This window comes from Corvus hawaiiensis, chromosome 12 (genome assembly GCF_020740725.1).
Source record: "Corvus hawaiiensis isolate bCorHaw1 chromosome 12, bCorHaw1.pri.cur, whole genome shotgun sequence".
NCBI classification, from domain to species: Eukaryota; Metazoa; Chordata; class Aves; order Passeriformes; family Corvidae; genus Corvus; species Corvus hawaiiensis.
The window spans coordinates 16,356,652-16,641,740 of NC_063224.1; the positions used below are offsets into that span (position 1 = coordinate 16,356,652).

At 44.3% G+C, this 285,089-nt stretch overlaps 8 protein-coding genes and 1 long non-coding RNA gene across 18 annotated transcripts; 4 read left to right on the plus strand and 5 right to left on the minus strand.

Annotated features, from left to right (window-relative positions):
• The first annotated feature begins 6,102 nt into the window (after positions 1–6,102).
• PDCD5 (programmed cell death 5) lies at positions 6,103–11,483 on the plus strand. The gene is made up of 6 exons (XM_048316958.1): positions 6,103–6,208; positions 8,079–8,119; positions 9,289–9,350; positions 9,786–9,877; positions 10,108–10,179; positions 10,551–11,483. The coding sequence occupies exons 1-6, from the start codon at positions 6,143–6,145 to the stop codon at positions 10,596–10,598; spliced, it is 381 nt and encodes a 126-aa protein (XP_048172915.1). The 5' UTR covers positions 6,103–6,142; the 3' UTR covers positions 10,599–11,483.
• Positions 11,484–12,208: 725 nt separating this feature from the next.
• ANKRD27 (ankyrin repeat domain 27) lies at positions 12,209–67,307 on the minus strand. Of its 7 annotated transcripts, none has more exons than XM_048316951.1 (29): positions 67,229–67,307; positions 44,812–44,942; positions 43,733–43,843; positions 42,950–43,106; positions 41,267–41,421; positions 40,903–40,962; positions 40,756–40,809; positions 40,606–40,671; positions 40,451–40,527; positions 39,967–40,088; positions 38,995–39,073; positions 38,054–38,186; positions 33,368–33,460; positions 32,438–32,565; positions 31,920–32,002; positions 31,057–31,172; positions 30,219–30,311; positions 29,651–29,848; positions 29,272–29,331; positions 29,041–29,160; positions 25,458–25,502; positions 22,446–22,565; positions 20,500–20,697; positions 19,402–19,521; positions 18,738–18,899; positions 17,764–17,872; positions 16,251–16,332; positions 15,650–15,722; positions 12,209–13,869 (listed from the first exon to the last, which is right to left on the minus strand). In XM_048316951.1, the coding sequence occupies exons 2-29, from the start codon at positions 44,911–44,913 to the stop codon at positions 13,600–13,602; spliced, it is 3,186 nt and encodes a 1,061-aa protein (XP_048172908.1). In that variant the 5' UTR covers positions 44,914–44,942; positions 67,229–67,307; the 3' UTR covers positions 12,209–13,599. The 7 variants fall into 7 exon arrangements, 5 of the variants coding, with proteins under 5 accessions (XP_048172908.1, XP_048172909.1, XP_048172912.1 ...); XM_048316952.1 differs by lacking the exon at positions 67,229–67,307 and adding an exon at positions 55,098–55,195; XM_048316955.1 differs by lacking the exon at positions 67,229–67,307 and adding an exon at positions 55,013–55,050.
• On the plus strand, positions 55,247–59,673 carry LOC125332241 (regulator of G protein signaling 9 binding protein). Its single transcript, XM_048316957.1, has one exon. The coding sequence runs from the start codon at positions 55,687–55,689 to the stop codon at positions 56,398–56,400; it is 714 nt and encodes a 237-aa protein (XP_048172914.1). The 5' UTR covers positions 55,247–55,686; the 3' UTR covers positions 56,401–59,673.
• On the plus strand, positions 67,305–72,961 carry NUDT19 (nudix hydrolase 19). Its single transcript, XM_048316956.1, has 3 exons — positions 67,305–68,073; positions 69,879–70,086; positions 71,699–72,961. Exons 1-3 carry the CDS (start codon positions 67,390–67,392, stop codon positions 71,923–71,925), a joined length of 1,119 nt encoding a protein of 372 aa, XP_048172913.1. The 5' UTR covers positions 67,305–67,389; the 3' UTR covers positions 71,926–72,961.
• Positions 72,962–75,210: 2,249 nt separating this feature from the next.
• TDRD12 (tudor domain containing 12) lies at positions 75,211–100,480 on the plus strand. 3 transcript variants are annotated; one of them, XM_048316828.1, is made up of 31 exons: positions 75,211–75,293; positions 76,709–76,758; positions 79,025–79,183; positions 79,482–79,618; positions 80,682–80,801; positions 81,412–81,467; positions 82,249–82,334; positions 83,276–83,465; positions 83,653–83,729; positions 84,025–84,083; positions 84,810–84,870; positions 85,566–85,670; positions 86,065–86,250; positions 86,695–86,848; positions 87,662–87,789; positions 88,338–88,526; positions 89,268–89,396; positions 90,887–91,004; positions 91,734–91,867; positions 91,958–92,178; positions 92,388–92,487; positions 93,698–93,885; positions 94,203–94,410; positions 94,941–95,033; positions 95,962–96,131; positions 97,312–97,421; positions 98,439–98,493; positions 98,969–99,082; positions 99,163–99,316; positions 99,408–99,474; positions 100,232–100,480. In XM_048316828.1, exons 1-31 carry the CDS (start codon positions 75,266–75,268, stop codon positions 100,315–100,317), a joined length of 3,732 nt encoding a protein of 1,243 aa, XP_048172785.1. In that variant the 5' UTR covers positions 75,211–75,265; the 3' UTR covers positions 100,318–100,480. The 3 variants fall into 3 exon arrangements, with proteins under 3 accessions (XP_048172785.1, XP_048172788.1, XP_048172786.1); XM_048316829.1 differs by lacking the exons at positions 75,211–75,293; positions 76,709–76,758 and adding an exon at positions 78,158–78,250; XM_048316831.1 differs by lacking the exons at positions 99,408–99,474; positions 100,232–100,480 and having other exon boundaries at positions 98,969–99,051; positions 99,163–99,246.
• LOC125332167 lies at positions 75,252–101,613 on the minus strand. 2 transcript variants are annotated; one of them, XR_007206378.1, is made up of 4 exons: positions 101,433–101,613; positions 95,003–99,268; positions 94,319–94,472; positions 75,252–75,330 (listed from the first exon to the last, which is right to left on the minus strand). It is a non-coding gene; the product is annotated as an uncharacterized LOC125332167 (long non-coding RNA). The 2 variants fall into 2 exon arrangements; XR_007206377.1 differs by lacking the exon at positions 75,252–75,330 and adding an exon at positions 78,245–79,052.
• A 3,733-nt stretch (positions 101,614–105,346) lies between these two features.
• On the minus strand, positions 105,347–113,857 carry CLEC3A (C-type lectin domain family 3 member A). Its single transcript, XM_048317152.1, has 3 exons — positions 113,534–113,857; positions 111,081–111,161; positions 105,347–108,409 (listed from the first exon to the last, which is right to left on the minus strand). The coding sequence occupies exons 1-3, from the start codon at positions 113,646–113,648 to the stop codon at positions 108,018–108,020; spliced, it is 588 nt and encodes a 195-aa protein (XP_048173109.1). The 5' UTR covers positions 113,649–113,857; the 3' UTR covers positions 105,347–108,017.
• Positions 113,858–126,624: 12,767 nt separating this feature from the next.
• On the minus strand, positions 126,625–183,197 carry VAT1L (vesicle amine transport 1 like). The gene is made up of 9 exons (XM_048316638.1): positions 182,890–183,197; positions 176,714–176,843; positions 172,786–173,001; positions 161,836–161,978; positions 159,558–159,661; positions 158,657–158,712; positions 156,740–156,934; positions 131,336–131,419; positions 126,625–129,467 (listed from the first exon to the last, which is right to left on the minus strand). Exons 1-9 carry the CDS (start codon positions 183,117–183,119, stop codon positions 129,369–129,371), a joined length of 1,257 nt encoding a protein of 418 aa, XP_048172595.1. The 5' UTR covers positions 183,120–183,197; the 3' UTR covers positions 126,625–129,368.
• Positions 183,198–216,169: 32,972 nt separating this feature from the next.
• On the minus strand, positions 216,170–284,172 carry LOC125332338 (hydrocephalus-inducing protein-like). The gene is made up of 62 exons (XM_048317103.1): positions 284,062–284,172; positions 282,422–282,621; positions 279,166–279,290; positions 277,671–277,872; positions 273,678–273,870; positions 272,500–272,599; positions 271,140–271,258; positions 269,724–269,947; positions 267,766–267,833; positions 265,346–265,578; positions 264,443–264,543; positions 263,076–263,211; positions 262,486–262,650; positions 261,466–261,618; positions 259,369–259,607; positions 257,947–258,202; positions 256,247–256,390; positions 254,752–254,892; positions 253,952–254,268; positions 251,598–251,637; positions 250,692–250,901; positions 249,702–249,836; positions 248,220–248,397; positions 247,541–247,701; positions 246,673–246,812; positions 245,481–245,617; positions 244,726–244,847; positions 244,453–244,638; positions 243,898–244,053; positions 241,902–242,141; positions 241,469–241,655; positions 240,830–240,991; positions 240,344–240,514; positions 239,104–239,237; positions 238,518–238,646; positions 238,029–238,212; positions 237,040–237,574; positions 235,091–235,781; positions 234,437–234,595; positions 233,803–233,999; positions 233,446–233,628; positions 233,084–233,203; positions 231,006–231,165; positions 230,729–230,901; positions 230,380–230,578; positions 229,601–229,700; positions 228,948–229,047; positions 228,282–228,450; positions 227,758–227,996; positions 227,359–227,431; positions 226,522–226,726; positions 225,916–226,148; positions 225,159–225,310; positions 224,025–224,217; positions 223,374–223,482; positions 222,527–222,781; positions 222,037–222,179; positions 221,134–221,355; positions 219,824–219,984; positions 219,197–219,300; positions 217,429–218,614; positions 216,170–216,600 (listed from the first exon to the last, which is right to left on the minus strand). The coding sequence occupies exons 1-62, from the start codon at positions 284,170–284,172 to the stop codon at positions 216,477–216,479; spliced, it is 12,084 nt and encodes a 4,027-aa protein (XP_048173060.1). The 3' UTR covers positions 216,170–216,476.
• Between the last annotated feature and the right edge of the window lie 917 nt (positions 284,173–285,089).

The following is a 285,089-nucleotide window of genomic DNA, read 5'->3' on the forward strand; positions in this document are numbered from 1 at the left end:
ATTATTCAGAAGTACAGCTGCTGTTTTCTAATCCTTGCTAGTTCTTTATGCAGCTTTCTCTCTATAAGTCACAATTTTTTCTTGGAATCTAGTGCTGAAATGAGTGCAAGAAACACCTTCTGTCATGCTAAATGCAGAATTCTTCCTCCAAAAAGGAAAAGCTAGTGACATTTTCAGTATCTTTCAGTATTTTATAACAATTACTTTCCAGTTTATTTCAACCAGCTGGAAGACCCTTTCTGCTGTTAAGCATAGTGTGCTATATACAAGTCCAAGAAGGTTAGAACAAACGATTTTATTACAATAATGTACCTAAATGGACATATCTATGCAGTCAGAAACACCTCCTACATGACTTATAATCAAATTAAATCAGCTATACAGCCATATCAAAAAGTGACACCCGAGGTGTGTTGAAATCAGACAACACAGTCACGATCAGTTGTCACTGAATCACACTCTAAGGGTGTGATGTTTTCCTTGGCTGGTGCCTTACTGCTTACCAATAGAAATGCATTAATGATAATGTCAGTAAACAGTTTGAAAACCTTTACAGAAAAGCTGTTCTTAAACTCCTGAGTTTTCACGTGATAAAGTTTTTTTTGACATAGGACTGACACAGAAAAGGTAATTTAACTTATTTTTTAAAAAATAATGATTTTTGCATGACTTTATCCTACTCTCTAAATACTCATTTTTCTCAAAACTATGTTCCTCCCCCATAACTGCCTTAATAAAATGTCTATGTGAGAAGCAGACGGCTGTTTTCACATTCAATACATAAAACACAACAAATACATATGCCCAACACTAAATCTTAGTAAACATTGTTCCATTTTTTTTCAATTATTTGTATATATGCAGTAAAAATAAAGAATCCATTCATTCTTCCTTATCTTTCCTATTTACAAGCGTAATTCTCTATAACTTCAATATCTTTTGTTTTGGTCATCCCATTTCTCTGTGTGAAACCCAAACTATTTTTACCTCAGCAGAACTAATCAGAAGAACAATTTACATTGTCAGAATGTGCAGATTTGGCAAAGAAAACGTATCTGATTCCATTCTGCCTAGCTTCCAGCAGAAGCCACGCAGGCTTCTGGTGAGCTGCTCAGCATCTGGCCAAAAGGACTGCTGAGAAACCTGGTCTTCCAGCTTCCCCAGTTCTGGGAAACACATCATTGGACTGCAGCCCTATGGCTTGGGATGTGAAGGCTTCCAGGGTCTGGAGCAGACAACTGCTACAAAATCAGGGAGCCCACATCTGCCAAGGTCAGAAGCTCTGAAAGCCACAGATGGACTGACCTAGATCCAGTGTCCAGTGTAACATTCCTCCATAGAGACTTTCTGGGTTTGAGAGGGGTTTGGTCCTAGGTAGAAGGAAGCAAACTTTGAAGTATCACACATGAGCACATTTAAGAGACAGGTAGTGACAAGACGCTTCTATAGACAATCCTTTGAAAAGAATGTTTGTTTAAATAACTACAAGCAGTGTGACAGTGCTGTGCACTGGTGTCGGGTTCATTTGAGGTGTCTTACACTGTACATCACAATTAGCAAGGGTGTCAGTCAGAACAGTTATTATAAGAAATATTCCGGTTTAGTCAGTAATAAGGAATCATATACTGCCAACAAGGGCAGAAAACACCTTTAAAGTAATTATCTTCATCTTTGAAAATTAAAGAAGCTCAACAGTGATATAAACCTAAACTAATATTCTGATTTGTCTAACTTACACTTTGTGCTCTTACATGTTAAAAATACTCAAGCATATTAATGCTGGAGATCTGGAAACCAAAACTTATGGCTGCTGTACATGGGATACAGAGAAAATATTATTGTCTCTACAGCCCAAGGAATCAGTGAGGAATGATGCCTCTGTGAAGGTTGAATCTTTCATGTGATATGAACGTGTGGTGAGACAAGCTGAAAGCAGTCAGTGTACCTCTTGTTTAATTCTGTTGGAAATAACTGCAGATAAAGGACTGTTCAGGCAGCAGATTCCCTGCTTTCCTCATAATAAAGTTACAATATTCACTTTTGTCCGCTCATGGGGGTATGGAACAGCCAAAGCTCTGCAGGGTCACCTCAGGCCTTCTCACCATGCCTTGACCTAAGCAAAGGCAAAAGACTAAAGTAAAACATGAACAAGAGCTACTTTTCAGCCCAGCCTCACCTTCCTCTCCCAGCTCTAGTCTTTTGATCACCTCCCTCTCTAGCTTTCTGTGAAATCTGCCCTCCATTTATTCCTGTCTTTCTTTCCATTTCAGTGAAACAGCACCCTAAAGGGGAGACAGACAGTGAGGTAAAGTGGGTAACTTCAATATTTTTAATGTGCATCTTTTATTCCATGGGCTCTTAAATAAATACTTAGAACCAATGGTGTTCCATACCATCTAAAGCAGACATTTTTCCACAGGCTACAGCAAAATTTAATAGTTGGAATGCAATACTTAACAATAATAATAATAATAATTTAAAAAATCTAGTGCTTCTCATACTTGTGTCATTTCCAAAAATAAGTAAAAAACCAGCACTAGTTCATGTCTGTTACTAAAGCAAGGACATACTCACTACCAGGAGAGAACTGCTGGCTTAATGCATCTCTTTTCTGCACAGTAGTATTTTTAAATAGAGCCCTGCTTCAAATTTACGAAGTTCAAAGAATATGGAAGGGCTTATTTCAGGTTTTTTTTTTTATTTTTTAAAAAGCAAAAAGTAATTCCAGTGGGTAACAAGGGTAAACTTCCACATCCAGATGTAGCAACAGTTATAAAACTCCTAAATGAACACTTCAATAAATGTGAGAATATCTGATTTTACTAAATAAAACAACACTACTGTCAACTGCAACAGCTTTCCTTTTAACTTAGAGAGATATTTCTAAATTTTCTACTCTCTATAATTCATAGTTCAGATATTTTTTTGGGAGCTGGGGAGCATGTATTTCAGAACAAGCAATGTTCAGCTGCAAGGAGAGCTAAGGAAGAAGGACAAACCTGATCTTCTCTTACAGGCAGTACTTAAACCGCTCAGCTGAATGCAATGGTCCTAAACTATCAATACAGTTGTCCCGTTCAAGTTGATTCCTACTTTGAACCTGAAATATGGGCAAAAAGTCTTTAAGGGACAGTAAAACAATACAGTCAACATTCCTCATTAACCAAACCAACAAATAAGTGACTAAGTGCTTAATCTTGTAGAAATTTAACAGTACAGTAAATATTATCAGAGGAAAATATCACAATTCCAAAAGAAAAACAGGAAGCTGGTTTAAGCCACAGTCCACCCTCACTTCATATATGTGCTGATAATGCAGAGTTCCTGTTTTATTGGCTTTGCTGTGCTCCAGCTCATTGCACACAGCTGCTTCCCATGGGCACAAGTACAATACACAGAAGGAGAAAGAACAACCTGAAGTATAAGATTTTAGCTGAAAAACTCAAAGGCTTTCATGTTCTACTTGATAAAGCAAAAGAAAAAACGTTTAACACAGATGTTTTTAAAAAATTAAGGCATAAAAACATACATATAGCAATAAAAATCCCATTAATGGCTTCAGCCAGGTTAAAGTAACTATTGACACCATTTATAGTGATTAAAACCTTGGGGGAAAAAATCAGAAGCTTTTCTTGAGCCCTCTACTGTTTGAAATTGAGTCTCAAAGGGCTAGTGAAAGATCCTGCTTGTTGAAAGTGATCTCCTGGAGATTTTTACATATCTCAAGTAATCCTGGTAACACTGCTGAATTCCTAATGTACACATAGTGCATTATTATTTGCAAACCAACTCATACTGAGCATCTTTGAAAGCTGATATTCCTAAAGAATTCAGAGTACAAGTGTAAAAAATAGAAAAATCAGTCTTTTTAAAATATCTCTTTTCTGTTTACCATCCTTCATCAATATAAATGGCACACAGAATTCTGTGGATATGTCAAATGTGTCTAGAACTTTCTGGAATCCACTATTTCTGCATCACAACTCAAGGTTCTGAACACTATAAACAACTCAACTGATTCTGAAAAACCTTGGTCTATCCTTTCATACTTTCACATTAGGAGCTGCCCCGTTTTCAGAGGAAATTATCTGTACCCCTGAACAGCTGAGAAAGAAACCAGACAGCTGACGAGCCACAAATGATATACAACCTAAAGCATTGTTGTCTCCAGATTTCTTTGATGAACCAAACTCTCCCTTTTTGCTTCCTGAGCCTCATATTGTAATTGACAATAACTACAACACCTTCTCGAAACACAAAAACTCATCAACTGCCAGCTCCCTGCTAATAAACTCATCCAAAACAACTTATTAAGACATAACCTTAAAGTGTGTGAGCAAACAATATGCAGTGAAACCCGCAACACAAATATCTATAAAGCGAGATGAAGTATTAGGATTACTGCAGCTTTCTCTGAGCGAAGCCAAGCATATGGTGGTATAATGGAGCATGAATTTACAGCAGCAGAGATGTACGATAGAGATTAAACCTTCATCTGGGAGAACATACTGCACGGCAAAAAAAAAAAACCAAAAAAACAAAAAACAAACCACCAATAAACCAACAAATTTTTTGTTTTGTTTTCTGGTTTAATGATGAGCACCGAATACTCTTGTGTAGAACGAGGGCTCCCTCTGCTGCCCCTGGGGAAGGACAAACCAAATCCTGCCTGCAGAGCCGCTAAAAAAGTGCTCCCGAAATAGCCCTGATTTTCAACTGGTCTGAACATGCTTCTCAGAATACGAGGTTGGATGCAAGGTTTTCAGGCAGGACCGATAGGCTCCTATGATCCATCTGGAGGGTGCGACATGGAAAGATCTAAAGAAAATTAACTCCACTCCACTATTTTTGTCTGCATTCACTGCAAGAGTTGTTAAAGGAACTAGCACTTGACACATTTTGTTAGTTTTTAAAACTAGACCAGAAATATTTGATAATATATCTTTATTAGCCCTGCTTTAAGGGAGTTGTAGCTTATTCATCCTGATAGAACACCTTTTGGTGTTGTTTCTTCGGTAAAATTAAATCTTAAAGTACGACTGGAAAACCTCCAGACTTTAATAAGAAAGTGTAACCGACCAACACTGAAGGCTGAAATTTGAGATGTCGAAGTTACTTTTTTAACGTGATTGAAGATATTAAATGAGTGTGCCAGTAATACTCGCATTGCTATTATGACGCTATTAGAGTGACTTTGTATCCAGTCTGATGAAGGCCAGTACCTTTGTCAAGTTTTAGGGGAAGTTTAGGGGTTTTTTTCTATTCGATTCCAGAGACAGGGCCATGGGTGAGGGGCAGGATGTCTTTTAGTCCCAATTCCCGACTGTGGAAGAACTGGGGAGTAGGTGGGCTCAGCACAGGGAGGCACTTTTGGGGAGCCCCAGCCGAGCAGAGCTTGGGGCAGCGCCACTCCCTGCTGCACCCCTGGGAGATCGACCAAATCATGTCCCCACGGCTGCTTTTTAGAGGAAATCGGAGGGCCCAGGCCACCAGTCCATGGTGATATTTGTACCAGTCACTGGCACAAAGGGACACGGCAAAGCCTCGGGGTTCCATCAGCTCAGCGAGATCGCGCCCGTCCCGCCGTACCCTCACACACACACACAGCGCTCCTGGGCTGACCCCGCCCCACTTCGGCTCCTCACGCCAGCAGCTCCCAACGGGCAGCTCAGGAAATACAAGGAGCTGCTGGAGAGGGTCCAGCAGAGATCACAAAGATGACGAGGGGTCTGGAGCATCTCTCTGATGGGGAGGGACTGTGAGACCTAGGCCTGGAGAAGAGTGAGAGGGGATCTCATCAATCTCTACCAGTACCTTCACGAGGATGGCGCAAGGCTTTGTTCAGTGGTGCCCAGCGGCAGGGCGACAAGCAACAGCGGTAAACCAAAACACAAATTCAACCCCAATATGAGGAAGAACTTCTTTACACTGAGGGTGGCAGAGCTGCCCAGGGAGGAAGTTTCCCTGTGGAGTCTCCCTCTCTGGAGACATCCCAAACCCACCCAGACGTGCCCCTGTGTCCCCTGCTCCTGTGAGGGGGTTCGGGGATCGGCGGTAGATTGGCCTCGCCTGGCGCGGGCGCGGCGGGACGGGGCAGCGCTCGGCGGTGGATTGGCAGCGCCTGGCGCGGGAGGCCTCAGCCATGGCGGACGAGGAGCTGGAGGCGCTGCGGCAGCGGCGGCTGGGCGAGATCAGGGCCGAGCACGGGGTGAGGGGAACGGGGGGGATCAGGGCCGGGCACGGAGTGAGGGGAGCGGGGGGATCAGGGCCGGGCACGGAGTGAAGAGAGCGGGGGGATCGGGGCCGAGCACGGGGTGAGGGGAGCGGGGGGATCAGGGCCGAGCACGGGGTGAGGGGAACGGGGGGATCAGGGCCGAGCACGGAGTGAAGAGAGCGGGGGGATCGGGGCCGAGCACGGGGTGAGGGGAGCGGGGGGATCGGGGCCGAGCACGGGGTGAGGGGAGCGGGGGGATCAGGGCCGAGCACGGGGTGAGGGGAGCGGGGGGATCGGGGCTGGGCACGGGGTGAGGGGAACGGGGTATCAGGGTCGGGCACGGAGTGAGGAGAGCGGGGTGGATCAGGGCCGGGCACGGGGTGAGGAGAGCGGGGTGGATCAGGGCCGGGCACGGGGTGAGGGGAGCGGGGGGATCAGGGCCGAGCACGGGGTGAGGGGAGCGGGGGGATCAGGGCCGGGCACGGGGTGAGGCAGCGCCCGACCCTCCGCCCGACCCGCTCTCGGCGCCCCTCGGGAACTGGAGGGGAAGAGGAGAGGCCTCTGCGTGACCGAGCCCGGGGGGAAGCGGGCAGAGGTCCGGCCGTGCCCGGAGCTTTGGCTGGAAACGGCATTGAGCGCAGCCCCGTCCCTTGCCGCCACCTGCCTCCGCTCCTCCTGCTGCTGCCCTGGGAGGCTCGGCACACGAGCGTTCCCTCGCCGACCCCTCACTATTCCATCGATTACCTTCCTAGCTTTTCCAGCCATCTCAGTTTTTAGAGCTGAATCACAAAATCACAGAGTTGTTAGGGCTGGAAGGAACCTCTGGAAATCATCCAGTCCAACCCCTCACCAAGGCAGGGTCACCTGAAGCAGGTGACGCAGGAACGAGTCCAGGTGGGTTTGGAATGTCTCTAGAGATGGGGACTCCACGCTCTCCCTGGGCAGCTGCTCCAGTGCTCTGCCACTCTCCATGGAAAGTTCTTCCTCATGTTGAGGTGAAACTTGTGCTTTAATGGTCATTGCTCCTTGTCCTGTTGCTGGGCACCACTGAAAAGAGATGGACACCATCCTCTGACACCCCTTGGAGATGTTTATATGGATTTATATGAAGTGTCAATTTCATGTTCTTGTGAAGGATCTTCTCTACCTCCGACCAGCCCCATTTCCTGTATGGTTTTTCTGTCTTGCTTTCACACTTTTAAATGTTACCTGTAAAATCTGAGGTGTTGATTCCATATAAAGTTCAGGTTTTTTCCTTTTTTTGTTACTTGCTTCTGAATAGCCATCACTAATAGTGACTTGGAAGTTTGCCCCCTTTTATTTTTCATATGTACTAGTGTTTAATGCAGGAACCAACTCTTGTAGAACCCCTCTCATTAACTTTTCATTGGCTTCAGGAGTTAGACTTGATGATCCTCGTGGGTTCCTTCCAACTCAGAATATTCCATGATTCTATGATTCTGTGATTTCAGCTGCCATGCTGACAATGTGTTAAGTTTCATTTTACTTATCCTTAACTTACTCTAATGGGTTTATAATGCTTTTGTCAGTTTTCTGGGCTTTGGGGAAGTTCATTATCTCAGACCTAAGGGGAAGGCCTCTTCCTGTCCAAAGCCACAGGAGTCTGTGGATAGACCCAGGAGCAGCACTCACCCCACTGTTGGCATTACTGTGTTGTGTGGAAAGCAGAGTGAGGCATATTTATTTGATAGGGCAGCAGATTCCCATTTCCAGGATCTCATCCGTGGTCAGGCGGGTTTAGCAGGCAGGTTTAGCTTCCATCGACGCTGCTGGAATATTTTAACTTACTGTCCTGTGTGGAATGATTCTGGATTGTGATATTTACTCTGATCTCCTCCTTCAGGATCCTTCTGCTGATCCGTCGCAACAGGAAGCAAAACAGAGGTATAAATGAGACTATTGAATTTTGGTCTTGCATCCAATGATTTTTAATTATTTACTCTTTGGGTTTTTTTTAGTATTTAATTTCTTTGGAATGATGCCCCACTTTTTTTTTTTTGTTGCTGGGAAAACCACCAACAAAGGAATTGAAATGTCAAAGATTTCACAGAATCACAGAATTTGCTACTGGTGTGGCTCCCATGCTATGACTATACTGCCTGGAGCCTGCTGGGGTGGGAGGGCATGATGAGGAAGCAGCAGCAGCTCATTTTCACTTGGGACTTGCCTGAGTTCAGTAACCTTGTGACCTGTAGTGATACAATAGGGTGGTCTGGGGAAGCATCATCCCTCCCACTGTCACCTGCTTCTGGAAGGCAGAATCCTTGCCTCTTCAGGGTTGGTAGGAGTTTATGATCCAAGTCTTGAAGGCTGGCAGAACTCCCAAACTGGTGCTTTTTGTTAGTGGTGAGTTTGGGGTTGGGTTGGGCTATTATTGCAGTGGGAAGAGCCTTTCCTAGTTGATTTGATTTTTCTGAGATGATATCTATTGTTGTTAAAAATCTGAAACAAAATGATTTGTGTTGGAGCTTAGTGTGGGAACACTGCTCAGTATTTGTGCTAAGGGAAAGACTGAAAACAAATGTTTGAAGAGCTAACTTTGCACAATCCAAGTGTGTATTGACTAAAGTTTCATAAACTAAAGCTCCAGTTTTGCAGATACTTATTGTCAAATATTGTAAATATATGGAGACTTGGTGAAAAATTCTAAACACATAATAAATGAGGTTTGGTTTGGTTTTGGAATTGCATGGCCAAGTCCTGGTGCCTGCTCTACCATCCACTGCCTTAGGGTGAATTCCACTTGTATAAATGCAGGATCTAAAGGGTAGCACAGCTGTTGTCTCTTCAAATACAATCATGAGCAGTGAGAAGGTGTAAGTATCAAACTGCACCTTTATTTCTTGGAAGATGTGGCCATCTGTGTAATTTCAGCCTACACAGAGCTGCCCAGGACAGGACATGCTGTAAAAGATACCATGTAAATGTAAGGTTTGCAGTGACTTCAAGAAGCCACTTTGATGAATCAAGTCTTCTGTAGTTTGCTGTTTTGTGCATGTTATTTTAGGTGTTTGAAATCCCACTTTCAATGTGTGGTTCACTTTTCCTTGCAGGGAAGCAGAGATAAGAAATACTATTTTAGCTCAAGTTCTTGATCAAGCAGCTCGTGCAAGATGTGAGTATCCAAGTAACTTTCTGATAAAAAGTACTCATCTAAGGGACTCCTCAAAAGGGTGTGTTGTACAGAGGCCAGACTAGAAAAATACTACTGTTGCTGAGAAAGTAAAACTTGCAGCTTTTCAGATGGCGATATCAGAGCTTGAAAGGGAGAGGCTAATGGGTATCTGAATTATGTTAATGTTTTGGGGTTTTTTTAAATTAGTAGAAGGAATTATACTGAGAGTCAAAATGGTTTAATCAGGAGCAAATATTTAAAAGTAAAATAGAACTGTCTTGTACTTGGCATCAATGAAAATGCCTTTTTCAATTTATTTCACGACCCTGGCACAAAGAAGACGGTTTCATAGGGACATTTCTCACTTTTTAGTTACTAATGAAGGTATTTGAGAATGTTTTAAACCCAAATGAACAGAGCCTGTTTTTGTTGCAGTAAGCAATTTAGCACTTGTGAAACCAGACAAAGCAAAAGCAGTAGAGAATTATCTTATACAGATGGCGAGATTTGGACAGCTAGCTGGAAAGGTGAGTATATTTCCTAATTCTTTCTCACATATATTTGTTTTTAAACCAAATTCACTCTAAAAAAAAAGACGTCTGTAATAGATGTAAATTAAATTAACTGTAAATAGCTTCTAAAGACTATGATATAATTCCATCAAAGACCTTTTGTAAGAAGGGAAATTGTGATTCAGTTGTTTGATACTAAGCATCTCTCAGAGTGTGTTTATCCACGTTTTGTTTCGCTTTCCTAGGTATCGGAACAAGGTTTGATAGAAATACTTGAAAAAGTGAGTCAGCAAACAGAAAAGAAAACAACAGTGAAGGTAAGTTTTCTTTCCTAAATGTAATGTTGTTATAGAGCAGCAGAATTGCACATATGGGACCAGTTCAGGGTGGAACTTTGTATTTGCACCTCTTCCCCTGCCCTGGTGAGTGCTGGGATTCTGTCAGAGCAGTCCTACGGACAGGAACATGTGCAGCAGTTGCCCTGGGGCCAGTGTGGTGTGTGACAGAGCCTGGCCCAGCTCTGTCCTGTCCCCCTGGGCCAGGCAGGGCCTGGGGTGGGAGCTGAGGAATGGGGGTGGCTGTTCTCCCCAGGCAGTGCCTTCATCACCACTGCATGGATTGGGAAAGGTTTGTGCCAGCCTGGATTTACCATGACCCTTCAATTTTCACTTTATGTATTTCACTTTAGTTCAACAGAAGGAAAGTACTGGATTCTGATGAAGAGGATGATTATTAATACTACTGTAAGGCTGCCAAACACGAGCCTGGGAAAATGCTGTTAGCAGGCAGAATGCAAGATCTGAAAATGTTTACGCTTCTTGACTTTTTTTTTTATTATTATAAAAGGCCAACAAACTTGTAAAATAAATCTGAGAAGGGGGATTTTATAACTTAAATTTTTGTAGTATAAGAGGCCTGAGCAGTGTGGGGTTCCCCATGGCTTCATTAGCATGAATGTTTTGTTGCCCCTTAGTCACTGTAAGCTCTGCTTTCAGCCACTACACACACTTAACTTGCTGCTATTGGAGATAAAACACAGGAGGAGCCAAGTGAGAAGCAGGGAACAGCCACTGAGAGTTTAAAGTCTTGCCTCCAGGCTCTGTCACAGAAGTGTTAAAAAGGAGATTCCCTGAGCCCCTGAAGGATGCCTGTCCAGTCATTCACTGGCTCTCAAGTCCTTACTGGAAACTTAAAAATGAAAGTATCAAAATAGTGTTTGGACCAGGGGGTTCCTATCCTGCAGTCTGTGTAAAGAAATGTTACCCTGTGAGTTCCTGAGCTCTCTCAAACAAAGCAAGTTAACTACTGTGTAATACACAGCACTGTTCAGACACTTGGTATTGTGTATTCTTACAACTACCTCCACTTTTATCAAATGGCTGGAGTGTTTCTTACCTGGAAAAAAAAAAAGACCATTTTCCTAAACTCTGCAACTCCTGCATGCGTAAAGTAAAACTGAACATTTATTCAAGAATATGGTTATGGAAATCAGTAGGCTGCATACTGTAATGTGCTGATAAACACTCTCCCACCACAACCCCCTTATCTGACATAATTTAACAGGATCATGTACGATTCCAACTGCAGTGTTTTTGCAACAGAATAAACTTGTTTCAAGTGAGCACCAGTGGGTGTGTTTTTCATCTTGCCTGAATGGAGTTAAAAATATTAAACAGTTGTTATTTTTGTTTCATTTGGTCTAGACTGGGCATTTTGCTTCTCTGTGTATGTAGTTAGGATGTCTTAACTTTAGTAATACCCTGAGTGTGCCAAATTTCTTCAGACTAATCATCCTTGTTGAGTTTGAAGCCAGTGTGGTGAACTGATTTTTCTCATCCATATAGTTGAGAAATCTGAAGAATAATTTAGTTAAATGCATGCTACAATTAAAACACAAGCAAAATTCTCACTCTGTCGTTTGGAAATCAGATCTGTGGAAGTCTACTTTATCTTAAACTTTAATATCTGGGTTATTCTTGCTACAGGTGAGGACCAGTGAATTACTCTGGATCACCTTTATAGTGCCACAAGAAGGAAAAACCTGTTTTATCTCTTTCCTTTTGTGTCTTTTGACTTGTAATAGCTCAACATCCTTTTTTCTAAAATGTGAATATAGAGCTAGAAAAGGAGGTTATGTGAAAATGCTCAGTTTCACTAACAATTCTATTTTGTACACCTCTGTGGATAAATCTAAAACCACACAACTTAATAAAGTTATCTGTAAATGTAGGAAGAAGGAAAGTCCAAGAGTAAACACAAGGTAAAGTCTTCAAATGCCTACAAAACCAAGCAAGGAAATCTGTGTAATTGACTCAATGCTTGGACAAAAGCACTCAAAGAAAACAGTATTTTCAAGAGTTCTTTTACTAGTTTTTTTCTTTCCATCATTTGGCACAAATCCAAGGCACATCAGAAAATCAGATGAACTCATAAATTATTAGAAAAATAAACACATTACCCTCAAATCCAAATGTCATTTGACATTTTACCTCTTAGATTAAAAAGCTATCTGAAAAACCCACCACTTTGTCTTCCAGCTTTGTATTCTGCCAGGCAGTTTACTAATACCACAGTTAAAGAATTATCTATACAAATAGTTCATGAAATAAAATGCAAGCTGGATGTGATGAGCCAAGAATAAAAAAATACTGCACTGCAAAACCTGGCTTGTGCTATTTACACCTTCTCCTCCCATAACTAAACAGTAGAAAATGAACTTCAAACCGAAGCAGCCACTTTGTAGTTCCCTGTGAGCTTTCAGTTCTTCAGTGAGCAGCCCAGGGAATGCGGTAGGATTTGGCCTATTCCAGCCAGTGCTCACTGATGTGAGAAGTACCTTTCATAATGGGAATTTCACCCTTTTAAGAGCAGTCCAGAGCAGGCTCCTAAGCAGTTTTGTCTGTGGATGTTGCCCAGGTTCAGAATCATGAGTACTTGTGCATTGTTGCATTACTTGCTTTAGAGAAGGGGAAAAACAATTTTGTGTGCCCTTGGACATGATTGCTTCTGCTTTTTTATTAGGCTGTGAACAGCAAGTCCAAAGTATAGCACTGTCAAAGGCTCTACTTTTTCCCCAGTATCTTGGCTCCCCTGTAAGAACTTGATCTTGCAGCTCCAGTACAGGGGAGCATTGCTAAGAGATTAGCTAGGATTACACCCCTTGACATTAATAATGCAGAGGTTATGGACTATTGTTTGCCCAGCTACTGAAATATACAGAAATATATATTATAATGGTTTGTAACATTACAATAAAAATAGAGATATTTCAGTTACCTCTGGCAATAAATACCTTGTTATCCAATATATTTTTTTATATATATAAATATATTTAATTTTCTGAATGTAGTGATAAAAACTGAAAATGCAAAAATTATTCAAAGACTTTTAAAACAAAGTGGGCAGCTGAAAAATACAATACAGGGTTTCATTTGGTTTACTGTTACATAGAACTTTTTAGTAAGTGCTAAATAGAATAGGAAAGTAATTTTGCTGTCTTCATCTCATTACATCCCTGTTTGTGAGATCAAGAATGATCTGGCTGCGTGGTCACCTCCAACATGAACGGAGGAGTCAGTCTCCAAGGTGCCAGAACATTCCAGCTGTGCTGCAGAGCTGGCCTGTGTCTGCTCTGAACCCAGGTACATCAATGTCACTGACATCTGACACAGTGAAGGGCTATTGAAATTCACACCATCAACTTCCTCAGCTTTGGGCTTCAAATCCGTGCTCCCCTGTCAGTGATCTGAAACGGAGTCATCACAGTCCTGTGACTGTAGAATACCTGGGTCTGCAGGGCTGGATGAGCCACTGTCCCTGCCCTCCTCTGCTGGCAGTGCCACATTGACCGTGTGTCTGCGCTGCATTAATTTACTCCTGTGAGGAGCTGTCGTCTCCTCATCTTCCACAAACTCACCACTGCACCCCGTGTCAGTCACCTGAACTGTGCTCTGGTCCAGCATTCCAACAGATTTTAATTTGCTTTTATCAAAGCTTTTAATAGCCATCTGTGAGGAGAGAGAAATGGTAAGTTAAAAGCATTATCTACTTCATTAAAAGGAAAATTAATATGGTGTTTCTTCAACATTATTATCACATTAATTTCATGGTATTCTTTACACTGAGAACACAGCCAAGATTAAAAATAGCATACTTTGTAAGAGAGTAGTTATATTTAGGCTACATATGAGAAAACAAGAGGCCAACCTGCCCCAGGCTACACACACCTCAGTACCAGACCTGAAAACATAACAGACATTCCAAAACTTATTTTCACCTCACTGTGCTATCACCCCAACTCTTATAAATATCTTTTGTAATGCAAGTCTCAATGCACTTGAAATTAACAGCCATTTCTTTTACTATTAAGAAAAGTGGAAGTAGTAACAGACAGGGTCACCCAGGCACTGTTGAAGGCAAAGGCAGTATTCCCTGCCTCCAGAGGTTACCTGTCAGGGAAGAGACACCCACCCTCCTCACCCTGCTTAGTGCCTCCTTTTGGTCACTCCAACGATTCATATCTTCCATTTGCACACCTGCTCCTACTTTTCCTGTACAGAGTGGGTGGCTGTCCTTGATTACTGGCCACTCTGCAAATGTTAAAATGACCAGGAGAAATAAAGAGAATCCAAGCATGCTAATGACAGATCTTCTAAGACAAGGACTAAACGAGAAAGTAGCTTTTTTACTGAAATAATGGCAACAATCTTGAAAAAGCTGCAGACAGAGATTATGCACATTTAAATTCGCTGACAATTCAGAGCTGTACGGACTCATGAATTTGCTCAGCCACAGCTGTATGAACTCACAACCACAGCACACAGTTGGAGTGCTCTGTTATCTGGGTCACATATTAGATTTCTGACACCTGTGTACTGAAGTGACATACTGCTTTCAGTGAGCCACAGTTATAAAATCTAAATCCTGAGTTTAAGTAGTGAAATATCATCATTTAGAAAAAATTAATAAAATCTTACAGCTTTATGGCATCAATTTAGTGTTCTCAAGGCTTCTGGCAAATACTCAGTCTCCTAAGGGCTCTAGGAAGAGTATCCCATTTTCTAGATGGACGTAAGCAGCAGAGTCAGCATTACCAAGGCTGTCAGTCTAACGATGGGCAGCTGCTGGACTAACCTGGTAAAAACTGTTTTGTTTTGGACAGGTCAGTTTTTCTCTTGATTTAGTGTTTTGAAATGACTCAGCAGAAGGTGCAATGAGAGTCAAAGCCACTGTAAAGGAGGCAGAAGGAGCACAAGTTCTGGGGGAAGGCAGCATCCAGCAGTTGGTGTGGGATGTCACTGCACCCCAAGCAGAGGTGAATCTATCACTTATGTTTGTGTCACAGCTGACAATGCAACATGCAGTTTGCTGACACCCTTGCCAACAGTCTCCTTTTATAAGCAGACTTAAAGCAAACCCTAAGTTCAAACTACTGAAAAAGGTCTCTCTTACCAAAGCAGCCCTGTTTGGCTACAGCCCCAAGAAGCTGCACAGTTTTTCAGTTCTAGGTTTTGCTGGACAGGACACAGAAAACAAGACAGAGATGAAGCCTGCAGTAAAAAGCTTAAGATGTTTAAAAGTAAGAATGAAGTGTTTAAGAGGTGTCATAGAAGCACCACTGAAGTTTGAACAACGATGAAATGAACAACTTGGCAAACAGGTCAGAACTTTTGTGATTCAATGACCACCACTAGTAAGCTTTCCTCTACATGTACCCAGAGCAACAGCAGAGCAAACAAACATATTTGCTGTAATGTAAGAATAATCCAAGCAAGTATTTCCACTTACCTGGTGCAGTAAGTGATAGTCAAAATTAGGGACACTTTTATCTCTTGTTATTGTTCTCCTTAAGTGTTTTTCTCTGAAGAAGATTTTAAAGAGATCAAAGAAATTAAATGTCTTGACATAAGCCTTTTATAAAAGCCTCTCTCTCAGAAGCTCCACAAGGTGGAACTATCTCACCAGAGACAGGCAGCTCCCTGACCACACCTTCCCAGAATTACAGCTTACTCGTATTCCCTGTATTTCATCATGGAATATCCCTTAAGGTTTAAAAAGACAATAAGCAAAACCCAACCAGTGAGTGAATACCACTGCAGTATTTTTAAGCAGTCAGGCTGTGAAACACTTAAATGATGGTACACCAAGTATTAGTGCAATCCCAGTTTTAGATACATTTTCAAGCGCTCCCTCCCAACTCCAGTGAGCTTGTCGTGCCCAGAACATCTGCCTGGGGATGTGACTGTGCCAGCCCTGCAGGATTAACATCCCCTGTCACACCACCACGTCATGTGTAACCACCACTGACCCACTTTGGGGCTTTATTAGCAGCTGGACTTCTCCTTTGCTTATGGGAAACAACATACTCTGAGCAAGCTTCCCTGCTTACTTGTTAAATCTGTTAATTGATTGGACCAGTTGAAGTTGTCTGCGTATGGGATCATCGGCTTCCTCACAGGGCTTGGAATGCACTGGGGGTTTAAAAGAACAGGCACCTAAAATTACAACTGAGTCACACTTAGGAATTAAAAAAAAAAACAGTTCAGATTTTAAATTTTACACTAAAACTGTAACCATGCTAACTTGAATTAGAGTGGTGATTTGTCTTTGGAAATTTTACAAATTTTTAAGTTGCAGGAGTAAACATTCATCCTCAGATGAGCACTGGCCAAGCTTCTGAAGAGACTGTAATTCTGGACTTTGAGGCCCTGAATTCCAAATTTTACCAACCTGAATTAACACACCGATGCTAAACCACCTCTTCATTAGTGTTACTTACTCTTATCTTCTATTGCTCTTTTAGAACTATTCATAATATTTGAAAGAACTATTCTCAATTTTAGGCATAAGCATGCTGTGATTAATTGCAGGTTTCTATTAACCATTCACAATCTTTCCAAGGGAAGGAGGCAAGAGTTACTTTGAAAACTCATGGATGCTGAAATGGGCACTTCTGCTCCTCATCTTCCCTAATTCCTGCTTTGCAGCCTCCCTGTTTTCTTTCTACAGTCCTGGTGGCAGCAAGTCCTTTGCTGAGCTGTGCAGCTCTGGGGGCACAGCTTTTGTTACATCCCTCACCCCAGGGTAGTGAACTTGAAAATTCACCTGAAAAACTTCCGAGCCAGCACAATGGGAGTAGTGGATAAGGCAGATCAGAAGCTGAGGAGGTCATTAAGCTACATCTCAGAGGCTACTTAAGCACATTAAGATAGAGACCATGTGTCAAATCCTTTAAGGAGTTAAATCATTCAATATAACATATAATGTTACTGCTATTAATAAAGGGGAAGGTCAGAGTTAATACTGCAAGATAAAAGGTATCAAAATGATGGTTGCTCATCCTTCCCAAGGCACTGGGGCCCTGCTGCAGCCCAGCTGTGCTGTCACTGCACCTCCCAGCTGGCACTGTGCCACCTCCTGCCACTTGCTCAAAGTCTTCTGCAAAATGTGCTGGAAGGTTCAGTCACCTCTGTAGCTCTCATTTCCACCCCAAAATACGAGAGACAGTAACTAATGAAGAGTCACTCTCTGACCAGTTTTAGGGCAATGTATATGATGCCCAACAGTCATTTAAATCTGTTTTGCTTTGCTCTGAAATGCACAGCTATTATATGGTTAACTATATCATCTCAAATGTGGCATGTTTTTAAACTTTGTTTTTGTATGTAAAATTTATACATATACCCCAAAATAAGTAAAAACTAAGTCTGAAGCAATGCCACGAGTATAATACAAAGTCTGCTGCATTTACTTACAGTGTTTCAGGTGTTTAGGTGTTACCTATCATAAATACGAAAAATAATTGACTGTCTATGATAAATGTAAATCAATTACATAAAATACAGTAGCACAAGAATTCCTAAATCCCTTTTTATTCATACCAGTGGAAACATGACAGGTACCTTTTCTCCTTATCTTGACAGTAACGTGCTGCTCACTCTCCTTCTCTCCCTCTGCTGTTGTGGGGACACAGCTTGGTGCTGCTTCCAGCAACTTCATGATGCTTGAATTCTTGATTTTAAGAGTTTCCATTTTCACCATTATTAAAGAAAAAGAAAAACAACAGTACAATTTAGTATTTTAGTCTGTGCAGAGTGTGTTAATTAATGCTTCCACAAATCAATACAAAAATATCTCATAAAAAATACCCTTTAAATCATATCATTCTGAGTAGGGACAAAAATCAGTGTTCCACAAGTCACACTGTAATGCAGTGATGATGCTGGAGTCTTGACCTCTTATTTTAAGCTGTATTATTTATGGTTAAGCTAATTTCAGTTTAAATGGTAACATACTAAGATTGATTCAGTACAGAATTTTGTGGTCATTGAGCTACATCTCAAAGGCTATTTAAGCACAGTAAGATAGGGGCCATGTGTCAAATCCTTTAAAGAGTGAAATAATTCTGTATAATTTAATATTACATATAATATTATTGCTATTAAAAAGGGGGAAGGTCAGAATTATCCATTGCAAGACAAAAGGAATCAAAAGGCTTGAAGGGCAGAAGACGGTGGCTGGAACAAGGCACGTTGCTGCCAGTGCAACAGATTAGTGCAAGGTGTTCATTTGCCTACATCCAACAGTGCTTCTGCTCTCTCTGCCATTAGAGAGATTTTAACGTTAATTTTATTTAGGTCTGTGCTTTCACTCTTTCCAGACTCATCCCTTTTGTCTAGGATAACTTATTTTAGAAACACAACCATTTTCACAGGCCATAGGCATCACCTGTACACTGTACAACGAACAGGCATCTTAGTCTTTGTATCCCACATAACTGCTGAATGCAGCTCAGTGTGTCACAGCCCGTTGTGACAGCAGCTGTGTTTGTTTGCTGTCCTGCCCTGTGCCCTGGCCAGGCTCGTGCAGCACTCACGGGCTCGGCGCAGTCCGCGGGGGTGCAGCTCCGCTCGTTGCGCAGGTGCCGCAGGGCCCCGTTCTGCAGCAGCAACGCCACCAGCGCCTCGTTCCTGCCCACCACGGCCTCGTGCAGGGCTGTGTTGCCCTTGGCATTGGAGAGGTTCACAGAAGCTCCGTGCTGCACAGCAAAGTGAAATCAGAGTCAGAAGGGCAGTACGGACCAGAGCGGTGCAGCAGCCCTGGAGCTGCGCGTGGACAGAGGCATCTGCAGCAAGAGAGCAACAAGAACGCACCTGGGCACGATTCCCCCACCTCAAAGCTACAGTTTCATGGATCAGCTCATTTCATTTCTGCATATATCTATTATACATTCCAAGCTTAAGAGATATTTAAAAAAACTCCAACCCTATGTGATAGAATCCTAAGCAAGAAAACCTAACACCTGCCACATAAAAGTTCCATAAAAACAGCTACGTGTACAATAGTAAGGTAATATTTATCAAATTAAAATCTGTGAAGGGATGGGATTGAAAAGAGTAAGTCAACAAAAACTCTTATTTTTTTCCCCAAGTAGTTTTGACAGAGAAAAGCTTAACTAAAAATACTGATCCTGAGGACTGGGTAAATACAGATATCACATGAAAAACACCAGTTGAATATTCTGTCTTCAGTAATCTTACCTGCAACAACAGGGCAGCAGTCTCATAGTGACCATTCGAGCATGCATAAATTAAGGGAGTATTTCCATATATATCCTTTTTATTTTGTTTAGCATTGTAATCCATCAGACACTTTACCACCTATTGAAAGAAGTAACAGCTTTACTCTTACTATGAGACTAATTTTCATACTTTAACATTAACTTTTAAAAAGAAAAGCAACTGCAAGAAAGGCCAGAAAATAAAACTCGAGGTATGTGAAAAACAAATATTACCAGTAACTTAACAAAACATCAAAACCAAACCACCACAGCAGCAGCACCCTCTTCCAAACTCATCACAACACTTGGAAGGAGTTCTTTATACTGTAATTATCCCATGAACTAATCTTTATTAACCTACAGCTGTGAGTTGTATTCTTGGCTTTTCTTGCTTCCCTAGTGCTTTATCTTCCCATCATTTTCAGAATTCTCTTTTTTTTCCCTCCTGCAGTCCTCAGCTCCTTATTTTTAAAACCTTGATTTTTCACTTTTCTGCATCTTCCCATCTGCCTCTCTGCCCCTGCTTTTTCATAATTATTTTCCCCTCTCAATTACTCTCCCTCCTGTATTGACACCCTCCCCTCATGGGCTCATGCTTCTCCTTCACTCCTTTTGCTTCCCTGACTTGCAGTGAGGGACGAGTTATCTGCTACCTCAAAGCTCCGCTTGGCACACGATCCAATTAAACGAGCTGAAAATACAGTAACTATTTAATACTGTGGCTACTGAAGATACAAGACAGAAACAAGACAGAAACTGGAGAAAAAGGTACAGAGGAACATACACAGAAGATTCAGCTGCACAAGGGATTTTTCAAGCATTTGAAGTACGACAGAAGGGTTTTGCAGCACTTGCATTAAACCAGTATTTTAAGTAATTTATAAAGAAAAGGTGTCTACTGAAACAATTTCAGCTGGAAGTTCCCCTTTCCATCTGGAGATTTTAGACAGTGAAAACAAAAACCAAAACCGCCAAACTCATTTTCTCTGTTACTGCTTTAGTCTGGTTGATAATTTCCCCAAATAGCTTTCCACTGGTGGGCATGAGATAGAGAGCTTTGTGCAGAAGGCAGGGTTACCTGGGAGTGCCCCTTCTGGCAGGCCAGGTGGAGAGGAGCCGCGAGTTTGGCGTTCTTGGCACTGGCGCTGCCGCCGTGCCTCAGCAGCAGCGCCGCCAGCTCGCAGTGCCCGTGCAGAGCAGCCATGTGCAGCGGGGTGAAACCATCCTGGTTCGAAACGTTCACCTCCAGGCCACTGGCACAGATCCTGGAAAATTTCTGTTGAGGAAAACACATAATAAAACTATAAAAATAATCGTGTTTTGTTTTAACCAAAGAAATAGCCAAATACCTGTGAAGTTTATACAAAACAAGCAGATGGGCATTACAGTAACTTCTGCTACAGAGCCTAATCTGAGGCCTTCAGAAAAATCAGTAAAGCAGAGCAGCTTGGTAGTATTTTTCAACAGAAAAAAGACTTTTATTATTCTCTCTTTTCTTCCAACACGATAACTTCATAGAGAGAAATTCCAGGCAAATTATTCATGATATTAAAAAGAGGCTAAAGCAGCACAGGTTGAGACAAATGCAAAACAAAGTTTTTATACAGCTGTTAGGATGCTCACACTGGACATGAGTCAGTGTTAATGAGTTACTTTCTTTTATACAGACATTTACACTCTTTGAGATGGACATTAAACACCTTTTAATGCTACATGAAGCTTTAGGTAATAAGGATACAAACGAAAATTAATTTAATTCATCTGGAAGCAATAGTGGCCCAGAGAACAGACTCCCCCTGGGGAGTCAAGCTAAGGAAAAGACCTGGAGGACAATTTACACAGCAGTACAGAACATCCTCTTTCACTCCTCTTGCAAACTGTGGGTGCCTGACATTTACAATGGTGGACAACCTTTAATTCTGTGTTTTCAGTGTGTGCCTGCCTAATACAGGGGGTAGGATTAATTAATAAATTCCTTTCTCTTTGCATTCAGCAGGCAAGTAAATTCCACAGCAGATGCCATTCCCTCCCCTGTTAGCAATAAAACGAGCTTTAGGGACTCGAGCTCTGGCATCTTTAGCACATGATCTCTGCCCTGAAGGCACAGGGACACCTCTTACCAGAGAACAAAGCACGATTTCAATGTGATGCATTTAAGGACAACAGCACACTCTAAGCCTGCACAAAATAAACACACGGTGGCAGTAGGGAATTTAGAAGTTAAGCCATCTCTCAGTGCTCTTAACCCCAAAGCAGCAACTAAACTGAAAATCTGTACTTTGGTTTATTCTGCAATGACTTATCCAGCCATGTACACCTTCAGACACCTCCTGGAAGGCAAGTAATGGAATTTCTACTTCCAAAAAGCTGGGATTGTTCCTGGTTTTTTTTTTTTTTAAAAAAAAAAAAAGAGATTAAAAAAAAGATAAAAAGTGTATTGTAAAGCCCTGTTCTATTCTACAGAGTGTGGTAAATTACGGGGAAGGAAATCTTTGCAACTAAAAAGAAAGTCTTTGTAAGTACAATCTCAGAAGAGACTTTAGATATGGCTTGTAGAAATGATGCCATGCAATTAAAAAAAAGACTCTATCAGCATTACATGGATTATGGGATTAGCAGGTATTCCTCGCTAAACTGATTACTAACAGGTAAGAAGATGTGCTGTGCCAGGTAGCAGTGTAAACTACAAAAGAGAACCAGAGCCTTGGAAAAGGATGTTTATTCAAAGTTGTCCAAACCTTCCTGACAGCACTCCACATATCCTAAAGGCAAACTATGAAGCTTTCTCACTCCATTAGACATTGAACAAGTCCATGAACACTGTTCCCATATCCAAAATTTTCAACCATTCAATTAAAATAAGAGCTATTTCATAACATCAGATGAAGTGTGAAAATCTGTATATGGTTAATTGCTTTTTAGACAGAGACAGAGGTGCTGGGCAATATGAATGCTACTTCCCTGGAGCTGAAACTTACAGTACAAGAATATAAATTATTCTTTTTACAAAAAGAATATTCCAACCTTTTGTGCTGGCCCACATTTTGAGCACTGGCACAATGGATGGCAGAATTCTGGTTTTGATGTACTGGCTGTATCATCCTCATCTTCCAAGTCTTCCATCCACTCCAAGAGGTAACGGACCTGGCATAAAAAACAAGTCCTTCTTTACAGAGTCCAAAGGTTCCATGTCCTAACAGATCTGTGTATGTAGACAAGTCAGATTTGACATACACTTGTGAGTCTCTCAGGGAGAGTACACAGCTACCTCCTGGCATCAGCTGCCCACAGGCTAAATTAAAAAATCAAGTGTTATTGTTGACAAAGCAGCTAGGAAGTTCTCCAAGTACAGTGAAATGAATTTTAAATGACTTCCTGCTGCCTAATCACAACGTCAGTGTTCACTCACTCTCAAACATTCCAAATCCTTTTAGCTCAGATTTGTGCCAGCTCATGAATTTTGTTTCATCTTTTGCTTTAAAGAACATAAGAAATGACAAGGATGACAACATTTAACTGATACCCAAAACTTTGCAGGGGCACTGACTTTCCTTAGGTCTGTCACTTCCCAGGAGCTGGACAGTTTCACTTTTCCCAAAATGTACAATGCCTCGTTTTTGAGAGAGAGGCCCTCCAGTGAAGTCTTAGGGCTCAGGGCATGCATGGGCGACCTGCAAACAGCAATGCTTAGGGCACGTAAATTTTACATTACATTTTGTGTAACTAAAAAAAAAAGGGTTTTAAGAAATACATTTTTATCTTGAAATTCAGTTCACTAAAGACATCTTAGAATTAGCAGTGACTGTATTAAGTCTCCATTACTACTGGACCAAGCCAAGAGCTCTACAGCTGCTAGTCCAAGGGAATGGGGACAGTAGGATGTCTGAGAGGTTCCTCCCACTCTGTTTACTCTCACACTTGTCACAGGTTCTGCTGCTCATCACTGAGCTCTGGGAAAACAACACATTCACGTTCCATCCGCTTAACCCATGCAGCTACAACAAATCCTAGGACAGCCAGTAAGGGCCCCCTGATTCTGAATGAGAACATAATCGAGACTGAAAAGGGATGTTTTTCACAGACAGTAATGCTTTCCCTGCAAATTCCAGGTTGTTCTCAGGAGTAAAGGAAATTTTCTCTCAAGCCTGCCTGTTTATGGAAGGCCAGCTCAGCAAAGCTTTACTACATGCTACATTTGTACATGTCTAAAATCAGCAGAACTGTCACTGCACTTCCCCCTTTCCCTGCAGACTCACCGAGACGCTCACAATCGACTTCCTCCTCCTCCTGTGACAGCCCAGTACTGCTGCTCTCATTATCCAATGCACAGCTCCCAACATATTGACACCAGCGTCTCCCAAAAACCTGAACACACTACTCCTGTGCATAACTTTTTAATAACAGTGCAGTAGACATTTTTCTTGGTTTAAAGGGTTTTTTTTTTTTGTCAAAATATTCACTGTGCTTTCAAATAGACACATATTGAACCACCTCAGGAGATTATCCACAGTCTCATTTGCCAGGTAATTTATCACCTGAAAGGTTCTTTACACTGCTGAGTTACTTTGGAATACTCAGCTGAGCATTCTGTGTCTGTGTACCCTCATGCCAACCTTTCAGCTGCTCCAAAACACTTATTTCAGACAAGAGATTTGCTTTGTTTTGTGGTGGATTTGCACATGTCCTTTCCACTGGACATGCTGAGCACAAGGAGAGCAGCAAATCCAGTAGCTACACTGAGACAATGCCAATCACATCATAATGTTTATTTATTTATTTTTTAAATCTTCCAGTTTCACGGCACTTTTTTAAAGCCTCCTCTTGCAAAGCTCAGTTGGCTATCACAGCAAAAAACTACAGCAGCCCTAATGACCTGGATGCTGTGGCTGTTCCTATGGAGACAGACCTCAGGCTGTCAGAAAAAGGTCAGAATTATTAAATGGCTTTTTAATAGACATGCAATCTGTAACCTCTGTCATCCAGTTGGACAATTCTCTTTTTATGAACAGCTTTACGTGAACTTCAGTAATGAGGAAAGTGAAGCCACAAAAGATAAGGTGATTCTGTCATCTGAATGCACAGGCTAGATTTGTATATGCTTTTCATTGCTGGTATCTATTGAGCAGTGCTAGATGCTAATTTTCCAGCAAGTTATATCACAATATTTAATTTTCTTGATGAAGTTTAGATTTTCACAAAGTGAGTGAAAAGTTAACTGTAATGCATGCACATTTACCACTGGCCAAGAAGATGGCAAATATCACTACTGTACATGTTAATGGCTCTTGAAGTGACTTAAGGGCTGGCATGGAAATAATTATTTCTATTAAGCCACACTGTAAACTAAGATAATGATATGTACTCAACGACTGAACAGTTCTTTGCTCTATCAGCTGATAAATTATTTCTACCATCTCAGTGGAATAGAACATGAGAGAAACAGTATTAACCCGGCACATATTTTGTGACATGGGGTTTCTATTTTTGACGACTGTGTGATGCTTCATTGGCATTTTTAATTCCTGGTACAAACCAAACCCAAATAAGTTTTTCAGAACATGCACTCAGCAGAGGAAACCTGCATTCTCACACAGCTTTATGATTTTGTTCTGTGAACTACAAGACAATCAAGAAATCTACAGCCTTATACACATTTCCAAAAGCAAAAACTTCTAAAGATTCCTGTGTCATCTTCAATTTTTCAGTGAAATGACATTGGAAGCATCTTATTCCTTAAGGACTAAAAGCAATAATAAATAAAAATAGTCAAGACAGGTGGTATCACAAATTACAGAACCTCACCTCTGAAACTGTTATTATTATAGCCACCATCTATTTGACGTGAAATCCAAACTCAATATTGCTATGTGCCCCACAAATAACATCTCTGTGCTAACTAGTGTCACCTAAATTTCCTCTTTATGTGAGATTATTACCCAAAGCATTTTCCACTTGGTATTATTTACAAATAATTTCCTCAACTTGAATGAGATAAAATGGAATTCAATAATATTCAACAGCCACGTTAACACTCACCATTTCCAAATCTCCATCAGCAACTGCTCTCAGGAGTTTTTCCACCTATGTATGAAGAAAATAATTTATTTGCTTTGTTAGTATCAGTATTAAGCAGAACACAGAATATCCTGTGTCCTTTGCTAACCTCCTAAGCTCATGCAGTAGGATTACTGCTGGCCCATTTCATATTTACTGACACAGTTTTAAAGGAAAAACCTTCCTCCTTTATGAAATAGAAAAGCTGTACAAGGCCTGTGGCCATTTAATGATCTCTGACTTGCTTGGTTAAACAGTACTTATCTAAATTGAGGATATGTGGCCCACCCATAAACAAAGCCATGTAAGCTGATATATATTATTATACTGCTCCAGCAGCAGCTGCCCTGTGCATGTCTGCGTGAACCTAACATTAAAAATCCCTACTCAAGGCAAATTTCTACCCTAATAAACACTAATACTGTTTGGACTTTTGCTGAGCTACTCTATGGCTACCAGGAGCACAAAGGATGGCAGGTTTTATTGAGCTATTTGAGAAACATCAGTTTAAGATGGAAAAGATGCTTTCCAATTGTTCCCTTTACATCTGCGGATTGCTGATTTATTCCTATGCTAAAACCCAAACATTTACAAATCTAATTTGATTGTAAGTATGAAATTTGTTTTCTTACTGAAAATCTGGAAAGATAAACATATCAAAGGTATGCATTAGGAAAAGCACCAGCATTAGCCCAGTTAAGTGTAAGGTCAAGCCAGGTAATGCCTGGGCTCCCCTGCTGGGTGAAGGTGCTCTCCTGTTCACAAGCTCTGCAGGGAGAAGAGACACATGAGGCAAGAAAAGATGGAAGGTGCTCTGCAGAACACTGGTGCCATTCCCCTGAGCCCTCAGATTGCTTGTGAAAACAGGAGGAGGAGATTAACTTGTCTCCTCACCTCTCCTCTAATTCTCTACTCTCACATGAAGGAGTTGAGATCCAACCTGATAGGAATGGGAAAGGTGCCAGCAAAAGGGCAGGGAGAGCCCATCAGTCCTCTCACGACTCACCTGGCCTCTACAGAGTGCTGAAGAGTCATTTAATAAGCTTTAGGAAAGTCTGTTTCAGCATTATAGCAAATTATTCCAGCACTGTGCCAGAATCACTGACGATGCTGCTGTGTACACACACTTGTTTCAATAGTAAGGAACATCTTGCAAGTTGGAGATGTCATGGAGTGACAGCTACAGTCACATTTCAGTCTTTTTCTAGAAATGACCACCTTGCTGAGTGTGACAGTGGTGTTCGGCAAGGCAAACAAGGAAGAATGAGACTGAAGTTTGTGTTTTATTGCTCTGATCTCTTCCTTCATGGTTTTAGATGAAGAACAGGACACAAACAGCTGAAAGATCAGAGAGCAGATTAAATCTCTCCATTTTTATCTTCTCTTAGAAAAGCTGCTAAGTTTTGTTTTATTACTACCTTTCTAACACAGGATGAAAGTCTTTGAAGTCATGCACTGGTCACTCTGGGCAGAATCCAGGATTCTTTGATTTTTTTTTTTTTCTTCCCCAACCTTGAATGTCTAAAAGTCAGCTGTCTAAATCTAAGCCAGGCATTTAAACTCCCTCCCTGGTAACTACAGGACAGAATGCAGTCAACAAGTAACACCTGAGTGCAACACAGGTCAAACTAAGCATGTCTGAGATGAACTCCTCTCTGGAGTTAATTTCCCTTCACTGACTAAGGAGGGGAAATAGATGTTTAAAGTGAAGACAACTGTCTTCCAGAAGCTGGGGGAGCTGAATCCCAATCTCTCTGCATATACAACTAAAATGGACTATATACACTAGGGAGGTCTATGCCTCCCCTGAACTTCCCCTAATCATACAGGATAATGTCACTGGAGAATGTAAATGTCTTAATAATTTTTCAGGAGTCAGTCTTATGCCATACAAGATGCCTAACAGTAATAGCAAACTCTGATAATTTCTTTCCAAAAATAACAAGTTCCTTACAGTACTAAAAACTGCCTCAGGCCCCAGCAGTGGTACAACATCTGTTATGCAGCTTATAGATAATTTATTAAGAGTACTTAGGGCAAAATGCCTGCTACATGCATTTCCCCATCTTTCCAGTTTGCTTTCTCACTCTTCCATGGAACAGAACCTTCCTTTAAAATAAATAGAAGAAACAAATCTACTACAATTCACCCACATGGCCAGTTTTTCAGCAGCTGAACAGAAATTGTGCATGGAGATTTTAGTTCCAACAGAGCAAGTCCCAAATTTACAGTACTGGTTCTTTCACTCTCTCCTTTCTAAGTCATAATAAACAAGCCAATATGAGTGGCTCATTGAAGAGTTTAATTCAGTATTGATTAGAAATGTCTCACTGGATCCCCTTAATCCGAGGTGCAAACCTTGAAATCAGGAGAACTGACCATATCAGTTTTCCATTCCTTCCAGTGGCATTCCCTTCATGGAGTTGTCTCAGGATCAGGCTCTTGCCTCTTTGAGCAGGGAGCCCAGGTGAAATTTGGCAAACAGAACTGAACTAAAGCTGGATTACAGAGAAGGTCATTAACCCCAGGGACCTAAGGTATAAGCAGTTTGAAATCTTTTTCCCTGGCTTGAACTAGTGTCTTAGCACTTGGGTGTGATAAATCTGTTTCTTGAAGGAAAAATAAATCCTCAGTCTACGAGGAGAACTTATTTAGAATGCTTGACTCTGTACAAACAGGGAGGTACAGCCCTAGACTGAGCCTCTCATAGAACAACTCAAGTGTGAACTCATATCGTCCAGTCGAAATGTACATCTTTGTGTTTCTTCAGTACTTTTAGGAAATTGAAACTTTTGGCAAGAGAAAAACCTTTTAATAGCAGGAAAAGAAAGAATTTTAATGTAGTGGTGACATTGAGAGAAACAAACATACTTAGGAGGTCAATTTGGGAAAAAAAATGAACAGACAGACTAGGAAAAATAAAGAGAAGCATCAGAATGAATGGTGATACAGCAGTCTTAGGAAGGGATAACAAAGTATGGATCTGAGGTTCCACATGAAAAAATTCAGAGGATGTCATCTGGTGTAGACACAGCAAAATCAGCAAACACATACATGCAAGATATTTAATATATGCTCTGTACCTCTTCACTTGTTAGAAATTTGATTCCTATTGATTTGCCTATTTTGAAAGCTTGTCTTAACATTCCAGTTTGTTGTTTGCCAGCATGCCTGCACTAGTCTCTTTTTCCTGATAGATTTTGTAAGCTAACAATGGCATTTAATTCCTGGACAGGACAGCCAGGTCCCTTGGGGCACTGACTGCCATTATAGTTTTTTAAACTTCAACGAATTCTCAAATTACATAGTTAACTTCAATAAATATGAACAACTACTTCAGAGATGGTGTCAATTTTTCCCCAGAAATAACCAACAGAGCAGTTGATACCATACAAAAATAAGTGCTCAGGTACTGAGATGACAAGCCTCTGAGGACAGCAGCTATCATTTTCCAAGTAAGACAGAAGGCTATTCCTGAAGAAGCAGTTTAAAACACTGTGGCAAAATATCACTCTTCTAGCTTCCTTCACTTTGCTTACTGTCAAAACTTATATCTCAGTCTTACCTCTTTGTAACTGTTTTTTACTTCTTCCTGCCTTATATCAGTTGATGCTGATGACAGGCTTGAGACAGATGATCCTCTGCTGAAAGTTTCTGTTGAGTGCTGAGGAGACCTAAGTGGTGACTTACAATTGGAAAAAAAACATATAAAAATCAGTCAAGCAAAAAACCAGAAAAGGTTAAATATCAAATTAAGGAGGTTAAGCATAGGCACGAAACTCGCATGGGCTGTTACCTCAGAAGCACTCTGTCCTCTTTCAAACGTTAGGTAGTTTAATTCCATCAATGACAAAATCTGCATAAAAATATTAAAGAGAATCAATGAACGTAAAGAGAATCAACTTACTTAAAGAGAATCAATGTAACTCCACACAAATAAGCTGCCAACCTAATAATTAGTAACAGATTATGAGTGAGCAGATTAAAGTACCCATTTACAAGTTCATGTTTTATCCCACAGAGTGTATTCCCATTGCTGGAGTTAAAATGTGACCCTTCTTCCTCAGAGTGAAACACATGTTCTCTTTAGTAGTGAAACCCTATTAGCAGTGAACATCTACATCTCTGTGGTGTTGCATCACAAAGAAAACAGGCTGGAAGATAAAGAGGAATACCTTGGAATTTAATGCACACTGTAGGGAAGTTTCTTTCATCCGGTTTTGAATTTCTGGGTTTGCGCCATTTTGCAAGAGCACTTCAATGATCCCTTGATAACCCCAGCGAGCAGCGATGTGCAGAGGGGTGTCCCCCTTCTCATTGCCTATATCCAGTCTGCAGGAATGCACATCATAGTACACTAAAGCCTTGACACACTGGAAAGAAAAGGAAAGCTATCAATAAATTATAGTGGTGTGTCTCAGTTCAGACAACAGGCACAATCCTAAAAGGTTTGTTTTTATTGCTGCTCATGTAACCCATTACCTAAAGAGCATGCTTTAGTGATTCAGTGTCATTAAATAAAGAGTTAAATAACTACATTTGCAAAGCACTATCTTTAATGTGAACTCACATTAAAAATTGCTATGAACTACCAAATAAATTCCTAATTTAGAGCATTAAACAATTTAGCCTTCAAATATTTTTATTTACTTTTTAAAATATGTAAGTTTAGTGAAAATTTGCATCAGTTTAATTCCATTCCATTAGAATGCCCATTTGGTTTGTTACAAAACAATTACTTACATCCTCATGACCATAAGTGCAGGCTAAATGAAGTGGAGTATTTCCATTATTGTCCTGAACATCAGTACTTGCCTTGTAGTGCAATAAGAGCAGCTTAAAAGAAAAACAAAAGTAGACATTTAAGTAACTAAAAAATTAATGAACAAACAATTATTGCTCTGCAGATTCCTTTAGGGTTCTGGCATGATGGGGCACTTCATGAGACACTAGCTCTGCTTCCTGTTTTAGACACCACCCTCTCGGCACTGCACAACTATTTATGCCCTACCCTGCGAACCAAAAAGTCTCTTCTTAAATATTCAGAATTTTAATTGAAAAAAATGAATCCTCTACTGCAGCAAACACTGCAATATACTCACTACATCATCTGCCTTGCATTTCAAGAGCCTATGCAAGTGAAGACACGGCTTAATTTCAACAATGCTAATTGAAGAACTTCACATATACTAATTTAAAGTAGACAATAATTACTATAGCTACACAGTCTATCCTAAACACAGGGTGAAGCATTTAACTCAGTCCAATGACTGCAATGGTTTTTCTGTCTCAAGCAAGAGCAGAGATGCTCTCCATTTGTATTATATATTGGACATTTGTGTTAATAAAGTGGATGAACTATCAGGCATGCATAGCTGCCAGCTGGTTATTACCAATGGCTGGAAACCTTGCGGTATAAGAAAAAATAAAATGTCTTGAAAACTACAGTGATGAAAGATCATCCATTCTGACAGCTTACACAGTTCTAGTAAAAGCTTCTCAGAAGATCTAAATGACAGTAACAGTAGAAGAGCTTAGTAAGAGCCATGTATTTATTATTTAGGGTAGGTGTTGTGCTTACTGTAACATTTTGGTATCCCTTCTGACAGGCGAGGTGAAGGGGAGTTGAACCGTGGTAATCTGTAGCATTGACAATGGCTCCTTTGGCTACGAGTAAATCCACTAATGAAGTCTGACCTTGGAAAACAAGCATTCAGAGAAAGGAATAAACTTTGCACAGGAACATTGCTACTTTTCAAATTCAAACAGTGACTATAAATCAAGATACCCTACATCTCTGCATACTTTGTTTTCATGTACTGCATATTCACTGCCTTGGTATTTGGGATTTTTGCTGCAGATTATTCAAGGTCAAGCCCCATAAATGAACCTCCAGCTAAAAGCAAGCTGTACTTGTATCCTATGAGTAACAAAAGAAAATATTTCGACTCAATATAATAACAAAAAAGGAAATTATAAATAAGAAACCACCCACTAAGAAAATAATACATCTTCTAATAAAAGGAAGATAAATTACATAATGAACATTACCATACAGATGTTACAAACCTACAACGCATAGCGAGCTGCAGGAGAAGGAAAAGAGTCATTTCTCACTCTGCCAGTCCTTTAAAACAAGACTGGTTTCTGATGACACATTTTTACTTTTTTCAGAGCTGAAGAAAGCACTGCTGTGGTGGCCACTATGGTAAAAGAAAACAGCCAGCAAACAAAGAAAAACTCAGCCATAAGAAACTGAGCTTTAAAGAATATACAACTTCAGTCTGTGCCCAGATAGAAAAAAAGTTTGAATAGCAAAGAAGCAAAAAAAAAAAACTTAATGCAAAATTCCAACTTTAATACAAAGGTGGAAAACAGGCTGAAATAAAGATATAAAAGCAAAAGGAGTAAGAAACACTAGTGAAGGAAAGCAAGCCCACTCACCACAAATAGCAGCTATATGAAGAGGAGTGTATCCCCGGTCATCTCGGGAAAAGGGGGTGATAATGGAAGGGTCATTCAGTTTCCTTTAAAACACAATGGGTTGAAAGCAGCTCAGTTACCCAGGTGGAGGTGGGAAGGAGAAGGGAAAGGGATAAGTTGCCAAGGATGACAAAAAACTGATTTTGGAACTTCTTATCTTTTTACGTTGATGAATTATTCCATACAGAACTCTACATTTTGTTAAGAGAAGTGGGTTCTGTAAATTTGATTTAAGAGAAGAAACACCACTTTTACCAAAGGACACAGCCTCCATCACAGAACTGGTGGGTTCCAAGGGATTCTGTAGTCTCCCAATATTTCTCCTGTTTTTTCAAACCACGCACATACATGCTCTCTACTACATCCTGAAGTGCTACTGAATCCCTCTATAACCAAAAGCAGCACACTTTCTTTAGCAAATCTTAGATAAAGGCTTTTAGACAGCTTCCTGTGTAGTTATGGGGATGAAGAGTGCTCACCCAGAAACCAGCTTCTCGCATTTGTCACAGTAACAGAGTGGGTGACACATTTTCTGTACAGTGTCCTTATCACTGTCACCTTGACTTAGCAGCCGCTCCACTTCCTCCTGATCACCTGAAGCAATATGCTACAAAAAAAACAAGAGAAGAGAGAATGAGGAACCAATATAAAAGGGCTCCTTTTAAGAAAAAACCCCTAAGAGTAATTTACTGAAGCACAAAATGAAAGGAACCGATTATGAAAGACGTATTCAAGCATTAGAAAGCAGAAATGAACAATGTCACAGCACAAAACCCCTTAATGGGCATTCAGTATTAAAAAGAAACTGTTCTTGGCTTACTTCACTTTCTATAAAAAAATTAAAACAATTCCTATTGTTCTCTTTAGACTCAATCATGAAATTGAGCTCCCTCTGTGCAAAAACATGTCTATAAAATTACTAAGTCTCCAGCCATAAGCTGTGAACACATATAATTAGAAGCTCTGCTTTGTGTCCTTGTATAGGCAAAATTCTTTTAGAATGACAGTATGAGATTAACAGATAATATGAAGTAGCTGTCAGGTGACCACATTTAAATTATTTCAGAAAACTCTTTCAATTTCAAGCACTAAAAGCTGTGAGACACAACCAGATAGTAATATCACATCTGTGCATTAAATGGGCCACACAATACCAACAGCAGTAGCATTTCATCCTCCTTTGCTTCTATATTTAATATAACATGTGCTGAAATCCATAAGATTATCTTATGTTAGTAAGGCTTTGGCACAGAAATGTACTCAATTCAAGATTTTTAGCATCTACTAAAACACATTTCACAGTACTAATGTAATTAACCCTCCATTGCATTCCAGAAAATTGCAGAAAGAGACGAATATAAACATGAAATATACAAATACATACATATTCTACCATAAAAGTTATTAACCTTAAATAAGCAGTCTATTGGTGCAGCAGACATCTGGGACAACAAGTTCATCCTTTGTCTTAAGAGCAGCTTGTCACACAGACTCTCAGATTCCTGAAAATGAAATAGATAGATTGATTATCTATACAGTCATTTACAGGCAAAGGTGCAGTACCTTAACAGTGGAATTAACTTTTAAAAATATTAAATGCTGTACTTACCATATATGAATTATCAGACACCTGTAAAATCTGAATCAGTTTCACATTTCAGATTCTGAGACATTAAAGACTGGGCACCCACAGAAATAATAAGTAGATGTTCACCATAATATTCCTTTACTGAAATTTGCTGTGATTTAACTGAACAATAATGAAATGATGGCTATACCAATGCAGCAAGACTAAAAAATACGTATCAAAGACAGCATGAACTGCAAGAGGTACAACACAGCTTTTTCAAGAGGAGAAATTACAACAAATTCACATAAAACATGTCCACTGGTGGCTACTAAAAAAGATGACCCAGATACAACTCTGACTCAAAGAATGCTGAACTCTCTGCTGCTTGCTGAAAAATAAAAGGTTGCACCAGGCAAAGCACTGCTCTCCAGCAGATCCATTTGTGAAGTATTTCCTACTTGGTTTGAGCTAAGCAGATGCAGTGCAATCCTTGCATCAGTACTTATTCTCTGAGACAGCTAAAGATACACTTCAGGATGCACTAAAGAAGATAAATGCCTCCAAAGCCAGGTGAAAATTATTAAGTGGAGTTAAGATTTTGAAATGGCAGCATGACCCTCCCATGAAATAAAGCAACAACCTAAGGAAAACATTTTCTAGGAATGCAGATGGAAGCTTTTCTACATGGCTGGTTGTGATCAACAGCTGCTTATGGTTGGCAGTGATGCTGTTGTTGGATAATGGCTCTCTAGGAATGGGAAGACTTCAGCCTCCATAAAACAGAAAACCACTGCATTTAAGATACCCACCCATGTATCAGGCAAACTTTGATGGTTTAGGATCTGGGCTAGGGCTTTTGAGTTAAAGTCTGTCAAGACCAGATGTAAACGAGTAAAACCAGTCTGATTCCACTCCTAACATTAGTAAATTAGAATGAAGATTAAAGGTCTCATGAACTGCAAATAAACAAGATCAGTTTCTAGAAATTAAACTATTCATGTTTCAAAATCAACACAGATACCTTTCATAAAGCTGTCTAAAAACACCCTTAAGAGTATAGAAAATAATGTCATTAAAAACATTTGTGAAGAGATGGAAGGGGGTTTTTTTTGTACTTCACAGGAAGTTGTTTGTATTTAGATACATGAAGGTAACAAATATTCACCAATCTTTTCAGATCTAAGTACTTCAGCTAAGGATACCCAAGCATATCTTTTCAGAATTTCAAGACATAACACTAGTGTCCTTGGATAGATTCTTCACCATGAACAGGAATAGCTTCCCTAAGAAATATTTGATCAAAAACTTAACTTCTGGTACAAGTTTCTGATGTCTAATCAGAATTTCTGGTGTGGGTGCTCACAGAACACATTATACTTTCACTGTGGAGAATCTAAGTAACCATGAGCAAGAACTACTGTAATTTTAGTACCTGCTCCTTCCACAGTCTGTCTTCAGGAAAAGTGTTCCCCAAGTGGAATCATTATTTTAAGAGAGTCACGTGAGACAGCAACCCTAATGTAGCAGCATTATATATTTATTATATAAATCAGAATATAAAGAGCCCAGGTGAAACCATATATCTCCAATAATGAAACATGGAATGACAAAAGAATCAGATAATGGCTGAAGAATTAAGCAAGTTTGGGCCTTCAAAATCAAAACTCACTTGTACCAGCTTTACTTGCAGCCCAAGAATTTATATTTCTTTTAAAAAGAGACTGATGTGAGTGGGACTTTCAGGTATTTTAAGCATATGCTATCTAGAAAATACACACCCAAACATGAATGACCTTTTTATCTAATACTACTCTGTGTAGAAAAAGGAAGTATTTGTACCCATGAGAGTGTACCTGTGTAATGATCTAGCCCAAGTCATTCTCACAGAGTACAACTGATGACTTGGAGAAAATACAGGTGGCAGAAGCCAGGAGAGGAAGTCCTGAACACAAACTAAGACTAATAAAGTGTTTGGTGGGGAGGGGGAGTAGGGATCATTTCCCCATCTCCAGCTCTTCCCCACCTACAGCTCTTTCCATACATGAAACAAAATGCTGCCTATTCCCTCATGGCTGGCTCTGACTCCCTACTGTTTTATACCTCACTTGAACCCCCTGAACTACACAGTCTTACTACACATTAGCTGTGCACAGGAATTAGCAAGCATCCAATACTCATTAACAGGAACTCTAATTAAATAATGTTGACAACTCCCAGAAAACAGAACTGACTCTCTGGTTCTTTACAGCCTGCTCTCCTCCCCACAACCAAAGTGTCTCACAAAGACTTGCATGACCTTGGGAGAAGGGATTTGGCAAGAACATCCTAAGTGCAATTCACTTACTGACATAAGGGTGAGAACATGCCCATTATCCCACAGGGTACATTAGCCCCCTGCTGAGTTTCTTTCTGGAGTTAGCTTCATTACGGATTGGACAGCAGCATTACTCAGCTGCCAGAAGATCCATCTGAAGCCAGCTATAAAATCAAGCATAACCACATAAGGGGCTGTAATGAAGCCCCAGGGCACAGCCATGCTCCTGCTCACTTCAATCCCACACCCCCTTCCAGCACAATCTGGAGAAGGAAATCATAGGGCAGCAAGATGACAGCTGCTGCTGCTTCAAAGCTAATCTCCTTTACCGGAGATTAAAGGAAATATCTCAGCTGGTAACTGTATGAAGTGAGAGCAATGCTCCTCCACCTCCTCACTATTCTTTTTCCATTCCTGTCTCAGAGTCTCTCTCTTCATGCACGCCACCTTCTCCTATACTGGAGAAAAGCGTGGTTTGGCTCTTTCCTTTTCAGCTGTGTTGAGGGCAAGCTGTCACTCACTTCATCCTCAGGGTTTTGCTGCCTTCCAGCCAGGCTGACTCCAAGGAAAGGCAATGCAAGAGGATTTTGTGTTGCACATTCACCCTGAAGTGAGAAAGTTTTCTATGCCTGGAGATGATCCAGCTGAAGTACAGGCAGAAACATAGCTTGCTCTTCTTGTGGTGCAAACACTAAAGACCTCATTTAGACTTCTCAAATACATAGTTACCTTTCCAGATAGGTGTCTCCCAAAGAAATAAATGTAAGTACCTTAATGGCAGTGGCACTTCAGTTACGATCACTTGAATGCAATCCCAGTATAAAAACTGCTATCCTTAGCTAGAGGGAGGGATAGGATCAGGCATTTAATAGGAAACAGCCTTTATTCTAGAAATTTAAGAGCAGTACATTGTTTATAGCTTGCTGGCATTGTTGTGGAAGACAATTCTACTTTGGTGTCATTTCTCCATTCAGAGCACCAGCTTTGCTCTTAGTATATTGGTTGTGAATGACAGCCAAGTGACTGCAGAAAGCAAAATCATATAGCAGGTTGATTCTTTTAAACTAATACTTTTATTTTTTTGAACATAATTCAATATAGCATTACAGAAATACCACTCTCACAAAATATGAAAGAGTGTTGGGTTGATTTTTTTTTTTTGAGTGTACACGACAAACCTGTACAACAGGTTCATGGAAAAATCCCAGAAAAGAACAAAACCAAAAATAGCAAGAGGTCAAAATGTTACTTAAAGTGCTTCTTCTTTAAGACTGTGCCCCAGGCTGTCCCATCCCAAGCCCTGCACACTGAGCCATTATTCTGGCCCCTGCAGTTAGATTCCAGTGCTTTGCAGTTGGGCAGACTGAGACACACTGAATTCACTCTGGTTCCAAGTTCACTCCTTTTGATTTCCACATCGGCTCAGGAATACCTAGTTTTACAATAGTAGAAAATTTTACAGGAGTGGTAAGACTGGATTCCTTGACTAAATAACCTACAAAGTTCTAAAATCATAGAAGTTTCTAAAGTCACATCAGCATCACCCTTGACTGGCCTGCAGGGATGTGAACAGATTGACAGCAGGTCCAGCTGCCTAGTAGCAAATCTCTCATGCATCCACAAATTTCCTACCCCTGCCAGATTAGAGATCCCAAGAGCTAAATTTGACCTTCAAACACCATCTTATCATAACCCTGCACTCCCCCTAAGCCATCAACTCAGTGCAGCATTGTAACCTGCACTGCAAACACATGGAATTCTTTGAGTATGAAGATCTGCTGAATAATTCTAAATTACACTGCTATCTCCTTTCTGCTAGCACAGCTCAGTGTTTTAGAATTACACAAAAATTTAAGCTCTGCCTGCTCTCAAGTACTGCACTGCTTTCACAACCATGGTAGGGTACAAACAGGAGATACCAAACATTCTAGAGACTCATCTGTAGAAAACAGTGCTGTCATTTTTCCTCTAATCATATGAAGAGGCAAACTTGACATTTAAGTACTTCTCAAGAAGTACAGAAGAACACGTATTGGTACACAGCTAGAACTTCATTATAATCATTTGGGTAAATTCAACATATTCATGTTTTTAAGCAAAAAAAGGGAGTTCTTACATTAGTTATTTGTATCCTCTGGCTGGACTTACACCCACAATGGTACACAGAACTACAAGTTATCAGACATTTGACAGAGTTTAAGAGTAGCTTACTGTTGATCTGTCAGAGAGGTTGCCTTGTCGGATGTATTCTATTGCAGCCTCAATTGAGGTTAAGCAGTATCCCAACTCATCCTTCACTGAGCTGCAAAGCCTGAAGTTCTTTATGTAACTCAAGTTGGCCATCCTGAAAAAGAAAGAGTTAAAGCCATGAACCACTAAACATAAGACACTAGCATGGCACATTGCAGCTCATCTTAGGCAATCCAGGCAGGCAACAGGTGTGAGTTGGGAAAAAGCTTCTAGAAAGCTTGTTAGGCCAGCAATATGGCTGTTCTGAGCTTGTAGACTGATCTGAACTCTACTTATCTCTTAAATAGTCTTAAATATTATTCTTAATAAAAAGTTATTAACTGGATAGAAGGAATATGAAGGATAAGGACAATAGTTGGAGATTAACATCTTTGAACAGAGTGAAGCAATGTTTCAAGCACCACAGTGATAGCTACAAGCTAAAGGCCAAATGCTGATCTCAGAGATACAGATCATACCAACACTGAGAATCAGTTCAGGTACAGCTGGAAGGTTTAGACAGAATTTTACTGAAAATGAGGAGACAAAGGCATAGGCTAGCAGGAAGTAATTAAACAGTCACAGCTGTTTAATTACTGTAAGACATGCACCAAATCTTGAAATGCATAAAGGTTGCACAGAGAATCACTCTACAAAGGCTTTGCAGATGTGGTAGAGAGATGGCCTCCCACTACAAATGTTTCCTAGGCTGAGAATCAAAGACACATTCCTGATAGGTCCTTAATTTAGTTACATGTATAACACATCTTTGCTATTTGTCCTATAAAGTGTTTTCTGCATTTCAACAGGACCTCTTACACTTTCAGTAAGTTATTACTGTATGTTCAGAAACATTTGTCCCTACAGCACCACTACACAAGATGGTAAGAAGGAGTTCTGTAGAGCCAAAATAGTTAACGTACCAGTTTGGGATTTCTGTTTTTACAAGCAAATACAGCAAAACAGAGAGAAGATCATCTGCACACATGGTTTCCATGTTAACTGAAAAAAGAATTCACATTTGGTATTAGTCATGTTATGGTTCAAATCAAGAGCAATAACTCTAAAAGGAGTTCTGCCTCCTAAGACTGAGGGCCAGCTCTACTCGTAGAGAATGCATGGAGAGCTCAGGGCAGGCTTCCAAACATTCTCAATCTCTCACTGAAATAGGCTGTCAGGAGCCAACACAGATGCAGTTGGTGCAGTACAGCCTGCAATATTTGACTAGCATCCCTCTCTTCCCACAGCAAGAGCCAGAGCACTAGCTCAAGATTTCTAAAGTTCTTGAGCGCAAAGACTATGTTCAAAGTTGATACATTTTTCCATAACCCAGCAGTCTTCCCAGAGACAGGAAGAGATGAAGTAGGGAAAGCATAAGTTCACTGTGCTACTCTATTTGCTTTGTAGAAGCATCTTCTCTTTTCAAGCTACATAAAGTAAATGCCAGGTTGAGAGGATTGTGTTTTCATACCACAGAATCACTGCTGTAATCCACAGCAGCACATTTGTTTGGCCCCACCCAACACTGCATTTTGCAAAAGATGCATCTCAAGAGTATCGATTTCAAGATATCAAAGAGAGCATGGACTAATACACAAGAATGACCTAGCAGCAATCTTCAGTGTTTAAAATTGATCATCATCAGTGTCCTGGCAAATAAGAGCCTCCCACATGTTCAAGCTAAGACCTACACAAGCTAACCCAGCACCCCACCTCACCTCACAAGAGCCAGCATTGACACATGTACCTTGCTTCCCTTTTGCTCTCTTTAGAGACCTTAGACACTCCAGATCAATTGTGTTTGATCCCCAAGTGCTATCAAACACTTGTTCATATACTGAAGTGCTTTGTGTGTGCTGGTTAAGTTTAAAATTATTAATTCATTAATTACTGACCTCTTTGGCTCGGAGACTGCATAATAATTTGTACAACTTTACGCAGACAAAGTAGCTTCTGTTGAGGGGAAGTACATTTGTTCAACTGACCCAGTTCTCGCTTTGCACGTGGTATATTAAAACTACAAAATAATTAGAAATTAATTATTAGCATACAGAGTTCCTCTGCAGGAAGTCCAAAGCCCAAGTTTTAACTTGGGCAGAGCTGAATTGAAGAATGGTTCCAAAATATTCCCACTTCTACTCCAAGTGAACCTGCATTTCTGTATGCTTAAGATGGAAAGGGAAGCTTAAAAACAAAAGTAAAGGAGATAACCATCAATGCAGATTGTCCTCATATGACACTTGCCAAGCTTTAATTTTCCATCTCACATGAACAAAGTATAAAAAAATCTTGCTCGTGTCTGAGGGAAGACACTTTTTTGCTGGCACTTAAGACAGGATCTCAATGACTCTTCAAAGAACCCGCAGTCATCTCTCTCACCTGAACTCGGGTTTCACTCCAATGTCCTTTTGCTGCAGGTCTTGAAGGCTCCTCGTGATTTTATTAAAATCCGCATCCTAATCAATAGAAAGGCAACAGGTTTTTTAAATGATTTAGATGAACATAACTAGTATGTAGCAATTAAAGAAACTTACCTCACTTGCCTCAATTGTCCCCACATATTTGAAGACTAGATCATAAATAGCATGGTGGATATACATCTGTAGAAAAAAAAAGTATTTTAGGCATGAAAGGGAGAGTTAAAAACAGCTTGCTAATTATTTTCCTTCATTTCAGATGCTTACTTCAACTGCTTGTTTGATCAGATTCATCTGCTCTTCTTGCTTTGCAAGCATCTTCTAGAAAAGCAAAGCCATAAACAGCAAGAGAAAGTCAGATAATTTATTGCTTAAGTAACACTGTACTATGTATCTAGGGGGGTAAGTCTTTACCAAGTGTGAATCTCTCAAAAGATGCTGCAGACATTTGGTATAAAGTGCACTGACAGAATCCTAGGAGAGAAAAGATAAAAGCTGTCAGATTCAGGTTAATGGGACTTGGAGGAACAAAGCTTAAATAAAGAAAGTCTCCCCTGTCTCAAAAGTGCTCAGTATGGTAAGAGTTTTAGCAATAATTATTGCATTTACTAAACAGTTCAGATAGTGAAATTCTTAAATGCAAATTACCACTTCCCCCTCCTCCCCTTTCACAACTCTAGGCTACTGTGACACAGAAAAGTTCACTAAGACAAAGATAATAGCAGCAGTGAAGTGAATTATATTTAGCAAATTAGACATCAGGAAGGAAGATACTGACTATGTAGTGGCGGAGGCTTTTCCTTTCATGTTCTTTAATTGTTCTATAGAAAGATCCTATGTATTTATCAAATCTCTCACAGTGCCTTCCCAAGAACTCTCTAACATCTTCAATGTTTTTAAGCAAATAGGAGTTTGATGAAGCTGCAGATTCACCTAAAATAAAAGCCAAGAATTAACACAGAGTTAATATATATGCATGGTAAAATGCATTTTCTCCCTGCATATACAGCCAGCTTGTGTGCACTGAAACATTAATTCAGCTTATTGCACCTTTAACAAGAGCATTACCTTTAATTAAGAGAATTTAATGCATCACATTAGAGCAGGCTCCCCTGCTTTTTATGTCAAGTATTTATTCGGAATAGCTAAAACAGATTTCACATGGTTTTTTACACTGGGATAATTTACTACCACATGCACTCAGCTTATGAGTTGTGTAAGTCAAGCTTGAAAGTAGAAGAAAAGCACATTACAGTGTTGACTGAGTGCCCATGCAGGAAGTCAGGGTGCTTTAAGTGAGCTGCAAAAATCCCATCTTGGATTTTTACATAACCTATTCTTTATTTAGACATGCTTTCTCTGAACTGGAGAGCAAAGTTGCTTCATGTAACATTAAACCAAAGCCACTTTTCTTCTGAATAAGACAACTGAATCCCTCCTTCACTTAGAGCTCATGTTGCTTTTCCAAAATTTTTTTCTAGGCAAATCTTTCATTTGCAGTCAAAGGCAACCAACTAGTAAGAGGCTTAAATCATTCTTTTTAAATTACTTTTGAAATTAGAAACTCCTTCACTTCTGAAAGACTGCAATACAACTATATTAAGTAATGCCTATAAAGAATATCACAAGAATAATTTCTGAGATATAGATTAATACTTAGAAAATTTAAGGCTATATGAATGGCAGCTAGGTTGTTTTTTTCCCCAGACAAACTTCCATACTTCCCTCACAGTACTACTTTCACTCTACCCTAGTACTACTTCTCTTTGCATTCACTTGTTTCAAATACTCTTACTTATTTAGGAAGACTAACGTTTTTATTTCAGAAAAAGCTGAAGCTTCTAAGCTTCTTAAGGAGCTTCTGTTCTTCTTAATTAGTAAACATAGATTGTTATACAAGTTCACAAGGACATGCTGTTAACATTCACAGTATTGACAGTAGTCTTGAAAATAGTGTTACAGCCTTAAGGAGCACTTCCAGTACAGGACAAAAATTAAGACATTCATCTTAATAAGTTGGGCAACCACCAGGAGGTTGCTACCTAACTCTGCCATACAGCTTCTGTCCCCCAATAGTGATCATGAAAGAATTTACCTCTCCAGTTTTTTGTGCATCTACCCTGCATTTCAAGACACACATAGTCACATTTAAGACTAAATCCCTTTTTTAAGCAGTCAGCACTAAATTGAGCACTGCTAAGAAAAATCATGCTGGAGTAAGTATTCTACAGATGATTCTTAATTCTGCAGGGTTTATGCCCCAGTCTCAGCACTAGTTTTGCCTGGCAGCAACTTGATATTTCTCTTCAGTAGCACACCAACATCTGGCCCAGCAAGCTGATAAATGCCAGGGGCTTTTAACCAAGCCAACACTTTCCAGAATGAACACATTTATTAAGCACATCAAACACTAATTTGCTCACTGTGCAAAGGCAGCCACCGAATTGGCACCAATACATACTTGAGCCTTCTGTTTTTTCCAATGGATGAGCTATGCACAATATACTAAAGCTTTCTTCTTTTTCATTGTAAAAGGTTTCCTCAAAGAGAACAGGTACCGAGAGATGATAATTAAAACCATCTCCTAAAATGATGAGGTTTCCTTGTATGAAGATCTCCTGAAACAAAACAAAGAGCAGATCAAGTTACTCTTTGGCTTCTACATTGCGTAGTTGTATTTCCCAGGGGGAGAAGAGAAACTTGCAAGGCAAGAAAGCCCCAGACCATAAAATAATCTCCATTCTCATGCTGTGGAGACACTGAAACGCAGGCTCCTTCAGTCTTCAGTGGCTGGCTGAACCCTGCTTACAGCCACTTCCTTTACAAACCTACTAGAGGAGGTTTCAGACAATCACCAAGACCTGTTTGCACATTTTAGAGCACTTTTAGTAAAAAGGAAATTAAAAACACCCAACAACTTCAGATCAGGACTTAACCCAGCTTTAGAAAAACACCACACACCTTGTCTGTATTTCTCATGCTTGGCTTTATTTTCCCAGCAACTCCAGTGAGGACATCTGGAATAGGAAGATCTAGATGGCAGCCTGCAAATTATCTATAGTGCAAGCTGTATGTCCAAATTCTCAGACTGTACTGCAAAATTACAAATGAAAACACTGGGACCCTATGCAGTGTCAGCCCTGCTTGCCTCTTCTGTAACCATTAGTTCACACAATCAGTCAGCAGCAGCAAATCACTCACTGGAGTGTCCCCAAGTTACATTCAGATATCAAAACAGAAATACCTTTCCATTTAAGGTTTGAAAATTTTCTTCCAGCGGCTTCAGAACATAAGATTCAAACTGGCAGGTAGAAAGACTGTTGCTTGAAAGGCTTCCTTTGCATGGAACTAGCACCTAAAAAAAGTTAAATCAGGCTTTAGAGAGAAATGCCATGTATTGCCAGCTATACATCAGTAGCTTTTGTCCTTTAGAGGCAAGCAATTAAATCAAGCTTATAAATATTTACTAGTAAACATATAGGAACTATAGGTGCTTTTATTTAAATAAAAAGGAAAGGCTACCACTAGAAACACAATTCAATAATTAACCTAGAAATTTCATTTAGTAACTTATCTGAAAAAGGCTGACAGATGCTACTGAAGCAAACGACACTAAGGGAAGTAAATTAAATCTTTAGCTACTTAGCACCAGTCACACAAATGACTTAAAATTAAGCAGCTAATAAAAAAGCAAAGTATATTTTCATACTAAAATGAAAATCCATCAGAAAGAAAAAAAAAAAAAAAAAATCGAAGACAAACTTCTTGGGTTTACACCAACAGATAAGCAATTTTGGACAAATTCTTAATTAGAAAGAAACAAATTTTATAATCAGGTAACAATAACCTCCATGTTTTATGGAGTCTCTACACACTTAATTGTGAATGAAGATTAATTGCAAAATACCCAGATCAGTAAATGTTAAGGACTGGAGTTTTTATTCCAGGCCAGTTTATTAGCTTTATTTTGCCACATAAAATGCTGTCAAATGAGTAACTGCTTGCCCACCAGGCATTTCAAAAGGTCAATCCCATTTAAGTTATAAACTTGTGAGAGAATACATAACTTCAGTTCAGAGAAAGGAAAATAAGCTTTCTGCAGAGCTTAGAAACAATACCAACCATAACTTTTTACTACCTTGCAATATATCAAGAGGGCCATATTAGTAAATAATGTGCAACTTAAACTAAAGATTGTTCTGCTTCACTGCCAGGTTTTGTAGGCTTGAACTAATCTTTACATGTTTCCTAGCATATATATGATTTAAATTCAAATAGCTACTATTTACTAAGCAGCTTTTAAATACACTTTTTTATACTTACAATACCATGGAGTTCTGCAACTTTGCTGCATAGATCAGGACGTCGCTTCTGAATGGCCAAATAAAAAGGATTTTTCAAGATATCTTCATCATACATAGCCATATGGACTTCAGATATTCCAAGGAGATGTTCTAAAACACATACAGAGAATGGTTGATGTATCATACGTGGTACCTGCTAAAACATAGTATTTGGGAATAGCTAGGGGCAGTTTGATTCTCCTTGTCCACAAGGAAAAAGCAGTTTCGGGTCTTGATGTAAGCAGCCAATGGCATTGCTTAACTATTAACTACAGTTACTTAGAAGTTATTCAGACAGAATAATTTTCATGATTATACACTTCCAATCACACAGTTATCCCCAATGTCTCCTTAGGCCTTCCAGGTGTTGGAGTCTAACTGTGAATACTGGAGAGGAGAAGTTAAGATCAGATTACCACTTTGATATACAAATTAACTTCTGCTGCTGAGATCTACAACAAGCCAAGAGACAACAGCTTTTTTACAGCAGATTCCACTGCACCACAGGACATTGATGCTGTTGCACCGTGCCCATGTAAATCTTAAAACTCCCCTGTATAAGGATTACTAACACACATCAATGAGACATCCAGACAGTGTAACAGAAACCCTCGTGTAAGGCAATCCTCAGCTTTCCAGGGAAAGTTAGAGAGGTACACTAAGGATAGATGAACAACCATGTCATAATTAAAAAGCCACCATGAAATTTATCATCATTTGTGGTCATCTCTACTCCCATGAAAACAGTCTCAGTGATTTGAGGTCAGGCTGGTAAGTAACATTTGGCCAAACAGAGAGCAAAAGAAAGACTGGAAAGTGAAAATCCAACCTGTAAACATTGGAAATGCTGTCATTAGGTGTCACAGTGCCCTGGAAAAGATAATCCCTAAGATACCAGACTCTCAACTGCTTGCTTCCTCAATTCCAATTCTCTATGACATATCCTAGCCACAAGGGCAGGAAAAACCCAATCAGGTCCTTCCTGGAAAAACTTCAGAATTTCTTTTTTTTAACAAGAACTGAGATTAACAGGCATACAAATGCTTAAATAACAAGCTTGCTGTATCTTTCCCCTCATGCAGCTTCCCTTAGTAATCAACAGAAGCTGTACAATTTCCTTATACAATTTCAGCACTATATACTAAGAAAGGGTGAGCACAGCTAGAGACTTTAATTTGAGCACACCACCTTTACATAATCAGTATCCCCCTGTTTCCTCCAATGCAGAATTACTCCTACCACATTATTTGTCCAGCGTGAGCTCACTGTATGGCAGTTCAAGGGAGTGGAAAAACATACACCCAATTCCCATTGATTCCAGAGAGCCTTTGAGTTTCAGCCATGCTGTCAACTGATCTACAACCTGGTAACTGAGCTGGGCTCTGGCCCCTCCTCCTAATCAGGCACAAGCAGAGTTCCCTTAGAGAGCTAAACACAAACACAACCAGTTAAAGCTACAAGTCATTTCCATATAAAGTTATCACCAGTTACAGCTTGGACAACCCCAGCCTGAACCACTGAAGTCTGGCAGTGGCAGGCAACTGCCTCGAGCAGTTTTCCTGCATAGTTCCAGACAAAATGGTCCATACATTTTCAAAGCATACAATAAGACCAAGAGCTTCTATGAAAGATTACTTACTCAGTGCTCCCATATCAGCACAGCTATGCAGTTTGCTAACACAATGGGGAAGAAAATGTTTGCTCATTGACAACTTCAGAAGACAAACCAAGTTGAGTAATTAAAGACTGCAAACCTAGAAAAAGTCCACCTTAATCCAAGCTCAACACGAGCCAGCAACCTGCATCTGAAGCTTTGAAAGTTAGCCATGCCTTGGGCTCATCCCCCTGCATGGGCAGCAGATCAAGGGAGGGGAATCTGTCCCTCTGCCCCACTCAGGTGAGATCGCTCCTGCAGAGCTCCCTCCAGGCCTGGGGTCCCAGGACAAGGACATGAAGCTGTTGCAGCAAGTCCAGAAGAGAAGGAAAAAAATGCTCCAGGGGCTGGAGCCCCTCTGCTCTGGAGACAGGCAGAGAGAGCTAAGGGGGGAAGAGAAGGCTCCAGGGTGACCTTCTTGCACCTTCCAGTACCTAAACAAGCTGGAGAGAGACTTTGGACAAGGGCCTGGAATGATGAACAAGGGGAAATGGCTTCCCACTAGAAGAGGGTGGATTTGGATTAAATGTAAGGACAAAATTGTTCCTTGTGAGGGTGGTGAGGCCCTGGCACAGGTTGCCCACAGAAGCTGTGGCTGCCCCATCCCTGGAAGTGTCCAAGGCCAGGCTGGACAGGGCCTGGAACAATGGGGGATAGTGGAAGGTGTCCCTGCCCATGGGAGGGGGGTGGAATGAGATGAGCTTTAAGGTCCCTTCCAACTCAGATCAACAAATTCTATAATCCATGATCTGTCCTACCACAGTGTCTGGGTAAACAGGATGATCACCAGTAATTCCACCACATGATTACTATAAAGATTTTTTGGCAGGCAGCTGCAATCCAAGTTCAAACTGTGGGCTTCTTCTTCAGCCAGTGCTGGGGGAGGGAGAAGAGGCAGCACAAGCCCTGTGGCAGGTCTGCTGCAGGAACACAGATGTCTCATTGTTGATCTGCACAACAGCAGGGCTGAGACACCTTTATGAGCAGGACTAGTTAGCTACAAAAAATCCTGCCTGCTGAACATCTGGCTAGGCCACAATTCCAAGTAAGTCTTAATTACTGCAGCTTGCAGTCCAAATATGACTCAGTGACAAATTAGTATATATAACTAAATACAGTTTAGCATAAGTCAAGCAGAGCTGTATGTACACACACGTGCAACCTGCAAAATAGTTTGCCGCAGCAAGACTAGCGTCCCACGTGCTTTTTTTTTTTGGATGGTTTTGGATGTTCCCATCCTCATCACAGGAGATGAACTGACTGGAGAAGAGCCTGAGGTAAGGAAGGCAAAGGAGCCCTGTAAGCAGAATCCAGTCCATGGAAGGTGGTGATGTTTATAATTAAGGAACTGCATGAAGCAGGTAAGGATTTTTTCCCCACAGGTGGATCAAGCTTTCAGTGAAGGGCATTTTTCCCACATCTAAGTAGGCCTTAACTGAAGAAAACAGGCTTAGGTTACAGATCAGAAATACCTTTCAAAAGGGAAGATAAACACATGGCTTGGCAAAGCTGTCAAGTCTCTCACATTGTAAATCTCCAAGAATGCATCAGACAAACATTTACTAGAGGTGATAGTGGACATAACGAAGCTGTGAGGGTGGATTACATGGTCTCTTTAGACACTTTCCAAATCAAGCTTTCATTAATGGAGTTGTCCCATTGAGGCATCTTCATCTGCCTTTAGTTTGGTGAATTCATGTATCTGGCCAAGCAGCAGAAGATGAGACTGCTGTGATCCTCCCCAAGACAGTGATGGAGAAGCTGTTAGCACATCACATACTGTGTCAGGGAAAAAAAGCACATTGACACAAGAAGGCAACCAAGCATGAGACTGCAGTGCTAAAACTGCAGTGCACAAATGTCTCCCACAGCTTTATTGCCAGCCTTTCAGCCTAACAAATCTTCAAGTCCAAAAACTTCTTCCCATAACAGGAGGGGAAGGGAACACATACCATAAATCCTCCTCATCAAAAAACCTGTATCTCACCACCCAAAAAAACCACCACCAACTGATAAGCTTTGTCTAGAAAGAAATTTAAAGTAACACTTCATTCCCTGGCAAAACAAGTGGAAGAGATTTACGTGAGGAGAAGTTCCCACAGAAAGCTTGACTACACGAAGCTTGCTGTCTGATTGACCTCTTAAATCACTGTCTGCACGTGAAAAAAACATGAACAGCTGGAGTACTTTAAGAATCATTGCTGATGGACCATCATAGGAAGAGTTTGAAATTATCATCTTTAGTTCCTGGTTCATGAGTTACACACCACAAATAACTATTTTTAAACATTTAGTTGCAGCCACAGATTCTTTTACTACAGAACTACTGACAGGGTTGAATCACACTTGGAGCTCCAGCAAGGAGTGAAAAGAAACTGCATTCAAACATTGAATTCTGGCATTTCACTTACTGTAATGCCCCTAAGGTGCCATTGGCATGCTCTACCCCAAGAAGGGAGGTGAAACTTCTAGTTCACATGGTATTTGTCACCCTCCTTGAGCAGAGCAGATGGGAGCTCTGAACTGCTCCCCTCATGCATGTTCCTACACAGCAGGAAACAACCCCCACTGGCCACATTAGTACTGTTTTGAAAATCACAACTCTCAATTTCCTTCCCTTTTCTCTCTTACCCCTGCAGCTGTTCAGTGTCTCATTAGGGGATAGCTATCATACCTGATTAAAATGCGGGTATGAAAAACAACAGGTAGAATACTTATTAACTAAGACAGTCTAGTTACTATATTCACTTGGCCCTCCAACCTCTCACAGCATTCTCCAGCGAGACAGAAGTGTGGATGTAGAAACAATTTAAGTCATCAAAATCAAACAAACAAACACCACCAAGAAAGCCGAAACAAAAAACCAAACCAAAAACAACAACGACAAAAAAGCAAACCAAAGGAATTTAGTCTACATATTCAAGTGAGTACATTAAAGCTTCCCCAAATCTCAGGCATTTTTGAGATTAAGTCAATTTCTTTCCACCCCAAAAGTTAAATGCATCTGAAAAACACTGGCTAATGCATTGTTGTAATTCCAGGAACACATCAGAATTCTCCATTAAGAGTTTGTTGGCAGAACACAACATCCAGCTTCAACCTAATTTAACTTGGGGGTGACACAGACTTACTTTTCTAGTTGCACCTTGGACAGCTTTAGATTTACTGAGAAAACAGAAAATACACAAAGCCTTATATACATTACCAGAACTGACTAATGCTTAACAGAATGCTCATTAAAACCATCAAAAGCTATATTTGCTATGAAGTTCACTAAATTCTATCATGCTGAGCAGTAAAGCAATACTCGAGTACTAATGTTATGTAAAAGGTTTAAATTGAATCACTTCAGTGTATGGCTTCATGCCTGTAAACACAGAAATAGCTCAAATTGCTGGAAAAACAGAAGCTAGCTGGATCAGACAGACAATCTAATAAGCATTATGTTACAGTTTAAAAAAAAACCCCATAATCATAATCTTACAACAGACAAATCCTCTCTAGATCAAAAGCAGAGTGATAATTCTAATGATATAACTATGGTACAAAGGACAGCTCAAATGAAAAACATGGAATCTGAGCATGTCACTGTTTTCTCTAAAATACTGGAAATGAAACCTAATTACATTCAGTACTAAAAACAGTGAATAGGAATAAATTCTGACAGTTCATTTTGTCATTGATGGTGTTTTCTTTTAGAGACGAACAAGTGAGGGACCTTTTCCAAAGCTTGCAGGTTTCAGTTCCTTTTAAGAAGTACTTTGAAATTTAGACCAATAGCCATGAAAGCAGATGATGTCATTGTACTTGCATTGTTACTTGATAGTTACCTCATGTCCACATTCAACTTGTGCAACTATTTACTCAAACCTTAGGCACATCATCTTCTCAACATCCTGCTACATCCCTACTAAAGACTTAGCAAAACACACTGCAAAGAAAATGCCTTTCATAGCAGAATGAGAGATTGTGTATACAAACACTACATAGTCAATGCCGAGCAGCATAATATTCTGTGTTTTCACCATGGCATTTTAATGCTAATTCAGCAGAACAAAGTAAAAACAGCTACCAAAGTTAGTAAAAATTATTAGCTTAGTTCAGTAACCTGAAATGTCTCCAGGACAGCAAGTTAGGATGTTACACTGGGATACTAACATCAAGTACCTCTGTGTCCTCTCCACACGCGTCCAGGTTCAAGGAAGCAGAACACCATGTTCTCCAAAACCTTCAACATCAGATCTATTAGCATGGCAAGAAGCATAAGTTCACTCAATTATACTTTACCAATACTGTCAAGTTTCATGTGACAACATCAACTTAGCTCACAATACCTACAACAGGAACAAGTAAGGCTTAGTAACTTGATATTTGCTGAAGTGCTCAAAATAATGAGTAAATGATAAGCAACGCATTACTCAACTAAAAGTTTCTCATAGCAGCAGAGAAATACACATACAAACTTTATCAGAAATGCATAATTCTAGCAAACCACACAGCTCCACAAGAAAAAAAAAAGTAAAAGGAAGCAACTGTCCCCAGTTCTGATTTTTTTTTTTTTTTAACAGAAGTGCTTCCCCCACACACCTTAAGAGCACCACTTGTTAGAAGGAACAGCCAAAGGTGAGCATATGTTAGTGCACTTTACAAGCAAACAGGAATCTAACATTGGAATTTAAGTAGTCTCAGTCCAAAAACTCAAGTTACCACTACAGTCCCTGTTTTACCAGTGCTATTACTCCTCAGGTTACTCTGCTTCTGGGCAGAAGTTACGATATGAACCTGAGTTCTACATCAGCATTCATCTCAACATAAAAACAAATTGTTTCTGAGCATTTAAAAAACCTAAAGGATGAGTGTTGAGCATCCTATGAAAAACACCTGACACATTCCAGTGCACCTTGTTCACCACGAGGTAGTAAATAAGCAATTCTATTCCTATCCTTTTAAATTCAGGTTCAGCTTGTACTGATTTCTATGAAACTGAAGTATGCTGGAGCAGCACCTCTGAATTATCAGATTACAAAGTGGTGAATTCACATCAGTCAGCTCAAGGCTAACTAGCAATCAGTGAAAAACTAAGTTTTATCATCCCAGAACACCAGTCTGGAAAAGAGGGGTCATGAGCATTCCAGGAAAATGCTAATTTCTCTCACCATCTTCCTTCCAGGCACACATTTCTTCCACTGAAGGGTTAAGAGCTGGCACAGGATCTCATGGCTTGGGTCTTGCCTCTACCCAACACCCCTCAAGCCTTTTCTAAGCCTGGCAACTCTGGCCCTGCTCCCACTGCTCCCACCCTCCTTGGACAGGCCTCCCCCAGACCATGCAGCCCTGGCCAGTACCAAGCACATGGGCTTGTACCAGATCTTGCACAGCTTCTGATGAGCCCCTCCTCAAACTCCAGAACTGAGTTCACTCATGAAAAGTTGTAAGAAGGTTCACCCTTTATATTTTAACAGAGCATTTGCACCATCATTTGATGTGGACACATTTTTACTTGGCCCAGACATGAGGGCTTGACTCTTCCCAGTCAATCGCTCCTTTTCTCCAGAGGAAGAACATTTCAATATGTGTGGATCATCCTTCAACAGCCAAGCTTCCCACTTCTATCCAGTTACTCCCACCTATTCAAGATCATCTTGCTTGTCATTAGCCTAGTATCAGGTACAAGCTGCATTCTCTTTTCACAACAGGGTAGACACTAGATTCCCATTTCTCACAGGTTTAGAAATCCACCAGAGTGGCTGCAATGAAGTTTCATTCTTTGTCTTACCACTACTGAAACTGCATTACATTCTCTGATGCAGCTCTGAGCTACTCAAAGCAAGCCCTAGAACAAAGTGCAAGTGCTGTTCAGTGAACCCCCAACAGTTACAAGGAACATTTAGAGGGAGAACATTAACAACAAACACAAAGTTCCCAAAACAGCTTCTCAAACAAGGATGATTCCTTCAAATACTAGTGAGTGGTATTTAAGGTCACCTCCTCCTCAGGCTCTCAGAGGTTTCAGCACTTGGTACTTCACTCCACTCCACTCTCTGGAGGGGAGGGATAAATTCTTACGGAGTTGAAATAGACAGAGGTCTACTTAAGCCAAATATTTTCATTCATTTAGGTATTGGTGCAAGGGTAAGGAAGGCTGGAAAACGATTCAGCAGGTAAGCTCTAACTAGTAAAATAAATTATTTTAACCACCACTGGTGTATAAATGCTACACAATGCAACATGTAACAGCCTAATTAAGAGCTTCCTGAAAGTAAACATCATGATACAGAAGTATCACTCAAACATTCCCCCACAACATAAAGTAAGATTTTTGCTGTGGATCAAATCCCCTCACTACTTTGCAAGCAAAAAGCTTAGAAGAAAGCAAATCACAGAATTCAAAGAAGTGCTTAGTTTATCAGTGATCAGGGGAGGGAAGGGGTTAATGTCACTTTCCGTTTTCGCTGTATTTCATCCTTATTTCCCTTCTTCTTTTCATAGTGGCTTCAAGCTTTCCCAGGCCACAGCAGTCTACAGACCAAACTTAGTATATGAGCTTACTCCAAAAGCCCCTCAGATAAGGCTTACCAATCATTTGAGCAAAACAAACGTGCATTTACCTAAAATTCTACTTGAAAGTATTAAAATGAGGCTATAACATTTAATTAGTGACGTTCAAGATGCCACACAGAATACTTTGCAAACAGTTTTAAGAGTACTGCACAGTAAGAATATGGTCATTAACATCTATTGCAAGAAAGCTTTGCCACAGAACCAGGAAATACATTTCTTCTACTACTTATTATGCTGCTTCTTAAGTCAGTTCTAAGGATTTTTACCTCCATTCTAATAGCTTTTCCAGGATAGTATTTGGATAGTCAGCATCTTGTTTGAAAGCAGTATCAAGATGTGGATTTTCAGAACATCGTGCCTGACTGACAAACAACTGAATTTTAAGAGTTCCCACAATCTAAGCAAATTGTATAACTGCATGCAGCTGAACTTAAATTAGAACAAATCTAAGTAACAGGCTCTTCTCACATGACACACCTAAACATGTACTTAGGCATGACCTGATACAGATTATGACTGCTACTACTTTCAGGTTTAAATAGTCACATGTTCCTGAACCAATACTCCCAGGGACTTTCAAAGAAGTGGCTTCCAGGTTCTCACACAACTTCAGTGCTCTGTGGCAGATTTTAAACATCGATAAAACAGACACACAAATATGCATAATTTAGTCAGCAATAAGCTTAACAATTATGTCACATAGGATTCCAGATTCAAACCCAGAGCTAATCCTTTTTCCACCTGACAATGATTAAGCAATTACAAGACTTCACTCACAATCAGGTCAAAATCATCCCTGTTTCCTTATTCCTACAAGGAAACAGACATGACTGGTTTGCTTCTTTTAGGCTACCAACATTTATTTTGATAGAAAGCTATTCAGTTTAGCTGGTAGTAATTTGATAATCTACACAAATTTAAGAAGCAATTTCTTCCACAGGTAGCAACCTGCTGCAGAAGTTATGCAGGTTTTGGAACTAGGGCCAAAATTAAAGCAAGACAAAACATAAACAAACAAAAACCGCCAGTCAGTAGAGTCCAAGCTACCAAAATCCAAAAGGAGGAACATAGTCTAGACAAGACTCCTCAGGCTAGGCTCAGCAGCAGAAAGCCAGTCTGCCTGGACTCTGTTCCTCATAGCAATTTATCTTGCTCATAACACACATCACCCTGCAAGGGTAGTGATAAAAGATAAGGGAATGGGTCATGCTCCCCTTCTTGTGGGACTCTTGAGGCTTCACAGCTTTTTCAAGCTCCTGTAGCATCACAAAACCACTCAGCTACCCACAAACGCTGGGGCATATGCGGTAGCATACGTTGTGACAAGCAAGCTCTCCAGGAGCCCACTAGAGCAGTCACATCAGGTGCTAGACACAACACAGCTCAGTTCACCAAGTGGCACTCCACATTACCTCCGTCCCTCTGGATGCACACACGAGCACGGCCTAGTGCCCATCAGTGTTCACCGTGCTGTACCCAGCACACTGCCAAGGGCAGCTGGGGAAGCATCGCTTCTGACAGTGACAACTGGCGTGTTTCCTGCACTTCCTGATGTGCAGTTGCTTGACTTGAGCTAACTGCAGGTGCCCTGAACGGATCGCACGCCGGCCCTTCCTACGGGTGACAACAGCAAGCTCCTTCCCCAGCCGGGTCCCGGAGCGTCTGCGACACATAGGACAGCCGAGGGGCCGGGCAGGACCAACCTGCCGTGCACACTGGGGCTCAACACCGCGAGGACCGACCCTGCCGCAGTGATCATTGACCAGGGCCATGTGTCCGCACGGCCCGACCCCGCTGCGGTCCGGCCAGGGCGAAGGCCGAGCTGGCACAGCCCCGCCGCCGCCCAGACCGCGGCCGAGCGGCTCCCGGGGCACGGCACGGCGGGCCGGGAGCGCTCCTTGGTTCCACCCCGGCGGGACGGTCCCAGCGGGAGCCGCAGGCAGCCCGGAGCAGGAGCGCTACTCACACAACACCACCGCCTCCCCGCTCCCCGGCCGCAGAGCCGCTGCCGCCCGCCTCCCCCGCCGCTCCGCGCCCCGGCCGAGCCCTACCGGAGTCCAGGGCGGGCCCAGCACGGCCACGCGAAGCCAATGGCCAGCAGCGGCGGGAGGGAAGCACGCAAGAAGCTGAGAGCACCGCGGAATTGCTGCCTGCGGAGGCGGAGCCTGCGAGGGCTTATAGGGCCGGGCCGGGCGCTCCCCGCCATGTGACCGCGCGGGCGCCCAGCTGGGGTGAGTTAAGTGGCGGCGGTGGGGACCGCCGGCTGCCCGGCTACCGCTCCCCAGAGCTTTAGCCTTGGCTTTTTTAATTTCATATTTTTTTCTCCTCCACCCTCGGCGCTTAGCACTTTTCAAACAGCAGCGCCCCGTTGAGCGCGGCGCAGACCCAGCCGCCCCGGTGGCGCTGCAGGCGGCGGTAGCGCGGGGAGCGATGCTGCCTGCCCGCCGCGGCTCCCCGCTGCCCGCCCGGGCTCCTGGAGGCGCCGGCACCGCCTGACCAGCCGGGTAACGGGGTGCTGGATGCAGGCGCGACCCGAAGGCAGCACTTGCCATGTGTGCTGGTAGCGCCCAGCTGTGGCAGCGCCCGGGGCCCAGCACCGGGTAAGTCAGGGCGGCACCGGGCACGGCCCCCACCGCCACCATGGTGAAGGAGGAGTGCAAGGCGCTGCTGGACGCGCTCAACAAGGTGACCGCCTGCTACCGGCACATGGTGCTGACCATCGGCGGCACCTCGGACTCCCAGAACCTGCGAGAGGAGCTCAAGAAAACCCGGCAGAAAGCTCAGGAGCTGGCGGTGGCCAACAGGAACAAGCTCACCACGGTCCTGAAGGACAAAAGCGTGAGTAAGGAAGATAAAGCCGAGTTCGAGAGGCTATGGGTGATTTTCTCCACGTGCCTAGAGATCCTGGAGATCGACATGAGGAGAGCCCTGGAGCTGGGCCACGAGTTCCCGCTAAACGTCCCCAAAAAGCACCTGATCCAGACGGGCATGAGCGGGGGAACCTCCGGCGTGGCCGCCCGCGCCATGAGCGTCCAGAACATGAAATACGAGGCTGAGCACAACATAGACGTGGTGGATTTGAAAGACCTCGAGAACGAGATCAACCAGGTAGGAGAGATGATGTACGAGATGGAGATGAAGGTCAATGTCCCCCAGTGGACAGTAGAGGCTAAGCAAGACCCAGGGGCTGAACTGAAATCCACCATCAGCGTGGGTGCTTCTTCTATTGGCATGATCTCTGTGGAGGAAAATAAATCGTTCTGCGATATCAGCAAGGTTCTAGCTGGGATTATTTTCACTGCTGTGCTCATTATCGCCATTGTCCTGGCAGTGTGTGTGGTAAAACTGTCTTAGGGTGGTGCAAGCTCTGACACGAGCAACCCTCTCCAGCCTGTCTCTGGAGTGTTTCATGCCTCACCTTTACTTTCAAAACGTGTCACTTGGATGAGCTGAGAATTTAAGACGAGCACTTGAAACAACAAAGCAGAACTCCTGCCTCTCGATGTCCTAAAACGTACTATTTGCTTCTTCATGCTTTTTGAAGAAAAGGGATGCAAATCAGCCTGCAGAATAGAATGTCTTCGTTTGCTGGACTTGTAACAGTTAAGCGAAGTATCAGGGTATTATCACTACTGACTGTAACAGGGATTTGCCTGCTATTAATAGATCACTATTCTCAGAAGCCTGTGGTTTTTGTTCTTCACTAGGCTCTGCTGTTTGCTGCTGGTCACTGTTTACAGTATTGGAGAGTAACATAAATTTGAAGGCTATCATGGGTGTTTTGTCTGACCAAGTGAAGAGAATACTTCTTTTTTCCCATCAAATACAAAAATATTTATTGAGTGGAGGAAAAGGGTAAGGATGAAAACCCCAATAAAGGAATGTAAGCAACCTCTATTTTAGACAAGTTAATGGTTGGGGAGGGGGGGAGAAAAGAGACCCCTGATTGATACCGAGTACTGTTTGTTGATTTAGACTGGCTTGTACGGAACCCAGTTGCATGAATTGGCACAGCATATGTGAATGACTAATCGCTTTCCAAATCCAAATAGAAAAAAGGCAGAGTTGCATATTCAGAAAAATACTAGCAAGCCTCATGGTTTTCATTCACATTTACCACAATTTTATCTTTCCCTGCAGAAAGGCTGATTCTTGCTACTGGTTCTAATTTTTCTTTCTGTAGCAGCAGCTTGCACTTCACGATTAATTATGAAAACAGGAGCAATGAATCTACCCACAGCAGTTGCAGTAACATTGGAAAATAGATTTTAGCAAAAAAAAATTAAGTTAAAGCAGACCTTCCCAACGGGATCCCCTCTCCTGTTGACAGGCAGGGACTGATGCTTGAATGTGTACAGTCACATTTCTGCAAGTTCCCAAATTGCAGAAATCCAGACAAAGCTAAAAATGTGTCTCAGTTTCATACCTCAGTCATGTCTGATTAATCATCTGGGAAGCAGGAAGCCTGTAGGATTGGTCCCATTTGATAACACTACAATTCTGGGAGGGAAATGCAACAGCATAAAGCTTTCCAGTGCTTCCCTGTGGAATTTACATTTAAATGTAAAACTGTGGGAACTGATAGTTACTTAGCAGAGAAGCTTTACAATATTTTGTAAAAGGATTTATGTGTTATGGTATTTATTATTTACTTCTGGAAATACCTTCTAGTGCTGTGAATACACGTTGTCCATTCAGGAATGCTTGGTACATGTGCTACGGTGCCATAGGTGTATGGGGCACTCCACAGCCAAATATAAAGACCCCATAATATTGGGGTCTTAAGAAGTTATTTTTCTTCATTGATTATTATGGGCACGTTATCAAAAAGTAATAATGGGACATGTTTTGTGAACAGTCTTCATGCTTGTTAAATAAAATTGACAACATGCATGAACACCTAATATTTTTAGTTAAGAACTAAACATACTTCAAAAAACTGCAGCAAATAGTTTATTCTTTAAAAGAACTGAATTTATGGGGGGGAAAAAAAGTGTATTTGAATCTGGTCACTTGTAGGTGAGAAAAAAATAGTGGAGACCTGAATTCAAAGCTATAGATTATCCTTATGTTGAAGGATAACATGAGTTCTGCATCCAGTCTAACTCCATTCTCTTGGGAATTCAGAGTGCTACAAGACAACTCTACATTCCTTTCTGTTGTGTTTCACTCATTCCATGGGATATGTTTTATGTGTAGTTAATCTATGTCCCTAGAGATCCCCGACAGCTTTATAACTAAGCCAGGTCTGTATTTATCAGTGCTACAGGTCCAGCCTGCCTAGACACGGTGTAGTTGCTGAGTGTTCATTTAAATTGGATGATCTCCTTCAAAATCACAATGAGTAAACATATTTAAGGAAAATACAGCAAAATCTGCAGGAGATCATACCTATTTGGATTGCCACCACTTGTCATTAAGGATCTGTGGATATTTCCACTCTTTGCACTCTCCTTTCACTTAGTTCACGGGAAGGTGGAGAAGCAGTTGGGCTCTATTCTGTGCTTCCTGAAAACTCCATTTACCTTGTGAAATCAGACCATTTAACCACATGTCAAACCCCAAGTAATGAATGCAAGTCTGTTTTCTGGTGGATAAGTAAATGGTAACACTGACAGCATTCATTGCCTTTATCTTGATATCTTCCACACACCTAACCACAGATAAACAGTTTATCCATGCTTATTGATGTAGAAGAATTTTTAAGAATAGGTCATCTTCAAAAGCAAGCCTCAGTGAGTGGGTAAACAGTAAGTTTTCACTCCACTGCTTTTTTTTTTTAATTTGGATTTTTTGCTATAGGATTCAAAGAATTCATATTAATAGCCTCTAAGTATATAAGTCTTGCTTTATTATGAATATGCACACAAGTACTATTTAAAGGATTGACCTTGGAAAAAGAATTTTCAAATTGTAAGACAAAGCTGGCTACAACTTAATTCATCAGTAGTTTGTTCCTAAAAAATCTGTATCACCTTATATTTAGACTATCTGAAATTAATAGATTAAGTAGAATTTTAAGAGAGGATTGGCACTGTCTACAAGGATAAAGTGCCTGCCATTCATCTCTGTTGGGGCCCCTCTCCCAGGGCTAAGCTGAAAAGATACCTCCCTAACATCTCCTACATGTGTTCGTTCCACCTGACAGACTTTGGCACAACACTGCACAAAACCAAAACAAAATGAAACCACCATTGCCCAAAAGTACTGAGGCTTCCTTTAAATTAAGAAATATAGATTTGCAGTCTTCATTTTTTTTCCCCTACTGAAATGCAACTGGAAGGAGACTGGAAATGTTATTTTGTAAGTGAAAAATGGGAATTCATACTTCAAAATACTCTATATTGAGGCAGCATGATGAAAAAGCACATACTGTCATGCTGATTGCTGAGAATGTAAAAGAAGATGGTCATTGCTTAATTAATATCAGTGTTGATCTACTTCAGTTCTTTTGTTTTTATTCACAGAATACACACATTAAATTTGCTGTATACTAAAATCTTACTCCTGACTTGAATTACACTGCTTTTGCCTGTGCATGGGTGGTATTTTCTACACTTTGAATAATGCAAACCTGTTACTGTCACTATTTATTTAACTTAAAATAAAGTACCTCCTTATAACTTACTGGTTTGCTTGCAGCAGTAATTCAAACCAAACAAAACCTGTTGGAGCAAGTCCAGAGGAGGCCATAAAGTTGATTAGAGGGATAAAGCACCTCTTCTGTGAGGAAAGGCTGGGAGAATTGGGATTGTTCAGCCTGGAGAAGGCAAACTTTGGGGTGACCCAATAGTGGCCTTCCAGTGCCTGAAGGAAGCCTGCAAGAAAGATGAAGAGAGACTATTTACAAGGGATGGAGTGACAAGGGGGAATGGCTTCACACTGCCAGAGAGTTGGCTCAGATGAGATACTGGGAAGAAATTGTTCCATGTGAGGGTGGGAGGCCCTGGCACAGGTTGTCCAGAGAAGCTGTGGCTGCCTCATCCCTGGAAGTGTTCAAGGTCAGGCTGGACAGGGCCTGGCACAACCTGGTCTCCCAAAGGTGTCCCTGCCCATGGCAGGGGTTGAAGCCAGATGATCTTTAAGGTCTCTTCCAACTCAAACCATTCTATGATTCTTTGAAAAGCTGGAATATTAATAAAGCTCATCTATAGTAGGCTCTTCTAAAATAAAGTTCCTGCTTCAACCATAGTAATAAAAGTAATGTGCTAAACCCTCTCATTAGTTTTGTTTGCAGCCTTCTCAAGCTCCCAAAGTTGAATAGTGATGTAGCTTAACTTACACTGCCAGGGAATCAGCAGTCTGAAAAGTCAAGAAATCCCTGCCTTAGGAAACAGCTACAATGACATCTAGGCTAACAGATGATGCTGCCTTCAGCACTGCTTGTCCAGTGTTCAGTACAGAACCCTTGGCTTGGACAATCTGAAAACCAGAGGACACACTAGACTGGACTAACAATTGGATTCTCCTTGAGTTATGATCCAAACTCTGTCGCTTTCAGCCAGCAAAGCTGGCATTTACTTTAGCAAAAGTGAAACTTGGTCCTGTGCTATTGGTGACACCAATGATCAACAAACCATCAGAACTGAGTCTGTAAAATGCAGCAATTTGTAATTTCATTCCAGGATTTCCAGTCTATCACCATAAAAACCCATTATACTGTTATCTAGTTTAGTAACAAAAGGAACACAGGACCACAATTAAAGTGATTCTCCTTATCTTGCGAACAAAGTAACATTAAACTTCAGCACTATGAATATAAAACAAAATTATTTTCAAAATTCTTCATGTAAATATGAAAATAGTTTTTACAGTAATGCAATTACTTAAAACTGGACTAAATGACTGATGTAATTAGCCTTCAGATTAAAAATTAAACATGTGCTTATTGTTTGTAGAGAGGATTGGTGACAGGCTTGCTTTTCCTTCTCTGGAAGGTTTGTGTTGTTTATGTATGCTTTCCAGAAGTACCTTCTATTTAAATGCTAATGGAACTCCTAGTCAACATATTTACCCTTCACAAATTTTCATTATGTAAAAAGTCATTCAGTAAAACCAGTGGATTACAGATCTCTAAGTGCTTTCTCTCAATACGATTATGTAAGTCTTTTAATGCAGGAAGAGATCTGGACAAAATAGTTCACACGTGAGCAGCATTTGCTGTGGTAAGTGTACAATAAAAGTGGGATTAGAAAATAATGTCTTTCATATAAAATTATCCATGTGTGTTTAGGGAAGAACAAAAGAAGAAAGGAGATGGATGTATGTAGTAAATAGCAAAGTTTACTTTTTGTTATATACAACAGCCTCCCAATCTTAAACTACAGCCTCTCTATAAAAAAAAAGAAAGTGTCTTATGCCCAGTGGGACAAAGTATATAAAATATCCCTGAGTGGAACTGACTATCCATTCCCTGATTAACTCGTATCGAGTAAGAGTAAAAATATTTTAATCTGCTACATGTTTTTATCCATTTTACAAAAGACAATCTTCTTCTCCCTTGGTTTCACACTACAAGGGACTTTCTTCTGGAAGAAGGCAGTCCCACATGGCTGGATTCCATCATCCATCCTTACAGCTTTCTGCTGTGGTACTGGGTGCAGCTGGGCTGCAGCTTCAGCAGCGGCCACTGCTGAACCTGTGGAAAGGTCGCATGGCATTTAACCAGCATCGGGGCCCTGGTGGATCCTCTCAGCCAGCCAAGCACGAGCGTTTCATGCTGGAAGCAATGTGACTGGAAGCCAGGTAGGCAAACACAAATCCAATTGCAGCATCTCTGAATCTGTCGCCCACAGAGGCCACTTCCCAAATGCACTTATGTTTATTGCTCAGTTCCAGCCATTTGTCAGAATATCTACTGTGATTTACCAGAGTGACAGAAATTGGCTTCTCAACCCTCCACAGGGTCCGGTGGGTTTTTGCTTTGTTCTCTTCCATTGAATTGTATGTTTTCTTTTATTTACACTGCACTACATGACATTATTTATCATACACTTAATAATAACATCTCCACCAAATTAAACAAACTCACAAATCCTCTCAAAGCTAGTTATAATTCTGCTGCACAGAAATGGAAGTCACAGTTATGGTATAAATGTGGTCTGTTATTTTGATCATTTCCACTGTGCATGAAATTATTGCTGGAGTCTCTGATCAGTCAAGTCTGTCTCTCGCACACAAATGTTCAAATAGCACACACAGCTGAATTCACTGATGTGCCACAGCACTAAGAAACCACACAGCCAAAAAGCTGACTTTAAAAATCATGGGGTTTTTGAAAGAATAGTAAACCTCATTTCTTACAGTCATCTATAATTGTCTCATGGAAAAAAAATTCAAATGCAATTCCTTTGTGTGATCCAGAAGAATCTATACATAAACTATACATAAATAGCATAAAACTTGGGGAAAAGAAGGAAGAAAGGAGGAAATAAGAAAAAAAGGACAAAAGAAAATACTTAACTATTTATACTGTATAATATGACTGAGGCCTACCAGAGACAGCAAACATGATACTCCCTTAGCAACTTAATCTAATATGCTAATTGCAGGTGTAACTTAAGCTATATACATTTGAATTCTGGGTCCTGGAGGGAGCGCTCCAAATGATTCCTCAAACATGCCATCAGTACTCAGTCTGGCAAGAAATTATATGTGTGAAAACTATTCATGTAATTAAAAGATGCAGAATTAGAACCATAATTTCTGTTTCCATAAAACATGTAATCCATTATGCACCTGTTGGAAGTAGAATAGTTCCAGTTGTTAATACTATCTGTAACCTAGTTTTCTCACCTGCCTAATTTGTTGGAATATCATTTTGTATGAAGTTAGCTGGTTTTTTTATTTTTCCTTTTAGTCAATTGATATAATGGTGTTATAATCATAAACCTGCATTTCCTAGGTTTGACACTTATTCACAATTTGGAAACAATACTTGAAAACCTATACAGTGAATAATCTATTTACTTTTTAAATTAATTATTAAGTCTGCCTATTTGTTGATATTGTATGAGCTGAAAGCTTTAGCATGTCATTTTGAAATGACCTGGAGGTATTTGAAATACCATTTGAAATAGCTGGAGGCAATTAAAAGATGTGATGTGGCACTTGGGTTTAGTGGTGGACTTGGCAGTGCTGGGTTTGTGGTTGGACTCAATGATCTTGGGGGTTTTTTTCCCAACCTAAATGATTCTGTGATTCTACAACACTGAAAATAAGCCAGTTTAGGAAGCAGTAGAAAAGCCTAGTGAAATCTCTGCATTTTTTGGTACTCAAAATTGTCAAAATTCAGTATTGTAGATATTACATCTGCATGGGGACAAAGATGCATCTAAATTAAACCAAGAACTGACTTAGTATAATCATTTCCAACTCACAGGATTGCATGTAAACTAAATTAAATGATGAAATGTTGGTGGACCTTGTTTTTAATCTGAAATTAATTATTACAGTAGTGAGATCTGCACTGACCTGTCTGGGCAAAATAATTTATGCAGTGATGTAACAAAAGGAATGAAGTCATTCTATTGCTAACAATGTACAAAAAACCCCCAGAAAGTTAATTTGACAATCATTTCCATATATCTAGTGACCTGAACCCTTTGTTTTTAAACAAACTTATGCTTTCTTTTTCTTGTAAGGCAGTAAGTGAAGTGTAGAGAAAAATGTTGAAGTAACCTCTGCATTGCTGAAATATGATGCCACAAAGAATTATTATCACTGCAATAACCTTATGGTATTTCATTTGATGCAACCTTTGCATCACTCAGAAGAGTTTTTTTTTTTTCAATACAACATAATCTGGTTTTGAAACCAACCTAAAATACAGAAGTATTTGGGGTCCATTAGGTAAACAATAGTATGTTCTGGCATACAAGAAGAATGAAAGACAGCTGAATTCTTAACTTTTTTAGCAAAAATACCTTTTTTATTTTTTTTATCATTTAATTTGAAGGGGACCTCTGACTCTTTAGCCTTCTGTTACATTTGACTGAGTGTCACACATGTATCTAGCTAATTCCTGCTATGGGGAGACTTCTCTCCACACTAAAGTGCCCTGTATTCCCAGCCTACAACTGGCCCTTGAAGCATAATGTCCTTGTGCTGGAATCCTTACACACAGTAATGCAATAAACTGGTCTGCTTGCTTGAGGATTAGTAATAGATTTCCTCAGATTTTCTCCTTTTTTCTGAAATCACTCATAAGGCTATAGAAATTTTAAGTAGAAGTGAGATGAGCTCTGCATGCTAGCAGAACAGACTGAAGAAAAAAGTCATCTAAGTTGGAGATGCTCTATAGATAACCTTACACCTAATTTGCCTGTAAGACTTGTTCTATATTCATGTGAGCTACCTCCAGCAGGTCAGCTGTAACTTTGAGGGGGCAGATATACACTCAAAGACCTTATCTTTTGCCTTTCTTAGCAGGAAACTGGAAGGGGGCAAAACATCCCTTTGCATCCTTTATCTTTGCTCAGAGAGTTTCTGAGTGTTCATTCTCAGAACCTCCTGCCACCTCCAGTCCTGATAACTGGGTCAGTTAAAGACTCACATACTCGTGGAATTTCACATGAGATGACTTCAGCTTTGCCGTGGATGGGTATTGAACAACTCTTCCTAAGACAATACTGAAAGGAAGTCAAAAAAATTGCCAGCAATAGGGTGAACCTGCTGACCCTCAGATAAGAAATGGCACCTTCTCAAGCAGAACAGGTGCCTTATATACCCCCGAAATGTGTGGAAAAATGCAGCAAGTGGAGTAGGGAAGAAAGTTTACCTTAGTTTGCACTTGGCTGTCTTTGGGTCCAAAGGACTGCTCTGAATGCTGAGCTCTAGTCCTGGAGAGAGCTGTAACCCCAGCACTGCAGCTCTAGGCCAGCCCTGGCATTCTCTGTGTGTCTGAGGCTGCAGACAGCAGTGTTGTGCCAGCCACACGTCCCATTTCCACTCCCCTGCAAGAATGCCTACAGAACCAGACCCGCAAGGTTTAATACCAGCGGATGCCAATGAAACCAGAGGAAGCCACCAAGTTGATCAGAGGGATAAAGCACCTCTGCTATGAGGAAAGGCTGAGAGAATTGGGATTGTTCAGCCTGGAGAAGAGAAGTTTCAGGGTGACCTAATTGTGGCCTTCCAGTACCTGAAGGGAGCCTGCAAGAAAGATGAAGAGAGACTATTTACGAGGGCCTGGAGGTACAAGGGGGAATGGCATGAACCTGAGAGAGAGCAGGTTTAGATGGGATATTAGGAAGAAATTGTTCCCTGTGAGGGAGAAGCTGTGGCTGCCCCATCCCTGGAAGTGTCCAAGGCCAGGTTGGACAGGGCTTGGAGCAACGTGGGATAGTGAAAGGTGTCCCTGCCATGGCAGAGGGGGGAACCAGGTAATCTTTACGGTCCCTTACAACCCAGACCTTTCTATGATCCTATGCCTTGTTTGCCAGGGTGTCCCTGCTTTACATACTAGCACTTGTGAGACTTTAGACTGTCCTAGATAAAAACAAACAAACAAACTTTCCATTTAGAAACTTGAGGTAACACTATAATCATTGCTATTCTCTAGTATCAGATTTTCCTAGATACGTTCTGAAACAATGTTCCAGGGCTATCAGATGTTACATTTTTGCCGTAGTAAGACACTTTTGTATATGTGCTGGTATTATATCTGATTTGAAAGAGACTCCATTCATTATTGGTACATAAGTACTTTCTACTTAAAATGCCTTTATGCTAAAATGATCTGACATAATGGACCCTAAATCTTTTTGATTAGCCATCAAGCTCATTGGATGTTAAATCTTGAAAAACCTCAGTAGTTTATTAATATTTCACCAGTAAAGCAGCTTTCAGGCAAAGCACATTCCTAACAAGATGTATACTTAACACAGTAAAACAGTTAACTACACAAAGAGTGCGAAAGTCAAACAAATACCAAGGTGAATGTCATGATTTTAGGTTCAAAGTGCCTTCTAGTAGAAAACAGGCACATTAATGGGCCTTGTGCTTCCACAGTCTAAGGTGGTAATTACTAATGAGAAAAAATTATTAAATTAGTGAGAAAAAGGGTGGCTCAAGTTACAAGATGTCATTGGTTTTGCTTGTATATTCAGTGATAAGCAAGGGAAGGAGAGGGAGGCATGCTTGTCTATTGTGTGGTCATTCATTTTAGCAGCATCAGCTGGGTTGGCTGACCTGCCCTGCTCACTGCAGTCTGGCACCAGGGTGAGCTTATGGCCCAGCTATGTCTGGGCACACCTCAAGGTCATTTTTGGGTTTTTCAATTGACGTGATCCAGCATCCCACTGGTTCAGTTGCTTCTAAACTTCATTTCAGCTCCAGTGGCACACATCTCACATGTATCAAGTACAAGCTCAAATATAAAATCAAATTGAGAGGTTGTCAGAAGCATGTACAGGCACATGGGTATTTGCTAAATGCAATCTGGCAAGAGAAGGATTATGGATAGGAAGAGGATTTTCCATGTTACATGCAAACATTATTCTAACAAAACTTCTCAACCTGTGTCATCAGCTTTTTTCTGCTTAAATTTCTTACAAATTAAAGAAAATTGAGGAATCAAAATCAATCAACAAAATAAAATGTTTCCTAAAGGTTCAAAAAACCTTTTTAAGATCTTGCTACCTTGCTGAATATTTTTTTCTCAGGTAACAAGGTACTTAAAAACCTCAAAACGTAAGAGTTCTGTAATAATTAACTAAAACTCTTCATACTCTTCCCCTTTGAAGTGTACTAGAACAAATTCAAACAACTTGTCAAACATCACGTTTAACTACAGACCTAAAATGACTTTTGCTGCCAGCATGGCTCGCTATGGAATTGAGATAAGCAGATTTCTGTGAGGCCAGCTGGCGGGTCAGCAGCAGTATTACCATCATAAATCCGAGTCCTTGGCTCCTGACCCCGTGCTGACTCCCGGGAATGTAACCACAGACGCTTCACCTGTGCTCCGGAAGATTCTGGGCTCCGAGGAAGCTCCTCGGCATTTACACCTTGTGGCGCTGTAAATACACTCCGTGCTGTGACCCCCCAGGAAGCGCGAGCTACCCCAGGCCACAGCTTCCCAAGCCACTTAACGCCATCGCCTCGTTTCTCCCGGCCACCGCTGTCTTAAACCCTCCGTATTTCCTTAAGCACTCGCCCGCTGAGGGCACCCGCTACTTACCGGCTTAGGGCTGAGGAGGGCTGAGGCATCACGGCTCCCGGCCCGCCTCCTGCGGCCCTCCCCCGGCGCTGTCCCGCCCCGCGCCCGCGGCTGCAGTGGCTCCTCCGGGGGCGCAGGCGGCGGTGCCGCCCGGCTGCAGCAGCGCCCTGCGCCTCGCCAAGATGAACCCGCGGCTGCGGCACTGGCGGGAGGCGGCCACGCTGCTGCTGGCGGCGGGCACGCCGGGCCGGCCGCCGCGCTCCCCGCTCGGCCCCTTCGACTACGAGCTGCTGCTGCTGCGCCGGAGCTCCCGCAGCGGCTTCATGCCCGGCGCCCACGTGTTCCCGGGCGGGCTGGCGGAGCCGGCGGATTTCTCCGCCGAGTGGCTGAGGCTGCTGCCCGCCTCGCCGCACTGCGGGCTACGTGCCGTGAAACCGCCGCCACCCGGCGGCAGCCGCGCCCCGCTCTTCGCCACCGACCGGGAAAGCCTGGGCTCGCCGCTGCCGGGGGAAGTCGCCTTCCGCATCTGCGCTCTCAGGGAGACCTTCGAGGAGGCGGGGATCCTGCTGCTGGTGCCGGGGCGCGGGCCGGCCCCGCCGCTGCCCGCCGAGCGACTGCCGCCCGCCGCCGAGCTCGAGGAGTGGCGGCGCCGGGTGCGGGAGGACGCGTCCTGCTTCCTGCGGCTGTGCCAGCACCTGGGCTGCGCGCCCAACATCTGGGCGCTGCACGAGTGGAGCAACTGGCTGACGCCCGTGGGCAGGGCCGGCCGCGGCGGCCGCCGGTATGACACGGCTTTCTTCCTGTGCTGCCTGGAGCAGCGGCCGCCCCACGCCTCGCAGGACGACCAGGAGGTGACAGCCGTCCTGGTAAGAGGGGCTGGCGGTGCCCGGGATGCAGCACAGCCCGGCCGGGCGGGTGTCGCGATGCGAGCGGGTGCTCCTGCCCGAGCCTTTCTCCCACGGCCCCTGCCTCCGGCACACTGCCGGGAATGTGCCCTTACACATCGAACAGGCATAGAATCATAGAATGGTAAGGGTTGGAATGGACCTTAAAGATTATCTTGTTCCACCCCCGCCATGGGCAGGGACACTTTCCACCATCCCAGGTTGTTCCAAGCCCTGTCCAGCCTGGCCTTGGACACTTCCAGGGATGGGGCAGCCACAGCTTCTGTGGGCAACCTGTGCCAGGGTCCCACCACCCTTACAGTAAAAAAAAAAACCTGCCTTCTAATATCTAACCTTAAAATCCCCTGTTTCGATTTGTACCCATTATTCCTTGTCCTGTCGCTACAGTTCCTGACAAAGAGTCCCTTTCCAGCTTCCCTGCAGTCCCTTCAGATCCTGGAAGGTGCTGTGAGGTCTCCACACAACTGTCTCTTCTCCAGATCAATCAAAGCCACCCTGATAAGGCTCCTTAAGACGCGAGGAAAGGGAAGGGAGTTTTCACCTGCACGGTTCCCCTCTCCCCTGCACCCCTGGAGCTGCCGCCCTTATCAGAGGTGCAGATGCAGCAGCTGCCGGGAGAGAGTTTTTTGTGAGGTCGTTTTACATGATCCGTGTCACATCAGATGCCTTTCACCTTGAATTACTGTCTCTTTCAAAGGCAGATGACAAATACCATTTTTTATACGTTCATTCCTGCAGTATAGTGGTTGTTAAATGCCTCTAGCACTCAGTATACAGGGAGAGATCCATGTGGTAGGTACAGGTATATTCCAGGGCTGCAAGAGATGCTAGTAATTTTTGTCTTTTGGAGTTAGTTGGGATATTTTAAGTAATAAACTTGTTAAAATAGTCCATGAAAATTTTCTTTGATTTTTTTTGTCTTTTTTTTTTTTTTTTTAATTGAATGCTTAAAAATAACAAACTTCATGAAGCTCTCAGAGAGCTTAAGGTCTGGTGCATTCGGGTCCTTAAGTTTTTCTAGGATTCTGAAAAGTTTGATTACAAGTTACAAGTAGATGAGAAATCAAACAGTTCTGTAAAAGCCTATCTAACAGTTTTGGTATTAACTAATGTTGGCTTATTTATTTGTTTAACAAATTTTACTACAGAAATTTAAAAGTACCTGAAACCTTACTTTCCAAAGAGTTTATGTTGTAATTTTGTTAATAACAGCATAAATCTACTGCCAATGATTATGCACATATTTCTATTACAAAATTTGCCATGTGAGATGAAATAAAGATTACCAATAGTTTTAACATGCAGAATAAGCATGAATAGCTGGGTGTTCATACTCCAAAAACAATGCTTCTAAGAAGCAGATGTTAAGAGGTACTTTTAATTCTCAAAGCATCAGTAGCATCAACCAAAGCATCAACCTCTGGTAACACAGAGTTTAATGTTTTCCATTGGTTTCAGTAAACTTCTAGTTGGGCCCCTAAAACAAATGTCAGTTTCTAATCCTGGCATGTCTATGTGTAAAATAAAAACTTATTGGGGAAAAAAGGAGTAACTTTTATGGATTGTTTATGTTTTTCAATTTTTAAAATGTCTTTGTTGTTGTTATTTTGGTATACTTTATACATGGGTTTTATTGTGTTCAGAAGATACGGCCTCTTGCAAGCTCTTTTGCTGTATAACTTGCCTTGCTAAATGACTTTTCAGGTTACTCAGACTTTCTATCTGCTGATGAAACTATTATTTCAAGGCTTGTTTTCATCTTCCAGTGGTCATCACCTCCAGAAGCCATTGAACGCTTTCAGTCTCAAGAGATCTGGTTTCCTCCACCGCAGTTTTATGAATTCTGTAGGCTGTGCAACTTCTCTTCCCTCGGGGAGTTGCAGAGGTTCAGCTCCGCGCGCGCTCTCGAGGGCTGTGAGCGCTGGATGCCGGTGATGCTGAGTGCTCCAGATGGCTTCATCCAGCTGCTGCCGGGTAAGGACACACTGGAGAGTTCTCCTAAATACACAGCATCTCCTGAATGCTATGTGCTGAAGCCACATGACATAAACCAGCCATAACTGTAAGGAAAATACCCTTAAGCCAAGCTACTGCATGCTGTTTCTACCTTGTTTGCTACAGTTGTGACAGTGGCTGCAGTCAGAGACAAGCCAGGGGATCAGACAGCACAGTAATTTCTTAGTTGCTCATAATCTTATTGTCTCATCATTGTCATAATGTGTATTTGTGAAGAAATTCCAGGATTTCAGCTTCATATAACCTGAAGGGTGTATTAGAACTCCCCTTATTTAGCCAGTGTCTTGGGGTGACCTTATGATGTGTATCCCATGTCGCTGCCCTATGCCCAGAAATTAACTTTGCGCCTTTCTATGCCTCTAAACTGAGCCTGAGAGGGGGAAGGAAAAAAAACTGAGCAAAACCTTTTCAAAGCAGTTTGCAGCTTGTTCAAGGACACACTGAGATAGCAATTTTTTTTCCAGCTGCGGCAGGGGAGGGAGAAAGCACCCAGCTTGCTGCTTTCCAATCAGCTTTTGGCCAGTGGTTCAGCTTCTTTTTCTCCAGAGAGAGACTGAGAGTTGAATTTTTTTTTCCCTTCCCTGGAATTTCGGATTTTCTCCCTTTTCCACTGGACTGCTTTGATATTAGAACACATCAGGAGGACTTTCTGCTGGGCACAGAGGGCCTGGCCCTGGCCCAAGCCCCAGCTCCGAGGAGACCAAAGGGAGGACTCTGACACTTTCCCAGGTTTTTTCTCCACAGCGAGAGATTTTATTATTTAGCATTATTTTCCTTTTCCTGTGTGTTTGTTAAATAAATAGTTTTATCTCCTTGGCCAAACAGGAACAGCCCTTTTCAGTGGGAATTCTCCTTTACTTCAGTTATCAGTTTGTAAGGACAAGGGATTCAAGCACAGCTGCAGTATCACACCTCACAGCTGCAGTGATAAGGCACCAGACTAAAACCATACACTTAAGTCATCTTCCTCCTGCCCTTTCTCCTACTTAAGTCTCTCTCATTTCATAATTATGTACACGCAATATTAAGAAAAGCTGCATGTACTATTTACTATTCTCTGCTTTTTTTAGTTTGCTTTTCATTATGCTTTCCCTTTTTTCTTTTTTTTTTTGTTCCAATTGACCTCTAGGATTTCTGTATTTGAGGTATATTAGCTGTCTTGCACGAGAGTATAATGCCTTGATATGGCAAAACAGTTGTTTTCTTCAACAGAATAGAACACAATAAGTTTCTGTTCTTAGTCCTCTTTATACACATGCAAAAGTGTTTGTCCTGTTCTCCCCCTATATACACTCCTATCTGCCCAGGCTGTGATGATAGTATATTAATAGCACATTATAAGGAGCTCTGAAACATTCAGTGTGCACTGCAGTGTCACTGACATACTTCAGAAATTTATGGCTGTATCTTTAAATATGAAGCTGTTTAGAGGCAGTTTACTTTTTCATTGCGAAATACATTTCCACTGATTTACGTGTCTGATAAATCCTAAAAAAATTGCCAGTGTCACTCAATGAAAAGGCTGAAAAAAGTTTGGCAATCTATAACTAAATCATTTTTTCCATCCCAGGAGATGAGTTATATCCAGAAGATCCAGATTATACAGGAGAAAAGAAAATCAGTATGTCAACAGATAAGAAGGTTGAAGATCTCATGAAAGAGGGTGGTATATTTCACAGGATAGTAATAAAAAGCATCAACAATCTTGCTGTCTATGTTAATATTCAAGCAAAATATAAGCATATAAATCCATTGATGATGAAGTGTGATAATTCAGATTACAATAGCAGATTATAATATTTCTTTGGTTTAAATCTAGAATAATTTTAATTACATTTATGCTCACTGTGGTTTTGGTGCTTTCTAACTGTTGCCAAATAGTCATGAAACTATTCCTCTGTCCTGCCAAAGCATTAGGTCTGTGTGTGTGTGTGTGATGTCACATCTATGTGTATTTAATTCTTCGAGTCTTTAAAAACAGTTGTGCCACTGTTGGGCCGCAATTGTCCTAAGTATATATTGTCTTCAGAGCAAGTATGTTTTGAATTGAAGAATTCTTTCATTATGCTTTCCAAAGTCACCCATTAGATAACTGCAATGTGTGTGTAGAAATGAATGAAATCTCCCATTCTATATTTGTTGACATCTCCAGTCTAGTCTCTCTTTTAGCTTGGAGAAAAGCAATGTATGTATAGATATATAGATATATATATATAAATTAACTATAATGCAATTTTTAAAATAATATTATAAAGTTAATTTTTATATTTGATATATTTAAATTCTTTCTACTAATAGTAATCATTCAAAACTTTACAATTTTCAAAGGTAGACTTAATTTAAACAAAGTCATCTATGGAATTGAGTGCATTCTTTTTATCGTTATTTTTTTATCTTCAAGCTGTAAGCAATTTAAAAAATAAAAGAGTATAATTTTTTAGCTCAAAAAGATGTCAACAACTTAAAGGAATGATACATCTCCTTGAAACACCCACTTCCATATTCTAACATCCCACTTTTTGCTTCTTAACTACTTTACTAATACATCTGAGATTTAAGAACTTCATAGGAAAGATTGCTGCTTAATTTTTGGTTTGGATTTTTTGTTTGATTGGATTTGTCTTTTCTTTTGTGCAATAAATGCAGTCAATGGAGCAGTTTTATAAATTGTTTATCTGGAAGGAGAATGAATGATGATTTGAAATTAGTCAGTAAAGTTGTGCAGAAAGCTTTGTTCCAGCTTTTGTTCTGTGTTTCAATTAAAACCTTCTGCATCAATTCCATTCAATTGGTTTGTAGCTCATTTGGATTAAAAAAAAAACACCGAAAAAAAGGTGTGTGTTTCTCTTCTGTCTCAGAACATGCCCAGACTGTTGGTGGTTTTGCAGACATTGTTGAGGTTTGTAAACCTGTGCTGAACACCGACCCCGTGAAGCAGAACACTGTATATTGTGCAGTAGAACACCTCCTTCTGAATATTCTGGCTGGGTGTGACATTTCCTTTTCTCCAGTCACTGGAGACTTTGCCTGTGTGCCATGACTTCTCAAATGCAGTGGAGAATGGCTTAGGACCCATGCTTGCCGGTTCCCTCAGAACCCTGGGATGCATCTCATCATGTCCCAAGGACTTGTCTATGTTCAGGTTTCTCAGATGGTTTTGAACTTGGTTTTCTCCTACAAGGGGGAAGGTACTTTATTTCCCCACCTTGAAGTTCAGTGACTTGAGAGTTGTTGGAAGCATGACTGCCAGCAAAAACTGAGGCAAAAAAAAAGTCCAATGTCAAAGAAACCCAGTCACCCCAGTCCATGTGGGTTATCACTGATGTAGTGGGGGGTGGGGGTGTACATTCGTTTAAGTCCTCCTTTTCCAATCAACATATGTCTAGGAGCCCTTATTTTTTTTCTGATCCCTTGCCACATTCAGCTCCAACTGTGCCTTAGCTCTCCTGATCCCATTTCTATACCCCCAAGTGCCATCCCTATGTTCTCCCCTATGGATACATATTCCTGCTTCTAGTGCCCATGCATTTCTTTCTTGCACTTCAGTCAGACCAGAAGGGCCTCACTCAGCTTCACTGGTCTCCTGCCCTTCCTGCTGATTTCTTACACATGAAGAAGAGAAGTACAGAGAAGAAGTACAAAGAGCTTTTTTACTTCAAGGAAAAGATGCTTAAAGAGATGCCAGCTCTCTTCTCTCCTGCTCCTTTATCACTGAGGGCAGTTTCCAGGGATTCCCATATACCAGTTCCTTAAACAAGTGACAGTGTGCTCTCCAAGAACCTTCACTTTATTTGTCTGGACCATATCCCTCGAGATGATGAATTCTAATACACACAAGATTTTTTTATTCTGTCTCTTATGGTTATTCTACCAGTTAACTTTTGTGGTAGAAAGTGGGTATTATGAGAAAATATTTTTGATAAATTATTTAGCTCACCCCCGGGGTACAGCAGGACTGTGGATATGGGAATGTGGGCAGGGGAGGAGCGCAGGGGTGATGTGTGGGGGAAAATGCAGAGTTCTGGCACTCGTGTTAGGTGATGATTCTGGGGTTAAGTCTTCAAGCAGAGCTAAGAACTACACTAAGTACTTACACTAAGTTATTCATTGCTTCCACAGGAGCAGATCCCTATGAACTCTTTCCAGTTGACCATTTACTTCTTGGTACTACAGCTGGTTTGGCTTTTTTTTTTCTTTTTTCCTGTGGTTGTTGTTCCTACATTAGTTAAGAACTACCACTATTTCTAAAGAACTACTTCACCACTGCCTTTGCTACAGAGACTTTAAGCCTGAAATAAATTCCAAATCCCAAACATTTATTGTAATAATTTCCCTTAAGTCCCAGTAGAATTTTCTTGGATTGCAAGTTGTTTGCAGTAACAAAGGCTTTTATTTTTTCACACTGAGTTTAGTTTCCATTTTACGCAGAGAGCAAGCCGATGGACCTCTCTGTGCTTTGTGAGATTTTCTGCAGCGTTTCAGGTGTTTTGTACGCCTGGGAATAGTTGGCTGTGTAATTGGCCACAACACGCCTGTGAGGCGCCGGGAAGGGGCCATTTTGGGCCATTTTGGGCCCTCAGCCCGCCCCGGGGAGGTGTTGGAGGCGGGAGCAGAGCGCTGGAGATTTCTGGAAGGGGCCATTTAGGGCTCTCAGCCCGCCCCGGGGGAGGTGTTGGAGGCGGGAGCAGAGCGCTGGAGATTTCTGGAAGGGGCCATTTAGGGCTCTCAGCCCGCCCCGGGGGAGGTGTTGGAGGCGGGAGCAGAGCGCTGGAGATTTCTGGAAGGGGCCATTAGGGCCCTCAGCCCGCCCCGGGGAGGTGTTGGAGGCGGGAGCAGAGCGCTGGAGATTTCTGGAAGGGGCCATTTAGGGCTCTCAGCCCGCCCCGGGGGAGGTGTTGGAGGCGGGAGCAGAGCGCTGGAGATTTCTGGAAGGGGCCATTTAGGGCCCTCAGCCCGCCCCGGGGGAGGTGTTGGAGGCGGGAGCAGAGCGCTGGAGATTTCTGGAAGGGGCCATTTAGGGCTCTCAGCCCGCCCCGGGGGAGGTGTTGGAGGCGGGAGCAGAGCGCTGGAGATTTCTGGAAGGAGCCTCTGGAATCCCCTTGTGGAGGCTTTCGCCGGAGCGCGGGCAGGGCGGCGTATGGAGCCTGGAAGCGCCAGAGATCGAGGTCTAGTGGGCTTCTTCCTGCGGGGAAGAGCGTGGAACTATGGAAGGATAGGGGGGAATGGGGATTGGGCCGGGGGAAGAGGGAAGAAAGCGAAAAAAGAGGTTTCTAAAGTTGCTGTTCCGTGCTGCGCTGCCCTCACTCTGCGCCTCCTGTGTGTGAGCAGGGTTTGGATGGAGCACGGCTGGGCAGAGGGAGTGGGGGTTGTGGTTTGTAGGAGTGTTTTCACACTTTCTACCTTTTTCAGGTTTGTGTTAAGGCAGCAGGCTGGGGCAAGGGTTTTAGTGACTGACAGCGTTTTACAGGTTAAATACTATCTAGTGGTACGTGTGGGATTTGAGCAAGCGTTTGTTTTCCTACTCAGTTCTTACCAAAGCGGGAATTTTACTTGGAATGCATTGGGAGAGCTGGCCTTTGCTGTGGGCGTGCTTCATCCCTGCCACGTTGATGGGCCACTTTGTGGGTTTGCACTAATTAACCTGACACATTAGCTGAAGTTATTTAAGCCCTTCACGTGTTACTTCTGAAAGAAAAGTCTACTTTAAGTGTCTAAGGCAGCACTGCGTGCCTCTTGCTGCAGTATATTACGAGTGCAGTGTTAGAAACAAGTGTGTAACGCAGGTGCTTTGCCTGTGTTAAATGATCTTGGGTAAAGCTGCTGCAATCGTTTCAGCTGTTCTATTGTCGTGTTAAACTGGGAACGTTCAGTACTGTCGCTTAGAGCTTGTCGCTCTGTCACCAGGGTGTAGCTGTGTTGCTGCTTAGTGTTGGCTTGTTTAGCAATAGCTTTGGAAGTGGAAGGGCAATGTCTCTATTTTACTTTTCTGAAACGTTTTACTAGGCACTTACTTTCAGTGCTAATTCTTCTAAGTTGTAAGCTAGACACTGCGATGATGATACTACGATGTGCTGATATGTGCCAAAGTGAAATGCAAATTACTTGCTGGAAGTTTCATTATTCCGTTGTAGCCCCTAGGTCTGGTATGTAGCATTGCAGACAGATTGTGAAATACTAGTAAAAATCCGTGACGTTAAAATTGTTCGCTAAGTTTGGGATTCCTCTTTTGTATATGGCCGTGGGGTTTTTTTTTTTTAAAGATGTAAGTATTCTCCTGTGGTGTTTCTGGTGATGTAGGTAGGTTATAGCAGCCTTTATCTGCAGTCAGCCTATTTCTGCTGGACTTTGAATGGAGAAGATGCAGCATGGATTGCAAGTCCTAATTAGGCTTTAACAGAGTGCCTCATTAAGAAAGCTGGTTTGAACGCTTTGAAACGTGTAAATCAGTTGCTTACACTAGTACTCCTGACATGAGTAGTAAAAATCTACAGGCTTACTTCAGGTGTATGCTCTTTAAATAGCCTTCAAAAAAAAGGTGAAATTAAAAATGGTTCAAAAAGTGTTTGTTGTTCTTTTACAGTAGTGATCAGGGAGACGGAGGAGATAAACATGGACGTCGCGGTATTAAAGGTATGCTGCTGGCTTTTTTAAATCTGAAGGATTGATGTTTATTTCTGTGTGACTTTCTGCAGGTCAGATTTACAAACAAGATGTCTGTGTATTTCCATTCACCAGCACTTCTTCACACTTGTGGAGTCATACTGCTTATACATGTTTTGTAATTTGCTTTAGGTTTTGTTTTCTTGTTTTTGTTGTAAAATCAGTGAGTAGGTGTGTGAGTTAACACAGGCAGGCAGCCAGAACAACCACAAAACTACGGCTGAAATGTAGGGAGTTGTTCTGGTTTGGCCAAATTTAGAAATATATCCTCTGAGAGAAGGCACAACCACCCCTTCCTGCCCCCAGGTTCGGGAAAAAATAAATTTTCCTCGAAGGAAAGTGAAGGAGATAAAACTATTTATTTACCAAACACACGGGAAAAGGAAAATAAGGCTAAATAATAAAATGTCTCGCTGTGGAGGAAAAACCTGGGAAAGTGTCAGCGTCCTCCCTTTGGTCTCCTCGGAGCTGGGGCTTGGGCCAGGGCCAGGCCCTCTGTGCCTGGTGGAAAGTCCTCCCGGTGTGCTCTGAGGTTGAAAGCAGTCCAGTAGAAAAGGGAGAAAATCCGGAATTCCAGAGAAGGAAAAGCAAAATCCAACTCTCGGTCTCTCTCCGGAGAACAAGAAACTGGAAGAACTGGCCAAAAGCTGACTGGAAAGCAGCAAGCCGGGTGCTTCCTCGCTCCCCTGCCGCAGCTGGGGGGGAAAAAAACCTGCTATCTCTGTGTGACCTTGAACAAGCTGCAAACTGCTTTGAAAAAGTTTTGCTCAGTTTTTTTCCTTCCCCCTCTCAGGCTCAGTTTAGAGGCATAGAAAGACACAGAAATTAATTTCTGGGCATAGGCAGCGATATGGGATACACATCATAAGGTTACCCCAAGACGGGAGTAAATTGATTTAGTTGGCCTGGCTAACTGAAGGCTACTGGGGCACACCCTGGTGGACACCAGCAGGATCAGCCCGTCCCAGTGGGATTCATCAAGAACCCTGTGAGCTCTCCTGTGCTTTTTATGATCTCTGAGCTTTGATCTTTCTCCCAACAGGGAGCTCAGCATGTCTGTGAGAGTGCCTCCAAGTCTCTCCAAACACTTACGTTACCCCTACATAGAAATTCTACTTCTCAAAAGAGAAGATAAACAGCAGTAGGCATAATACATGGGGTTTCCCTGCTCTAATACTCTCCAGGCCTCGGCATTTCCACCTGCAAGGTCACTTGAGCAAATGTACCATCCTCCTCAGCATTTTTCCACTTCTGACCCCTTCCTCCCAGCAGTAGGGATGCAGCTGAAATCTAAAATGGAGAATGTGCAACACAGACTGAAATAAATGTGTAGTATGGCAGTAGATTATACTGAGTTTCACAGGACATTGTGGAAGATGCAGAATGCAGCATGCAGCCTGGACAACTGACTGAGGGGATATTCCCTAATACATGATGTCATGCTGAGCAATAAAAGCTGCAGGTATGTCTGTGGTCATCAGATTTGCCTTCCAAGTCGGCATTGTGCGTGGTGAAGCTCTGTGTTCCTGGAAGTGGCCAAGCAGTTGGCTGCCAGTGGAGAACAGTGAATACACTCTTCATGTTGCTTTGCTTTCACGTGTAGCTCTTGCTTTGCCTAGTCAGCTGTTTTAATATCGGCCTGTGAGTTTTCTCACTTTTATCCTAATTGTCTGGTCCTCCTGCTGCAGGGATGTGTGTGAGGGAGCAGCTGTGGGGGGTTTAGTTGCCTACTGGGGTTAAGCCACAACAGCTGAAGACCCAGATCAGCTGGAACACTGGAATGTGACAGTTTACAAAGGCTCAGCAGAAAGCTGTCACCCTGTTTTAAAGAAGTTGGCTGTGATGCAGACACTCTGAGCACAAAGAAAAGCCCCTTGGTGAGTTTTATCATGTTTTTAGGTTTTTAGATGTACTTCTGAGGACTTCACAGGGAAGTAAAAAGCTTTGTCTTTGCACTTTGCCCACTGTTTGGTTACACCAACTTTTTAGATAATGCTGCTCCGTTGTAGACTCCGCATGGTGTTTGTTGCAGTGCTGAAGACACTTGGAATGTGGGAAGCCATTTCATGAACTAATGCTGTGAAGGTGAAAGACGTTTAACTTGTGAACATTGTGTATCTCAGTATCACTCACTATAATTTTGAAGGTGCCCCATAAAAATGAAGTTTTATTATTACATCCACTGTTCAGATACTCTTAAAAGTTGGTAGTATTTGTTCTCTTCTCTTTGCCCCAGGTTGAAGATCCAGGTTGCTTTTGGCTTGCTGTGGAAAAATGCGTGCCAGGTGTAGTCACTGAAATAGAATATGAAATCCTGAATGATGAAATGCAACAGTTCTATGATAATTATAAAGATGCAGGTGAAATAAAAGGAGAGGAGATAGAAAAGGGCCAGGTAAGATTATTGCTCTACATAGAAATAATCTATTCTTTGCATTGGTTTAGGGGTGAAGTATCAAATACATGTTTTGTTTGGGTTTTTTCATTTCTACACAGAGAAGTAGTTAATAGCATCTCTGTGTTGTGTTTTCTCACCTGTAAGCCTCTTAATTGTGTAAGGGGCAAGGCTTGCATTTTGGAAAGAAAATGGAAGGCTGTTTAATAAATATTCTGTCCTTGCCTCTGAAAAACCCTTGAGTGTACTTGGGGCTGTTTGAAAGAATGTGCTGTGGTGTTCTTTGCTTGTTCCTCAGGTTTATGTGGTTTTCAGTGAGGAACTCCAGTGCTGGTGTAGGGCACTTGCGGAGTCAGTCCAGCGCCAGGCAGATGGTTGCCAGCTCAGATGTTTTCTTGTGGATTATGCCAGATACTGTTCTGTTGCATCAGAGAAGTATGTGTTAAGAGTTTTTTGTCACTGTTATGTATTTGTTCATAGATACAGGTGCTGTTAACATTTATTTAGTCAATGCTTTGGTTTAATTGAGGTGTAGATTGTGTCCACAAGAAGCTGCTAACTAGATGATACACTTGAAAGAGCCTAGGTGCAAACCAGTCCTTATTTTGTGATATTTTAAAGATGCTTTCCATTTTAGGTTTTGCTTTTTTAAAGATTTGGAGTAGAAGTAATGTCAGGTTTTTTTATGATTATGTTTGCCAGTTAAAACTTATTTTTATGTTCTTTTCTTCCTTAATAAGTTGCTATATACTAAAAAACTTAAAAATTATGGCCAGTGAAGGTTAGGCACAAAAAGCCATCTACAGAAGCAGGGTTTCACTTGCTGCAACAGCTTTTGAGGTCTAAACACAAATACGTAGGGGTTTTCCCACTGCCATTCACCAACATGTTTACTAAGAGCTGATAGTTTGTCTTGTCATGGTGCCAAAGAAGGCGAGTGTTCACAGGTTCTGAGTTTTTGATAAAATTGGTATAAAACCTTCTGGTTCTAAAATCTTGAAAAATATGTTTTATGTTCTGGAGCAACCTAGTCCAGCTCTTAAAGTTTGTTTCTCTATTTAAGTGTGCGACTTGGAGCACAAGAAACTTCGCTGAATTGAATTTTGTGGAATACTACCAAAACCAAACTTACTTTAACATATTTTAAAATGTTTTTAAGTTGCTTTGTGGGAAAACAACTTTACAATGGGTTAAATATGAAGATATTCAGAAGATAAATATCAAGAAGACTTGAAACTGCAGTGACAAAGGATCAGAAAGATTCCAAATAAATAGGATGTGTGTTCATATCCAAAGCAGTTCTGTTCACCAGTTGGTCCTGATGGCACCTCTCTTAGAGTAAGACAGTGGTTCCAGGGTAGGAGGCAGTGGGATCCAAACTCCTGGGAAAATTGTGTTGTCAAGTTCAGGGTAGCAGGAGGTGGTTTGTGAGACCAGTGACTTCTGGAGAAGAAATTCTGCCCTGTAAAATGAGGTGATTCCCATTTTGTTTTTTCAGCATGCGAGTTTTAGTGCGAGCATTTGCCAAGATCCCATATAGAGCAACGAAGTGTCGCCTGTACTGCACAAAGCCACTGACGTTGTGTATTGACTACTGTGAAGACACTGCCAAAATAGGGTAAGAAGAGTTTTATAAATGTATTCTGCTGATACATCTCTAAAGAGTGAGGGTTTAGTGCAGAATTTTTAGAAGGGATTCTATTTGAAGAAGAAACCTGCAGTATTCTCATCGTAAACTCAGAACACAGAACTGTCCCAGCTACTAAGAGGAAAATGAACTCTCTTCTAGCTGAGAGGACAAAGCTCCCCAGGGAAGTGGTGGAGTCACCATCCCTGGAGGGATTTAAAAGACATGTAGATGTGGCACTAAAGGACATGGTTTAGTGGTGGCCTTGGCAGTGCTGAGTTAGGGGTTGGTCTCAATGATCTTGGGGTTTTTTCCAACTAAATGATTCTATGGTTTTTTCATATTTTATGTTGGACACAAGCCATGATACCTTGATAAAACATCTCTTAATTTCGATCATGATATTGGTGAGCTTCAATGATACTACCAAGACTGAAGTAATGTGCTAAGTAGTCAGATTCTGCTGATTTGTCTAGTTCTTTTACACTTTGTAAGAATTTGTGTGATTTAGAGCTTTGTGCTTGTATAGAAACTATTATTTTTTAAATTACCGTTTTCATGCAAGTTGATGTGGGAAAACTGGTTGTGTTTATTTTCCTAGACCAGCGAAAAGATGGGATGCTGCTGCTATCCAGCATTTTCGAAAACTTCTTGAAGGTAAACAGCTCTTCTATTTTTGGGGAAAAATCAATTATTAGAGAAATGTAGTACTTGTGTACAGATTTATTTTCTTGTTTATACTTGATTATATTACGAATGCTGTTTGTTATAAACAAAGAGAAAGGAGCTGTAAGTATGGAGTGACTTAGGTGCAAGTGTTTGTGGAGCTACATTTTGAGTACTCTGGGCTTCCATGCTGCATGAATTTTGGTAGTTAACTAGACTGTGTCTGGCTTTCAAGCAGGCTGACTAAGGGAGCAATCATGTCATGTTTGTTTTGAACATTGGAACCTTTCTGTATATTGAACACTGGTCTCTGAGTCAGCGTCACAGCTGTCCTGCATTAGCACGTGCAGAGGTGCTTCAGGATTTGGGAACAGACTTTCATCGGCTGTGTTTGCCCAAATGAAAAGTGTAACAAAGCTGTACAGACGTGCAAATACAACTTCTCTCAAGAGGAGTATATGTCCCACTTGGAAAGTACACACTGGTGCTCCCGAGTGTCAGAGTCTTAAGAGATGCTGTAGTACTAAGAGTGGGTAGTCTCAAGAGGTCATTCATCTGTTTCAACTCTCAATCCTTCTTCAAAGACTAAGGACAAGTTCCTTTTTGGAGCTTTTAAGTTTTTATTAACTTCCTTTTTGCACTTAAGTGAAATAACAAGCGCTACACGTTTTTAATTGTTACTTCTGTTCTTGTCTGTCTCAGTAAAAGTGAAGAATACTAATAGTGCGATAAGGATTTAATATTTCTTTCTTGTTTTTATTACTACATTTAGAGGCTACTGAGGTTAAAGCCACAGTACAGGCAGTAGAAGAGAAAGTGTTAGAGGTGTTTCTTTTTGTGACTGTAGGAGATGACAAGGTAAGGTATTTTTATATTTCCAATTCTATTGATGCACTTTGCTGTTAGTTTAACTCTGGAAAGCATGACTTGTGAGTTTTGTAATTTCAATCAGATACAGTGGAAGCTAAATTATTAACTTATTAGAGGTTTTTAATTACAGTACTGTTCACTGTAAACCTCTGGAAAATTCCAGTAGGCAGAACCTGTATTTTTCTCTTTTTGAGCTTTTTTTTTTTTTTTTTTTTTTTTTTTTTTTTTAAGTTATTGACTAGCAAGTGAAGTCCAGTCAATACTTAAGGGGACAGCTATATGAATTATTTGGTGTACTTCTTGTGGTATCATATTTGAAGATGTTTCAGTAAGGCAGCTGCATAATACTGTAAAAATAACTAAAAGTTCATGTTCTTGCATACAGCTGAGTCCTCAAGGAGCTGGAAAAAAAAAATCCAGTCTAGTTCCACTTGCCAAAATGTGTAACTTGTGTCAGATCTCTGCTGTAGGTACTGCCAGACTTAAGCAGCTGTATGGTAGATACAAGAAGTTTCAGGCCTAATACTACTTTTTTTTCCTGCGAGATTTTGATGCATGCTGTATTTGAAAGAAATAAACAGGCTTGTTTGAATTAGAGGGTTCTTTTAGATATGTCGGGCTCATAGAAACAGTTAATTCAGTACAGAATTTTGGCCAGGAACATAAAACTCACTCGTGAACACCTGTTGAAGGAACATACAGGAAGATAGGACTCCCCTTTTTTTAGAATTAATATTCCATGGAAAGCATTCACTGGTACTTGTTCTGTCTGGGGTTTTGTTTGTTGGGGTTTTACTTGGGATTTTTTTATCACTGGTAAAAGCACTGCTTTTGTTAAAAGCTTCACATAAATTCTGAAGAAGTATGTGCTGGTGTAGCTTATTGCTTGTTGACACTGATGAATAGAGCTTGTTTGGGTTTTTTTATAGATCTGTGTTAATGATGATCTGATTGCAAAGCACTTTGCTTATTATAAGGAAGCTGAAGGGAGTTCTTCAGATGATTCTGACAATGAAGTGTCTCTCAATGCTAAGTATGTTCCGCTGGAGTTTATTGGTCCTACATTTGTTGCCAGGCCAAAACTGCCCTTTGGGGAGGTGTCACCACCTGTTGAGCCAGGTAGGACCCACGTGTGTGGGAGACAATCCTACATGCAGCACTTTGTGTGTTTAGTTGGATGTGTGGAATGTGAACGTCCTGTCTTGGTTTGGATCCCAGTGACTGGGACACATGGTGTCCATCTGTGGCTTTTTTTATGTAATCAGATAATCAGAAATGGCTATCTCCATTTTGTTTACCTTTTTAGGTCTTGCTGGTTGGAATTCTGCTCTTGAAAAGATATGCCAAAGGTCAAGCACAGTTATAAATGACAACACTGTGCCTGTAAGTATTATATTTTGTATTAAATTGTGAAATACAAACTAAAGTAAACATATGTAGGCCAGATTAGGAATGCTGTAGCCATCTAGCTTGTTATTCTTAGATAGTCTGCTGAAGTTTGTCTCATCAAAATTGTTGCCTTAGTCAAAAAAACTTCAAATTTGTAAAAGAATGCTGGAAAATATTTGGAGAATCACACAGTTGGTTAAGAAAACCACTTTCGACTTTGTATTTTGTTTATATTTAAATACTTGTTTTGGAACAGTATTTTAGTGCTTAAAATGTCTTTTCTTTCTAGGTAGTAAACATGGTGCCAGGTTTGCCTTCCAAGGAAGATAAAGCAGTTCAAACAGACAGGTATTGTGCAGCATGTTAAATATTTGGAATGATTCTGTAATCGGATAATTGGGAGCTGTAGTATGTTTCAAATCACTCTTCTTAGGCCTTTAAAGGGCAGAGGGTAAGGGAAGGTGCATACACATGCTTTTGGGGAAGGAGGGACTTTGAAGCTGCTGATAGTTACCCAAACTAGAAAAATACCACTTTGTTCTAAACAATAGCTTGACAAACAGGAGTGTGGTGGGGAGATATTTTTCTGCATACTAAATACGTTAACTTGCTTTATTTTATTCTTAGAGTGATTTATAAAGTTTTCAGACTTAATGGAATATGACTGGGTCGGTTTGTGCAATGCTTTTGCTGTGCTGCAGGTCAATTGCTGCATATGTAATAAACCCCAGGAGTATTTCTTATTTCAGTTTCTAACTGATGCAAAGACGAGTTGTTTTATGTTTTGAAACTTCAAGAAACCTTTTTTTCTACAGTCCAGTCTATTTTGATTCTAAGGTCAGGGAACTTAACAATTATCTTTGAAAAAGATTCTGAAGGATTGTTTTCATGAAATTTTGCTTTCCAGGTGGTGATTTTTGATTTTTCCTTTTGTATTGAGGGTTTTTCTTGTTGACATAGGTATGTCAGAAATACTTGGAGTGAATGGCTTCATGACATTTGGAAAATACTGGTGGTTTTTATAAATGATGTTTTTCTTCTGCATTTATGTTGGATTTAATCTCTGTTTCTCAGGCTTCCACAGTTCTTAAATTCCAACTCCCTCCAGACACACACAGTTGAAGATGACCAACAGGTATGTCAAACACTAACTTTCATTTAATTTCTCTTGTGCAAATACTCTGGCTTTGGTAGCATTGAATCTTTGTGGAAGGAGGTCAGGGGCTGACTGCACCTACACTGGCAACAAAAACTTTAGCCTACACTGGCTAATGCTGAGCCAGCCAGCCCCGTCGGGGATGTCTCTTGGAATTTAAGAAAAGGCAAAACCACAGGGAAGGTAACAAAAAAGAAAGTGAGAATCAGGCCAATACCAAGGTCAGAGGAGTAGGAGGAGCTCTGTGCAGGTGTTCCTGAAGGGGCTGCAGTCTGTAGAGGACTTGCACTGGAGCAGGGAAAAGGAGAGAGAGCAGGAGCGATGGAGAGAAATTGCCATCTGTGTTGTGACTGCAGTCCCTGCCTCATGCTGCTCATTGTGGGACTGAGTGCCAGCTGTACACAGAGCATCCAGTGAGTCTCTTGAGGGTTTAAGTTGTGTTAGAACCATCTTTGAAAATCTTTCTTTGAGAAATAGCAAGAATGAGTTGTTGACTCACCATTGGTCTGTGTAAGCTATCAGTATGTATGAATCATACTCAAAGTGAATTTAGAATTTGGTTCATTTACATCAAAATGCCATTTTTTAAATACAGTGAGTGCTTCTGAGTTGTGTAAGCTAAACCACTTTTGTTAGGTATATAGCCTTTGTCATCTATTTGTCCATGGTTTCAGAGTCTTCAAAATGTTGGGGAGGAAAAAAACTTTGTGTTCCTGAGCAAGAAAATTGAGCCATCATCAGTTTTGGAAACAGCACCACTTTTTGATGGTCTGAAAAAGGTAAAGCTGATGTCATGATACTACATGGATTGTCTTCTTAAGACAAGTTTAATACCTCAAATTTACATACTAAATGTTACAGTAATACCTCAGTTTTGTTGAGAAAGGTGTACAAGGTTGTTCATGTGGTTGAATAAATGAACCTCTGGAGAAATGCTGTAAGAATTCAACACAATTTTTTTCTGGTGTATTAACCACTGCTACAAGTGGATTTGAATTTTAATACACTAATTTAACAACTCAGCCCAGAAGATGATTTTTTCATATTACCTGTTAAGAACATGTATTATATAGTGGGTCAAAAGCTTTTAAATCACTCATTATGTTTTGTCTTTTGTTGCTGGTGTTTAAGTACGTAGATTTAGTGGGAAACTCTTAATTTCTCTTTCTGTAGGAACTTTCTTGGAACAAGTTTTCAGGGCCTACCTTCACAGAGTCCTACTGTTGGCCGCCAGCAGCTCAGGGATATGATGTCGTTGTCATCTCCCATCAGGGAAAGGATCCCTTATTGTATATTCCACCAGTTCTCACACTTCTGCAGTTGGAAAGTGACTACCAAGCCTTGCCAAACATGGGTGGAGTATGTATATATTAAACAAGAAAACCTGGTACTACTCTGGATGTTTGGAATGCGTGCATTAATGTCATCTCAGTGTATTTTCATGATGCCTGCTAGTTTCTGTAAGGCCTCTTCTTAAAAGAATTGGATGAACTGTGTGAATGGGGGCGTCCGAACTTAATTTTAAAGCAATCCCTAACAGGTGGTTCATGCCCTGGCACTTAGATACACAGTGGAGCTTTGTTTCTGCATGAGTAGTATGTACTCATTAAACTAAAATGGGTATTAGCAGTTTCAAATACTATGATGCATTTTCTAGCTTGAATTAGATCACAGAAACAGAATGACTGAGGTTGTAAGGGACCTCTGAAAATGGCCCAGTACAACCCCAAGTAAGACAAAAGTACAGAACCTTAAGAATCTTGTCTAATATTGTGGTATCAATTTTTGTACCTGTGTATGTAGCCCCTAGCACTCATTTTATGTCCTGGATGGAAGAAGGCCCAACTTGTTTTTGACCTACTGAAAACATACAAGAAAAGTTGCAGATACCTTCATCCAATGTTGATAATCCTTGGGCAGAACAAGGAAGCAGCCAGCCAAGTGGAAATCCGAGACTGTAAGAATGCTTTGTCATCTTAGTTATGCTTGAAGGCAGTGTGAGCTGCCTTAATTGCAGGAGCATGTGAAAGAACAATTTCTGCTTCTTAAGTTTTTGGTTTATAAAGTGAAGTTGGGGGTTTTGCTTGTTTAAATGGTGGTTTACAACTTGCTGTGGCAATAAATGCTCAGTACTTTGTGCATCTAACTCAGTAGTATGCAGAGGGTGCTCCACAGAGAAACAGCATAGAAGTAACAAAAAAGCTGTTGGGGGACTTTCCCTGCCTAGATGTATGTACTTTAAACATTCAGTTGTGTTCTGGTTTGATCCCTTTGTTAAGCTTTGGTTGATAGCTGCATTTTCAAAAGTGGCTCTTGTGCCAAGGGAATAAGAACTATGGATAAAATTAGGAAGGATTGTGTAAAACTGGATTTCAGCAGTTGATATTCTGTTGTCCATCCATCATTTGAGTCCGGTGGATGAATTCAGACCTTTTAGTAGCAGAACTGTTGGTGTATACTTTTCTTCTGGCTGTTTGGTCCTCAAGTTCTTATCTCTACTTCCAGGACCTTACTGGAAAATGAAATGACATCCTGCTTTGTAAACTTGTTAACCTTCAGACATTTCACTGGGATTGAGACTATCAGAGCCTCACTCACTCATGTCTTGGAAAACATGCAGTAGAAAAATACAGGCAAACTCTCCAGCTTCAAGACAGTGCATCTGAAATACAAATGTGACCCTTTTTATTAAAGCTACCCTGACATTTGGTATCATATTAATAGTCTTTCAAGTTGTAAATTAATGGTAACAAGTTCTTCCAACTTGCAGGCAAAGTAGTAGTGACTACACCGCACAACCTCCTGAGACTGCTGGAACATAACACTTGGTTATTGCTTAGGCTTTGCCATCTTGTTCTTGATGAGATCGAGGTGCTGCTGTCTGACACTACTGAAAAGGTGAATGGCAGAATGCTGTTCCAGTTGTGCATGTGTCTGAAACAGTGGCACACACTGAGGAAAAAAAACCACTGGAAATGGGTTTATGGTAAAACCCCTCTTTTTTTATTTCTTTTTGGTTTTGTATTTGCAAATTACTGTGTTGGCAGGTTGTGCTTGTCTTCTGGTTACCAGCTAGTTTTTGCTGAATGCCTCTGCCCTTTCAGATCTGCTTTGTCCAGGCTTACTATATTGCAGATTTGAACAGATCCTTTTCCTGAGATTTCCATCTTCTCTGTACAGAATCCTGCATTACAGTTACGTGCCACATGCGTATGCTGTCACTGCATGCTGTCCTGTTGCTTTCTCTTGCTTCAGAAGTCATTCAAAGAATAGGATGCAAGTTTACACACCAAATTCTTCCTTTTGGGTTGTGAAACTTGTAGTTTGCTGTGGTAGAGGCTTTGTGACTGGAAAAACCTGTGTGCTCAAACATTGTATTTTTCTGGCCTGTCATGAGCTCACTGGAATATGATGAGATGAGAGAAAAAAACCTCTTTTCTTCCTAGGTGTTTACTATACTGGATTCTTACAAGAAAGCCGCTGCTCAGGCACGGGGGAATCCATCATGTCAGATCATTGCTGTGGGAACTCAGTGGAATAAACACATCATACCCTTGATAAAGGAGTTCATGAATGATCCTTACATTGTGATAACAGTTATTGAAGAAGCTGCCATCTTTGGAAATGTGCAACAGGTAGAGCTTTGGGAACCGTGTCACTGCTTGGATACGTGGCTGCTGATGGTTTATTGGAAGCAGGTGGTGCTGCAGTGCTGCCTCCCATTGTGAGCTGAAGTTGCTGTTAGAAATACGTGCAAGCGAGTCACTGGATGAGCTGGAGGTCTCTTACCTTCCTTTATAGGAGTGAGATGAAGGTAGTCCCTTGAATATTTCATGGTTAGTGCAGATAAGTCTAAATTTGATGAGATGTATTTGCAAACAGTACAGTTTTTGACCAGAATGTTACCAGTTTTTGCAGTTGTTAACTGTAACGGGCAGAACTACAAGGTAAGCAGTTGCAAGGCAGATCTAGGAGAGCACTTGATTTGCTGCTGTATGTAACACAATACCAAACTTGGGACCTCAGATTTCCACAAGGCCTATTACTACGTGTTCTTAGGTATCTTCTCACTTAGTTTCCAGTCGGTGTGGTGTAGCCTTTAGGAATAATACAAAATGGTCTAAGTGTGATTTGAGTTACTCTGTGTCTCAGAATGAAATAGTTTGTGGATTTTAAATGTTGGGAAGTCTCCTAAAGTAGACACTCTGAGCATGTCAGGAAACTGAAAACCCACTTTTGTGAGAAGTCGTAATGATTGAGCAGAACCGCAAGTGCCGGTGTGTGGATGCACTAGGGTTAGGATTAGGAACAATTAGATAGTAAAATATATCTGGGTTGCATGAATTACCAGCCCTCTGTTTTGTATTTGCTTTTAGGTGGTGCAGCCTTGCATGAGCAGCAGTAAAACTTCTGAGTTACTGAAAATACTGGATTTTACCCAGAAGAATCTTCAGAAGGTGCTGGTATGCACTGACTCAGTAACTGAAGTAGAGATAATTCATAAGGTAAGAAAGTATTTAAATGTAAAGAGGTAAGTGGGGTTTTCTTTTTAATTTTAAAGCCATAACAAACTAAAATACCTTCGCTTCTGAGAATAAAGGAAGAATGTGAATTTGGAAGTTGATTATTCCTGCTAAAAATAACCCCAAGCTGACTGCTGGTGAATAAGAAGTCTGATTAATTCCCAAATTCTTACAGCATTCTCTCTGTCAGGTTGGAACTTTGCGTTGAATCAAACTGGCTTTTTTTTCCCCAGTGAATGTCCTGACAGTTTTTCTAATTTTTACTGTTTTCAGTAGTGGGATGGGGGAGAAAAATTAAGACACTGTGTTAGGAAGTTCTGTGTTGTTGCTTTCTGCTCTGGGGCAATGGAACTTTCAGACAGCCATTTCCCTGATCAGAAAGATAGGTTTTCTGCCCTCCTGTGAAAGTCTTACCAGAATTGAGTTAAGCTGCAAGTTGTCAGGAATGAGGGGGGAAGAAGGCTCAGTTTTGTTAAAACTGGCATAAAGGTGCTTCCAAGTTACCTGCAGTGGAACACACCCCAGTTTCACACCCTTTTCCAGAGATTATGTACTCAGCATTTCAGAGGTGGAGACTAAGACTTCTCACACAAGAGTTATTTCTTTAGCTATTACAGTAATGAATACATACAGTGACTTAGCAATAGGAACATCTCTTCTTGTGGGAATTATTTGCTAAAGGAGGCAAGCTGTGAGGATGGCACAATTAAAAGCTTCAGCATAGGATAGCAAGGGATTTGTGGCTGGATTGTTCCAGTATCCTAGGAAGAGATACGTAAGTCCTAAAACATGGGAATGGATTCCCTTGCAGAAGCTGGCATAGATTCTGTGATAGTTAAAGGTTTCTTTCCCAATGGAAATATTAGTGTAATGCTTATTCTTTGATGATTGTTAATGGAAGCAAATCTGGTTTGGGATTGTGACTTTCTAATACATTTTCCTTGAATACTTGAGGGTTCAAGCATATCAAAATCAACGCTGCCACCACTTTAAAAAGTGCTTGTTGATCTTAAAGTAGGATTGAATCAGTTCATAGTAATCCTTGTGTACACTGTGTTCAAATATCTTACCTGGCCTGTGAAAATATTTATTTCAAGGGTTGACTTTATGAAGAGTGCTTGTTCTGAGAGACTGAAGCATGAATCTGTGTGTTTTTAGATCATGGGATCTACTCAGAGAGGACACATTAATGGGGCGAAAAGCTTGAAATGAAGTTCTTTTCTTAAATGCCTGTCTAATATAGTAATCCATGGGAACTTGAGCTTTTAATATTTTTATACAGGAAATTAATAAACCTTATCTCCATTAAAACTTTTTTCCATCGAAGCAACCTAAATTTCATTAACTCTTTTTCTTACATCTCTTTAAGGTAAAGTGTGCTAGAGTCTAATAAGACATGCTGCTTATTAGAGTTGATTAGAGCAACTACTGCAGCATTGCAGGAATGTATAACTTCTCACTTTGTGATGCAGGCACTGAAGAGCAACTCAATAGTTTCCTTGAAAAAACATAAGGAGAGCAAGTGTAATGCCAAGTGTGTCTTGGAGAGGTGGAGAAAAATGCACAGTTCTGGCACTCCTGCTGTGTTAGGTGAGGATTCTCTCTCTGGTTGGGATTGTATCTGAGTTCAGAGCTAAGATGTACACCAACCACTTGCACTGGGTTGTCTCACCGCTTCCACAGGGGCAGATCCCTATGAACTCTTTCCAGTTCTCTGTTTACTTCTTAATGCTACAGCTGAGGTTTTTTTGGGTTTTTTTTCTTTTCTTGTCGTTTTCTGTGCTTACTTAAAAGAATTACCAATATTTTGAGAAATCTGCCATTATTTAACAAGTCTGAAATAATTTCCAAACTCCAAAGATGTATTGTAGTAACTTCTTGTAAGTTCCATTAGATTTTTTTTTTTTCAGTACCAAAGGCCTACATTTTCAAACCAACTTTGTTTTCTATTTTATACAAAACCAAGAAGATTGACTTCCCTCTTCTTTGTAGGCTCATACAGAGCCATGAGAATTCCTACAGTATTTCAAGTGTCTGCTGTCTTACTCCTGTGAATTACATGGCTGTGCTCAATTCTCTCTATTCTGTGGTGCTGACAAGAAATAGAGAGTTACGTGAGATTGACGTGAAATGCCGTGTCTGCCGTATGCTGATGGGATTTCTTTACTGGAGAAATATAAAGCCTAATAGGAATGTACTGGGGGAAAAAAAAAAATCTTCATCTTCCAGTCAGTGGGAAATCAGTCATGGTTTATGTGATGTGATGCTTTCCATGTTTGAGGTATTACACTTACATGTCTGTGTGAAACATGTGCTTAGTTTTAGCAGATGACTGCCTGCAGCCTTTGGGAATCACTGATGCAACCTGTGTGATCCATTTCAGTTTCCCATCTCCAGGAGTCTTCAGGCAGCGCCTACAATGCATGACTGACAACTTCTGCACTGTGATAAAGGTGTGGGTGAGCCTTGACTGGGTAATGCCACAGTAGATTATTACTGGTGGATACATAAAAGTTTTCCAAACTACTTTCTGCTACTTCTAGGATTCTGCTGTAGATCAAGAACAAACAAAGGCCAAGTCAGTCATCCTGCTGACAGAGAACAGTTCCTGTCACGTACCTGGAATCCTCCACTGTTTAAAGCGTGCAGAAGCTGAAATTCCAGAAGAACTTAATGATTCAGCTGCCAGGGTGCGAGAGTCTGAGGAAAATGAGAAATTTTCAAGGCCCCTGTGTGCTTCTCTTAAAACTTTTGGGATTTGCAGGTAAGGAAATGTCAGGCTTTTGTGCCCTGAATGATAATTGCTGCTGATGCCTTGATGAGTTTTCCTGTTCGCTGCTTTTATCTAAATCAGATTTTGCTCATGATTTTTTTTCTTTTTTTTCTGTTGCCTATTGCGAGTCACATAAAAATAGTTTACAACTGAAAGCAAAGAGCTTTTTTCTAAACCTGTTACGGTTTTTTTTAATGTAGAAACAGAACAGCATGTCCAGATCGTCACCAAATTAATTTATTAACGGACATGGCCCAGAATACTGCAGATGAAATGATAGAAACACCTGACCGTGTGACAGTAAGTTACAGTTTTCCTTGGCCTTGGGTACCAAGAGGACAGGTCTTAAACAGCTACTTAGCATGTTACTTCATTTTTCGTATTCCATTAATCCTACTGCAGTACAGGTATTATTTGTTGTGGCTATTTGTTATTCTCTAGCTTTTTTCCCCTCTCCCCTGCATTAATTAGTGTGCCAGACTTTCCTTGTGTCTTTAGCTTGAATTGAAACTGTTGTGCAGGTAGTTCTGAGTTTACCTCAGATTTTTTTTCTGCTTTTAAGATTCACATTCTATTTCTCTTCTGTTTATTACTTCCCTATATAATTTGAGGCCGTATACCACAATTAACAAAGATGAAAGTTTATGGAACCTTCAGTTAATATTTCTTGTAGAGGAAACACGAAGTAATGTTTGGGAGTGAAGAGAAGCTGAAGTGGAAGGATTTTTTCTTAGCTGACCTGTTCATGCAAACTTGATAAAAACTGAGCATTTTGTGGCCTTGAGATTAGAAAATGTATTGTCATTTCTAGCATCCCCAAGAAATGGGGTACAGCTTCTCTCTTGTAGGTAGAACAGTTACTTCCTACAAAAATGTCAGTGTTTTGGAAGACTCTTGCTGCAGAGTGCTGTTTTAGATGGACTCTCTTTTTTAATAGTTTCACATTCATGAAACCTTCGTGGCTATTGGGGTGACTTTGTTGTGGTGGTTCTTCACATCCCGGTAAGAGTTTGTCTCCCCAGCTTCCTTTGAAGCTTGGGCTTTACCTGAGGTGCACTCACAGCAGCATCTTACACACTGGTGTGCATAGCTGTGTGTTTGTAATCTTTCATTTAAGTCATTTTAGTGCAAAAAGAGCAGTTGGTTCTTGTAAAATCCCCTGTAAGGCTGGAGAGTGCTTAGAGTAGAGCTGGAGTGGTGCAGAATGTGGGAGTGGTGAGTAGCCTGGCAGATAACTGGCAGAACTCGGTGGTGCTCACGGAGGTGGAACACCATCACCTGACACCCAGCAGTTCTTGCTCCATACATTGCTGTCCACTGCTGACTCAACCACGGGCAGCTGGGATTGAGAATACTAACCAACTCGTTGTTTTCTGAAATGTGTGTACAGCAACATCTGTCACCTTTTTGGGCTGGAAAGAGGTATGTGGTCTGTACATGAAGACCTAAATTTCACTGGTTTAAGAAATCATCCATGCCTCGTTGCTGCTGATGAATTTGATCCTTTCAGATCCTGCCTCTCCACATTGTACATGCAACAAACTACTTTGGTCGAATAGTCAAGAAACAAGAGGACCAATACACAGTTCTTGCTAAAGAAATGAATGATTACTTCAAGGTACCAGGACATAGGATTTCTGTTAACATTGTGGAGAAGTCAGTGTTTTATGGGTTACGTGAGGGAGCCATTTGCCACAGGTAAAATCTTGTTGGCTTTTTACTTCTTTCATGTGCATGTTTTTATACAAAGCTTTTTAAAAATTTGACTGTTGGGTAAAGAAAAAAGCCCATGCTCAAAAGCAGCAAAAAATCACTGCTATGCCAATAATGCTTATAAAAAGCTCTTGCCTGCTCTTAGTTCCTGAATGGCAAATAGGATGATTCCCCACACACACCTCAGGCATACAGAGCAGGCTGTGAAAATACCTGTTCTAAAGTGAGAGCAGGTTTAAAAAAAACTCTGCACAACTGGCTACATGAATAATAATTCTGTGTTTTTTTCCTACTATATGAAGGGTTCAGGTGGTAGAGACTCCAGCAAAAGATGAAGAAAATGTCTGTGAGGTCACAATTAAATACATAGATGAAGGCAGGACAAGTCAAGTGAAGAGTGATCAGCTGCTTCACTTACCTGCAAAGTTCCAGAGTCTGCCAGCTCAGGCTGTGGAAATTATAGTTTGTAGAGTAAAACCCATAGATAATGAAGTTGAATGGAATCCAAAGGTAATAAGCAGGTTTTTCCTGCTATTTCCTTTATGTGCTTTACCTTCTCTCTCTGTCATTTTCTACAAGAAAACACAAACTGTAAACTTAGGTACCAGATTTCATGGCTTCCTAGTATTGACACTAAGTATCTGCTATTGAGCCAGATTCTAAGCTGGTCACTTCCTTTTTTTGTTCTCCTATGAAATAATACAGTGAAATGCACGAGATTTTTTTTCTCTGATTTAAATGTCTTTCTTTTAGGATAGGTTATCACTGCTGTGGATTCTGGGGGAGGAACAGGAAAAGTGCAGCCTCTGTAAATCAACCTGTGTTTGAGTGATCTTTCATTAAGGAAGTGCTTTCCTTGAAAGCTAATTCTGTTCTAACTTAACTCTTTAAGTTAGAGTATTCCACTGGTTTACTCAAAGCTGTATATATTTGTTGAATACCCTTTCCATGGTTAAGCTCAGAAGCTGCTGTTTCATTTTTAGTTAGTGGCTGTAAAGCTGCCATACGTCTCAAGTGCAGTGACAACGTGTTTTTCCTAGGTGACAGATCACATTAACCGCAAAATTAAAGGAAAGCTTCATCACGCGAAAGTGGTCCATACCTTGGGAAAGACAGTTTGGGTTGACCCAATGGTAGGTATAGAATGGCAACACTATGCAATCTTCATCCATCTGGATGTGGTCCAAGAGTTTTCCACAAAGTTAGTAACAGAAGTGTATTTTGGAGGTACTAGGTTTCAGTAGTTTGTCTTGGGAAATCAGTTCTGCACTTTTGTCACATTCCTCTGGAAGAATGAAACTTGGATCCTCCAAGGCTGTTTGCTGATATCCAACAGCTCTTGAAGTAGATTTATTTTATTATGTTTATAATTCAAAGTCTGCCATGTCTTGAAGATCTTAAACTAGTTTGCATTGCAGTTGGTTTTAATGTAAGTTTCTCTGCAAATTAAAAAGCATTGAAACTTTCTCCTTCATTTTTTTGATTGAAATAGGAAAAATGGGTGCACTTGTTCTTGGGTTTTTCTTGTTCTACAGTTTCATGTCCATTAACATCAGCAGACTTTTTGGTTTTGTGGAGTGAGTCAAGTGAAAATTTGATTGGAAAGAGAAAATGATCTGGAGGTCATTCTTTTCAGTAGCTTCTGTTCCCATATGGTGTATCTCAACCTTTCACCAGTTTCTAGGCTTTGGGGTTTTGTATTGTGCCTCCTGTCCCCTCGGCAGTTCTCAGGTGATTTGAGACTTGCAGTTCTTAACTGTGTGAGGTGTATTTTAGCTGTCACTTACATGATCAGGGCTAGCATTGTTTACTTATTGCCATCCTGCTTCTGTTAGGGCAAACAGCCAGTTACTTGAGCCATTATCACAATGGGAATGATGGTGATACTTGGAAAACAATTAAACATGGGGAAAATTCCTGTGTGAAAATCAGAAAAACTGAACTGCCTACAGGTGTAAGTCAGTAGGTCTGTGTTCAAAGTTTGACTTCAGGAGCAGCTTTGAGTTGGAGAGAGACCATTGAAGAGCAGTGCTTTCCCTTTATTTTGTTGTGTAATTCAAGGTCAGGGTTACCAACCTTCCCGTGTTGAAGATACGGATCAACGAGTACAGTATTCGATCTGAGATTTTGTCGACGGGTTTGGGAACTGATAATCCCGAACATATAGCAGAAATTCAGAAGCTGTGCAGACAGATGCCAGTTTTGGATCATGCAAAGAACTTGGAGCATTTGTAAGTGTTTGCAGATTTTTTTTTCTAGCATATGCTTTGCTAAGAGAAAAATCGTATTTCATTTTAACTGAATATGATTAATATTGCTGACAATGATTTTCATTTAAATACAGAAACAGTTGTGTTTGTAATATGTCTGCTTCCTGTTAACTATTCTTTAGCCCCATAACCACTAGAAAAAGGAATTTGTAATGCTAGAAAATGTTAAACTAGAATTTTATGCAGATGTGCAATTTAATAATAAAAATACGGAGTCTGAATTCAGATTCCCTTAACAATTTAGGGTGCTCAGTGGCTGGTTCAAATGCTTACCAGTCAGTACTTACTACCAGTCAGAGCACTACAGTATATTGTGTCTTCAGCTGCAGAGTTCAAGCTGGAAAACATAACCACTTTTCCTTTAAAGTGATTGGGGAAATTACCCTTCATTTAATGAGTATGTATGCCTGGTGGATTTTGCAGAAACAGCACTGAACTTTGTTTTCCTTGCCCTGTAAATTTTTAGAACTGAGAAAACACTGTGTGTGGTGGCAGATCCTAAGACCTGTGATAGAAAATGCTGATCAGCAAGACACCTGTAGCTTTTTTGTTATGGCCCCCCGGTGTAGGAGTTTCTTTAGCCAGTTAATCTTGTGGTTATTTCTGTGACTTTGCCAGTCAACAAGAGAAGGAAGCCTGATCCTCTCCATACTGTATTTATGTCTTAGATTGAGGCTCCTGCATTCCTGTCTGTAACTAGGTTATATGCCAGAGTTTAATCTTAACCAAAGGATTTACTTTTCCCATACCTGCTCAGATTTGGTGTGAGAAGTTTTTGCTTGGAAGGCTACTTTTCAGGTTTTATCCTCTACAGAGGACTCAGGCTAAGAGGTTTCAGGTACTACCTGTTTGCCTTTATTCCTTTCTCCTGGGAAAGGAAGGTTGGGAACTTCCATATCATCACCAAAGCATGTAATGCAAGGGACCAGACAACTTTATCGTGGTGATGTGTGCTGAAATGAGTGTAATGCAACTGCTTGGATCATTTTTTTAAAGACTCTCTAAGCCTGAGACTACTGTTGAAAAATTTGGAACTTCAGTACAGGCTTTGTTAGTAAGGTACAAGTTAAAGAAGGGGGAGGCAAAGTATCTGACTATCGTTTGTGGGTTTTCTTTTAAAACTGCCTTGTCCTGTGTTTAGAAGCACAAAAGAGGACACAGCTGGTCTAGAGGAGGTGTCCAGTCCACAGGATACATTGATAGAGGAAGATTCTGCGGAAAGCTGTAACACTTCTGCGACTCCTCCAAGCGGTAAACCTTCCCATCATTTCCAGAAGTTCTCAAACTTGAATTCAGGTGCTTGATACCAGCCTAACAGTCATCCTGCAAGCTGCTCTGGGTGTACAGAGCAGCACCATGTGGCTGATGTTTGCAGTAAGCCACAGCTGCCTTCCAGTGAGCAGTCAGGAGATGCTGTGAGTGACTCTTGCTACTCTAACTGCGTGGCTGTTTTGGTAATGCTCTGTCTTTGAGACACTTGGAATTCTTTGGCGCTCTGAACGGAACATATGAGCAGGAAGTCTCTGTTGTACAGAGAGGACAAGAGCTGTGCTGCCGAAGGCCACAGGGTTTAAAGGAGTTAAAATCTGTTGAAATACGAGCATGAGTAACAGTGTTGTTCCCTGAGAGGCTGATTTTTTCCCCAATATTCAGGATGGCCGAAAATGGCTCTTCCCCCCCACACCACACCCTCCCCTTTGCTTTTTAATCTGAAGGATGTGCTTCCTGTTCTGTCAGCAGAGGCTTAGAAATGCTTAGGCATAGCAGGGGGGCAGGATTTCCTGCTAGCAGCTGACACAAGTGTGAAGCAGTGAAAGGTGAAGAAGTTGCAGCGGATAAGAAGGCTGGAGTGCTTATTGTAGATGGCTTTTTTCCCTGGTAATAGTCATACTAATGCCATGTTTCAAGCTGTATTAGTCATTTCATCCCTGAAACTCCCCACTATTTGCCAAAATGGTGTGTTTCAGGTGTTAAATAAACACTGTTTTGAAACTGGAAAAAACCTTTACCTGACCTGGAAAACTGCATGTTTAGTTAGGTTTTTTAAAATCTTCTTACACTAACTACAGTACTCTTGATAATGAAAAATTGTAGTTGAATTATTAAGGTCATGAAATCTTTCAGGACAGGAAGTACACAATACAAAGGACAAAGACAGTAGTTTGATTGCTAGGAAGTTACTTTTATGATGGTATAGGAGAATTCTGGAAATACCTGGGTTCTATAGTATAGGGAAGTAAAAAGTGTGTCTGGGTATCTTCTTTTTAGATGATGCAGTTCAAGCAAAAGAAGCAGAAGACTCTACTGTGCATCAGCAGAAGGGGTAAGAGAACCATGATTTGTTCCCATCTTGCTTTTATGTGAACTGCCAACAGGATTGTTTTGTCTGTGTCTGTGGTCAGCTGAAAAGTTCCTTTTGTCTGTCAGAGGTTGGTTTTGCTACTGTTAGCTTTTCCTTTGGCATTTCAAGGTCAGGCTGTGGTGGCATCCTGAAACTGGGCAGTGTGATTCCTGTGGATACCAAAGTCAGTGGAGCCTATGTCTCCATGGAACTTGTAGGTGTCCTTGTTCAAAGACTTGGAATGCAGTGCTTTTGTAGGAGGCTTGAGTGGTGTGTCCCCTCACTCCTTGAGTGGTGCTTCCCTGGCACTGCTGCTGGTGTCTGGTCTGCATGGCTCAGGCTCCTCGGCTGAGCGTGTGTCTTCATGGGCAAATTCTGGCTGTGTGAGAGACAGCTTGGCTCAATCTCAGTGGTTTTCTGCTTTGGAAAATACCCCATTAAATGAACTTTCTTGCAGTTGTCATCCGCAAATCAAGTGGTTTCAAGATAATGTGACTGTGACACTGAGGTTACAAATGCTGAAGGCAGCTGACAGTAAATGCGAGTTTTCTAAAGAGAAGGTGGTTTTCAGGTAGGTTTAAGAAACTTCAGTATAATCAGCAAAGTGTCTTTGTTAGTCTTTAATTTTCCTAAACTTTTTGTATATTGCAGTGCTTATTCAGAAGGCAGACTTTATGCGGCTGACCTGGAGCTGTATCAGTCAATAATTGCTGAGAAGTCCACATGTGTGATTAAGGATAGAGAGGCTGTGATTTTACTGGTAAAAGAGAAAAAAGGAGAATGGTGCAAATTACTAAAGAACAAGGTGAAGTGAAAATTAATTTGAGAGTTACTGAATGTTCTGAACATGTTTGCTGTGTATCAGAGCAGGTATTTCAAACTGTTTTTGTCAACAGAATGTTCACGTGTCCTTAGATTTTGAACACTGGGAAGAGTCTGAAGATGAAAGGCCTTTTACAGTTGGTAAGGACTGAAGGAGTCTGTGTTTATAATACATAAAATTATCAGCATTTCTCTTTTTGCATTGGCTTTATCTGAAGTACTCATTTATTTCAGCAGGTTGCTCAAATTCTCTGAAAAGAGGTGTGAGGACCTCTAGAGCAAACTAGAGGCAGCAGGGCACTTACTTATCTGATGCCTTAGGTTTTAATTTTTGTATTTTTCACATTCTGTACTGCTTGGTGTGTGACTCTGAAGTTTCTTGTAGCCTGTTAATTTCTGCTCTCTCATGCCAGGTAGACATAACAAAGCCTCTCTGGCCCTGCTTTCCAAGGACACCAAGACTGTCCTAGGCCGAAGAGCTGTTAAGAGGGGGGCAAGCTGAGGGGAAAACTGAAGCTTTAGTTGGAGAATTAACCCTGCTATGCAAATGAATCAAACCTATAAAAGAGTGAAGAACTCGTGACCTGGGGCCCATCTTGGGGTCCATTTTGAGAATAGCTTCAGGCTCCCCAGGGTGTACCTTTGAAGGCCTTTCAAAATAAATCTCTCTCTTAATTCTTTACTCCTGTTTAGTCTCTGTTTCTAGGAGGCCTCTTAAGGCATCATATCAGTATAGCACAGACTAAGAGCAGATAGAAGTAGTTGGAGTGTTCTGGTCTCATTTGTAGTCAAAAGTATTGGGGCTTGCTGGGTTGGGTTATTTCATAGTACTGTTTATTTGTTCTGAAGCTTGTTTTTTCCTGGTTTATAAATATTACACTTCGTTAATTACTACCAGGTTCTGCAAAACTGAGTTATCCTCCTGCAGGATCTGAGGACTGGTTTGAGTCCTCAGAAGACAGCGATACAGAAAGTGATGACTAATTGGGAGGAGAAATTCCTTTCTCCTCTGATAAGAGAACTGTGTTAGTGTTAATTGTTAATGAAACAGTTGATGGTAATTGTTGATTGTTGAGTTGATAGTTGATGTATTTGTGACTTGTTCATGTCATTGGTAATTAAAAACATTGGTGTCCTTAAAACCTGACTGCAACTGTGCTTAATTATAACCTTCACCTGAGAACAGGTACTGGCAAAGCTGTACCTGTTGTAGGAACACTTAAAGAGCTGACATTACCTGTATTTTGGTCTTGCTCTGCATCCTGATGCCGACAGAAATCACCTACTTGAAAAAAAAGAGCCCTGGGGCAGATGTTTGCCTTTGCTTATTTTGTTCTTCTTTGACTTAATACCTAAATCTAAGGTGATTTTATTTTTGCTGGTAGATGAGTCTAGTGGGTTACTTAAGAGGTGTAAGTTACTTCTAGTTTAAAAGATAGGGCCTGTTCTGTGAGGTAGAAGCAAAAAGTGGGTTTAGCCATACATTGTTAGCAACTGAAAGTGCCAGTCTATAAAGAACAGTGTGAAAAATACAGCAGTACGTTCTAAGACTATTCAAGCAATTTTTGATCAGGGTTTTCATGATGAAGAGGTTTCCCATGACTTGAATTCCTGCAGTTGGGCTTTTGGAATGCGTGTCAATTTCTAACCTTCTCCACTAAGGAATTCAGCTGTTAAATGCCGCAGTTGGTGAAGAAATATTTTTCCGGTGTTCTGAAGTTTTCCTGAATTGAATGACAGCATTTAGGGGCACTCCCTGGGACAGAGCACTGCTACGGTGGAGGAACAGGTGCGAGGAGCTAAGAGATGTCTTGTGGGGTCCCCTAAAAAATGTTTCAGCTAAACTCCACGGGTGAGAGAAGTGTAAAACAAACAGCAAAAACTTACGTTTCTCATTTTTATATATATAAATATTAATATAAAACGATGTAAAAATAACTCCCCCTATATATTGTTCTATACATGGCTTTAGAATATTCAGAATTTCTTATAGAGTCATAGGGTTTAAAAACACGAATACAACTTTTGTACGTGTACATTAACCGAAAAAGTGCTTGAAACTAAGCAGAAAAGAGCCCTCTGTAGGAATTAAGAGTTACCTTTATCCCTTCTGCCTTTTTATTTCCTCCCTCAGTCTCCCACGGCCCCCAGGCCAGATGTTGTAGCTAAGGCGGTGCTGCCGCCCTGTGGTGCTGTCCCGTACTGCAGCTGCGCCCGCCGCCGTGGGCGTGGGGCCCCGTTCGGCGCTACCGCCGCCGTGCCGCCGGCGTGGGGCCCCGTTCGGCGCTACCGCCGCCGTGCCGCCGGCGTGGGGCCCCGTTCGGCGCTACCGCCGCCGTGCCGCCGGCGTGGGGCCCCGTTCGGCGCTACCGCCGCCGTGCCGCCGGCGTGGGGCCCCGTTCGGCGCTACCGCCGCCGTGCCGCCGGCGTGGGGCCCCGTTCGGCGCTACCGCCGCCGTGCCGCCGGCGTGGGGCCCCGTTCGGCGCTACCGCCGCCGTGCCGCCGGCGTGGGGCCCCGTTCGGCGCTACCGCCGCCGTGCCGCCGGCGTGGGGCCCCGTTCGGCGCTACCGCCGCCGTGCCGCCGCCGGGGCCTTTCGCGGTTCCGGGCGCTGCGCAGGCCTCGGGCGGGGCGGGAGCCTCAGTCACCCGCCGGGACTGGCGGCGGCCGCGTCCACATCTCGCCGGAGCTCCTAGAGCCGCCCCTGCTCGAGCCCTGTGTCCCTGGCTGCCGCAGCCCTGTCGTCACAGCGGCGTGTCGCCGCTCGCGTTGCCCAGTACAGCGTGTCCAACAGCCCACGGCAGGAGGGCACGGGTGTCCCTTTCCCCTGGGGTTGCCCAGACGGCCCCGCATCACGCTTGCGTGGGGCATCTCTGCCCGGCGCACGCTGCAAAGTGCCTCCCCCTGTCCCTCCAGCTTTGACTGTGCATCCTCCAGGACTGGTTATATTGCCTGACACACCTGGTCCAGAGAGCAGCCACCAGCACTCCACACGCAGCGAGCTGCTGACACCTAAGTTTATCAAGCAGGGACACTATTTGCCATCGTGGGCCCTTGCTTGCTGCATGGTCTCATGCCACACTTGCATGTTGCCAAGCCCCAAACTTTTCGAAGTCCCCAGTTCTTTGCTTGGTATATCCTGGTCTCCACTCTCACTGCTCTCCACATCCCCTGCAGCTGGTCCTGTCCCTGTGCTCCCCACTAAGCCATGCCAGATATTGCCAAGGTCCCTGTCAGCACACACAAGGCCTCCTGTCCCAAACTGGGGCCATGCGGTGCACACAGATGGGCAGTGGTGATGTCACACCAGCTACTGTGACATCATTACCAAAATCAGTATTAAAGCTTTAAGAGATGCTGGGTGTCAGTGTGACCTGCAAAGGTGACGAGAGGGGTGCTGAGGAAGGAGCTTGTCCAGGGCTGCTGAGGGAGGAGGGTGTTGCGGAGACTCCAAGGTCTCGCACGTGTCCCGCTGTTCCCTCTCCGTTGTAGAGGCTCTTCAACTGCTCGCCACTACCCTGTCCCATTTGGCAATGGCGAAGCAGGACCCTGCCAGGGTGGAGTCCCCTTGCACCACGGCCATGAAGACGGAGAGCTGCTCCCAGTTTGGCCCCATACGGACCCGGCACCTCCTGCGGCAGCAACGGCGGGAGAAAAAGCCCTACAGCCGTCCAGAAAGCCACCTTAGGACCAGCTATCTGCTAGCTCCAAGTGCTGGGCCATCTCACCCAGCACAGTAAAGTCTTTTCATGTGCACTGGGTGATCCCGCGCTCATTTGTCAGTCATCCTCTGCTTTTCTTGAGGGCAGCGTTAGGGCATGGGACTGGTGGATTCCCTTCTTCCCCAGGGCTGACAGTCCCTTCCCTGTCCTGACTGGATGGGGGAGCCTGGGTGGAGGACATGGCACAGCCTCAGCCTGCCGGGCAGTGCTGCCAGCTTTGGGGTGCTTCCTGGCCTGGGGGAAGGTGCCTGGTTCAGTGATGTCTCTGGTAGATCTTTCTGGACTTGCAGGACTGTTGGCAGGTTTAAGAAGTGTCTCTGGGCTTGGGGGTGTTTATGTGTTTGGAGCTTGCCAACAGTTTTTGGGGATGTGACTGGATGTGGTGGTTGCTGCCAGTTAGGGGGGAAACTCCCTAACTTTTGGGGGTGTTTCTATGTCTGCCAGATGTGTGGTGCTGCCAGGTGTGAAGTGCATCTGGATTTGGGGTTTGTTCTTGGATTTGGGCGATTCAGACGAGGTCTAATCGTTATTTCTGGTTTAGGGGTGCTGCTGCGTTGGAAGCTGTAAAAGCAGGATCTGCCCCAGTGGAAGCAAACCCTGTCCCTGCAGGAGCATCAGCTGGTGCATCCCATCAGATGCTGGGCATGCTATGCCCTCTGGATGGTTGTGCCAGCAGCTTAGCTCCCCAGCCACCTCTGAGAAGAGCTGGGCTGCCGCCCCTGGGGGTTCTGAACTCGCCTCCTCTGAGGTGAAATCGTGTCTTTCACTCCTGGAGTACCTCAGGGTCGTGCCCATCTCGCTGCCTGCTCTGCCTCAGCAGATAATGGGGTGTTTCTGACCAGAGTTAAATGCCCTTAGACCCTCTTCGGAGTCTCTGTTGATAATCTCTCAGGGCCACTGCCCTGACTTTCCATCTTGCTGCTGGTTTGCTTGGCAGCAGTGCCAGGGAGGGAAGAGCCTTTAGCAAATCCTTTCCAAGTGCAGCTGAAGCTCAAGAGGTTTTCTGCAGTGGAGTTCCTGCAGCACCAGGCAAGGTCTCAGACGTTTCCTGGTTCATGTTAGTTCGCCTTTCACTGTCAGCAAGCACTGCATTGGCACAGTCTGGGCTCTTGGATCCTCTTGTTGCTTGTTTGTAATTTTTTTTTTTTTAACACTTGAGACACTTTGGAAACCCTCCCAGAAGAGGTGTCTCAGACGTGGCAAAATTGGCTTGAAAATGTGGATCCTGAGGACTAGAAGCAGTATGACAGCTCTCTGTCTTTGCATTTTGTATTTCTATTCTTTAACAAACCATTTTCATCCATTTTGATTTTCAAAACCCCTTCATCAGGTGCCCAGCCTACAGTGCAGAATGCTTTGCTTTATGACATATTTCTCTTTGAAGATAGTAGTTTACAGTGCACATGAAAATACTCTGGAAAAAGAGCATATAACTTCATTTATAAAACCACCAAGCTCTAAAGAAACTACAATAGAGAAGTGTCATCAAACTTGTTTCCTATTATCAGAATTTCTTCTCTCATCTCAAAACCCCTAATGCACTTAGGGTTACCAGTTAACACAACCAGACTTAACACTACTAGGAGTTTTATGTAACCATTTAGAGAAGCTGTCTGGGTTTATCTGAGACCATTTTCTGCTTGCCATCTGCTTTCAAGACTGCAGCTTGCAGGTGGGCAGTAGTGTCACAACAACCTCAGCTGTGTGTTCAGAGTTTGGCTTTACTACCCACTGACAACTCCAAAACCTCTCAAATCTCGGGCTGGAGCAGTCTTGAGACAAAATCAGGTAACGCAGCATGGGATGTGCTTGTCAGCTCCGTATCCCGGTGAATTGGTAGCATCCTCGTGAATTTTCTTTACTGCTACAAAGAAAAGCAATATTTCTGTTAAATTCTACAAAAATACTTGAGTGGAGTTTTTATTTTTCCACAGGCTGGCTGCTGAATTATGTCAAGGAAAACAAGACTCATTAAAGTCAGAGAAGTTAGTGCAGTAGGGACTGCAGTAAACTTATTTTTTAAATACTCTGAAAAAATCTTGACCTGATTCTGATTTTGCTTAAGCTATCAACAGTTGACATGGTGACATTTCACCTGTGAGGGATTTGAATCCACCTTGTATTTTCAAATAGCTTAACTAATGCATTTGCATAAAGAAGTATCATAAGTCATTCTCTGACTCCTCTCATTTCCCTTTGGCTCCCTGTACACTGTTTATCTGTTGATCTTGCTTTCCCTTCCATCTCTTGCTGAATCTCTGTCATGGCAGTGAAGCATATCACATCACATCTGGTTTGCAGTCATAACTTTATTTCCTTGGTAAGACTGTGGGAATTCTTCCCCCATGCATATTACAGACAAGTCAGTATTTCACGGACCTCCAGCTACTTCTTGTTCTGCCTGAAAATCAGTTTGAATTCAGTAAGAGGCTACCATTGCATTCGTTTACATTCCTGATACCTACTGATCCTGTAATTCAGCAACAAAAAAAGCAGTCACAGTTGTCTAATCTACTAACTTAATTTTAAGACTATCTAATAAGGAAAAAAAAAGCATTTATGGAAGTGCAAATTAATGGCTACATTGGATTTCATTTCAATTGATACATAACGACCTGGAAAACACAGAGAAAAAGATTTCCAATGGCTAGAATATCATGTTGGCACCAAGTAGCTGGATTTTCAAAAGGGCTCAATTACTGAGTGTTGAACGCTGTTGGACCTTGGGTCTTGGGTCTGAATGTACTCCTTAAAACCTGGTCATGAGTTCCCTTGAAAGTTTTGCTTTGACTGCACAAGATGTTTGATTTAAGGTGTTGACCTTTCCTTACCGAAGGAGAATATATATATTCTGTGGGTTTGAAGAGGGACCGAAGGGAGAGTTACTTCCAAAAATAGTCTGTACTTGTGCAGCCTTTAAAAATGAAAAATAGAGCTTTTAGGAGTAATGGTTAACAATGTGCCCTCATTACTCACTTTTAAATTGCTTTTCTTGGCACAAACATTTTGATGCTGGAATCCCTATTCCATGAAAAAGAAAGCTGAAGATGTTTTCTTTGTTATTTAACAGTCTCTGATCTCAGGAGTTCCATGTTCATTCCAGGATTCCGCAATGTAATCTGGGCTGATCCCGAGAACTCAGCTGGATTCTCCACAAGAACCATCCACTATCAGGGTTGTTCTTATTGCCAGTCTCAAGATGATAAATGCTTTCTTACAGGATCACCCAGAAAGTGTTTTTTAAAAAACGAGATTTTATGTGATAAGTTTACACCTGGTGGGGAAACCGCATGAAGTGGCTCATGTTCTTTATAATAGGTACCCCAGCAAAACAGCCTATGAATACATAGTCCTGTGCCAGTTAAACAAGTTCTGGAATTTGTGGTGGATTTTCAGTTTGACTGTAGCTGTAGGGATATGCTGAGATACTGACTTATTTCAGACAAGTCAGAGGTTAAGAAGCCATACAGACTTTTAATCATGTACAAATAAAGTAACAAAAATTTTTACCCCAACCTTAGCAAGTTTTTTCAAGATTTTGAAAGAAAGTTGGATATATTTGGGGCCTTTTTGCTGCTCTATTTCAACTCAGGAGTAAATGAGAGAATTCAGAATTTTACAAGTACATTAAGTGTTGGAAAATGAATTTAAATACAACACATTACAGATGCCTTGAGTAGTTAGATGTTATGCAGCTTTTGGGCTGTATTACACAGCAGAGATCCAAATTTTATCCTGTGGCCTCTAAGTACAATAGTAGAAAAAAGGTGCCCTTTTTGAATCCTCAAGGAAAGTCCTAGGAAAAAATGGCCTTCACAGGGATGCATAAGCTGGCAAAAATACTACAACAATTAAATACCGGTAATTGCGAATTTATTGCATAATTTAAGAAAATCTCGCACATTTAATAGATAAGGAATAGGAATTATCCTCCAAGCAGCAATATATTTAAATATTTAAATGAAATGAGAGAAACAGCTATTTATGATGTGAAGGGACATCTCTGTTGGGAGATTCAGACCAGCCAAAAGCAGCCAGTGTGTTTTACTTCATTTTCAAATGTCAGGTGTTAAATTGGGAACATTTGCACATGGTAGTCTGGCCCCACTTTTCTGTTCCACTGGGGTGTGCTGCCCTTCCCATGGGAGAGGTGAGTGAGTGGGAATGCTGTGCCAGAAAGGGGCTCCTGTCTCCCTCGCAGGGCTTTCAGGCAGCGGCTGTAAATGGCAGTGTGTCTGAGCCTGCAGGAGACAAGGCTTAGCAAGGCTTCACACAGCAGAGTGTGATCTAGTCCCAGCTTGCTTTATTCTATGGGAATGTTCCAAATGACATCTAATATTTAATCATAATTGAGACATTTAGAGGCAAACATGTCTAGACTAACTGATGTTTTAAACCAGCTACCCCCCTTTTTTCCAGCAGTGTATCACTGTGGACTGCATGTATTTAAATAATTAAGATCAGATTTTTGTTTCATTCAGCACTCTTAACCCATAGGTAAAACTCTTGGCCACAGATCCATCCAATTAAACTCTATAAAGGATGATTGCTGTTTTCACAGGAGCTCACATAGTCCCAAAGTTCCTCTTAAACTTTAGAACTGAGAGGATCCCTACAGCTCATATTGGAAAGGGTTACCATGCAGCAGTATTTTGTAATTAAAGTACAGAAATAAAAGGTGAAATCCAGCCACTCAGACATCAGGCTGAAATAATACGCCAAAATATGATATAATGTAGGCCAAAACATAATATATATCCCTGTACATGATGAGAGTACTCACTAAACATTTTTAGCATCTGAATAGAAAATAAATTAACAGAGAAAACTTGTGTTTTAGTAAAGAGTGAGTTCAATGCAGGAGAGGGATACTGTTAACTCGCCACTCTGTGTGGGAGGGGTTACTAAGCAAAACTCTGTGTTGATAACCCAAAACATGGCCGTGGTCTTTTGTGTATGTAATTATGGGATCAGGAATTCACAAATGTATCTCTTGGCAGTGCGGCAAACTTCATCCACCCACTTGCCTTGGGATGACTGAGACAAAAAGACACAGTTTTCATGCTTGCCCCCGTTGGGCTGGGCACGGTCCCAGTTGAAGTACTGCAGAGCCATGCCATTGACATCAACAAACCTCCCTTCATTGACCATGTCAGTGACACCCAGCCAGAACTCGGACACTTGGGGCGCGCTTTGCTTGCTGTAATCTCGAAGAATGTTCGTTTCATCGTTATTCCTCGGGATAGCCAGTGTCCCACCCTTGGCTATGCAGTCTTCATTGGCTTCATGGAAATGTTTGGTGCCTTCTGACATGAGGTAGCACTTCTTATGGGCCTTGGTCCCACGAAGGCACACTGTGAACAGATACGATTTTGCACGTTCAGTACAAGTGGGGGGTGGAGCTTTCAGTAATGGTTCCTCAAGTGATAATTTTCCAAAAGCGTGTTGAAACTTGAGCAAACAAGTCCCTCAGCAAGCAAAAGGCTCTTGACTCCACAGAGTGGGTCTGAAAGTAGGAGTAAGATCAGACTTACCTGCTGATGCTCCAGTTCATGTAGGAGCCTGTGTGCAGCCAGCACGTCAGCGTGCCTTTGGGAAGGGACGGCTAAAATATAGCCCACGCCTGTTGTCAGTGCCCCTTTTACCAAATAGTCCTGCTTTCAAGCATGTTTTACCTAATTTCACCAGTCTCGAAACTGAGGGAATGGATGAGGTATGGATATTTGTATTGTCGCCAGATAGAAGCTGGTCATCAGGAAATCTGTATTGGCTTTATAGTCGAGACAGATGTAAATGTCTTTTAATATTTGTGATATTTAAGTAAAGCAAATTTTTACACCTTATCTAAGCTCAGTTTCCAGCAAGCAAAGGCAGGACAGAAAACTGTTGTATTAAATGTGTCTTGCTGACCAGGAAAATATTGATTTGAAATTCATAATACAAATCTCTGTGTGATTAATAAAAGTGTAATTCTACCTGCAGAAGATTGCATATTCACATCCATAGGCATTAATTTATTTTCCAGCAAAGTCTCTTCCTTCAAACTCTAAATTCAAATGAGGTAAAGTGACTTAAATCTATAAGTGCTTTTAAAAAATGCACACTTATTACTGACCTTACAGGACAATCTGGACCCAATCTTCTAAACATTTGAATTTATAAATCTGTTTCCTTTTACTTCTGGGGAAGTCTTGATGTAAAGTCCAAATAGACCAGAGGGTTAATTTGGCAGCTACTCTCTCTGTCACTGGAATTGCCTTGCAGAGCTGCTGCTGGGGTTGTTCCAGCCTGAGGTCTGTGGGGACAGGAGCACTGGAAGGAATCCTTAAACTTTGCCTTACAGATCTCCTAATGGAGATTTGTGAAAAACTGATTCTCCCAAGAAAAACAGTGATAACAAGAGAACCCTCCTTGGTGGAATGTTCCTTGTGAGCTGAGGAAGGCCTTGAATAGACTCCTGTGACAATTATTTTTAGAATCCTGCATGTTATTAATTGCAGATTATTTCATTTTTTGCTTAAGCTCATCTTGTACTTATGTACATCTTCTGTCCTGATGTTTTCTATAATCTAATTCCTGTCATCTGTTCTTGTAAAAAAATAATTATGTCTCTGATCAACAGGATATGGAAGTCACTTTGGACCACATCCTATGTCTCAAGTTTTTAGTATTTCCAGTTGTAGTATTCACTGCATTCCTTAGCTGCATTTTCAGTCATAATTTTCTATTAAGGTTTAACCTTCAAATTTTAACCCTTCCAAAGGTCAAAGAGAAGTAATGAACATATTTATTAAATGTGGAAGGCTTTAACACATTTATATTTATGAGAAAGATCAGAGAGACTTTACTTCAGCAGTGATAAGGTCTGGATGTCTTTAGGGAGAAAGTATGTGCTGCAAAATGGTATGTGGCAGCATTTCACATTTCACTCTATGTAGAAAGGAGACCCAGAAAGTTCAAGCAAAAGAAGAAACCAGATTTTTAAGGTGTGTCCTGGAAATGTCCATAAGCTGAAAATGGAGCTCCTTTTTTCAATTATCACATTAACAAAGACAGTCAGAGCTAGGGCGTGATAGGTGTCTTTTTGCCAGATTTGGATTCCAGTTGAACGGTGTGGGTTATAAATTTAGAATAAAGCTCAAAATAAATTTTGAGGAGAGGAAGTCTCCCAGTTCTGGTTTCATTTCTAAGCCACTGCATGCTTCCTCTCAAGCTCCTTCTGGAAGCAACACAAAAATTACTTTTAAATAAGAGTTACTTGTCTAGCACAGGCTCCCTCTTTGAAGAAACTTCTAAAGCCTTCTTATAAGACATTTGAAATAAAAATATTTTGTAAAGCCCCAAAAGCTAAATGTAACCCAAGACATAAAACTGGACAACCCAGATATTTCCATCCCTAAGGAAAATATGTTCTGTTTCATGAGAATGATGTAATTTCCTCTTGTACATGTTTAAATGCCAGATTTTGTGTCAACAGCTGTGAAAAAGCACAACTGTCTAGTAGGTGCATGTGTATTTACCCTTCTTATTTTGTTAGGAAATTTCCATCTGGTTATTTAAATACTTAAAGGACTCTGCACATTGGTCCAGGATATTTCTGAACTCACAGTGGATATAACTTTGAAGTTTTATGGCAACATTCGCATTTGAATATGTGCTCGTATCAAAGCTGGGCACTTAACTCACTGACCACATAAACTCTTAGACCCAGGAACCCTCAATGTGCTGCCTTTGATGATAGAAAACTCAGAGCTTGAAGTTGTGCATAGCAAAGACAAAAGTAGTTCTTGCACCAGGTTAGCTCTTGCTCTCAGTGAAGAATCACTACTCATTCCCCATTAGCTGAGATCTCATTTTACTTGAATGCTTCCTTCAACACTTGTCTGTCTGGTACAGCTCTGGCACACCATGGCTTTATGGAGCTGTACTCCTCAGTCATAAAATCCCGTTAAAGAGAGGGATGGGAGTGAAGAAGAGAGGCAGTGAGAATTTTCGGAAGCCACTGACCGGTATAAACTGCTTTACCTGTCTGGAGTGCTTGTATTTCCTTCAGAGCATTTACTTCTCGCCACAGTTTGTCAATCTGGGTCTTCAGGTCATCTTTTTCTTACACAAAAGGAATATACAGAAATTAACAGATATGCACACACACAGACAAAATTAAAATTACATGTTAAAAGCTGTTTCAAAATATCATGGGTTGCTGCATTGCTGAGATGCATTTTGATTATTTTTAAATACTTGCCCTTAATGAACACATGCCTCTAGGATTCCTATAAAAAACAGGAAGAACCCACCTTTACCTTTCATTCTCATATTTTATCATGGATTTTGCCCTAAAAACTGTTTGAAAATCATGGATTGTTGCAGCTAATAATTGTTTAGTGAGCTGGTATCTAATTTACAGAAAATGTGCCTTTTTCTTTTGAACCTGTACACTCTGGTGTATGGACGTGACATACAAAAAACAACAGGACATAAGTTGTGTTCTTCAAAGAAATGTTATTTCTGTGAGCATGAAAGTTTCACACAACTCTTGTTTTAGCACAGGGAGGAACAACAAATAAAACACAACTTGACAGTCTGAATGTTGCAGATGTGCTTTTTGAGCTGCAATCTCCACTTCCCAGGATTAGCCTTCCTCTCTGCCTCACTGTAGAGAGGGCCTGGGGACTTGAGTCATGCAAATTCACTCTGAATCAGCATTTTGTAGCATTTACAAAAGCACCAAGAATATGGTGGGACAGGAAGAGAAGCTAATTTGTACATAACTCCATTTTTGTGTCCTCTTTTTTTTTTTTTTTTGTTTTGTTTGGGATTTTTTGGGTTTTTTTAATCAACGTAATGTCTTTCAGGGTTTCCTGCTTCCCCAAGGCAGAATTCCCAGTTCTCCAATCTGTTCTTCTCTCTGCTGGCACAAAAGATGTGTAGCAGCCTGTCCTTAGGACCCCAAGCTTGAAACCCTAGAGATTCCAGGGGAGAAGGGAGTGCTCCATGTTGGAGTGAAAGCTTCTCTGGACTCAAGCCCAGATGGAAGCCAAAGCGCAGGCATTGAATTAAAACCTTTGGACAAGCTGAGATACATGAAGCTACACCAAAGTGAAATAGAAATATAGATTTTTAACTTCACTAGAAATATATGCTAAGTGCCTTAAACATTAAAAAGCTGTAGCAGAGATCTTAAACACAGTTCTTGCTGCAGCAGTGTTACCTTTTCACAGAATTTTTTACTTTAGACAAAATATAGATAGAATTACACTGTTTCCATTTTTTAGATTGAGTGTTCACATGAACAGTAAGAGCTGATAGAAACTGTACACACCAATCTGTGTAATACCTGTGTAACACTTGTGTAAGGCTTATGACTGTTAGAATTAGACCAGGATAGGTTAAGGAAAGGAAAACTAGAATAGTGTGTTAATTTCATTGGTCAATTAATAAATATAATCCACACTTCTGTAAGAAAAAATACATAGTGTATAGTGTATAGAGCATATAGAGTATATGGAGCATATAGAACATATAGAAGCAGCTGTTTTCTGCCTGCTGTTGCTGCCATTGCTGCTTGGCTTTATCACGTAACCCCCTTGAACTCTGCCTTCAAGAAAGCTGTGAGACTATGAAATAAAGAACTCAGCAGAACAGCAGCCTCCTCTGCTCTCTTACCCTGCTCCGAGAAGGAAAGGTACCCTGTCAAAAGCTCAACAGCTCCAGAGCAGCAAAATCTTCTTGCACAATGGCTTTATCAAAGCCACAGTTTTTTAATTGACTAGGAGTTCAAGTATTTGCCATTAGTGTAGCCTCCATCATACCCACTTTTATTAGAAATAAGTCTTTAAATTCAATACAGAGACATTTCTAAACAATATTCTGTGGTTTTGTATTTACTCTGCAAGCTTTGCTGTTGGAACTGATGCTTTATCTTTTCCTGCTAATTCTTTGATGTTGACCTGCTAGTTGGTTTGACTTGCTATTTCACAGTACTTTTCACACAGGTGGCATAATATTCCACAAATAGTAGACATTCATTGTGTTAAAATTAGGAAATGGTACAAAAATCTGAACAATAACTCTTGGAGACTGAATACTTCTGCTTGTTTCCCCCTTATATATTAATTTCCATTTTTCTGATCTTAGTCAATATAGCTACATAACTAAGAATGATCAGCCAGAGTCCTCTCTCAGCTGTAACCTGTGAGTTCTAAATAATGTTGACGGAGGTGAACAGCCATAACAGAGCAATGCACTTGCTGCTGTTATACAGCTCTATTTCCATAACTCATTCTGGCACCTTATTTGTGGCTTTGCTAACTCACATAAAAATATTTTAAACACACAGATAATATAGACTCAAGTGTGCTTTATAAATAAGCATTTATGTAGTGTTAGTTTCTGGTTCATGCAATGCTATTTAAAGTACACAGTAAATTTGCATGGTTTGTATGTTTCTATCCCTCCTCCCAGTTCAGACCCAGTACCTTTCACTCTACGTTTGCTGTGCTTCCTGGCTTTGAGTTTGGAAGCCTGGCTGATGGTCTGATCCAGCAGTAGTAAGCTGATGAGTAGAAAAATCGTAAGTCCAGTTTGTGCCATGTCTCTTTGAAGGACCCTTAGTAGGATCTTGAAGAGATTCCCTTCAGCAGCTCTGAGAGCAGGTCCCACAGACCCATCTCAGCGGGGACTGCCTGAGGTCAGGTTTATAAAGTGTGGTGACAGGCTTGGCTGGACTCCTTGCTTACGAAATGTGTGTAATACTTTAGCTGGCTGTAGCATAAGACGCTCCCTTGTTCTCACATCCCGTCTGAAACTCCTGTTTCCATTCTGAGTTCAGCTGTACCAGTCCTGAACACTGCACTGATTGCCTCACCTGTAAGTGCCACATCTCCTGTTCTAACACTGACGCCAAAATGGATGGAAAGCCAGATGCTTGTGCACTGCCAGCTTTGAGGAGAGGTAGCCAGAAGATTTCCACAAGTGTCAGAGGCTCACCCAGCATGGCTCTGCCCCAAGCTGGTTAAGTCGTGACAGTGGCCATCACCTTCCACTGAAGCAAAACCAGGATGCCGCTCCCTCAGCAAATGCAAACACTGCAACTACAGACCCACACAGATGTTTATCTGTGTTTTATTTATCTATGTATTTACATTAAAATCACACTATGTGAGGAGTGCATTTATCGTTTTATGAAGAGTCAATAAATGCCTGATAGATATGACTGCATTTCTGGTTGAGAACAGCATCAGCAGGGTCTAGTCAGGGGAACAAAAGGTAGCTATGCTCTCCCAAAGGTTCCCAAGTCCTGACTGTAGGGTCAGTGGAAGAGTAAAACACAAGGTGCTTGAAGCAGGACAGTGTCTCCCTGGACTCTGGAGAACTTTCTGAGTTTGAATCTCTTTCATTTGCCCTTGGGCTCTGTGGACTTCTGTGGGGCTGCCATTAACTGGGATTGCTGTATGAAATAGAACCTCTCTGATTCTGGTGAACAAATGAAATTGTCACAAAAAGATTCCCATACATCACACTTTTTCTTTTTTCCTTTTCTTTTTCCCCCATTAAGAGAGGGTTTGTTTAAAATATTGACACCAAAGCCATTGCTGGGTGCTGGCTGGGGCAGTTCATGCCCTTCAGAGCTGTTCTTCCTGACATCCCTTTGCCGTCTCTGCCTTGATTACATTCTGCTCACATTGCTGACACTTTTTTTATCAGGACTTTAAGATCAGGAGACTTACTAGTTTATTAAAAGAAAGCTGGGATTTAGGAACATGCTGGTGTACTTCATGAATACTGACTGGCTTTTTCCAACCCCCACTAAGACACTTCAGTACTTACAGCACAAACCACACCTGCCCTGTCTGTTCTGGACACCTTTAAACAGCTCCCTGTATTCTCACAGTCTGTAACTAGCAGCTATCTCTTAATCATTAGCTAAGAAACTTTCCATAAATGCATCCTGATAGGATAAAACTTAGTTCCAGTGGTCCTGCTCCAAAATATTGAAGTATTAACATCCATTGTGTCAGGAAACCTCTGGATCAACATTGCTCAGTCCTCAGAGCTATTTTGGAGCACAGCACACCAGACATGGCTGTTGTGGGTCCCACCCACCCAGAACTGCCCGAAAAATCTCACACAGCTGCAAATTTCAGTCCATGGTAAATGTGGAAAGGGCTGACATTCCAACTAACACACCAGGAACTGAAATCTGAGCTGGCAGAGAGGAAAGCAAGGAGCTTTGCAAGGGTCTAGTTCAGGATTTAATCTGTCCTTTAGAACAAGCCCTAAGCTCACTCTTGATCCATATTTTATTCCAGTGGTATTGGGGCATCAATGTAAGTTAATTAAGGGCAGATGGCTGAATCAATAACTGCTTCCACTTAGTTTTTCAGTTGGTGCCTTCTCAGATCTTGTAGATTTGCACATGAAGCTGATCCTAAACCACTGCAGCTTTCAACCTGACAAATTATACTGTGCTAATTTCAGGTTGCCTTGATAAGGGAGCTGCAAACCCCTGGAGCTGTTTCATGTGGAGCTTAACTGTCTCACAGGCTTTGGGAGAGGCTGGGCCAGTAGCTGGGTCAACAAGCCTTTTAGTGTGTGTTCAAGGTTCCAGTACCAGAATGGATTTGTTCCTGCCCCAAGGAACTTGAGCTTGCTAACACAGGCTTCTTTTCTTCCTGTGAAATGAGTCTGACAGAGAAAGATTTGTACTCTACTGAGGCAGCATACAAGTCACTAGAAATGGAGGGATAAAGAAAACACAGATTTGGTATTCTGGCAGTTCTTGGCCAAGAGCGTGAGTGAAAAAACTGCTTTTTTGGAGTATGCCATGTAATGTCCTTTCAAGAACAGAGTTGAAATTCTGTTTTGAAAGCTTAATCCCCCTCATTCAGTAGTCTCTCTGACCATTTTGCCAGTCTGCAAGCAGCTCAGCTGGATTTCACTCCTTAAAAGTGCATCACAAAGCTGCCCTTGCAGCTGCTGGGATAGACCGCAAGGAGATAGGGGCTAGAATTCCTCTGGAGTACCCAAATAACAGTTTCCACACTTATGACTAACCTATAGCAACTGAGGAAGCAGGTTTAACTTTTTGTGTACGGTGTGTGGGAAGGAGAGCCAGAGAACAGTCAAAATATGCTGCTGAGAAGGCATAACCTCGCAATGCTACTGAGGAAATGGTGCCACACAGGAGGCTCCCTGAAGTGAGTACCTGGGCTGTGTATGGGCTTGAAACAAGCATTATAATGTCATTTAGAGGTGGAATTTTTCTTTTACTGGCACAGTTACAGCAAGGTGATATAGCTCAGGGAGTGACTACTATTATATACTGATAAAAGTAATTTTTCCTGAAACAAGTTACTCCACTTTCTGTATCAGAATATACGATACAAGAATAAATATTCTCATATCTTTAGAGCTGCATCCAGACTCGGATGGAAGTGTGTTTTTTTTGTTTACAGCACTATAGTAGAACTTGTGCATACAGACAGAATTGTGTCTTGAAGTGCTTAGTTCACTTTGAGGCACTCCTGAAGTGCTCTGTCTGATAAGAAACATCTTGCAAAAGCCAGAGCTGCTATGCTGCAGTGGCACCTGGGGTTTTGGCTCCCATCTCCCCACCTCATTCCATTTGCTTTCAGACAACCAGACCATTCAGAACACAAACATCCTTTGGTAAAAGGCTTTTTTCTGTTTCTCCACAGAGACTCTTCAAGGTAAAAACTGTTTTCTTCAGAGACAGTTCTACCTTTATATGCTCCTGTAAACTGGCTCAGGAAAAGTCTTCATACAGCTGTTTTTTCCTCTCCTTTCTCATCCATCCCTGGGTTTGTGGAAAGAACATGCAATGGGGCACAGAGTATGAGAAGCCAGTGTGAGATGAGGACTGGATGCTGAGCTCCTGAAATAGGTCTGGTTGCAGAAGTACAACAGCATTTGTAAAAAATAGCTTTAAAAAGATTTAGTGCTTCAGTCTGTTGGGAAGTGAACTGCTCCCAGCTGCCAGTAGATTGCCCGTGTTTTACTGAGCCCTACAGTCCCCTTGTGCTTCAGAGCTAGTTGTGCTGGGGGATGTTTGACCAAATGGGAAATGGATGGGCTGTATTTGCTCCGGGGATCAGGGAAAACTCCATTTTTCTTGCAGAATTTCAGTTCTAGAAAATTAAGCTCAGCTTTAGGAAAATAAAGCCATGAAGGTGAGTAATTATTTGCCCCTTCTACTGAGAGTATAAAGAGAAAATGAAAACTGATCAGAGCTGTTACCAGGCCAAGGAATTGCAATTGGGGCAACCTGAAGAGCCAGAATGGTCAATAAAAGTAGATAATACAAAGGTTAATAAAAGGTTTATCACCTCTGATATGTCCATTTTTATTACTGTCTTGGGTAAATGGGATCCACTGGTTGATTTTTGTTTTAATTTAATGTAGTAAATTTTGCAAACTCTCCTAGTCAAGGGTTATGTTGTGCTTGGAAAATTGCTGTATGCTTGGTTTCTTTGGCCTTGAAAAGTCTTGCAAAGTCTTGCTTAAGGATTTGATCTCAGTCCAAAGAGGTATGAGGCAGAATCATGGCTGACATCCCAACACCAAAGTTATTTTGGGGAAATTTGTACAAGCAAACTGTGTTTAGAAAAGAGAAGGGCTAGCCTTATGGTATGTGAGGTTTTGTGAAACTTACTAATGATATTTTGGGGTTTTGCCATTGGTTCAAGTTTTTTCCTGTCATGCTAATTTGGTGTTTTGAAAGGAAATTTGCTGGGTACAAGAGATCTGCTCTAACAGAATTAAAGGTGGTTCCAGGTTTATTGCAGAACCAGGCTGCCCACCAGTGACCTGCACTGAGTGTCAGTGAGTTTTGAAATGAGGGCATTCACATCTTCCTTAGATATGTGATTCTGCTCTCCCAAGAACATGCCTCACCTTGGCACTGTGGGTTGATAATGATTGATCAATAAATCTGCTTCTCAGCATGGTGTTTTCCGGGTCTAAATGGAGCTGTTACTACCTACAGGTCCAGTGTTTTTCAATTCCCATGCTGTAAATACAAGCTTCAAAAAAAGAAGAAATTTGAGATATAATAATGTATGTGAACTGAAAAGATGAATCAGGACAGTGTTTTAAGCTTCTGGAATAAGTGCTTTTATCTCTTATTTTGGAGTTTTTGTCACAAAGCATCTCACAGCTGGGTCTCAGCAAGCAAAGAGGAGGGGAAATTATTTGCAAAATGCAGCAGAAAGACTTGTCTAACATCTATCACACATATTTAAGACAAATAGCATCATCTTGTCTGTGTGACCAAATCATCTCACCTGTATTCCTTTCATTCTCTTGTAATGGCACTGGATATGGATTATAGGTTGTAAAGCAGAGAAAACACAGCTTGTCAAAGCCAGAGAGACTCAAAATTCAGAAGAGATTCACCAAATCTATACAAAGCAATGTGAGAAAAGCCAATGAGCTCTTTTGGTTTCCTGTCCAATGCACTGACACTCTGGACTGACACAGGTCCTTTCTTATGGTGTTCAGGTATATCAAAGAAATTACAGAGTTGCCAAATTGTTTTTACTTCAGGCCTTTAGCTGCAAAGATAAGAAGGTGCACAGGGTTTTTCTGCCTGTCATTGCTTGGTTTTTTAGTCAGGAAGGACCCCAAAGAAATAGATGCTTATTTAGAGATAAATGTTTTGCTGGATATGTGAAATGTGCATAGAGAGCAAACCACAATCCCTCTCAAAAAAGAGACCTTTTAAAGATCAGCTGACTCTGGCATCTCTAAAGATAAGGGGGTCTAGGAGAAAATTTAAATCAGTTTCTTTGCAGTCCAGGTGTAAATAGAAGAGTTGAATGGGGTCTTTTAAAATGCTACTCCTGTGGACTTGGCAAAGTTTCCATGTTGGAAATTCCTGGCAGCAGCTCAGCTCTTTCAGCCCTTGGGATATGTGTGAGAATGTATCTCTTTCTCTTTTGTAAACACAAATTACCTGTTGTGCTATTTTTTCTCCTGTAATGTGTGCTGACTTTTTACCTTCCTGGAAAAGACCTGAAGACATCCAAGCATTTAATTTCTCCTTTTAAATATTTCGGTTTTGATCATCATAGCCTCCCTAATATGAGGTTTCACAGCCTCACATTAACATGATCTCACCAGGTTCTGCTCATCCTTATGTGTGCCAGACCAACTGATTTGGACAAAGCCTTGGTTTAGGCACTGTGAAACTCTCCAGGCAGCCTGAGTTGCACATCCACAGGTTCACAGCAGGTTTCCAACAGTGCAGCTATGCACGCAGCCAGGAGGACCAGGCAGAGCAGGGATTATGTTTTGAGATGTGTAGGTGTTTGTTGGATTTTACTAATCAGGATGGAAATTCAGACTTCTCAGGAGTATGATCATGTCTGCCTTTGGTGGCTGCACTTCACCAAGGGCTTGAAGGTTCTGCTCAAGGACTGCCTTGCCAAACCAAAACTTGAGTCACGGGAGCTGCAAGCAGCTGACCCTGCTTCACTGTGTTTTAGGAGCAGCACTGTCCCCATGCACAGGCATAATCAGCTCCTGTGCCAGGCCCCAGGCTTGGAAAACTTGGGATGTAGCCCAAATAAACCACCATTCTTTAAAATGTAAACAGAGTTTTCAGCTGCTTAGTCAAGAAGGAAAAAAAAAAAACCTAAATGTAACTGCCTGGGAGATGTCTGCTTGTCTCTGCATGCAAACTCAAGCAGTGGGAATTAGCCCTGGCTTGCTGGGGGCTGGGGAAGGGGGAGGACAAATCCTGCACCATGCCCTACTTCCATGCTCTGTGCATATCCCTGCCCACGTGCTGGGATGGAAATGCAAACCACACATCAGCTACTGGACAATGCTCACACAAGGATGCTGAGAGTGGAAATGAAAAACTAACCCGTATAGGTGTAATTTTCACCAATGGCCCAGTATGTCCAGTCAGAAATAGCATTTGTCTCTGGGAGGGATGCCCACTGGGAAAGGTCCCTGGTGTAACATCCCCTCCCATCCAGCTCTCCTACCTTCCAATGGCTGTGTTTGGGCACACACAGATATGCTGTTACTGTTGGATGTCTTTTCAATAGCTGCTCCTAAAATTTTACTGAACACAACACAGAAATCTGTGAGGACTTTTTAAAGTCTCAGTTGCCTTTTCCTGCAGAATTCTAGTGTGGGCAGAAAGAACCACGACAAGGCAGCACAGCATCCTCCTGCCGTGTGAGCTGCTGTCCTTAAGGACCTGGAACCCAGCAGGGGTGGGTGCTGAAGCCAGAAGAGCAAGGCCACCAGTGCAGATGAGCAAAATAGATACTTAACGTGTCTTTTGTGCTGTGTTCTGTAGCTTCTTTGCTGATAGCACTCAAGCTATCCAGCACAAAGCCAGCTTGTTAATGTCTGTATAAAATGCAGTCACTGCACATTCTAAGGTGCAGCCAGACCCTGGCTGAGGTACGGGCAGCGTTTGATGAGTAGGATTAGTCCATTCCAGAAATTGCAGGACATTCCAACCCCTGCCCTACATGTTTGGGAGAACCCTGGAGTGTTTAAAGGAAAGCTGAAGGAATCAGCAAGAAGGCGGCTGCAGTTATACCTGAAAGGGTGCACACACCTGCATGTTAGGGAGATTTCATAAGGAGGGATTATGGGTCTGGACATAGCACCCTTCAGAACTGGAGGAATTCATGCTGTAACATTACCTGAAAGTGCCTGTTGGTCATGAAGAGTGGGACACAGATCCCCATTTCTCCTCGCCTTCTTTTCTGCCTGAAAAAGGAGATTCCTCTGGTAGAGTTGGGGAATGCCAAAGACACGTCCTCTCTGTGTGTGCTTGGGCTACATGTGACCCTCATGTCACACTCCTGGATCCCTGCCCATCTCCAAGGTGTTTCCAGCCCCGTACAGCATCCCCTCTCTGTGCCACACTCCTGTGAGCCAGGTGCAGTCAGAGGCCCTGAGCTGGGGGATGGACCAGCTGGGGATGTGCAAGAGGCAGGGCCACACTCCCTCACAGACTGTACAGTTTTCTGGGAAGCTCTTTCAAGAGGACCTGGAGACACAACAAGATTTGTACAAAATTGGTTTGTAATCAAGATTTGTATGTAAAGATGGAAAGACATTTGTGTGGTCTTCTGTATCCAACTACAAACAACTTAGATCCATTTAAAGCTGGAAACCTGGCCTGGACCTCAGTGCCAGCACATGGTGCCATGTATTTTCTGTGTATGTCTGTGGCATGACCTCACACATCAGGGATGAAGGGAATTCAGAGACTGCATTCAGACTTGCAGGTTTTAGAAGCTGAAATTTTGATCCTCAGTGGCAACAAGAACAGCAGGAAAAAACAGGCTATTTATTCAAATATGTTCAAATAATACTTTCACATGGAAAATATTGTAGCATTTGCTGAGCAATTTAGGCACTGTGTAAATATAAACTTCTCAGAAATGTTCCTTATTCATTCTGTCATGCACATTCTTACTGCAGTTTATTCCCATTTCCAGCAGATGTCTTCAGTGCCCTAGGAATGATCAGGAGAGCTCTGATTTTATATTGCTTATCCAACAGTTTGAAGGAGAAAAGAGCAGGTTTTCCTCTGCCTGTTTAATGCACAGGGTAAATCCCCTTTGTTGTACAGCCTCATACCGATTATACATTTTCTAGATGCTTCAGAAGAGCAGCTCCTGGAAGAGCAGCTGCAGATAGACACCCATCAGGTCAAACATGTCTGTACAGCTGGGTTTCAATGCTGTAAAAATGTTGTACTAAGGAATTGGGGCTTGTTTGTCCTGCTTTTGTTAATATTGTTTCCTAAAATAATACAATGGGCTCTGCATGGAATAAATCAGCCTCATATAACAAGGTGACAAGTTACATCCCCAGCTGGTCCATCCCACAGCACAAACCCACAGCTCAGGTCCTCTGACTGCAAGGATTATCCATTTTATATCATTTACTTGCACCAGTGGCTCAAAAAACCCAGTATAAATCAAATGTGCATCCTCAAGAAAGATAAGTTGGTTTAGCAATGTGTATTTTAACATGGAGAGTTGAGCAAGGATTTAAAAAAGAATCCTGTGGGGTTTTTCCCCACCAAATAAGCTACAACAGGGACATAAATATTACTTGCTGAATTTTTAATGCTGTAGCTATGACTGAATTCATTTAGAGAACTAATCAGCTCGATGCTGTCCCTGTCAAAGCCAGTGGGATGAGACCTGTGAGATTCCAGTTTGAGTTGAGCTTGCCATCTTAATGAAAATAAGGGCAGAAGCTTGCAACAATTACCCTTTTATTTTCCTGTTTTGCAGGTTGATTAGTGAACAGAACACTGTAATGACTTTATCCACTGCTGACATGTTGAACAAAACACAGATCAAAGATCTCATATGAATCATATTATGTATGCTTTATTAAGTTAAACCACAACCTCAGGGAATGTGCTGCAAGAAATACAGTATTGAAATGAGCCATGTAATTTGTGAATGGTGAGAACTGGCAAGAGTAAGTGTGGTGCAGGACAGCCAGTGGCATCCAGCACGTTTGGGTGAGTGGTTCCAGACTGATCGTTCAAGTGAGACCTTAAAGATGATTCCCTCTGTCAATCTCCTGTCCTGTGCCTGTGCTGAGCCTGGGCACTGCCCTCTCTAGTGCCACCCTGCACAAACACACCACTGCTCTGTGGGTTCAGGATCCCCTGGCAATCAGACTTCAGGATGGCACTCATTTTTACAGCCCACTATGCAACACCATTTCCCAGCTGATCTTCAGATGGAGCAACCTCAGCTCTACTCACCAGGTGAGGACGAGCCAGAAGGGCTGGATCTGCAGCCTCCTCTGAATCCAGGCACTTGCTGGGTTTGGGGGTCACTTCTTTCCCTGGGATGCCCTTACCAGAGGCAATTATTCAAATGCACATGGAGAGAATGATCAAGAAAATAGCAGAAAATTCTTACAATGGCCACATTCAGTGTTGGTTCATGCTCTGAGTTACCTGATGGGAAAGCAAGGAAAATTTAGATTATTGTCTCTCAAATCCTTGTATTTGTATGGAGTTTTCCTGTCTGGGCCTTAGCAGAGGGCATTCAGAACATGATTCTGTGCATGTCCATTGCTTTGGAGCAGGTATGATATAAGACACAGCTGTGAGCCATGCAGGCAAAGCTTCCAGCTCAGCTGCTGTTAATTAGGATTCCGCTATTAATTTGGTAAATTGAGAATTAAATGCCTAAGAACCATAAGTCCTTAAACCAAATGGCAGTATTATGGCAATGCACAAATAATTTCATTTTTCCTTTCTACAGCAGAAATGGTTCAGAAACTCAAAGGGATGCTTTTGTACAAGCAAAGAGATACTTGGTGAGTCACAGGAGACTTGGTTGGGGTTTTTTTGGTTTTTTTTTACAGAGGGAAAATATTTCTAATATGAAATGCAGACACTAGAAGGAAAAAACAGCAGCAGAGAAACAGAAAAATAATCTGTCAAATCAAACTGATTTAGAAAAACATTTCACTTATCATCATCTCTCTTCTGTGTTAGCAACAGAAGAAATGTTTTCTCCTAGAAGCCTCTGGAAAACATCATGGATCTACCAGGGCTCCAGGCCACAGAATGCCTGTCACAACAGAAGATACCCCAGTGACCACTCAGCAAACTTTGCACACCAGCATTTACAAATGTTTGTTTATTATCTTATCACCTGGCTGGCCCAAGGAGAGAAATCCTTATCACAGATAATGCATCCAGCATCTGTGCCATCTCACTGTGTTCTTCCAAGGCAGGAAGATGCTGCATCATGTCCTGCTGCACGACACGGTGAGCCCCAGCTTTCCATGGGGGAAATGTATTTACACAGATTACCCAGCAGACAGGCACAACAGGATTTGTACTGCAACCTGCAGCTTGTCAGGGAGATGATGTTTGGCAGGGACACAGCCAATGTCTGGCAGAACATAGCACGTTTCCAGCTCTGGCAGAGGCAAAGGCAGAGGTGCTTCCAGCAGGGAGCAGGAGGATGGAGCAGGACTGGCAGAGCCCCTGGGCTGGGCAGGAGGGGCAGATTGCAGGAGCTGTGGGCATGGGAGGCCCAGGTGCTTCACACCTGTGGCTCTAAGAGCAAACCTGCCCCAGAGAAATGCTCACCTTCTACCCCCCAACCCCTCAGCACTCACAGTAAAACAGGCTTTCTTTCAGCACTTTTCCCAGTTCTTTTGGGCTAAATGTAGCACCTCAGCCTGGCCCCTGTGCAAGAAAAAGCAGCTCTTCCAGACAGATCAAAGCCCTCCTAATCTGTGAAGGAAAAGAAGCAAGTCCCCACAGCTGCAGCCCTCCCTCAGTCAGAGACCTCATACCCCAAACCACAACCCTCTGCCCCTTTCAGTAACTGGGAGCTGCTGGTCCTAAACTAACAAGTGTCAGTGGCATCTCTAAATTGAATCCCATTTAATCCCTGGCTGCCCAGTTTGAATGGTGGTATCTGTATCAAGCATTAAACACCATGAGGCTTCAGAAGCTGAAAGAGTAAAGAGTCTTCCTTTGATTTTTTAGATTATGCTTTAGTTGAGACGGTTTCAAAGCTTTTACCAGCTATGCAGGCTTTTCCTTCCTACATGAAAGCTGATCTTACATGATGGCAGGTGTAGGAGCTTTTAAGAGACAGGACAATCACTATGAAGGCTGTCAATACTTGTTCCTTCCCTTTTTTTCCTCATCTTGCCCAAAATGCCTGCAGTTCCCGTAAGTGAGAAGAAAGGTTTCTATATGTGACGGGTTAATCCAGATGTGATAAATCCACCTGGAATTTCTCTGTCACTCCCTGAGGGGGATGAAAGTGGACTTGACCCATATTCTTCAGAAGGTAAAAAATTAATTTTCCAGAGAATAACAATGATGATTGAGTATTGCAGGGACTCTGGAACCCCTTCAGAGAAAGGCTGGGACCTGTTCCAAACACACACATGAATCAACAGAAAACATGTTTCAAATGCTACTCCATCATTACTCTTGGGCAGAGATACACAATTCAGTTTTTTTTTCCTACATTTGTCCTCTAACTCTTCCTCACCTGCACTGTTCTCCCAGCACCTTCCAGTTCCTGCCCAGTGCTGATGGGGAGGTGACAGAGCCAGGCCAGGCAAACTCAGGAGCAATGGCTGGGGTAGGGTAAGCTGGGCACCATCAATCTGCAGGGCTGCACTGTGCAGATAAAGCAACACTCGCAGCCACGCTCCAACCTCTCACAGGAGAACACGGGGATGTTTGCCTAGGTGTCACAAATGACTTGGGAGAAAGGTGCTTAGAGTGTGTGTTCTGGCTCTTTCTGCGGTGGAACAAAGCACTGGTTCACATCAGGGGACCCCAGTGCTGCCGGGGGAGAAACTCCCGCACAGTTCTGGAGCTGGGCAGGTGTGCTGGCAGTCGTAGCCAAACTAGGAGAATCTTTCCTGACAAAACCCAGTCAGGAGGAACCAGTGAGCTCACAAAAAATGAGAGGGGAAGCACAAAATGGAAGATGAGGTGAGAACCAGGGATACTGAGGATCCAAGGTGGATTTTTGCATTTCATGCAGATGGTGCACAAAGGCAACCTGCCACATCCTGCTCTGTGGTAGAGTGTGTGACAGGGCACTGCAGATGGCACAGTGGGAAAGCTGGTAAAGGCAGAGCTTTAGTGGTAATCACAGAGAATTTGCAAAAGGCTATGGCTGTTTGCTTTCAGCCTCATACTGACCCTGTGATTAGGGATGCACTGATCATTATTTGCTTATTAAGGCTTGAAAACAGAGGGCAGAAATTTACTCTGCTCCTCTACACACTCGGCAGCTTTCCTATGAGCTTTGAGATTGTAGAGCAGATTTGGTAACTACTGAAGTGAGAGCTTCCAGGAACATCACAGGCTTTGGAGTGTGTCCTTCGTGACTGGAATGAACCAAAGCCAACACTCCCTCTTTGTTTAGATATTAAAATGAAGTTCATTCACTTCTTTCCCTCATGCAGGGAGACCTTTAAAGCCATATACTCAAGTAAAGACTGGAGATGACTGTAGGCTTTGGTAACCATCACCAGTTCTTCCAAAGACATGGAGCCCTGGGTTAAGACCAAGGCCCAGGAGAGTGGGATTCAAAACTCAGTCATGTCCTCCTGCTTTCTATAAGCTAATCTGGTGATGACTGCTTTGGTTTCTATTTTAAGATTATTCCATTAGAGAATTCTAATTTCTGGAAGGAGCTGTTTCTCTGAGGATCACTTGTATGGCAGTCTAGTCCTAAAGTTCTGGAAACTAGTTTCTCTTCATATCAAAATACACTTCCCTAAACACTTAGTGAAAGGTGTTTCTGTAATGTTTTGAATTTCCTAGACTGTGACATTCAAAATTTTACATCTACATTGTTAATGTTCTGTAAAGAAGCAAGCAGCAGTTTTAATAACCTCGATTTACTCTGTAATAGACAAAATAAATTCTTTGTATATCCCACAGTGACCAAAATGGAAAATAAGACCTCAAATTTTCCTCTTAAGCAGTTCCAAGTTAGTTCCCTAATGTGACCATAATACTAGAATAAAACATAGAGGCCAAGGATAATGCTATGCTCAACATTTTATTTATATTTTTGTGTAAACATAATTTGCTTTTTGCTTTGTAGGCACAATATAACAAAAGCTCTAAAGCAACAAATACAATTAAACAGTGTTTCAGTTCACTTCAATCAGGCTTAAGTTAAAGAAGCTTTCACAGTTCCTTTAAGGCAAATTGAGAAATAATTGGTTTCACTTGAAGAAACTATCCAATTGTCTCAGAGTTGTTTAAACAACACTGTCAGTAGTAAGCACAAACCTTCATTTCTGCTACAGTAAGACTTGGTCAGTGACAAGCCTTGGCTTCACCAGTTTGAACAGCACCACCTCCACCCCTTCCAGCGTGATACTACTGCTTGTGGTCTCCTGAAAGGTGCTTAGGGCTTGTGGGCCAAATTCTGCTAGCACACATCCTGCTTCCAGAATGGATGCCTGGAAAACTTCCATTCATTTCAGTAGCAACCTCCCTACATGCCATATTGATACCAGCAAAGCACAGAGCAGAGTTTGGCTTGCTGATGGTCACACTCAGCTATGTTGCACCCAGGTACTTCCAGAAGTATTCCTTTGTACTCACTGCAATTACCTGATATTCTGCTGATCAGAAAATGGCCCTATAATTGGTATGAATTAGCATGAAGAGTATTTTTTGCCTTGCTAACAAAACCAGAAGGAACTAGCCAAAATTATGTGATTGTTGTCCCTGTGGTGTCTGTGGCCATGACCAAGATCACCCATACTTGTCTTGCAGGGTAATTTAGAAGTAGAGCCCACCAGACTGTGGTTAGAACAGAAGAATGGGTTTGCTATTCTGCTTGCCCTACTAATTTAAGGCCTTGAGAATGCCACTTACTGCCAGCTCGAAGGTCACCAGCAATATTGCTCACTTTGGCGTCAAATCAAAATTCCTAGTTATGTTAAGGTCTGTTGCAGGACAACATCATTACACTAGCTGCAAAACAAAATTGGGCATGTTTCCTACTGCTGTCAGCTGATGAGTCATGAAAACTTAATGGCCCTACTTAAAAGTCCAACTGGCAAGCCCAATAAATGGAAAACTCTCACTGAATACATATTTTCTTCTGTGGATAAAGTCCCTGTTTGGGCCTGAAATGGCACTGGAAGTGTAGGCAAGCTTGACAAGAACCTCAACTAAAATGAAGAGAAAAAAATGAAGTTCTGGTTGGATTAATAGTTCAAAAGCTTTTTGGCATTTTTCTCCACAGTTGTTTCTTGCTGTTATTTTTGAATTTGTTCAACCCAAGGGAAACTCCTTCATAATGAACCATCTACACAAGTATCTGACAGTGATTTCATGAGTACAGTGTAAAGAGATGGACATTAATACTCAGGCAGCATAACCAAACAAACAGAAAAAACGTAATGAGACTCTTGTAAAACCACACATAAAAGTCATCCTGACCCAGAAGTGCTCTCACACTGAGAAAAGCCTGAGAAGCCCACCCTTTTCATTTTTCTGTATTAATTTTTAACTTCTATCACAACATGCTACTTGTAGATTTAGGTGAACAACTAGTCATGTCTGGGTAAATACTTCCTTTCGAAAAGAATATTAATTTGAAGCTGTAGGCATTATGCAAGGTCTCTGCCAGTCCTTCAACATTTCTACTGTACATGACTGCAGTAATTTCAAAAAAAACTGTTTTAACAAGACAGTTGAGGACCTGAGTAGCTGCTGTTTGGACAGGTGAAGGATGTGGAAAAAAGATTTACTTTTTTCATGTTAAAATATAGTTTCCACTAGTGGGAGGTAGATAAAATTAGCTGGTCTTTGAATACTTGATCCTGTAAATAATTATAAATATAACTGTACAAATGGAGCAGAGCTTTTGATAGAACAACTCACCTAGATAAAAGTTATCGCTGTGCATGATTTATGGTGGGATTAAGGCCAAACCTCATTTTTTACAGGGTTAACTTCTGCAGGAGTTCAGCTCCAGCCTGACAGTTGACCACACATTAGCGATTTCAGAGCAATAAACTCCATTATCAAATTTCTTTCCACATCCTGATAAGTGATCCTTACCAATGCTACTTAAAAATGATATTTCAAATTGGTTTGAATTTGACATACGAGTCGATGTGTCCTTACCAGAAGATGTTGATCAAAGGCTCTCAATTAATGATTTCTTGCACAATTTCAGATTCCATGATTCTAGATGAGGTACTTTTGAAAAGGAAGATAGGATTCCTTGTGAAATTATGAAGTATGACTGAGGAAAATGAAAAGTCATCTTTGTTGCAACTTTTATTTGTGGTTCATTAAAGAAAAATTGTTTTAACACCGAAAGTCCAGAAATATAAAATTATCCCTCCAGTTACCAGAATCTTTCAGACAGCAAGTGGGGATTTTTTTTTACTGTTTCCAACTTGGAAAAAAAGCCCAAACCTCCCAAATAACTTTATGCAAGATGTTGGAATTTGCATGAGAAAGATGTCCATCTAAAATTACACAGTAAGTTAATAAGGCTTTCAAACAAGAACAGAAAAATCCATGGGACTCCTACAGGGAAACTGGGTATTACACAGAAATGTTGTAATACTGCACTGAATGAGAATGGCACTTGAGTTCAAAACAACAATGATCAACAGCTCATAGCTCAGCTGACTGCAAACAAATACAACACACACTGTACTACAGCATTTGTTCACTGATGCACAGAAGAGACTTCCCAGTCTTGTTCCCTTCTCCTTCACAACTCCTCCTGCCTCCCCCACCTCTGGCTGCTACTGGATGAAGGGCATGCGCTCCTTGTTCTCATTGTCCCCTTCGTGGTCCTCTTCCTCCTCTCCAGCCTCGCTCGTCTCCGTGCTGTCGTTGGCCATCTGCACCATGAAAGACGAAGGACATCAGAGCACCTTTCTCACCCTTTGATTCCTCCTTATTTCAGTTTGGTTCATTTGACAAAGCGACTTTGGAAACTCAAGAAGACAGGGTTGCCACACGAAAATCAGCATTCTGTCTGTGCAAAGCCTTTGCTGGCACTACACCACTTCCAGCTAAACCTGCAAGCTGTTCCCCCACAGCTCACAGCTCTATTTCCTAACAGAAAGCTGCTTGTAGGACAGCTGCACACGTGGACTCTGCTCTGTGCACTTACTGATAGTAAGGTTCTCAGATAGGAAACACAGCTGAGTAGGAAGTTTACAGAATGTGGGACCTCTGGTTTACAGCTCCTGTATCTGCTCTTCCAGGAGCAGGTAAATGCATGGCCCCATCTGAGGCACAGTGTGAAAACTCAGGGGGCGATTTCCTTTCTTTTGTAAACTAAAACCCCAGTGAAACTTTACAGAGCAGTGGATATGTAGATACTGGCAGAATACACCCACGACAGAGTGCAGATCCCAGATCATACAGGAGTGGGAAGAAACCGCATTTTCGTATTTTACTGGAGATGCCTGCACAGGCAGTAGGCAATTGCAGAAATCAATTAATTCAGACCAGCATTTAAGGCGTACACTGTGGGGTTTTTTCACATGGAAATATTTATTACAAGCTGTGTAAAGGTGCAGGACCCTCCAGCACTTCACCCTGTCAGTGTGACAGGTCTGTGGAGGCACAAGAGTCTGGTTCACTGGATGGGGGTAGTGTTTAACAGCACAGATTAGTGTGACTGGATTCTCTCACACACCCACGTTACCTCTCGTAGGACACAAGTATTAGCTTACAACTGCTTCAAAACCAAATAAGCAAGGGACCCATTTACTTTTAAAAGAGAAATGCAGTGATGTTCCTTCCTTGTTTGCTTACTAACCTCTGCTGGAAATAAAAATCTCAAACACAACCAGATTTTTATGCAGAAAAGCATTGCTCTGAAGTTACCCATATTTTTGAGTTAACACCCTTTCATAAAAGTGTACTGTTCCACATGTTCTTAAAGCCTTCCTTTTCCTTGCAGAGATTTTGTATGAGATTTGGGGTGGTTTTAGAGCAAGAGCTTAACTGTAAGTCCAGGTTCTTTTCTGTTCTTTTGAAATGGGAGATATCTCAGGTCTGAAAGTGAACTTCATACATCAGTACTGATTTAAAGTCAGTTTTGCATTACCTTCTTTACTGCTCTTTCCTATACCACCAGTGAATGCTCAGGCATGAGCCCGGCTTTCATTTACCACTGCTCTCTGAAAGGTTTCTGTACCATATTAGCATGTGCTCCAATAAGTGCTCCAAATCCAGTGCTCCATCACTGCTATCTTCCTTCAGGACATTTCTAGAAATATTTACATATTATACTTCATGTATTACAAAAACCAGTAAACTAAATTCCTACCAAAAGTGCACTCTAACTTTAGTGTGGGAATCAGAAAGCACTTCTATGTTTGCACATTAAAGTAATATTGACTGGGTTTTTTCCTGTTGAATCCACTTATTCATTCAGGAATTTTTTAGTGTGAGAAATGTCTGTTTGTTTTCCATCACAAGGACAGAAAGACACATGGCAGTTTTACCCAGATCCAACACTTGCAGGCACATTTTTGGAGAAGGAGATAGCCATTCAGTATAGAATAGTAACTACTGGCACTTCAGGAAGTACATTACACTTTGAGTTAAATACACAAATTATGGTTACTGGTGGTATTTGGGTGCTTTGGATTTAGAAGAAATTGGTGTCAAAACAGCATTGCAAAGGACAGAAGTCACTGCCAGGCTGTACTGTGCCTGGCTGTACATCATGTCTGCAGTGCTTTGCACTCACCAGGGGAGTGGGTGCTTTCTCCACATCCAGAATGAGTTTGCCTATATTTCCTCGGTCATGGATTCTCTGCATGGCCTCCTTCACCTGAAAGAAAGATCACTATTGATAATTTTCAGTGACACCCTAGGAGAAGCCTGAATCCCTCCCTTCCAAAACCAGCAATATGTTTAAGGCGTGCTATGTGCAAGGTCACTCAAAGAGCTGCTTGAGAAAAGACTGATAGTTAAACATTTTTTTAGTGAATTTGTAAGGCCTGGCTTTTGCACTGTGTTTGCCAAAATGGGATGTGAGTCCCGAAGTCAGTCTCTGAACAGCATAACACGTCCATACCATTAATGCAGAACCAAAGTGACAGATAGCTGAGGTGCAGAGAGAAATACAGGCTCAGGGAGGTAATCCTAGAAGGTTGTCCATTGCATTTTATCTTTGCAGAATATTTATCAAGACATCCTACTTTCACTGAAAGTATGAAATGTTTTTCTAATTGACCTATGATATTTTTCAATTAATTTCTTACAGGTTACCACAGAGGAAATGCCGTGTCCAGGCAATGGCTGTGATCAATGCAATACTGCAGGTCCTGCTGCCTAAGCAAACATTTATTTCTTTCTTCGTCTCACTTTTTTTTAGCAACTGTTAAATAAGTGGTGTCCTACTGATACCACCAAGACCATCTGTTTAACAGCTGGCTGCAATTAGCAGTGAGAAAGGCACAAGAACCTCTTCTTTCAAGTGCACTGGAGAGAAGCTTATTTTGATGTATGATGTTTCAGAACTCAAGAGACCTCATTGTTGATGAATTGAATTTGTGTGTGTGTTGCACTGAATGTGTAATATGCAGCACACAGACCACTGTTGAGTCACTGGCACAGGTTGCCCACAGAAGCTGTGGCTGCCCCATCCCTGGAAGTGTCCAAGGCCAGGTTGGACAGGGCTTGGAGCAACCTGGGATTCTGGAAGGTTCCCTGTCCATGGCAGGGGGTTGGAACTGGATGAGCTTTAAGGTCTCTTCCAATCTATGATTCTATAAATCACTGAAAATTGGAAGATGTCAAGAGTTTCCTCACTTTCACAGTGGGAAACTTCAGGAACTGAAAATGTGCCCATAAAGGCTGTTCCATATCCTCATCACAGTGCTCTTTGCCAGCATAACAGGGTTGGTCAAGACAAAAATGAGTTTTATGTTAATAGGATTTAGCACCTGTGACATAGTTCTGTTGAATATTTTAAGAATAACGGCACATAAGTTTGAAAGAAAATGTTGAGTTGGGACCTGAGGAGTCCCACAGTACATTTAAAAGCCTGAATTGGGGTCCAGGCCCCCAAAATAGTCCCTGAATGTCTAATACAGAAGGAGTTATGTGATTTTAAAGGTAATACAACATTCAACTTCCAATTAAATTTAATGGATGCTGGGCACAGCACAAAATGTCTTTCCCATCTGTTGGCCTTACTTGGGAAGCTGACTGCAGTGAACTCAGTATTACTCCTTGAGTTTTGCAGAGATGTTCCCTCAATTATTAAATACCGGACTTAAGAAAAATTCTATTAGAACAAAAGAAAAATTGCACTGCAAACACAATGACTTTCTAATTTAGGGCATTATTGTAAATTCACCTCAGAAAACACAATCTTATGAATCCCACTGGATAGCAGGCTGACCTCTAAATGTAGTCCACAAAATCACAATACCTTTTATGAAGCTACCTTAGAGCATAAACAACACCCAACTATCCTGTCAGACTAGTTCTGTACTATGGATACTAGTCCTTTAAGAATATCCAACAAAGATGCTGGAGAAGCAGCAGCTGTATAATTTTTTATGGCTGTTATTAACCAAATCAAGCTTTTAGGAGGTTACAGCACAGCATAAATAATTGGAGAAATAAAGAATTGGAGAAATCAGCAAACACACTTGCCCATCCAATGAAATTTATAACCAGAACATCATGTGGAAAGCAGGGTATGCAACATTTATTTTAATTTGCACCACATCATATTTAGCAAGGCAAATTTGAGAAAATGTGCTTTCCCTGCTTTTTTCACATACACAATATCAAATTTTAAGCCCCTGGAGAAAGGTTCAGGAGTTGTTTCCAAGACACTTGTAAGTAACTTGCAAATGCAAACAGCAGGCAGAGGCAAAGGGAACAATAAAACTTATAACAATAATAGTGGCTATGGAATCCAGATGGAGCTGTTAAAATATATAAAAACATTGAAAAGAATTTGAAGAGCTGATACAACATCTGTGCCTTTTAGTGTTATTTGCAACTTACCTATCCAGTCAGTCACATTCTGTACTAGTGCAATGCCATTCAGCACACGATGTCTGAGTTGAGAGACCATGAGCTATTTTAGAAATGAGTAATTTTTATGTTTATGGCTGCTAACAGTCCACTTGTTCAACCAAGACTGCAACTACTTGTTTCCCAAGGTGCCTGACTATTAAAACCATTCCCTCTTTCCCTCTTCTCCTATAGAGGACAGAGTATTAAAAACCTTCTTTGCTGTGCAAGTATGGTTCAGTTGCTCTGCACAGACTATATGGAAGAGTTTACTTTTTTTCTGTGCCTTTCACAGAGGGAGGAGCTTCCATGAGTTTGTGCCTCAGTGTTTGCACATTCCTAATGAAGACAGTGCATCCCTCTGAGCTGGGTTAAAGCCAGACCCAGGCTTAATTGGTAGTATAGGGACGCAAGTGGAAATTCAGGAATTTACTGGAGGTTCCCTGAAGTGGTTGAATTTTGATTCAAAATAAACATCCCTTCCAGCAGCAAAATCACAAGGGTTTCCCTCTTCTTACAGCATTCTACCCCTAAATCCCTCTTCACCAATTATTCCATATTGGTTACTATTTGCATTTGTCAGCTCAAAGCCAAGTAAATGGATTTTACTTTTGTTTATATGGATGAGTTAATTGGAATTATTCTTGTGCAGAGTCATCATCAGAGGGCTCTTGGATAGGAAACAGTGCAAAGGAGTGTTTATTGATAGAAGAGTTTCCACTGGAAAAAAGGACAAAACTCTGTTGTCCTGTGTTTGCTTTCAGTATGGCTCAGCCCTGAGAGGGTCTGTGTCTGAGGTAATGCCAAACTATGGATTTTAGCCTTGAGAGCCCCCAGATTGACACAATTTTTATCAGAGCTCTGCTATGGAATCAGAACTATTACACATTAGTGGACCACTGGTCCTGGCAGCAGCAATACGCTGAATTGACATAGTATCTCTCAAAAAACCCCTATAATTTCATTCTCTTTAGTTAATGATTTGCAAAGTTTTTATTTCATTAAAAGCATAAGTGACTCCTCTACAGTAATGGTCATAAACTGTCTTCCAGTACTGAACACAGCACCTGTGTATGCACTGGGAACATGGTATGATTTTATTGTAGTCATTCTGTTTTTTGTGAGCTGATAGCAATTTTCCTTTAAAATAAAATACAAGCTTGCATAGAAAAAAGAGAATAATCCTGATCTCAGTTTCTTCCTTCTACATAGTAAAGTACTAATAATAGCAGAGTACTAATAGCGAAGCACTACTACTGCAAGTAAGAAACCAGCTTTCAGGAATCACAGTATATCCATAAATGACTTAGAGAAGTTTAATGAAGTCCTCTGTCAGCATTCCTGACTAATTTACAATACATTTATCTTTGAGAAATATAAGTTTAAAAAGCTCCAAATTAAGCATGTTATTACCTGTGACCACTCATTACTCAGGATTTTCATACTGAAATTTTAAAAACAGCAAGCACTACATGATTTTTTACTCAAACAGTATCTGCAATGATAAAACAATGAAACCAAGATGTATTCTAAACAGAAAAAATAATACAACATGCTGTCAGAAGCTGGCGTTGTATTTGATTATTTGCAGCCAGCTTCTGATTACAGTGCTTTTCCACAGTTTTTGATGTCAGGGTGTAAAATCAGTCCATTTAAAATCAACTAAAAGACTTTTTTCCCCCCTGAAATACATATTGTACACCTGCCTTAATTCTGTTTCCCCCCCTATGTTCTCCTTGGATTTTTCTTGTTTGTTTTTAGCACTATGCTTTCCCCAGGTAATTGGGACAGAATTCTTGTCTGGCATTTCATTTTAAGTCATTCATTTCAGGTCTCCCCCTCTGCTGTCCTGGTTCCTTTTCCTTTGGAAAGTTCCTGAATAAAGACACTTTCCTGGGTGCAAGTCTGATCCTCTGTAAATAATATATACCTGAAACAGTTATGCTCCAACTTTGTACTGCTATAGTCAATCCTCCACTTACCCATTTTACTGCCAAACTAATTTTTTGGCTGCTTGCATTCAAAGTCAAGAGCCGACAGTAATCTCTACTGAGGTATTCATAAATCCTTGCTGACATTCAGTTGGCTCTGCAACTTCATTTTGCTGTTAGCACATAGCAAGAGCAGTCTACTGCTTTATAAATACAGGGAAATTTAAATGGAAAATGTATTACTAATTATCTGTTGCACCATTTCACAGTGTGAAAGAGAAATGCAGCCTGCCTAAGAAATGGATGCTATTTTCAAGCCTTTGGATATTATTTTAAACATTGATCCATTTCTGTATTTGGCTCTTAGAAGGAACCAATCTCAGGAGTAAAATAAAAGAGACTGGGAATCTGGAACATGAAACCACTCACTCTGCCAGCATAAAACATTGGGGGCTTTAGGCCCACGTCAGTAACACGGATGTTTAGAAGGGAGAAACAATGAAGGCGACATGGCATGGAAAAGCTGCCTAGTCGAAATGTCAAAACACAATGCTTTCATCATCCTACATGAAGCTGTTTAGCTCAGTAATGTGATTAATTTTATTGATTTGGTTTTTTAGTGAAGTTCTAAGTTTACTTCAGAAAAACAAAATACATTGAAAGACACTGGTGCAAGAGAAGAGTGGATATTCTTCAGCTGCACGAGGCTGGATGCAGTCTGTTGCACAAACTCCCATCTGTAGATTAAAGTTTCATTTTTGCAGACAACTTCTTTAGCCCCTCACTTCCAGCTAAGGCAGGTTTATTGGATGGTGGCAGAGAACTTTGTCCTTTCTTTTCTTGAGACACTCTGATGACAGTGTGTTTCCCTGAGGTATATGAAAGGATTTCTACTTATAAATAAAGAAATCCTTCACTCCCCTTTTTGGTAAATCAGGCCATGGTGTGAAAGGCTAAAGAATCCTCTGACAAGATTAAAAATTTAATCCAAGCCAGGAGTGAAATCAATTCATTTATCTCAGTGCAATCTGTAAAACTCCCCAGTTGTTCTAACACTGTATTATCACGAGCTGTCAAAAAGGTTATCAGCACCCAAATGGAGGAAACATCCCTGAGTTCCAGATGGGCACAGTGAAGCAGAGCATCAGTTTAGGTTATGATCTACAACTGTAATTTTCCCTCTCATTAGTTCCACACCTTTAGGTTCAAGATTACTGTTTATTTTTATACATCATCTCAAAGAATCACCTTTCATCCTCTGCTTACACCCTGAAAATGTCCAAGCCTTCCAGCATGTCAAGACTCTTCCCCTCTAGCCATGAAATAATCCCCTCATCCACTGTAACCTGTGCTGCACACTTCACCCCAAAGCCCTGCTTTTCCAGCTACATCCCCCTCTTTAATCCTTCAGCTGATTCTTCAGACCAAAAGGAAAGACAAAAGGAGCAACATTTACCCTCTGCATCTGGCCATCAATCCAAGTCCCTTCTGCCCACACCTCCTCCTGTGAGCACTTCTGCCCAGTACTTTTTTTAAGCACCCATGTGACTTTTTGTGGGTTTTTTCACATAAGAGAGGGTCCAACACAGACATCACCAAAGCTGGTGCTTCAGTGATTCTTTACAGCAGCTCCCCAAATGTCAATGCCACTGCATGCCACAAAGCCAGTTACACCATCTGCCTGCACTTACTGGCTCATCCATTCACATACTGGCTCTTGGGCAGTTTCTGAAGCCTGCACTGTCTCATTGTCATATCTACAGAACCCCCACCCGATCCTAGGGCAGCCTGCTCATCACAGCTGTAGCACCCAGAAACTGTAACAGCACCTTTTAACCATCTGTCATCATCCAGCCCATTCATAATTAAGTAAAAGAGCTGGAACAAAGCATTTTGCCGCAGCAAAATGACTTTATCTTGAGGCTGGCTGACTTCTGTTCTTCAAAAACATGGGGAGAAAGGAGGGAGCCCCCTTTAGCCTGCTTAACCATCAGAAACAGAACCATGTCTCTTCTCAAAAGGTTTGTTAGGTCTTTGGTTTGGTATTGTGCAAAACAGATTCAAAATCTACTTCACAGTCCCATTGTGAGGTTCATCAGAGGTCAGAATGGAAAGCACAGCATGACAGCTACTTTTGGAAGATATATACAGACAGATATCTGTATATACAGACAGATTTCAGTCCCTGCTCTATGGCATAATTTCCTTGACATCACTAGGCTGCACATGAATGAGTGAGAGCAGGTACTGGGAGGAGAAAAAAACCTCAGTTGATAAAGGAGTACCAGGAGTGTCCAATAGCCTTCAATCACTCAAACGTATGTTCTGTAAATGAATATTATCATTCAAGCATGGATTTCACACAGGTCAGCACTCTGACCACTCCTCCCAATCGGAGCATGAACTTTCCTGCAGGAGAATTCAGTGTTTTCCATACAAAAGCCCAGAGAGCTCCCTCCTGTTACCCCTGCCCTGCTCCTCTATGTGCAGCTGAAACAACAAGGCAAAGTTTAGCTCGTGCTTGACTGCAGGCTCTGCCTGCCAGGGCAGAGCTGTCTGCACCAGCATTGCTCACCAACAATTAATTCCTCTCTGAGACGCCTGCAACTGCATCATGCCTGCAAAATCACATGGACAGGGTCTCCATGGTGACAGTGCCATGCGCTGTGCAAACATCAGCTGGCTAGGCAGGGTTACTTTGGCAACCCAAGTGCCACAGGTAATGATCCAAATCTCCTTCACATTTATGAAAAAATAATCTGAATTAAAAACATGCCCATGTTTCATTCTAGGGCCAGCTCTGTTCTGTTGCTGCTCATAAATGGCACTATTTCGATGACGCCAGAGCTACCTCCATTAGAATTACAAACAAGAATATCAAGAATAATTATTTAACCATCATTTCTATACAGTAATGAAGAAAAAAGATGCACACTGCAGTTGATTCTAGCTGAGATACCACATAAGCAAAGCTTTAATACTATAGATTTCATTAATACTATAGAGAAAAATAATTTTTATCAAGTTCACTGCTGTGTTCTATTACAAAGCTATGCTGTCTTTAAGATGGATTGTGAGCTGCATTCTAACTGCAGATGCTCTTCTCAGACCAGAAGAGTTTTCTTTCATGTTTTTGGTATATATGGCTTTTAAAACTAACGCTGCACTCACTACAAAGAAAAATTACATCATCTGTCTGCTGGATTATGTCTGTCTAGATCTGGTCTGTGGAAGGCAAGAAACTCAAGGAACCAAGGACAGCAGTTTCTGAACTTGCTGGCAGCTCTGAGGGAATAGCTGGTGTTCTACTCCCTGCAGACCCTGCCAGGGCACAGGAAGCACTGAGCAGAGGTGAATCTCCCTTTGCAGCCACAGAGCCCTGTGAGGGTGGCTTGGGCTCAGTGAAGGGACAGCCAGGACACACACATGGCCAGCAGTCACTGGCTCCTTTGCTAATGACTGCCCTTCTACTCCCAAAAGAGACATCTGTCAAAATTTAGTCCTGTTGTTTTGCTGGCATATTTTCTCCTTAATAATCTTGAAATATCTCTCTCGTGTTTATGCAATATGATGTTGGTAATATTTCATTGGGAAACATGCTGACTTTTTTCAAACTTTTTTTTTAAGTGAGTTTGCACTATTTCCCTTTCTCAGGCTGCCTTCTGTACAAGCTTTTCTAGAAAAACTTTTCCTGTGTGATTACTGACAATTATCCTACCAGACACAGTGATCTGGGCAAAACCATCCTTTGCTGTTAGGGATTGTTTCCCTTGAGAGCAATGGAATAATGTGTATTCAGCACAACACTCTTCCATGGGAATGATCTGCATTCGTGATAGGAATATTTCCCTTGCACTGTGTAGCAGAATAGCCAGCAGAAAAGTGCTTCTAGTGTTAAACTGACTTACCTGCTGAGACAAAATCCTTCAATTACCTGTTTGTGTGGGAGCTGGGTATATGGGAGGCCGGCAAACCCACATATGCAACCAGCCTGGATTCTCCTGTCTCACCTACACCATCAGTTCTGAAGAAACCTCCCAGACTCTGTTCTCCTGGAGGCTGAGGGTTTGCAGCAGTTTGCATGACAGATGGAAAAACAGCATAATATTTACAGGATTTTGAATAGGCTCTATTCCTGCCTGTGGTGAATGCAGCCAACTCTTGAGATGCAGAAATTGAGCACTGAGCATATGTAAGAAGACACATCAAACTCAGGGTATGTGGGGCCCAATTTTCGTAAATGCCTACATGGGCATGGAGAAAACATGGATACAATCAAAATGTAAAAAATTAGTATCACTAACAATGATTTTGAGCTGATTATTTTTCCTACAGGAGTAGTAAAATAACTTGGATCATGAAGTCTGTTTCCATGTCATGTCACATCATGTCATGTTCTGTCCTGCTAGAGCCCATCTGAAAGCAACAATGATTTTACCCAACTCCACTGGTTATGCCCTGTCACACTGAACTTTTGCACCAATGGTTTTGCCTGCACACGTGCAAACAGAAAGTACTTTTTAAATCCCTTTCATCCCTCCACTGCTATTTGCAGCTGCAAACAGCAGCAATGGCCTCTGTTCCCTTCTGCTGCCTGTCAGTGAGGAGAGACCTTTTCTCTGGAGTACCTTTCAGCCTCTCTGCATGTTGCCATGGCAGCAAGACTAAAACCAGACCCAAGATGAGAAAAATGTCAAAGGAATAAAAACTGATGCTACAGGCAAACTCTGAGTCCTCCCTTGCCTGCTGAAGATACCTATTAAGTGATACATCTTCTGGATGGAGAGCTACAGCTGCAGAACTGTGCTGTTTTCACTCCTTCCTTATTCCTATAAGCTCCTGCTGACGTCAACGAGTATTTGTTTTGTCTCAGTAAAATTCAAAGAAAAAGAGATTTAAAGCTTTGTAATTACAGAATAACTGAGCCAAATCTTGCCAGTCTTTACTTACAGAGTCACCAGGGATAAAGCAGGAAAACAGGCAGAATCAACAACAAATTAAATATTTAGAAGTACTGAAGAGCAGTGCCTAGATTATCAGTTTGGTGAGAGCTTTTCTACATGATAAAGGAGGAGAAAAGAGCCTGAAATTTGATCCATCAACACAGGGAATTCCAGCAGGTTAGGACAGCTCAGGGGCATTCAGCACCGTGACAGCTAAAGACTAACTTTTGGTTGTAGCAAAGTGCTATAAAATGGACATTTCTGTGAGACTGTGCATTATCTCAGAACCTGCACAGAGCCAGAACGGACACTCATTTTGATTTAAACTGGCACAGCTTTTCTCAGTATCACTTAATTATTAAGATAAGCTCAAAGGAAAAAGCCATTTTTTCCCTGCATTACTATAGGAAATTATTACCTTATTCCTTTCAGAGTCAAGGGTTGTTTCTGAGGGGTAGAGATTTGGTGACGAAATCCCTGGAACACACTTGAGCAGAAAAGACATATCCTGTGAATCAGGATGAAGCTTTAAGGGTCTTGCACTGGTATTTCTTTTAGAGCAGCAACAAAGCCAGAACTCCTACTCTATTCCTGGGAGCCACTGGCTCCCCGGGACTGGCTGAACCCTTGGAATTGATGGTAGAAGTTACAATAGCATGGTCCCAATGTTAGGAGAATGGCTTTGAGCACATCAAAGCCACGAGTAGAGGAGCTCAGAACCGGTCACTTTCATGGTACCTTTCTGAGCATTAATGCATCTTGAAGTAAGTTGCAGCCAGCTGTGCACACACACATGCTCCAGACACCCCTGAAGCTTGAGGTATTCAGAGGTGATGGACTACAGCAGCAGCTCTTATGGTGAGGAAAATTCCTTTAGCTCCAAATGAATTTTAGCAGGAAAAGAGACCCTCTGTATTCTGTTAGGATGCAGCAGTCTGCTGCCTAAATTGAATTAGTAGATGATGCTCAGTTTGCTGTATTCCTGTACTCCATCACAATCTGTTATAAAAAATTATGGCAGGAAATAAACTTTATTACATTTATCACTATGCAGTTAAAAAAAGAGATATCTTATATTGTTATTAACTATCAAGCTCCATGCCACCAGTTTTTAAACTCTTCCCCTCTCCAATGTTGCCCTGTGATCTCTTTGAAAAATGTCTGGAGGAAAACTGCACCAGCCCAAAGAAGATCTTGTTTGTTCTCTTGCCCTCAGCTCCACGAGTGTCATTAAACTCTCCTGCTCACCCTCAGGATGTGCAGACCTAATCCTGAGCACTCTGCTTTGTGTGGTGCTGTATTGCTGGCTTTTGAATTACAATGCCTGGGCTGTCGAAGGGGAATGTTGCTGATCTCCTCTGAACAGCAGGAGTCCTGTCTGGTTAACTCCCTGTGGGAATCCAACAGAGATCCCTCTTCACACAAGTGAAAGATCATCCAGCCTTTCTGGAGCTCCACAGGAATATTGCTGTGTGCCACCGTGGGTCAGGGGCTCTTCCAGCCACACCACTGCTTTAGTGTTCAGGCTATTACAGCTTTTAGTGTTCAGGGTCCAATTAATGTAAGAAATGCCACAGAACTCAGAGGGCCTGTTCTGTGTGCTGCTTCTTTTACTGTTTCTCTCTAAGCAGCAGTCCTTGTCCTCCCAAAAGCTGGACAGTGGCGTGGATGGAACCTTGTTCTGACCTTCTGCGATGCAAATCTACACACACCCTTTGGGCTTGTGTCTGTAAGCATAAGATAATTTGTACTATCACTTCCTTGCTACTATGGTGAAAAAAAAAGGTATTTGTTTTCAGTTTTATGTTTAGACCAAAAGTCCTTCCAAGCCCCTTCTGGATAAAATAAAACCAAGACCCCACAGGTGATTACTTTCTTGCTGTTTCCCAAGCTTTCATCAGCATCTGTTTATTCAAATTTCTGTCTATTCACAAGAAAAGAGTTTATTTTATAGAGAGGAGATATTTCTTTGTGTGTACCTCACTAGAGAGAATTTGCTTTCTTTTAGGAAGCTGAAAAATTAGAGAAAACTTCCCACAAGGAATGTCCTTTTTAATCTATTATTTTATTTTACCAGCACTCCATGCTGATGGTTTGTATTAGTTCCACCTGATTTGTCTTTCAGGCTTGTTCCAGTTCTCTGATTCACCAGAACCACTATCCAAAACTGGATCTTCACAAAAAACTAATTTCTACAGTCTATCAGAGGTTTCTCCATCTCTTACCAGCACCAACAATTTTTTTATGCATTTCTCACCAACACTTTTGAAGCCACACTTCAAGCCCCACAACCTGCATGAGAGTAGTTTTCCTTTTTTCTCCCTTAACCTTCCCTGTTGTGGCCTTTGTCCTTTCCTTGCTTTCTTCTATTTGATCCTTGTAATAAGATCATAAAAACACATCCTCATTTTACACCTTTCCCATATGGCAGGTGAGTTTTTTGGAAGTCAGGCACAAAACCTGTGACTAACATGGCTTCTGCCACTGTAACCTTTCATGTTATTTGTTAAACAATTCAAACAAGTCAAGTATTTTTCTCTCAAAGACCTATCACATATTCCTCAGGCTCTTCCTTGAGCTCTATTTTGAGTTCCTTATTTCACAATATGGGATCTGAAAATCAGTAATAAAATAATGAGAAAATCCTGTGTGACCTGTCTACTTATTCCAAAGAACTCTAGGTCTTCCTTTATTACTACTAAGGAACAGAAATTGTGTTTTATTCCAGAACCACTATTCCAAAACCACGGGAAGTAAACGTAGTGATTACAAAATACAGTAAACATTCCGTCTTCCAGATGGTAATCAGTAAAAAGTCTTGACACTCTAATTTCCAAAGTCTGAGAAGCTTAATGTAAAAATCCACCTACTGGGATCAGATTAGCAGACACATTTATGTTGTGACTTTGAAAAATATCTCCATGTTATTTTGTAACAATGGATTATCTTCAGTAAAATCCATCCCCAATCAGTAAACTAATTATGTAAATTCTTGAAACTCATCAAGATAAATACCAAAGGACTCTGATGATACAAATGAGAAAATACTTCTCTTTTGATTTCTTGTGTAATTTTTTTTTTTTGTTTCACAAAGTAGTGTCTTGAGAATTGCAAACCTAATTCTTCATAAGTTATCATAGTATTTTACAATCATTCAAAAAGTGCTCCAACTCAGACCTTACCATTGGGTGCCACTCTGTAACTTCATTAAAATGAAACAAAAAACACACACTGTGTTATATTAAACTGTAACACAGTTGTTATGATAGACAGTATGATTCATGCTTATCCTCAGTTTGAGCTACATCACTTTACGGCAAGATGGAAATCATTCATCCAGGCAAGATGAAAGGTATTTGAACTTATCTTGTTTTCTGGTTGACAGTTTTACAATATATATTGCAGTCTATTTGCTTTATTACTTAGCATTTCTCCTGGCACTGTTAAAAAATGTCTCATTCTAAGCCTATATTAAAGATCTTAACTTCCAGTTAGCATTGTACCAGTGTGATTGCTATAAAATTGATTTAGTTTACAAGTTTAATGCTGGTGTGTGAGCACTCATTCAGCTCAGCATTCCATTCTATTGACCCAGCTCAGACTGCAGTAATTGGTAGCAGGGAGCCAGAGCACAAGTGTCCGTGTGACAGAACGTCCCTGCTGCAGCCCAGGCAGTTTTTAATCTAATTCAATTAAACTTGCACATGTAGATGTACCCCAACCCCCAAAGGCTTGTGCCTGAGCCACAGCAAGGCAGGGAAATAGGCAAGAACCTCAATAACACACATTTTGCTAGCTGGAGGCTAAGGCAGGTTTAACTGCAGGAACTCTGAGAATTATGCTGGGTGTTTCCTTTAGATTGAAGGGAAAGATACAGTATTGTCTTACTTCTGCTAAAGAAATCAAAGGTTATGCCCTTCTTGCTCAGAAAAGTTTAATATCTTTAAGATATTTTACCCAGGACATAATCACAGCATGTAATAGAAAAAGCCTTCAGGTTCTTCTCACGGTTTTGAGTATTTGGTGGTGGTCAGGAATTCTACTTTATACGACCTTTATTCTACTAAACGGAATTAATTTAAACAAAGATTTGGAGCCGTCTGTGATGTGTGAAGCTTTATTTCTTATAGGTATGGCCTAACATTTTCAGATGTGTGCACTGTAACATCACCTTCAAAAGCCTGAGCTTTAATTCTCAAACTATCATTTTCTGTACAATCAAAACTCTGGAAAATCAGTGCTCATTTGGAACTCTTAAATTACATCACTCCCTTTTAGTATTGTTTTCTCAAAGTCAATGCTCATAATACAGAGTTTTTCCCTACAAAATACCTTTGTGTTCAATCATTCCCAACAGGTTAATATATATTTAGGAGTCTTTTAGTATTGACCATGTATCTGCTTGTGCTGCCTTGGTGTTAATTTAAATCATTATCTGTAATGAGCAATAATGTTATTACTAAACTGCAATACCACATAGAACTCTCAATTATGACATTAAATTTAGATTATATTATGCTAAGAGATATCTTTATGCCCGAGAGTAATTCTGCTTTTAAAACTCATCTGTGCTTAAAATGATTGAAAAGAATATATGAGCCATTTTCATTATGTGAGAACAATTATCTTGATTAACAATTGTTATGCGCTAAAATGAAGTGTTATTTTGATACAATCATGGCATTTTGAGTAGAATTATGTAAACCAGAAAAGTAAACTTGCTTCCAACTAAAGTTCCCCACTATACTTAGAAAAGGAGAATTCAATCATACTACATATTGTAAAATGTTATAAAATTGGAATGTTTTAACATTTTTAAAATCACATGACAGGGAATTTTGGATAAACAGGGGGAAGAGAAATCCAAATCAGAACAACCTGGTAATCAGGTGCATCAAGAGAGGTGAACATAACGTGTGTTGCTGCCACTACTGGGTAAGTGCCCATGAGCAACTTCCACAGCCTTTGAGGAAACTGCAGGAGCCTCCTGGTAAGCTCCAATAACGGGCTCTAAGCACAGCCTGGAAGATCCTGTATTCCACCAGCTGGGATATTCACCCTCCTGCTCTCCAGAGGGCAATGAATGAGTCCATGTTGTGATGGTCCAGTAACAAATCTCAGGGTGGGGAAGGCAGGATTGCGATACGCTGACTCGTGAAATTGAATATTCAACTGTCTTTTCTAAGTATCACCAATACCAGCAATGGATCATCTGGTCAATATGTAGAAGTATAGCTACATAAAACCACAAAATTATCATCTACAGTTAAGTGCCTTTTCTTGGATCTTAGCAAAGTTGTGTGAAATAGAACAAAAAACCTGTGTTTTCTTTGCAATAAAGGCAATTTAGTAACCTAATCAGACCACTAGTAAATTAAAACAACTCTGGAGAATAATTTTGTGCTACTGCTCAAGAGATTTCCAAAATTTCTACCAGTCTGCCAAAACTAGTCATCAAAATGATCAGCTGCTGAGAGATAAAACTGGCTTTGCTGATGGAATTAATAATTTACTTTTTCTTTGGCCATTGTTAGTAGCTACATCCATAAGCAGATCCCAGGAGAAGAGCTAGAATGTTCACCTTAGAAAAGCATTGCTAAAACCAAAAAGGCCCATTTAATTTAATTTACTGTACCAGAGTTCAGTATCTATTAACATCTAAACATCCTTCTACTGTAGCTAAAAGCTTATGTCAATGTTCCCTCTTTATAGGCCAAGCACCCAAAATTCCCCAAAGCAGAAAAATGTGAGCTAGAATTTACTCATTTGCTCGAGGCACAGCATCTACTGATGTTTCTCACCAGAGTAATGCAGCAGTGTATGAAGGCATCCCCTTTTCCTTCTGCTCTATTAACCTTTCTGCTCCCTGTCAGTCATGGAAATGGACATAGGGATCGTGCTGCCAATGTAGCATTATTTAGACAAAATGGACTCATCAAATTTAAATATATATATAGAGATACTTTAATTATTCTTATCTCCCACTCCCCTTTTGATTCTTTTCAGTCACTTCTTAAGTGGATTTCTGGGCATACACTGATTAATGAAGTAACAGACTCATAGACTGCAGTGAGAAAACCAAACAAAATAATTACTTTTTTTTTTTTCCCTGCAAACCAAGAGGCCAAAACCTCATCCAAAATCATCAGGGATCTCCTTACAGTCTGAAAATGGGAATGTGTCAAAGGCAGGAGGAATCCAAATTATTTGTATTCTCTACTGTGCCGGACCTACGAGGATGACACCTTTCGTCTCTCTCAACATCACCAAGTAGACTCCATTATTTCTATCTCTCTGTTTTTAATCCTTAGCATCTGTGAAAATAGGTCTTTCTTTAATTTGAATGCAGACTAAAAGAAGTTTCTGAGAGAATGTAAACAATCAGGAGGAATTGTTAACACAAACCTCCAATTTCTGCTTCATGCTATCCCAAGAGAAAAGCTGAATTTCTCACATTAGCACTCCCTGCCAGCCTAAACTGACCGACCAAGAGCTTTCTTCCCAAACCACCCAACTAATTAACAAAGAAGCGTGAGTGGAATTTTTTGAGAGGGAAACCCAAGGTTTCATTCACAGGCTCTGTGGCTGAAACCACACACACTCACAGAGCACAGCACAAGAATGAAACAGCATCTAAATGTGGCTTTGAAAACTTTTGTTTCTAATACTTTCCCTCTAGTACCTGCTATTTGTGAGTCTTACTGACAGCATCCAGCAATTATTTCTGAGTGACAGAAAACAGTCATTGTTCCAACCCTTAAGGAATTCCTTGCCAATTAGTGGTACTACCAACTCTATGGAAGAGGAGACACTGTACACTTTCTCTTAGAATTAATTTAAAACTATTTCTGCTGGTGGATGCAATAATACATCGGCACATATTTCATCCACATGCAAGACTGAGAGAAGATAGGCAGGTATTTCCTTGCATTATCAGGTAGAAATAAAAAGGAATGGTTTGAAGCATGCTTGGATCAAGGATCTAAAAGAAGTGTCTTTTATTCTCTGATACTTCACAAAGAGTGTAGAAATTGTTTTTGAGTAAGGAAATGATCCCATGACACCCTGTTTTCCTGTCTTTTGAGAAGTGCTTACATTTAAAATGAAGTGTAAAACAACCGTGTTAGAGCCAAATATTCAAGATAAAGACAGAAGAAATATACTCTGTCTTCTGGAGCTATGGCCATATGTTGATGTCACTGATGGGTAGAGTAAAGCTTTCCCTAACGAGGTCTCTCTTTATTTCCTTGCAGGGGAGCAGCATCACCAAATCAGCTCAATCCATAAGGAATGTGTGCCCATTTATTACTTAGCAGCCAGCTAATACATTTCAGAAAGCAGATTACTCCTGTAAAATACTGCTTCTTCACAGTAATGAATCAGCAGCTTGCTCAGTATAACATCTTTGTCCTTATTTTTCTAATAAATGGCAAAGCACCTCTCCCCATACAGTCTCCTGTTGCTAATTTAATTAACTGGAAGCATGTGACTAGTTTAATAGTGCACACTTTTTCTTCAGAGGGATCCATCAATGCTTCCTATATTATTTTCCTGCCTATTTCCCCCTGCCCTTGCACTATCCATCAGGAACCAAATCTACTTGCTGTTTCCCCTTCCCTGCAGTTCCAGAAGCTATTATGGCTGTGGCACACAAGGGCAAACAGAAGTGACAGCCTGACCTGTCCCAGAAATACGACCATGACTCACCACTGCACTTTCAACCTCCAGTGCCTCATGCCTTCTACCAAGTATTTTCTGCCTGTGTATCTCCATAACTAATTAATTCTTAGCAGAGTGCTTACTAAGTAGATCAGGAAAGCGCTGTAGCTGCAGGCTGTATTTATGTTAATGGGGAGGTTTAGTCTCAGGCTGGTCAGATTCTAACCTTTGCAACAGCAACATCTGAACAGTGCTCATCAGAAACACTGCCAAAATACATTTCCATGTTTGCCACTTCATTCCAAAACATGAAAATGGCATTCCCCTGGAAGAAAAGAGCTCACTGACCTTTGGCAGAACACACACCTCGGTGAGATCAGAGCCCCCATTAAGGCACTCAGTGACAAAGGCTCCTGGAGATGCTGAGACGCAGCCCAGGGCTATGGCTGTGAGAGGCCAGAACTGGCAATTAGAGATTTGCAGGCTAATCCCTGATCTTTCCATTACTGTGCTGCATGGCACCAGGCAAGGAATGACATCCACCATCTCTTCTGTTATTCATCTATTAAATGGGTATTATAGCGCAAATATTCTCACTGTGCATAAAGGAACCTTCTGAAGACTCTAGATGGCAAAACTGTTTAAACACAGGTATTCAACTGGCAGGCTAGATAAAACAAGCTCAATTTCAGACACTGTAAAAAAATACTAGAAAGCACAGAACTGAAATAAATTACTTGTCTAATTAAATTCCATTCATGTATCTTGAATTGCATACAGTGAATTTATGAATAATATATAGCAATTGAAAAGAATTGACTTCTGCTTATGTATTTAACAAGCAAAGTCTGAGTTTTCTAAAACAGCTCATTTACCCAATCAGATTTTGTGGTAATCACAGTTAATGTCATGTATTTGAGGCCTTATGGAGCCACCGTGCCTGTATCAAGGTCTTGGTTTTTTTCTTTCTCAGGCTTTTAATAAAATCATACCCATTGCCATCAACAGTGTGTGAATCTAAAAAGACCATGGGGTTATGCCATCCCTTTCTGATAGTGGTAAGAAGGGTAGAATGAATTATGAAGTAACATGAAGTCCTGTTAAACAGCATTAAATGGGGAAGAAAAGCAAATGAAATTTTATAGGGACTTTGTAGGAACTTAGTAATTCACCCAAGAGCAGCAAAGATCCCAAAAGCACGTATACAGAATGTTTTAGGGGGAAAAAAATTGCAATACCTAATTATTTCCAGTACTTTCAAGGTATGTTAAATTCATCTAAGCATACAGCACCAAAATTATTTTGAGTTTTAATTAATATTTATTTCAGATACGCATCTTGGGAAAATTCTTTGCCAAGCCTTAATTAAAGATCACCTTGCTCATGGCCCAGTTTTCATTCCTTTAGAACTTGTGTTCATTATATTTAATGTTAGTGAGGTAAGATTCAGGTGGAATAGCTTTCCCCTTAGCCTGGAGAAGAGAAGGCTCCAGGGAGAAATCAAAGCCCCTCCCAGTGTCTACTGGGGCTCTAAGAGAGCTGAAGAGGGACTTTGGACAAGGGATGGAGTGCCAAGACAAGGGGGAATGGCTTCCCAGGGCCAGATGGCCAGGTTAGAGGGATATTGGGAAGGAATTCCTGGCTGTGAGGGTGGAGAGGCCCTGACACAGGTTCCCAGAGAAGCTGTGGCTGCCCCTGGATCCCTGGCAGTGTCCAAGGCCAGGCTGGATGAGGTTTGGAGCAGCCTGGGATAGTGGAAGTTGTCCCTTCCCATGGCAGGGGTGGAAATGACATGAGCTTTAAGGTCCCTCTCAACCCAAACCATTCTGTGATTCTGTGATTCCCCAAATTTGAAAGATATTTTGGCCTCTAAATATATAATTTGATTGTGAACACAGAATCAAGCTACCCTGAATTATTCAAGCGTTGTTCCTCAGTCTGCTTTCCCCACATCTCTATTTTCAAACCTGTTGCATCAGCAAGACACAGCTCCTTGCATTTTTGGACGCTTTGATATCTGCATGAAGCTTGTATTAAGCTTGTGTTACACCTGTTTGTATACAAGGAACAATGGTGACGAACAGATAAAACATTTAAATTTACTTTGAACTACAAGTATTTATTTCATACAGTCAGCATGAATCCCCACACAGGAAGAACAAAGAGGGTTCCAATCAGAGGACAGTGTATCAGCAGAGTTAACACCTGTCCATCAGGAAAGCTGTTCATGAACAACTGCAAAAGAAGTTGTTCTGTCAAAGAAATACTCAAAACAAGCAGGGTTTGTATGCTGTATGCTGGATGAGCCATCACAGCACAGACACACTGACAAGCTCGTGGGAGGTTTCACAGAATGAGCTGCAGTTCCCTCTTTCGACACCATATAACTGCCAAGTAAATTGTTTCATGCCTATGAAAAAATTAGTATTTTATGTATTTCAGGGTGGGTTATTACTTTGGTTGTAAATGTACTTCCACTTTTATCATGGTACTCTGTTATTCTGCATACCCTGAAGAATAAACACTATACAAGTCCTTGACTTCAAAAAAGGCATAATTTGTTCTGCTGGAGAATGTTTTCATCAAGCAGGGAAGACAAAAACCTGCACACATTATTATGACATTGTAACTATTAAAAAAACCCTGCAGAACTGGGATGGTATATAGTATTCCTAACAAGATACCAGCCCAATCTGATATTATTAGATTACCCTCTTTCTACGTTAAAAGTAACTAATGGGTCAATTTTCTGTAGGTCTCACTATAGTGATACATGAAAGGCTTTTTACCCTGAAGCTAAGATCACAGAAATATAAAATTAATAAACAAAAACATAAATAGAAACATAGAAAGCATAAACAGCTTTTGATGAAATTAAAGTTTCTCCTTTAGGGAGAGACTGTTATTATTCTGCTATCGTGGGTTTGAGATTTCCCATCCCCCTGCCTCTCGAATAATGATATTGCTGATATTTACAAGCCTTCACTGAGATGGTAATTTATATGAGAGGATGAGTTCAGTGGAAAAACACAGGTTTACAGTACCTGGATCCTATGAAGCCAGTGAGCAGCGCTAAAACCAGACAAATTGTGACTGCTTTGCCCTCCCCAAAACATGCCATAAATTCTGTATGGAAAATGTTCCTTCATCCAGTTCTTGTCACTGGATTGCAACTCAATAAGGCTGTGATCTTAGTGTTCCTACTCTTTTCCTTTGCATGCTAACAACCCTGATAGCTAATGCAGAGAACAAAATGTGTGAGAACAGCAACATAGGAAAAAACGTGCCTTTTAAAGGAAGTTTAAAGCAGGTACTCTATAATGTCACTGTAATGTGATCAGTTGCACTGCATTCTTTTAGCTTCAGGTTCTTAAACGAGCTTGGGTTTCCTTAGCAAATTACCAAAGAGAAAAGCTTGGCTTCAAGAGCAGGAAATCTCACTTAGATAAAACCTGTATTTACAGCTAGACCTACTGATACAGTAATTTCCTTTAAAAGGCACATTTTCTCGTATGTTGCTGTTCTCACATACATCTGGCCTCTGCATTATCTATCAGTGTTTTTAGCATGCAAAGGAAAAATAATACAAACCTTACATTATGATCTCTCATAATTATTCAGCCAAAACCACCCCAGGGACTCAGTGCAGTGCTCATTACAAACTAAATTAAGGTGCAGGGCTCTTTCCAGTTAAAAATATTCTATGTACTGACCAGAGGGCACAGTCACTAGAGCTCTCTGGTAGTTATATCAAGATCTGTAATATTTAGTGCCTCGATTCCACTGATTTTTATCACAGCTGAGAGCCATGGTGTATTCCTGGGTCGGGGCTACAGTTTTGCATCACTGTTCACTAAGTGAGGTGTTGCTAAAGGCATTACTGCGTCATCAGTGCAAACTAGTAACATGTGGTGACATTCAGTGCCTCCTTTAAGGTACCAGCCAGTTCTTGCACAGGTTTCAGTATCTCATCACTCTTACTGACCCTTAAGGCAGTAGGGGCCTTTGATACCATTATTGCTACCTATCATGGCACTCCTTTAAATCATTTGAGAGAGAGGAATGCAATGAATCCTTTGCTACATGACACAGACCTGTAGTCAGGATGTTTTTCCATAATCTCACTCGTCACTCACATGGATCAAAACGCCCAAGTCTGAAACCTTCCTGACTACTGAGAGTCCCTTTTGAAACAGGAAGTTTTGGGTGATGGAAAGGTGCCCCAGAGATTTTGATGACTTTGACCATGACTGGCAGTTCCTGTGCAAGAATTTGTGAGGTTTGTTTTACACTTACACATGCTCAGTGCTAACTTTGACCGTTTTAAATCACCCAAGAAGGTGCATACAACTTCTGTGTCAATAAACTGTTCTACCTGGAACATACATTTTCTTTTGCAGCTATAAAGAGATGAAAAAACCCCAGAATTTTAATAGAAAAGTGCATGTTTTTACTCAACACACTAGATTTTTTTTGAGAACAGTCAGTTTTCATCCTGTTCAGTAATCTAGAATTGACTACTGTGTAAAGCAAAATACTCACAGACCCTTGGGAGAATGCTAATGCATAAATGCACAGTACAGATTAATCAGAATGAGTGGTAAATAGTCACTAACAAAGAAACAACCACTAATTTCAACGAATATTCACTGACTACACATCCTGTTTTAAACTCTGCTATTTGTAATGAAATGCAATCCTACCAGACAATCAGCTTTTTACTCCAGAACAGCATTTTAAGCATGCGCCATCTACAAATCATCTCATCTTTTAAACACTTGAATGCATAAACAAATAGATGCAAAGCAGGAAGACATCTCACCAGAAGCTAATTTATTGTACGACTTCATTCACTTCATGATGAATTCCCAAGTTGGATTTCCATTTTAAAGTATCTATGGATTTTGTTACTCTCTTTTAGTTAAATCCTTCTTGCTTTTCCACAATGAAGTGGTTCTAATTGCCTACTTGAGACAAGACTTGGCTTTACTAGGATTTATGGATGTAAATTTGAGATTAAAATTACCCTTCCCAAACAAACACCAGCAGTTAACACAGCAATACAAATAGTTTTGCTCCACAGTAGCAGTCACGAGTCTGGATCTAGAGCTCCCTTGTGTCAGCAGTAATCTGATGCATTGAAGAAAACTAAGTCACTTCTAAGTTCCCCTTTTCAGCCAGTTGGCAAATTTGCTTAAGCAGCCTGTCCTGAAGGGGCAGGGCAATCCTTATCCTAAAACAAAGGCCAGTGAAACTAGGAATCCTTCCACAGACTTGGTGGCCTTTGGATGCAGCCCTAAAGCAGAGAAAGGAGGACACTTGAAGGGATTATATCCTAATTAGAATGATCTCATGGACACATGGGCAAACCTTCATGGCTCAACAGGAACACTATCAAACCAAGTCCATCTAATAATTTCTGAACAGTTCTATCTTTCATACAATTTGACAGTCAACTAGACATCATGTAACACAGACTGCATAATAGGCAAATGGGAATCTAATAACTTTCTCTAAGTTCTGTATTACTGCCACTTGAAACACTTTAAAATGGATCATCTCACTGCAATTACAATTTTCTCTCATCAGTATATTCTTTTAAATTCAAACTGTGTGCTCACAAAGAAAGTATTAAGAAATAAATGCTGTTCAAGGAACCATACCAGGCTTTTAGAACAATGAGGTATTTTTTTTACACTTCATGGAGACCTATGAAAACGGACACAAAGCCTGTCTCTGGCTGTTCTCACAAACACTAGAACATAAAGCCCTCAGTTTTGGGGTCATCATGTAAGGGAACAGTCCTGTAGCAACAGCTTGAGCAGCAAAGGGGAGCACCACTGGATATAACCCATTGTCCTCTGCTCTGATACGTGGATGGAAACTGATACAGGACTGAAAAGAGCAGCATTTGTACTGTAACACAGCTTCGAAAGAAAACCAGGTGTCTTCCATGTTGGCTTTAGAGAGTCTGCCTTAGTTTGTGAATTGATATTTGCACAAAGGAATACATGAAAACAAATGCAGATGCAGAGTGAATAAAGTGAGCTAAAGGGATGTGTTGGGGACATGCCTTTCATGGAGAGATCAAACCTGTTATGTGTGTGATGAGACATTCAGGTATTTAACATAAAACATTTGGAAAGGTATCCCATGGTGAAGGCTCCACTGAGAATTTTCCTTACAATATTTTCATTTTGAATGTCTCTGACTGGATTCAAGCTCATCTCTAGGGTAGAACTGCTAGAGAGAGGACACATGGATTCCCCCATGAGGCTGTGGAAAAGGTAAAATTCCTCCACAGAAAACTACTCAGCCATTCGTTTTCAAATGCCATGTTGGGAGTCTACCATTCTGCTACTCTCTAGTTAAACATTTATTCTCAAGGCTCTTATGAGTCAGGAAGTTTCCTAAGGAAACCTGGTAAAAACTGGTCCTATATTGGTTTAATCTCTAATAAAGACTACTGGGAGAGGTCAAATGGAAGTGGAAATTTGGTCAACATCAGGCTTACTCAACAGGAAGTGAACAGCAATCAAATGTCCCCCTCTGAAGGGGGGAGATGTTCAAGCTCTGGAATTAAAAACCTACCAAACAGAACAGAAATGCATCAACCTTTCTTCAGTCTGGTTCCATTTAGTCCTCAGCTATGACACATTCTCCATGTATCATATTAACTTGAGAGTCAGCCCTAAGTTATTTTTATGCCCACAAAAATATATCCCTAAAATCATAATGCTCTGGGGATGAGTAATATTTCAGTAATACTTTGCAATCAAATAAACAACTCTTGCACTACCATATCCCTGAAGGTACAGCCAGACACTTCCTCTGCCAATTACCAGACAGCTCATGGAAAAGCCAGCAGGTGTGACAAATGAGCTGGAGTTTTCTAGACTGTGCTTGACAACAGATGTATTTACACATTTCACAATCTACTGGTAGGGATGGTGCACGCTACTGCCAAATGTTAGATGAAATGTTATTAAACAGAAGTCTCCCAACAAATTCCCATCATGTTGACTATTAAGATCAGCCTGCCACATGTAATTTTTCATATTATGGCATGTCCTCAATCAAGTTTTTTTTAAGCTATTGTCACTATTTTAATTATCCTTCTCTTACTCACCAGTACATGAAAAGTACATATTTTACATGAACAAAGAAACTGTCTAGAGACTTGTGCCACTTAAATTTTTAAAGTACTTCAAAAGCTTATTTAATAATTAAATTTAAAAAAACCCCCACATCAAAACAGTAAGTCCCAGTTTTATTTTATACTGCTCTGCAAAGGGCTCTCCCTTGCGGACAGTAGCAGAGGATTTTGTCTTGCCTGAGCAGCTGCTCTTTACCACAACATCTGACATTCCTGGAGCAGATGGATGCTGAGAAGAGCCACTTGGTGCCCCCAGCAGGGACAGCCCCAGGTGTCCCTCGGGTGCTGTTGGTGTCAATATGGCCTCAGGCAGACCTTTCACAGGAACAGCAAGGGGTTCCTGGGGAAGGCGTCACTACAGAGTAGCCCACAGGGGCTGGACCCTTTGCACCTCTTCCACGTGAAGTGGCACCTTGGGATGCACTGGGGCATTTGTAGGGACACTACAGAACATGCTGGGCTCAAAAACCAACTCACAGGCCAGTCACAATCTTAATAAACTACAGCACTACTCATGGATTGAGCCTGATGGTTACAATTTCCTCATGGTAACACCACCTACTGTGGTCAGACACAGACAGGATTTTGTTGCAGCACCCTCTGAACAGCGAAATACAACAGTACAGACACTACCCCACTCAGCAGAGCTACTACAGACCACACACTCTAAGTGGTGTGTCAGGCTCAGTGCACTTCACAAACACATAAACCACAAGTATTAATCTGGTGGTGCTACATAATCATGTTGTTTCTTCATATGGTAATGTCTGTTCACACCTCCAAAAATACTTCTCTTCCTTCATCAGCATCTTAAATACAAATGTGTCAAACAGTGCTTTGAACAAGGGGTTTATAACTGCCCAGGCTAAGAGCAGGTTAGTTTCTTTACATGTCTTTAAGGAGAGCTGATCAATTAGAGAAATTTAAAAAAGAATCAAAAGAAAATCCATAGTCCACAATTGCAACTTACATTAAAAGTGAGTTCTGATTTCTTTGACACATTTTCAATAACTTCCAGAAAACCTGCAAGCTTCCAAGGTTTGTTAGCACAACTATGGCACTGAAACGAAAGCTTGTGTATTAATGCATCCTGAGGAAAAAAATCTAACTTGTCTTCAATTCCAGTGTTTGCATTTCATTCTGCACTTGTTAGTCATGTTTCACGCACTTAGGAAACAGAAATGATTTTTTAAGATTGAAAAAACACATTTATTATTAGCATTTTCAAGAAATATATTTAGTAGAGAAATACGTGGACAACTCTGGGTCCTGGATTCTCCAAATAGCAGGGGCTCTGGAGACAACTTGTGCACAAACTAAAAAGCAGAATACACTAATAACTAGAAAATACGTTTAAATACGATTTTACCTCTAAAAGTGCATATTTTTCAGAAATTTCCAAATGAGGAAAGAGATTTTGCTCCTACCTCTTCCAAAGCCCACAGTGAATCAACCACAGGCTTGATCTTCTTACTGTTATATAGATTTAGGAGTTTGTCCATCACACCCTTGATCAGGCCACCTCGATTCTGTTTGAAAAGTAGATTCAACAGGGAAAATCCAGCAATGACTTTGTTCTCCTCATACAGCTTGATAGGATTTACTTTCTCAACCTGCCACCACTGGAAACCAATAAACAACAGCATGGTTAGAAAAACATTTTTCAAGAAATGTACAGGAAAGTTCACAAGAAAACTGTCTGTGCAGATGTGATAAATGACTCATCTGTCAGCTCTGAAGCAACAGCCAAGAGAAGCAGCAAGGATTTGATTTAAGGATGAGGCAAGAAAGTGTGCAGCTGACTGGCAAGCAGAAATAAAACACAAACTCGTGTTGCAGGAGGTCAGGGGAGAAGCATGGTGACCAGATCTGGGTTTGTAGGAGGGTCTGGCAGCAAGGAGTTTGGATTTCCTCCTCTCTTCTGCTCTCCTTCTGCTGTCTCCAGGCAGCCACTCAGCTGCCCGGATGTTCACAGGTAACTCTTGGCTATGACTCTTCTCAAAACCAAGGGAACCAGGCACTGCCTATCAGCTGCCAGTTACTTTACACCCATTATTATGTTTATGACACTCCAGCAAACCTCCTAGTATCTAATGAAAGGGTTTTATTTCATTTAGCCCAAGAGCATCATTGAGAGTGAGAGATGCCACTTCCCTGCAAATTTTATTCGAGTGGGTAAATTTTTAATTGTAATTTTCATACAATTTTGATGAGTTAATTTTGCAGCATAATTACATAAAAAACTAGCTATACTTGTAGACAAAATTTTGTATGGTTTTTTTTAATTCATTCAATTTATTCATACTTATTCCTTCAATAAATACCAATACTATCTGAAAAACACTTCAGTGGAAATTTATTTCACGGGGCCAACCTACCCTACAAATTACATGCATCTGGATATTCTTACATTAACAGTAAAAAGGCTGCATAGCAAAGACTATCTTGTTTTAGTTCACAAATGTGTGACAATAACAAAGATCCTCCCACTACAACCATTAAGAAAATGTAGGAGGCAAAGAACAGCTCCCTGCTACAGTCCCTGACTTATCTTGTTTTCAGCTACACAGAGACTTTTGAAGCCAATTCCTCCTGGGAAGGAGTTGTTGCTGGAAGCTGTAAATGAGCTTTTGGCAGAAAGATCATATGACAGATGTTCAGAAAAGATTTTTCCCTATGTTTTTTCCTGTATGAAGGAGTCGCTTTCACTCCTGCTTAACTTATTTCTTGCTGGCAGTTTATTTGATATATTTGTCCTTTTTTTGATCTCTAGGATTTCTGCACAGATTTCTGTTGTTGTAGGAAGCTGAAGAGAAAAAAAAGTAATATTTGGACTTTGAATTTGTTGACATCATCAATTAGGAAACAAATGCCACATCATCATCTCTTTGATGTCACTTGAAATGAACATGGAGAACTGAAAAATGCTCTTCTGTATGAAACAAACTTCTGAAAAGCTGGAAATGACCGGGCATAGGCCCCATCTTATGAGATACATGTCCTTTAATTCACTGCACTGTCCTGACAGTGTCTTCAGATACAAGGAACCTACAGGGTACAGTTATTCATGTCCATGGATGTGATATTCTGCCAGAAGTAAATAAATAATGCAGTCTAAACTTGTCTGTGTAACAGATCTATGCCTCAAAGCCAACAATTTCACCTGAAGTATGAAATGTACACTGATCCAATTCCTGTCTTCCTGTCCTGACATAAGAAAACATGGCACAAAACCACAGTACCAGAAGTAACAACTCAGGAGAAATAAATTAAAATGATGAAGATGAAAATGCTACAGAAAAGACCAAAGTTAGAGGACAGAGCAGAATCACAGGGACACTTACTGATTTAGCAAAACTGAAGAAGCTTTTTGTCTCCCCAGTAACCATGTTAGATGAACCTGTAAAAGATGAGCACATTCATACACAGCTTATGACAAGCTACAGCAGACCATTTAGTACATGTAAAATCATCTCTATGATTAATATTTAAGAAAAAAACATGCCCAGGTTTAAAAGAAATACTTATACTTTGAATAACAAAGAATAAATAACAAAGAGGCCAAGGCAACTGAGCCCTCCAGGCTTATAGGAATTCTGAGATGACACTGACAATCTATCCAATCTCCCAAAGCCAGGGACAGGTTAAGTGCTGTTGGGCATCTTCCCACAGATACAGCAATCCCTTCAGCTGTCCCTTCCTACAGGAGCTTTCCCCACACAGCAGGGCAGCCTGGCAGAACTGCAGGGGAGATGTGTCTGCTCTGTGTGGGGAGCAGTCCACAATCAGGAGTGGAAATTTGTGAACAGAAGCCTGGGCTTGGATTCCTCAGAGTCTTGTCAAATAAACCCAACAGCATTCTTCCTGAAATTGTCCTTCAAGCTTCCCTCTCACAAAAACTCTATTGCAGTTTCCTTGGACACACAATGATTCCCACAATGAGAGATCCAAACCTTCTCCCGTGCTTCTCCTGTATCACCCAATGATGTTTAACAATCTGAAATGTATGTTCAGTTTCAATTTTGGATTTCCTTTTCTAAATTTTTTTTAAAAGAGTTTCTTTGTATTACTGTTTGTATCTCAATAAATTAGTCCATGCTCAGCTTCATTAAAATCCTTGATTGGAAATTATTGAACTCAGAAAGCATAACATGTCAATCACCAGTTCTGGAAGTGGAGGCATGGATGATTTTAAGCTCTGCAAAGCTTTAGTTTTGAAATATGTACCTGCTTTTTTCCACTCACCATATAAAATGTAAGTCCCAAGTGGTTTGAGAAGACTGAGGCCTTTCCCAGTATTTTCTCCACAAAGACAGTCCAAAACAATATCTACTCCATCTGTTGAGATTCTAAAAAGCAAGGAAAAAACTCTGCAGTAAGATACACAAGGCTGCTCAGGCTGATTGTTAACAAAATATCAACATTTTCCAGGTACTGTAGGAAGGACTCTAAGGCTGAGACTCTGACTCTGTGAAAACTTTACCCTCATCAAAAGACATTTCAGACTCATTCAGTGGCACAGTGCAAGTTTTTCAGGCGAGCCAACCCACACCTCTTAGGCTTTAAAGAGGGGGAAAACCATCTTGTTCTCCCTTTTTCAGGGCTTTTAGTAAAATTGTATTATCAAAAGACAGGCAACAGATACAAAGTTCTTTTTTGACTGAATGCAAATGTCAGAGAATGTTTGGGAGTTGTTTTTTTGCCAATGAATACTATAGAGAAAAAGGATACTTTTCTAATCTAATATTATTTTTCTGACTTTGTAAGGAAACAGATCTTCTCATCCTAGTTTCTTTTCAGACCAAATGATTTGTAAAGTTATTTACAGTCTTCTTCCTCAGATGTTTTATCAACTAGATATCAGCAAAGAGTTAAATTAAGCATAAAGAGAACTCACCAAGAGCTAGAAATCCAGCAAAAGGGTTACAATCAGGCCATATAAAAGGAAGCAGAAAGTATTTATACTGTTTCAATAAACATTTTGCATATTTATAACTTTCCAACCTCTCTGTCAATGCAATATCAATATGATGCTGACAAAGAAAAAAAATACGCCAAATATCCTGACTTAGGGGAGAGGCAAAGATTTATGGCTTGAAATGCATCTTTCTGTTTCCTCACAAAACAAAGGTGAGACCCAGACATCCAGTGGTTACAAACAGCAGCAAAACCAGACAACTTTGCTCCTTGGTACTGCTGCCACATGTGGGGCAATAAATTGTTTTTACTCAGGCCACTGGATGAGTCCTCAATGTAAAGGAATAAAAATTTTACAGTGAAACAGCTTTTGGAGGCTTCCCTGGTTGAAGCAATTCCTCATCCCCTAGGTACATTTCCACATTCCTAACACCTCTTATGGGTTTTTTTTGGTTTGTTTTCATTTGCTTGGAGTTTTGGGTGTTGCTTTTGTTTGGTTTGGTTTTTTGAGCTTCCTCCCTGCTGAAAGCTTTTCCCTGGAATGCCCCAGTCACCTGCAATAAAGCAGGTTCCTACTACTCTGCTGTCTTCATCATAGCTCCATCCTTTTCTGCTCACAGACTTTTAAGAAACGAACACTTTAAGCAGAACACAGTACACAGCTAATATCCATCAAACCAAACAACTCCAGCATTCCCCTTGCTGCCGCTGCCAAAAGACAATCTGTCAAAACAGCATTCTCAGAATTACTGCTGAAGGTTTATTAAAAATCTTTTCAATGCAAACTGAGAATGGAAGGATCTGAGAAACAAATCAGAGCACTGGCATATTCTATAGGGTGCCACTTCTGTCTTGCAATCAGGACTATTCATTGAGCTGATATTAAACACCTCTGGGCCAGGAAAGAAGCACAAACTAGCTTGCTACATCCATGTTCTAGCTCTTGTACCCACCCTAATCTCTCCTGCAATACCAGCCTGCACTGCTATCAGCTCAGACAGAAGTTCTGCCACCTGCACCAACACCAGTATCAACAGTTAGACAAACTGAAAACCAAAGTATTTGAAAGCACATAAACAGAAACACACATGATGACTTCAAAAGGCAACAGGATGATTTTAATCTGAATGCAAACAAACAAAATCTAAGGCTCTGAAATTAAAGCAGACATCATGTGTTCTGATATCAATCCCTGGCAAAGGATAAAAACCCAGGCAGATAAAAGCACACCAGAGAACTCCAAAACCTGGATACTTTACAAATCCACTGAAAATATCTTATTTAGTGCATTACAGTGAGCAAATATGTATGCAAATGAAGGCAAAGTACATCCTTCTGTTAAGACTTTTAGTTTCTTTCACTTAATTTACTTTGCTCACAACAGATGTCCAAGTAGGTACATGGATTGAAAAATCTTATGCTGTTCATCAAGACATAGGGAGATGCTTGCTATCCTGTCCCTAGTGGACAGATGGAATAACTGGACTAAACTACAGCTCCCAAACTCACAAATGTAGTCTCTTTCCATAAATATGATCAGCCTGGTGCCTTTCACAGTGTTTTGCCAGATACTATACAGACCTTACTCAGGAAAATACAAGATTACCTTTTTACTTCTTGAACATAGTCTGCATTCCTGTCAAACAGGTGAGTTACCGAGTTTTTGATTGCTTCATGTTTGAAAGATGAAGCTGTTCCAAAAACAGTAACATTGGGAATGGTTGAACAGAGCTGAGCAACAGCTTGACCCTGCAAACACATTATTATGTTAGTTCACTGACATGGAAATTGGTTGACAAAGTTTGCAGCTGCCAATTCACTCATGACACAGCAAAACCAAGACCAAACATGTGCAAGCACTTCCCAAACGAGTTTATTTCCACTGAAATGCAGTTCAACCACAGGAAAAAAGACACCTAAATCACAAGGATATTCTGAAGACAAAGCAGTCCTAATAAAGAAGGTCTAGTCTTCCATTCCTAAGGGATCATGTCTCCTTATGGCTTCAGGAGGAGACAGCAAGTTGCTATAACAAATGCTGCATAATAAAGAAACTCTGCTTTACCTCTTATTGATAACAATAGTTATTAATGATTATTCAAAATGCAGGAATAGACCCCAGTCACACTAACAGGTCTGCTTAGGCAGGGCCCCAGGCTCAAAACTGACCAACAGCAAAGGGGATAAAGCTTAGAGCACGTCCAGGAAAATCATTCTCCCTCCTGGTCTGGGCAGGAATCCAGTGGGGTCCATCAGATGCTATGTCAGCCTTTAGGCAGGACCTGGGACATTGAAGAATTTGTGCAATTAGATGTCTGTACTTCGAATTTCCAGTTTTGGGTCCCAGAAGGCCGTAAGTGCATTTTAACCTCTAATTTCATGAGGTGGAGAGTAAGGAAGCACTGCCTAACAGCTGAGCCACCTAGATTTCAAAAAACATCCCAGCAGGTCATCTTTCTACCACCCTAGGTTTTGTTTTACTCTTAACACACAAAAGGAAAACAGACTTTTGGTAGCCACACCCTACCTCTTCTTGCACCCACATTATTCTACTGGAGCCAGCACAGTTACATGGATATACCCAGAAGTTAAAAAAATGGCACTGTCATTCTAAAAAAGAAAGTCAGATGGAATTCAGCAGGATCTTACTTACATCTACAGCCCAAAGATTGTCATTTGTAAACTGTATGCATGACTAGTAAAATCACCCAGGGATAAACACATTTCTGTTCACTCCAACCAGAAACTCTGATTATTAGTTGCACTAATAATACAGTAATTAGCACTTGAGTTTTATTCAGAGCAGGATAATTAGCTAACCCTGCATACCCTGGGGATCTTGGCATCCTCATGTATTCTGCTGAACGTAACTCCAAGCAGAACACCACCAGAGAGGGCAAGTGTAGCATTTAAGTAAAATGAAGGCCTTGTTGCCTTTGTAAAATTATGGCTCAGGCCTGTTACTTTGGCTAGAGAAGGACTGTGAGAAAAGTCCGTGAGAAGAAAAACAATTAGTTTTTACCCATGAGAATGTAGTATCATCAGAAGCATGAAAGTTAAACAATGGAAGGAGAAAAACAGCAACATATGTTATTTTTCTGAATGCTTGAATGCCTATGCCATAGGTAGCCAATGGTAGTATGTTGTGGTTAATAATAGCCAGTGAGTCTGCTGTAGTAGTTTATCCGCCAGTGAATCTGTAACACGAATGGTAACATACAAAAGGTGTATAAAAGAGGCTGCTTTGTTCAATAAATGGCTTTTTGGCCCTTGAAAGAGGCACTGTCTGTGTGTGTTGTGACTGCCCCAACAGTGACAGGCAAGGATATTATTTATGTATGGAGGCACCCAGGAATTTCAGACTGGTTTCCTACTGGGTTAGTCAGCAAACGCCTGCACAGCAAGGCACAGCTTAGGTGATCCTTTAGACAGGCAAACAGACACAGAAAAGAGAGCAAGAGAGGGCATCATTCTCATTCCTACTTTGCAGAGGAGGGATGGAACACACCACAGCAAATTGAACAGCTTGTCCAACAGCTCAGAGAAGCTCACAGCAGGACACAGGTACCAGTGCTTACTCCTAGCATGGTAAATCCAACTCCATACCTCTTCTTTTTAAAACTATCCACCATTTTCCTTGGTTGGAATCCCTAATCTCTCAAAAATCATAGGAAAATCCACTCCAGAGGGGCCACATCTCACAAGATGTAAGGTTTTCAGAGAGCAGAAAATGTTCCACTCTACTTATATTTCAATTCTCTATTACTTACCTTCTCATTCTAAACCACTCCCAGATTTTAGCCTCCACAAATAATGTAATATAAAATTACAAGAAAAAAAATTGGGGATTTTGCATCTGTTCTTTTCTTAGTAATTTTCCCAAGCAATCCTCTTTTCTCACTTTCTGTGTCTCACAGAAACCCAACACTCACAGTGATTTAGATAAATCAGTATTTTATAATGCATGGCAGTTGAATGAAATTCTGACATTATTGATCTATTCTCTAATTAGTTTTCTGCATTTTCAATCTAACTTGGGAAGATGAGGGGTAGTGAATATATCCTGAATCAAAACCACTGAATGTTTAAAAGGTCAAATATTCAAGAAGAAAGCATGCTGATTTTTATCCTGCAGAAGACGATTAACATTTAGCAAACTGACAGTCAGATGAATAGGAGAAATGCACAAAACCATCAGGATGTGAATAACCTATTTTCCTCCTGACTCAAACTCGTTAGTACACCTCTCCCTCCCCCCAGAGATAAGCTTATCTAAAATCCCAGATCAGCTGGGAATACTTTCCAGCTTTCTGTAGATATTTGAAGCCTAAACCTGACTCATATGACCAGTACTTTTATAATTAGATGAAGTATTTTGAAGCAATTCCACAAAACAGCCTTCTAAAGTTTTCTGAAATCTTAATTTGAAGTTGACTCTTATTTCTGTGCAAAGTATTTTTAGCAGCTGTATCAGGAATCTAGGAATAAAGGCTGATATTGGACTTTTCACACTTTCCCCACCAAAACAGGAGAACTGAACTCGACCTATGAACTCAACCATTTCCCTAATTTCTGTGGAATTCAGCTAAGCTCTATAACAGCATTGTGGCTATGAAAGTCACTCTTAAGTCTCCTTTCTAATCCCTCAAATCATGTAGCTGCCTCTGGATTAGTTGCCAGTGTTTAGAGGGTTACACGTTTTAGTTGCAAGTACTGAGCCCCAGTGTTCAGAAGATCCAGGGTTCACAAAAGAAGCATCCACAAAGGGTTTTGCTGCTGGATGGAGGAGCATCCTCCTCCCAGGGCAGCTGAGGAGTCCATGCTGGCTCCCGTGCCCCTGCACGCTCCCACCACGGGCACGCCAGCCCTGCTCTGTGGTAAACAGGGACAAGAGGGTTTTCTGTCTCCTCCCTGCCCAGGCAAAACCACATCAACTCTGCTACCAGCCTTCACTGGCTTTGGAAGCAAGAACCATGTTAGCAGAAATAGTGTATGAACTCCAAAACCTTCCAAGAAGGTGCTAAATTACACAAGCATGGGTTGAAAAATATTCTTCACATACCTAATTTTCTGTATACAATGCCAATTTCTACATGTAAGTACTGACCAGATTCTTGCTTTCTGAACCTAGGAAAATGAATAAGTTTAAATGGCAAAAAATAATTATTACTCGGACAATTAATTTTACCTTTAATGGAATTTAGCAGTCTTTGGGAATAAAAAATAATCAGGTGATTCACTGAAGGGATAGACATGGTTACAAATTATTCCCTTGAAGCAGAATTGATCTCCTTTAATATATTCATATATTTTATACACTACTTATCACAGAATCATAGAGTCATTATGGTTGGAAAAGACCCCTAAGACCATCAAGTCCAGCCACCAACTCAGCACCATCACCATGTTTTATCACTAAGTTGTGTCCTCAAGTGCCACATCCACACATTTTTTTGAACGTTTCCAGTGAGGCAGAACATCATGTGGTGAAACCTCAGAGAAATTAATGGCTTGGATTACATAGTTTAGATTAAAGAAATTAATAGCTTGTGGAATGAAGGATGTCTGCTAATGCTGGATGTGTCTCCAGCTTCACAGTCTGCTTGATGGATTCCTTTTCAAGGTATCCTGTCAATTCATAAAACCAGTATGTTGAACCTAATCTATGCATATGATTATTATAGAAATTAATATAAATTTATATCCTTACAGTAGTTTTAGATCCGCCAAAAAAAAAAAAAAAAATTGAGATTTCTTCACATTCCATTGCTTTAAAACCCATGTCTAAGCCTGCAGGATTGGAACCTTCTCATACTGAGATAATCACCTAAAAGAATGGAAAAGTTGTTTTCTAGGAAGTAACAATGAAATTGACTGTTCTGTGCATTTAAACAATTTCAAAGAAAAAAAAGTCATTGATATTTGAAAGTCAATATAGAAAGCATGAATAGAACGAAACTTACTAATCTAATTAACTTGTTAACACAAACAGTTCTGGATGAAATATAAATAAGGTGTACAAGTGAGTGGCTTTCCAAAAGAGTCTGACCTGATGCCTGATGTGTCAGCTCCACACTGAATTACAGCAGCTATGAGGCAGAATCTTCTCAAGAAGAAAAGTATCTTTTTTGCTATTATATAAACTGAGGACAGCCTGATAGCAGGAGAGAATAAACCATGTAAAAGATACCACCCTGCAAAACTACATCAGTAAAGAATTACCATTTCTATGATATATTTCTGCAGCCCAAAGGTGCTACAGCATTTTTAAAAATAGCATTCAGACTTTATCTTGCACAAGAAACTTGTCTGGAACCAAACGTGAGAAGAATCCAAATTCCAAAATGCTGTGATTCCACATAACCATACCTGAAAGTGGTGTGAAGTACTCAAAACACAGCACGAAAACTGCAAGGGGAATCATCTACTGATCTCGTGGCATCAGGAAAACTCTTCTCTGGTGTTAGGTGAAGTCTGATACACAACATTTCATCTCCTGAAGGCCTCATTTTCCCAATTACAGCAAAGGAAATTGGAAACCAAACACTAGGGTGAACATGCAGAGTGCACAAACTAAAATGTGATTATTGGACAAGCATAAGGCAGCATCTGCTACACTCAGTGCACCACAAATGAGTTTTGGAGTGGAGGGAAGGGAAAAGTGACCCTGAGATAACGATCTCTCTCACCCTCAAAACATTTTCTGCAACAATTAGCAGGGTGTGTTTTTCTTGCCCCTTTGCAAAATTGTGCAGCTGAGCTGCATCAAAAACTCAGGGCTGAAATCTCCATCTGGCACAAATCCTCTGCAGTTCAGTGGAACTATGACAATGTACCCAAGCAAAACCTATCCAGAGGAAACAAACTCCACCCGGAAAGGCAGAACAGCCAAGGGAGAGCTGAGCACTGCCTGTGACCTGGCTCTGCAGGTGACCTGGGGACAGGACATGTCCTCTGGGGAGTGCAGGGCTGTGAGAGGCAGAGAGAAAGTCCTTCAAAGGCTGCAGCTTGCTTTGGTCAGGGAAATCGCTTTCTGTGCATGGCTCGCTGGGCTTTTGTGTTTGATTAACAGATCATGCTCTGAGGCAGTGTCTGGAAATGGGCTTGGCTGTGGCACCAGGACTCTGCAGTGCTGCTGAGGGAGAGAGCACATCCACTGCTTCAGAAGAAGCATGCACCAGCAGCTCAGCCTCCACTGCCCTGCCTGGCTTGAACAGCTTGGTACTTACAGCAGCCTAGACTTGGTTACACAGTGTGTGAGCTGATTTATTCCCTTCCTTGGCTGCTGCAGATGAAACTAGAGGAAAGCACTTCATCAAACACAGAGCAGCTGTGAACTCCTAATATGAAAAGAGCAAGTGCTCTTTTCCAAGGTACCAAGTAAAGGTGTCAGCAAAGTGGGCTGGATTAGTGCCATGGCACAGTGTGCTGGCCAGGACCATCCAAGAGAAGAGCCAGTTCTAATTAGTCACATTCAAGGAGTTCTGACTCAAACACAGGAGTGCTATTTCATGTGCTCCTCCCTGCTAAGTGCAGACAGAGCAGCCTACCCATACAATATTTGAAAGGATCACAAATGCTGTGAGACCTATTTTAACAGGATCTGGCTTTCGTACCATCTTACTGCTGCTGTGCTCCCTAACAGCTCAGAGCCCAGGAAACACATCCTCATCTGCCTGGAGCAGGACCTGCCTGGAGGATGACCCAGGAAACAGACATCAAACCTTACAAAAACAGGGTATGACCAAACAAACCTGCTTTCAGCCTGAAAAATACAGGCCAAGGAGAGATTTCATGATGAGCTTGTTGTACCCATAAACACATACATATCCTACCACAAAGATCTGAAAGAAGTGCCTCAAGAGGAAAGAGGAGCTATTTTAATTAATGGACAACACCAGCAGAGGAAAAAAGATACATTAACTGGCCATAAATAAAGTCTGAAAAGCTTTCTCACAGAGCAAGACAGAGTAGAGAGATTCTGAGTGGATAAACACACAGATATTTTTTCAAGAAGAAATTAGATTGTTCTCTTGAAAGGGTTCCTATATGCTGTCTGTGATAGCAGGTGACTAGATTCACTAAGAAATGCCAGTTCTTTGTCAGACAAAATATCACCACTTCGGTGATTCAGCAGGGAACACATCCTCAAATATTTGCAATGTATGCAGGGGAGACACAATAAAAAAGAGGGTTCCTGCCAAGCAGTAACAAATCCTGCCAGGATGGCCTAGATCTGTTGCCAAGTCAGATTTACCCTTCAAATTTGAACATGAGAACTGCATCTGTAACTTACTCTGCTTGCACTTCCTCTGCTGCTGAGCCTGAAAGGGAAGGTCAGACAACAGCTCCAGGAGAAGCAATCAATGCTCCTGCATGGAAGGCAGCTTATTTTTAGCATCTGCAAGATCAAAATGCTAAAGAATTGGCTTATAATTCTGCCTTGAGTCTGAGGGGTTAAGTGATGAGACTGGTGTTTACAAAAACCTGGTAAATAACCAAAGCTTTGTGCTCTAAATATTCAGAATAGGAAGTACATGAGGAACAAACAAATAAGCAAATGGGCATAATGGCTCTTTCTCAAAAATATAAAGGCCTGCAGGAATTAATTTTCCAGGCAGATATCACAGAAATAGGGACTGGATTTATTGAAGCTCAAGAAGAAAGGATAAGGTTTTTTCCCTTTTTTATTTAATATAACAGTCCTGTATTTATACTAATTCAACAGTTTACATTCATAATTTTAAGCAAAACTTTATAATCTCATCCATGCCTGTGCTGTGACTTGCACTGAATGCACTGACTTAGTCTTCATTTTAAAGAACTAATTGAGTTGCCTCTTAGAGCAGACCAGTCCCAGCAGGGTGCACACTACTGCTCAGTTTTCTCAGGGTATTTTCTTCAGTCACCACTTTGCTTCACTTTAAAGAGATCTAGGAGTATATATGTGAAGGAAGCTACTCTTCCATTGCCTTACAGTCATTTCAAACCACAGTGTTTCACAGTTAAGATAAACCAATATATGTCCTACAGTAAGTCTCATGTTCTTGCAGAGTCATCATTTTGAGCATTAATGTCTGCTGATGTTATGGCTTTCTCCCTATTTTAGCAATCAGTTCAGAAGGACACAAACATTTCCATCGCTTTAAGCATTTAAACTCGATTTGTATTAGACAATTATATTTTTTTGTTAATTACTGAACTGCCCTGCTATTCAATTTAACAGTTTAATCAGAAGTCCTAATTGTCCTGCCAAGCAGAGGCCTGAAAGGGAGCAAATGGCAACCTTGTTAGAATCTCAGTCAGCAGCAGGATTTAAAAAGTATTCATCTCTTGTCAAAGCCTGAGGGAACCATGGAATGCAGCTGTGAGCCTGCCTGTTCTGTGCTTTCTGGGAAGGCTCCTGAAATTTCTTCAGCCTCCTTCACTGTCCAGGGTGAGAGCTGAGAGTCGGTCTGTCTTAACAGCCCCTGTCCCAAGGAGGAAAAAAGAGACAGGAAAGCCAAAGCAGTCCCCTTTCCAAGCAATCAAAATCAACAAGCTGGCCCTATGAAAACCAAATGTCATCTCTCCTTCCAATCCCCCCTTGTAAGCATTGCAGCAGCTCCTCTTCTGAGGGAAGGGTACAATGTACCAGGTGTCAGCAGCAGAGTTTGTGGGTGTCCACCTCTCTCCTGGTTCAGGGACACAAAGTGCTTCCCTACAAGTGGCCACGTCTCCTTCCCTGACCAGGGAAGATGGCACGATGCCCTGACCTCTCCAGGGAGTGGGTGGCAGGGAAGGCACTCATTTGGTATATGGAACTTGATTCAAGTCTGTAACACAGAGACAGGTGTGTGAGACATTTTTCAAGACAAGTCAACTTGGTATATTTCCTTTTTCTCTCCCTAATCTTCTGATGTCCCCTGGAACTTCTGGAATAAATAAACTGACTTATCTAAAGCAACCTGTCAGACATTAAAGGATACTGTTCCCTACTAATCACACTCCAGGCACAGATGGAAAGACAATTGCTATAGTTACCTCACTACCAAAAACATCTACCAACAAAAAGAAGGCCACATAAATAAACTGAGATAATACACAAGAGTAAAAGTCCTTGACTCCATTTATTGTAAAAGCTGCAGGATCTTCCTAAACAGGACTGAGTAGCCAGAACAAAGAACCTAACAAACATTTTTGAAGCAACAAGTTCTTTTTCATAAACTGCCTGAAGCAGCTAAAATAATGATCTTGCATAATGAGAAATGAACAATTAGAAACTTCTAGTCCCACAGGGAGCCTATTGTCTCATGAAAGTGTTCTGGAATTTCTCTGACATTTAGAAACAAACTGGACAGATTTCCCACTTGCTGAAAGCGGGGAAGGGCATTCTATCTATTAAAGCAACAGCACAAAAATAGATCTTCTTATAGCCGCTTCAGTGACAGTTTTCTGTTCATTAACAAAGATCTTTGTGAGAATGATTTGTTTGATTGAAACGGTCAGATTTCTCAAAGGATTAACAGACAGATTATTAAGGTAACACAGACCCTTCTGAAATCTTTATGCCTGCTTAGTAGAAAGAACAAAAAATCCATGCATCTTCAGAGTGGTATTTTACCTCAAAAACCTATCAAGCAATGGGAAAATTTCCAATTCTTGCTCTCCGTGTTCTTCCCTTACAAGGAACAAGGGACTGTGTGAGGCCCTGGGACAATGATCAGCATCCTGGCTTGCAGGCTGGCCAGCCCTTTCATCACATGGTCTCCCTCTCATTTACAGTTCCCCCGGGATCCTACACAGCCCTTCGTCACTTACTGGCCAGCCTGGCTGCTCTTCTTGCATGCCTGGTCTTTTCCTTGGAAACTCTGGTTTATTTAACTGCTTAGCAAGTGATGGATCTGATTTCTCCTTGTTCTCCTGGCAGCCAAGCAGGATCCATCCTTCCCTTAGCTTCTCTCAGAGAAGGTTCTGAGCAGCCACAGCAGAGGACCAGCCAAAAGCTGCCCACTGAACAGCTGGGATGACAGAGGAAGCCAGCAGCTCCTTCCAGGAACAGCCCAGCACAGAAACCGGGCACTAGAGCAGAAGATACGTGAGAGCTGACATTAACAAAGCATGACAAGAAAAGAAGAAGGAAGTAACAGAGGCAACTGAGGTCAGAAAGAGCAAGAAACACAGAAATCTTAAAAAGGAGGAGTTCATTTTCTCTAGATACACAGGTATGTGCAGGATTGCTTTGGGGCTAATTCTGTATGCCCACTGCCAGGTGGGCAAATGGCCTTAGAGCTACAGCTGAGACTTTGATTCCTGTAGGATATTCCCCTGAATGTGTGGCCTCATGTTGCTTTAACAGCCCTGAATTCCACACGAAGAGATTTCCCACTACAGAACAATAGTCAGCCATAACACTCGGGGCTGTGCTGTGCCAGAGCATAATACGATTATAAATTCCGTTCATTTACACGAGTATTCCAATAGGACCAACCCTTTACTGCCAGTGGGATTATGGTTAGCTAAAAATACCTTGTACAGGGAACTCATGAATTTATTCCACTGATTACAGCCTTCATTTATATGAGAATCCGAAAGAAGGTCTAAGGGTACAGAATTAAGGATGGCATGTTTGGGGCTGCCCACCAGACCTCAGTAGAAAACAGAACATTAATTTAGCATAAATAAGCCATAACAAGAACACAGAAAAGGTACTCTAGTTTCAAAGGCTGGTATCTGCTAATGGCTCAGCTCGAAAAATCTGTCTTATGAAAAAGGACTGCATAATTTCAAATGTAAACAAACTTCCCAGTCAATATCTTAATATTCTGCACAAAACTTTAATATTTTTCAAAGGATAGAGATTTTCCTAAAAGATACTTCAAGGAACTGGTAACACAAAATCCCAACTCTTTATTTCACTGTGTGGCCTGGTATTCCCATAAACTCATCCTTTGCCCGTGCCACACAATGCCTCCGCAGGAATGATCCAAACTGTAACATGCAGCAGCCACCACTGGCTCCAATTTAGAATTTGTACCTTTTCCTCAGGGTTCACATGAGAATTTTTCACTGCCTTCAGTCCATCTACAACACAGGGGAAAAAGAAATCTTTCACAGTGAAAGCATCACACACACTCACATGTTGTATGTGCACGTGTATTCCAAGAGGGACGAGTACTGTATGGAGGATTAGGGTTACCTACAAAGACCTTGTGCAGGGAGCTTATTTATTCCTTTCACTACACCCTTCTTTAACATAAAAGTACAACATGTGTAAGTTCAGGAATGCAGTAGTTGGGACAACACTTGATCCTTGATCTGCTGACAACCAATTAGGGGATATTTCGTGAGGTTTTTTCAGAGTTTAGTGTCACAACATTTTTATTTCACCAAGAGCTCCTGCCAGCTATTCACATCAGCATTTGGATGGGAAAGCAGATGCAGTTCCTCCCAGTGCAATCCCTCACACACAGGGATATCAAATCAAACTGCAGGTTCTGGCTCATTTCAGCAATCAAGACACATCAGACTCCTTCAGTTACTCAGTGACAGGAAAGCAACAAAAGTTCCAACTTACCACCCCACCTCCTGCCGAGTGTACCAGCACAGACATGCCTTCTCTCAGGTTAGCAACCTCAAAGAGCATCATGTAGGCAGTTACAAAGTTCATGGGAAATGCAGCAGCTTCAGAAAAATTCATGTCATCTGGGATCTTGTAGACAAATTCTACTGGGGTACACACTACTTCAGCCCAGGCATTGTAGTTCACAAAAGCCATGACTCTGTCTCCAATCTACAAACAAGGAAGAAAACAACGTTGAGGATCTGACTGCAACTGAGACTGTAGAGAGCAACCTGCAATACCTGCAAGTCCTGTTCAAGGTGTGGGTCACCGGCTGACTGGGAGGAAAATGGTGCTCCACATCTTTGGCAAAATAGCAGTTAAGCTGCTCAGCTTTGGGCTTTTACCATTTTTAATGTAACAAAAATAACCAAAAGAAGTTAAAGCCACCTCTTCTTCTTCTATTTTTTTTTTTGCTACACTCTTGTCTGATAGAGCAGTCTGTATCATCACTAATACAGATCATCTTTTGCTAGCAGAGCTCTCACATACCAAAGGTAAACAATGAAAACAGCATTCTTCTTACTAATAACCAGGAATTTTGCTTAAAGATAAAGAAATGAGGGGAAAAGGTTATAATTATATTGATGAGAAGCATGCAATAAAGAAAATTATATCCAGGATAATTTTCATTTTGTTTTCTCAATCCTCACACTAATTTAGAGCCACCTTTCCTCTCTGTGGAGTGAGAAGGGGAGGCCTTGTACTCTGGAAGATGGAGCACATGAAAGGGTTGCAAAAGCTCTCATTCAGAAGATAACACCATCTGTATCCACTCTCTGTTTTTATTATCCTATTAACTGATTCTACCAGGACATATCCATGATTGTAATCTCCACAGCCATGCATCAGAGCAGAATTTGATTCTACAGCTTCAAATAAGCTGCCTTAAACATCAAAAATATACCTTTGGATTTCAAGGCACTGTTAAATCTGCAAAGTGAATTTGACAGGATTTAAAGGAGCAATGAAATATTACCTTAAATGCAACATTTCTCTACTCAGTTTCTTCTGAAAATACATGGTAGCGAAAGAGTAATTCACTATGGAGATATAAAGGCTTTCTGTAAATATTAGGTATAGTTGGCTGCTCCTAGGAACCTTTCAGAGGTCCGGCACATCAAGCTCATATGTTTGTATATGGCCTTCATTGCAGCTTCAGGTTTTTAAATCAGAGATACTGACTCTTCTCAGATGGACAAGAGTAACAACAAGGCACAGCCAGACTTGTAAAGCAATGCTCACCTTCAGCCCTGGAACCGGGCTGCTGGGTCTGCAAGGGACAGCCACACCGAGCAAATGTTTGGCCAGTGTGTATTAAAATCTTCACAGGCACAACTCTTAAAAACTCTCAATAATTGCTTGCCACCAGCAACCCCATGGCATCTTTTACCTTGCTTCAGACCCTTTGTCTTTCTGGAATACACCAACCAAAATAACATCCTTAACCACAAAAGGAGCTCTTCAATGGAGCCACAGGATAAGACAGGGATAGCATCAAACTCCAGGTCTTTGTGTTTTAACTAACAGCAGCTGTCCCTCTAGAATAACTTTGCTTATCTGCCTGATACTCTCACATTCTACTAATACTCTCTAATGCTTTAGAAACTACAGGTATGGAGTAAAGCACAACACTTTTGCCTTCAGGCAAACGTTTACAGCACAAGCACATTTTGGTCTCCTGAGTGCTTGTCACCGCTTTGGCTTTGGGATATTGCAGGTTTGCTCAAAGCTAAGATGCTGCTGACAGTTCTGAAGGATTTGTCTCTTTTTAGAATGAGAATGCTGAAACAGAGCTGTCATTCCAATTTCACTGAAATGCCTCCTCCTTTTGAAAAACATTCAAATTAACAATGCCTCACTGGTAATCACTCTGTGGTTCCCTTTTGCTCTTAGAGAAGCATCTAAAATAGAAAGTCTGCTAGGATTAACTAGTGCAGATGTTAATATGCCCTATATTCTTGCCATAAATCATAAATGATTACCGAAAAGAATGCAGAGAAGTCTCTCTTGGTGATTCCCAAGGGACTTCTTGGTAACAGTAGGTACCACATCTTACCAGACACTATTCAGAGCCTAGTCAGATTAGACCTCACTTCTTGGAAATCATCCCCAAAACTGGAGAGAGATCAGGCCTGATACAGCTGTCATCATCAGAAACCAGCTTTTTCTTTTAATGGGAGAAGGAATAGGCATTACACGTATTTTAGGAGGGCTTGAACTGGAAGAGCTCTACCCAGGGAAAGAAGGTCAGAAGATAGAGGGTGCAATCTCTGCCGTTGCTGTGGGCAGAGGTAACAACAGATGACAAGGAGACACCAAGAGATCTGGTGTGCTCCTGTTCTGTGCAAGAATTCCTTAAAGAAACCAACAAAACATTCTTCCGTCATCCTCGTGGCACGTTCTCCTGCTGATGGATTCATTCCCATGCACAGCTGTCATTCTGAGTGTGGACCCTTTTCTAGATCACTCACAAACACAACCAGGCCTATGCAGATTATATACAAAAAATGAAATACTATGGCTTGTTTCAATTGCAGGGAGTACACCAGTGCACAAACGTGCTCCCCAGTCAGAACAAAGACGTCACTTTAAAAGAGGCACCGTATATCAGTCAGGTGCAGTGTTATTCAAACAAGCACCATATGCTGTAGCCTCACAATGCCCTTTAAAAATAGCAACAACTTTAAAAATGAGAGTGCTGATCTAGAGCAGAGGCTTTCTGTACTCCTTTCAGAGAATATTCTTTGATATGGAGCACAGCTATGAAGTACAGATACTAGAGCAGAACTACTGAAGCAGCAAAGGTTTTCAAACAGCAAAATTATAATTCAGTTATTGTTTGTAACAAATACATTGAAAGATTACAACTTGTTTCAAGGCAGAAATGAGGCAGGAAGGGAACTGAGAGAAATCCCCTAAGAAGATCTCATCACTGAAACCATAGTTGAAACTAAACTGGCCATTATCTTCATTCCACTGACAAATTTTAGCTTTTCAAGAAGGGAAAAATGTTATCTTTAAATAAAAATATTTATATTTATTTATACCTTCTTAAGATCCAGATATAATAAGAATTCAGAAAATTTGATTACCTTTTGACATGACTGATTGCAAATAACTAAGACAGGATTGACATGATTAGCTCAGGATTTATTTCCAAAATTTTTAACCTACTTAGGCAATAAAATTAAAGTTTGCAGTGAATATAGACATTTAATATCAATAATGGAATAGGAGGCAGGACAAAATGCTGTTTGTATGCAATAAGAGATACCAAAGAGCCCATAACCACTTATGAAAGCTTTATTATATACATCAACTATTTGTCATTCATCACATCCTGTCAGGTGAAATAGATGCTTTTCTGGAGAAATCAAAATAAGTCCTATATCCAGAATCAGGATAATTTAATCTGCACCTCATTAATGCACACAGTTTTAAGAAGCAATGCTGATTGTAAACAGGGCTCTCCTTATCTCGAGATCAAAAGCTGGAACTAGAATCAGCAGCACCTGGGCTTTGAGGAAAAGAGCAGTGATTACAGCAAACATGGCCAAGAAAAGAAACTTAATAAGTTAACTTAATTTCTTTCATTTTATTAAAGGACATCAGTCCTGCTTTCCAGTTCCTATTTAGCCATCAGGATGTGCACATGGCACAAGTGACTTTTCAGGAAGGATTTGAAGGAGATGACAGTGGTCAATTCAGAAACTAATTCAAGAGGTCATTCTCATGCTTGGGAAGCAACAAGGAAAAATTGACCTTTTAGATCTCAACAGGGTGGTGAAGGGTGCTGTCACCAGCAGAGCAGAAAGGATTAGAAACTGGTGATTATTTATATGAGACTTATAACTCTCACTTTGAAAATAAAAAATACTACCTCAAATCCTTTCACAGTGTCTCCAAGAGCTTCTACAATTCCAGAACATTCAAACCCAGGAACAAGTGGCGTCTTAGGAGGGTTGTCGATATTCCCCTGCCGCACCATCAGATCAATAAAGTTCAAACCACTGTAAAACACAGGAAAAAATAAAATCAAGACTATTACCACAGATCAAAGTAGAGAAGGAAAACTTGACCCGAGTGATGGGACAGCCAGAAAACTCCAGGGCAGCATTAAAAAGCTGGGCTCTGCAGGGTAACAGGGGCCCAGCAGACATTCCCACTCTTGGGCAGAGGGTACACGTGCCCAGCAACCAGAGCTGCCAGCAGCCCCGAGCTTACTGGACTGCTGAGCAGGCACCCAGGACAGTTAAAAATTCAATACAGCAAAACATTGACATTTCTAAGAATGCATTACCAACTGGCAAACAAACCCAGGTCAATTTAGGAAGAAAAACCCCAAGCCTCACACATTATAGGTATTTTGGGCTAGGAGCTACATGATCTAACTGTCCTAACCTTTGATGTGACCCCAGGAATGCATCTTGTGTTTTTCTCAGGCAGGAGTCCAAACTCTGGCATGAACTTACTAAGTACCAGATAGGGTCTTGTTCTAAAGCTTTTCTTTCCTGGATCATGTTTGTACATTTTTGCAGAAGTTATTAAGGTCTTTGAAGTCCTCAGGTTTGCTGCTCAGAAAAAAATATAGGTCTTTCCCCATAGTGTCAGCTTTGCAAAAATCCTAAAGCACTTTTGCATTGTGTTTTGTATGCTATCCAATTTTATTAAGGAAAATTTTGTGGTTTTCCAGGCAGCCACAAAAAAAAGAAAAAAAAGAAAAAAAAAAGAAGAAAAAAAGAAGAAAAAAAGAAGAAAAAAAAGAAAAGGCACCGCTTATCTACTATGTGCATATATTGATTACTGGCCTTAATGCCATAGTTAAAACTTTAAAACTCCTAACTAGCTGAAAACCTCTTCATCATTAATCCATCGTTCCAAAACACAGCCCTGTTTTTATGGTTAGTCAAGTAGGCAGCCAGTCCTACTCACACATGTGATACCAGCAACTGCTTGGATACGTCACATTACTGATGTGCACAAGGATTTATGAGATGGAGCCTTAGTCAGATACTAATCAAGACACAGACAGACTGAACAGACCCAACAAATTAAAAGGTAGAGTAGACACACAGCCCTAACACGAAGACAACATGGCATTCATGGGATGTAGGTCACTGGGGAGGGGGAAGGAAATCCCACCAAATGTAAGCATTCATAATTGTGGCGGAGGGTTTAAGAGCAACCTGAATGCACAACTTTCACCATGCTCCTACACAAAGCTTATAATATCAACCATATGGAAGGTTAGGAGAGGTTTTCTCACAGTTAAGTTGGAAAATTATTTTCGAAAGGTCACTTCTTATCCAGTGGGTAAGACCACTTCCTACCATAATGTCAATAATGAAAGAGAAATCCCAAATAGCAAAATGCCTGCAAGGCAGTCATTGTTTCGGGAAGAGGAACAAACAAACAGACAAAAAATTCCAAAACATACCACAAACCCAGGAACCCTACAGCACTGATGGTGGCAACCACTATCTGTGTGCATCACCTTCAACAACAGTTTTTAAAATACATCTTTCCCCACTGCAAGCATTTTACAAGAAGTTAACTTTTCCCTACATTTCTGCAAGAACAGGCAGGAAACACTGTGATGTCATAACAAGTAGGCAAGAAGGAGACAGGTGAATATGCAAAGGCCATTGCTCTTGCTAATGACAATGATCACAAATAGATTCCTTCTCATGAAGTAACTTGTCAGACAGTTTTTGAAAAGGCACATGTTCAGTTCTGCATCTAATGACATAATACTGGCAGCTCAGCTCTGTCCTAATTCCATTCTTTATCCCCAATGAAGGGCAGCAAAATTATATTGAGAGTTCATCTCTATTAAAGTAAACCTACAAGATTTCACACTAGAACAGGTGTGATAAGGGAAGAAAAAACACTACACATGGTATGTAATAATCAAGTCTCATGTTCTTATCAATTTAATTACTAGTTGAAACATGGAGTGTTGACCCGGCTTTCCAATAATTTCTAGTCATTTTACAGAGAGTTTCTTCTTCATTCACTTAATCTGTCATCTCATACATTCCTACATGTTGTCATATCCCTAGTACTCATATACATGTATTTATTCCTATTCTTCTCCACTTTCAAGGAAGGACAGAAGTTTTATTTTACCTGAGAAATTTGAACACCAGTAGATCTGAAAGCATGATTATGTTTTATTTGTCAACTCAGCCATTTTTTTTTCCTTAGAATAACCTGGAGGGCCTAAAGACAGATGGCTAGTTTTGTAACTACATCCAAGACACCCAAGTCTTTCCTTGGGATTCAATCAACAGCAGACTGTTGGAAAAGTTTGGTTGCACAGAACATCACAAGAAAATACGTTTCATGAAGAGTGGTGGTTTTAGAAATTAAGCACAGTTTATTTCTTGTACCAGGGCAATCCAGCACAGCCTGTTCGAAAGTGACTCCTGAACTTTAGGTAAGGGCATATATGCAGCAGGAGAAGTGTAAATGCAAAGCAATCCAGTGACAAAAAGTAGGCAGTGTATTTTTAATCCTAAATCAAGAGCTGGATGCAAATGAAGATAGGGAAGGATATGAATTACCAAGAACAATACACTGACACAGGAGCTCTGCGAGAACCTCCCTGTGATGGAGCAAGGATGTCTCTGTGACCTGCACAGGCTGGATTAACTGTGCATCACTGGAGGCAGAGTTTATCAAATACGGAAGTGTCCTTGAATCTGAATCTGACTTTCTGAGTCTACAGTGCTCTACCGTAACACCAGGTACTTTAGAGGGCCTTGAATGTTATTTTTTGTACTTATGGTTTAGTTTTGCTGCATTTTTATTTCCCTTTTTTTACATATGGAAAGCAACAGTCAGCTTGTTGTTCCTTGCTCCATCCCACACACTCAAGGATGCCCAATACCTTCCATTGCAAAATCCCAAATCATGCAGACCACTCTATGACACTTTGGTTTGGAGAGGTGCTGCTTTTGGTCTGTCTTTCTTATTTCGCAGTAAAACTCCACTGAAATTAATTACTGAAATTAATAAAATGCAAATATAAGTCAAGAGCAAATATAAGGAGTACTGAGTTTTGCATTCTCAAAATCCTTCCTCTTAACCCGAGCCAGCAAACTGCCCAATTTTTAAATTAAAAAACAGAAAACCCCATATATCTAGATCTATATCTGTATCTATAGATATAAAGGAAAGGTTTAAAGTTATCAGGTCTCACGCTTTTTATCCAGAAACACCAACACTATATGAGCAAGGCTGCCTTTAGGAGCAACACTGATTCTCTGTCCACTACGCTGTTACACTTAGAATTTCTTTTATCTGCTCCAGTCTTTTAAAGTGCTGTTGTCTCACAGTCACAGTCAGAAGGGTCACTTCTGCCTCATTCCTCATGATGCACATGTACAGCAGCACAAGGAAGAAATAATTATAAGAGAGAAAAGAACAATAGAGGGATGTAATTATAAGACACCATTGCTTATTCACACAACCTGTCTGAAATACGGCTTCCGTTCGTTCTAGCTACTTGTCTCATCTTTTAAACAGTATGTATCCCAACATTCTGCTGCCTGCAAATTACAATACAAACAAATACAGGAATTTCAACTGCTTCATCATTATCAATCAAATATTATTTCAGGAAATATGAAGAAGCTGTGACTCAGCTTGGACATCGATGGCTGTTCCATTTCTTAGTCACTGAATGAGGCTAACACATGACTCATCTCAGCTGACACATTTTCAATTGGATCACTGATATTCCAGACCTTCAAAAGAATTATTCATCTGGCTTAGTGCTAATAGCAACATAGCTTCCATCTCCTCCATTTCTGGTACCATACTACGAAGTGTATGTATATGACTTAATGGGTCTAGACATATGATTCAATTGGTTTTACCCCCAGGGAATTCAGAGACCACACAGAACTTGCACTGCTACTGGTGTATACTATTTATCAAGCATGTGCATATCCTTCTTAAAATAAAGATTATTTTTCTCCATCAATTTGTCGATTCAAATAATAATAATAATCTCTAGGGGCAGTCAACTACAAAACTGATTCAACTGATAACATGACTTGTAAGAAGTATTGATGACTGGAGCAACCCATCTTGGGTGTGTTCAGCACTGCCTGCATCACCACGTGCACGCTGCCCTGGGCAGAGCCAACACCTTTCTCATCCGGTCTCCCGAGTCCATCATCATCCCAATCAATCTTCTGCATTTACAGGCTTGGGTCAAAAAGATCAGCAAACTGATTTTGCCTTGCCTGGAAGCACACTTTGGTGACCTGGTCACATTTCAGCCCTATGGCCATTTCCAGTGAGGAATGACAAGCAGATGCTACCCAGCCTGCAGGCTCCTCCAGCGTGAAGGGAAGCTCCCAAAACACACGAGGCATTGTGCAACCTGGCAGTTAACTGTGGAGCAGCTGAGCAGTCTGCTGATGTCAAACAGCACGCATGCAACTCACACAGCTCTACTGATACTGCAGCCCTGGAGAGCAGCTGCAGCTGTGGCTGCACAATTCTATTTTATAGCCAAGTGTTCTTGTGCAGGTAGCTTGCTGTTTGTGATACATATGCAGCTACTGGTTTCATGAAAGTGGAATTTATACAGGTACTGGAAAATGCTGTAAATCCCTGACACATTTCTAGGAATATATCCATGTGCTAATAATATTTTTAGTTTTGCATGTTAACTTTTGTTAAGCCAATGGCTGAAAAAAAAATCACTCAGGGAACAAAACGGACTGTTCTCAAATGGAAATACAGCCCTGCTTGATAGCAAAATGAGCTGCCCAACAGCTACTATGCTACCATCAGTTCTATTCACTTAGCACAGAATTTCTTGCATTTCCCATTGTGACTAGTAGAGAGGAAAAAAACCCAACACCAAACGTGAATGCAAAAAATCCCAGCCCATTATTTATTAGTACTCATTCAGATTGATGGATATCCCTATTTTTCATAGGCAACACCTTGGAAGGGGGAATACTCACATGGGTCCCAAACCTTATGAGCACCATTAAGAACAGGATGGAAAGCACAGCATCTGAACAGGTCAAGAGACTCAGCTACATCAACCTATCAGGATATTCCAAGATCTGAAGCAGATCCACTGATACATGATTCAAAACAAGCTCACTGCCCCCTTTCAGTAACAGTTTTAACACAAGTTACTTCTTAAGTAAACAACTTGGCCTTCGCCTTCCAGAAGCTCCATGTTTTCACATAGCAGAAAAGGACAACAGAAGATAAATCCCTGCCTAGGCAAAATTAATTCAGTCTTTGGTAAATATCAAGTTGTGTAGTAAGATCCTAATGTGGCTTCTGTCACTCAAAAAAATTAATCCTATTTTCATGAAGGAACATGTGCACTACGAACCAGCAATCTAGGAAGAACAATCTGCTCCGATTGTCTGGGAATACGAAAAAAAAGCCATCTAGGAAAGCTTGTTTCAGGATGCTGCCATACTGTAGCCACTTGTCACCTGAACACAGGGACTAAAACTGGGAAGTTATCCCGAGCTCTGGCCACGCTGCCACACCAGCTCCGAGGAAAAAGGATGCTGACTTAAGTAAGCGATTCCCAGGAGAAAAACAACAGCCAGTGTCAGACGGGAAAGAGGTGCTGAGCAACACGCACAAGCTGGCACCCACATTTCTCAAAGAAACCCAAACCCTGAACGCAGTTGCCCAGGCTTTCCCCCCCCCCCCTTCCTCTCAGCTGGTACCATGAAATACCACTGACAATTTTCTTCCCTTCGCATCCGCTGCCGAGCGCACACAAACCCCGCTGCCCACCCCGGACCGGGGCTGCTCGGAGCTCAGCGCTGAGCCGGGGGTCCCGGCGCCCGCGGGGAAGGGACGGGGCGGCGGCGGCTGCCGGGAGCGGGGCTCCCCCGCGGGGAAGCCACAGGTGAGGGAAGTCGGCGCAAGAGCCGGGGGCTGCGGGGCTCGCACGCTCCGAGCACACGGCCGCCCGGCCGCAGGGCACCCGCGGGACCCCGCACCCCGCCCGCGCCGCCGCCCCCCGCGGGAAGGAGAGGGCGAGGGGCGATACTGGACCAGGCTTTGACGCGGATCTTCAGCTCGCCCTCCTGCGGCTCCGGCATGGCTTTCTTGGACACGCGGAGCTTGTTGAGCCCCCCGAAGGCGGACAGCACCACGGCTCGCATCTCCTTGGCGTCCCCGGCGCGCAGGCTGCCGCCCGCGCCGCCCTCGGCCGCTTCCCTGCCGCCCTCCTTCTCGATCATCTGCTCCGTCTCCTCGGCTCGCTGCGCTCCCTCCTTGGCCATGGCGGGGCTGCGGCGGCTCCCGCGGTGCCGCCGTGCGAGGCCGGTGCCGCCGCGTGGAATGGCCGCGGAGCCGCCGGGCCCGCCCGCCGCACTGCACCGGCTGCGCAGCGCCCTCCGCCCCGCGCCGCCCCCGCCGGGCCCGGGCAGCGCCCGCAGCGGCCCCCGGCACAGAATCACAGAGCCAGGCCGGCTGGAAGGACCTCTGAGATCACAGAGTCCAACCTGTGACGCATCCCCACCTTGTCAGCCAGACCATGGCACCGAGTGCCACGTCCAGTCCTTAAACACCTCCAGGGATGGGGACTTCGCTACCTCCCCGGTCAGTCCATTCCAATGTCTAATCACCGTTCTGTAAAGAAATTCTTCCAAATGTCCAACCTCAACTTTTCCTGGAGCAGCTTTAGTAAGTCCTGTCACTTGCTACCTGGGAGAAGAGCCCGATCCTCACCTGGCTCCACCCTCCTTTCAGGTAGTTGTGGAGAGCGATAAGGTCACCCCTGAGTCTCTTCTTCTCCAGGCTGAATAGCCCCACTGTCACCTTAGGCCAGCACAGAGCCCAAAGCCCGCTGAGTTGAGTGTGAGGCCAGGCTGTCTGTTTGGACCAGCCACCCTCTGTGCCCCAGAGCTCATGGCATCGCGGATTAAATCCCCACTCGAGATACCCCGTCTTGATCCTCACTGGGGAGCCCAGTGTGCAAAGTCACACCTTCCGTGTTCCTTGTCCTGAAGGAAGCTCGGGGCCAGCTCAGTGAGCACTTAGTGTCAGAAGAACCATGCAGGCGGACAGTTGTCTCATGACTGACACACACCTTTGCAGCAAGAAACACAAGCTTGAGAGTCTGCTGTAGAGCACTTCTATATATATACAACAGATCTTTACCTGGTGATCGGTGCTGGTCTTTGCTGGCTCCTGTGGGGAGCCAAGTCCTTTAATATGAGCACAGGGTGTGCTGCAAGGCACCCATCCACCAGAGCTTCCTGGGACTGGCCTGCTTTGGGTCCCTAAAGAGGCTCAGGCATCATCTACTTAGCTCTGTGTTAATGAGGGTCACTGCCTGCAGCCTCAGCTGAGGCAGCTGAGCATGGATTTTGATGGATCACTAGTTGTGGCTCCATGGATGTTGATGGAGTGTCTGTTGAGTTCAGTATTAGATCCCTGTACCAATGTGTTGATGGCCCCATGGTACGAGTAAATCAGCTTCTTACCTGCCTAAAATGATGCATGTATTTGTGGCATTCCAAAATTCATTGTGGCATGCTGTGTGTATGGAGACCAGTCCTGCAGACCTCCCTGTGGGCACAGTTCTTCCATCAAGGCCCCCTCCTGCAGCAGCTGAGTTCTTAAGTTTCAGGACCTCTCTGTTGGGGATTATGACCACCCTCTCTTTAGGCCGTGTAGTTGTAGTGGTCTGAGTTCATCAATACTCCTTAATTTCACAATATGCATTTACTTCATCTTGGTCATGTATTTAGGGTTCAAATATTTAAAGGAAGCCAAAAACATTGGAAATATCTTAGCTATAACAAGTAATGGGGTAAAACATTTTCATTAACAGTAACAGAGTGAGATAGTGGAGGAATGGAGAGAGCTTTAATATTCCTTTGCAATTTTGGGTTTTTTTCTCCCTAGTCTGTGAAAACTTTGCAGACAAAGTATTTTTTAAAGGCCATTTCTGAGAATTTGTCATCTAAGCTGGACATAAATGAAGCAGTAAATAAATACATGTTAGGGGCAAAAGAGAAATAGTTCTAGCCTCAGGGAAGCTTCACTAGCATCATTACCTCAAGAAGTTCAAACAGGTTTTTTCAAAAGTGAAGTCTGATGCCTCAAAGACCACTTCAGTTGTCCTTAAGGTATGTTTTGACAGACTCAGAACCAGCTCATTAACACCATCAAGAATTTTGTGTGTGAGGTATTAAAGCAATGCCATTCACTTCAGTCCAAGTATCAGTGTGTGGAGAGATCTAACTGTTTTAGAGATCAGGAACCTTTTTTGCTCCCTTACTCCCCTGCTAATACCATAAATATCCTCTCCCTGTTCCATATACTTGGCTAATTCAGTGCTATAATGGGGAATACAAGGTTCTGTCACTTTCGATCTGGCCATTTGAATGCAGGACCAGGCGGGCAGCAGCTGAATAAAGAATAACATGCACTTGTCTCCAAATTACTCTCTCAGCTGGCATCTTGTTCCAGTTCTAACTCAAATGAATGGTGAAGTGTAGAGTGACTGGGGAAAGTAAAGCAGATAACATATGGCAACTAAGTGACATCCAGAATGATGAAGAGACTAGGGGACAGCTCACTTGCATCACTCCAGCAGTCTGAAACAGCCACAGAAGTGAATCTGGGCCTTCAGACTGCATTTGTTTTGCAATGGTTTGTGAGTCTTCTGATTAAGCCTCCCATATTGATTTAAAGCTAGCTCTATTCCCCCTTGGTCCTGAACCAAAAGTAATTTATCCTAAATACCTTAACCATATGCTGTTTGCAAGTCAAAATGTTGAAGGACGGCCATTTTGTAGAAACATGATGTATGGTAGAACCAGTAATTGCACAGGTCAGTTGTGGCAACCAAAGTAATGTGCAGCAGATATTTTTGCATAATCATGATTCCATTACTTTGATTTAATTCCTGAGCACTTCTTTAAGAATATTAGATGATGCAGTACAGAAGCTTACACTGATGTAAAAGCAGGATTTATTCTGACAGTTGACTGTAAATTTAACCACTCTAGAAAGAGGCTGTGAGATGGCCATTCATATCACCTAAGTCTTCACTAAGAGCATTCCAACGGTGGCTTTCCACTGACTTCAGCAGCCGGTGGATTGGACCTGTAGAAGTGAAAACACAGAACTCGATTTGATGGGTATAGACAAGCAGTGAATATTCATGAACATACTGTGAGAACCTGAGCAAAAGGAAATTAAGAGTTCTTTTGTCACCATCTGTACCTGCTGGTCAAGCTGGGGATATCTCTTCTTTGAAATAGTGATTTTTAAAAGGCTATGCAGAAAAGAAGGGAAATGGAACAGTGGATTATTTATCCACTTATTTGTGGATAAGTGCTGGCAGTCGCAGTCAACATTTCCTCCTGATTCAGATCTTTTATTTCCAGAACATAATGTTCCTTTGTGCAGCAAATGAACCTAAATATGACTACATCAGATACTGTTTTGAGGGTTCAGGCCTGAATTTCATGGAGGGAGCAGCAATTCAGGACAAATCTGACTGTAGTATTGCCATACTTCTGGAGGAAGTTAGTGGAAGAATTTGAAGTTGCCACTGGAAACACAGACCCAGTGGAAGATTGGTCAAAACCAGAAGTAGATGAGTTAAATGCAAGGTCTGATGCTGTGTGGAGATGAAACCAAACCAAACCAAACCAAACCAAACAACCCTTGGACCATAGTGCAAAAGAAATATCCCCCACTAGATACTCATTATGTATTTTACACCACTTCTTTTTGGAAGAACAATGAGGTTTGTATTCAAGAAGGACTCAATGCCATTGTATCAGTTTCCCTTCTCAACAGGAACAAGACCCTGAATAAGGGCTAATAACTTTGCTCAAAGGAAGTAACACATAAATGGCAAAAACAAATCCTCAGTTAGAATGCAATTTTTATCTCAGTAATTTTCTCTGGGGGCATAAATAATGTTCTGCTTTGAGAATAAAGTATTATAAACATTTTTGTTAGGTTAAATTATTTATTTTTCTAATAGTCATAAATTAAATTAGAAAATCGTATTGATGTATGTTCTGGCTGTTTTAATGCATTATCAAGGCAGTTTATAATACATTGAGGTCCAAAACATTGGTTTTTTTACAGTCTATTGTCACCAAATTCTGTCTAGTGCTGAAAACAAATCCAAAACAAATTATGTTTTGAAAACCTGTTCAGAACACCTATTTCAGCTGTTGCTAATGCCCTACAGTCCACAACATCTCGTATCTCTAGGAAAATTGGTTTAGTGTCTTTTCCTACCTGTATCCCTGTGTAGAATATATTAACAAAGATACTTCCAAAGGAATCTCCAAGAGTACAGGATGGTAGATTTATTTGTTTGGGCTTTTTAAAAAGAAAAGAGACCTCTATTTCCTAAGGTTAATTCACATTAAGATGATTGTATTATTTTATTTTATCTTAATCAGGGGCTTTCTCTTGCTGGTGAAGTTATGTATGAATCATAGCAGCAATGAAGCAATTCTCTGATCATAGGCACTAAAAAGAACTGTACAGTTCCCTTCAGTAGATGGAGTTTAGAGCTCCTCTGCATCATCAAAACTAATGAAAATGTGTTGCATTTTAAACCAAAGAGGAAAAGAAACGAAAGCACTCACAGAGGATTTGGCAAAGCAATATATGCCAGTATGACTTATCCTGCTGGCTGCTCAGTTATTGTAGTCCTTTGCTACTTTACCATTTGTCTTGTTCAGAGATTGTGCTCAGATAATTCAGTGATGGGTACAACAGAAATTAAATAAATCATAGCTGATCACAAAGTAATACAACTTAGGAAAATTTAAATGGATTGTGAAGTATTTACATCATGGTGATGACAGTTGTCACATAGACACCAAAATAAGCCCTTTTAACAAAACTTGATTTATATCCTTGTTCCTCAAGCCATACTATCAATTTGTTTGGCTGATGTAGTATAATGTAAAAATACTGTTCAATATCTTCTCCTCCTGTTTATACATTCCAACACTTCTGTTGTGTTTTCTAAAAGCTCTGAGTATTTCTCACTCTGAAAAAACCCCTATATTATTTTGATAGTAACACTGAAGTTGCATGTTTCCTTTTGGCACTCAACTGAAGAAATGAAGAAAAAGAAAAGGTCAGAAAAAAATTGCAGAGGTGGATAGTAGATCACAAGGAGCAAAGTTACAGGAGATGAGTACATTACTACTGCCACTGCTTAAGAGCATCTCTCACGAAAAGCAGACTGGCTACACTGTCCTAACTCCATAATTTCAACTCTCCATGACTTGTTTCCTGCTTTGTAAAGCTGTGTTGAGCCATGTTTACCTAATATGAATAACAACTAGTAATACACGCTTACAGTTGTCTTGTATTACTGCACCAGCACTAGGTACCCTTAGAATTTTTTAGTGTATTGCAATGCCATCCCTGAATTTAAACAGCTTCAAGATATTATTTGTAGCTTATTCTTTTACGTAATTTGTAGCAAAAGTAAAAAACGACTGCACATGTTGAAGCTCCCTTTGTAAGTACTATGGTCAGTAACTGGACTGTAATGTACATGGGGATGCACACGATGCTTTATGTACTTATTCATTCTGTGTGACTCCAGACTTTGAGAAAGAGTAATCCCACTCAGCATTTTGACTCAGTTTGGTCTCAGTAATTATGGGTCCAGAGTAACTCATTAGAAGCTTGTGAAAAAATATCTCTGAACTTTACAGCAGAGCTGAAGTGTACAGAAGAATTCAATGAATAATCCAACGAATACTAAGTTTGAAAAGCATATCCAGTTATCCTACTGGCTATGTCCAATTGTTATCCACTGTTACAGTACAGTGCACATCACCACCAGGAACACTGCTCTGTGAATGTTATCTTCAGACCAATCAAATAACGCATTGTATTTTTGATCAAAATTACTTTCTACAAATTACCAAGCTGTTTTGCCTTTTTGAGGCTCTTGTTTTATTCTTCTGAAGTATTTACATGTATAATACAGGTAGCTCCTGGATCTGCCCAAGGAAACCAAAGTGAGCTTTTAGGTTTTCTAAGCTGAGGGTCTGTTTTGCCTGTTTCTGAAGCTGCAGTCCAAGAGCAGTGACATAAAGGCTGCTGCTTTGGGAGCAGGGATGCTTCTAGCTTGAATTTAAACCTGAAGGCATTGCACTAATTTAAAGCTCTTACAGCTCTGTCACTGCAAAGAATTTTCATAGGCTTTACAATACAAAGAACTCTCTTTTCCCCCACAAGCTCTTGATGCAGCTTTCTGTACCACCCTGGTTGTGCCCTCTGAGATGGGCCTTTTGCAGAAAGGAACAGGATACTTTTTAGCATAACTGTGTTTTCTGTGGAGTGTTTTACCATGGTCTATTAATATTCTCTTTTCCTCAGTTCCATAGCTACTTATGGCTTTCTAACTCATTGATTTTAATAAACCAGCTGAGCATGCTGCTGTATTCTCTTCCACTCCCCCTGTGGAAGAGAATACACTCTTCCTCCCACTCTTTTCTACTCTCCCTGCAGAGGAAAAAAAATTACCCATAAAACCAAACATAAACACCAGCTTATTAGGAGATTGGTTTCCTCTGAGCACCCTTAAGATGCTAATGGAACTGTTCATTACACAGCTTCCAGGTTGGATCTCACTTGGGCTGGTAAAAACAGGGATTTTCACTGAATAAATGCATGAGTTTGCAGGCAAGGTTCAGAACCTGTGTTCTGTTTTGCTGCAATGGAGCTCTTTTTCTTCATAGTGGCTGGTGTGATGCCATGTTTTGGATTTACGACCTTAACAGTGCTGATAACGCACCAGTGTTTTTGTTACTGCTGAGCAGTGTTTACACAGTGTCAAGGCCTTTTCTGCTTCTCCCACCACCCCAGCAATGAGGAGGTGCATGGGGAGCTGGGAGGGGACACAGCTGGGACACCCCAACAGATGGAAGAGGAATCCTATTCTACATGGCATCTTGCTGAGCAATCACTGCTGGGGGAAAGAAGGAGGAAAGGAGGACATTTGTGGTTATGGTTGAGGCCCTACTTTCCTGGAAATGGCCGAACATCTGCCTGCCTAGGGAGCAGGGAATAAATTCCTTATTTTGCTTTGCTTGCACATAAAGCTTTCCCTCACTTACTAATCTGTCTTTATCTGAACCCACAAGTTTTCTCAGTGTTGTCCTTCTGATTCTCTGCACCACTCCACTGCTGGGGAGAGATGAGAAACTCTGTGGGGTTTATCTGCCTGTCAAGAGTTAACCCACAGCAAAACCAAAACCACAGCTGTCTTTTTTTTATACTAATTTTAATAGGTAAACTCATAAATTAGGAAATAGGCCTGAAAAATCTTAGTGCCATGTCCACCTAGAGAAGTAGCTCCTTATTTTCTAGTTAAGCAGTGAAGTTCTTTGGGTAAACTTATGCTATTGATAATGGCACGGCACTAAGTATTTATAGTAACACTAGGATAAGTGTTCAAGTTTTATGATTTTGGGAAGGCTGAGAGAATTAGGATTGTTCAGCCTGGAGAAGAGAAGCTTCAGGGCTATCTAACTGAATCTTTCCAGTACCTGAAGCAGCCTGCAACGAAGATGGAGAGAGATTATTTACAAGGGCTTGGAGTGACAAGACAAGGGGAAATTGCTTCACACTGACAGAGAGTAGGTTTATAATGGATATTAGGAATAAATCCTGTACTGTGAGTGTGAGGCCCTGGCACAGGTTGCCCAGAGAAGCTGTGGCTGCCCCAGCCCTGGAAGTTTCCAAGGTCAGGCTGGATGGGGCTTGGAGCAACCTGGTCCAGTGGAAGGTGTCTCTGCCCATGGCAGGGTGTTGGAATGAGGTAACCTTCAAAGCCCCTTCCAACCCAAACCATATTATGATTCCGTGATTCTGTGACTTACTTATTCCATCTGTAGGAGTATTTTACCACGCTGGAAGATAATATAAAGAAAGGCACTGTAGTCTGAAATTGGACCATTTGCTGACAGCAGTGTAACTACACAAGAGGACTGACTGTGCCATTTTGTTTCTTCTCTAACCCCAGTGCAGGCTTGCTGACCACTGCATGATGCCAATTCACACACCAAGGCGAGGTATTTCTATTTTCTGCTCTAGTTTGTGCAAAGTAGGGAGCTGGGGGCTAAGTCACAAAAGGCTGGCTCTCTGACCATCAGAACTTCACACTATTTTATCAAACACAGGCATCAATATTCCTGGCTAAAAGCTACCTGATTAATTGGTATTCTACCTCCCAATGGTTAAATGATTCTCTGGCTTCCCATGCTAACTAGTCCCATGCTCAGTCTTTCTCTATTCAGTCACTGAGTTTCTTGGGTCGGTGGCTGTGAGTTGGTGGTTGCAAAATTCCCCTGCCAGAATTACCTTCTACCCAGTCGGAGTTGATTTTAGCACGGTTGCTGAGTCGGCCTTGTTAGTTTCTTCCTTATCTTGGGAGTTCTGCCAAGTGTCCTTGTGGCCTGTAAATTCTGCATTCTCAGTGCCCACTATCAGAAACACATCCTTCTTCCCACTCCCCCAGGTCTGAGATCATTGAAGCATGTCAAGCCCTAGACTTAACAAAGCAATTCTACCAACAAGTAATTTATCTTTCTAACACCTGGACATCATTTAGGGGCTTTGAAGAAGTATTGGCATAATTTCAGATGTGCTTTTCAATAATAAACAGCTAAATGTTACATAAAGGTGATTTCTGGACACAAAATTAATGTAAACACTGCATAGCAAACCTTCTAGGCTGCAACCAAGACAAATGATTCTTCGGTGCTCCAGTCTTTTGAGCAATCAGATCTGGTCCAATAAATTCCCGGGCTTGTCAGTGTGTTTGGAAATTCTGAGGGGAAAAGGTCAGGAGATGAGAGCCCATAGAGCATTCTCAGACTTCTTTCACTGTGGCAAAGTTTGTGTTTTAAGAGAAAACCTTTCTAGCAAGGTAGGATGTGGCTGCAAACGCAAGAAAGACAACACATCTTGTTGTATAAGGGCAGCATTCTTATTCTTCTCCATCTAGAAATTGTGCAGATGGATTAGAATGTTGATAAATTGTGAACTATCATGAACAAGGGTTCAGAGAAGGTATTTAAAGATGAATGGCAGAACTTAGCCACATGAGACTTTGAAGTCACAGTTAAGGGGCAAAAATGGGGACTGCTCACTTCCACAATGTCCTGGCATTGTCTGATTGTGACCTCTGTGTGTTTCAGGAATTTCTGTCTTTTTTAGACAGCAGTAGAAGGCTTTAAAGTCCTCATGAAATTATCTTCCTGTGTGGAAGTTTAGCTCATACCTGCTATCTCCCTGTATGACATACCATCCTTGGGTACCCATGTAAACTATCACTTGCTTGATCTTTTTTATCCAGTGTAAGAAAACCTGCAAGAAAACTTGGGCACTCGGGACATCCTTTTTCTTTCAGGGTAAGTGGAAGGGCCAGAACTACTTCCTGAGCATGCAGTTTGATTTCCCCTTACTTTGAGGTAATTTTCTATTTAAAGTCTAGCTGGTCAATTTATCAGACGATTTAAATTAAAACTGGAAACCATTTTAGGGCAGAGTTTGGAATTCAGCCACGAGTCTCTTTGTAAAATCACAGTACAAGGTGGACTACACAAGTGCTGGCATTTGCATTACTCTTTGAAGAAATAATTCAAAATGCAGTTTACATCTACAGTCTGAAGTAAAAGTTAGGAAGAACTAACATGGGAAGTGAAATCAGGACAAAGGAAACTGAGGTTTCTAGGGAAACCAGTATTTTGCACTATAAAACCATATTTCTTTCCCCCCCACCCCCCATAAGAAAAATATACAGAAACCTTCTGGCTTCATATTTTAACCACGAGCTAAGCAATGTCCTTTCATAGTAGGTAATGAGCCAGCATCTCTCTTTAAATGTGGAGATGCTGACTAGTATCTGGAATCTCAGCTGGAGAAGGGGGCTTGTGTTACTAAATCAGATCAAAATACCAACACTATCTTGGTTGAGCTGCAGCATCAGAATTATTTCTGCTGAATGTCACCCAAGTTTCCTCAGAGACCTTGAAATCAGTGGGACTGTCAAGCATGTATAGTCCAAAAAGGAATTTCTGCACTAAGAGGCTGGATCTCTAATCACCTTCAAGTCACCTCCTTAGGCAGAAGAGGGAAGAGGCTTATACTACTTTCAAATCTTTAATTCAAGGGTTTAATTTCTCCAGTTTAGAAAAGATAAATTTACTGATGGGTTAATCAAGTTAAAGGAGAAGCAAATATTAGCTAGAAAAGATGAACAGTGCTTCAAAAAGTCAACATTGCAGGATATATCTCTTATTTTAACAAGGTGGTGGTGGCGGGGGTGTTGAACCTTCTCTATTTTGAGAGAGAAATATGGGGAGGAACATGAAGGAATGAAGACAAAAGGCACTTCCCTACAGGCACACCTAAAGAAAAGAATTTGGTATCAGCTCATGGGAAGCAAGCACATCAAAAGAGAAATCCATGTGAAGCTGTTCAAAAAGGTTTGTGAGTTACTTTGAAAGTGTGTGCCCTATCCAAATAAAACATTCCTTTAGGACAGGCAAGAAATCTTTTAAGTGTTCTGTGGTCTCAGGCACTGTGGGTGAGAAGCACCAAGGACATAGAACACACTCCAGTCATGCTCCAGCTTCAGGGCTATGGAGACCGAGCTCTGCAGGTGACTTCAAAAGCTCTACAGAAACAACTGAAGAGCACAACTGTCAGACAGCTCCCTGGACGAGCAGGCAGACATGAACTGGGGCACCACAGCCCTCCTCAAATAAGTACAGAGCCAAATCTTGCCGAGTTTTAGCGAGAACTGCCAAGAATTCTAGCAAAGATTCTCATGGACAGTTACAGTGATCCCTTGCCCTGCTGCTGGTCAGCAACATCAGAAAGGGAACAACTGAAGTTAAAAGGGAGGAGGTAATCTTAAATCATTAAAACAAGAGAAAATTGAGGCCCTTAACTGGGAAACTGTGACACAGACGCATCAGTGTCAAAACCAGTGACATATTACCCCCTGTGAGGAGCCAATTTACTTTTGATTTGTCTCAACCCTGGCTGTCAGAGGCACATGGGGAAGGGGTTGCACATGTACCACGTCCAGGAGGCAGCTAGGAAAAGATAGAGGAAAGTCACTTTGCCTGGCAAAGTTCGTGTCTCACATGGGACAGGCTGTCAGCAGGGGAACCCCGAAGGCGCCACACGCTCCACAGACACTCTTCTATCAAAGGTCTCCACCAATGAACTGCAGTGGAAGGTTGGACCGGGACAATGCTCTCCTGCCAGCAGGCGGACTTTGGAAGAAGCCAGAGGGCAGAAAAAGTAACTGCACCACAATCTGTGGGGGGTTTTTTGCAGCTTGCTACTCGAGTGGGGGGCTTTGAGACTGTGCTTTTTGCTTTTGGAGAGGCTTTGAGACTTGCTTTTTGAGTCTGGGCCCTTGTGTGTCTTGCGGTTTTGCTTTGGCTCCAGCCTGCAGAGGCCCTCGCTGGCTCTTGCCTGCCCTCGTGTCTGTCCTGCCTCCCTGTGTCGGGAGCAGCGCCCTGACTGCTTCATCTCTGCGTCCCTGCCTGAGCCACTTGTGTCCAACCCTGCCCGCGTCCGAGCCAGCCCTCGTTCTGTCTCCCTCTCTCTGCCTCCTCCCCACCCCCCAATTGGCTTCCCATTTTTCTTCCTCTTGGTCTGTCTTTTCTAGCCCTCTTTAGTAGGGCAACTCCTTTTAATTTTGGTTTTTTGTTACCAATAAATGTTTGGCTCAGCTGACATAATTTCGTTCCTGACCATCTAATTCAAAAAGAGCTCATGGCAGTTTCCCTCAGTGGAACGTGACTCCCCCGTCATACAATAATGCAGCGCAAGAGCAGGTTCCTGCCAGGCTCTGATTGTTCTGCTCAAACACCTCAGCCAGGAGCTGGGAACAGAGAGATGCCTCCATCAGGAAAAAGCCATTCTGAGCGGGTTAGCTCAGTCTAGTGGCAGTGCATCCTTATCCTGAACACGAGTGCTCCTTGACAGGAGCCCCCGGCAGTGCAGTGAACCATCTTTTCTGTTGGACATGACAGACCTGGAGCAACATGTGCATGACTCCGGTGCCAAGGAGGAGCAGCATTCACTCTCCGTGGAGGACTCGGAGGAGGGTTTGTTTCTGGGAGACGCTGGTGTTGGGGAAGTGGGCTTCCCCTGGACGGTCATGGGATGGCTGATAAGGAACAAACGCTGCCACGCCTGGCCCTCGGTCAGGGCGCTGCACCGGCCCCCCCCGGCCTCATGTGACAGCCTGTGAGGAAGGGACCCACGTCCTTTGTCCTTCTCTGCTCTTGAAAGGGTCCCGCGGGCCCCGAGGAGCTCACACCGCGCTCCGCCCCCGCGGGAGGCTCCTGCGGAGTTTCCCGAGCTGGAAGAGCCTCTGCCTCTCGCCGCAGCACACCATGCCACCGTGTGGCAGGTATTGCTTCCCGGCCTGACGCATCCAGGCTAAAACTTGCTGATTCCGTCCCGGAGTTAGTAAGCAGAGCCCTCTGCCCTGCTGAAGTGTTTCCACAGCACAAGGAGAGCCCTTAGCAGGATGCTGCTGCCTGGGAGCTGCTATGGGTGAACCAAGGCTCCCAAACGCTGAGCTGCCTCTGGGTCCTGGACACTTCCAGAGACCGGCAGGGCAGGAGAGGGACCTCTGGGACAAGCCCGGCCCGTGGAGGTACCAGACTCCTGTGGATGCCAAGCAGGAGCTGGACCCACAGCTGGAGAGGCCACGTGTAGATGATTTCAGCGCTGTTGTATCGCTTCCTGCTCGCTGGGATGCAGCCTGTGGACACAGGAACATCCTGTCTCTGAGGGGACTTTTGCTGCAAGACAATGGGCCGACTGAAAAGTTAAAAAAATAGCTTTCTCCGCTGGCTATGTACATCACTCTGGATGTATTTTGTTTTGTTTTTCCCTTTCCGCCACTCCCACCTCATTCACTCTCATCAGGCTGCTCTCCCGCCTTGTTTTTGTAGTAACAGCTCATGCCAAGAACTCCTCTGAGCTGTACCCATGGGCTGGTAGGGCAGGAAGCTGCGGGCAGGCACCATACAGGTCTTTCTCCAATTTCCAGGTCAAGTATTTCAAGAAAAAGCCACTTCTGGGAAAGGGTTAAACCAAGCCCCTGGGAAGCTCATGACCAGTGGTCTCGGTCTCCCTCTGGGACTCAGCAGTGCTGTTATGACCCAGCCCACTGCGGGGCTGGGGCAGTGAGATGCCGGTCAACCCCGTGGATTGAATTTCCCGGGGACACAGACTCGGAGGGTGGCTCAGAAACTTAAGCCACATCCCCCCTGGGCTGCGCCCGGCTCCAAACTGCCTTTCCCTGTTCGAGAAAATTCTCTCTTACTCGGTCGTTCACTGGTTCTTTGTTGTATCTCCCGCCTCCCGGTTTCCCCCATTGGTTCTTGTTGAATTGTATCCTCCCCCTGGCTTGCAACTCATTGGTTGTTTTCCCCTTTCCCTGAGGGTTTCAAGCTCCCTATAAAACTGAGGGAAAAGCCTCCGCGCGATTAAGATGATTGCTATGTTCTGGTTGCTAAACTTCTGACAGTAAACCTGTTGGAAGCCAGACCAGAAAGCCTCTCTCTTCCGTTCTCTCCGAGCTTACGTGAGCCTGTATCATCGGCTCCTGCCGTGTTCCCTCTGCGAAGAAGCCAGCGAGCGCGCCCAGCCAGCGCCTTTCCCGATGCTGAGGTCGCTTCAGCGACGCACAGAAGTAACGCAGCTGGACTCTGATCGAGGGCACGCCAGAGCTCCTGCAGCGAGCACTACAGCACAGGCTGAGGGGTTCCAGTGGCAGCAGCTTGAGGCGGGATGTGTGACCAAGATTATGTGCCACAGTAGCAGATGCCCTGGCCCCTCCTCAATCCCCTAGCAGTGGTCACTTCTCCAGGGTATGTATGACCACAGTTCATGTAAAACTAAGATCAAATACACTGCAGACAAGCAGCAGGAGCTGCCAAGGAGTGCTGAGAGGATTTGTCTTTTTCTGTAGAGAAACCCAAGCACTGACTTTTAGCGGGGGGAGGTCCCGAGTGCAGGGAGCCGGCCAGAGTCACGACACGAACATGGATACGATTTGAGCATTGTGCTCCGCTTTATTGTTTACTTAACACCAACTTATATCTTTTTTAGAAAGATTCATGCCCTATTCCCACGAGACAGCCCCTAAGCAGTGGGGGAGCCGACCAGTGTATAACTTTGCCAAGGATTTTCAAGGCTGCCTGCTGCCGTTTGTCCTTTTTGTGCCTCCCTTGCCTGCCTGCTGGAGTCACTGCTGGAGTCACTGCTGGAGCCAGCAGTGGTCACCGTTGATGGGCACGGAGAAGCTCTGGGCTGTGGCTGCTGTTGGTTTTTTCTCCCCATGTGTGTTTAAACGACTCTTGCTAAGTAGGCTGTGGGAGATGTCTCCTCCACACAGAGCTGGCCAGCCAAGCCAGATGTCCACTGCAATGAGCTGTAGTTCAGATAACAAAGAGCTAAAATCCAACCACAGTTTTATCCTACCAGGATATTCACACCAGGAATCAGGAGATACTGATGCCTAAATGAATATTGATGTCATTTTCTTAGGTTTTCCTTGCACCTTGAGGTGCTGCCTGTCAAACGCCTCCCTGGCACCCATGGCCTTCAACCTCCGTATTCCTGAGGACGGCTCGGGAGAGCTCAGTGTTTGCAGCTTCGATCAAGTACACAAAACCGCTTGCCCGTCCTGGAGGAAGGGAGCTCAGGGTTTTATGAAGCCAAGGGAATTTTACATCAACCCCTGCAGAGGGAGCGTGCGCTCCCTGGAATCCCAGGATATTGAGGTATGATAGGAAGAAGCTGAAGCTTCACTGGAGGGCTTTAGCTCTGCCAGCTTTGGGCATCCTGTGCGTGAGAGACCTGCACCCGTGTGAGGCCTTTGTTAGCTGGGGTGCTGGGGATGCTCCTAAAGGAGCTGTTTTGTCTCCAAAATCACAAGCTGAAACTGTGTACCAGATGATCAGTACAGAAGCCATTCTTGTGCTTTTGAGAGAGATTTCTTTGACTGAAAGTGGGCAGAGGAAGGATGAGGACAGGAGGTGGCTGTTAGAGGTGTGTCATTGTATAAAGCAGTTTGCTTTTCTTCCTGGTCTCATTTCTCCTCTCCTGGGGAGCAGATGAGTTGTGTTCACTGCAGGGATCTCCAGGGCAGACAGAAAAAACTCTGCAGCCATGAACTGCCCAGCCCCTGCTGGGCCACGCTTTGCCCTCCATTTCTTGCTGTAAAGCTGAACTCGTTCTGTTCAAGACAACAGATTTCTTCTGCATTTATGTCATTGCAGTCAGATGAAAAATTGGCCCCTTAATTTGAATACAGTGGTGCATAGAGCTTTACTCTAATGTTTTAATTTAGCTGACCTATGCCCTGATAGAAGGGTGTGTTTAACAAATCCGGTATTGCCAGAAGGCTTGAGTTACTCCCAGAGACTGTGCCCTACACATGGACCAGCAGAAGAATTAAGGCAAAATCCTCCCTGTCCTTAACCACGAAACAAGAACTGGAGGACACCGCACGTGGGCAATGAGCTTTTGTAAGGAAGAATTTACTGCTCTTCTCTTCCACCAGGTGACCCTGTGTTCCAACACCGTGATGGAGTACTACCAGTATATCCTGGTGGACGTGGAGGGTATTGGCGAGGGAGTGTTGGCACTGACCGTCATGGGCAGGTATCAGCATTTCCCTGGCCTCTCCCAGCACACTGCCGTGCACAGGCTTTGCTGGCTGCAGCTCCCAAGGAGAAGTGTTGCTTAATGACCTTGTGTTCTGCCCAGCTGGACATGAGAAGAGCAGTACTTGGAAAGCAGCCTGTGGTGAAATGCACCCCTGCTCCCACCCAGCATGATCCTGGGCCTTTTTCTAAAGGGAACAGGAATGATATAATTTATTGGCCTGGTTTTTGGTGCTTGAGGTGGAACAAATTTCCCAAGGGCCTCCTCTCCTTCTTCCTGCAAGAAGTGGAGTTGTGCTGGGTTATGAGCACCTTGCAGCATTGGTTTGGGACACAGGGAGCAGCCTGCTGAGAGTCAGGGTCTGGTTCTGTTACTGAGGGCACTTGCCAGGGGGCAAGTGGCTCACAGCAAGAGTGGTGAGGGCAAAAGATCTTATGAAGGAAAACCAGCCCTTAATGGGGCAGGTCAGCTCTAGTTTTTCTCCTTCCCTCTGCTTCCCATTTTGAGCTTTAATGTTCTCAGACTTAACCCAGAAGTTGTTCTTGCTGCAGCCAAATTCCATCCCACGATGCTGCTGTGGGCATCAGTTTAAGGACAAGAGGGCTGCAGCTCCGTCTCCCAGGCTGAGCCGTCCAGTCAGTGCCTGGGCAGCAGTTTTGTCAAGTAGTGCAAAGGGGGACAGTCAGTGTGGAGACCTGTGGCATGAAGGACCGAGGGAGCTGTAGGGAGAGGGTGATCACCCACTCTGTAGGGCAGGTGGTGGCTTGTGCCCTTCAAGGCTGGGGAAAACCAGCTGAGTTCTCAGGCCAGGGCAACAGTACCATGGGAGAGAAGGGAGTCATTTTTACTGAGACACTGTAGTCTGGTGTTCTTTGAGCCTTGGTGAGCACTGGTCCTTGTTGGCAAGGCTCCCCCAGAGCTCATGGATCACTGGGACTGTTCCAGGAGTCCTTTCAAGCCTTCTTGGGTAAAGGAGGGGCTGAGGCAGCTGTGGGACAAGTGCTCTGCCTGGGGCACGTGGCAGCCTCTGGGTGCTGCCTCTCAGGGTTTGCCCCTCCTTGACAAGACATGTTTGAGTGGGAAGACTTTGAAGGCAATTTATCACTGTAGGGCTGTTAAATGTTGATTTGACAGTGACAAAGTGTTACACTCCATTTCACAACCTTCAGGGGTAAACGTTCTCCATCCTCAGTAGCTCTGATTCCCTTGTTGCCATCTCTTTCCCCAGATGCATCGTTCCTAAGCTGACAGCGTGCCCCTACATCCTGTGCTACGATGAGTGCCATCCGAAGGAGCCGTACGAGAGGAAGTTCCTCGTTGTGAATAACAGCCACATTCCTGGCTGCTACGGGCTTATTGCCCAGGTTTGGCATCACATCCGCCTCCTCCTCGCGGAGGAGATTATTAGGGGGGGAAAAAAGGGTTTGGTTTGCTGGTTTCTATTCAATCTTAAAGATCTGCTGAGAACAAGATCCTACCGGAATGTAAAGTTTAGGGTGCAGTTTAACCTCCTGAGGAAGCAGTTCTGTTCTAGTCTTCAGGGTGTGGGAGATCTTAGAGGGTTGTGAAAAGCTGCTGCATCCACAGACACCAACGCCTGTGCTGGCAGCCTCCTTGCAGGACCCCCTGAGAATGCTAAGCCTACAATTCCTGCATCTTGTTTGTGCCTTTCACCTTTGTCCTGGGGATTTTTAGAAGTGTGTGTGAGTTGCCATTGTGGTGGATGTTAAGGAGTTTAAAGTTTCTTCAAAGGTCCCTCTGAAGCTGCGTTTGATTCTGTCCCTTCTAGAAATGTGAGGAAGATACTCCTGTGTTCTACTCCAGCTCCGAGCCCTGTGGGATAGTCCAGCCTTTCAGTGTAGCAGAGATTCCAGTTACAATCGAAGCCCAAAAATTGGGCAAGTATGACACCAATGTCCTTATTGGCGTGTTCGGGGATGAAGGAAACCCGCTGGTGAGTGCAAGGGGAGACGTGTGCCTTTGTGCAACTCGTCCTGGCAGGGTGCAAAGCGTACAGGGATTCTTCAGGGAAAACAGGCACAGGCTGGTGTGGAGAAGGACAGAAGGGATTGGTGGCATACACAGCTCATGCCTTATAGGTGGTAATCTCAGTGTCTGACACAGCATATCGTTCATCTAAGCTGGAATTGAGGATAATTTTAGTTAATTAATCTTTAAAATGCTACTAACTTTGGAAACATCTGTTTAAAAATGTCATCTCTGTGAGCACAAAAGAGGATGTCAGAAGATTTCTGGGAACCTTGAGCTTTTGTAAAAGAAAGGAAAACTGGCATTTGGAAAGTAGTTGCAAGGATTTAAACATCTTAAAACATATGGAAATGATGATGCCAAATCCCCTGGATGGCACCATCACACTGGGCCAGTGTGGCACTGCATGTAAATCAGTCAACAAGGAGGGCCAGGCAGTGCAGGCTGTGGCAGGGAGCCCGAAGTTTGACAAAACAGTTGCTTTTAACTATCATGCTCCTTACCTTAAAGAGGAGGGTTTCTCCCCTCCAGAATAACCAGTTGTTTAACTGTCAGCCTGGTCTTAACTACAGATTTCTTGCAAAGCTTTTACCTTTGGGCCAATAATTTGTAGTTTGAAACTTTCTCTTTGTAGCGGGTTGAGTTTGAAACCGGGCGGAAACACCAATTAAATGTAGTGGTTTTGATTCAAAATATTCATTATTTACTTATTTTTCTTCTGTGAGATAAGAATTAGGAGAAAAGCAAAGCAGGCACAAACCTTAAACAGTTGCAGTACAATGAAAGAGCTTTATTACTAACAGAATTAAAAGTAAAGAGAAAACAACAAAACAAAATTAAAGTAAATTCCCCCCCCCCCCCCCCTTTCCAGCACTTCTCTCCTTCTATCCAGCTCACACAAGGGATAACAGAACATGGGATGTTAGTCAGTGTTGCAGTTCTTGAAAAGTCTCTCTCTTATGCTTAAGGAAAAAAGGGTTTTCCTTCAGTTGCACGTGGTTCCCAAACTGCCACCAATAGCAGACCCGCCCGGAAACAAACAGTCTGCTGTGTGTAGAACATCTCTCCCATGAAGAATTTCACAGTTCTTTCACACTACAGAACATGGGCCATCACATGGGGTTATTCATCTTTTTAAGGATAAGTTATTTTGGCCTGCACACAGAGGCTTTTCTTCGCCACAAGTCTCTAACAGCCTCTTACTACTTCTATATAGCCTGGCATAGGCACTCTTCACAAACTTCATAGGCACACGTTGATTCTCCACCCCCCCCCCCATGTTCTTCAAATGGATTAAAGAGACAAACAGTTTGTGGTATTACAGTTTCTTACCACGGCATGCAAGAAGGTTTCTTTTAAGCTGCGCGCCAGAATCGCGGCACCGCCCTCTTTTCTCCCGTTGCCATGCTCAGCTCCGTCCCACGGGACTCACTTCTCTTTCTCTCTGACTCTGAAGCCGCCATGTTGAAGAGTGTTCTTGTTCAGGCTTTACGGTGGGGAAAGCCTCGCTCCCTTTGTGCTGCTGGCTGCGTGGTGTCCTCTTCAGTTCAGCACGGAGTGTGCTGGCTGCAGACAGGAGGCTCTGCCGGCTCCCGCTGGCTCCGCCGGCTCCGCATGGAGAGGAGAGGGACCCGCCTGTCCCCAGAAGCCGCGCTGGATGGGTTTAGCTGTGAGCAGTCCATGGCTGGTTTTAGCTGCCTGCGGCTCTGGGACAGTCCCCCTCAGTGACCCAGGGTCCGTGCCGCAGCGATGGGAAAGGGGGAAAGGGGCAGTGGCCCCGGCCCGGCCCAGCGGGGCCGGGAGGCTCGGAGCCCCCCCACCTTCCAGCAGGCGAGCTCCGACCAAAAAGGGGAAGTCCCGCCTTTCCGTGCGGTTTAAATATGTAAATTGTGAGAAGCGTAATTGGTCTTAAAGACTGTCCATCAACTCAGGGTCAACCCAACACACTCTTACCGTAATCCTTTTTAATTCAGAGGTGAATGTGTCTTTTTTTCTTCTTCCCCCCAAAAGCCCAGCTTTCAGCTGGAGAGTGATAGTTGTCCCTAAAGAAATAACTTGAGGAGGATTGAGCTGTTTAAGCCTTTTTAGCTTTCCCTGTTGTGGTTTGTTTTGGTTTTTTTTCCAAATCTTTCTTGCCTGTTTTCTGGAACAGAGGCAGGTTTTACGGAGCACTGGAACACGGGCAGACATCTACCCAAGTCCAAGACTGATAGAAGTTGGCATGATCGCGGCTCTACATCGTAATACACACACCTTTCACCTCGTCAATGAGGGTTTAGTCGCTGCAGACTTCAGGATGAAGATCGTAAGTATCTGGGAGGCTGTTTTCCAGGGAAATTGACTGGTCAGTAGAAGCCATTACTTGGTTTTTACATGCAAGATTGCCATATCGTCCTGTGTGAGAGGAGGCAAGATACTCCAGTACTCCATCTGAGCAAGGCAAGAAGAACCTGGCTCTGGGCTGTTTTAGCTGGGGCAGCCCTCAGTGAAATCAGGTGCAGAGGTGTTAGAGCAGAAATGAGTCTGGACTGTGTTGACAAGTTCTCCCTTAATTTTATGGAAGGTCTTTAGCTGTGTGCACATTTTTGGAGCTCTGAGATCAAGAGAAGCCGGTGGCCCTGTGCTCCTGACAGGGCACGGACTTCCCCATGGGTTCCCCTGCTCCATCTACATTTGCTTTGTGCCAAACTGCTGTTAATGGCAGAAACCAGGGGGTGAGATCTGCCCTCAAACTGCTCGTGGGGAGGCAAGTTTCACACACCTGCTGTGGGTCAAAGCAGTAGGGCCCTTGCACACAAATGCACCTGTGAGGCTTGTGCAGCCCCAGAGCCTGTGGGCTCTGTAGCAGTGAATATCTCGGGAGACCTCCTGCAGAGAAGGGCTGTTTATTTCGTGGGGGCCACACAGGGGGATGAGCTGCAGGGCCAGAGCTGGAGCTGCTCCTCTGGCAGGAGGAGCAGGGCTGGTGCAGCCGGGAAGGGTGCATGGCTTGGGGCTGAGCGCGGTGTGCTCCCTGCCGGAGGGGGGATCTGGGAGAGGCTTGAAAAGAGCGTTGAAAAGAGGTTTGATCTTCTACGTATTGGGTGGGTTGAACTTGTGGAGCTTGGGTAAAACCTGACACTGTGGACTTGTTTGTGTCCGTGGATAAAGCGTCAGGCCTTGTGGGAGAGTCCAGGCTCAGCCTCCTGGGCCAAAGAGGAGCGGGGTGAATTTTCCTCTTGCTGCTTTTCCAGCTGTTTGGGGCATAAACAAACATAAGCCCAAAGTGGGGGATTGCCAGGGCAGCTTTCCCTGACTCCACAATGAAATTCTGCTCTCCACCCCTGCAGGGAGCAGTGCACCTTGGCTGGGTGGGCCTGGCATGGAAAGGATGGGTTTGGCATGCTCGTACCAGGCCCTGGCCTGCAGAGCTGTGTCAGTCCAGCTGTGCTGCTGTAAGGCCTCTGCTCCCTCCCCGGGGCATTTCCAGCTCTCCTGCCCCATCTGCAGAGGGAGGTCCATGAGAAACCAGAGGATGAGAATGCTTAGGAAGGCCATGCCATGCCCACAGGGCACGCCTTGCAGGTGTTTTCCTGCTTCCTGCTTTCCTGCTCTGCTCTTACCATTTAGAGCTGACTTTTCCAAAGCAGAGGGCACTGGGGCACCCCTCTACAGCTGATGGTCAGTGGGAAGCGAGGGCTTCGGTCCTTTAGGGGATGTTGAGAAGCACTGACGGTCCCTTGGGGAAGGAGACTTTGGGGTTTTGCTCAGCTGGCTTTGCAGAATTATTCCTGAGGCTGTCAGCAGTGTCCTCCAGCCGTGTGGCTGCTGGGGTGGGATTTGAGCAGTCCTGGCTTCCTCTGGCCTTGAGCCTTTGTTATAAGCCAGGAGAGAGAAAGTAGCTTTCCTTGGCACGCACTCCAGAGAAAGACTGGGGAAGGAATACTCTCCTGAGGATAAGCATCCCTTGGGTTGGGCAAAACTGGGTTAATTAGGTGAGTCCGTTAAAGGAGGGGAAAATATAGGTTGTATAAGGTCTGCTGTTGCCAGATACTGTAACTTATAGACAAATTAAGCCTTTATGATTTTTATCCTCCCCTCTTTAGTCTTTCCTTTTCTTATATCCCACAAGAGATCAGGGTGTATGGTTTCTATCCTAAATGCATATTATGTTTGTCTTACAGACTCGCAAACCCAACATCTTCACTATTGATCCCAGTGAAGGAGCGATATCCCCTAGGTCTGAGATTCTTGTGACTGTCACAGCAATCCTGAATGACACCGGGCTTTTTGCTGATGAGGTGGAGCTGTTCATTGGGGACAGCCTTTTGACCACCTTCACGATCATGGCCTGGGGTATTGGCACCACCATAGTCGCCGACAAACCATTCGCTCCGGAGATCAACTTGGGATACCAATTCAGGTAGGAGATCTCTCTGCTCCCACCTCTCTTCCTGTCTCAGCAAGGAGCAGTTTTGCTGTCATCCTTCCGGCAAGATCTTCTTTAGTGTTCAAAGCCCTGACTCCTTCCCTGAAGGCAGAGATTCCTTTAGAAACGTGTGATGGCCAGTTGAGAGTTGTTAGATACCCTCAAAAGCCACTGAAATGGAAACCAGTTGCTAAATTGCCACTGAATTGTCTTTGTTTCTAATACGTTTATGTCCTCATTTGATCAAGTAATGATCTCGCAGACTCCCACAGAACAAAGAGGTTCCCGAAATGGCGCCCGGATGAGGTGGCCATGTGGCTGAGGGACTGAGGGAAGATGGCATCACACCCTTCCCTTCTAAAATGGCACCTCCCCAACCAGGGGCCCCCAGAACAAAGAGGCAGGATGGTGACAACCCCCACCGGGAAGGCAGGAGCCCACAGAGCAGTTCTAGAGGCAGATGGAAACTTGCTGCTTTGTGTGGGGTCCGTGCCACTGCTGCTGCTGCTTCCTCATGCCATTTGTGGGCTCTGCTGCTGCTGCTGTGCTCTGCGCCCAGGACCTCGCTCATTTTTTTCGCTGCTGCCAGCAGAATTTACAAAGTTCACTTCAAAACAGTTTCTAATTGCAAAATGGAGTTTCTACGAATGGCTACGAGTGCAAAACCAAAGCTGTCACAAAATAGAGAGGCCCTGCTCCCCTGCTTTCCTCTCCTGAAGTAGGCAGCCAATTTTTGCCGGCTTGCTGGGATCATCCAGAAACTGCCTCCGAGCTGGTTTTTAAAAATGCCTGCAATCATACTCCCACACACAAGGTCCCCAAGTGCAGGATCTCAAAGACTCAGTAACAGTTTCGGGCACAGATTAATACAAAATACAGTAACAGGATGAATCGCCCCAGAACAAACATTTTGGAGGAAAACACCAGGTCCTGTCAGTGTCTCCTAGAAAATGCTACATTGCCATGATAAACATATTTCTCTTTGCAATGATGACATCAGAAGGGCAGCTTATCAGACACTGTTTCTGGTCCACATTAAGACCTGGAAATGAAGACAGTCTCCAAGCTATTAACACCTCAAATTGTTCATTGGGAGCAGTCTGATGACCAGGGAAATATAGCTACTCCCATACTATTTTCCATCTTGTCTTCTCTTCTAGCCTCATTCCCTGCTTTCGTCAGTTCAAATTCACAAACGCGGGCTACCATTTCCATCAGCTCTACTGGACCGTGAAATGTTACAGCCCACCTGAGGAGGAGGCCCAGAGCCTCACATCCGTCAGTAGCTCCGAGAACGAAGAGGATTCCCAGAGCCCCAAACGTACCCCCTTGTTTCAGCTGCAGCCACGGTCAGTGGAGCTGCAGCCAGGCGAGTCAGCTGAAGTGGTGGTGCAAGGCTTCTCCAGCGTTCCGCAGGTGAGGTCCCCACCAAGGGCTGAGCCTGGGGAACCATCAGATCCCCTACCCTGGGCTTGTTTCACAGTCCCTTGACATTTGCCTGAAAAAATGAGCAGGAGCCGTCAAGAAACTGGTTTAAAGCCACACGTTTCCATGGCAGCACCAGTTGCTTTCCTTGCTGGCCACCATCAGGCCAGCTAAAGCTTTAATGTGATTTCACAGCTACCAAAACCTAGTGCTGATCCCAAAATAGGGGTGTGTGAGGAAAGCGACAACTCTTAGTTAAATTAAAAATCAAAATAATTTATTGAAAGCAGAAAAATTACAAAAATTAGAAAAATACAAAAATTGGGATCCTATGGCTCGATAGGTGGTATGTCCCAGGAGTGCAGGGATCTGAGATCTTTGGCTGAAACAGCACTGGACATCGGATGATGAAAAAGGACTTGCAGTGCTGAGGTGACTCTTGGCTGATCCAAGAGTCTAAAAAGGTTATTAAAAGCTCCTTGATAGGAGTTAGGCTTTTAGTGCTCAGCACCAATCTCCACCCACAGCTAGCCTGCAGGGCTCTGACTTTCTGAGGCCTGTCTCATTCTTTTATAGTGCCTTTGCTCTGCCCCAGTCTGCCCGCAGTCCGCCTCTTTGGCCTGAAATGATTGGTGCTTTCCCTTTGAGAAATCATCTCAGCCCACCAATAGCTCGTCGTTGTCAGAGGGGCGGTATCAGTTGAGATGAGGGTGGTAAAGTGCCGTCATTAAAATTCAGTTTGCCATGGAGCTTGCCTGCAGGGTAACGGTTGAGGAGCTCCAAATAGCTGCTGGCTGTTAGAAACTGGAGTTTTGGAGTTAGGCTTTGAGTTAGGGTGCAAAGTAAAAACACTTTAAAAAATATTAAAATACATCCAACACATCTTAAAACACTTGTAAAAGTATACAATAAACATGGGAAGGATAACTCTTGTGGTGTACAGGTGGTTTAAAGTTTGAGAAGGGAGCCTAACTTGGGGATTTTTAACTGGGGATTTTTAACTGGGAATAGTGCAACTCTTTTAATAAACTACTTTGAACAATTGAAAATATTGATAATGGAACTTGATTTTTGTACCTGGGCTGATGTTAATTTTAACATTCAATTTAAAAATACTTAACTCAGAATTAATTAATTAAAACACTTAATATGCAAAGACCAAACATAATTAGGGTGGAAGGAAATACTGCTCTTTTTGGGCAAACAGTGTTGCATGCTGAGTCAGCAAGGAAGGACAGAGAAATAAGTTACACTTAGATTAGGAGCCCAAGAAGAAAGTGAATTAAACAAGTGCCAAGTGGTTTATCGGGAGTATGCACAGAGTAAGACAAAAGCTGTGTGAGAAGGGAGGGAGGGTCTCACAAGTGCCTTTTGTGGCTGTTGGGGTGCCCTGTTAGAGACAATTGAGTGCAGAATAAATAAGCTGCATCACAGGAAGAAAAGGGGGCAGTGACCATAACTCTGTGGCAGGAATAGGGCCCGTGGTGGGTGCTGAGCCAATTTGCTGGATGCCAGCACCACTGGTGACAAGTGTCTCTTGCATGCAGGTGGTGCAGAATTACGTGCTGTGTGAAGCCATCATTGGGGAAAGCACAACCGCACAGCCGATAACAGCAACAGTCATTACCTGCGAGTTTATTCATCCCTCTATAGAAGTATCAGCCAAAGAATTCTTTTTCCGAGTGGAGAAGGTAAGTCTCTGGATTGCATCCTGGCATTTAACAGCATGGCTGAGGAGGGTGTGTGCTTGTGTTAAAGCCCCTCTTTACCCTTCCTGAGGCACTTTGTAAAGTGAGTGAGGATGCTTTTAGAGATGAGACTGGTGTTTAACTTCCCCGAAGTAAAATTGCAGTAACAGCTGCACTGCCAAGGGGGATTGTGGCCACTTACAGAGAAATGCCAGTTTCTCTTCTCACTATAAAGGGAGATTTTTGAGGATCCTCCAAGGCAGGGTGATGTCTAAACACTGATGCTGTAAGGAAGCTGGGGAAAATGGGGATTCCTGGGAATTCCTCAGGCTTTCAAGGAAAAACCCATCATCTCCTGTGTCTCTTTGCCTTCTCTGCTGTTGGCATGAATGCTTTATGGTATAGCTATATGGTATAGCTATAGGGTATAGCTATATGGTATAGCTCTGTGCATTTCCCCAAGCCTCACCTGCCTCAAAGGACCCCCAGTCATCCTGCAGCTGCACTGATGATAACACTGGGATAGAGCAGGTGCCCTTTAGTCTCTGGATCCCAACTCCTGCATCATCTTTCCCTCTCCTGCAAGTTGTCTGAAAAAGAGATGTTTCGTTACTTGGTTTCTGTAGTTTCAGGCCTCTCCTCTGGTTCCCAGGCTTCCACTGAATCACAGAATCCCTGGAACAGGCAGTTCAGATGTAATTAGAAGCTTTTCAGCTCTCCCTGATTGTGCCTGGGTTCTGCTCAATGCCACACACACTGATTTATCACATACTATGGCACAGCACCTGTTTGGTATCAGTACATCCAGAACTAGTTTCCCAAACTCTCTGATTTCTCTAAAACATGCAGGAAGCCCAGCACAATGCATAGACAGGAAGGAAGAGCCTAGGCTGATCAGAGCTTTGAAGCCACCTTGTCCCTGTAGCAAGGGCAGCAAGGACATAGGTTGCAGATGAACTGCTTTTATGAGGCTGCTAGAGCCAATAAGGTTGTAAGAAATGACTGTACATGAGTGAAGATCATCTAGCGCTGTTCTGCTCAATAGAGAAACAAAACTAGAGACCAATGCTCTGGATTCGCTTTCTGCTTTAGATCTTGTTCAAGCAGCTGCCTCCTCTCAGGGGCCTATTCCCTCATCTGTACATGAGAGTGTTTCCCTGTCCCTCAGAGGATGCTGTGGTTTCTAAACATGGAAAGCATCTGTTATAAAGAAAAATCTCCTGGAAGGGTAGAAACAGATAGAAAGGGTAAATAGAGATGGATGCACTTCTGGGGCTGAAAAATGTGAAACGCAGCAAAAGCAGGAGGAGGTCTGTGGCCACTTGAGGTTGTTTTTCCTTATCTCCTGTTGTTGTAGAAACCCAGCGATGAGCTGACTTTGCAGTACCAGCCTTTGTCTTTAAAAAACACCTGTGCCCTGCCACTCGACCTTCTGCTGTACTTGGAGCAGCCATTCATGGTCTGCGATGCGGACCAGCAGCCCCTCCCATTTGGCCAGGTGAGCAGCCCTGGTCTCCTCCAGGGGGGTTTGAAGAGGAGGGGTGTCGTGGTGCCGCCTTTCTGTTGGGAGGTCCTCGAGTCGAGAAGTTTATTCTGTAGTGTCAGCAGTGGATTGGCCTGAGCTGCTGCGTCAGCAGAGCTGCTGAAGGAAGCAAAATCTCACCTGAATTGAGAAGATCCATCCTGGCTTTAAGGCATAAGGAGAAGGGAGCAGGCAACTAGGTCTGGGCCAGGTGTGCAGTAAAGGTGTCTCCTGGAAAGCATCCCAGCTCTCCAGCAGCCATCCCCTTGTATTGCTGCTGAGCACAGAAAGGGTAGCCTGAGAGGATCTTGGGCCAGAGCGTGGTGCCTGCAGTCAGACCCTCACTGTAAAGAAATGAGGGTGAACTGAGAAGCTGGGGTCACACTTTCAAGGTTTACTGTTTCCTGCTGTCAGACCTTGGGACTTGATCACAAAGGTGATTAATGCTCTTTGTCTCCTTGCAGCCCATGACGCTGGATGTAGGGGAGGAACTTCATCTCTGCATCCAGTTTAACCCAGCTTATGAGAACGATTTGAACAGCTGAGTAGCAGAGAGGGCTCTCAGGGTGTGCTTCGTGGGGCACCCTCATGAGGAGCACATCGCTGTTTGGGTAGAAGTCCACTTCCCGAATCTCCGTCTCCAGGCCAAGGCCGTGGACTTCGGCTGCATCGTGAATGACACTAAAAAAGTGTTGTACATGGAGATGACCAACTGCAGCCCAGTTCCTGCCCAGTACCACTGGTCATTCCGGATGGACAGCCAGGTGAACACCATAAGGCACCTTTGCCCTCTGCTTAAAGCTCTTCTTCCTGGTGTCCTGTTTGTACTTTGCAAAGACCAAGGACGTTTGCCTGGGATTTGACAAAGTGTTTTTCAGTTTTCCTTGTGGAAATAACACTGACCAGCCATGGTCAGGCTGGCAGTTCAGGGAATAGGTGACCTCCAGCAGTTTGACAGTGGGCTGGAAACAATGTCCTCCAGCCAAACTGGGATTGTAAGACATTCCCAACACCTTTCACAGAGCCGATAACCTGGAGCGCTGCTTTATCTCTGGAGCGACAAAGCCATGCTTAGGCACTTGGACAAGCAGATCTATAATGTGACCTCTCGTCCTTCCCTGCCAAGCTGATTTGTAGTGCTTTCCTACAAAGCACCTACACAGAACATGGTGCTGCTGTCCCAGTCTCTTACTGCTGCTTTGCCGTCGGCCCCATAGTGGTTTTCTGTGGGAAGGAAAGCTGCTTTCTCAGACCTCTGTGGCCTGAGGGAAAGACCACCTTTAACACCTGTTAAACCACACTCTCCTTCCCAGAGCAGCTCTTTGGTGTTTGACAGAGATCAGCAGGTTCTGCAGCTTTAGCAATGGCTGCAGCTGTTGAGGGGAGTTCCTGTCTGAACAGCCCTGGAAGCAGGGCCATCCAGGGCTGGGCTGTGCTTCCCAAGCCCAAGAGCAATCCTGCACTCATACTGGGGCACATCTAGGAACACATTTTGGGCAGTTCCTCCCACTGTGACCTCTCTGCAGAGTGCAGAAGTCTGAGCTGGGCAGTTTCCATGACAGAAGCGAACGGTTTTTCCATAGTGCCCCAGAAGCCAAGCCAAGGTAACCACTGGGCATTGAAGTGCTGCTGTTACCAAGAATGGAGCTCATCCAGAAACAGCTTCCTTTGGGGCATTGGGATCTGGCTCAAAGGCGATGACCTCTTGTAGGTACAAAAATGCTGTTAGTGAGGATCTTCTTGTTATTTTCTAAGTCCGTGAGAAATTTTTCTCTCTCACAGAAGAGGTAGCAGGGAATGTAAACAACCAAGCCACCTGCAACCTTGGAAAGTCTTGTTTATGGTATAGTAGAAAATATTTTGATAATGGATGTTTTAGGATTTTGGCCAATCACCCCCAAGGGGTGGCTGGTCCTTTGTCCAATTAGACTATGAAGAAAAAAGTCTATAAAGGAGTTTGTAAAATAATTAAATAAATCAATCTTGCTGCACAATTCCTGCCTGCTGGATCTTCTCCTCCTCCTCCTCCCTATGGCTGCGGGACACGGTGATATACTGTAGGAACCAGGCCTGTGGTAATAACCTCTGTAGCTCTGAGGAGGGTTGTGTTTGACTGTGTGGGGAACACTTGCAGCCTGGCACGGTGTCAGGCAGGCACGGCTTGAGTGTGTCCCCAGCGTGGCATTAGAAACACAAGCAGAGCACCTGCTGTGATACAAAGCAGGGAATGTGACCTGAGTTACCTGGGGGTGTTGGAAAGTATTAACTTGCCCCTAGCCCTCCCAGCAGTGTTGGGGAAACATTCCAGATAAACACCTGGGAGAGCTGCAGAGCTTCTGGCGTTGGCCTTGAGGGGGACGAGGAAGGGTTGGCGCTTTCAGGCGGGTGCTGGGGGGGCTGTGCTGGCTCATCACTGGCCAGATCTGCCCCTTGCTGTTTTAGTCTCACTTTTTTCACAGTTTCTCTGTCTTTTCCTTTCCCGCTGTGCTTTTTGCCTCCCCATGAGATCTTCATCTCTGTCCTCTGTAGTTCCTCATTGCAAGCAGTTACCAGCTGGCTGCACCGCTGCAAGCCCAGCATCATCCCTGGGCTGCTCTGAGCATGGACCTGCTCCAGTCTGCTTTGGCAGTGGCTGTTACTGAGCTCACCACACCAGCACCCAGCCAGGGGCTGCATCCCGATGAGGAGCTGCTCTTGCAGGCATCCCTCTCTCCCATTACAGGGCCATGACCGCAGTTATGTTATTTTCCAGGTTCCTCCCTTCACCACCTGCATTCAAACCCCGGTCATCGAGGAAGGAGCAAGTGTTTCCAAGGAGACGCTCCAAGTCTGCAGGTGTGGAGGAGCCAACCGAAGCCCTGCAAGCAATGCAGGATCCTGCCCAGGAGAATCCTGCCCAGGAGGATTCCGCCCAGGAGGATTCTGCTCAGGAGGATCCTGACGAGGAGGATCCTGCCCAGCAGCCAGCAGATGCAGAGGACTCCCTGGAAGCAGAGGTAGATTTTCTTGCACACCTACCACTTGTGTTGCCTCCCCAGCTTGCCACCAAAAAGTCATGCTTGTGCTGACCTCCCTTTTTGCTGCCCTGCTGTCCTGTGCCGTGAGAGTGGGCTGGGCAGCAGGGCCAGTAGCTGGACATGGGGTATCTGGGGAGGGAGAAATAGGAGAGTTTTGCTTGGAGAAGCCCACTCACTCAGATCCTACAGACCTAGGCTGAATTTGGGATTTTTTTTTTGGCTTATTTTCTTTACAATGTCAAATGAGGTCTTTATCTGCATCGTGATGAGAAGGCTTCCAGCTTCCTGTGTGTGTCAAGCCATGATGAGCCCTGATCTCCATGTACCCGCTTCCCAAGCCGGCCTGAGCGCTCCCATTTCTGCCTTCACCCAACAGCTGGTGTTGCAGTGACAGCCCCAGAGGTGTCTTTTATAGAGCAAGCCTTTGCAAAGTGACTGTCTCTTCCTCTGAGCAAGGAAAAAGGCCTTTGCTCTGCCAACTTGCCTGGTGAACATCAGCGCTTTGGAGTGGGAAGTGGCCCCTTGTTCTGCATCATGTGGAACAGAGGCTGCTCATGGGGCAATAAAGAAAAAGATGTAAGGAAGCACAGAGGAGTTTCTCAAAGCCCCAGTGTTGGCATTAAGTTTAAGGAGAGGGGTTGTACCTGCCCACACACAAACCCCCGTTGCTTTAACTCTGCACATTTTTTTCTGAATCAGGGGAAACAAAGCCCTATAGATGCAATGAATAGCATGGCTGAATGTTTTCAGACAGAAGCCTAAAATCATCTTTATTCCCTGGTTGTTGCCATGTTGGATGCACGAGTAAACCAGGGAAATTCAAGTGGCCATCGTAGAATCCTGGAACGGTTTGGCTTGGAAGGGACCTTCAGAGACTATGTAGTTCCAACCCTGCCTGCCTCAGTGCTGGGGGCACCCAGTTCCCTCGTGCAAGTTTGATGTAGGAAGTGCAGATGGAGCCCAGGTCTGATCTGTGAGTGGGCTTGGACCCACACTCGACTGCTGGCATGGACATTTCCACACTTGATTTGTGCCCAGGGCCCTTCTGCAGTGCTTCTGGTGTGGTGAGGTGGTGGAGCCTGCAGCAGAGTGATCTTGCTCAGACCAGCCAGCTGCTCACTGCAGCCCGTGATGCTTGTTTTCCAGGAGCTATCATGCACTGCTGTGGAGTCTTGGAGGCTGGTGGGGAGGAGGGGACTGAGTCGATTCACAGCAGTGGGGCACCTCGACTTGGGAATGCAGGATGTAAGTGGGAATCTGTCTCACTTCCATGTTTCCAGTGTGGAAGGCGGTTGTGTAGCCCCCACTCCCACTGGTGGCCCTCAGCATAGCCCACAGAGGGGTCTCGCATCCCTCCAAGCCCATCACAAAGCTCTGCTGAAGCAGCTGGTCACCGGAGAGGCCATGTGAGATATCTTGTAGGGCTGCCCCAGAATGCTCCCTGTGCAGCACCTGTGGAGGGCATAGCTCCCATTTACCTCATCAGGTGGTTGACAGGAAAGTTTTGTAGGAACTTTTGCTGTAGCAGCTTGAGAGAGCAGCATGTAGATCAGAGAAAGAAGGAAAAGCCTCAGAAGTCAGATGAGCTGGGCTGGAGTCCTTCCCCCAGCTCCAAGGGCTCCCGCCTCCGAGTCTCCTGTTTATCTGAAGGCAGCGAGAAGTGTTTCTAAAGGCAAGTTCTGCAGCAGAGAGAATTTCTTGCTGCCTTACTTTCATGTAGTGTATACTCATCGTTAAGTGACGATGGGAGAAGATTTTCCCCATGGTCCCTCCACTGGTCAGTGGCACGGACATAGGATGAGAACCGGGTGATTCTGGCTGTGTTTGGGGAGTAGGCCTCTCCAGAGATGACTGTACTTCACTCCAAGCCACAGCTGCTCTTCTGCATGCATTTCCACGCTCAGCACCTCCATCTCTCCTCCCCTCCCTCCAGTTTTTCGATGTCCTGCCCCTGTGGGGTGTGCTGCTGCCGGGCCAGAGCGAGCTGGTCACCTTCAGCTTCTTTAGCCATGCCAACATTGTCGCCTGTGTCACAGCGCTGTGCCACAGGGAGGGGGGCCCCACCTACGAGGTGGAGGAGATCAACCAGGGGCTGCAGGTACTGCACGCTTTTCCTGGCACAGCTCCTTGGCTTGGAATCACGGCCAGTGGGTTCCTGCCCACCTCGATGCCAGGCTCTGTCCCCTTCTCAGCTCCTCTGTTGGCTCTGGGGCTTAGAATACAACCTCTGAGGGATACGTCCAGCATCCAAGCTGGTTTAAAATGGCCATCTCCACCCCTCCCCTCGCCGAGGGACGTAATGCCCTCCTCTTCAAGGCACCTAACACTGCCTCCTGGGGCAGGCAGGGTCCTAGTGAAGATGTCCAGAGGGACATGTCCCTGAAACATCCCTCCACTGATCTGCTCCTAAAGCTTGAGCTCCAAGGAGATGCTCTTGTCTAATGCTCTTGCTTGAGCCACAGAATAATCCAGGGAGGAAGTTGGGCTTTTCATCTGAAGAGAATTATAGCCCTGACTTACTTTTCTTATTGGTGTATGATTCCATGAAGTGTTTCTCTCCTATTCTGGAATGTAGAGGTTAAGCAGGAAAAAGTGTTAGTTTAAAAAAAAACTTTGCCTATTTCTTATACCTGTATGATGGGGACAACATGGTTTCTTCTCCAGTGGTCCTGCCAACCTTGCAAGTTCATCTGAGGATAAAGAAACGGAGTCATCTGTATGTTCTTCAGAAGACAAACCTTGAAAAGTGCAGTCCCGAAATTGTTTCAGAAACTGGGAAGCTCTTTATGAAGTTGTTTTCTCACTCTAAGCCAATGAATGCTTTTACATGTGATGATGTGGAATTTCAGTTACTCTGTAGGACTCAATGAATGAATCGAAGAACCTACTACTGAGTGATAAGAACCTTGAGGATTGGCATTGGCACACCTCGTTGAGCAATAAAGCAGGGAAAAAAATGTCGCCTCAGTAGAGGGGGCCCTTTCACCATCTGCTCAGATGCCTCAGGGGAAACCCAGGGCCCTTTTCCCCTCCAGGGGAGCCTCTCCAAACCATGTTCAGGAGCTGGGCTGCTGCTGCCCAGCCCCGCCCTGCCTCTGCAACTGCTCTGGCGTTTTTTGCTACTCTGTGGCCCCGCAGCCCCTGCCTGCCGGGACGCCCCGCGATTCCAGCTACCGCTGTGGTGCTTCTGTGGAGTTTCTGATGTATCTTGTTTACCACTCTGGGATTTTGCTTGTCCCTGCTGTTCCAGCTTGCTGCTTCCAAGGTTGCTGCTACAGCTGATTTCGCTATTCGGAGGGGCACCGGGACTGGCTGCCCTGTGAGTTGTAAAGCAAACCCCTTTTCCATCCCTTCCACCGGTGTGTCCGCCGGCGCGGGGGAACCATCGCACGCGCCCTGCCCGGCCGGGAGCCACCAGCGCGCCCGGTGGAGCTGTACTGAGGCCGGGAGAGGCTGGGGCTGGGTTCTGCTTCTGTTTGTTGTTGCTGCCCGTGGTGTTGTTTGTTTGCATTGCTATACATATTAGTAAAGAACTGTTATTCCTTTTTCCGTATCTTTGCCTGAAAGCCTCTTAATTTCAAAGTTGTAATGATTTGGAGGGAAGGGGGTCACGTTCTGCATTGCAGGGAGGTCTCAGAGAGACCTGTCTTTCAAACCAAGACAAGCTGACAGTTAATTTGATGCTTTAACAGTTTATTAACAATATATTGAAGAAGTCATAAATAGGTAGTTGAAAGCAAAAAGAGTTCTTCACTGGAGCTTGGAAGGGTGGCTGCAGTGGTCTCTGGTGAAGAGTGGGAGACCATCAGCAGCATAAGCCATGATGCTGCCGGCTCCTTCCAGATGCTCCAGCTGCACAAATGCTGTCACTGAGGTGTTGGTTTCCAGTGGACCTGCTTCTTGGGTCTTTGGCTTTTCTCTGTTTGCTCCTGGGCTTTGCCTTTCACAATCACGCGTGCTTTCTTCTGAGTTGGCTTCAGGTTAGGAATCCTAGGAAGAAAGGCACTGGTATTAGCCAGACAAACACTTCCAGCCAGCTGCTTTTTTGTCTCCTTGCAGAGCACACAGTGTTACATCCTCTCTCTGTGCAAGCAGTGAGCAGCAAAGTAAACAACTGCACTCGCTGTGTGGAGGCTGCAGAGGTGGAAGGGCAGGAATATGACCAGTTAAGTGCCTGGGGACCAAGTGCAACACACCATGTTCTGTGTAGAGAAGCAGGCCTTGCTTGTCCCAAAAGGAAGCAGAGCTAGGGACTGGCTGGTTCCTTGACAGCATTCTGGATCTCTCATTCCAGATTTTGCAACCCTCCAGGAGCTTAATGTTTCATACAGTGTCTTTTCCCAGTGTCTGCCTGCTTGCTTTTACCAAGGCCAGATGATGATCTTTCTGTGCTCCTGTATGTTGGGTGTTTCTGCAGCCTCTCTGGGGCTGCTTGTCTCCAGGCCCACCCTCCCATCCCAGTCAGAGGGACTGAAGGGGGGGTGTTAGGGGGATGAACCAGGCTGTGCTTGGTGGCAACCAGCAACAGGACAAGAGGCAATGGGCAGAACCTGAACAGGAAGTTCCACCTGAACCTGAGGAAGAACCTCTTTCTTGTGCAAGTGACAGGTTGCCCAGTGAGGGTGTGGAGTGTCCCTCACTGGAATTATTCCAGAGCCCTCTGGAAACAACCCTGTGCCATGTCCTCTGGGATGACCCCGCTTGAGCAGGGAAGAGGGACCAGATGACCTACTGTGGTCTCTTCCAACCTGTCCCCACCCTGTGATTCAGTGATACCTATCAGTAGCATGAATTGGCAAGTGCCCAGACATTTCCCACCTGCACTGCATGATGGTCTTAAACTTCCCTGTGCACTCCGGGGAGAACCGCACGTGAAAGGTCTGCTTGTGGCCAGGAGCGATGGTGCCCTGGGAAGGGTTGATGGAGAATAGGTCATGGACGACATCTGGGAAGACTTGCAGAGAGGAACCAGCATGCTGCAGAGAGAGGTGCTTTTGCCTCGAGAGGCGTAGCTTCTGCTGCTGCTTGGAAGGCTGCTGCTGTTCCTGGAAATAGTGCTCCTCCTCCTCAAGATCTTCCTTTTTGGAATCCTCCTCCTCGGGATCCTGATGCTGCTCCTCAAAATCCTGCTCCTCTTCCTCCTCAAAATCTTCCTTTTTGGAATCCTCCTCCTCAGGATCCTGCTGCTGCTCCTTGAAATTCTGCTCCTCCTCCTTGAAATCCTGCTCCTCGGAATCCTCGAAATCTTCTTTTTTGGAATCCTCCTCCTCGGGATCCTGTTGTTGCTCTTCGGAATCCTGCTCCTCCTCTTCAAAATCCTGCTCCTCCGAATCCTCGAAATCTTCCTTTTTGGAATCCTCCTCCTCGGGATCCTGTTGTTGCTCTTCAGAATCCTGCTCCTCCTCTTCAAAATCCTGCTCCTTGGAATCCTCGAAATCTTCCTTTTTGGAATCCTCCTCTTCGGGATCCTGTTGTTGCTCTTCGGAATCCTGTTCCTCCTCTTCAAAATCCTGCTCCTCGGAATCCTCGAAATCTTCCTTTTTGGAATCCTCCTCCTCGGGATCCTGTTGTTGCTCCTCGGAATCCTGCTCCTCCTCTTCAAAATCCTGCTCCTTGGAATCCTCGAAATCTTCCTTTTTGGAATCCTCCTCCTCGGGATCCTGTTGTTGCTCCTCGGAATCCTGCTCCTCCTCTTCAAAATCCTGCTCCTCCTCTTCAAAATCCTGCTCCTCGAAATCCTTGAAATCTTCCTTTTTGGAATCCTCCTCCTTGGGATCCTGCTGCTGCTCCTCAAAATCCTGCTGCTGCTTCTCCTCGAAATCCTGCTCCTTGGAATCCTGCTGCTGCTGCTCCTCGGAATCCTGATTCTGCTTGGCAAGCAGCTTGGCAAGACGCTGTTGCTCCTGCTGTTGCTCCAGCACCTCAGAGGGATGCTTCTGCTGCCTCCAGAAACGATGCAGCAGCTTTCTGCAATGCCTTATGATATCAGAGGAGAGGAACTTGCCTGCAGAGAGGAAGAGGACATCTTTCAAATACAAAATCCTATGCTCCCAGCAACTCTGCCTCCTGCTGCAGGTGGGTGGAAGAGAGCTGGGGATGCACTTGGAGCATCTCTGGACAAGTACCTTCAGCAGGAAATAGAGCGTCTGGGAGCAGGGTCTCTGCCTGCAGCCACACACTTCCGTGCCAAAACAGGAGGGCTGGTTTTAGACAGTGACTTTGCACTTGCCCTGGGGTGGGGAACTGCACACAGACAGTGGCTGCAGGGCAGCTCACTCGTTACCCCATTTTTTTTCCCAGTCTCAGACTTCCTGAAGAGATGACCTGATGTCCCCCTTCCCAGTCCTGACCCACCACGTGGCTCTCCCCAGAGCCCGGCTCTGCTCCTTTGCGGAGCAGAAGTGGCAGAGCCAGAACAGAAGGGCTGAAAGGCAGCAGGGGGCAAGGAGAAAACGCTCCAGCTGTAGCTGGGAAGATGCGGATGAAAGTGGATGTGTGGACAAGGGTGAAAAAGCAATTCATGTTTTGGGGTGAAGTGGCAGGGTCTTCTCCCCACGCCCTCAGCTACCAAGTGAAATGCCCTTACGCATCAGAGTCTTCGAGTATGGCTTCTTCACTGCTTCTTCACTATCTGCACCTTCCACCCAGGAGTATTCCAGGGCTACCTTTCCTGTGTTGTGCATCGTGAAACTGAAAAGCAAGGAGAAGAAATAAAAAGAAAACATCCAATAAATATAAAGCAAATAGCACAGCAACATTGTCTGATGGACTCCTGGTACCGCTTTCTGCTGAGGAGCATCTTCTTCCCCAGGCAAAAAAATCCTGCCATGCTCAGACTGCTGTCCTGGGTAGCCCAAAAAAGTATTTCAAAGTCTGGAAGTTTAAGAAGAAAGGGCCAACACATGGTGCCCAGGATGTCAAAGCTAAGGGGCTTACTCTGGACTTTAGGTCTTGGTTTGACTGCAAACTTATTCTTGAGCAGATGAGGACAGGGGACATGCAGTGAAAGCAAACCCATGGCTGTTCTCAGCAGAAAGGCATGGCAGCATTGAACCTCTCCTGACCACCATCTCCTGCTTGGCTTTGTGTACACGTAAAGGGGCCTGTGCTGATTTTGGCTGGGGTAGAGTTTTGGGAAGCAGGCACGGGGTCAGCCAGCCCTGGGCAAAGGCAGTTCCTGTTCGCAGGGCCCTGCCTGGCCTGCAGCACTCACGTGGCCGTCCTTGACTGGAAGGGGAAGGTATCGTTGAACCAAACCACGACTCTGCTCAGTTTGAACTCGGCGTAGGCAACAAGGGCACTGAGGTACACCTCGGCCTCACGGCTGCTCTCCTCCACCACAGTGTAAGCCAGTTCTGGGACCGTCTCGACCACCTGGGAACAGAGGAGGGAAGAATCACTGAGCAGAGCCCAGAAAGCCAGGCTGAGAAGGGAATCTTTTGGCCTCCAAGATCAGCCTCATACAGGGACTAGAAAGGACCATTCACTTTTACTTCCCTGGAAAGATGACCAAATGGGGACTGTTCTGCTACAGTATTTGTTTCTACCCACTGATCAAAGCAGTCCCCACCACAGCTGTTAATATACCCATGAAGGCTATAGCTGTGTTCCAGTCCCTGTACTTCAACTTTGTAGAGGGACTGACTTTTTTCCTGGTTCCCTATAAATCCAGCAGGTCTCAAAATTAGGGTTAAGTTCCCCTGCTGGAGCTCTGTGGATGGAGAACCCCAAGACTGAAGAGTTCTAGAAAGCACTTTTTTCTTCTTGTCTTAGGAGCAAGTGCTCTCCAGATGTCATGTGTGGAGCAACAGCCACACTGCTGGGAGCTGGGAATGGGCATTTTGGGATGTGAAAGATCTCACCAGGAAAGTCTCCAACCGCAGATGTTCTGATAGAAAAGAGGATGGTTTAGAGGCCTTAAAATGGTCCAGAAACTCAGAAAGAACCTTCACCCAAGATGAGTGTGTTTGGCAATGAGAGTAAAAGCAAGAGTTTCTGGAGATGATCCTTTTCCAGACTCCTCCATACTGTCATATAGTGCCTGGGCTACTCCATGATGAGATATCCCATACACTACAGAGATCACAACCAAAATCTCTGGTATCCATGCAGGCAGAATGTGGAGCTCACCAGCACATGCAGAAGAGTGTTTGTACTTCTCTCTACTTCAAAAGAAGAGACAGAGTGCAGCAGACTTAACTCCTTGTTGGTGAAAAGGCACCAAATTGGATGAAGAGATTGCTAACACCATAAAATGGGATAGCAGGGAACACGGGCTGCAACACTTGTGCTTGTGGCACAGACTGATAGTTTGTGTGTGACTAAAAGTCTCTTGTCAAAAGGCTTCCCCCTCTCGTGTGAGTGTATCTGGTCACTGTGTATCCACCTCTCCCCTAGAATGCACTGCTGGTGAACCTCACGGCTGTCCAGTGTCCAGAGGAAGCAGGAGCTGCTCAGTGGTGGTGGTATGGTGGCTCTTTTTGTAAAAGCTAGGGCGGCTTTTTTTGCTGTTTTGCTTCTTACCTTCTCATTTTCAGGCCATCTGGCACCTGGGAGTTTCCTGGTGGTATCCTTCCATGTGACAACACGCATTCCGTCGTCCCAGTCCTCAACCTTCGTTTGTGGCAGCTCAAAGTTGATCTCGGCCACCTTACATTTCACAAGATGCCTCCTGAAGGTGGCTGGGACATCTGATTTCAAGGTCACTGTGATACTCTTGGCACAGCCAGGGTGGAGGTGCCCCACCTAGGGAGAATTAGGGAGTCAAGACCAAACTGGGAGCACTGCCAAGACCGGTACTGACAGCAAAAGGTATTAGCGCAGTAAATATCACCGTATCCCGCAGCCATAGGGAGGAGGAGAGAAGATCCGGCAGGCAGGAATTGTGCAGCAAGATTGATTTATGTAATTATTTTACAAACTCTTTTATAGACTTTTTTTTCTTCATAGTCTAATTGGACGAAGATCAGCCACCCCTTGGGGGTGATTGGCCAAAGTCCTAAAACATCCGTTGTCAAAGTATTTTTCTGCTGTACTATAAACAAAGGTAGCAGGTGTTCATGGTTTATAAACTCTGTGAATATCCTCTGTGTGAGAGAAAAATCTCTCACGGACTTAGAGAATAGCAGGAAAAATTCTTGCTAGCAGCAATATTGTATCTACAAAAAAGTACTGATGCAGTGAGCAGCTATGCCAGGAATCTGCACCTCAGTGTGGATTTATGTGAAGTTTGATAGACAAAAGTATGAACAGAAGGTTCCACCTCCCATAACATGGAGCATTTTCTGTCCCAGCCAAGCCAGGGACTACATCTCCTATGTGGCACTGGAATGGGCTATCACTGGTACGTGAGGACTCTCTGCCAGCTCCTGGGTACACCAGGGCAGGGCTTGAGCAATGGGGAAAGGCAGAGCAGTCCACACTCACCTTCGGGGAGAACCGGAATGGGGCATCTGCCTCCCACTCAAAGCACATGACCTTCGTACGGGTGCGGTTGGTGATGGTGAAGGTCCTGCAGTAGGGCTTTCCAACATGACAGTCCCCAAACTGGATGTGATTCACTCTGACAGCTGTTAAGGAGGAGAGCAAGGGATCTCAGCATGCAGCGAGGTCCACCCGCTCCCCTCACGTGCACAGACACCTGTATGTCCAATGCTTCCTTGCTCCGAGCCTTCCTCCCTCTGGGACAGAGCTCCCCAGACAGTTCCCCATCCCACCACTTTCAGGGAGACACCCTGACACATCCCTAAGCCAGCGACATGCAGCACAGCACACACTGCTCTGCATCATGCATGGCTGCCACACCCACAGGCCACCAAGTCCAGTGGGTGACAGCCAGGCCTGGCTAGAGAGAGAACACACATGATGAGACATTTTCCTCTTCCTTGCTCCAGCTTGGCAGCCTCTCCTCTCTTACCATCAATGATGTTTTTCTTCACACTGCTCTTAGCGTTCCTCTCCTTTGTGTCTTCCTCTAGTCCATCGAGGGTGAATTCATCCTTGTGGCCTTCACCCACCAGCTCTACTCGAATCTTGTTAGAGTAGATGTTCCCCAGTAACACATGTATGCTCCCTTCCAGACGTTGAGCCAGGGTGGGTTTGAAAATGACATCAAACTCTGCCACTTGCCCATGACGCAGAAGCAGGAAAGGCATCTTTGGGTACTTGCTCACTGCACAGCAATGGAAATCAGAGTTAAGGGCTACAGCTGTACAGAGGAAATTTTTCCATAGGGTATATGAGGAATAAGAGGTTGAAACCAGCTGCCTTCTAAGCACGCGTTCTCCCCCCAGTGGTTCCAGACCCTCTTCCTATGTTCACAAGACTCTCACCTCCAGACACATCACCATTTAAGCAGCTTAACCTCAGGTTAATGCCCAGCCCACATTCCATCTGCTTCCAGCCAGCTCCAGCCATATGGAAAGCTGAGCCAAAGAGTGCTTTTGGCAGAAGCTGGCTGGCTGTGTGTTCAAGGGCTGCCCCCGTTCAGGCTGGTGCCTTCCCACATGCGGCAAAGACCTCAGAGGGTCCACTGAGGTAGTGACAGTGTGCCACAACTCAACCCACCATGTCTAGGAGAACAGAAGAACTTCCTACAACTTGCTAGGAGGAAAGCCTGCAAAGAGTCCTCAAGAAAAGCTTGGGGGACAGAGAGCCCAAGGAAAGAAACTGGGTCTAACATCTGGCTGCTGCTTAGACAAGCCAAGAGCAGAGCACACGTTTTCCCTCTGTATGTGATCACACTTCATGGTTAATGAACTTACCATTTTCAATGGAGTCCTCTTCCACATTTTCACTGTGGAATCTCTCGAGTGTGGCTTTCCTGGCTTTCAAAAAGAACACTCCCTGCTCATCCTCCAGTTGTAACATAAACTGAGAAAAGGGAACACAGAGCACAATGACGCTGGTGTGAGTACAGGATAGCATGTGGACTGGCACTGCAGTGCTGCTGGTCCACCATGGGAACCCAGCACCTCCCTCCACTACAAACAGCACTTAGTACATAAGTTAAGTCAAACCAGGAAAAAAGGGTGGATAGAACTGACACAGAACTAAACAGGACAGAGAGTAATAAGCAGAATGTAATTAAACCACAAGTAAGTTTACTTAAAACGTACTAAATTGGCATCAAATACAATCCAACGGAACTGGGAAATCACACATGTCCCTGAGAACAAAAGGGGACCTGAGAGATAGGGGGGAAAATACTCCACCACCTTTCTTGTGTTCAAATTAAAGAAGAAAAACTGGACAGAAAATTTCCAAGAACTCCCTTCTTGGAGAACAGACATCAGCCACTTGCTTAAAAAGAATTTCCAACACCTCTTCCCCAGTCTGCCACATTTTTTGGGACCCTTCCCCCATGCCACAAGCACTGGGTCCCAAACCAGACCATTCCTTGAGCAGGTCCTCACCTGGACAGGTATGATGCCATTGTTACGGATGACCAGGGGCAGCACCTCTGAATCCCCCAGCTGGAGCCTCTTGAAGCGCAGCACAGCATTTCCCCTCCGGCTGCGAGCACTTGGGCACACGACTGTCACCTGTGGCTCATGCCCCCTCCCACTGATGGTGAAGGTCAGGTGTTGGGGGTTAATTTTCACGGGGCTGCAGGAGAGGCACAGAAACAATTTCAGCTGGCACTAACCCATTTCTCACTGGGCAAGCAAAGCCGCAAGGACCGCCCACAGTGTTTTCCCTGCCTGGTGCTCCTGTACCCCACAACACAGCCTCCCACCAGCCCCTTCCCAGTCCACTCAGGGCCATTCACAAGAGGAATCTGCTCCAAAGAGCCACAGCCTTCCAGAATAACAGTCAAAAATGATTTCACTTAATTGAATCATGCAGTACAGCAGGTAAGAAATGAGGCACCAGATGAGATATGGCAGATCCCCTGGCTGCAATGAGATGAGACATATGTAACAAAAAAAAGCACAGCATGAAAGCAGTACAAGAAAAAGAAGGCAAAAATAAATCAGCATCACCATCAGTAAAGATTATTTCCAAGAACAGTAAAAAAGCAATTGCTTATTAGCAATTAGACTTCTCTTGCTCCAATTCAGCCACAAAATGGTTGAGGAAGAGCAGGTCAAAGCCCCAGTACACAGACCCCAGGGCAGAGGAACTGGGCTCCTCTTTCATACCAGCTCCAATCACTACACAAAATAGCTTAATAAATGTCAGGGAGTCACAGAGGATCACTTAATTTTACAGAAACAAGGAGGAAATTGTGACTGCTGACTTGCTGGCACAGAAACTGCTTCATCTAAGTCTCTGTCCTTGGAAATGCCCAGCTCAGCTGCAGCACATCTCAGTAACTTCCAGTTGGCTACCTAATGTTGCCCTGTCTTCATAGTTCCTTGTACAGACTAAACCATCAGCCTCATTTTTCTGCTCTGCTCTAACAGTTACTGCCTCCCAGATCATCCCATGCCAAGCACTCTGCCTAAGGCTACTGAAAGCATTAGAGTTAACAAGAGGTGTGTGCCTTCCCAATGGAGAGGCAGCTTTCAGAAAGGCCTCCCCCAATATTTCACAGGGTCAGTTACCTTTTTGGGACGACAAGGGAAGCCTTGAAGGTGCAGTCGTAGTTCCGCTGCTCTTGTGGGGTGAAGGTCACCGTAGCAACGGCATAGGATGAGCCGGGAACAGACAGCCTGACTGGATGCAACTTGAAAATGTTGTTGACAGGGCTTTTATCCTTGGGGGAACCCACAGAGCAGTGTTAGGAGAAAACACCTTTCAACATGACACAGTTTTACTCATAAATGCATCACTGAGAACAGCCCCAGACAGTGTGCCTTCTTTCCTGCTTCCCTGGGCAGGCTCCCTCCCTCCCAGGGAATGCTGACCTTGTGCTAAAGCACTGTGTGTTCAGAGCACTGGCAGCTGCTCCAGCATATATGGGAGGTGGGCATATATGGGAGGTGGGCACTGCATGGAAAACCCTGCAAATAACCTAGAACTGGCCTTTACTCAGAAGGAAGAGCCAGGGAGCCTGAGGAAATGCTCTGCTTGGAGCCCTGGCATGTCAGTTCCTTACAGCCCCTCTCTCTGAGTGCGCTTCCAAGAGAGGTTCAGAAGGATTCACTTCTCCCACCGAAGACCCAGAGGTGTGAGCCGAAACATTGCCCGAGACATGCACAATTCAACACAACTGTTCCCTGGCTCTGCTGCTCTCCCCTGCAGTTTGACCTGCACTGAGCTAGACTAGTCTGGGCCAGAGGAAGCAATGCATCTGGAGAACAAAGCAAGTTCTCACACAGCCTTTAGAGGGTAACCATCTCCTTGGCCTCCTGTTCTTACCTTTCCATGCAGGGGTTTGATGGAGAGGACCACGTCACATGAGAGACTGCTTGCACTGTAGATGTTGAAATGAGCTTCTGCCTGTTGCCCAACCAGAACGTTGCAGAAGATGAATTTGTTCTTATCTCTGATGAACAGGCCCTTGCTTTTCACTGACTGCAGCTCGTGGCTGAGGTTGGTGCTGCTGCAGATCGGGTACTTCTTGAAGATTAATGTGACGTCCTCAACAAGTGCTGTGGACAGACCAGAGGCATGAGCATGGAGAAGCCTCCCCAATGAATTTATCTGGACACTGCTGGCCTCTCAGAAGGCTTGATAAGCCCTTTCTGCCCGGATGACTGCTAAACCCAGCCTAGAGTGGGGGACCTGGCTGTGAGGGTGGAGCTCAGTCAACCTCAGTCTTAAAAAGCATTGCTTTCCTTTTATCTTTCCACACATCCCTCCCAGCCTGGCAGGGATGAGTCCACTGGTGGACTTGAAGAAGGCCGGAACCTCTGAGGATTTTAAGGTGGGACAGCAGGGCCAGTGTGCCTCTGTATCCAAGCAGCAAGTGTAGGTGCTGATCGGCAGCACCTCTGACCATGGGAACCTGTGGACAGTACCTACCTGGGAAGCAGGACTCGGCAGTCAGGGTAAAGGGAATGCCGAGGGGATTGTCCATGGGGTCTCTGTTCGTGATGTCAAAGTAAACGTGCTCCTCACACGTCCTCTCCTGCCCTGCGAAGCACTCCACTGTGATCTTCTGCTGGCCCCACGGAGCGATGGAGCCGGAGCAAGGGGACACCGTGAACGTGCCAAGACTGAGGTGACCCTGCAGAAAAAGTTCCAGGAGAGGCTGATGCCTAAGAGCTGTGCCTTGAGCACCCCAGCAAGGAGTGAGTATGCCCCGCCTTGGCCTCCAGCTGGGCCCAAGCACCCAGTCCCAGGGCAGGGAAGGATGACTCCATGACCCAAAGGCAGCCCAAGGCTGAGACCAACAAGCCAGGAGCAGCTGCAAGCCTGTCCCAAGTAGCAGAGAGGAAGGAGTTTGAGTGTAAAGAATGAAGGTGGTAGCTGTGATCCTTCAACCTCCAGATGTAACACAGAAGAGGCAGAAATAGCTGTGAGAAATGATGGGAGAGAGGTAGGGGACTGGGAAGAAAAAAAAGCAATGTTGTCTGAGCTCTGCTGACTGGGAGTTCAGTGGGGGATGTTTTGGCTTCTGTGGTGTTCACAGACCTATGCTGGCTAGCAGCTACCAAACACAGGAGCTGCTCCCCTCCTTTGACTCCCCAACTCCAGGTCAGAGCCAGAGTACAGGGCTGTCAGTGGGACTGAGCAGATACTGGCCTCCACCCTGCAGACCACGTCCCACCCTGTGGCAATGAGCCCCCAGCCTGGGCACAGCAGCCTCTTCTCACATCCCCTGCAGCAGCACTTCTTGGGGGAGCAGGAGTCACCCACCTCTGTCACAGCGCTTGATCTCCTTCCCACTGAGCGCTTTGGAGCCAATAGAGCAGATTCCCCTTGCTTTGAACTGAGAGGAGAAAGCAGAGGTATCTGTCATGCTGAGCTCCCCTGCCTTTCTCTGAGGCCAAAGCTGGCCTTCCTCCTCATGGAGGAAAGCCTTCCTGCTCCTGATGGCTTGCAGAGAGCAGCCTGCAGCACCCATTGCTGGACAGAGCAGCTCTACCACCAGCTTCGTACTATACATGGGGATACTGAGGCATTTTTTTGCTCTCTCCCCAGGCCAGGAATGCAAATGGATGATTTGCATCCCTGGTCAGCCCAGTCTGCCCCATACCAGCCTTGGGGTGGTGCCTCCTCAGACACCTTTCTCTGGTGGTGCAGGGCTTCTCGTACCTTTCTCTTTGCAATGCAGGTGCATCCTTGGGTGCTTGGAGGATGCGGAATTTGAAGCTGAGCATGCCTTTGTTCTCCAGTATGACAGTCTGGGTTTTCCTGGTGCCCTTGACTATGGCACCAAAGTTGATGGGCGAGGCAGGCTGAATACTGTACTTGCTGTACACAGCTTCTGCCGACACCCTCACTGGGATGTTGGCAACAATCTGGCCTCCTTCACCCGAGCGGGCATCTATCACCTGCATCCACAGGAAGGGGTGGTAAACAAGGCAGAGGCCAGCCTCTACCCCTGCCCACAGCCTCCACCCCAGGCCTCCAACAGTTTACCCTCTGTGTTTAAACACCTCCTCCAGAGTCAGATTCTCAGCTCCGCTTAGGAAGCCTCCCAAATGGTTTTGAATAACTTTTTTTTGTGTATGTAGGAGAGAGGATTGCCCAGTAAAAGCCTTCCTTCCAGAAGACACCTATCCTGTTTACGCTCCCAAAACACTGTGTGGTAACACAGCCTGGCCCAGGCAGCTCACCTGGCAGTATAGGATGGGTGTGTTCTTGAGGAGGATTTCAGTTGTGGGGTGGAAGAGCATCTTCACATTCACACCAGGCTGGGAGGCAATCAGCATGCCCGACTGAGGTTCAATACTGAAGTGAGATACCAAGTCTCGCATCCTGGGACCTGCACCTTTCAGTGTGAAACTGGGGAGAAAGGGAAGGAATGGAGACCTCTGCACTTAAAAGTACAGGTGCCAGCAGCACAGCCAGGACTTTGCATAGAACCAGAAAAAAAAGAAAACGGAGAGTCCAGCTCTGCTCAGGGAATCCTGGACCTTGACAAGAGAGTGCAGACAATCACGAGGTTACTGCAAGAAACCTTTACACTGAGATTTTTCATTCACTCCTTTACAGAGTCTCAGAAAGAAAAAAGAGGTGGCCATCAAATAAAGGCAATGAATTTCAGCATTTCAGTGGCTGAAATTTCTGGGCCTCTCGTTTGTGTCCCCGCTGAGCTGTGAAGAACTGCTGGTTTGTGGCTGTATTCTCTGGTAAAATAGTTGAGATTAGAGAGCTGAGGTTTCGTATTTACCATGAGGATTTGTATTTACCAGCATGGAAACAGGTTCTAGCCACTGACAGAGGGAGAATGCAGGCCTAGGAACCTGAGGAAATGCTCACTACCAGGCAGCTGGACTCACCTGTACTTCATGTCATATGACCCTTTGTTCTTCAGACTCAGGACTTTTGTCAAATTGTCCAGGACATTAATGGTTCCAAATTCCAAGCTTCCATCTGGACCTGCAGAAAACCCAGAGAGCAAGGTCAAAAATGGTATTTGTGAGCTGCTGCAGCATACACCAGGTCACAAGCTACATGGAGGTCTCGGCACAAAACCCTTTTCAGCAAGTTTCTGTTCTTGGAAGTGTTTTCTAGCTACTTGTCTGCCCTTTCTCTTCTTACTCAAAATACTTGCAGGTTTAGTAGCTAAGGAGCTTGGCTTCCATTTCCTCGCTTCCAAGCACAAATCCAATTACTTTATATGCTGTGCTAAGCCTGTGGGAGTTGCCAACTGCCTGTTCACGTCACTGTTGTTTCAAAGCCCCCAAATCCAATCTGCACATGAAGCTGCGCACCTCAGAGTTCAGATGGGAGAGACTTAAGGCTGTCAGTGTGCTGACAATGCTTTACTCCACGCAGCTTGTGGGGTATGTGCTTTATTTATCCATGCCATCCTTGCATCCCATCCCATCCCATCCCATCCCATCCCATCCCATCCCAAGTGCTTTGGTTGCCCACTTCCCAAGGTAATGTAGTGCACCTGGACTACTTTGTTTGGGAGGCATCCACTGACCTTCAGGCATGTCGATGCTCAGAGAAACATTAGAGACCTCTGCAGAGATTTTGATGTTTTCAGCATGAACAATCCCCAGTATGTTTTCTGTATCTGAAACCTGAGGCAGCAAGAAACAAACACTGTTCAGAGTGCTCTTTTGGTAGACAGCCTGTAAGTCCTTGTTTCTGCTGGCTGCATCCCTCATGGCCTCCCCAGCTTCACAAGCATTGGTGGACTCCCAAGCTTTCCTAACTTGTTCATCTCATGGGCTGCCCCAGTGGAATTCTGCTGCAGTAAAAAATCCTATCAGCCCAACTCTGCACTCCTACAGCAGGGAACACTACTGCTAAAGCATCCTTGAGAGACACAGGGATGTAAGAACAACCCCAAGAAGCGTGAGGTGTCCCAGAGCAGGTGGCATTGACAATCCTCTCTGAAATGCAGCCCCCCTAAACCATGGGGAACAAAATCCCAGAGGGAGAGTTTGTTGCTCTATGCAAGAGGTTCAGACAAAGTCCAGGAGGAATGTGGAGATCATGCTGCAGTCTGTACAACAAAACAACAACCTTCACCCATTCCCAGGGACAAGGTGGTTGTGGTACAGGCTTGGGATGCAGTGTCTGGTTATCTGGGGGGATGCGGATGCACTGCATGTTCTGCAAACACTGCGTAGAGGCAGAAGTTGGGGTCACAGCACCCTTGTGTCTGTCAGGTGCAGCTCTTCCTGACTCTGTCCCTAAGAGCACGCAGCTGCTCACTGTGCCCTGCTCTGTCAGGCAGGGCACAGTCCCTCTCACCTCTAGTCGGAGGGTCTTCTCAATGCTGCCAATCTGCCTGGCAGTGAAATTCAGTGTCACCTCCAACTCTGAGCAGGGATCAATGATGCCGTTCTCTTGTGACAAGGAGAAGTCCTCAACAAGGTCATCCAGCCCACTAAGCTGCCAGGCCATGGGCAGTAGGGCGTTGTTTTTCAGGACCAGGGTCCTGCTGTCAGTCCTGCAGAGACAGGAAGGCACTTGGTATCAGCTGCTGGATGGTCACACCACCCTCGCCACCGAATGCAATCTGGAGCAGCTCCATCCCTGCCCCAGAAACCAGAGTCAAACATTTGGTCACACGTCTTGGAGTGCTTGTGGGATGACTGACCTGTGCAGAAGCAACTTGTCAAAAGACAGCTCCTGGGGGATGACCTCCAGCTTCATGAGCACCCCATGGCAGCACAGGCTGAAGACCACTGGGTTGGGGTTCTTCTCAATGCAGCAGATGAGTTTGTCTTCCAGGAAGCCAGAAGAAGTGGGGTACGCCCAAATGGTCAGCTCCTGGACCCGGCCGCACGGCAAGAAATGGAAAGAACACTGGGGGTGAGCAGAGGAGCGGCTCCTGGGCACTTGTGTGGTGCCTGCTCTACCTGCCCTTCTCCTACCTGCTTCTCCTTTGGTTGCAGGGTCATGCTGGGAGGGTCCAAAAGGAACGTCTCTCCTCCCTTTTCATTCCCAAAGGAGAAGTGGACCTCTACTTCCATGGGGGAGATGTTGAGGATGGTTATATTCTCCGAGTTGCCAGGAAAGTTCTGGGCCTTGTACCTGTCCACAAAAGGGGAAAAAGCTGCAGAGGAGACTGTGGCCTTGCCACACATCGAGGAAAGCACCATGTGCCAGCAGCGGGAGGTGGTGCTGGAAGATCCACTCTAACAAACAAGTGAGGGAGATGGATCCCAGTCAGGGGCATGGTCGTGTGCTCAACCTTGCCTTACTTTGATGCCTTCCCCTGTACTTGGTGCCTCCACCCCAGAAAGCTTATAATGCACAGGCCACTTCAAGAGTTTTTAATACAACGTAAATTCAAAGGTGCCTAGAAAAATAACAGTACACCAGGCACATGGGTTCTTTCCCCTTCTTTCTTGGGGTGCCTTCCCTGCAGGGTATAAAGAAAGGCTTTTGGAAAAAGAGTTTAGCTAATCTCTTTCAGAAAAGTCATGAAACTGCTTTGGATTTCATGGGTTAGCTCAAAGTCTGAGGAAAAGAAATAGAAAGCATCGATGCCCAAGAGGAATACGAAAAGATAACAAATGACCCTTCTCTCAGGTGTGGAAATGACTTTGGAGTGAAAGAGGCACACAGAAATCCCAGACCATCTATCAACTTGGCTAAAGATTGTCTTTGGTTTTTAAATTATTTCAATTTCATTTCCTTGGGTTAGCCCTAGCCCTGCAGAACTCCCATGGGGACAAGAACTTCATGTTAAATATTATTTTAAAAAAAGTGACAGTAAAAGTAGAAATACACCAATAGCTTCAATGACAACGTGTTTAGGCAGACTTTATCCAGCAGTGAGGATGCAATGTCATTACAGGAAAATGTAATTCCTGCCGTAGGTTCCCCCTGACATCTACTGCAGGTCAGTCCTAAAACCTTATTACTAACTACAGATTAATGAAAGGTGTTAGGGTGGCTCAGCCCACTCTTGGGCCAAGACCATGGAAAGCCAATCAAACCAAGGCCATCCACTGGATGGATTTCCCCGCCCAAGACAGTAGGTAGGAGGGCAGATCAGAAGATGTGACTGAGGTCTAAGTCACCTGCCCCTGGGTGGTTCCTGAGTTCAGACTACCTCCCTCTGTTCTGGAAAGTTCTTTGTTCTTTAGATGTTTATTGGTTCCCTGTTGTGACTCCCGCCTCCCTTTCTTCCCCATTGGTTCTAGAAAATTGTATCCTCCCCTTTGCCTGTATCCCATTGGTTGCTTCCCTTATCCCCGCCTTGCTCCACCTCCCCATAAAAAGCTGTGTCCTGCACTTCTTGGGGCCTTTGCTGGTCCCGGGACTCTCTTGCAAATAAAGCTGCTGGAACCCACACCAGAGGCCCCTCCTTGTTCCCTTGCCTCCGGGCTGACACGAGCCCTGACACTGGCTGCCTGTTGTGTCTCCTCTGAGGAGGAAGCAGCATGCGCGTCTAACCTGCGCCTCGCTTTTCCACCGAAGACGTTCTGAGGACGTCATGGAAGTGACGCTGCGTTCCCCCTGACTGAGGGCATGCCAGGGCTCAAACATTCGAGCCAGCCAGCGTCAGAAGGGTTTACAAAACCATCTACAGAATAATTGCTCCATCAGGTTACCTGCAGAGCTCAAAGCACTTCAAAAAGCACCATAGGGTTCATTTCCTAAGGGGTGAAGCTGAGATGTGGAGGGCAACAAAAGTTGCCCCCCAAGTCACCTTTGGGCTGGCAGCAGCCTGTGGCTCAGGCCACCAAGGCACCCACCGGGTAGGCAGAGTAGCTCCTTCAAGGCTCATTTGCCTCTTATCTGCGCAAGTTCACCTATGTGTCATCCTTCAAACCCATGTGTCTCCCAGGACTCTGCCTGGGACTGCCCTGGACTGTGCCACTGGGACAGCATGTCTCCAAGTGTGTCCAGAGAAGTACAAGGCCCTGCAGATCCCACTGCAGCATCTCACTCCCTACAGCCAGCACAGCAGGATGTTTGCTCTGGAGCAGGGGGCACATACCATTCTCGTGATTTCCCACACAGCAGCGGTCCAAAGTGGAATTGCTTTGTGCTCTCAACATATTCCTTGAAGATGATTTCATCATCCTCTATGGTCTCCCTCCACTGTGGAAACACCAGCCTGGGCAGAGAAAGTGGGGAAGGAGGAGCTATGAGATGCTCCAAGTAGGAAATGTAGTCAGAAAGCCATAACCCTTCCTGGTGGCTGAGGTACCATTTGCCTTCCCAGCTCCCAGCACAGGAAGAGATGCTGGGCGACCTCAGGCAGCATGATCTGCCCAGGCCAGAAGCCCCAAGGGGCAGCCCTGGCTGTGAGTTCAGGGGGCAGCAGTGTGGGAGGCTGCCAGGGGCTGCCAGCCTTACCGTGGGTACTGGCTGATGCTGGGGTACAGGCCAGTGCCGCTGCAGGGCAGCTTGTACAGGTGCTTCATTCCCACAAGCTCAAACCTCAGTGTCTGGTGAAACTTCCCCGACTTTGTGGGGCAGAAGCGGACCTTCAGTTCCACCTCACCCTTGGCAGGCACTATCCACCGGTACCGCTTCAGCCTGGCAATTAAAGAGAAGGCTTCAGCCATTGCTAAGGAGCAAATGAAAGAGGAGGTGTGCACTCGCCATCCCACGGAGGCACTGGCACAGGTTCGCTGCAGAGCTGGGGACAATGGACCTTGTTTGGCAAGAGGACCAAGAAGCAGAGCCATCACCTCCTCCTGTGCAGCTCACCTGAGGAATTCTGTGGGGAGTGAGACACTTGGCAGCATGCTTTTCTTTGCCTCTGATGAACTTTTGGGTCTTGTGGAGGGATCCTGGGGACTTTGTGTGGAGATCTGGTTCTCCTCTGGAGACTTGTCTTTGCTGGCCACTTTATCCGTCTTTGGTTGGCCCTCGGCAGAACTGCCCTTTGCATCTGGGGTCTCGGCCTAGGGGGAGAGAGAAAAGGGAGGGAGAGGGAGAGGTGAGCCGTGCCCTGAGACATCCCCATCCTGGAAAGTAAAATAGGGGTTTGTTAACCAGCAGAAGAGAGAATAAATAAGTCCACCTGCCTATGGACTTGGTCTTCCTTATTGGTGTTTGTTTTACCTAGGATACCCCTCCTCACTCAGGACCCTCTTCTCAAAGGCAGTTGACAGTTTTAAGTGATTTTTTTCCCTCTTGTCTTACAGAACTGCTCTGTGTCCAGCAGAGCTGTCTCTTTTGTCCCATTCTTGACAGAAGGGAAACCTGCAGACATGGGGCCCCATCACACCCTCACTGCCTCTCCACAATGATCCTTTTCCATCCAACCTGCCCCCCATGCCCCCATCTAGCCCGGTCCCTGCCCTGGCACCTTCAGTGCTGGCACCACAGGAGCACCCACCAGATCGTCTTCCACAGCAGCACCTTCCGGTGCAACAATGGTGAAGGGCTTCACGCACTCCACAGAGCCTGACCGCTCCTCCGGGTAGTTGACAATGGAAAGAACAGCAGTAGGGGGAAGGGGAGGCCCGTTGGGATGCAGTCCCAGATGTTTCAGCATCTAAAACAGAAGAGAAAACCCTGTTTATACTTCTGTCACCTTCATCCTCACACTCCTGCTCTAAAGGCACTGAGCTTTTGGCAATGGGGTTTTTGACTTATACAAAGTACAAGTGCTTTGTCATGCCCAGTGGGGTGAGCAGGCTCCAGAGCAGAGGCAGGAGCTACAAGTGGGACCGAGAGAGAAACCGGTCCCCTGCATGACTCAGCTGACAAAAACAATGACCATGAGCTGCCCTGCCCTGGGACTGTTTTTAATGATTTCCAGGCTGGGAAACTCTGAACAGATGGGATGCTCATACACAGAGCACTCCCACTTTCCGCCCACCTGAGGGATAGTGATAACCTCCCCACCCACATGGACGCTACAGAGCCATTGTGGAACATCATCAGGGACCTGGACAAGGCTCTGTGCCATTATCACCTGGGGGAACACAATGCTCCGGGGCCCAGGACCACGGCAAGCTCAGGATCTGAGCCTTGCAGGGTTTTTTACCTGGTCTCCCGTTGGCAGCCTCCCACTCTTCAGGATCTTGTTAAGCATGTCGTCCATATTTGTGACCTGGATGTCCAAGCACGGCACCCCAACATGCTTGTCTCTGACTGCCCCTTCTGCAACTTCACTTTGCCTCTCCAGCTGAGATGACTGAAGACTACTGTGGCCTCCATATTTTTGTGCAGGCTTCTTCTCCACCTTCTCTTGAGGTCTGCTAGTCTTCATCTGATCTTTTTGTTCAGCTGAAGGCTGGGATTTGTTTTCCTTTTGGAGCACAGGTAACTGCAGGGTACCCTCAACCCTGTCCCAGCAGGAGTAAACCTGTGTGACGTTCTGCTGCGATGACTCATAGATCTGAAACCTCAGGATCAAGTTCTTCTTCATCTCAGCTGGGATTTTGGCTTTCCCCTTCTTTGGGGATTTGGTTTCCTCCTTCTTTGGGATTATGGTTTCCCCCTTCTCTGGGATTATGGTTTCCCACATACTTAGGGCTGTGTTTTTCCACTTCTCTAGAGTTTTGGTTACCATCATCTCTGGATGTTTGGTTTCCTTCTCTGGATGTTTGGTTTCCCCCTTCTGTGGTTTTGCAGGCTGCTTCACCAAGGAGACATCCTCCTTTTCCTCCTCCAGCTTCTCTTCATCCTCTAAGTCTTTTGACTCCTCAAGCTTTTGAGCCAGCTGCTTCAGCTCCCTTCAGCAAACAAAACAGAAAACATCCCTGAGAGTCACCACCAGAAACCTGGGCTCACTGTAATCCTGGCTGGCCCTGTGCTCCATTCCTCGACCCTGAGGCCAGGCAGAACTGCAAGACCATTTCTGTGGATATTCTGCAACCCACAGAGGTTGGGAACATCCCAAGTGAGGGGAAAGATGGGAGAGGACCTCCAGGACCAGCCAAACCTAAGCCTTGGCATCGTAAGGTCTCAACTGTGCAACCTCCCTCTTAAGGCACACCCAGACACCTCCAGTCCACTGCCAAAGGCTGATCCACCATCTCTCTGCACTGATGCCTGAAGAATCCCTTCATCTCTTGATTTCCCGGTTTAAACCAGATCACAAATTGCTAACATCTGCCCTAATGTCCCTCCTCCAATTCTTACTCGACTCATTCAGCCCCCTTCTCCCTGGGCATAGCCTGTTCCTTAGTGAGAATAATCCTATCAGTCAGAAAGCAAAGGCTGCAGGAACTCCTCTCCTGCAAGACAGGCTCTTGACAGCCAGATTTCCTGGTGGAACCCAGCTGTGACCAAGGCAAACTTGTGCTATCAGTCATGGAAACCATTTGGAGCAGCCTCGTCTGTCTCCTCCCCACAAAACCAACTTCAGCCTGGGCTGAACAAAGTCCTGATACACAGGCTTGCTTTAAGCAGCCCACCCTCCCAGCTCCACACATTTCCTGTGTGTCCTGAGCTGGGCTGCCTTGCTGGAGCAGAGCTTCTCCTGTGCTTGACTACTGCTGCAGCTGAAGGGGAGCCTAAAGGACACGAGCTTTTATGGTGTCCCACCATAAGGAGAACCCTGGCAGATCAGCATTGCAAGGACTCCATCTGTGGCAGGACCAGGATCCAAACCAAGCCAGCACAGCTGCGCTCCACACCCGCCCATACCACAATTCCACTGTTTTGGTGAAGAAGGGAGATGATGAAGAAGGTGCGAATCAACATCATGGACTTAAGAGACACTTCTACAGGCAGTGCCAAGGCAAGCCCAGCCCAGCTCCCTGCAAGCATCATCTAAGCTGGAGGGCTCACCACTAAAATGGAGAAGATGATGTTCCATCTCAACAGAGGAAGGTCCCTCTTTTGGGAGCCAGGGAACTGAGAGTGGCCATCCTTGTGCTGCTTCTGGCCTTTGCTATCAAACACCTCTGAGCTCTAACAGAGTCCTTGGAGCACGGAAACCCTCCAGGGACACTACCCTGCGCAGTAACCTGTGGAAGGCTCACTCACCTCTCCCTCTGTATTTGCTTCCTTTCCAGTATTACTCCATCCGCTTCAGCTTTCTTCTCAGGGAGATCATCATCTTCGTCGTCATCCAATACCAAGAGACGTTTTACTTCATTCTGATGAGCTTCATTCTGCTCATCATCTTCGTCGTCATCCAATACCAAGAGACGTTTCACTTCATTCTGATGAGCTTCATTCTGCTCATCATCTTCGTCGTCATCCAACACCAAGAGACGTTTCACTTCACTCTGATGAGCTTCATTCTGCTCATCATCTTCGTCGTCATCCAAAACGAAGAGACGTTTCGCTTCACTCTGATGAGCTTCATTCTGCTCATCATCTTCGTCGTCATCCAACACCAAGAGACGTTTCACTTCACTCTGATGAGCTTCATTCTGCTCATCATCTTCGTCATCATCCAAAACGAAGAGACGTTTCACTTTACTCTGATGAGCTTCATTCTGCTCATCATCTTCGTTGTCATCCAACACCAAGAGACGTTTCACTTCACTCTGATGAGCTTCATTCTGCTGCCATTCTTTAGCACAAACCAGAGGAGAAACCATGAGTGACTGCAAGCAGAGCTGGGTGCTTTGGGTCAGCTGCAAGGCTTCACAGCTTTTCCCGACCCAGCCTATCATACCAGGAGATATTGAGGAGCTCATATCCCTGTTCCAAAATTCAGACAATCCCCCAAACTATGGCCAGGCAGTGAGCTCCTGTGCTTCGCCTGGCTTAAGTTCACCAAGGCTGGGGGCAGTCGTTTGTCACTGAGCTACAGCAGCTTGCACTTGTGCCCAAGCTTTAGAGATTAAGGTGAGTCTTAAAACCTCAGATCTCCTGCAACTCTGAGATGAGTGCTGGTTACACTGAGGCAGAAGGTGAAAAGATTAATAAGAACATTTCTTACAAGCTCTGCTGCAAACCCAGATACACAGAGATAAGGTTGAGGGCTTGAGAGAGAAGATTTGAGAGGGATGGAGATATCTCACCTTCCTCCTGTCTTTCAGCTTCCTCCGTGGCTTTGCAAGAAGCATAATCCTGATGCAGGTTCACAATGTAGATATGACGACGATTCTTGATGGCTTTGAGCACACAGAGCAGAGAAGATTCCAGGCTGCTTGCAAAGAGGCTCTCCAAGCCGTCAAAGATCACTCCCTTGTAGCAGTCTTTGTGCTGCGAATCAAGGCAAGAGTAAGTCAGCCATCGCACACGGGGGTCTCGCAGCTGGACAGTGAACGCAGATGTCACAAGGCACCAGCTATCCTTGTTCCAAGTGCATTAGCTAAGGCCAGCTTGGATCTTTCCCTACGCTCTGCCAACTAAGGGCATCTGCAGCTTTCCCCAAGGTTCCCTGCACACAGTCCAGGATCCTCCAACAGCACGTACAGACCTCCTCCTCCTCCATCTCGTCTCCGAGTCGTACCTGACTGCCTGTCTCTCTGGAGCAGGAATGTCTCCTTTTCCCCTACCCCACATACCTTCAGCCTCTCAGAGAGGATGTCCACCAGCAGGTCCTCGGGCAGCACACAGCTCAGGCAGTTCAGCTCTTCCCCGCTGCTGCTGCTGATGTTCAGAGGCTGCGGCGCAGGAGCAGTGGAAACCGTGACCTGGAGTGTGGACCATTGTAAGGAAAATGAACCCCAGTCGAACGCTCTGAACAGCTCCCACTGCTGGGCTTGGAGCTGGGGTTCTGCACCAGTGGAGACCAGAACAACCCTGCGGGGCAGGCCGGGGGCTCCAGGGGATGGTCCTGGAGGGCCCATCCCTTGGCCAGCAGAGACCCAAGCTTGCAAGCCCCTGGTGCAGCCTCCCAGCGCTTTGCTCACTGCCTGCAGCCACACTAGCCAGGACTGCACTTTGATAACAAGCCACTGAGAACCAGTGGAGTTTGTCTGCCAGAGCACATTCCCAGCCCAAGTCATGCCCAGTCTGCCAGCTGGGCTTGGCACTATGGACCCGCATACCAGAGTCTAGCTGGCACAGAGCCTCCTCTGTAAGCAGCCCCTGCCCATCTCAAAGACAGCGCAAAGGTCCCAGGCATCAACCAGTGCAGATCATGTTTACCTTGGGGTCCTTTTTCTTGGGTGTGCTGGCTGCCTTCTTCTTCTTTTGTGCTGAAGGGTTCTCGCCTTTGGTGTTCCCCTTTATTTTTTCCTCTTGTTTTTTCTTGGTCTGAACAGCGAGCTTAGACTTTTTACCTGCACAGGGAACAGATGGTTCAGGGGGGCTGTGAAAAGCAAGTAGGCACCTTTCACCGCAATGGGCACAACCTTGGGCCCTGGAAGGAACAGGGCACTTTCTCCCTAGTTTGCTGGGCACTGGCAGCACTTTTTCCCAGAAACAGCTCCTTCCCTGCTTCTCTTACCAGCATGGTAAAGCACACCGTCCCATACTTGATTTTAATGCCAGCCCTATGTCCCTCCTAACAACTGTGCATGCAGATGACATGGCTCACACAGCAGCTCCCCTATGGATCGAGCCAAAGATTCGTCCTCCAGGAACGTTGTTCCCGTACACTGCACCCATCCTGCATTCTCATGTGGAGACCTGCAGTCCTGCCCCACTTGCATCACCCATCTCCACTGAAGCTAAATCCTCCTTGTGGGAAAACCCCAGCTGGGACCCAGATTCTTCTTCCTTCCACCTGCTCCCAATCCAGCCAGGTTCAAAACTGAGCAATGCAAAACTTCTCCTCGTACCAAACCAGGTCTGGCCTCACCCTGCAGAGCTCAGGGCGCCAACTGCACAATAGATTTCATGAAAGTCTCCAGTCTCACATGGAGAACAGCCCAACATGCACGAGCTGTGTAACCTGACAGTGGGCATAGGTAAATCTCTGGAGAAAAGAGCTCATCTATAGCATGTCTCTCATTGGAAATTCCTCTGGAAGGTGGTTCTCCGTTCCTCTCGTTTGCGAGGTTACACTCACAGTCAGTTCTCTTGTGCTTAATGAGCCACTTCAGAGGGCTTTGTCCTTGTTAAAGTGGGCAGCAGTTCTGCCTGCTGCCCATGAGGAGCAAGCTCAATTCAGCTTTGAGGAAATACAGAACATTTGGGAAAGAGACAGGCATGCTTCACCCCCCTTAGAAAACAAATGTGCCAAGAATGGCAGCAAAGGGGGCTATAAAAGAACCCCTGAGCCCTTAAAATTATTTTGTTTTTTTTTTAGAAAAGCCAGAGATGCACTTCATGCATGTTCCCTAAGAGACACAAGGACTGTCCAACTGCTGCTCTGAGTAAGCAGAAGTGCACAGTCATGGTGGGTTTCTCAAGCCCTGGCTCTGGCTCCAACATTTCTCCTTACCAGCATGCCTTTTGTCTTTGTCTTCCAGCTTCTCAGCAGCCTTGGTGCAAAGCTCCCGGGCACGGAGCCCAGCTTCGCTCCCATCGGTGATGGCCTTTTTCACCACGGCGTCTATGGACAAGTATTCCGCGTTGTAATACTGACACAGGGCCGCTGCTACCGCTGACTTTCCTGAGAGAGAGAGGAGGGCTGCTCGGTGACACTTGCACATGAGGCATTACAGGCCCTGGAAAAATCTCGACCAGGATTTCAAAGTTACAAGGACAGCGGGAAAGCAAGTGTCCCTCCAGGGGAGGCCATGAGGGAGGCAGCTTGAGCATGCTTACAAGCTCTGAATTCTAGAGCCAAGAGGATCATCTTCACCTCCTGCTCAGCTGTGAGGGCTTTGCCTCAAGCAGCATGGTCCTCCAGGGTGCGTTTCTCCTGCTTCCCCCTCTGCCTGCAGCCCTCTGCCTGCAGCCCTCTGCAGGGCTGCAGCTCACGTACCTGCCCGGGGTGCCCCGTGGACGATGACAACAATCCCTCTGCACTGCTGTGCTTCATCTGAAGATGGCTCCATGCCCATGTGGCACATGACAGCCCGAGAGATAGGATCCCTGACTGCTTTCACCAAGGGCTCTGGGCAGAATGTGACAGTCCCTTGACATGCTGCAGTGCAAAACCAGATGGAAAAGTCAGCCTCCTGCCTACCTTTGATCCTCATCATCCTCCCCATCTCCTCAGATCCCAGGAAAAGAGGCTTGCTGAAAGCAACATGAGCTTGTTCTTTTGTTGCTAGGAAGGTGCAAATATAAAAGAGCCAGTGATATTAGACTTGGTCCTACTGGCTGAAGAACTCGTCCAGTCCTAGTCTGTGTGGCTAAGGCACACAAGGGAATATCCTGATTATTTCTCCAGTCTGTGGTGGGCAGATAGGAGCTTGCTTTGGCTAAACTCTGGGTTGGTAGAGGATGCAACAGCCCTTCACCCAAGAGCTCCTCTACCCAGCTGGGGAACAGGCAGCTGCTAAAAGCATGGGCTTTCCCTGGAGAACAAGGTGAAAGAGAGTTCAGGGTGTATGGGCTGGACTCCCTGCTGTGTCCACAGTCAAAACAGACACTGTCAAACCCTCACTGTTTTTCTCACCTGGTGCTGCCTTGCCCATGGCCTGGGCCTCGGCTTCAGCCCCGACCTTGAGCTCTGCCTGTTGAGCCTTCAGCTTCTCACGTGCTTTGTAGTCCTCCAGCACCTCTGGGGGCAGTGTCTCACCCACAGCACGTGCAGGCATCAAAAAGGTCTTTGGGTACTTAGACCCCACCACCGTCCGCAGAATCTGTGTGTGTAGGGAAGAGAAACCATATGCAAGATTCCTTTTCTCGCCTTTCATCACACAAACAGACTCAGCAAACCATTTTCTCCCTCCTCCCAACACCACGAATTATTCAAGTCCTCCCACAGCATGTCAGCAGAGTTGGCTTTGCCCTGGGGATTGCCTCCATCTCCCTGGCACAAGCCTGGGAATGCTGGAGTACTGTGAAGCTTGGGCAGCATGTGCATGGGACCAGACCTGCCTTCTCACCTTCTCCTCCTCAAGGTACTGCTCATCAAAATCCAGGGAGTAAAACTCAATGGGGAACTTGCACGGGTTCTTCACCACCACTGTGGCCTCCAACCAATTGCTGCCCACCAGCACCCATCCCATCTTTAGTGCTGGGGGACTGAACTCCAACCGTGACTCCAGACCTTGTCCCGAGAGGTACAGCTTTAAGTAATTGCTGCTCCCACAAATGTTAACCTTCAGCTCATTCCTGTAAGACCTCTGAAAAGAGAAAAGTGCAGAAAACTCATCCATCAAGTCCCAGGTGACAGGACCCCAAATACAACTCTTGCCCCAAAGTCAGGGTGTTATCAGTCCCTCCAAGGTGAATGGAAACCAGGTATTTACTTATGCTAGGGGCTACAGTGTCTGTGTCCTGGGTTTGAGTAACTGGGATGAATCCTGGTGTGCACTGTGACCGGGTATTTGGGTATCAGATGGATGTACAATGGACTGTCAGATGTTTTCACCTAGTTATGCAGGAGTGCAAGGCCCATGAGAAGGGCCCTCAGGGTTACAGTGTCCAGACACAGTCCTGGCACTGCTGCATCAGGAAAATGTCAGCTCCAGGAGAGAGACAAATGAGTTCTCGCTGGCTAGAAGTAAGGGTCATCTTCTCTGCTTAGTGTTTGGTTCTGGTCAAAGCCAGATGCAAGATGGTTATATCTCTCAAGCAATTAAAGATCCCTGGCACTGTCTGCAGGCACAGAAGCACTTGTGTCCATCCTGGTACACACTGTCAGTTTCCAAGACCCAGTGGCCACTGGCAAACTACTTTTGGGAATGCTCCATCCTTTAAGTTGAATCCCCAGCTGCATGGGAACGTGCAGGCAGGCCAGAGCCCCAGGGACTGCTGACAGCACACCACTACAGGTAACTGTCCTGCTGTACCCAGGAAGGTGTCTGGTGCCTGTTTTGTCTGTCCGTTCCAGCAGCAGGATGAGCCTAGATTAGCCCTCCCAGGGTTATCCTCTGCCAGTGTGCAGCTGCTCTGCACCACGTCGCAGCTGCAAATACAGCCAGGCAAGGGGGAGGCTGAGGGGAGTTGGTGTGGCAGGACGTGTCCACCTCCTCTCTGCCACAGATGGTTGGTGCATATGCAAGAAATAACCCAGGCGGGTCACAGGCCCAGCAAGGGGTCATCTCTGGCACCAGAAGGGCTCAGGTCCCCAGCTAAGAATCAACATCTTAGTCTGGATAGCAAATGTAGGAAGAGATGAAAGAAAAATAAATATTCTTGACCAAAAGACACGGTTCTTCTGTCTAGAAAAGCCCACACAATTATCACAGAGACAGAAGCCTTCTACACGCACACAATGAAGGCGTGCAGAGTCTGGACGCAGAATCCATGGTTACTTTCCTGGGAATTGAGGGAAAGGATTTTGATGTGTGCTCCATCAGGAATTGGATGGTGAGAAACACTGGATCCTAAGTTATATTATTTCTTCGCTAGCTGTAAAATTAATGGTACCTTTAGCCCCATGTCTAACACTAGTTGTCTCTTTTTGCCTTATTCCTGTGTAGTAATAGTCTGTTTTAAGTCTTATGTCTGTTAGCTCTGAAGTCTATTAAATAATATTCATTCTATCATAGACTGAATCAGTCATTATTAAAGAACTTACGAATGAGAGTGGGTTTTGGGATGCTGGCCATCCCTATAAAGCTACTGCCTGCTGTCAGAGGCCTGGGCAAAAGGCAGGGACTTATTTAAAGCCACATCATCCATTCAGAACAGTTGGGCACATCCCCCCCATGTGCCAAGAGGCAGCCACAGAGCCCTGATGCTCTCTGTGCAAGCTCCCTGTGGGCATTTCAAAGCACATCTCACAGGAGTGCTCTTTGGGGTGAATTGAACCACACTAAGAACGGGGCTTGCAGAAAGCTCCCCGTGAAGGCAGAGCTCATCCCACACTCTCTGCACCAGGCCCTCATTTCCAGGTGGCCCTGACACCCCTGGGCTGACACCTGCCAATCTCACCTCTTCCTTGGGTGCAAACTGGATTTCCACGTTCTGCCACTTTCCTGGACCAATGATTCCTCTGGAGGGCTTCACTTTGAAAGGACAGGGATCCTCCTCAGTCTCCTTCAGCCTGTCCTTCAGCTTTGGACGTATGGGCGGTAAAAAGGGTTTTTTCTGTTGGGCACAGAAACCAATCGTGGGAGGTCTCCTCGGTTGGTGAGGACAGAGCCTCAGTTCCTGTAGTGCTCTGAGACACTGGAATGGGGCTGAGAGCACCCACAGCCAAACCAAGTGTGGTCCCATAGCCTAGAGCTGGAGGGAGAACCTGCAGACAGGGCAGGCAGATGGGGAACTACTGTCCTCTGAGGAGGAGGAATGGGTGAAGATGGCAGAAAAGCAAAGCATCAGCTAATGGAACAGGTCCAGGCAAACCAGCCTTGATCTAGACCCTCAGAAGCTTCCTCAAACATGCTGTAGACCCAAGTGCTCAGGCAGCCGCAGGAGCAGAAAGGGCAAGAGACACCAAGAAAACCCAACCAAGAAGTTCCGCGTTCCACGTTGCCTGTGCTTTACCTCAGGCTTGACCTCAGAAATGAACCATTCACAGGGCACTCGGAACCAGTTGTAGAGCCGGACTGTCTCAACCTGGCACTGCCCAACGATGGTATCATGGAACTGAAATCGGTTCTTGGAGAGGTCGAGCGACAGTCCAAACACTTTGGCACGGAGGTGGATGTGACGCGTGGGGCCTTTTGTTACCTGGAGAAGGACAGAGAATTCATATGAGAGTCCAGGTGACATCTGCTGCTGTGCCCAGCCTGCTGCCTGCCCAAAAAGCTGTGGTACCGTGATGGGCAGCACCACATCCACTTCTCCCAGTGGCTGGCAGGCACTTTCAAAGCGCACTTCAAACGACGTGGCGCATCTCTGGGGCAGGTACGTCACCTTCTCCAGGTTCACTCTGAAACCTTGAACAGATGAAAACAAAGCAGCTGAGATACACAAGAAACAGAAAACGTGTCATAAGCACATTAAGGCCTTACAGGGGTCCTGGCTGAGAGGTCTGGGTAAAATCCCATGCCGTGCTGTGACCGGGACAAAAACCTAAAGGGTGCACCTGAACACCCCTCAGACACAGTGCGCCACTGGGATGGAAGCGCAGACTTGCCTCAAGGCCTCTTTTGGAACCTGTTTTGATCCACCAGAGGACCTCAAAGGCTGTTTCCTCAATAAAGGATTAACACAAGTGCTGTGACAGTGTCAACTCCAAACAAAGCACTTCTAAACCACAGCAGACCCCACTGGTTTGCAAAACAAGCCCACAGAATGCTGAAAGAAACTTGATGCTCATGGGAGCCAAGGGCAGAAGATGCCAGAGGTGACCAGGGTGATGAGCTCTTCCTGCCCCTGCACTGAAGCATTAAGGCAATGGCAGGCAGGCCAGGTCCCCAGGCACGGCTGGCCAGGAGAGTTCAGGCTCTGAAGCTCCCATCAGGGACACTAAGAAGAAAAAGCTCAAAACCCTTAAGTTCAGTGGCTTAAGCTAATCTGTCTGAGACACCTCCTTCAAGCCCACAGGAAGTGTCTTCAGCACTGCCTACCTGTGTCCTGCAGGACAGATTGATCGACCTGTAAGGACACTGCCATCGACCCGGGGTTGCTGATCTCCACAGTGCGTTTCTCAACGTGGCCCTTAAGGACAGCGCCCATGTCCAGGATGTACTCAGGCAGGTCAATGCTGGAAGAAGGAGTAAGGACAGTCCTTAAACCACAGCCCAGCTACATGTCCAAGCGGATGGAGGATGCAAATAAAGCGACTAATTCTGTATTCATTGCTGTAAAAACTCAACTCAAGCAATGAAACCCCAGACCTGACTGCCTGGCAATGACTTCAAGAAGTCACATGGAGTGCAGGTCCTAGGTTTTATCACCTACCAATAGTACCTGAAAGTAAAATTAGTTTAAAATGGACACTGGTCACAGCTCCTCTGCTATGAAAAGCCAGTAGAGGTGAGGACACTGGGCCTCCACTGGTATCAATGAAACTGCTTAGCCTGGTGTACAGCATGAGCCTGAAATTGCTTTGGAGTCTAGGATTTACGATTTGCCTGCACAGGAAATCTTCACTGCTCTGCAACCAGAACTCCCACCAAAGCAGCACCAATAAGCATAATAATCCATTAATACTGACAAAATTCACAGGAAGGTCCTTTCCCAGAGCAATCCAACTCAGGAAAACACACAAATGATCTGTTTTGCAGAGCATCGAGCATCTTCTTGTAGAGCTTCCGGTGCCTGTGCTGCATTATGAAGGAGCACAGGGAAGTTCACCCAGATAAGACCTGCCACCCCACCAGCATGCAAGCCACCTGATTCTGGGGGTTTTAAAGGGTTTGCTGATGTGTGCAGTTCCCTGCTCCTTTTGTTTAGTGTTCTCTGTTAGTTTGAACAAAGACATCAGCTGGGAGTTGTCTCTTTCAGAGCTAGTCAACAGGGTCAGAATCTATGCTGTCTGGAAGGGCTTGAAGGTCTGCACAGGGTCCCCTGAGCTCTAGGGCAGAACCCCACACTTGTGGGAAGCTGAGCAGTCCCAAGTTCAGCATGATGCTGGGGAAGGGAGGGCACTCAGTTGCTCACAGAGAGAGCGTGTCACAGCAGCCACCAGGGCCAGACCCTTTCTCAAGTCCCCGGCTATTGCCAGCTCTGCAGGCACAAGGAGCTCCCAGGAGCAGGGGGCACTGCTGGGTGTTACCCACGGGGCACCTCGAGATGGGCATGGGAGTCTCCACTCACTTGACAAGATTCTGGCGCAGGTCCTTGTCAGGGAACAATTTCTTGGTCTTTGGGCGACGGGAGGTGTGAGTTCTCTGCAGCTCCAGAGCAGCCTGCCTTATCAGCTTCTTCACCAGCTTTTTTTGTATCCAAGTGTCCCACTGAGGAAAGGGAAGACAGTGGCTGGTTAGCAAAGGTCCTTCCCAAGGCCCAGCTTGTACCTGATAGAGTATCCCAGCCTGCTCTTGTTGAGAGGGGTGATGGGGTGCTCCCATCTGGCCACTCAGTGTCTGGGACACCACCTGCTCTCTTAGCCAGGACCTCAGCTCCAGGGAAGTAACTCCAGCATCTCTGCCTGCCTAGCCACTGTTAACAAAGCTGATCTGGCCAGACAGACAGACAAGCCAGGAACCTGCCAGAGCTCCAGACACTCGCCTGCCCTCAGCCAGTGCCAAAGCAGCTTGGACAAAAGTTGTCTTGAAAAGGAACTGGGACCAAGCCGGTGCCTCTTGGAGATGAACACTGCCAGCACAGTCCCAGGGCACAATCAAGCAGCTGCTGTTCAGGTCTGTCAATCTGGCAGGGTTTGGGTTGGGACCAACAAACTGCCTAGCAATGACCTGCATCTCCTCCAAAGCACCATCAACTCCATCCCATGAGCATGGCCTTCAGGAGCCCTCCCTGGGGTAGCCAGGAAGCTGCTGCAACCCCAGGAGAGACCATGACCAGAGGGGCAGCCCCTGGGCCAATGCTGAGCAGACACATGGTCATGAGTGGGCAGGGAGGTCCCAAGTGCCATCAGGGCACCAGGAAGCTGCTGTGGGCTGCAAGGGGCTCAGGTGACATGGAGAGGGTGGCATGTGCCAAACAGGGCTGCAGCTGTTCTTACTACAGTGCCAGAGCCATGCATGTGTGACTTCAGGTTCTGAATCATCAAGGTCTCAGCCTTCAGTGTCTCAGCCTTCTCCCAAACAAGTGATTTATCTTTTTGCTTGTATTGCTGGATGAATTTTATGAGCTCTTTCAGTGCCTCATCATAGTTTTCATTTCCTGAAGGAAGAAAACATCCACAAAGAGAAATGTTAGCAAAGTGCCAATCCCATTTAAGATGGGAAGTCCCACTTCCCCAACACTGGCCTCTCTCAGAAACAAACCCCTCAGGCCGTCTATGAAAAGTGGATGCTGCTGCTGCTCCTCTCTGAGTCCTCATGTTCACTCCCACCCATCTTGCTCCCCACAGAGCAGCTTCTCTTCCCCTGCAGTATCATGCAAACCCAACCCTGCCAAAAGCCCTGCCAGCCTCTCTTACAGCTTTCCCAAGCCTTTCTGTTTAGCCGTCATCCTTCCAGGAGCCTGCCAGCCAGACAAGCTCTGCAGGATGGTTCCTGGGACAAAGCCCACATGGGATCCTCTGCTCAAGACTCATGAAGCAACCAGAGGGCTTGAGTTGGTCTGGGAGTCCTGCAACCCTCCAGGCTTGGTGGAGGTGGGCGTGAGCTGCCCTATGGGCATATGGTAGGGAACAAAACCAGAGGGGCCCTTCCTGGGGGCAGACAGGCAGTGCCCACCTTTGATGTTCCAGGGCAGGTTGATACTGGTAATGGGAAAAGACGCTTTTCCTTTCAGGCAGATATTTTCTGGGTCCATGTCAGCCACTTTGAGTTCATAAGTCCTGCAGAAGGCTCCTGGTAATCCTGGCAGGTAGGAGAATTTCAGCTCTTTCCTCTCACCAGGCCTAATGGAACCCTGCAGGTATGGGAGAACAGGGAGGCAATGAATCAGAGAGCATTTAATAGGGGATGGCTCAGGGGACAGATAGGCTTAGCAGAGAAGACAGGTTCTCATCTAGAAGAAAACATCAGACCACATCACTTTCTAACTTCCTTGTGCCCAAAAGCTCATGCCTCCAGCCCCGGGCTGCAGTGTGTCCTCCTGAGGTCTGGCAAGGCTGCAGCCCCAGCACAGGCTGATGTGAGCATGGCTCTGCTGCTAATGGGGTTTGCCCTCTGCCAGCAAGGGCCTGCCTCAACAAAAAAAGGCTCTTTGCTGCCACTGTGGAAGAGAAGTCCTGCTCTCATCCCTTGCAGGAGACAGGCATGAAGAAATGGGAAGGCCAATCAGCTTCCTCTTCCCACTTCAAGGAGGGACAAAGGCAGGAATGCTGCTGCTTCGGCTCAAAGACATCCAGGCAGGACTGAGCAGCTTGGACAGTGGTGGGATGCTGCAAATACTTCTCCTTACACTTCCAGCCCCGCTCCTCCCTGGCCCCCTCACTGCCCCACAAAGCTGCTGCAGAGAAGCAATGCTGGAGAAGGGAGGGACCAGCACAGAGGTTGGGACAATTTCTGGCAAAGGAGCTTCAAGCCTACGAAAGGGATGTGTAAGTGCTGCTTAGCACTGGCAGCGGGGAGGCAGGGCCAAGGACTGTGTCCTGTGTGATCACACAGCCTGGCTAAGGCGACCCTCAGAAACGCTCCGGTGCCAGCACAGCCAGAGAGATCTCAGCCGTCAGGGTCCCCAGAGTGACTGTGAGGAACCGGTTTCATTTTTATTTATGCCTTAACGTATGTTATAAATCCATTTTCTGACATGGGGTGAAAAATTACTGTTGGGCTTGTACGTGTGCTGGGAGCCTTAACTCGTCCCACGTGCTTCTGTTACTCTCTCCGCTTCTTGTTTTCTCTCTCTGCTCTCTTTTCTATCCCCCGCTGGTCGGGACCATACCCCTTCTTTATCAATAAACATTTTCCAGATAGAATATTTGTTGCCTTTGTGCCTTGTTTTCGCCCGAGAAATCTATCAAAAAGAACTCTCCTCTACTCACAGCAGGGCAGGACAGTGACCAATACACTTGTGCCTCCCGCCGGTGTCTGCCGGAGAGCACTTGTTTGACCTTCTCTGCCCCCAGCAGAAATTGCTTGCATGCTGGGTTTGGGGTTTCCCCCCCACACTTTTTTCCCCCTCTCTTCCCCACCCCTGCACCCCTTTTTCCCCTTTACTCTCCTGAGCCACCTGACACAGGGCTGGGGTCAGTCACTCGTGCTACTTACACTGCTGGGTTTGACTGTAAACACTCCATCCAGAGCTTGGTCTGCAGTGTCAGTGCTGGGGTTTAGCACCCAGTCGAATGGTATCTTGCCTGTGTTCACCAGGACAACCTTGCTATGCTGAATTTCATTAAACATCTGGAGAGAAGGCATAGGAGAGGGAAGTTACAGAACCAGGCCTGCTGCTGGGAATCTCCTTCCTCTTTCCTGGGGTTGAAAGCAGACACATCGTGGGAGCAGGGACGGGGGAGGAGATACAGGCACTTGGGAACCTGGGGAACCCCCAGGCACAGGGCACCTGCCCAGAAACAGGGAGCTCTGGCAGCAGACAGAGGTGTGGTAACAACCATGTCAGGGCCAGTAATAAGTGAACCAGAGGACACAGGTCCTGTGCACTCTGAGGGGTCACCAACAGCCAGGAGAAACAAAAGAGGTGGCACTGAGGCATTCCAGAAGAAAAGGCACCTGCATGCAAATAGTGGCAAGAAACATACAGGCCACAAGGGAGTCACACAAGGCCAGCAGCTGGAAATATCTGTGGGCTTTCAACTGCAAAGGAGTGAAGTGTGGATTACTCTGAGACAGTCTCTGCAACGACAGTGACTGGAAGCCAAACTTCTTCCCTTGATTATTGTGTGGATTAAGCAAGAGCTTTAGACAAGGGCACCTCCTTGGAGGTCAGGCTTTAGGAGTGGATCAGCAGAGGGATGTCTCAGGGACATGCCCCTCAGAGCATCCCCACTGGGACCCTGCCCGCCCTAGAGGCAGTGTTAGGAGCTCTGAAAAGGAGGCATTCCCAACATTTTGGAGGGGGGTGGAGATGGGCGTTTTAAACCAGCTTGGATTCTGGACATATCCCTCAAAGGTTGTACTCCCAAGCCACAGAGCCAACAAAGGAGCTGGGAAGGGGAGGGAGCCCTGGAGCGAGGTGGGCAGGAACCTGCTGGCCATGGTTCCAAGGCAAGGAACTGTGCCAGGGGACATGTGTGGTACCTGGATCCCGCAGTTGATCTCCTGGACACTCAGGAAGTAGCTGATGCGTGAGGCCTCCCCGGTCAGGTCCACATCGTAGCTGGGGCCTCCCTCCACATTGCACAGTGCCGTGACACGGGCAATGCTGTTGAGGTGGCCAAAGAAGCTGAAGGTGACCTGCTGGCTCTCTCCTGGCTGCAGTTCACCTGACAGTGGCAGGATCTTGAAAGCCTGGATGGAGGACAGGAGAGATTGAGGTGTTGAGCATGGAAATGGATGCAGAAGAGCAGCTTGGAGCGAAGTGCAGCTGTAGCTGGAGGGACCTATTCCTCAAACACAGCCAGAATCACCCAATTCTCATCCTGCATCCATGCCACTGACCAGTGGAGGGACCATGGGGAAAACCTCTCATACTCATGGATCAATGCATTAATTACACACTACATTAAAGTGAACTGGGATGTCTCCTGGCAGTAAGAAATTCTCTCTGATGCACAACTTGCCTTTAAAAAGCATTTCTTACTGCTTTTAGAAAAGGAGGAGACTCAGAGTGAGAGCTCTTGGAGCTCAGGGAGCTCAGGGAAGGACTCCAGTCCAGCTCATCTGACCTGAGGCTTTTCCCCTTGCTCTCTGATTTATATGCTGCTTTCTCAAGGTGCTACAGTAAAGCTCCTGCAAAAATTTCCTATGGACCCGATGAGGTCCAAGGGCAGCAATGGCCTCCATAGGTGCTGCACAGCGTCCTTGGGCAGCCCTACATGTCCTGCACAGCCTCTCCAGTGACCAGTTGCTTCAGCAGCACTTTGTGATGGTCTGGAGGGATGTGAGGCTCCTCTGTGGGCTATGCTGAGGGCCACCAATGGGACTGAGAGCTACAGACCTGCTTGCCACACTGAAAATGTGGAAGTGAGACAGATTCCCACTTACCTGGTCCACTGGGATGGGATTGCAGTATAGCTCTGTGCATCTGAATGACAATCCTAGGGGGACGTTAGAGTTTTCACAAGTATATGGCGTCACCTGAAAAACAAGCCATTTTCCATGACAGCCACTTTAAAGTCTCATTTTATAAGACAGCTCCAGGGCTGTATTGCCACCACTGCAATACCAGCTGTTGGGTGAAGGCAGAGGCCTGGAAACAAGTGGTCTGGCTGGGTTGGGAAGTGGGTACATGGAGATAAGGGTTCGTCCCAGCTTGCTCTGGGAAGGAAGCTGGAGATCTTATAATATCATCACGATGCAGATGAAGAGCTCATTTGACATTGTAAAGAAAATAAGCCAAAAAAATCCCACACTCAGCACAGGTCTGTAGGATCTGAGTGAGTGGGCTTCTCTGAGCAAAACTCTCCTATTTCTCCCTCCCCAGATACCCCATGTCCAGCCACTGGCCCTGCTGCCCAGCCCACCCTCAGGGCACAGGACAGCAGGGCAGCAAAAAGGGAGGTCAGCACGAGCATGACTTTTTGGTGGCAAAGTGGGAAGGCAACACAAGCAGTAGATGTACAAGAAAATCTACCTCTGTTCCTCCTTTAAGTCCTTTCTGTCTGGCAAGACGGTGTGATTCTTTAATGGCTGGGGATGGCACCTCCACATTTCTAACCCTGAAGCGTCTGTGTTGAGGTGTCAAGCCATCCAGACGGGTTCTCTTCTCCTTTGGTGGGTGGGGTTGGAATTTAGGTGGGCAAGACTCATATCTGGAAAATAACATGACTATGAACAGGGACCTGCAGTGGGAGGGAGGGACACGTGCACAAGCAGCTCCTGGTCACGATGCAGCCCCTGGATGGGGGCTGGTGTGTTGAGCTCAGAAATGGTCTGATCCAGCCCTTCCCAAACCAGGCTGGAGCAGGTCCGTTCTAAGGGCAGCCCAGGGATGGTGCTGGGCTTGCAGCAGTGCAGCCAGCTGGTAACTGCTTGCAGTGAGGAACTACAAAGGACAGGGATTAACACCTTGTGGGGATGCAAAAAGAACAGTGGGAGAGGAAAAGACAGAGAAGACATGCAAAAAGGTGAGATTTGAGGCACCAAGGGGCAGACCTGGCCAGTGACGAGCCAGCACAGCCCCCGCAGTGCCCAAGGCCAGAAACTCTGCATCTCTACCCGGTATTTATCCGGAATGTTCCCCTGACAGTGTTGGGGGGGTTGGTTAACATTTTCCAACACTCCCAGTTGACTCAGGTCACATCCTCCATTTTCAATTGAAGCAGGTGCTCAGGGTAACTCTGCTTGTGTTTCTAATGCCACATGAGGGGCACAGTTGAGCCGTGCCTGCCTGACACCCTGCTGCAAGTGTTCCCCACACAGTCAAACACGACCTGGATGCTCCATTCCCAGACAGGAATTCAGTGCCTTTAACGACCTGCTCCCCAAAGAATAACTGTCTTTAGCTTTGTAGCTTGTTATTTAAGGCTGGGTTTCATTTCTGGATGAGAGGCTCTCTCACCATAACCCCCAAGAGATCCCTAATCATTTATTCCACTGTCTTTAGTTTTAATAAATGGTTTGAGGCAACTTCCCAGGACCATGGTGCCTAGACAACAGTATTTTTCACTCTAAAATGAAACTCTCTGGGAGCCAGGGAGTTGATGGGAGATGATGTGATGAACAAGTCCTGCTGCTGAGCAGTACAGAACCCATTAAGGGACATGTTGCAGTGGGGAAAAGTCAAAATGAGTAACAAGTGTCACAAAAAAAGGAAGGGAGTGAAGAATCCAAGGTGTCCACTGAAAGCTGACCCTTGGGAAAGAAATTGTCCTGGCACTAAAGGAGTTGTCTCAGAAAAGAAGGAAAGGGAAGGTAACAAGATGTTCAGCATCAGCCCAGGCACTAAGCAGCTCTTTCTCTGGTGTGAACTGGGACTTTCTGGGCATCCTCCAGCACAGTGCAGGGAGGAAGGCAAGGCGCAGAGAGCAGCTCCTCTGCCTGCAGACAGGACCCATCCCAAAGCACAGGGGCCAAAGGGCCTCCACCAGCACTGTGGAGCTGGGACTAGGAGCCCTTCATCAAGGTGGACATTTGCCTCAGGCCACAGAGGTCTGAGAAAGCAGCTTTCCCCCCCAGCTTTCCTTCCCAGGGGAAACCACTACGGGGGCTACACAGCACCAAATTGGTGGAAAACACCTACTCCCTGAGCATCCAGCCTGACCATGGCTGGTCGGTGTCACTTGCACAAGGGAAAGTCAGAAGCAATTTGCCAGATCCTAGGCAAACAGCCTTGGTCTTTTCCAAGTACAAACAGGACACCAGGAGGAGCTTCAAGGAGAGGGCAAAGGTGCACATACCTCAACTTGTTCACCTGGCTGTCCACATGGAATGACCAGTGGTACTTGACAGGAAATAGGCTGTTGTTGGTTATCTCCAGAGAAAGCACTTCTTCAGTGCCAGCTTTGATGCAGCCAAACTCCAGGGTGTTGGGCTGGATAAGGAGATTCGGGAAGTGGACTTCTCCCCGAAGGGTGATATACTCCTTGTAAGGATGGCCTCTGACCATGTCTATCATCAGAACCTTCTCTTGTTCCCAGCTATGAAAATCCAGTTCATAAGCTGGGTCAAATGCAATGTAGAGATGACTGGTCTCTCCTACATCCACTGTCACAGGCTGCAAGGAGATGAACAGTAATTAATCACCTGTGGGATGACAGGTCTGACAGCAGGAAACAGTAAACGTTCAAAGTGTGACCCCAGCTTCTCAGTTCACCCTCATTTCTTTACAGTGAGGGTCTGACTGCAGGCACCACGCTCTGGCCCAAGATCCTCTCAGGCTACCCTTTCTGTGCTCAGCAGCAATACAAGGGGATGGCTGCTGGAGAGCTGGGATGCTTTCCAGGAGACACCTTTACTGCACACCTGGCCCAGACCTAGTTGCCTGCTCCCTTCTCCTTATGCCTTAAAGCCAGGATGGATCTTCTCAATTCAGGTGAGATTTTGCTTCCTTCAGCAGCTCTGCTGATGCAGCAGCTCAGGCCAATACACTGCTGACACTACAGAATAAACTTCTCGACTCGAGGACCTCCCAACAGAAAGGCGGCACCACGACACCCCTCCTCTTCAAACCCCCCTGGAGGAGACCAGGGCTGCTCACCTGGCCAAATGGGAGGGGCTGCTGGTCTGCATCGCAGACCATGAATGGCTGCTCCAAGTACAGCAGAAGGTCGAGTGGCAGGGCACAGGTGTTTTTTAAAGACAAAGGCTGGTACTGCAAAGTCAGCTCATCGCTGGGTTTCTACAACAACAGGAGATAAGGAAAAACAACCTCAAGTGGCCACAGACCTCCTCCTGCTTCTGCTGCGTTTCACATTTTTCAGCCCCAGAAGTGCATCCATCTCTATTTACCCTTTCTATCTGTTTCTACCCTTCCAGGAGATTTTTCTTTATAGCAGATGCTTTCCATGTTTAGAAACCACAGCATCCTCTGGGGGACAGAGAAACACTCTCATGTACAGATGAGGGAATAGGCCCCTGAGAGGAGGCAGCTGCTTGAACAAGATCTAAAGCAGAAAGCGAATCCAGAGCATTGGTCTCTAGTTTTGTCTCTCTATTGAGCAGAACAGCGCTAGATGATCTTCACTCATGTACAGTCATTTCTTACAACCTTATTGGCTCTAGCAGCCTCATAAAAGCAGTTCATCTGCAACCTATGTCCTTGCTGCCCTTGCTACAGGGACAAGGTGGCTTCAAAGCTCTGATCAGCCTAGGCTCTTCCTTCCTGTCTATGCATTGTGCTGGGCTTCCTGCATGTTTTAGAGAAATCAGAGAGTTTGGGAAACTAGTTCTGGATGTACTGATACCAAACAGGTGCTGTGCCATAGTATGTGATAAATCAGTGTGTGTGGCATTGAGCAGAACCCAGGCACAATCAGGGAGAGCTGAAAAGCTTCTAATTACATCTGAACTGCCTGTTCCAGGGATTCTGTGATTCAGTGGAAGCCTGGGAACCAGAGGAGAGGCCTGAAACTACAGAAACCAAGTAATGAAACATCTCTTTTTCAGACAACTTGCAGGAGAGGGAAAGATGATGCAGGAGTTGGGATCCAGAGACTAAAGGGCACCTGCTCTATCCCAGTGTTATCATCAGTGCAGCTGCAGGATGACTGGGGGTCCTTTGAGGCAGGTGAGGCTTGGGGAAATGCACAGAGCTATACCATATAGCTATACCCTATAGCTATACCATATAGCTATACCATAAAGCATTCATGCCAACAGCAGAGAAGGCAAAGAGACACAGGAGATGATGGGTTTTTCCTTGAAAGCCTGAGGAATTCCCAGGAATCCCCATTTTCCCCAGCTTCCTTACAGCATCAGTGTTTAGACATCACCCTGCCTTGGAGGATCCTCAAAAATCTCCCTTTATAGTGAGAAGAGAAACTGGCATTTCTCTGTAAGTGGCCACAATCCCCCTTGGCAGTGCAGCTGTTACTGCAATTTTACTTCGGGGAAGTTAAACACCAGTCTCATCTCTAAAAGCATCCTCACTCACTTTACAAAGTGCCTCAGGAAGGGTAAAGAGGGGCTTTAACACAAGCACACACCCTCCTCAGCCATGCTGTTAAATGCCAGGATGCAATCCAGAGACTTACCTTCTCCACTCGGAAAAAGAATTCTTTGGCTGATACTTCTATAGAGGGATGAATAAACTCGCAGGTAATGACTGTTGCTGTTATCGGCTGTGCGGTTGTGCTTTCCCCAATGATGGCTTCACACAGCACGTAATTCTGCACCACCTGCATGCAAGAGACACTTGTCACCAGTGGTGCTGGCATCCAGCAAATTGGCTCAGCACCCACCACGGGCCCTATTCCTGCCACAGAGTTATGGTCACTGCCCCCTTTTCTTCCTGTGATGCAGCTTATTTATTCTGCACTCAATTGTCTCTAACAGGGCACCCCAACAGCCACAAAAGGCACTTGTGAGACCCTCCCTCCCTTCTCACACAGCTTTTGTCTTACTCTGTGCATACTCCCGATAAACCACTTGGCACTTGTTTAATTCACTTTCTTCTTGGGCTCCTAATCTAAGTGTAACTTATTTCTCTGTCCTTCCTTGCTGACTCAGCATGCAACACTGTTTGCCCAAAAAGAGCAGTATTTCCTTCCACCCTAATTATGTTTGGTCTTTGCATATTAAGTGTTTTAATTAATTAATTCTGAGTTAAGTATTTTTAAATTGAATGTTAAAATTAACATCAGCCCAGGTACAAAAATCAAGTTCCATTATCAATATTTTCAATTGTTCAAAGTAGTTTATTAAAAGAGTTGCACTATTCCCAGTTAAAAATCCCCAGTTAAAAATCCCCAAGTTAGGCTCCCTTCTCAAACTTTAAACCACCTGTACACCACAAGAGTTATCCTTCCCATGTTTATTGTATACTTTTACAAGTGTTTTAAGATGTGTTGGATGTATTTTAATATTTTTTAAAGTGTTTTTACTTTGCACCCTAACTCAAAGCCTAACTCCAAAACTCCAGTTTCTAACAGCCAGCAGCTATTTGGAGCTCCTCAACCGTTACCCTGCAGGCAAGCTCCATGGCAAACTGAATTTTAATGACGGCACTTTACCACCCTCATCTCAACTGATACCGCCCCTCTGACAACGACGAGCTATTGGTGGGCTGAGATGATTTCTCAAAGGGAAAGCACCAATCATTTCAGGCCAAAGAGGCGGACTGCGGGCAGACTGGGGCAGAGCAAAGGCACTATAAAAGAATGAGACAGGCCTCAGAAAGTCAGAGCCCTGCAGGCTAGCTGTGGGTGGAGATTGGTGCTGAGCACTAAAAGCCTAACTCCTATCAAGGAGCTTTTAATAACCTTTTTAGACTCTTGGATCAGCCAAGAGTCACCTCAGCACTGCAAGTCCTTTTTCATCATCCGATGTCCAGTGCTGTTTCAGCCAAAGATCTCAGATCCCTGCACTCCTGGGACATACCACCTATCGAGCCATAGGATCCCAATTTTTGTATTTTTCTAATTTTTGTAATTTTTCTGCTTTCAATAAATTATTTTGATTTTTAATTTAACTAAGAGTTGTCGCTTTCCTCACACACCCCTATTTTGGGATCAGCACTAGGTTTTGGTAGCTGTGAAATCACATTAAAGCTTTAGCTGGCCTGATGGTGGCCAGCAAGGAAAGCAACTGGTGCTGCCATGGAAACGTGTGGCTTTAAACCAGTTTCTTGACGGCTCCTGCTCATTTTTTCAGGCAAATGTCAAGGGACTGTGAAACAAGCCCAGGGTAGGGGATCTGATGGTTCCCCAGGCTCAGCCCTTGGTGGGGACCTCACCTGCGGAACGCTGGAGAAGCCTTGCACCACCACTTCAGCTGACTCGCCTGGCTGCAGCTCCACTGACCGTGGCTGCAGCTGAAACAAGGGGGTACGTTTGGGGCTCTGGGAATCCTCTTCGTTCTCGGAGCTACTGACGGATGTGAGGCTCTGGGCCTCCTCCTCAGGTGGGCTGTAACATTTCACGGTCCAGTAGAGCTGATGGAAATGGTAGCCCGCGTTTGTGAATTTGAACTGACGAAAGCAGGGAATGAGGCTAGAAGAGAAGACAAGATGGAAAATAGTATGGGAGTAGCTATATTTCCCTGGTCATCAGACTGCTCCCAATGAACAATTTGAGGTGTTAATAGCTTGGAGACTGTCTTCATTTCCAGGTCTTAATGTGGACCAGAAACAGTGTCTGATAAGCTGCCCTTCTGATGTCATCATTGCAAAGAGAAATATGTTTATCATGGCAATGTAGCATTTTCTAGGAGACACTGACAGGACCTGGTGTTTTCCTCCAAAATGTTTGTTCTGGGGCGATTCATCCTGTTACTGTATTTTGTATTAATCTGTGCCCGAAACTGTTACTGAGTCTTTGAGATCCTGCACTTGGGGACCTTGTGTGTGGGAGTATGATTGCAGGCATTTTTAAAAACCAGCTCGGAGGCAGTTTCTGGATGATCCCAGCAAGCCGGCAAAAATTGGCTGCCTACTTCAGGAGAGGAAAGCAGGGGAGCAGGGCCTCTCTATTTTGTGACAGCTTTGGTTTTGCACTCGTAGCCATTCGTAGAAACTCCATTTTGCAATTAGAAACTGTTTTGAAGTGAACTTTGTAAATTCTGCTGGCAGCAGCGAAAAAAATGAGCGAGGTCCTGGGCGCAGAGCACAGCAGCAGCAGCAGAGCCCACAAATGGCATGAGGAAGCAGCAGCAGCAGTGGCACGGACCCCACACAAAGCAGCAAGTTTCCATCTGCCTCTAGAACTGCTCTGTGGGCTCCTGCCTTCCCGGTGGGGGTTGTCACCATCCTGCCTCTTTGTTCTGGGGGCCCCTGGTTGGGGAGGTGCCATTTTAGAAGGGAAGGGTGTGATGCCATCTTCCCTCAGTCCCTCAGCCACATGGCCACCTCATCCGGGCGCCATTTCGGGAACCTCTTTGTTCTGTGGGAGTCTGCGAGATCATTACTTGATCAAATGAGGACATAAACGTATTAGAAACAAAGACAATTCAGTGGCAATTTAGCAACTGGTTTCCATTTCAGTGGCTTTTGAGGGTATCTAACAACTCTCAACTGGCCATCACACGTTTCTAAAGGAATCTCTGCCTTCAGGGAAGGAGTCAGGGCTTTGAACACTAAAGAAGATCTTGCCGGAAGGATGACAGCAAAACTGCTCCTTGCTGAGACAGGAAGAGAGGTGGGAGCAGAGAGATCTCCTACCTGAATTGGTATCCCAAGTTGATCTCCGGAGCGAATGGTTTGTCGGCGACTATGGTGGTGCCAATACCCCAGGCCATGATCGTGAAGGTGGTCAAAAGGCTGTCCCCAATGAACAGCTCCACCTCATCAGCAAAAAGCCCGGTGTCATTCAGGATTGCTGTGACAGTCACAAGAATCTCAGACCTAGGGGATATCGCTCCTTCACTGGGATCAATAGTGAAGATGTTGGGTTTGCGAGTCTGTAAGACAAACATAATATGCATTTAGGATAGAAACCATACACCCTGATCTCTTGTGGGATATAAGAAAAGGAAAGACTAAAGAGGGGAGGATAAAAATCATAAAGGCTTAATTTGTCTATAAGTTACAGTATCTGGCAACAGCAGACCTTATACAACCTGTATTTTCCCCTCCTTTAACGGACTCACCTAATTAACCCAGTTTTGCCCAACCCAAGGGATGCTTATCCTCAGGAGAGTATTCCTTCCCCAGTCTTTCTCTGGAGTGCGTGCCAAGGAAAGCTACTTTCTCTCTCCTGGCTTATAACAAAGGCTCAAGGCCAGAGGAAGCCAGGACTGCTCAAATCCCACCCCAGCAGCCACACGGCTGGAGGACACTGCTGACAGCCTCAGGAATAATTCTGCAAAGCCAGCTGAGCAAAACCCCAAAGTCTCCTTCCCCAAGGGACCGTCAGTGCTTCTCAACATCCCCTAAAGGACCGAAGCCCTCGCTTCCCACTGACCATCAGCTGTAGAGGGGTGCCCCAGTGCCCTCTGCTTTGGAAAAGTCAGCTCTAAATGGTAAGAGCAGAGCAGGAAAGCAGGAAGCAGGAAAACACCTGCAAGGCGTGCCCTGTGGGCATGGCATGGCCTTCCTAAGCATTCTCATCCTCTGGTTTCTCATGGACCTCCCTCTGCAGATGGGGCAGGAGAGCTGGAAATGCCCCGGGGAGGGAGCAGAGGCCTTACAGCAGCACAGCTGGACTGACACAGCTCTGCAGGCCAGGGCCTGGTACGAGCATGCCAAACCCATCCTTTCCATGCCAGGCCCACCCAGCCAAGGTGCACTGCTCCCTGCAGGGGTGGAGAGCAGAATTTCATTGTGGAGTCAGGGAAAGCTGCCCTGGCAATCCCCCACTTTGGGCTTATGTTTGTTTATGCCCCAAACAGCTGGAAAAGCAGCAAGAGGAAAATTCACCCCGCTCCTCTTTGGCCCAGGAGGCTGAGCCTGGACTCTCCCACAAGGCCTGACGCTTTATCCACGGACACAAACAAGTCCACAGTGTCAGGTTTTACCCAAGCTCCACAAGTTCAACCCACCCAATACGTAGAAGATCAAACCTCTTTTCAACGCTCTTTTCAAGCCTCTCCCAGATCCCCCCTCCGGCAGGGAGCACACCGCGCTCAGCCCCAAGCCATGCACCCTTCCCGGCTGCACCAGCCCTGCTCCTCCTGCCAGAGGAGCAGCTCCAGCTCTGGCCCTGCAGCTCATCCCCCTGTGTGGCCCCCACGAAATAAACAGCCCTTCTCTGCAGGAGGTCTCCCGAGATATTCACTGCTACAGAGCCCACAGGCTCTGGGGCTGCACAAGCCTCACGGGTGCATTTGTGTGCAAGGGCCCTACTGCTTTGACCCACAGCAGGTGTGTGAAACTTGCCTCCCCACGAGCAGTTTGAGGGCAGATCTCACCCCCTGGTTTCTGCCATTAACAGCAGTTTGGCACAAAGCAAATGTAGATGGAGCAGGGGAACCCATGGGGAAGTCCGTGCCCTGTCAGGAGCACAGGGCCACCGGCTTCTCTTGATCTCAGAGCTCCAAAAATGTGCACACAGCTAAAGACCTTCCATAAAATTAAGGGAGAACTTGTCAACACAGTCCAGACTCATTTCTGCTCTAACACCTCTGCACCTGATTTCACTGAGGGCTGCCCCAGCTAAAACAGCCCAGAGCCAGGTTCTTCTTGCCTTGCTCAGATGGAGTACTGGAGTATCTTGCCTCCTCTCACACAGGACGATATGGCAATCTTGCATATAAAAACCAAGTAATGGCTTCTACTGACCAGTCAATTTCCCTGGAAAACAGCCTCCCAGATACTTACGATCTTCATCCTGAAGTCTGCAGCGACTAAACCCTCATTGACGAGGTGAAAGGTGTGTGTATTACGATGTAGAGCCGCGATCATGCCAACTTCTATCAGTCTTGGACTTGGGTAGATGTCTGCCCGTGTTCCAGTGCTCCGTAAAACCTGCCTCTGTTCCAGAAAACAGGCAAGAAAGATTTGGAAAAAAAACCAAAACAAACCACAACAGGGAAAGCTAAAAAGGCTTAAACAGCTCAATCCTCCTCAAGTTATTTCTTTAGGGACAACTATCACTCTCCAGCTGAAAGCTGGGCTTTTGGGGGGAAGAAGAAAAAAAGACACATTCACCTCTGAATTAAAAAGGATTACGGTAAGAGAAAGTTTCAAACTACAAATTATTGGCCCAAAGGTAAAAGCTTTGCAAGAAATCTGTAGTTAAGACCAGGCTGACAGTTAAACAACTGGTTATTCTGGAGGGGAGAAACCCTCCTCTTTAAGGTAAGGAGCATGATAGTTAAAAGCAACTGTTTTGTCAAACTTCGGGCTCCCTGCCACAGCCTGCACTGCCTGGCCCTCCTTGTTGACTGATTTACATGCAGTGCCACACTGGCCCAGTGTGATGGTGCCATCCAGGGGATTTGGCATCATCATTTCCATATGTTTTAAGATGTTTAAATCCTTGCAACTACTTTCCAAATGCCAGCTTTCCTTTCTTTTACAGAAAGCTCAAGGTTCCCAGAAATCTTCTGACATGCTCTTTTGTGCTCACAGAGATGACATTTTTAAACAGATGTTTCCAAAGTTAGTAGCATTTTAAAGATTAATTAACTAAAATTATCCTCAATTCCAGCTTAGATGAACGATATGCTGTGTCAGACACTGAGATTACCACCTATAAGGCATGAGCTGTGTATGCCACCAATCCCTTCTGTCCTTCTCCACACCAGCCTGTGCCTGTTTTTCCCTGAAGAATCCCTGTATGCTTTGCACCCTGCCAGGACGAGTTGCACAAAGGCACACGTCTCCCCTTGCACTCACCAGCGGGTTTCCTTCATCCCCGAACACGCCAATAAGGACATTGGTGTCATACTTGCCCAATTTTTGGGCTTCGATTGTAACTGGAATCTCTGCTACGCTGAAAGGCTGGACTATCCCACAGGGTTTGGAGCTGGAGTAGAACACAGGAGTATCTTCCTCACATTTCTAGAAGGGACAGAATCAAACGCAGCTTCAGAGGGACCTTTGAAGAAACTTTAAACTCCTTAACATCCACCACAATGGCAACTCACACACACTTCTAAAAATCCCCAGGACAAAGGTGAAAGGCACAAACAAGATGCAGGAATTGTAGGCTTAGCATTCTCAGGGGGTCCTGCAAGGAGGCTGCCAGCACAGGCGTTGGTGTCTGTGGATGCAGCAGCTTTTCACAACCCTCTAAGATCTCCCACACCCTGAAGACTAGAACAGAACTGCTTCCTCAGGAGGTTAAACTGCACCCTAAACTTTACATTCCGGTAGGATCTTGTTCTCAGCAGATCTTTAAGATTGAATAGAAACCAGCAAACCAAACCCTTTTTTCCCCCCCCAATAATCTCCTCCGCGAGGAGGAGGCGGATGTGATGCCAAACCTGGGCAATAAGCCCGTAGCAGCCAGGAATGTGGCTGTTATTCACAACGAGGAACTTCCTCTCGTACGGCTCCTTCGGATGGCACTCATCGTAGCACAGGATGTAGGGGTACGCTGTCAGCTTAGGAACGATGCATCTGGGGAAAGAGATGGCAACAAGGGAATCAGAGCTACTGAGGATGGAGAACGTTTACCCCTGAAGGTTGTGAAATGGAGTGTAACACTTTGTCACTGTCAAATCAACATTTAACAGCCCTACAGTGATAAATTGCCTTCAAAGTCTTCCCACTCAAACATGTCTTGTCAAGGAGGGGCAAACCCTGAGAGGCAGCACCCAGAGGCTGCCACGTGCCCCAGGCAGAGCACTTGTCCCACAGCTGCCTCAGCCCCTCCTTTACCCAAGAAGGCTTGAAAGGACTCCTGGAACAGTCCCAGTGATCCATGAGCTCTGGGGGAGCCTTGCCAACAAGGACCAGTGCTCACCAAGGCTCAAAGAACACCAGACTACAGTGTCTCAGTAAAAATGACTCCCTTCTCTCCCATGGTACTGTTGCCCTGGCCTGAGAACTCAGCTGGTTTTCCCCAGCCTTGAAGGGCACAAGCCACCACCTGCCCTACAGAGTGGGTGATCACCCTCTCCCTACAGCTCCCTCGGTCCTTCATGCCACAGGTCTCCACACTGACTGTCCCCCTTTGCACTACTTGACAAAACTGCTGCCCAGGCACTGACTGGACGGCTCTGCCTGGGAGACGGAGCTGCATCCCTCTTGTCCTTAAACTGATGCCCACAGCAGCATCGTGGGATGGAATTTGGCTGCAGCAAGAACAACTTCTGGGTTAAGTCTGAGAACATTAAAGCTCAAAATGGGAAGCAGAGGGAAGGAGAAAAACTAGAGCTGACCTGCCCCATTAAGGGCTGGTTTTCCTTCATAAGATCTTTTGCCCTCACCACTCTTGCTGTGAGCCACTTGCCCACTGGCAAGTGCCCTCAGTAACAGAACCAGACCCTGACTCTCAGCAGGCTGCTCCCTGTGTCCCAAACCAATGCTGCAGGGTGCTCATAACCCAGCACAACTCCACTTCTTACAGGAAGAAGGAGAGGAGGCCCTTGGGAAATTTGTTCCACCTCAAGCACCAAAAACCAGGCCAATAAATTATATCATTCCTGTTCCCTTTAGAAAAAGGCCCAGGATCATGCTGGGTGGGAGCAGGGGTGCATTTCACCACAGGCTGCTTTCCAAGTACTGCTCTTCTCATGTCCAGCTGGGCAGAACACAAGGTCATTAAGCAACACTTCTCCTTGGGAGCTGCAGCCAGCAAAGCCTGTGCACGGCAGTGTGCTGGGAGAGGCCAGGGAAATGCTGATACCTGCCCATGACGGTCAGTGCCAACACTCCCTCGCCAATACCCTCCACGTCCACCAGGATATACTGGTAGTACTCCATCACGGTGTTGGAACACAGGGTCACCTGGTGGAAGAGAAGAGCAGTAAATTCTTCCTTACAAAAGCTCATTGCCCACGTGCGGTGTCCTCCAGTTCTTGTTTCGTGGTAAGGAAAGGGAGGATTTTGCCTTAATTCTTCTGCTGGTCCATGTGTAGAGCACAGTCTCTGGGAGTAACTCAAGCCTTCTGGCAATACCGGATTTGTTAAACACACCCTTCTATCAGGGCATAGGTCAGCTAAATTAAAACATTAGAGTAAAGCTCTATGCACCACTGTATTCAAATTAAGGGGCCAATTTTTCATCTGACTGCAATGACATAAATGCAGAAGAAATCTGTTGTCTTGAACAGAACGAGTTCAGCTTTACAGCAAGAAATGGAGGGCAAAGTGTGGCCCAGCAGGGGCTGGGCAGTTCATGGCTGCAGAGTTTTTTCTGTCTGCCCTGGAGATCCCTGCAGTGAACACAACTCATCTGCTCCCCAGGAGAGGAGAAATGAGACCAGGAAGAAAAGCAAACTGCTTTATACAATGACACATCTCTTACAGCCACCTCCTGTCCTCATCCTTCCTCTGCCCACTTTCAATCAAAGAAATCTCTCTCAAAAGCACAAGAATGGCTTCTGTACTGATCATCTGGTACACGGTTTCAGCTTGTGATTTTGGAGACAAAACAGCTCCTTCAGGAGCATCCCCAGCACCCCAGCTAACAGAGGCCTCACACGGGTGCAGGTCTCTCATGCACACGATGCCCAAAGCTGGCAGAGCTAAAGCCCTCCCACACTCCAGTGAAGCTTCAGCCTCACCAGCTGCACTCTTCCTATCATACCTCAATATCCTGGTGTCCCTGGGGGAGGATGGTCCCTTGGCTGGGAGTCATTGTAAACTCCTTTGGCTTCACAGAGAAATCAATTCCCTTCCTCCAGGATGGGTCAGTATTGTTGCGCATTTGATCATAGCAGCTAACAACAGGCCCTGAACCATCGTCTGGAATGCGGAGCTTGAACGTCAGGGATGCCGGGGAGGCGTTAGTGAGGCGAAAGTTCTTGGTATAGGGAAGGCCTAGGAAAAGGACACAAATATCCATTTAGGCACCAATTACGTCATGACTCCTGGTGTGAATATCCTGGTAGGATGAAAGTGTGCTTGGAGTTTAGCTTTTTGTTATCTGAACTACAGCTCACCGAGCAGCTGCATGAGGAATTAATTGTCACTTAGTTCTCTTTGACACTGATCTCAGACTGCTGTCTTGAAAATGCCCACTCTTAGCCCTGCTGAACACCACAAGTTTCTCTCTTTCTCATGGGGAGGAGCTCCCTCACCTGCTCCAAACCAGCACCAGTTATTTCTCACTGATGAATGTGCACCCAGACTGAGCATTCACCTCTGAAAATTCAAGCTGTAAAATTCCCTGTTAAGTCTGCCAACACTGCCACTGTTTTCAAGATATATCAACAATGAGCTGTCATTGAGAAGCTACAGCAAAAGAAAGTGAGGATGGAATCAGGAAACAGAACGTGATGCAAAGCACCCCAGTGCAGTTTCTCTCTGCAGGATCCTTAAGGCATCTCTAGGTTTGGGTCAAACAGACTGAGCACGTGACGGCTCAGAGCCCACTCCACTGGAGGCAAACCCGAGCCTTGCTTCAAGATTCACAATTAGGAACCATATCACACCTCACCCAACGAATGAGGACATCACACCCGTGCTGCTCACTGTGATTGCTGCCTGCAAGGGTTTACCCCACTTCAGCTCTGAGATTTGCTTTCCATACTGGAAAGCCAGAGATACAGCCACGCATGGTGGGGGTGTCCTGCAGAGCGCAAACACCAGCCACAACCTGCTCTGCAGTGGACATCTGGCTTGGCTGGCCAGCTCTGTGGAGAGGAGACTTCTCCCCAGGCTTCTCACCAAGAGTCATTTGAACACAGGTGGGGGGGAAAAACCAACAGCAGGCACAGCCCAGAGCTCCTCCGTGCCCATCAACAGGGACCACTGCCGGCTCCAGCAGTGACTCCAGCACGCAGGCAGAGAGGCACAAGAAGGACAAACACAGATGTCACAACCTCAAACGAGACTGAGGTCACCACATGCAGACAACAGCCAACAGTTGAAAAGAAGCAAAGACACAACAGCTGCCTTCAGCTGAAGGGACCTTAGGAATGAAATTGGATTAAGCAATAGGATCAATCTCCTATTACAGAACCATGTTTCTACCTGCTGCCTTTTTTCATTTATTCAAAAGGCAGCTTAACAAGTGCCTCAGTGCTGATGCAGGGAGGGGAAGAAGCAGCTCAGGAAGGCAATGAATTTTCTTAAAAAAGTTCATGAACGTCATTGTTATGGGTTCAGGCTTCATAGTGAATTTTTCCCTTGGTCTGGGAAGGGGGCTAGAGGTTTTGAGGGACTTTGGCTGTGGGGGTGGGCTTTTGCATTCAGGGTTTTTCAGGAACTGTGCAGTGATGCTGCGAGCGGTTGTGAACTCGGACCTGAGATTTCGCAGGAAGCGGACCCTTCTTTCCTTCCTTCCTTCCTTCCTTCCTTCCTCTCTGGGATCGGGAAGGTCGGCCACATGGTGCTACAGGAGCTTGTGTGCTCGGCTCCGGGACTCTGCTAGGCTGCAACTCGGCACTACGATCGAACCTGCCTGCCTTCCCCCCTCCTGCCTGCTGCTGTTCGGCAGTGCCGAGATCGCCTGCTGCCCCTGAGTTTGCAAAAGGAGTGATTTCCTTCCTTCCTTCCTTCCCTGCCGGTGCCGGCTGGGAGGGGATCGCTGCCCTACCAGAGCCATCAGCTCCCCCTGCCTGGGATCATAACCACACCCAAGGGAAACACAGTACTCGGCGGGTTGGAAGCTTCTGTTACTGTGGTGTTGTTTGTGCTGTCCCTGATCTATTCTAATAAAGATCTGTTGTTCCTTTTCCCAGATCTTTGCCTGGAAGCCCTGTAATTTCAAAGGTATAATAATTTGGAGGGAGGGGGTCATCTTTCCATTCCACCAAGATTCCCGCCTTCCTTGGCAGACATCTGTCTTTTAAACCAGGACAGAGACACACCAGAACATACTGACATTCTATTCCTTGGTTCTATTTGGTCTCATGATGGCAAAATGCAACCTGAGGCACCAGCAGCCCTGGAGTTCACACCCTGAAGAGGCAGAATGTGAGTGATGGATGCTCTTATGTTCAAGTGCTCAATTTTGGAATGCACAGACCCCTCACGCTGCGTCCAAGCCCAGGGAACACTCACCAAAGGCGATGTCACCAAAGTTGATCTCTTTGACGTCCAAGTGTAAATTCGGTCCATCGATGCACCCCCTGCGATGACAAGGACAGAGGAGGCAAAGGTTAAAGGGAATTGCAAAGTGTCCGCCTGTCGTGGCTCAGGGGCAGAAAACCTGGTGTCAGGGGCACCATGGGTTGCAAATAACACACCACCATGTGCTCAGCACAGTGTCCATGTGGACAGGAGGCAGCCAAAGCCAAGTGGTCAGCAGCCAACAGCCCCTGATGGGGCTTTGGGCACAGGGCAGGCAGGAAGTGCCCCGGAGTTGCTGCTGGTCCCATGAAGGACCCTGAACGCACCCAGACATGGCTCTGTGCCTCAGTTTCCCCATCTGAAATGGGATGGACTTCTGTAACCAGCCTTTCCAGCCACAGCTTCCCTGATTTGCTACTTCTTAGCTGTAACTGGTGTTTCCATGGAGCTTTCTCAGGACCCACACAGGAATTACAGACAGAGTTTTGAGACATGAAGCCAGGGGACCCCCAAACATCTTCTGAAAACAGCAGCAATCCTACACAGTGGACAGATGAATCTTAGAGGAAAGGACCAGCTTGTCCCCAGTGCATCAGCTGACACAGCCAGGAGCAGTGATTTAAACAACCAAACATGGGTGTCCTGAATCTACCACACCACTTCACCTGCCCTTGAACTCAGCAGACACAGGCTCCAAAAGTCACCAACATCCATTGAAATCAGCACTTGAAGCTGCACAACACTCACAAGTTTATTTAATGGTTGATGCCAATCAATGCCCACTCTGGCTTCTGGTTAAAAATCAAGCACCAGTGAACTGTGCCTTCTATTGTATTCACAGGACTGCCATTGGCTCTGCTCTACGCACGTCAACAAGAGACGCCTTGCTCAAGGAGAAAGCTGCTTATGCAATAACAGCCCATGACCAGTTTGGGAGAGGGACAGAGGAGAATCGATTATTTGATGTTAAAAGGTTCCCTCTTGATTTCCAAAATAAAAACCCAGCACTTTTCCTCCAAAAACAAAGCCAGCAGAATTGTTTCTCTACTATGGGCAGACCTACTTAGCGCTTTTCTCTCACTTAGTAATAACCTTCTTGTTCTTTTTCATCCATTTCCCCTCATCTATACAAGGTATAATCGACTGCAGATTGCTTTCATTTCTTTACTGCCTTGACCCAGTGCCCCCAACAGCAGCAGCCTAGCTCCAAAGCTCCAGAGCAGCCAGCATCATCTTTCCTGCTTACACTACATTATCCTACCAGCACATGGCTCAGGCTAGCAGGGACAAGCCCTCACGCTGCTGTGGTTCTGAGAAGTGAGCTCTGCCTCCCCTATTATCACCCCTTCTCCCTTTTGCTAGGCAAGGATTCTCTCTTGCAATGGCACCAGCCCATGGGATGAAGGCCAAGTTCTTGTGACGGTCCCTGCTGCAGAGTTCCCTGTCCCACATCAGCCCTTTCCTGGCTGTGGAGAGGAGGTACCAGAGCACTCTCTGCACAGGAGTTGGGAGCTCAGCCTGTCTCCATGCATGGGCATGAGAGCTGAGGTGAGGCTGCTGCTGCCCCTTTGGGACTAATTATTATCAGAGGATTTTAAAAATGCTGCTTCTGGCATGCAGTCACGCAGGCTGGCCCACCTCCAAAGCCCTGGAGGCCTTGCTGGCTGTTCAGGTGGGACATGCCAGAGCAGCTACTGCCCAAAGCTGATCCATCCCACTGCCTGCCATGGTTCAAGGCAGAGGGAAATCCCTGCAGGGAGGAGTCACTCCAGCTCCTGGGTACCCACACAGGGCAGCAGGCATCCTCACACTAAGGCAATGTCAGGATCAGAGCAGAGATTATGACCTCAGGAAACCCCTTTTTTCTCTGCTCCACCCCAAACTGAGGTAAGTGGTGGATGTCCCAGAGTCAGCTACAGATGGGCCCACCAAGCTCCCGGAGTCCTTACTTGATTCTCAGGGCTGCAGGCATAGGAGATCCAGGCACACTGAACTGGAATTCTTCATCAAACATCCCCAATAGGGTGGCTTTGAAGGAGATCTGAATAGTCTGTCTCTCGCCTGGTGCAATGATGCCCTTCCTGGGCTCAAACTCAAAGCAGTTGGCCACATGTGCGGTTGGAGGCACGAAGGTGAAGGGAGCATCAATAAGGCTCTTGTTAATCAGATCCACCTGCAGCAGCAAGAAAACGAAATGGAAATACATGTGGAATCTTCCCTTCTTGGGAGTTATCTTCTAATGAGGCAACTGACACCTGGAAAAGGCAGAAGATGCTTTGTGCTGCTGAATGGCAGGAGTCAAAAAAAATACCACAGGACAAGTTCTGCCTTTGGGTTTTCATGCAAAGCACTGGTAACTTCACATAACCAGAGTCACTCTGGGGTTATCCCATGGACACAGAGCAGTCCACCTCTGGTCAGCATCACCAAGCTCATTCAGAATTCAGACCTGGCCCTGAGAGCAACATGAGGTGATTGCAGCTGCGTAGTGAATCAACACAGAGCTGCTGCTGCTGCCCTGGTTAGCACAGCTCCAACAGTGCCATCTACTCATTCGCCTTTTCTCAGATCACGGAAACAACTCATTGATAAACAATGAGGCACCAGCATGAAAATGTACAGACAGCACCATCTTTTGGTAAGAAAACTCAGAGTGTCTTTCCCTTCCACAGCCAAGCTTTTGAAAGTGTCTGGAAATGTAGTGCCTCATTTCCTACCTCTTTCAGTTGCTCTCTTTGTTTTTCGTTTGAGGTTTTTTTTTTTTTTTTTTTCAAACTTGACATTATTGGGGTGGAGGCAAATAGGTAGAAAATTCCTTTGCTTTATTCCCAGGAACACTTTTTGTTTTCTAGAGCCAGAGATGCACCAAGGCTGAAGTGTGGTGAGGGACTGGTCAGCAAGGGCAAGCGCTCCCCTTGACCAGTGCTGAGCCAGGAGGGTGGATGGCTTTCCTCCGACTGCCAGGAATAGGCAGGAGGCACTGGACTGAAAACTGTTTGCAATGGACTTGAACTCAAATGCAGCCAGTTTGTTCCAGCTGCTTTTGGACAGCCTGAGCACAAAGCTGATTTGTGTCTGGGACTGGAACAAAAGCCTCTGCACATGCAGCTTTTTGACCCAGTGTTGCTTTCATGGGCCAAGGGGTTTTGCAGGAAGCCTCCCAGCTGATGGCCAAGGAAGGCTGCCAAAAAGCAGGGCTTGGGGTTTCATGAACAGCAGACACGCCTTTCCGACCCCTCCAGATTGGAGCAGTACATCAAATATTCCCTGCTCACAACTGCCCAAGTTGCCAGGAATTCCACAGGTCCACCAGGCTCGCTGCTGCCTCAGGAGCCATCAGGATCCACCCCAACCCTGCTGCTCACCTCATAGGCATGGGTTGTGTTGACATAAACGTTCCCAAGGTTCAGTGTATCACAGCTGAGTTCAACCTCAAGTCCTTTGCCTTCTCCTCTGAGCTTCAGGGGCAGCCTGATCTCATGGCCTGTGGAGAGATGTCCATTTCAGTACAATAATTCTCTCTGTTATCCTGTATTTTCCAGGCTGCCTCAATGCTAGTCCCTGACTCTGAGCTGGATGCAACCAGCTCCTGATGCTCCAAGAGAATATATGGACCCTTTTCTTCCCTCAGGAGATATCCCTTAGGGCTGACTTCCAATTTCTAACCCATTCCTTGGGCTGGTTTCTCATTTAGTCACCAGACTGCTGAGTTTAAAACATCTCTGATGTCCTGTAGTGACAGGACAAGGAGTAATGGGTACAGATTGAAAGAAAGGTTAGGTACTAGGAAGAAATTTTTTACTGTGAGGGTGGTGAGACACTGGAACAGGTTGCCCAGGGAATTTGTGGAGGAGTTCCAGCCCTAAAAGTGTTCAAAGCCACGCTGGATGGGGCTTTGAGCTACCTGGTCTAGTGGGAGGTGTCCCTGCTTGTAGCAGGGGGCTTGGGACTAGAGGATCTTTAAGGTCCATTCCATCCTTAACATACTTAACGTGGTTCTATGGTTTCCTTCCCTTGCACTTAGAGGAGCTTTGAAATCCATTCAGTGAAGGCACAAAGCTCATAAAGAGTTTGGCAATTGCTACCTGGCAAATTGGGTTTTGTAGGTGGCCCAGCAGCACAGGACTCTGTTGCCAAAGCCCTCAGCTTCTGACACTCAGCACTGTGTTCTATTTCCACAGACTGAGAGCTGCAAGGTGACAATTCCCACACAGGAGAGAAGCAGGTGCTGGCCAAGGGTGGTCCTTCCACAAACACCCTGGGCTCAGCAGGCCTCAGCCATCTCTGGTCTGGTGGTGTCTGGGCAGTGGGAGGTGATCCAGGGTCAGGGAGCACATTTCTAACTCAGCTCCCACTGCCTGATGATGGATCCATGTAAAATGGACCCATCCTGGAGGTCAGTGGTCTAGAAGGACTTAGTGCTCATTCACTAAAGCTCTTCTGCTCTGTAGCTCTTTGGCCTTTGAGGAAGTGCTGGCAAAGCCATGGCATAAAGGCTTCTCCCTGCATTGCCTGGGTTGTTCTGGGATCAGTAATCCAGACACAGGTGCTCTGAGCCCTGGCCTTGCATGGGAGACTCCCTGGAAGCTGCAGGGACAGTGGGGATGTGCCAGCACTGCCCTGCTGACCACGGACTCTTCCCAGCAGTTACGTGGGAGCCCAACGGGCTCGGGCTTGCACCATGGCTTCACTGTGGGTGAGAGGAGCAGGGGAAAGGAGCTGTACCTGAGATGTTGCAGTAAGCCACACTTCGATACTCTAGCACTTCTTGGGGTTTAAAGGTCACCTTGATTTTGGCCGAACAATTTGGCCCGATCTCTCCCTCCTAAAACAGAAAGAGACAGCAAACCATTTATCTTCTAACATCACATTTCTTGTTTTCACCCACAGTCCTGTAAATCTTTATTTAGAGCATCAATGTTGAGGCAGGAGTGAACAACACAAGGAGCCCGAGGAAACCAAACCAAGCTCAACACACTGCTGGGAGCTCTTAATGCTCAGCTGATGAGCTCCCACTCTCCACAATATTCCTGCTGCTCTGACACAGCTCTTGGTGATTTCACGCTGCTGTCAGCTACAGTGGTGTGTAACTGCCATTGTGCACCTATGGCTGTTGGCCTTAGATGGGCCACAGGAGTAACCAAGAAGAGAACACAATCCCCTTCCTTGGAAATAAAAATATTAGTTTAACCTGTTTTGAAAGAAAGCAGAGGTTGGGATTATTCTAGGGTTTACTCCAAGATGAGAAGGGATTTTGCACTGTGCAGACTTTAGGCATTCATCATCTCTCACTATACCAGTAGTCAGAATCAGGGCTCTGGTTGATGGAAGGAGGTGGGGCTCTGCTTGCATAAACAGAAAAGGAAAAGGTTTTCTGTCCCTGTGTACAACAGAACCCAAAAAGCCCATTTGAACCTGCCAGCCTTGTGTCCAGGCTCACAGATGACTCTGGAAGGGAGATTCAGAAATAGTGCAAGTCGTGGTTACAGGAAGGGATTGGCATTTCTATGATTAACCTTGGGCTGAATTTGGCCTCCTTTTCCCAGTGAACCATTGCATGCTTCAGGTCAATATGTGAACTGGCAGTGCTCCAGCACCCCTGCTAAACCCCACACACCACAGGTTGGGGGAGCCCCTACCTTGAGGTCGAGCCCCAGGAGCAGGGCTTGGCTTTGTCAGGCTCCCACCCCTGCCTTGAGCCCGCAGGGCAGAAATGCTTTTAGGAGCAAGCTCTCTGGTCTCACCAGAAACTCGATGTCTTCCCTCTCAGCACATCAAGCCAGCTGAGGATCTGCCGAGTGACCGCATCGGGGGAGGGCAGGGGGGGCGGGAGGTGACGGGAAGGGGGGAGGGAGGAGGCAGAGGAGGAGGAAGAGGAGATGAGGTTCTCAGCTATTACTCACCAGTGGCTCAATGAAAAAAACGTCATCGGAGAACAGCATGGGGTCTTGTTGCACCTTTGCCATCTCCTCGTCGATCATGTTGCTCAGGATGGCAGTGCGATCTTCACAAGTGCCCAGCTCCTCCATTACGTTTTTCTCCGCCAGTAAATTTTCCAGCCAGACCCCTTTCTCCAGACCATGCAAATGATTGAGCCTGCAGCCGCAGGGAGAGACAAACCCAGCAGATCGTTTAATAAGCCACATATTTGCAGAGATCAGTGTAAGTGCAGGAGAGCAAAGCACCTGGGGAGTAGCAGCAGCAGCTCCTCAGCAAGGGGCTGACCCCGAGCCACGGGGTCCCAAATGGATCAGAGGATCACTTGTTCACTGGCACAGCACGCAGTTTTACTCCACACTTAGAAGCTCAGGAGAGGTTTCGAAAGCCAGCAGCCCTCAAGAGAATCTCCTGGCTCAAAACCTCTGCCACAGCTGAGGGGAATCCACCAGCCACCTCAAGTGGCTTTTCCTATCACTGAGCTGCTCAGGGGAGGCAGATCAAGATCAAGGAGCACCCATTGCAGGACTTCCCTGGCAAGGGGAGACGAAGCTGGGTTGCAGCTACAGGTTACCAGCATCACTCTTTGTTTCTTTCATTTTAGACCTGCCCTGTTCCCTACTCTGCTTTCCATGAAAGCATCCCAGAGCACTTCCAAAGGAAATTGATGAATTCAGACATTGCATCCCTTCAGTGACATTCAGGGTTTTATATGCATGAAAACAGAGGCCCTGAGAAGGGAAGGGACTTTGTTGTGCAGGAGGGAGACAGCAAACTCCTGGACAGACTTTTCATGATCCAGGGCTTTTTGGGTCCCATCCGAGTGCATGGTCATAGAATGTGCTGAGAGGGAACTGTCTCCTCTCATAAAAATGTCCTCTCTGCTCTGAGATCTCACAAGCTTCTCTGACAGCAGGACAGTAGCCTTGGAGCTAAAGCCATCCCTAAGACTGAAAGTAAGGAAGAACAAAATGTCCTGGTCGAAGTCTAGGACACAAACTGGCATGAAAACAAATGTAATTGGAAAAAAACCCACAAAACCAAAACCAGGCTTGAAGTTAACTGTGGGGAAACCTAGTTGCTTCTGAGGGGAAAGTGGATCACCTGGGGTCCAGGCTGAGGCAGGCAAGTGGGAAAAAATGGAAATAAAAAGTCCAGGGAAGTAGCCAGAGAATGTCAGGGGGTTTTCTTTTAACACACAGAGCTTGCATGGAAGTCAGATGCTGTGTAAGTAGATAGAGAACAGCAGAAAACCAAGAAGCCCAGGGCACTAAAGGACCGTCTTGCCATCCATTCAAGCTGTCGAGGGTCGATTGTCTGGTCTTTTGCAGGCAATTCAGAATGGCTCTGGGGAGTGGGAGGGACCCAGACCGCAGCAAACCGGGGCTTGCTACGGCGGTTTTGGCACGGCGGTTTTGGCACGCAGTTTGTCGGTTTTTGCGCGGCCATTCGCGCAAGCAGGCTGAACAGAAAGGGTGCAGCCACCCACCCTCCTGGCAGTGGCTCGTGTCTTTCGGCTGGTTCTGAGGTGCTTGCCTTTTTTTTTTTCCTCTTTGTGCCTTTTTCTTTTTCCCCCCCCAGGAATGGTTTACAAATGATCAAAAGCCATTGCTGCTGCTGCCAGCAAGAGTGTACTAACCCAAACAGAACCCCCGGGAAGGATGCAGCTGTCCAGGCCCCTGGCTGCAGGGAGGGTCTGAGCCTGGCGTTAGTGCCAGAGGACAGTGCACAAGACACCCGTGTGTGGTGTGAGCAGGTGGATGATCTGCTCTGTCTGATGGCAGAGCTTAAGGAAGAAGTGGAAAGGCTGAGGGAGTATTAGGGAGAGGGAAAGGGAAAAAGGCTGGTGGAGTTACACCCTTCCAACCCTGAGAGAAGCTCACCAGCAGTCAGAGAGCCCTGCCCTTCCTGCCAGCAGGCAGAAGGAGAAGACCTAGGAGATGGTGGGGAATGGAAATGGGTCCCTCCTGGGGAGGTAATAAAATTCCATCCTGACCCCCATCACCTACCCAGGTGCCCTGACAGAGAAGAGGTACGAGGCCCTGGATCCAGAGGGTCAGGCAGATGACACTAAAGAAAAAATTCTGTCTGGAGAGTCTTCCAGTTGCACTTCATCTGCCAGACAAATCACAATCTCAAGGGTTAAGAAGAAAAGAAGGGTAGTTGCAGTAGGTGACTCCCTTCTAAGGGAGAGCCCCATATGTCAACCCGATCCATTCCACAGGGAAGTCTGCTGCCTCCCTGGGATCCAGGTACTGGATGTCACCAGAAGATTCCCTAATAACTAAATGAACTAAATCAGCTCTCTGATTATTACCCACTGTTGGTTGTCCAGGCTGGCAGCGATGAGGCTGACAGGAAAGGCACCAGGGTAATTAAAAAGAGCTTCAAGGCTCTGAGTCAACTGGTTGATGGGGCAGGAGCACAGGTGGTGTTCTCAGTTCTTTCAGTAGCAGGGATGAATGATGAAAGGAACAGGAAAACCCACATTATCAATAAGTGGTTTAAGGACTGGTACCATCAGTGAAATTTTGGGTTTTTGATCAGGGGGCAACTTTTACGGCACCTGGCCTGCGAGAGCCCCTGAGCTGGCAGGTCTGATTGAGAGGGCTTTAAACTAGATTTGAAGGGAAAGGGGATGAAACCACGCTCTCCAGAGAGGAGCCTAAGGGCAGTAAACCAGAGTTAGGGGTGAAGTCAGCAGCCCAGCTGAAGTGCATGTACACTAATGCATGCATTAGTGACACATGTAACAAACAGGAGGAGCTGGAAGTCACGGTAGAGCAGAAAAGCTATGATGTAGTCGCCATCATGGAAACACGGTGAGACGACTTGCATGACTGGAGTGCTGCAATGGATGGCTACAAGCTCTTCAGAAGAGATGGGAGCGGGAGAAGAGGTGGCTCTGTATATTAGGGAGGCTCTCGACACCATGGAACTTGAGATTAATGATGCTAAAGTTGAGTGCCTGTGGGTGAGAATCAGGGGAAGCCCCACAAGGCCGACATCCCGGGGGGGTCTGTTATAGACCACCCAGCCAGGACCAAGAGGTGGATGTGTTATTCTACAAGCAGCTGAAGGATGTTTCAATATCGCCAGCACTTGTTCTTGTAGGTGACTTTGACCTGACAGACATCTGCTGGGAACTCAACACAGCGGAGAAGAGGCAATCCACGAGGTTCTTAGAGTATATGGAGGAGAGCTTCTTATCACAGCTGGCGAGTGAGCTTACGAGGGGTGGAGCTCTGCTGGACCTGCTGCTCACAAACAGAGAAGGGCTGGTGGGAGATGTGGTCAGAGGCCGTCTGGGGTACAGTGACTGTGAAATAATAGAGTTCTCAATATCTGGTGAAACAAGGGAGAGGCATCAACAAAACTTCCACTCTGGACTTCTGGAGGGCAGACTTTGGCCTGTTCAAGAGACTGATTTGGAGAGTACCTTGGGGGAAATAGCCTTTAAAAACAAAGGGGTCCAGGAAGGATGGACATACTTCAAGAAAGAAGTCTTGAAGGCACAGGAACAGGCTGTCCTCTATGTGCTGAAAGACGAGCTGATGGGGAAGACAACCAGCCCGGATGGGCAAGGAGCTTTTGAAGGAACTAATGGAAAAAAAGAGGATGTATCACCTTTGGAAAGAGGGGCAGGCAACTCAGGAAATGTTTAAGGATGTTGCCAGGTCACGTAGGAAGAAAATTAGAGAGGCAAAAACCCAATTAGAACTTGAGGAAATCCAGTCATTGCAATCAACCTTTCCTCCCCAAAATGCCATCCTTAGCTGGAGTATAAATGGTACTGCAATGCAAAGTGCTGAGCTCCTGAAGCCCAGGGACACACACCCTAATTTCAGAGATGGTTTACTTGACCTAAACCATTCAAAAGCACCAACAGACCCCTAAGGCTATATGTTAGTTTTAGTCTCGGGCCACATGTTTCACTGAAATGCATCTTTCAAACCAACCTTGTCTTCTTTCGATTCTCTTCTTCCTCATTAGGATAAGTCTTCCACTGGAAGTGGGTTGTGGTGTCACTCCTGTTTTTGATGACCACGGTTGTGTGGCACGACATGGTGATGTAAGTCTTCTCAAGCTCCACGGAGTATGTGCTCAACCCAATGTTGAGATCTACAGCTTCTCCATGAAGCTTTGTCTGGGTAGTTTCACCTGGAACAAAGCAAAGAGGAGTCTTTGCTCAGCTCAGGCACTGATGGAAGCACAAGGAACAGAGCAAACCACAGGTGACAGAAGAAAGTGTCACAGCTTTTAGCTGAATGAGCAGTTCTGTGGATCAGTATATTTATCACATCCTGACAGCTCTGTGTGTACAGAGTGAGGATGTCCTGGGCACCTCCTTAAATGCCTTATTTCTGAGTGTGTTTGTAGAGATTTGGCCCCAAGGTGACAGTATTTACAGTGAAATTTGTCAGATGTGCTCAGGTGACCCACGCCGATCACTGGGAATTCTGCATCAAAGTCCTTCAGGTGACGCTGAGGAGCCCTGTTCAGTCCTGGCTTGCCCAGGGTCTCCCCTGGGCATCCTGCGAGACTCCTGTCTCTCCTGATCCCTTGTTGCTGACAAGAAAATATGCCTGGGGGCATGTGGGCAGAAAAGGAAGGCCCAGAGGAACAAGTGAAGTGACAGCCCACAGCAGGAGGGGACACAAGCAAGGAAACACAACTCAGTGCTCTGCAATATGACAAACAACTACAAAATGAACACCATGAAAACCATCATCATCTCTCTGTCCAAACGCACAGCCACATCAGTCTTGAAATATTTGATATTGTTCTCATCTCAAAAACCAAGCTGGAGCATTTCAAATTAAATAAAAAAGGGACAAAGGAAAGATTAATAAGTAGAGAGCAGCTTCTATATGAAGACTGAATGGGATTCCTCAGTCTGGAAATCAAATGGGAGATAGATGGGAGAGGTTTGCAACAGCATGAGTGGCCTGGGGAATGGAGACGAGGAAAAATTTGTCTTGATTTGTCATCAAACAGGAACTCGAGGGCCTGAAAATGTTATGAGACAGAAATTACACACGTGTAGAGGGCAACATAGAAAAAGCGTCCGTGACAAGACAATGGAGAGGCAGCATACAGGACAGAAGTGTGCACGAAATACACTGCATTGGAGTGAGTCTGATGGACACCTCACACACAGCACTGCCCAGGAATAAAATAAAACTTCACCCAGGTGGAGCCACATGGTAGTGGAGAATCAGGGTTTCTCCTTCCTCCACTCAGCAACTCCCAGCAAAACAGGATTCCAAAAATCCTAGCCCTGTTAGAGGGTATCCACTTTATCGACCCTCTAAACACCAGCTAGTTCTCACTTTTCTTTGGGGTAAAGCTGGAACAGGGGAGGCACATCTGGAGAGGGAATTGAGGTGGCTGGGACAACGGGGAATGATGGTGGAGAACTGTCCCATGCCCCGTGCAGTGCCCAGCGCTCACCTCTGCCGTAGCACACTACCAGGGGTGCGTCATGGTCACCGGTCCTCAGCGGCTGATATTTCACTGTCACCTCCATGGTTTCGCCAATGCCCAGAGTTCCCCTGGCCGGAACCACGGAGAAAGGGCTGCAACACAAAGACAAGGATCAGGACTCGGGGGAACATCTGGGGACTCTATTCCGTCTGCAGTCCAGGTCACTTCTGCTCACTTGGGCAAACAGGGAGCAAACAAACCACAGTCAACAGAAGACAGACAGAACACACAGGATCACAAACAGCTGCTGACTCTTGTGGGAGGAGATCCAGCCCTCACAAGATCCTGTGGAATAAAATGACCTCATCTCCCCCATGCTCTGCATCCATCTATCTGCAATGAGATTCAAGGGTCTGACCGCCAGCAATCCCATCAGAGAATGGTTTGTGAAAAGCACAGAGAGGGTTAAGAACTATCTGCATGCACAACTTGACACTGACTGCCTCAGGAATTTCTCTTTTCCTGCTGCCTATAAACCTCATCTCAAGAGATGCAAATGTTAGGGCGCTACCTGCCCCGTAAGATTACAGCCTAGGCATCAGACAGGGAGAAGGAGCTCTTCCTTGAAGACCAAGGAATAATTACTGTTGAATTTGCAGTGTGGTTCTTTGGTTTATTTTACCTTGAAAACATCCTGATTTAGCCTAAAAAGGCCACATTTTATCAGCATTTCAATGAAAGCTGTTTTAAGAAAAGGAGCAATCAAAACTCTGAAAGAGTGCAAATGCACATTAGAGCACTACAGTGGCATGGAAACAAGACCCAAAAGGAGGATGCCATTTACAGTCTGAAGGATCCAGTCCCAGCTAAATGAAGCACCATTACCAGGAGCACATCAAGGAAACAGAACAGAAGGTTTCTGTGTATTTACCAGAGTCTGGGACTCTGGGTTGTCATCCAGGCTGGTAACTGTTTGCTTGGCCCCCCAGACAAACTCTGTGCGATGTGTTGGAAATAATTATGCAAATGTGTTGGTGAACTTTGATTTAACAGGAGCAATTAGGATTGGTCACCAGGTGAACAGCTCTTGCCTGATAGACACAAGACTCTGTGCTTTGATGGGACAGCTCAGGTGAAATGTGCTTCTGCCCAGCAGCTGCTGGGCTTTGTGCTCTTGCAGAGCCTCACTGAGGAAACAAAAGCTCCTGGCCTTGGTGCTTTGCTAGTGGTCAATCTGTCACCTTAAAAGTGTGTTCTGGGGAGTTTGGTGATGAATGCATCCCACACAAAAATAAAGAGAACATCTGGCAAGCTGAACTTCCTTCATGTCAGTAGTGACAGCTGATGAAGGCGCTTCACGTTCTGCTCATTAAGGACCTACTGCTGCAGTTGTGGGCCTGGCCTGTTCCCATTACCAGTAGTGAGAGCATCACTACTGGCTGATGGAGAAGCCTTGGGCCAGCAATGTTTATGTGCTGGACCTGAGACTTTAGAGAGAGGGGAGGAAAGACAAGGCCCCACCAGCCCCAGAGCTAGATTACTGTACGTGTTTCTGCATCTGCCCCAGGGGTGCTGCCAGGATTGCTGCAGGTCTCTACTGGGGCTAGGGGGGATCAGTGCCTGGTGTGGGCAAGGCACAGGATTTTTTTCTTATTCTTTTGCCAGAAATTGCACCAGAACAGAGAAGCTGCAAGTTAAGGGAATCTCTGGCCACACTTCAGCGCTGCCTTCCATCCCATCCCTTTCCCACTCCTGTCCCATGTCTACATAGTCCTGCCCTCAGATAGCAGGATGGGAATAACACTCCTGGGGTAACTTCAGGGGTTGCCTGAGAAAGAAGGTATCTTCTTATTTCCAAATTTTCAGAAGAGGATCCAGCCAAGCTCAGAACTCAGCTGTCAGGACTGAAAAACTGAGTGCAAATCAGCCCCTGCATCTCCTACATCCCAACCTGGGCTCTACCCACCAGACTCCTCTGTTACTGCTGTAGCAGTCATCTCTCACATATAGACTTGGCTCCCCAAGACCCAAGGACACAAGCTCTGCAGTTAAACTTAACTCCTCTGAATTTCAGCCAACATCACTAAGCTCTTCCCTGAGCCCACACATACGAAGAGCTGTGAAGGAGACATCCCTGTCACTGTAATAACCAAATGAAAACCACTGCCAAGAGATGGGGCTGGCAGGCTACCTTTTGGCCTTTTATCTGTTCATTGTGAGCTGTTCCTTAAGATAGTTCTCATCCTGTTAGATCTACCCTTTCCATGAATCACTACTGCACCTGACAGGCAGAAAAGGTAAGGTATGAAGGGGGTTCTAATAGCTTGTTTTCTTCCGCTTTTTAACTAGGTCCATTTGGATGTTTGTTTTCTTGTATGGCATCCAAAGACAGGTCCAGATCTCCCAAGGGGACCTTGCAAGCCCCAAACACTGGTCTTGCTTTGAGCAGTGTGTTTGCTCAGATGATTTCCAGAGGTCCCTTCCACCAAAAGTTATTCTATATTTTTATCTTCTAAATCAGCCCAATTGCTTTTCACATATTCTCTAAATGTGTCGTATTTCCTACACACCTGTGCATATATCTATAGGCATGTGCTATACTGACAGGCATTAGAGGAGCTCGACCTTTATGAAAGTTCCCAATGAAGAATTAATGATATTTTGGCAAACATTTAACACAAAACAAAACTAAAAAACAGAGCAGGAACACAGGAACTTCAGAGTATTTACAAAGAAATCTCAGTGAAAGGGAGCCTGACCTTATTCAGAGATTTAAATCATCTGTTTGAAATTTTAAGCTGGCTTTTAAAGGTTCATCATGGAACAGAAGAGGTGACTGATGCCCTCAGCTGACAAGGGAAATCAGATCAGCTTTAAGTAACAGGAACTGCACAGGCTGCCCACAACATAGCTCATGCTGGGCATCCAATGTGGGGACCACTGGAATGCTACGTGCCTGTGTCCTCCCAGAGAATTTGGTTACCTACTCGTGTCTATTTGGCTGACAGTGCTGAGTAACCATTTCAGAAGCTGCTTGTGCTAAGGAGGGTGAAAGCCAGCTACTAGCATGTTCCAACACCCTCCAGGAAACCTGGGACAGAGAAAGCTCAAAGGTTGCATCCTGCTAAGAACACTGGAAGCAAGAGAAGATGCCACCCCATCCTGCTCACTTCAGCCAGGGCTGCAGGGCAGCAGCTCCAATGCTCTGCTTCCTTCTGTTACTCTCTCCCGACTCTGTTTTCACCCAAAGGTGTTTTGCACAAGAATAGATGAGCTGCCTCACCTCTGTGTGCTCATCTCGTAATGAGCTTCCAGGTTTCCAGTGTTTTGAACCAGCAGAATCTTCTCACTGCTGCATTTGACTATACAGACTGGGAAGTCCAGCTGGTCAGGGAAGTCCAGGATAGGTCGGCCACCAATGGCCCGAATTGGCACAACTATACTTTGCGTTCCACTGGTGCAGGAGAGCTCGTGGAAATAATCCTGCAGGAAAAGAAACTGGCTCAGCACAGGGCATTTAGTGCCATCTCTATGGTAGAAGAAAACCATTTCCTATAACCCTTCAAGGGCATCAATTTACCTCTTCCACCCCCCAAATCAACACTAAGTCCTACTAGTATGTCACATTTTAAAGGCACCAGTGCACTTTGCAAAACCTGTCTCAGTGGCATTAAGCTCTTGTGTTACTTGGGTCATACAGAGAACTGCCCTAGGCCACCATAATTTTTACCCTAAATTTTAATGAAGTTAAATAATTCCTAAGTCTCTTCTAAGCAACATGGAGCTAGGGAACACAGGACATTCCTCTTTAGGTTTCTATATTCCTGCTGTTTGAGAATAGGACAAAGTGTTAAACCGACTCTAAGCAGCAAAAGGAAGATGAGAAAACAGCTGCACCCAAAGAGATCCTGCACCTCTGGCCTGGTGTAGAAATATCAGTTGGCTCAGAGCTTCCCTCTAACTTTGCCTGTCCAGACAAGTCAGGAGAAGAACAGTGCTAAGAGGTAGCAGGATGCTGTTGGAAAGAGTCTCCCTTTGTTTCCCTGCAAGGCTTCCTCCCCTCCATGCCATATCCTAAACCCTTCTGTATGAACGAGCTCCAGATCACAGCATCAACCCTTCACATCACAGCACTGAGATCAGACTTGCCAGGGCCTCAGCACTGCTGTTCAAACCTCCAAGGAAAAGCACATCTGGCACAGAATGGGTGCTAGTTGACAGAGCAACCACAGTGACAGGCATGAAGACAGAGCCGCAGCAGTGTCACTGCCACAGGCTCTGGGGTCACAGGTCTGTCTGCCTGCAGGTTGTACCTGCCCTACACGAGCTCTTTCAGGCAGGTGTCTAAGTCACCTGCAGCTCACCAACCTCCTGCTGACTAAGGGCACCTAGAGATCAGTGTGCCTGTGCCAGGCTGGCTCCCTGCCACAGGCACGGCACATCCTCTGCCCTGGCCCTGCAGTAGTATCATGGTCAGTATCGTGCATCTGGGACAGCCCAGCTGCAAGGCTGGAGAACAGAGGGTGTGAAGAAGAACTGTCTGTGCTCCAGTCCAGGGGGAAGTAGGGAAGCTGTTGCCAGTAGGGAAGGAGGAAAGCTCTCTGACCTCTTCGTTCCTCTGGTATTCTCCACAATAATTAAACCCCTTCCACTGTGCCTAGAGATGGCTGAACATCTATCAACACTCCTCTGTCATTCTCATACTGTTCCCTGTGCATCTGCCCTTGGGAACGCTCAGCAATGTGCAGGGAGGGGAAGCAGAGCCTGCCAGGCCTGCGTGCAGTGCCTGACAGCACGTGCCAAGGTGTGACTGGCTGCAGGCTGCCCGCCCAGGGCCTGAAGCCAAGCTCACAGCGTGGAACGGGCTGTACCCAGAGGGCAATGGAAGCAATGGCTTTGGAGATAACGCTCCTCCAGTCTCACCTTGTTCTCGTCAGGGGTGAACTGGATGCGCACAATGTGACGTGCGCCTGGCCTCACTCTGCGGTAGGCATCGTTGGAGCCTGCCAGCCGGAAATGAGGTGAGTTCTCCATGGTGACCCTCACCGACCGAGAAGACTGCAGGAAAGACACGAAATGATGATTTTGCCACTTGTGGAAACGGACAAGAGGAGACCTGTCTGTGACCTGGTGACATCCTTCCCTGACCCCTTTTCCAAAGCACTTTCAGCTGTGGAGGTACAGGTAATTCACAAGGGTGAACTGAATTCCTTCTGTCTGGGTCCAGCATTTCAGCCAGGGGCAGTAGGGCAATGGCTGGTGGGAAGGAAGGGCTGAGCAGGTCAGTACCAGCAGGCTGGAGATGAACCAAGTCATCTGCATATTCAACAAGACCAGAAAACCTGCTGGCTTCTGCCTGCACACAGCCATGCAGTCATGTTCCAGAGGAGGAATGTGCTACTTGAAGGCAAAACAGCATATTATCCTGGGGGAAGGAAGAAATTCCCTTCTAGCAGATTGGGTTTGAGTGGGGCAGTTGCGGGGATATGCAGGCAGACCAGCAAGAGACGAGACCAAACACTGGCCTTACTGAGAATAAAACCTGAAAAGCAAAAGAAGGAACACAGCAAGACAATCCCTGAAACAAAGAGATGGCAAAGAGAATTTCAGTGGGACGTAAAGCAGCAAGGAAAAATGATAAAGCAATGAGAGCAATCAACTTGCCAAAAGTGACAGAAACACAGCCAGGCTGTGCCTATCGACTATGGGCTTCAAAGGCATTTTCTGCCTGGAGAAACACGACCAGCACTGACTGACAGCGTGGTTCCAGTATTAAAAGCTGATCTTGGCTCTCCAGGGGCTCTTGCTGCCTGTGCAGGCAAGCTGGGCTGCTGGGCATTCCTGCCTGCAGCCAGCAGTTCCTGCGGGCACCCTGCAGCCAGGTTTGGCCCTCTGGGGTATGCAGACACAGCAAATATGCATTTTCTAGCACATAGATACCAACCCCCGAG

Bases quoted from the DNA above. Each gene is read 5' to 3' on its own strand.
- PDCD5 (XM_048316958.1), top strand. From the start codon at position 6,143: ATGGCGGACGAGGAGCTGGAGGCGCTGCGGCAGCGGCGGCTGGGCGAG. The intron at 6,209-8,078 runs GTGAGGGGAACG...CTCCTCCTTCAG, and splicing joins AGATCAGGGCCGAGCACGGG to GATCCTTCTGCTGATCCGTC. The intron at 8,120-9,288 runs GTATAAATGAGA...TTTTCCTTGCAG, and splicing joins CAACAGGAAGCAAAACAGAG to GGAAGCAGAGATAAGAAATA.
- ANKRD27 (XM_048316951.1), bottom strand. From the start codon at position 44,913: ATGGCTATGTATGATGAAGATATCTTGAAAAATCCTTTTTATTTGGCC. The intron at 32,003-32,437 runs GTGAGCACTCTT...TGTGTTTTAAAG, and splicing joins TGCGAGAAGCTGGTTTCTGG to GAAACTGAATGACCCTTCCA. The intron at 13,870-15,649 runs GTAAGTGGAAAT...CTCTCCTCACAG, and splicing joins ACTATCACTTACTGCACCAG to ATGGCTATTAAAAGCTTTGA.
- LOC125332241 (XM_048316957.1), top strand. From the start codon at position 55,687: ATGGTGAAGGAGGAGTGCAAGGCGCTGCTGGACGCGCTCAACAAGGTG.
- NUDT19 (XM_048316956.1), top strand. From the start codon at position 67,390: ATGAACCCGCGGCTGCGGCACTGGCGGGAGGCGGCCACGCTGCTGCTG. The intron at 68,074-69,878 runs GTAAGAGGGGCT...TTCATCTTCCAG, and splicing joins AGGAGGTGACAGCCGTCCTG to TGGTCATCACCTCCAGAAGC. The intron at 70,087-71,698 runs GTAAGGACACAC...TTTCCATCCCAG, and splicing joins CTTCATCCAGCTGCTGCCGG to GAGATGAGTTATATCCAGAA.
- TDRD12 (XM_048316828.1), top strand. From the start codon at position 75,266: ATGGAGCCTGGAAGCGCCAGAGATCGAG. The intron at 85,671-86,064 runs GTAAAGCTGATG...CTCTTTCTGTAG, and splicing joins TTTTTGATGGTCTGAAAAAG to GAACTTTCTTGGAACAAGTT. The intron at 99,083-99,162 runs GTAGGTTTAAGA...TGTATATTGCAG, and splicing joins AAAGAGAAGGTGGTTTTCAG to TGCTTATTCAGAAGGCAGAC.
- CLEC3A (XM_048317152.1), bottom strand. From the start codon at position 113,648: ATGGCACAAACTGGACTTACGATTTTTCTACTCATCAGCTTACTACTG. The intron at 111,162-113,533 runs GTACTGGGTCTG...CTTTTGTGTAAG, and splicing joins CAGCAAACGTAGAGTGAAAG to AAAAAGATGACCTGAAGACC. The intron at 108,410-111,080 runs GTAAAGCAGTTT...ATCTGTTCACAG, and splicing joins AATACAAGCACTCCAGACAG to TGTGCCTTCGTGGGACCAAG.
- VAT1L (XM_048316638.1), bottom strand. From the start codon at position 183,119: ATGGCCAAGGAGGGAGCGCAGCGAGCCGAGGAGACGGAGCAGATGATC. The intron at 173,002-176,713 runs GTAGTATTTTTT...CCTTGTTTGTAG, and splicing joins ACACTGTGAAAGGATTTGAG to ATTGGAGACAGAGTCATGGC. The intron at 131,420-156,739 runs GTAGGAGCAAAA...TCTTTCTTTCAG, and splicing joins CACTGTGGGCTTTGGAAGAG to GTGAAGGAGGCCATGCAGAG.
- LOC125332338 (XM_048317103.1), bottom strand. From the start codon at position 284,172: ATGGAGAACTCACCTCATTTCCGGCTGGCAGGCTCCAACGATGCCTAC. The intron at 267,834-269,723 runs GTAAGGACTCCG...TTGTCATCGCAG, and splicing joins CCTGCAGCCCTGAGAATCAA to GGGGTGCATCGATGGACCGA. The intron at 250,902-251,597 runs GTAAGTGGGAAT...TCCTCCATCCAG, and splicing joins ATCCCATCCCAGTGGACCAG to GCTTTCAAGATCCTGCCACT.